General features: G+C 38.1%; 2 protein-coding genes, 1 non-coding gene and 5 pseudogenes across 9 annotated transcripts; 6 read left to right on the top strand and 2 right to left on the bottom strand.

The window, feature by feature from the left end:
- Positions 1 to 20,238: 20,238 nt before the first annotated feature.
- ATM (ATM serine/threonine kinase) lies at positions 20,239 to 172,202 on the bottom strand. Of its 6 annotated transcripts, none has more exons than XM_053593919.1 (63): positions 172,103 to 172,202; positions 167,558 to 167,659; positions 167,366 to 167,478; positions 165,563 to 165,708; positions 162,255 to 162,419; positions 155,737 to 155,902; positions 154,731 to 154,969; positions 152,248 to 152,411; positions 150,421 to 150,590; positions 148,075 to 148,446; positions 146,013 to 146,207; positions 145,218 to 145,313; positions 143,755 to 143,980; positions 141,415 to 141,540; positions 140,203 to 140,328; positions 138,800 to 138,889; positions 130,009 to 130,180; positions 129,086 to 129,285; positions 125,835 to 125,917; positions 125,584 to 125,739; positions 124,105 to 124,180; positions 123,855 to 123,985; positions 121,084 to 121,204; positions 119,004 to 119,177; positions 117,702 to 117,874; positions 116,032 to 116,278; positions 112,530 to 112,645; positions 111,503 to 111,629; positions 110,103 to 110,299; positions 103,506 to 103,677; positions 102,785 to 102,949; positions 101,870 to 102,002; positions 99,478 to 99,570; positions 96,332 to 96,503; positions 92,455 to 92,596; positions 89,367 to 89,543; positions 86,525 to 86,702; positions 84,001 to 84,088; positions 81,186 to 81,341; positions 76,202 to 76,310; positions 61,061 to 61,149; positions 60,858 to 60,960; positions 60,147 to 60,292; positions 59,374 to 59,478; positions 57,980 to 58,099; positions 54,113 to 54,347; positions 53,065 to 53,232; positions 51,824 to 51,937; positions 50,838 to 51,055; positions 50,008 to 50,215; positions 48,759 to 48,872; positions 48,299 to 48,457; positions 47,336 to 47,474; positions 46,232 to 46,314; positions 45,211 to 45,351; positions 44,012 to 44,128; positions 38,878 to 39,027; positions 36,065 to 36,230; positions 34,797 to 34,883; positions 24,033 to 24,147; positions 23,290 to 23,353; positions 21,794 to 21,930; positions 20,239 to 21,686 (listed from the first exon to the last, which is right to left on the bottom strand). In XM_053593919.1, exons 2-63 carry the CDS (start codon positions 167,627 to 167,629, stop codon positions 21,503 to 21,505), a joined length of 9,186 nt encoding a protein of 3,061 aa, XP_053449894.1. In that variant the 5' UTR covers positions 167,630 to 167,659; positions 172,103 to 172,202; the 3' UTR covers positions 20,239 to 21,502. The 6 variants fall into 6 exon arrangements, 5 of the variants coding, with proteins under 5 accessions (XP_053449894.1, XP_053449896.1, XP_053449895.1 ...); XM_053593921.1 differs by having other exon boundaries at positions 76,202 to 76,289; XM_053593920.1 differs by lacking the exon at positions 172,103 to 172,202 and adding an exon at positions 171,952 to 171,969.
- Positions 25,530 to 27,998, bottom strand: LOC128587596 (interferon-related developmental regulator 2-like; annotated as a pseudogene).
- LOC128587598 (40S ribosomal protein S12-like) lies at positions 87,353 to 87,737 on the top strand (annotated as a pseudogene).
- Positions 172,203 to 172,492: 290 nt separating the features above from the next.
- On the top strand, positions 172,493 to 236,556 carry LOC128587660 (protein NPAT). 2 transcript variants are annotated; one of them, XM_053594047.1, is made up of 18 exons: positions 172,493 to 172,644; positions 190,628 to 190,746; positions 195,469 to 195,529; positions 198,158 to 198,230; positions 200,687 to 200,727; positions 201,483 to 201,707; positions 202,637 to 202,718; positions 205,316 to 205,403; positions 206,891 to 206,982; positions 207,066 to 207,153; positions 210,521 to 210,617; positions 212,357 to 212,485; positions 217,734 to 219,383; positions 221,531 to 221,646; positions 221,722 to 221,830; positions 232,153 to 232,210; positions 232,315 to 233,449; positions 234,931 to 236,556. In XM_053594047.1, exons 1-18 carry the CDS (start codon positions 172,608 to 172,610, stop codon positions 235,006 to 235,008), a joined length of 4,278 nt encoding a protein of 1,425 aa, XP_053450022.1. In that variant the 5' UTR covers positions 172,493 to 172,607; the 3' UTR covers positions 235,009 to 236,556. The 2 variants fall into 2 exon arrangements, with proteins under 2 accessions (XP_053450022.1, XP_053450023.1); XM_053594048.1 differs by lacking the exon at positions 212,357 to 212,485.
- Positions 172,722 to 187,288, top strand: LOC128587699 (transcription intermediary factor 1-beta-like; annotated as a pseudogene).
- LOC128589409 (U6 spliceosomal RNA) lies at positions 184,164 to 184,271 on the top strand. The gene has a single exon (XR_008380996.1). It is a non-coding gene; the product is annotated as a U6 spliceosomal RNA (small nuclear RNA).
- LOC128587664 (40S ribosomal protein S3a-like) lies at positions 205,965 to 206,845 on the top strand (annotated as a pseudogene).
- On the top strand, positions 225,531 to 226,940 carry LOC128587663 (polyprenol reductase-like; annotated as a pseudogene).
- Positions 236,557 to 238,404: the final 1,848 nt, after the last annotated feature.

Raw genomic sequence — 238,404 nt, 5'->3', positions numbered from 1 at the left:
ACTAAGAGGCCACAGGGCAAATGTAAGAGAAAGCCTTTTCACTGTTAGTCCATTTTGCACATTTTGAATTTTGAACCATGTGAATGTATTACCTAGTTTAAAACAAATAAGCAATAAAAAAACACCTGAAAAAGAAAGAAAGACAACTTCTTGCTTTAGTTTTTTCTTACGGCACCTTTGTCTAGACGAACAAATCTTACTTTGTAAACCTGCATCTTACTCTTGCTTTGTTAGCCTCTTTCTCTTCCTCAATAAACTTTTAAAAAGAAGAAAAAAAATAAAGTGAGCTGATAGTTCTTTTGATATAAGAATATTGATTACATTTCATTCTAGCAGCACAATGAAAATATAATACCCATTTTCATCAATTTAGGTGAATTAATTTTATGTAGATTTAAATTTTCATTTCGTGGCAATTTTTTTCTTAATCTGAGTCTTGGTTATTAAAGGTTTAAAAAATAAAAGATAGAAACTGAAGACTTCTTGTCTAAAAATGACTTGTTTGATAAATAAGATTAGAGAAAATATAAAACAATAAACTTTTTCTATAAAAGACCAACAGTGGCTTCTGACTAAAAGCTCAAAGTTCTAATTTAACATTAGTAATATTCTATTACATTTCCAATGTTAGGCAGAGATTTAGCTCATTAACTAAATCAATTCTACAATGGGCAATATTGCTCTAGTGGGATTATAACCTCCACAGAATGGCATTTAATTTAACAGACAGCATGGACTTCATAAGTATCTATTATCTGTGCCTGAAAACCAAACAACTTTAAAAGTCAGCAATTTCTGCAAGTACCAAAGTATACATTTATTACATAACATGGTAGTAAAATTTGTCAAGATAACTATGCAAATCAAAGCATATCAGATAAAGCATCGATTTAACTATAGATTGTTGAAGTATATTAAAATGATATGTATTCTTCAAATTATACAATATATATTTTACACAATATTAACAAACTTCACATTAAATATTAGATAAATCTAGGACAAAGAGTAGAAATTGTTATTTTAAAAACCTTAGCAACTCTTTTCTTCTATGCTTCAAATTAAGGGGAAAATGCTAGAATTATTGAGGTGAATAGAAAAGCAATTTCTTCCAAAAAACATTTCAAGCTATAAGAAGTCCATTCACATCTTGTAGTTCTTTTCTTTTTTTTCCTGTTTCCCCAAGAAGGATACACATCTTGTGGTTCTGACAGTACCATGCCCTAAGTATAGGGGGAGACCATGCTGTCTTTATAAATTATTACACAAAGGATGCATATGGATACTTAAGTAGTCTTAATACAGGGAATGGTTAGATACAAGGTGAAATTGATATCTCATCTGTAATTGAGATGGCCAGTGTCATAAAGGAACCTTTTGGACACAAATTACTAAAAGTTAATTTAATTATAATCATTAGGGAAAACAGGGCCACATCCCCAGAGGTAGGTAGTACCTATGTAGCTAATAATGAAATTACTTCAATCTTTACAAAAACCTATTTTTTCTATAACTTTAGGACAACATGAAAAGGACATGTGATATGGCAGTTTCCTAGTGATTGATAAGAAATTTGGAATAATCTGTTTTGTGAAAGAAAGGGCCATTGGATGGTGAACTAAGATCAAATGCGCTCTGAGCAACTTCTTATAGGTGAGTTAACATGATGGAACACACGCACACATTTTTAGTGCCCATCTCTTCATATTGGTTGGCAAGGCCTGATAATCTGTTCCTAGGTGAGGATATGTATTATTGTAACCTTTAAGTCCGGAGAAAGGTCCCATGGACAGGAGGAAATAAACCTAATGTCATATAAATGATCTATAAATCATAAAACATGTGACAAAAATATGGAAAACTTCTGGAAGTAAGAAAATCCAAAGGCAATAACTATCTCAGAAAGCCTGGCAGCCACTTGATTGGATATTGTATTCTGTGGCTCCTTATAACCTGTCAAATTCTAAATCACTCTCTTAAATGCCAAACTATGAACATCAGAAAAATGATTTATCAGTAATTTTTGTCTGGCTGACTGTTATCTAAGAGGCAAGGCTACAGGGAAACATTTCAGAGCAGAGGTGCCATGCTTTGATCACATGCTGCTAACAGCATTTGTGTAACTGAAAAAGGACAGTTTTGTTGTGGTCTTTTCATAGACACTAAGAAAGTGAATGCCCTCAGGTCACCTAAATAGGAAAAGTTGCATTTCTGAATAATGTACCTAGAACAGACTATCTGGCAAAAACAAAATGCTAAAAAATTATATCACCTACTTCTTTGGGAGGCTTTTCCTTATTAAAGCACAGTATTGGGCCTGTCATGTGGCTTCAGAGATACCAGCAGAGGGCTAGAGAAAGCATCTTCTGCAGAGGAAGCATGCCTTATGCGAACAGTCTGTGAAATTAGTGTCCTGAGAAGAGCAGGGCATCACAAATGAGGAACAAGGGGCTGGGGAGAGGGGGGCGGTTGTACAGAGAAACCACCCACATTTTATGAAATGTTTCCTAATAAGTAGCAAGAAAACTGCTCCTAATCCTGAGAAGACTAGGACAGCATGAGCAACCATTTCCTTTTCCCTCACAGCTCTTTGTCCTAAAGACTTTGCAAGCACTTCATCATAATGAGAAAACAAATTGACAAATAAAGCCAACAAAAAACTGACATCATCTACCCAGGGGTCTTGAATTACTATTTTCTCCACTCTGGCTGAACAAATGGTCTGATTCTGAGAATCTCTAAGAACATGTGATTGTAAAATGCCGCAGAAATGGACACTGGCTTCAATTTAGGGAAAAGCTTTACATGATTTTCTTTATTTCTGGACATGCTTTTCTTCTGAATGCTTTGACAGTAGCATTTTCCTTTGTTATTCTTATCTCAGTTTCTGTTCTTGTTGACATCAGGTTCTTATTGTGATTAAATGTCTTTGGTTAAATGTTTGTGCCTAACATTGTAGACCCTATAGGCTGTGAGTCTGGGCTGGCCACAGTCTCCACAGTCCAAGAGCTGGCTGAGGTTCCTTCACAAGGCAGAGAATCAGAAGAGCCCAGGCCACCACGGTCTACCTCCTCATGTGACTTCATATACAGCTTCAGTCTGCTTTCTACCAGGCTGAATTGAGAGCTACAGTGTCCATCTGAGTCCTGACAGGGAGCAGAACTACACCACAGTCCCTCAGCTGCCCTTAAGGGAATGTCGTTCTGTTTCTCTTGCAGTGAGTTGTCTTCTGCAACACCAGAAGCATTAGGAGGTGGCTCCAAGGGTCCTTGTAGGGAACCTATTTTCTTTTCTTTGCTTTATTTTTGAGAAACCAGTTTTTCAAACTGGCCACACCATTTTTCAACTACGTAGTGGGATGGAGAGTTACAGAATGTGAATGCTGCTCTTTGGTGTTCTTTTCTGTGTAAGACAGGCAGCTGCTGGCCTGTCCTGTTGAGGGACCAGGCAATTCAGAAACAAGAATGGAACTGCTAGAACCGGGAGAATGTTGCATGACCGGAGACATGAACGAACAGCAGCTTTGCCATGGGTGTAAACTCGCTCCTGTAATTATTAAGTCAGGAAACCAACTACACGAGATGGGATGGCGTGTAGTGAAAAGCTTTATTCAGGGTTTTGATTTTATACTTTTTTAGTTACGTACACACTTAATCTATCATCTGTTAGTTCCATCATTATCTTATTTTACCTATCTGAAATTAACTTGAAAGGAAATATTTTGTTATATCAATACAATCACTTTTGTAGTAAACCTCTTCTTCTAAACACTGACTAATTTCTGAGCAGGTATCTAAGCAAAGATCACAAAGAGGAAAGTAGCCACAGGGGAACAAAGTTAATGGAAGAATATCTTCAAGCGTTTACTCAGTTTACTCAGTATGAAGTAGTGACTGTGTCTTTCCCTCAGGGCAGAGCACCTATAGACCTCTGACAATATGTTGTTAACATATGTCAACCCTCTGGCCCATATCTCTGAGGAAGGGTGGCATGCCCTTTGATCTCAGGCTTCATGGGGTGTACAGCTTCAGAGAAATGGCTTATGGAATTTATAACTCCAGGGAAGCCAACTCTGTGTGTGTCCCAGGGGGGCCCAGGTCCCTTAAGTCTCTGGAAGAAAAGCAAGTCATTTTTAACTCACACTGAATTCACTTTGTGTGCTTGATGTAGGATATGTTTATTTCTAAATATTATCCTACAGGAGAAAACTTTTCCTGTTGTCTTTGAGCCTGATAAGTGCAATCTGTTGGAGAGGAAGTGTCAGTGGGTGTAAACACGGAGTGTTCCGAAATCTGAGAGAAAGCACTGTCCTGGGAGCTCACTGGTGTGCCTGAGGGGGAAGTGCCTGGAGACGATAAGCTGGAATAGCTAGTCCCTGGGCAAAGGGTTAATCTTGGGGGTAAAACTTTCTCAGTGTTTTGGTTTGTGGCACTACTCTTGCCCACCTCAATCCCCAGGATCAAACTCTGATTAATAAGCTTTTGTCCCTCTATTTGCAAAGACTTATGCCGTTTGAGGTAATCCTCCTCTTCAAGCCAGAGAGCAGATTCCCAGCCACTTTTATGCCTCTTGTTAGAACAGATCCCTCAGAGAAAGAACATGTGCTTTTCTGACTGTGTTGGGCTCTGAGCAATGCTAATGTATCCTTGAATTCTTGAGGGCAAAGAAATGGCCAATAGCTTAAACTTATCAAAAAGTGCCATAAAATTCCCTTCATTACTAGACAAGCTTTTAAAATTTCAGATTAATATGAGGTTACAAACAACTAGGTTACAATGTTTGCATTTGTTAGGTAAGGTCCCTGTTGTATTCTGTCCCACTCCCAAGAGGTGTGCCCATTAGGTAGGAGCATACCGATCCCCCTCTCTCCTCCCTTCCCCCTGCCTCCTCCTCCCTCCTCCCAACTTGAATTAAATTGAGTTTTTCTCTTGTGTGGACATATATTAGTTCATCCACTGGCCAGACAAGCTTTTCTTAATATTTTGATTCATGGAATTTTTCTTGCTAGTATCAGTGCTTTTGAATTTCCTCTTCCTGAAGGGATTGATTGTACATAACATAGTCCTCATCTTTTTGAAAAAGAACTACATTCACTGGACTTACATAGCTTTTTCTGATAAAACTCCTGATGTAGGGAAGCTGTGAATCTACGTAGTGGATATTGGGCTCTGAGCAGTGCCAGTTTCACCTCATACTTTTTTGGATGTCTGTGGCAGCTGTGGACAGATGGTTGGGTGTGGAAGATGGGGAGTTGGCAGGATCCTGCAGCAGGATATTCCTGCACACTGTAATATCCACCAGCTTGGATTCAAGAGCCTGTCCCATTTGGGCATGTTCTTGGTAGAATGGTCTGAGTAGAAGTAGCTCAGGTTTAAAAGGTCTTGCACTTCAGGTTGGTCAAGATCATAGCTACTGATCTTTAAAACAGAGTCCATGCTTCTCCCCTGGCCAAGTTTCTTTACTGTGTCACTTCATGAGGCATCAACATCCTCATTTAGTTCATTTCCTAAGCTTTTATATGGGGAGGAGTCTCTGAGTTGAAATAGAGAAATATCTGTCAAAAAATCAAACCATGGGGCAGCACCTGGCTCAAAGGAGTAGGGCACCGGACCCATATACCAGAGGTGGTGGGTTCAAACCCAGCCCCGGCCAAAAACTGAAAAAAAAATCAAACCATGATGAGTAGCATAGATAAAGCTCAACTGTCTTAAAAATAAACTGTGGTGCTTAGTTTAATTCTCTTTTCATGTAGGGTATTCAAATTCCTTCTCTCAAGAAAGAAACAATCTTTACAGACTTCCCAAATATATTAGTACAGAATAAAAGGAAAAACATCTATGGGATATTCTAGATTATCTCAGGTCCTGATGAACGGGCCTTCCTTAAGTAAGATTTTCTCAAAACAATGAACATGTCATAAGACCAACAAAAGGTGAAAAGTATGAAAGAATTAATGCCAGATATTCCTAAATTGTGAATAAGACTCTGCCTTCTAACATGGATTGCTAGTTGTTATATGTAATAAATTTAGTGGTGGAGAATCCATTTGCTAACCCTACCAATTTCTCTTTTACAAAGTTCTTTAATATCCATTATCTTATTTAATATTTACAACAAGCACAAAGACATTATTTTTATCCACATTTTATAGATGAAGATACTGATGTTCAGTGGCATGGAGCAACTGGCCAAAGGTAATATAACTAGTGACTGGTGGTACAGGAACTCCTATTCTGGAAGGCTGTTTGTCTTTGAGTTCAATGTCCGCCTATACCAAAATGATGCTGGTTGTTTTCAAAGCATCTCATAGCACATTAGAATTCTGAGAAGTGTTTCGGGGACCAGTAAGAGGAAGGAGAGGAAGAAAAAAGCCAGGCCTTCCTCTACTACCTCTGGGCTTTCTATTCAAGTTCTACTATATGTATTAGGGTTTCTCATGAAGTTTTAGTGTTAAAAAAGTTAAAACCATCTTGTAATAGCATGTTGCCACCAGTAACTTCTTCAAAGTTGGGAGATCCCTTCTTATACATTCCCTTACCGAACTGTTAACATACCCTGACCTATTAGCAGGTCGTCTGGGAAAGGACCAGAAGTCCTGGGCCCCACAGAGCCAGGTCAGAGGCTCCCTTCACCTCAGCTGCTGTGGATGGGCTCCAGGAAAACCACTGTCCCAGCGTCTTCACAGACAAGTGACTATATTTCACAAACACCAATTATTCACAATACCTGAGGCATTTCCTCTAGTGTCACATCTCCCTGAAACCTCTCTGAAGAGGGAAGTGATTTTTCCTCTAAATATCCTATGGACATTTTCAATCAGAAATTGTAAAACCAGGGTAACCTATACCAAAAAAAGATAAAAATGAAGTGTTAGTTTTCATATAACATGTTTATAAATCACATTTCATATATGAATTCTGATTTTAGCAAAAAAAAACACAAAAGTATTCTGAGAAGAATTCATATCCAACTTAAGAGTACACCAAATATTTCCCCCTAAAAAACGACAGTATTTTCAAGAATAATTGGGACATTGGGTGTAGAAATTCATTTTAATCAGTGGATTGAAGTTACTATGTGTGGCTGTGGCTTAATGTTAACATTTTATACCAACGGCTCTCTGTCTTTAAAATTAGAGTAATTTCAAATATTCTGAGCAGGTGTTTGAGGTGAAGAAGTACCCTTTGTTATTAAAATTTTAAAGCATTATTAGACAAAGACTTATGAAAAGTATTTCTTATGTAAAGGGCAGTATATCATAAGCTTGTTTAGAGGGATCTCTGCAAATGCATCCTGAAGGAGAAAGACAGCTAGAAAGAGAATTTGTGTTTGTCCTGACTAGTCTTTACCCAGCACTGCCTTGGGTGGTGCTCACTAACTAGAGGTACTTGAGGGAAGAGATAAGAGTATATTAGGCAGCTTTGTGCCTCTGCTAGGATAGAATAGATAACCTTTGTATGGTTTCTTCATGGTAGCTGAGGCCAAGGGTCAGGAGATGTTGAGAGCAAAGAAAACTGGTATCTCCAAACATTTTATTAACTGCCAGGCACTACAGGGGTGTGATTTTTAAGTAATTACTGTATTATCACCATTTCCACTTTTAAAGATGAGGACACTGTGGGTCAGTGTAACTGACTTTGCCCAAGATTATACAACAGGCAAGTGGTGGGGCTGAGAACTTCAGCTCCAATCTCTTACTGGTTTTTTTTTTTTTTTTTTAATTTTTAAAATTAAATCAACTGCTTTCTCATCATTCTAGTTTAAGTCAGTCATAGCGTTTAGCCTCCTAATAGGGAAAAGAGAAGGAAATCAATTGCTATTATTTTGTGCTTGACAAATCACTTTCCTGTCATCTACCAGGGTAGAAGAAAATACCTCATAGTTTGTAAACTCAAATTTATGAGGAAGTGTACTTAAGTTATATAAGAAATCATCTTTCAGGATTAATATCCCAAATTTCAGTTCCATAAGTGGGATTCAGTTCTTCATAGCATAAAATGAAAAACTTTATTACCTGTTTTGTAACTTCATTGTTTGGTTCTGGGCTGTAGGAAGTAAGAGGCCAAAGAACACTTGGAACGCTACCTACCCCTAAATTGAATGCGTCCATTATATTGGATGAGGAATTTTGCTGATTGTTATGTAAATCCCAAAAGGATACCTCTGGAGAACAACATTGGCTCTTGGAAGCTGGTCTAATAGCCTAAACACAGAAAAACGCACTCTTTTAAGCAAAGCATTTTATTAAAACTGTAAAACAAACAGTGCTAACTCTGCATGAAGCAGAGGACGAATCAAGAACTCAGCTCAGATCTGCAAGTTTCTGTTAGTGGGGCACCCAGCAAAGTGAGGGCTGCCTGGACTGAAGCAGAAAATGAACACTGGGGATTTTTTTTTTTTTTTTGCATTTTTGTACACTGTCTTAATGAAAGTATAAAGAATACAGAAAAATGTCTTATAAAAATTTTTAAATGCCTGAAATATTTCCCTGAAACCAGCGCAATGTATTTAAACTTAAGTACATCCTATAATATTTCAAAATATTCTTAGCTAAAACCCAAGGAAAAGTTGCTGATAAAATTAGACAATTAAGGGAGGCGCCTGTGGCTCAAGGGAGTGGGGCACCAGCCCCATATGCCAGAGGTGGTGGGTTCAAGCCCAGCCCCGGCCAGAAACTGCCAAAAAAAAAAAAGACAATTAAATTTAAAATGCTCCTTTATTTCCAAGTAGCAACACAGGAATTCTGTCTCATGGTTAGAACTCAAACCTCAGCTATAAAGAAGTCCAGATTCATTCTGAGAGTGTATGCCCTGCTCCACAAGCTTCTAGGGTTGATTTTGTCCCAAATCTTATCTCACTGGTATTATTTTCACATATAAGTCAAAATTATAGTAGCATATTTTGTACTATTCTCATTTGACAATTTATAAGGGATTTTTAAATGATTATAGTCACCGAAAATGATTTTTACTCATACCCAGAAAACGCATTTAAGCTGATAGATATTCATGATTGTTGCTTTTTTCAATAAGAACAATCTGCAACCTAGAGAAAACAAGGTAGTTTGACTTCTGTTACACAAATAGCAGAAGAACCTTTCTGCAATGTAATGGATTTGCAATAAGTATAGTTTTTGTAAGGATAAGTTGTGAAATAGACAAAAGGATGACTGGGTGTGTTCAGTGGAAAATAAGGCAACTAGTATATGCTTCTGGGATATACCATGGGGATCCGTTTACAACAAGAGCTACTTAGAGATAACTCAACAGCAATGTGCTGAACATTTGGCTAAAGACTTGAAAATTCTGTCTGATGGAGAGAAAACTGATTACTCTGCACCTGTCCTGATAGAAAAGGCCAGTTTTGCATCTTTATTGTAAATTCATTTCAGTATTTCTGATTCATCTACCTGAGTTGTGATACTCTGAAATCTACAAAGATGGAAGCAACATCTTACTGATTCCCTTATCAATTAATAATTTAAACAATGTCTCACATGTTCACATAGTATATATGCATGACAGCCATAATAAATATTACTTGTTTTTAAAATCATCCTTTAACAGCTTATAAAATCTATATAAGACACACACATACACAAATAAAAGGCTTTGGATAATAAGCATCCAAATATAGAATTTGATGCTATCTGAATGGTTTACTCCAAACTTTAATGAAAGTAGAGATAGTGGAGTAACAGCTTCCCTGCAACTGGGAACAGGGAGTCTGGGGAGACGACTGCAGGCATCTCTGGCCAGTGAGATCTGCCTATAATCATCCCTTTGAGGATACAGGGAGCCAGCAAGGAACTTCTGGACCCCAAGAGGAGGACAAAAACAGTAGAAAACTGGCGAGTGGTTGCATGTGTTCGATCGACCTAATCACGCCGGCAACCATAAGTACAAGCAGCAGTGAGACTGCAAACCTGAAAGGCCTTACCTGTGAACTGTTTCGGTGTTCTTGGACTTGGCACTCAGTTGAACTGCCTTGGGGAGAGCTTGAGCAGGAGTGTGGAGAACTTTGGGCATTGTCTGGGGCCCCAGACTGAGCCACTAAGCTGGGCGCAGGAAGACATTGTGAAAGAACTGCCCCAGCAAGCTCTGCCCTCAGGGTCTCAGAGCAAGGACTGGGCGGGTCAAAGTAACCTACTGACTGAGCAGCCTAAAGGCGGGGACTGAGCTGCCTTACAGCCTTAATCCTTAGGGGCAGAGTGAGACGGTTTCGGCACACTGGAGCCTTGGGCTGTTGCCCTGGGTAGAGTGCCGTGACGTCACAGCTCATAGCAACCTCAAACTCCTGGGCTTGGTGCCGCCCAGACCTCCATAAGAGCTGTGCAGCGACTCCCACCTGGTGACCCGCACCCACCGGGCATCCACATTCCCTGACCAGGAACTGCAAGAGCCACGCAACCCTGCGTGCTCCCTCCTATGTCCTCCTAGCTTCCACACTAGCCCTGTCATCTGGACAGGGACTCTGGTAGCTGCGTGACCTTTGGAGCCCTCCCTGCCTCTGCACAGAGCCCTTCTCCTGGCCAGAGACTGCTGGAGCCTTGGGCTCTCTGTGCCAAAGTCACTGGGCACCTGGTACTCCCAGAACCGTGTGCACCACCCCTAGCCCTGTTGCTGGATCCAGGTGTGTCACAAACTGGAGCTGCTTCCACAACCAGAACTCCCTAGCTAGAGCAGCCCCAGAGGAACTACACAGGGTCACTCCCTACAAAGATCCAGCAACAATAGAGTGATCCCGCTGGGGTCTAATCTTGGAGAGACACCTCCACAACTCTGAGGACAGCCAGAGGCAACGGTGAAAAACAATCATGAGGCAAAATCAACAGAAAAACTCTGGCAATATGAATAATCAGAGTAGGTCAACTCCCCCAAAGATCAGTGGGGCAGAAACAGCACAAGATCCCATGCACAAACAAATAGCTGAGATGTCAGAAATTGAATTCAGGATCTGGATAGCAAATAAGATCGAATTAGAATTCCAAAAGTTATCCCAAGAATTCAACGGATTCAAAGACCAAATGACCAAAGATTTCAACACATTGAGACAAGAAGTTGCATCCCTCAAAGATCTGAGAAACACAGTAGAATCCCTCAGTAACAGAATGGAGCAAGCAGAAGAAAGGATTTCTGACATTGAAGACAAAGCTTTCGAATGCTCCCAAACTCTCAAAGAAGAACAGAAATGGAGAGCAAAAACAGACCACTCTCTCAGAGAGCTCTTGGATAATTTGAAGAAAATCAATATTCGTCTTATAGGGATCCCCAAAAGTGACGAAGTGGCTTCACAAGGCACAGAGTCTCTTCTCCATGAGATTATGAAGGAGAACTTTCCAGACATGCCAAGAGATTCCGAAATTTAGATAGCAGACAGTTTCAGAACTCCAGCACGACTCAACCTGAATAAGACATCCCCCAGACACATCATAATCAATTTCACTAAAGTTAATATGAAGGAGAAAATTCTGAAAGCAGCCAGACGAAAGAAAACCATTACCTACAAGGGGAAGAATATCAGAATAACTGCAGATCTCTCTGCTGAAACCTTTCAAGCTAGAAGAGGATGGTCATCGACTTTTAATCTCCTAAAACAAAATAACTTTCAACCCAGGATCCTGTACCCAGCTAAACTGAGCTTCATTTATGACAGAGAAATTAAATACTTCAACGACATTCACATGTTGAAGAAATTTGCCACCACTAAACCAGCTCTCCAGGACATTCTTAGACCTATCCTCCACAAAGACCAGAGTAATTCTCCACCACAAAAGTAAACCCATCCCAAAAATTTTTGATCAAATTCCAACTTCCACAGTCGCAAAAGGATTAAAAATGTCCACCAGTCTCGAAAGGCTTATCAATACTCTCAATTAATGTGAATGGTTTAAATTGTCCTCTAAAGAGGCATAGGTTGGCGGACTGGATACAAAAACTCAAGCCAGATATCTGCTGCATCCAAGAATCGCATCTTACATTAAAAGACAGATATAGACTCAAGGTGAAGGGATGGTCATCTATACTCCAGGCAAATGGAAAGCAGAAAAAAGCAGGTGTTGCAGTCCTGTTCGCAGACACAATAGGCTTTAAACCAACCAAAATAATTAAGGATAAGGATGGACACTTCATATTTGTTAAAGGTAATACTCAATATGATGAGATCTCAATTATTAATATTTATGCACCCAACCACAACGCACCTCAGTTTATAAGAGAAACTCTAACAGACATGAGCAACTCGATTTCCTCCACTTCCATAGTAGTTGGAGATTTTAACACCCCTTTAGAAGTGCTAGATAGAGCCTCCAAAAAGAAGCTAAGCAAAGACATTTTAGATTTAAACTGCACCATTCAACATCTGAACGTAACAGACATCTACAGAACATTTCATCCCCCAAAAACGGAATACACATTCTTCTCATCAGCCCCCGGAACATACTCCAAAATTGACCACATCCTAGGCCACAAATCTAACCTCAGCAAATTTAAAAAAATAGAAATTATTCCTTGCATCTTCTCAGACCATCATGGAATAAAAGTTGAACTAAATAACAACAGGAACCTGCATACCCATACAAAAACATGGACGCTAAACAACCTTATGCTGAAGGATACATGGGTTATAGACTAGATTAAGAAGGAAATTACCATATTTTTGGAACAAAACAACAATCAAGACACGAATTACCAGAACCTCTGGGATACTGTAAAGGCAATCCTAAGAGGGAAGATTATAGCACTGCAAGCCTTCCTCAAGAAAATGGAAAGAGAGGAAGTCAATGACTTAATGGAACATCTCAAGCAACTGGAAAAAGAAGAACACTTCAACCCCAAATGCAGCAGAAGAAAAGAAATAACCAAAATCGGAGCAGAATTAAATGAAATTTAAAACAAAAGAATTATACAACAGATCAATAAATCCAAAAGCTGGTTTTTTGAAAAGATCAATAAAATAGATAAACCTTTGGCCAACCTAACCAGGAAAAAAAAGAGTAAAATCTCTAATTTCATCAATCAGAAATGGTAATGATGAAATAACAACAGACCCCTCAGAAATTCAAAAAATCCATAACGAGTACTACAAGAAACTCTACTCTCACAAATATGAAAATCTGAAAGAAATCGACCAATACCTGGAAGCACGCCACCTTCCAAGACTTAGCCAGAACGAAGTGGAAATGTTGAACAGGCCCTATATCAAGTTCTGAAATAGCATCAACTATACAAAATCTCCCTAAAAAGAAAAGCCCAGGACCAGATGGCTTTACGTCAGAATTCTACCAAACATTTAAAGAAGAACTAGTACCTATACTACTAAACCTCTTCCAAAATATAGAAAAAGAAGGAATATTACCCAGCACATTCTACGAAGCAAACATCACCTTGATCCCCAAACCAGGGAAAGACCCAACAGGAAAAGAAAATTATAGACCAATATCACTAATGAATATAGATGCTAAAATACTCAATAAGATCCTAACAAACAGAATCCAAAAATACATCAAAAAAATTATACACCATGACCAAGTTGGATTTATCCCAGGGTCTCAAGGCTGGTTCAATATACGTAAATCTACAAATGTAATTCAACACATAAACAAACTAAAAAATAAGGACCATATCATTCTTTCAGTTGATGCAGAAAAAGCTTTTGATAATATCCAGCATCCCTTCATGATCAGAGCACTTAAGAAAATTGGTATAGAAGGGACATTTCTTAAACTAATAGAGGCCATCTACAGCAAACCCACAGCCAATATCGTACTGAATGGAGTTAAATTGAAATCATTTCCACTTAGATCAGGAACCAAACAAGGTTGCCCATTGTCTCCATTGCTCTTTAACATTGTAATGGAAGTTTTAGCCATTGCAATTAGGGAAGAAAAGGCGATCAAGGGTATCCACATAGGGTCAGAAGAGATCAAACTTTCACTCTTCCCAGATGATATGATCATATATCTGGAAAACACTAGGGATTCTACTACAAAACTTTTAGACGTGATCAAGGAATATAGCAATGTCTCAGGCTACAAAATCAACACCCATAAATCTGTAGCCTTTATATATACCAACAATAACCAAGCCGAACAGTCATCAGCCCCCGGAACATACTCCAAAATTGACCACATCCTAGGCCACAAATCTAACCTCAGCAAATTTAAAAAAATAGAAATTATTCCTTGCATCTTCTCAGACCATCATGGAATAAAAGTTGAACTAAATAACAACAGGAACCTGCATACCCATACAAAAACATGGGTAGTGCCAAAGAAGATAAAATATTTGGGAGTATACCTAACAAAGCACCCTACTCCTTTGAGCCACAGGTGCTGCCCTCTCTCTTTTTTTTTTTTGAGACAGAGTCTCAGTATGTCATCCTCAGTAGAGTGCCATGGCGTCACAGCTCACAGAAACCTCAAACTCTTGGGCTTAACCGATTCTTTTGCCTCAGCCTCCCAGAATCTGGGACTACAGGCGCCCACCACAATGCCCGACTTTTTTTTTTATTATTGTTGTCATTGTTTACCAGGCCCTGGCCAGGCTTGAACCCACAAGCCCTGGTGTATGTGGCTGGCGCTGTGACCACCGAGCACCAGGCACTGTGCCTACTTTTCTCCTTTGAACAAGATTTTCATGTAATTAATAGGTATAACAAAAGATTATTTTTTACCTTTTGAATAAACTGCAAAAAAGGTGGGAGGAGGAGAGAGAAAGATAGGAAGATTCATTTTGCCACCTCATTAGTTTGTATTTAGTTTGTCTATGTTAGGTCTGTGATTGTTTAGGAAACTGATCACCTTTTTATCAAAGAATAACATTTTTACCTTTCAAAAATCTTTTAATTATCAGTTTGGCTAAGTGAATGATTATAATAATTTTGTATGGCAGACACTTCATGGTTTCCTGCTTAAGTTTTCAGAACTACATTTAAAGTTACTAAAAATAAGATTCTATTCAATACATGTGATTCTGCATATAAAGTATACCAAAGAATAAGATATGTTTTTTTTTTTTTTGTAGAGACAGAGTCTCACTTTATGGCCCTCGGTAGAGTGCCGTGGCCTCACACAGCTCACAGCAACCTCCAGCTCCTGGGCTTAAGCGATTCTCTTGCCTCAGCCTCCCGAGTAGCTGGGACTATAGGCGCCCGCCACAACGCCCGGCTATTTTTTGGTTGCAGTTCAGCCGGGGCCGGGTTTGAACCCGCCACCCTCAGTATATGGGGCCCGTGCCTTACCGACTGAGCCACAGGCGCCGCCCAGCATATGTTTTTAATAAAAATTATAAAAGGATAAAATGTGTTGTCAAAAAATATATTTAACTGTCTAATTCAAGGGTTAAAGTTTGGTTCAAAATATAAATGTGCAAAGAAAAAATAAGATAGAAAGTAACTAATGTAGTAAGAGAAAGATGAAGCAAGGCAATAAATATAGAAATGTATTTTTGGTAAGAAAGATAAAACAAAGAGAATAATACTGTTATAGAAAGAATCTTGTATGAAAAATATTTTGTCCTGAAATAACTGATTATTTAAGAAAAAATTTTGGGACAAAAATGGAAAGCTGAAGTATATATTATATATTGTGTAAGTTGGGATAGGATTGTAGAGGAGAATTTATGAAAGAATTTTGTATGTGATCAAGGGGACTATAAACATTTTCTTAAATATTAGTTTTCTCTTAATGAAATTTTGTGGTATATTTTAGTTCTGTAATCTATTTTTTTTTTAACTAAAAGTATTACACTACAGAAAGTTTTTCTTTACCTTTTTAGTAACTGTCCTAAACAAAGACTTAATGTTTTATCAAGATAATCACTGTGTTGTCTTTTAGATTTCTAACTAGAAAGACTGAAGTTTAAAGGTTAAGGTTTACACTCATATAACTTCCTATATTGCCTTTAACGTGATTTGTGATTCTATTTAAGTAAATGTTTTAAACCTCTAATATTTGACAGACTTTCCAAAAACAAAATTCTAAATTCAGTCCTTTTTACTTCAAATTAGCATTTAATAATAGAGCCACAAAAAATCCAAGAGAAACTTATCAAGCTTTGTGGTATGTTAAACCATACAGGAAAGCATTGTCAAATACGAAGTGGTTAACTTTCTTTGGGTTGTATTTGTATAAACACCAGGGGGTGGAAAAAATGTATACACATTTTAAGACATGTTATTTATTACTTTTTGAGTTGAACTGAAAACTGAATTATGGTAGCAGTCTGTACATGACCTTCGCTCAAAAGATAGGCTTAATCAAGTGAATGCTAGTGTCATCATGTGACAGAGAAAATGGCCACAGTTGTCATTCTGAAATGGTACTTGAAATTGAAGAACATTGTGCAAGTACAATGGAGACATGAGTAACAGAATCTCCAACACACGTGACTCTTGCAGACATTTGTGGTACCGTGTGTATGGTATGCACAGGGGACAACCTGGGAGGGTTTCGTGCAGGAACAAGTCCTGCTTCTACTCTGATGTTGGAACAGTTCACACATTCGCCACAGATGTCTCTGAAACAATGTGCCCCTGAGCCAGGAGTTAGCAGAACACGCATTCTTTAAACAGCAGAATGGCAAAATTTCATCCCAGTATTATTACATGCACTGAGATGTGAGAGCCTACTTTGATGCGGTTGAGATTCCTCCAAGCTCTCCTGACTTAACACCCCTTGACTTCTACCCATGGAGATCCTTGAAGGATGTGGTATACTGTAGAAAGCCAGCTACAGTGGTGGTACTCCGAGAAGAAATTGAAGCATGCACAGCGATACAAATGGACACTTTGGTCAATGTTGCTCAATGGTGATGGCAACCACCTTGAGCACCTCTTGTAATTGCAAAAAACAAGTGACTTGTTTGTATTCATCTTTTGTTATCAGTATATATTAATTTTGATAGTTTTTTCCCTTCTTAAAATAAGTGTACGTTGTTTGCCACCCTCTGTATATTTATATTTCTGTTCCAGAACTGTATGCGATTCCTAAAGTTCTAATTTGCCTTAGTATATTATCAATATAATGTGTGTGCTAAATTATGTATAACAGAAATAACCAAATCTGCTTTATACCTTTAATAATGAGTACTGTACTTTTTTTATTATCTGCAGACAATTATTTTTCCTTTGATTCTTCTTAAATGACAATTTATAATCAGCAACAGTCCAAGATTTGAGTAAGAAAAAGCCGTGGAAAGAAGTAAAATATTTTTATGGCTTTTTAAAATATTACTGATTTTCTTGCTTTCCTTTCTATAGAAATTCATGAAAAGTTTTCAGTAAATGGCTAATTTACCTGGTATCTCCAGCATTGAAAACTATTGACTCCTGCTGGGGCCCTCCTGTTGTTCACCACCTAGACTACAAACATCCTCCCTTTAGGCTCAGTGAGTGCCTTGGAAGAGGCATGTGAGACTGTGAGAGCTGGATGAGATGGAATTAGGTTAGATCCTCCAAATCAAGGATGGGCACACGGAAGTCTAAACACTCAATAAGAAACTTTGCGTTTTGGGGGCCTTGGTCCAAACATCCATCCTGAGTATAATGGTTCTCAGTAATGAGGTTTATACAGAAAGAGACATAAGAAATTTATCAGGGGCGGCGCCTGTGGCTCAAAGGGGTAGGGCGCTGGCCCCATATGCCGGAGGTGGTGGGTTCAAACCCAGCCCTGGCCAAAAACTGCAAAATAAATAAATAATTAAAAAAAAAAAAAAAGAAATTTATCAGTCATCTTAAGACAAATTACTGAAGAGAGAAAAGCATTGTGACAGAACAAAATCTCTAAATTCCTTAGTTTAAATGGTTACCAATGCTTGTTTGTTGCAAGATTGCAAATAAACCAAAGAATATAGAAGCTTGCAGTGATAAATTAACTTTGTAGCCTTGCCTTTGACACTGTTTTTATTACTCTTATGTTACCTAGGTTTTAAATGGTTGATGAGTGCCAGTCCACCTCCAATCCCACTTGGCTTGAAACATTTAATTGGCTATAGGGCCTTTTGGCTTTTCAGTCCTCTTGCCCACAAGGGTCCCAGCGAGGGCCTGGATGGACCCGGGGCAGGTAGTCATGCCACCCTGGCAACGGATGAGACAAAAGTGTGGCCATCAATGCTGCTTCTCGCAGCTGGCAGCTAAAGGGGGAGAATTGTGAAATGAAATCTTAAGGCTCCCCTACAGCGGCTGACTGAATGGACCCCCTCTTGACCCAGGGGATAACCTAAAACTGAGTTGCTAGCCATGAGAAAGGAGGTCAGACTGGCCTCTTCAATCCGCCCCCCCTTGGAGATATTCTTTGTACCTCATTAACAGGCCTAAGGCTATGCAAGACAAACTGCAGGTCCTTAGTATTCTAACAAATCACTTAAGTTTGGGTATGCATCTGGTGGCTTGTCCTTAATATAAAACATTGTAAGCCTAGGACAAACCTTCATTTTTTTAACCAATTACAACTCAATCTTTAAACCCAAACTCATCTATAACTTGTAAACGCCTGCTTTGAGATGTCCCACATTTTGGGCCAAAATAATGTATTGCCCCCACCCCCCATGTATGGACTTAACAACTTTATCTGTAATTCCTGTTTACCTGAAATGTATAAAACTGTAACGGAACCACAGTGAGTCTCTATGCTTGAGGCTTCTTGGGTGTGGCTTCAGACCATGTTCCTGAATTTCTGCTCAGAATAAACCACTTTAAATTATTTCACAGAGTTGGACTTCTTTCCGTTGACACTTGGCTTGGACTATGGTGACAGCAATAGAGAGGAGGTAGAGAAATTCAAAATAATTTTTAGAGTGATAGTAGCTTTTCTCTTTTTTTTTTTTTGTTATTGTTTCAGTTTTTGGCCAGGACTGGATTTGAACCCACCTCCTCCGGTATACGGGACCAGTGCCCTACTCCTTGAGCCACAGGCGCCACCCGATAGCAGCTTTTCTTATGGATTGGTTGTTGCAGTGAGAAAATGAGTAGAAAATGAATCCTAGGTTTTTGGTTTGAACAACTGGGACACAGTGGTATGAATTATAAATATGGGGGGATTACAATAAGTGGTAACATTTATTGAGTACCAATTATACGTCATTATCCACTCAATTTCACATTTTATTTTCTCAACAGCATTGGGAGAGTAGGTTCTGGTTTGGTTATGAGGGAACCCATTATGTTTCATGATGGACAGAATCTTAGGGACAATGGCTATGCTGAGTAAAAGAAATGTGAGAAAAGAACAAAGGAACCCTTCATTTCCTGGGCAAGGACTATAGGCGCCTGCCCCAGGCCTGGCTATTTTTTTTTGTTGTTGCAGTTGTCCTTTAGCTGGCCTGAGCCAGGTTCGAACCTGGCTCCCTTGGTGTATGTGGCTGGTGCAGTAAACCACTATGCTACAGGTGCCAAGCCATATTCTTTGGTTTTGATACAAGGGTAATGCTGGCCTCATAAAATGTGCTCTTCTAATATCAAGAAGGGTTTTTGCAATATTGTATTATTTCTTAGAAGTAGAAGGTATTGACCCATCTTAGGATTATTTTCAGTGTTTTGTCCTTTCATGCCAGGAGTGTGTGAAATGCCTGTGAAACCCTCGTGTCCTACTGCTTTACCTTGCAGTGAGTGAAAACAAATCAGGCAACCATTGACTGATTCCTTTTTACTCTCCTAATATTTCTGCAACTTTTATTTTATTTTATTTATTTTTTTTTTTTGTAGAGATAGAGTTTCACTGTACCGCCCTCGGGTAGAGTGCCGTGGCGTCACATGGCTCACAGCAACCTCCAACTCTTGGGCCCACGCGATTCTCCTGCCTCAGCCTCCCGAGCAGCTGGGACTACACCGGCTATTTTTTTTTTTTTTTGTTGTTGCAGTTTGGCCGGGGCTGGGCTTGAACCCGCCACCCTCGGCATATGGGGCCAGCGCCCTACTCACTGAGCCACAGGTGCCGCCCAATTCTTGCAACTTTTATAACCATGGTTATATAAAAATACTGTTTTTTAAAAAACAATGAGTTTTACTATACATTTTCCTTTAGACATTTCATAATAAATTCAAGTAACCATGTAATAAGAAAATAAACCAGAATACTGGAATATACTAGAATATTAGAGATGCAGCACATCAGACTGGTCCATGTAGCAAGCTCACCTTTCAAAATGGCAAAAATGAATGAACAATCCATCAAATGTAAGAATCAAGAGATATACACAGGAGCTCAATTTAACAGAACTATTGCAGTGACTACAAAATACAGATATTTAAAATGTTTAGTGACGTAAAAGGAAGTTCAAGAATGATACATAGAGAAGAAAAATAATTTTTGAGACATAAAATCCAAACAGATATAAAAAGGAGATTTATACAGCTGAGAAGAGAATTCATGAACTAGAACACAAATATATGAAGGCATCACAAAAGATAAAGTAGTGGGCAACATGGAAGGGCTTAAAAGATGAGAATAGAATGAGAACATCCAATGTACAGTTTAAAAAAAAATAGTAACTAACCTGGCTTATTGTACCCGCAATGAATCCCCAACAATAAAAAAAAAATAGTAACTATACCATGCCTTTGAAATTGGTTCTCCATAATGACTTCATTATTTAGTAATACTGTGGGTGATCTTGCTACTGAAAATCCAAACATGTTCCTTAAATACTATTTTTCAATAGTTTCTTCTTCTTTTTTTTTTAGACAGAGTCTCACTATATTGCCTTCGGTAGAGTGCAGTGGCATCACAGCTCACAGCAACTCCAAACTCTTGGGCTTAAGTGATTCTCCTGCCTCAACCTCCCAAGTAGCTGGGACTACAGGCACCTGCCGCAATGCCCGGCTATTTTTTTGTTGCAGTTGTCATTGTTGTTTAGCTGGCCCGAGTTGGGTATGAACTGGCCAGCGTATGAACTGGCCCACGTTGGGTGTATGTGGCCGGCGCCTTACCCACTGGACTATGGGTGCCACCCTGCTTCTTATTTTAATGTTGCTTTACCATGATACATAGATGGTTACAATTTTAAAGTTCTTTCTTTTTTATATTATTAATTAATTTATCTTACATCTCTGGGAACCAGTTTTAGTTAAATGTCACATCAAGGTAGCAGTTTACTTATCGGTTCTAATTCATAATGAAGGAAAAATCGTCACTCCTGCTACTTCTATTGTTTTCAGCTATAGCATGAGTCAGAGATTCTACTGAAAACACTGAAAGTATATACTTGAAAAGAAGAAATAAACATTTAGCCCAAAATATAGCATGAATAACAATTCTAAAGAGTGAGAGCAAGATGTTCCTTGAAACACTGTCAAAGTATCACTGGGTAATGATTAAATCAAATTATTAAAAATCAATTGGAAAAATCCTCATAGTTGTTCACTTAAATATTAACTCCTACACAAAATTCATGTGTGCTTTAAAAAGACAACTAAATTCAAGGAGGTGCATTTAATTCCTATCCCCTGTCTTTTCCAAGTTCAAAGTTCTTCAGTTGCTATTCAAGGGTAATTCAGATGCTGAAGATCACACCCAAGCTTTCCATCCTGGGAAAAGTCGGCTGAGGTTTTTGGGGTCCATGGCCTGCTGTATGAGCAGATTCACTTGTCCACTCACACTGAGCACAGTGCCTTCTTCTACTCCTTTCAGTTTCTCTTGCAGTCTCATCAAGACACGTTCAGCTACTTTGTTGAGACTCTGGTCAATATCACTAATGATAAAAGAACAAATATTTCAATGAGGTAAACAGTTTAAAGAGCCTTGGAAATAAGAAAATCTGAACAACTGATGATAAGTCCTTTCTAAAATACTGCTCACCTGAGATTTCGTTTGCACTCTTGGTCATCTGCATTTAGAGTGGAGTGGAGCTCAGTTTCATCTTCTGGTCTCTGCTGTAAATACAAAGCTTTCAAAGGATTCATGGTCCAGTCAAAGAGTGGATCATATAGGAGGACCTAAATAGAACAATGTACATTTGATCATTTATTTAGAAACAGTAAAACTAGTATTATAAAAATCACATGTAGTTGATCGGATGGGGGAGGGGAAGCAAATTTATCACACATCCTTGTGGAAGGAACTATCCTAGCATGATGCTCCAAGCTTCTCATCCCTATCCTGAATTCACTTTTCTTCCATGGCTGGAGGATGACATCCCTTGACCCATGTTTCCTGACTGGGTGAAACTAGTCTATTAAAAGAGAGGAGCATGAGTCACTATTCCTTTCTCTACTCTTTGACTAGTGTGGTCCTGAGTTGGGAGTATTTCTTCTGTAGGCCCCGTTTCTTCTTCAGGGGAATTTCCTAGGCGATTGGGACCCAGGACACCATTGAGAAGCATCCTTCTAACGCTGAAGACAGACCACAGTGAAATTACTTGGGAAATTAGTCTTGAAAATTGGGATAACCATCCCAAATAATTTCAGAATATTTGAACAGATTTACAGAGGGAAAACTTTATAGGTAAGTGTAAAATATATAAAACATAATAAGGTATGTTCAGAGGTGATGCAGTTATTTTAGGTGGAGACAAAAATCACTTCTTAGACTCAACCTTCACTCAGAGTGCAGGTAAATCCAAAGTCCTTACAATGGGGCAGGAGCCCAGAGGTGATCTGGATATTGTCGCCTCTCTAACTTGATCTCCTACCCCTCTTTAAAGAACAAGGTTCATGAGCAATTTGGTTATCAACTAATACAGTTTCTGAGGCCCCAAAGAATAACACTCTTCTGGTAAGTGCTAGACCACAGCTACCGAAGAAACCCCCAAATCTACTGCAGCATAAAAAGCCCTTCCAACTGCGAGTAAGCAGAGGAAGATACCAAGAAATGTGTTAAACTGCTTTGCACCTTAATCTGAAAAGTTTGAATTTTTTTTTTGTCTTAAATGCAAAAGGGCAAGACAATATGATTTTAGAGTTTCTACATTATTGAGGCTTCCTAATAGACACCATTCATAAAAGAGTAATTAATACCATATGGGGTGGGGAACCTGCGGTTTTAAGGCCACATGTGGCCCTCTAGTTCTTAAGTGTGGCCTTTTGACTGAATCTCAATTTTACAGAACAAATCCTTTTAATAAAAGGGGTGCAGAAGAGAAAATTGAAGCTTTTCTTGCCTCTTTTGGTGCTTAAAAAAGAGCAATCTTGAAATCAGAAAGCCATAGGTTCCTAATAAATTTGTGCCACCTCCTCCCTCCTGCTGACCAGATCATCCCATGTTAAAATGAAGCCAGGCTCTCCTAAGTGGTGACTGCCTCACAAGACGCACGGTCTTGTAGAGAAATAAAGATTTACTTGTAGTCTATGCTTTACCTCTACAATAGTTAACAGAGTTTCCTGAGAGCTTCTCATGACTTCCATGGTTTTCTCACAGCACCTACAGAGTCAAACACATTAAAAACATGGATCTTGTCACACACCAAGGTTTCCAATGTGCTGTTCGATCCACTCCTGTGTAGTATGCTCAGGCTGTTCTCGTTAATAATTTGAAGGTTTAAATCTCAACAGAATACTTGGCAGAGTAGACTTTCAATAGATATTTAAATGAATACAAATATATACATGAATATTTCATAAGCTTAGCATTTATAAGAGTAATATAATACTACTATAAAAGATTTGTTTCTTTAAGGTTTTTTATTATCATGGCAATTATAACTTGTGTATAGAGTTATGCTAGGAAAACTACAAGGAACTGAAAAGCTTTTTGTAGCAGGAAGTTATGAACTCTTAAGACAAAAAAGATATAACCTCTGCTATATTCCCAACAATGAACACCCAAATAATCGTTATGATTATTAAAAAGGGACAGAGGTGCCAAAGGTCTGCAGCGAGAAGAGGTTACACAGTACATATAGTATATGTGTATTGGGTTAGGTCCCAGATGGCTAGAAAGAAGGGGAAGCTATTATTGCTTTTACCCAGGGTCTTTTGTTTAGTACTGGGGAAGCACTAGGATATAATTCTAGGACTCAATTACATAATCTATACAGATGTATAATCCATATAATTTTTACACCGAAAATTATTTCTCTCCCTTACATTGTACCATTTACCTTCTGAAGACACCTTCAACACCAGTAATGCCCATGCCATCCACAATATCTCTGCTAAGTCTGAAAGGGACTGTCTCAGGAGTAGGAAGGATTTTACCCTGTTCAAAAGCAACACCTAAAGTAAAAAATACAATGAGGTTAGGAGATTTGACATCTAATTTACTATCTTTCCAACTGGCATGTGAATTTTGCAAAGGCAACAAATAATCTGTCCCCTACATTCTACTAATCCCAGAACACACAGCAGTTTATTCTGTTCCTAGGCTCTGCCAGTCTTCCTCTCCATCAATGTCCATAGATCAACCTCAAATCCTAACACTTCTTGATACAGAGAAATCTAGATTAAAACATGATGTTTAAAAATGAAGTAATGACTGGTAGTATTTAAAATGCAGATGAGATACATATGCAATTTTTTATTTTTTAAATAAAACTTTTAATTTTGAGATAATTACGTATTCATTTGTAGATGTAAGAAATAATATAGAAAGATCATCCCACGTAACTTTTACCCATTTTCCTCCAAAGGTTATATCTTACAAAACTATACTGCAATACCACAACCAGGATATGATATTTATACTGACGAAGTCAAGATATTTAATATTTCCATCGGGTGGCGCCTGTGGCTCTGTGAGTAGGGCGCCGGCCCCATATACCAAGGGTGGTGGGTTCAAACCCAGCCCTGGCCAAACTGCAACAAAAAAATAGCCGGGCATTATGGCAGGAGCCTGTAGTCCCAGCTACTCGGGAGGCTGAGGCAAGAAAATCACTTAAGCCCAAGAGTTTAAGGTTGCTGTGAGTTGTGATGTTACGGCACTCTACTGAGGGTGACAAAATGAGATTCTGTCTCTTAAAAAAAAAAAAAATATATATATATATATATATATATTTCCATCAAACAATCCTTCATGCTGCCCTTTTACAGCCACATTTATTTCCTTCCCATCATCCTCCCACATTTTTCTAGCAACAGCTAATCTGTTATCTGTTGTTATGATTTTGTTATTTCAAATAGGTTATACAAATGGAAATGTAATAATACAATATGCAACGTCTCAGCATAAAATTCTCTAGAGATTCATCCAAACTACTGTGTATAACAATAGTTTTGTTTCTTTTTATTGCTAAGCAGTGTTCCATGGTATGGATGTTTGTTGTTTATCTAAAGGACATATGGCTTTTTTTCACTTCTGGCAATTATGAATAAAGCTCCTCCACACATCTGCAGTACAGGCGAATATCCTTTGGTGTGCTTATTTGGTATCTAAGTATCTTTGGTGAGATGTCTCTTCATGCATTTTTCCCATTTTATTTATTTATTGTTTTGTTGAGCATTATTTATCTCTGATAATCTTTAGAAATCAGTATACGAATCCATTCTAGGTACCTTGGCCTCCCCACCTGCTATAGTAGCATTTGCATAGATGTCATCTCTCCCAAGGAAGTGGGTCATCCTAGGGGAGCAAGGCCTGAGAAAGAAGAAGAGACAGTCCCCCTACTGTCTGCCCTACAGTGCTAGGACACATTTGGCCTGGCCTGAGACAAGGCAGGAAGAGGCCACAGGGTTCAATGCAGGGACAAAAGGTCAGGGTCCCAAGTGGCCTGGGCTCCTGCCACCGACTCCGTATCAGTTTTTGGTTTTATCATTAAAAAAATAAAGTGACAACTACTGTTGCACTGTCTTTTGTTAAAAATGTAGGCAAGAGTGTGGCTCGTGTTCTCTTCAGCTGATCCTGCTTCACAGAGGTCTGCCCGCTTGTCCCCCATGCAGCTGCGGGCCTTGGTCCGGCTTTGAAGGCAGCAGTGTTGCACAGGTGCTTCTCAGATCATGGAAGTTTGCTGGCCTTCAGTGCACTGGCATCTAATACCAGCACTGGGTCCAGACCAAAGATGTCCCAGAGCGAGTGCATGCTTGGAAATGGGAGTGCCTGCCTGAGGCCAGTACTTCCTTGAAGGCAGCATAGATCCAATGCTGAGCCCGGCTGTCCATGTAGAGTGCCTCAAGCCCAAAGCGGACTATCTCTTCCTCACATTCACCACCCTCAATGAAGTGCAGCATGGCTCAGAAAGGAGAGTGCTAGTGCCAGTGGTCAGCCTTAACATGGTACTTGTTGCTGTCAGTGGCCAAAGTGTGCAGGGCACTGCAGAGGGCCTCCATGTCCCCACAAACAACGTCCTCCTCAAGGTCTTGGGTGAGCCCAAACAGCAGTGTAATGGTTTCACCAGCAGTGATCTGCAGGTTCAAACTTAACACGGGAGAAGAGCTGGGTCTGCTGGCTGTCAAGGATGTGGCTGGTGTAGGTACTGGGGTAGATGCCAGGCCTGCAGGGAAGCACAGAGCAGGCCCTGCAGACTGGGGGGCACCACTGGGGCTGTGGAGCCACCAGAGGTCCACCTGAAAACACTTACTAAGCAGGCACAGCAAAAGCCCAAGTCCTGGATGTCAGTGGCAGCCACGCAGCAGCCCAGGCCAAGAGCAGAAGCACAGTGGAGCCAGGCAGCAGGGCTGGCTGCGCTGGCCCTGAGCACAGAGACTAACAGAGGAACACCTCTTCACCTTTGAGTCCAGGGCCCAGCTGCATACAGACCAGGCCTAGCACAGCATCAGCCAGGGCCTATTCCTCACCCTTCCCTTTCTTCAGGTACTTTCCCAGGACATTGGCCAGAGTAAGGCGACGCTCTAGCAAGAAGCCAGGGAGCAGGTGGGAATCCAGGGCCAGCGCGGCCCATGGAGTACCTTGCGGGGTCTTGGCGCTCTGATCTGCGAGGCAGTCCACATACACCTTCAGCTTTTCCTGGAGGTCTTCCTGCCTGCCAGCCCTGCTTATCCACAACATCACTCCAAGGCTGTCCTCTGCAGTGGTGCTGAGAAGGCTGGGGCACTCACTGGTGGTGCTGCGGACCTCACTGGAACCCAGGTCAGCTTTGGCACTGCCCCAAACACCTCCTCCACGGTGCTGGCTGCCCTTGTGGGGTGTATGGCCCTTACTGGTGTGAGGCATGATGGAAATTGGGCACAGGGAGCACAAGGGGAAGAGGGTCAAGGACCTGGCAGGGGTGAGGGGACTCCAGACCAGCCAGACACTGGTCAGTGTGTTAAGACTTGGCCAAAAGACCCATTTTTGCCCAATTTTACAACTGGATTTTTCTATTAAGTTTTGATAGTTGTTTTATTTTTTTTTTGTAGAGACAGTCTCACTTTATGGCCCTTGGTAGAGTGCCGTGGTCTCACACAGCTCATAGCAACCTCCAACTCCTGGGCTTAAGCGATTCTCTTGCCTCAGCCTCCCGAGTAGCTGGGACTACAGGCGCCCGCCACAATGCCCGGCTATTTTTTGGTTGCAGTTTGGCCGGGGCCGGGTTTGAACCCGCCACCCTCGGTATATGGGGCCGGCGCCTTATCGTCTGAGCCATAGGCGCCGCCCAAGTTTTGATAGTTCTTAAGAATTGTACTTTAGGGATCAAGTCTAAGAGCTCTTTTTTCCCTGTTCTCTAGATTCTATTGTTCCTGTCTTCATGTTCACTGATTCTTCTTTATGTCCTCTCATTCAGCTGTTGAATTTTTTGTTTCAATAACTGTTTCAATTTACCATTTTAAAATTTCCATCTGGTCTCCTTCGTATCTTCTATTTCTCTATGCTGACACTATTTCTGTGTTGAGACTTACTATATTTTCATTTGTTTCCATGTTTGCTATTGCTCCTTGAAGCATTTTTATGATGACTGCTTTAAAATCTCTGTGAAATAATTCTAACATCTTTTGTCTTCTCAGTATTGGTACCTAGAAAGTGTCATTGTTTTCATTAAAGTTGAGATTTTCTTGGTTCTTGGTATGATCGATGATTTTTTTTCTTTCTTTTCTTTTTTTTTTGAGACAGAGCCCTCAAACTGTCCCCCTGGGTAGAGTGCTGTGGCATCACAACTCACAGCAACCTCCAACTCCTGGGCTCAAGCGATTCTCCTGCCTCTGCCTCCCAAGTAGCTAGGACTACAGGTGCCCGGCCACAACGCCCGGCTATTTTATTTGGTTGCAGTCGTCATTGTTGTTTGGTGGGCCCAGGCTGGATTCGAACCTGCCAGCTCAGGTGTATATGGCTGGCTCCTTAGCCGCTTGAGCCCACAGGTGCCGAGCCTGATCAATGATTTTCAATTGAAACCTACACTTTTTAGATATTATGAGACTCTGGATCTTAAAACTTCTGCTTTTGCTGCCTATGAGAGTCACTAGCTTGTTACGACAGGGGGATAGAAGACCAGATTCCTGAATTGGCTTTCACTGACATCCAAGGGTTAAAGGGCTCCTTGCTAGAGCTATGTAGGACCGGAAGCCCAGGCTCCCTAGATAGTCTCCACTGACACCCAGGGATGGCCTGGAGGAAAAAAAAAAGAATGGAAAATATACACTAGCATGGACTAGCAGAAATGATACAGTGAAGTCAACATATGGTTAGTAGAATTCCAGAAACAGGGAAGAATTCAGATGGACCCTATGGTAATTCTCTTAGTACCAGAATGTGATGGAGGTGATACAGTGCCAGCTGTAAGCCTAGCCCTCAACAATTTCTACTGCCTTCCTCGTGGAGTCCTGAGGTGCTGTGTGAGTCTAGGATACTAGACTGAACAGGGAGGCCACCTGGAGGAGCAATGAAGCACCAGACATTAAGATGAAGAAGCCATCTTGGACTCTGGCCCCGTTGAGTCTTAAGATGACTCCAGCTCTTGCCACTGCATGAAAGATCCTAAGTGAGAACTCTCTAGCTAAGCCCAGTCAACATACAGACTATGGGAAACAATAAGAAACTGTGGTTTTAAGCTACTAAATTTTGTTTTTTTTGTTTGTTTGTTTTACTAAATGATAGCTGTGAACATAAATGCAATCATGGGGTACAATGCGAGTTTTACATACCATTTGAAATATTTTCATCCAACTAAGCTACTAAATTTTGGAGTGGTTTTTTAGGCAGCAACAGATAACCAACAGTATATGAATCATCAAAGTCATCTACAAGTGTGGCTGAGATATTACAAAGTGAACAAATGCATGTTAACAGATGGCTACAAGAACTCAGAAGCCCTCTTCACCCTTTACCAGGGTTAGCACTATTGACTTCTAATACCCAATTTTATTGGTTTTTCAATTTTATATAAATGGAATATATATATATATATGTATTTTTTTTTTTTTTTGTAGAGACAGAGTTTCACTTTATTGCCCTTGGTAGAGTGCCGTGGCGTCACACAGCTCACAGCAACCCCCAACTCCTGGGCTTAGGCTATTCTCCTGCCTCAGCCTCCCAAGTAGCTGGGACTATAGGAGCCCGCCACAACGCCCAGCTATTTTTTTGTTGCAGTTTGGCTGGGGCCAGGTTTGAACCCGCCACCCTCAGTATATGGGGCTGGCGCCCTGCTCACTGAGCCACAGGCACCACCTGGAATATTTGTTTATTTATTTATTTGAGACAGAGTCTCACTACCCTCAGTAGAGTACAGTGCTGTCACAGCTCACAGCAACCTCAAACTCTTGGGCTTAAGCAATTCTCTTGCCTCAGCCTCCCAGGTAGCTGGGACTACAGGTACCTGCCACAATGCCTGGCTATTTTTTGGTTGTAGTTATCATTGTTGTTTGGCAGGCCCAGGCTGGGCTTGAACCCGCCAGCTCCGATATATATATGGCCGGCACCCAGCTACTGAGCTACATGTGCTGAGCCTATATAAATGGAATTATATAATTAGTATGTGTGTATATATGATTATGTGTAGACACAGACTCTTTTTGTGTCTGGATTCTTTCACTTAGCATTATATTTGTAGGGATCTTCCATATCATGTGTAGCTATTATTCAGTCAACCTCATTTCAGATATAATGACTGTTCATCCATTCTACCCGAGAGGAGGTTTGGGCTTTTTCCAGTTATGGGCTATTATGAATATTACTACTTATACATATGTGTGCATTCTGTTGGAGTGGAATTGTTGAGTTATAGGATATACATATGTTCATCTTTAGCAAATACTGCCAAATAGTATTCCAAAGTGGTTGTATCAATTCACCCTTCTCATTTATAGATGTTTTTATCATGACCCAGACAGGCTGGCATAACTACCTCTATTTTGGATCTTTTAGACTTCCCTTCCATTCTCATGTAAAATTTCACCCCTCTATCGAGATCCTCACCTTCTGACTCTAACAAACCCCAATCGTCTTCTATTTATTATATCCCAACCTCTAAGACTTACTCTCCCTGAATGTTGAGATGGACCTAGTTTACACTGTTCCTCTGTCCCAATGCTGGAATTCATTCTGGGGAAAATGATATAATATCCTTGACTTCACTGTTCTAACAGAATTTGATTTTATTCTATCTTAGCAAACTACTTATATATGAGTTATGCTCCAGAGTTTATAATCTCTGAAAGCATATCTTCCTGGATAATTTAAAATCTACATTCTAATCAAACCTCTTTTCCTTCTATCCTGCTTCATGCTTATTAAGCAGTCTTTGAATTCACTTGAGATTTCTAGTCAGTCTTTCTTTCTTCCCTGTTCAGCCAGGGGTATAGACTCCAAATCTCCTTGTCCTGTCTCTTTACCACACCCAAGATGTTGAGGACTACCAGAACATCACATGAGGACATTATTGGTTCTACCACCAATCCAGGACTGTCACCTTATGAGAGGACCCCATAGATTGTTTGGTAAGTCTTTTCTATTTATCCCTTTAGTTGGGTCTTGGTCTCATTTCCATAGTAACTGTTTTAGAATTTATTGTCCTTTTAAGGCCAATTACCATACCTCTAATTCTTTTATCATTTTAAAATTTCTATCTTTTTTTTTTTTTTTTTTGAGACAGAATCTCAAACACAGACAGAGTCTGTCCCAACACTGGGTAGAGTGCCATGGTGCCATAGTTCACAATAGTCTCAAACTCTTGGATTGAAGTGATCCTCTTGCCTCAGCCTCCCAAGTAGCTGGGACTGCAAGTGCTCACCACAATGTCTGGCTATTTTTAGAGACAGGGTCTTGCTCTTGCTTAGGCTGGTCTCGAACTCCTGAGCTAAGGCAATCCACCCACCATGACCTCCCAAAGTGCTAGGATTAAAGGTGTGAGCCACTGTGCCCGGCCTATTTATGAAAAGGAGTCTTGCTCTGTACACCCAAGCTGGAGTGTACTGCCATGACCATAGCTCACTGTAACCACAAACTTCTGGACTCAAGTGATTCTCCTGCTTCAGTCTTCTGAGTAGCTAGGACTATAAGAACGTACCACCATGCCTGGCAAATTTTTAAAAATTTTTTATTGAGACCAGGATCTTGCTATATTGGCCAGGCTGCTCTCAAACTCCCGGCCTTGGCTGATCCTTCTGCCTCAGCCTCCTAAAGTCCTGATATTATCGTTTCAGCCGTCACACCCAGCAAATCCCCTCAATTCTTAGTAGATAAGCACACTTTCTATTTCTCAAAGAAAATCCAACTGCAAATATAATTTCCTTCAGATTCCTTCCCCTTTAGCTTAAGACTTTCCTATTAACATCTTCCTTTCCTTCTCAGCAGAAAAGTTAAGATACCTCCAATCTAACAGCAAAGCTACCAGACCCCTGCTACTTCAATTACTTGTTTCTCTCCTTCATTTTCAGTATCTAGCATGTTCATGCTTCTCCCATCTTCAAAAAGCAAGAAGCAAGAATGTGTCTCTCATTTCTGTAACAAATCTCTCCCTTCCTTCCCTTCTCTTCTAACCTTATAGAACAATGCCACATTTTTACTAACACATCCTTGACTTCCATTCATTCCTTGCCTTTCTAAAATATAGCTTTCTCCGTTCTGTCTAAAGGTACTTCTAAGGCCTTTAAGATTGATTAACTGTTAAATCCAAAGGCCTACTGTTGCATTCATTCTCTCTGCCCTTTCTGTAGCAGATATTACTGAGCACAACTTCTTTCATAAGATTTTTTCCTCCTTTGGCTTCCAAGATATCCTAGTTTCCATGATGATGATTATTTCTCAATTTTTTTCTGACTCAGCCTTTCAATGCTAGGATTCCATCCTTACTTCTCTTTAACAAGGATGATGTATAAGATCAGAAACTCCTAGTGTCCAGTGACTTCAACTGAGTGACTTCAACTGAAGTCTATCTGCCAAAGATTCTAGATCTATTTTTATACTCAAACTCTTTTCTTCCTTATATTAACCTGTCTACTCAATGTGAAGTCCCATTAATACTTCAAAATATGCAAAACTAAACTCATTTTTTTATTCTTTATAAAACAACATGTTCCTTAGCCCCTAGTGTTTCCATATCTAGTATCACTGGTGCAGATTACTACAAAAATGCCCCTCAAATCCGATCTCTTAGTTTCTATGTTAGCCCAAATCTTCTTCATTTCTCATTTTAGCAGACTACATGTTACACTACAAGTCTATAGCAATCAAAACAGCATGGTGTTGACACAAAAAATAGAGACATCAATCTATGGAACAGAATAGAAAACCTATGGATGAAACTAGCCCTGTATCACCACAAACAAGGTATGCACTGGGGAAAAGAATCCCTATTTAATAAATGGTGCTGGGAGAACTCATTTAGCCACATGTAAAAGTCTGAAAACGGACCTACACCTCTTACCACTTAAAAAAAATTAATTCACAATGGATAAAGGATTTAAATCTAAGACACGAAATAATAGAAACTCTAAAAGAAAGTATAGGGAAAACCTCTTGATGATACTGACCTAGGGAAAGATTTTTAGGAAGAAGGCACCATTGGCAATTGCAGCAATGACAAAAATAGATAAATGGGACCTAATCATGTTAAAAGGCTTTTGCACAGTTAAGCATAAGACAATTAAAACAAATAGGAGACCTTCAGAATGAGAGAAGATATTTGTATGTTATAAATCTGACAAAATGCACAGAGCACTCAAAATTTTTGAGATTTTGAAAAACAAAATCTACAGAGAACTCAAAACTAATCAATAAGAAAAAAGCAAACCGTCTTAGCTATCCCTGGGCCAGAGGCATGAACAGAACCTTCACCAAAGACAGATGAATGGACAATACACACATGAAAAAATGCTCATCGTCCCTAATCATCAGAGAAATGCAAATCAAACCACCCTGAGAGGGGGCTTTCCACTTAGATCCCTTCCTTCCAGGTTCTATTGCTGCAGGTTCTATTCCTCCTTCTTTTGCTTATAAATCTATCAGTCGTTCAATGGATAAACTCTGTCCTGTTACCAAAACAAACAAACTACCTTGAGGATATCGCCTAACACCAGCAAGAATAGTCTACATCACAAAAAAAGCTGCAGATGCTGGAATGGAAGTGGAGACAAAGAAACATTTACATACTGTTGGTGGGACTACATCATTTATTTTTGCACCATAATACAGCCATTTGAGAAAGAAGTATGGAGAATCCTTGAAGAACTGAAAGTAGACCTTCCATTTGATCCCACAATATCATTACCCAGAAGAAAAAAATAATAATCATCGCATAGGGACATTTTTTTTATTTTGAGACAGAGCCTCACTTGTTGCCCTCTGTAGAGTGCTATGATGTCACAGCTCACAGCAACCTCAAACGCAAGGCTTAAGCAATTCTCTTGCCTCAGCCTCCCAAGTAGCTGGGACTATAGGCGCCCGCCCCAATGCCCAGCTATTTTTTTTATTGCAGCTGTTTAGCTGGCCCAGGCCAGGTTCGAACCCGCCACACTTGGTGTATGTGGCTGGCACTGTAACCACTGAGCTATGGGTTCTGAGCCTCATAAGGACATTTAGATATTTATCGCAGCTCAATTCACAATCACCAAGATGTGAACTGCCAACCCAACTGCCAACCCAACTGCCCATCAACCCATGAAAGGATTAATAAATTGTGATATATGTACACCATGGATTACTATTCAGTCATAAAAATATGGAGACTTTCTATTTTTTGTATTATCTGGATGGAGTTGAAGAACATTCTCCTTAGTAAAGTATCAAAAGAATGGAAAAGCAAGTATACAGTGTACTCAACACTAATATGAAACCAAACACTAATATGAAACCACATGCCCACATGAGAGAAAAACACAATTAAATTCAAGTTGGGGGAGGGGGAAAAGGGAGGGAATATGGTAAGCTCTTGCCTGACAGGCACAATGTAAGCATACAGGGCACACCTCCTGGGATCTGACAAATGCAAACAATGTAACCTAATCGTACTTCATACCAACCTGAAATAAAAAAATAAACAAACTATTATCATATCCCCAAACTTGTCTTCCTTCTGCCACTAATGCTTCCCAAGCTGCTCCTGAAATTATCTTTCAAAAAATCAAATATCATCATGTCCTGCTTAAATCTATCTTCCTCTACTTTCCATCCCGCAACATACTGAAGTTGAAATCCTTACAATGGCTTTATATAGACTAGTATCAATCTGTCTCAAAGTTACTCAACAACATGCAACTTCACTCCAGCCACATTTACTCATTCACCATTCTCACAACACCATTCGAATGTGCTCTATCTTCTCTCTGGATTATCTTTTCTTCCTTTCTTAACGACCTGGGCTCAAATGTCACCTCTTCTAGTAAGTTTCACTCATTATCCCAAGCTGAATTAGCTATCCCTAGTACCACTGTTAATGTTTCTTTTTAAAAGAACAAAAAATCCCCCAATATTTATTGCTTCCTCATATTTGGAGGCAAGCAACATTCCTTGATGACCAAATGTTTATTAAACAGAATAAAGACACATATCTTTTATCACTTACCTAGATCTATATGTACTAGTTCTGCCGACTGCTCATTTATCAGGATATTCTGCACGTGTCTGTCACCAAGTCCAAGTATGTAGCCAACTGGAAAAAAAACCTGAAATCACTGATTTCTTTTATTTCTAATACACATTTAGCCATAACTTCAACTAGTACCACTGACTCAGTGAAAGTTTTACTTAGTTTAGGCTTAAAGGAAATTATGTATATAACTAATTATTTTGACTTCAAAACAAATCTTGCCAGCCATTTTCACACATAATTGCATTTTGCAAATCCTGAATGATTTGCTAGAAAATATTTTCTCTTTATTAATATACATATATTTTAAGATATTAGTACTTTGAAAATTTTTGTGGTTAAAGTTGAAACCCATTGTTTACCTGGGACAAAGCAGTGTATTATGCATATTTACCCAAATTTTTATTCTGTACACTCTTAAACAAAGAAATCTATGGGTAAATTCTTCATCCTTCAGTGAAACTTTCTTCTGTTTAATGAATGATATGTAACACAAGTTAGCCATTAATTCATTTTACCAGATATATATCCAGGAAAACCTGCATTTCTATTGTTAATATAAATGACAACATACCTTACAGTGTTGTTTTTTAGTACATAAAAAACACTGGGTAGGAAGTCAGGATGCCTGAATTGCTCTGTCATTAACTAGGCCTACTTTCTTGTTTATAAGCTAAATTAGTACCAGATTAGTGATTCTCAATGTGGAAAAGAGTTTCATAATGATCTGGGAACTTTTTAAACGCATACATACCTCCCTGGGGTATGGAGCACAAGTGATGGGAGACTCATCTTTATTTAAAAACCAATATATTAGATGATTTCTGATGTTCCTATTAGTTCTAATACTCTAAGATTTTGTTAAATGCCCTATGTAGCTATTCCAATCTCTTAGAAATAAAAAAAATTAAGTTCAACAGAGAGTTTCTGTAGGTTTTGTTATTTTCCAAGGAAAATCTAATCAGAAAATAATACACCGAGAGGAAAGAAAATAATCCATATTCACTATAAAACAGAGTTTTATAAGAAAAACCAGTCTGACTTCCCTGCCTTGGAGTAAAAGAATTCTCTTCTGCAAAAACAATAAAAAGCTGCATAACAAAGCTAAGAATAAGGACAAATAAGAAACAAAATGATCTAAAGATCAAGATGATTTAGTTAATAACCACTATCACAACCACCATTCCCCTGCAACTCAGAACATAGGAAAGCCATGACTCTACTGAGATGTGCAAGAAGATTACCAATGGAAGAAGTGGCCACACTGCGAGTATAAGCCAATCGCCTCTCAAACCAAACAGCTGGGTCCAAGAATTTTTCCATGCAGAAGTAACGAAAAACTGGTTGAAAATTTTGGCAAATATGCATGAAGGTTTCATATTTCTCTTCAAAAGACTTCTTTTGCACCTCCTTTAAATAGATAGTACATAAAATTAATTTCTTAATATTGTGTTCAACTAATTCAACTTATGTCCACTATATTTCTATATAAAAAATGATAGATACAGGGGCAATAAAAAGATAAACATGATACTCTACCCACAAGAAGCTAACAGTCTAGCAAGGGAAGCAGTTAATTACAAATGATAATCCTTTTAGGGTTTTCATATTAATCATAGGGGAAGGAGGCACATCAATGATGACTTAATTATTTTCTATTAATTATTTTAGTTAAATCCTAACATGAATGATCTTATAATCTAGGCAGAAGTAAACACAGAAATGCCAAAGGTAGCTCCAGATAATCTCAGGTGGCCTCACAGAACTAGGGTTGCAATAGGAAACAGGATAAAGAATGAAAGCATCCCTAACGGATGGCAGGTGACATGTCTCGTGTCTCTGTCCTGGAACATCTTCTCACTGTATGATACTTTCCTGAAGCAAAGCTTCTCTACTTCAATAGGCTGAACTCCCACCTACGTGCTGATGATTTCTAAATCTGTATCTTTGGCACACACATCTTCATAAGCTCCAGCTTGACGGGCTTCTCCAAATGACCTCTCAAAATCTTCACTTGGAGCCCTTCCAAATCCAAACATAATACCTTTTCATTTTTGGCAAAACTTGGTCACTTTCTCAAATCTTCAATTCAGTAAACAGTCCCATTATCCATGCAGGCACCATAACCAGAAAACTGGGATGCACTGACTATTCCTTTTCTCACTTCTAATCAGCAAACAAATCCTATCAGTTCTGCTTCAATATTTCTCTACCTACCCACAAATCTCGCCTCCTACCCTTACTGGTCTTAGTTTAGACCTCATCTCATGCTTCCAGTCTGATTTCTCAAAAATGTAACTCACAGTGCTGTCAGTTTCTTTCTAAAATGCAAATCTGATATTACTGTCCTGAAGGGTCCTCTATTGCCTCCAGGATAAAGTGCAAACTTCTTAGTGTTTCCTAAAGCAACTCTCTGGTTTTTGACCAACAACCTCTGCTGCAATTTCATTTATCTACTCTTCCTTAAAGACTAAATCTGTGCTGTCTTTGTGTGCTCATGTTTCACTCCCCCTGTTTGTATGCTCCTTTTGCCTTGAAAAACAACTCCTTTTTAAAATTTGGCTAAAACACCTTCCCTATGAAGCCTGTCTTGAATCTAACTTTCTTCACTCCTCTCTACCCCAGGTATAACTAACCACTTCCTATTCCACACCTATGCTGTACTCTGTGTATCTTTTAAAACAAGAAATAGCATAATAACATGAAAAGTAAATGCATTTTGGAGTTGGACAGATGGTTTAAATCCTTGCTACACTCTTTCTTATCAGCTCATTGACCTGAGCAAATTCAGCATACTGAACTTACCATTCATTTTATTTTTATTTTTTGTTTTTCTGAGATAGGGTCTTACTATGTTGCCTTCGGTGGAGTAACGTGGCATCGCAGCTCACAACAACCTCAATCTCTTGGGCTTAAGCGATTCTCTTGACTCAGCCTCCCAAGCAGCTGGGATTGCAAGTATCCACCATAATGCCTAGCTATTTTTTTGTTGTTGTTGTAGCTGTCATTGTTGTTTAGCTGACTCAGGCCAGGTTCAAACCCGCCAGCCCTGGTGTATGTGGCCAGTGCACTAACAACTGAGCTCTGGGTCTCGAGCCATTGTTTTTATTTTTTTGAGACATAATCTCAATCGACTGCCTGGGCTGAAGGAGAGTGGTGTCATCACAGCTTATAGCAACCTCAAACTAATGGACACAAGTAATCTTCCTGCCTCAGCCTCCCCAATAGCTGGGACTAGTGGAGTATACCACCACCACGCCCAGCTTATTTTTCTATTTTTTCTAGAGATAGGATATCACTGTCTTGCACAGGCTGGTCACAAACTCCTGGTCTCAAGCAATCTTCCAGCCTCAGCCTCCCAATGCTGGGATCACTAGAGTAAGCCACTGCACCTGACACAAACTTAGTTTAAAATCGGGCTAAGGATGATGATGATTATTCATAACATGTATTTAGGAAGTCTCTATCTGTCAGTACCTGTTACATAGGAGGCATTTAATGAATGCTGCTGACTCAGTGAATAAATATCAGACCAGATGACCAGTATGACATGGCAAATGTCTTAGAAGGTTTTGTATAGCAGTTTCATATGAAAACTACTTCATAATCTATCTTTTGCTTTAGGTAGTGTTTTGCTTTGTGTTTTTAAAGAGATGAGATCTCATTCTGTTGGCCAGGCTAGCCTCAAACTCCTGGGCTTAAGTAATCCTCCCAGCTCAGCTTCCCTAATAGGTTTTGAGATTACAGGCTCATACTGCCTCATCTCACATTTTAATTAGTGTTTTGTTAAGAATTACCTTACCACAAACTGGAAGCAAACTAGCATATACCAAATAACATTTAAATTTCTCATCTAACATGGGTTGACATGTTAGGTAGTTTGAAAACCTTCCTTTTTTACCCATGTGTACTTTCATTCTGTGAGCTTACTTTCTCTTATTTAGTATCTTTGACAATTACCTTATGAAATTAAAACTTTTTGTATTCTATAACATCTGAGAGCTGTCAGCTTTAAAAGCTATTAAATAATCTTACAATAATTTTGAGTGCCACTCACCATCATTTTCTTTTGACATTGATAGGCACTAAAATCTTGTGGCCTGTATCTTTTATGAGCACCATCTTCATTGTTCACAAGAAATTCACCAATAGGGACAGTTCCTGTGCACCATTCAAGAACACCACTTCGCTGAGAGAGGGGCACCACCTTTAGTTAAAGAACAAATAACTTTTGATTATGTAAGGCCATTAAAGAACATCTGATGAATACTCAATTATCACAGTCAATGTAAAACATTTTTTCAAGTATTAACATTTCTCTGTTCATAGGACATGAAGCTCCTTGGAGGAAAGCAACCAGAAATAAGCTCAGCCAGTTTATCACTCAATCCCTACCAATCCCTGACAGGTCACTCAAGTTAATTATATTTACTGTCATCACCCATACTTAAGTTTTTTCTATTTGGCAGAAGAATTAACTCTGCTTTCCTTATACTTTTAATATCTATTAAATTTGAGGAATTTCACTTTGAAAAATATTACCCCGGTGGTCTTAATTTTAGTATAAGCATAATAACTGAAATTAAATGCATTCTTGCTTTGTAGTCTTATGTTTCACTAAAAGAAAATGTATTCCTAAACATAAAATAAGGGATTTTGCTAAGAAAGATTTTTTAATTACGAAAGTATTATAAATATATATATAAAAATAGCCTTTTTTCAAATTAAATCAAATCTATGATTTTTCTCAGATATTTTGGGAAGGAGATAAAGCTCCTTTAATACCCTCGTTGATCCCATGTCTCTTTCTACCATCACAAAGACTGTTAACTGGCTGTGTTCATGTATTTTTTCGTATACTTTTACTTCAAAGCTATACATACATAAATAGTTCTAAGCTTTAAAGAAGATTATAATATATGGTACTTCTGCAACTTGCTTTTTTCTTATTCAACATGATTTTTACCATTTAGTGGTGTTAGTATATTTAACTCTAAGTCATTCATTTTAACAGCTGAAGCTGTATAAATATACCACAATTATCCAATTTATACATTCTACATGTTAACATTTATATTGTTCCTAGCTTTCCCAGAAATACTGCTGCAATTACTTGTTTTCCCCCTAAACCATATTTTAGTTTCTCTGTGGTATACACACTTAGGAAATGAATAGCTGGGTCAAAGGGGATATGTTCAACTTAGTGAACCCGATACTTGTCAATAACTATTCAAAGTGATTGTACCAATTTATATACCCACCAGCAGAGTTTTTCCACAACTTTCCTGACATTTAGTATTTTCAGAATTCTTATATTTTCCCAATTTGAGGGTGTGTAATTTTAACCTACTGTGGTTTTAATTTTTATTCTCCAGATTACTAGTTCAGTATCATTTGATAGTTTTATTGATCAATATTTTCTTCTTCTGAAGTGCCGCATTTATACTTTTTACTCCTTTCCCTACTGGCTTGTCTTTTTTCTTTCTTTCTTTTTTTTTTTTTTTTTTTGGCTTGTCTTTTTATTACTAGTGTATAAGAGTTCTTTATATATTCTTCATACAAATCCCTTGCAGTTCCTTTTTATTTTTTTTTCTTTCGGAAATAGGATCTCACTCTGCCACCCAGGCTGGCGTATAGTGACCCAATCATAGCTTACTGCAACCTTGAACTTCTGGGCTCAAGAGATTCTCCTGCCTCAGCATCACGAGTAGCCAGGACTAATGGAGCATGCCACCACAACACCTGGCTAATTTCTCTATTTTTTGTAGAGACGAGATCTCATTCTTGCTCAGGCTGGTCTAAGACTCCTGGCCTCAAGAAATCCTCCTGCCTCAGCCTCTCTGAGTGTTAGGATTACAGGTGTGAGCTACCACACTGGCCCCTTGTTGTTCTTAATTATCATGATGATCCTTTTTGTTGTTGTTGTTGTAACATAATTATATTGGTTTCCTCAGCTGATTATCTGTCTTTGTGTTATCTTTACTTCTAATGTACTCAACTACGTTGAACTATTTTATGTTTTTTGTCTTAAGGAGGCATTTAATACTTTATTAACGTATTTGTTGAGAGTCTGTGTTACACATAGTGGTGGGGCACGGAGAATAGAATGGCCAACAAGACAGCCTAAGACTACGTCCTCATAAAGGTTCATTCTGATGAAGGAATATATACATTAGTAAACATTTAAAGATATCACATAGTAAGCATAATGGAAAAAAACATAAATTTAGATAAAAGACCCATGGCAACATGGTCTCTAAGGAAGTTGACATTGGAGAGAAAATCTGAATGAGGGAAGAGAGTGACTAGTGCAAAGATCTTAGAAACAGAGGAAAAAAAGTTTAAAACGACTCCAATATTTTATAACATTTAGGAGTTACTGCTAAGTGTTTTAAGAGTAATGACAGTATTATAACTATTTTTTTAAAGAGACATTATTTCATAAGTCTGTATGTCAAAATATTTACAGATGAAAAGATATGACACTTTACTTCAAAATATTATTAGAAGAAAGGAAGTGGGTGGAAGTAGAACTGGAACAAAATATTCCATGAATTACTATTTGCTGCAGTTGGGTGATGGGTCCAAGGGGATTCACTATTATTCTGTCTCCTTTTGCATGTTTAAAAATTTACATAATAGGCTCGGTGCCATAGCTTAGGGGTTAGGCCAGACACATACACCAAGGTAGACAGGTTGGAACCTAGCCCGGGCCTGCTAAACAACAATGACAACTACAACAAAAAAATAGCCAGGCACTGTGGCAAGTGCCTATAGTCCCAGCTACTTGCGAGGCTGAGGCAAGAGAATGCTTAAGTCCAAGAGTCTGAGGTTGCTGTGAGCTGTGACGCCATGGCACTCTACCGAGGGCAACATAGTGAGACTCTATCTCAAAAGAAAAACACGTTAAGAAAGAGAAAGAGAGGGAGGGTGGGAGAAAGACAGAGAGAGATAGAAAGAAAGAAAAGAAAATTTCCATAATAATAAAAGTTAAAAAATAAGGCTCTTGGCTCGGAGCCTGTAGCTCAAGCGGCTAAGACGCCAGCCACATACACCTGAGCTGGCGGGTTTGAATCCAGCCTGGGCCTGCCAAACAACAATGACGGCTGCAACCAAAAAAAAAAAAAAAAAATAGCCAGGCGTTGTGGAGGGCACCTGTAGTCCCAGCTACTTGGGAGGCAGAGACAGGAGAATCGCTTGAGCCCAGGAATTGGAGGTTTCTGTGAGCCTTGATGCCACAGCACTCTACCCAGGATGACAGCTTGAGGCTCTGTCTCAAAAAAAAAAAAAAAAAAAAAAAGCTCTTTATTTTAGTCTGATCAACCAAGAGAAGATAGTGCCACGTGGAAGAGCAGGTTACTTTTGGTTTTGGGTATGTTGTGGGTGGAGGTGATTAATCACAAGTTCTACTTTTTAAAATTATTGAGTTTGAAATCTCTCTTAGACTGCTACATAGCTAACTAACCTTATCAGAAACCACCTCTTCAAAAGGCTACATATGACCTAACAAAAGTCTTCTTATTATAAACTAAAGGAAAAACAGGGTATCATTATAAGCAGGCTAGATGTCTAAAGAGCAAAAAGACCAGGATGAATGAACCACAATTCGCAATCCGAATTTTTCAATGACTACCATGACTCTTCAGGCATGGTCCCATGAGGCTCCGCCACGTGAAGGACACCATGTCTAACAATTCACTTTATATCATGTTTATTTGTCTATTTCCCCCATTAGACCATGACTGCCTTAAAGACTAGGGCTGTTTTATTATTAATACTTTCATATCCCCAACATGCTAACATTCACTGGACAAATGAATGATTTGCATAACCTTTCCAACGGATTTCCCTTTCTGTCTAAGCACCTCTCAACACTTTGCAGAAAATCCTGTCCTTATCTTTGTGAGTTGGCTGTGGTTCTGAATGCTTGATCACTTTAAGATTCTTGCATTGTAGTACAGTCTAGCTAAGGTATTTTTTTCCACTGATTATTCCCTATCAATATCTAGTTTTGGTAGGAGCAGATTATACCCTTTTTTCTTTTCTTTTCTTTTTTTTTTTTTTTTTTGAGTGATTGATCTAAAAAGAATAGATTAGCTTTTCTCTACCTCAGCTCAGAGTCCCAACTATGATGTTGGCTGATAGCTAAAGAACTGAATTTAAATTTTGAAATGACGGTGTTTTCTCTAATACTAAAGATTCTTTGAGATAGCCTATTTCAACTGGGTATCTGGGTGTTTTGCATGGATTTCAGAAAAATGAATATTTTCTCAGTTCTCCCAAGGTACACAGCTGGTATCATCCTAGATATACACATGGAAACAACTTTAATTAATGGCTTCTCTTCCCAGATCTCTGACCAAGAAGGGCCTTCCGAAATACACGAGGAATAAAAATTATTTACTGATGTAAGACACCATAAACGGGTAAGTACAAAGTTTCTTTTAGCACTTACATATCACTTATGAGATAGTTCCATTTTAGAAAACAAATCCTCTGACATCTAAAACTTTAGGCTTATTGTTCAGTATACTTTCTAACAATGTAGTTTTGGTGGAGAAAAATTCAGTCAATAACCCCGATTCTGGTTAATGTCAGAGGGCTAAGTCTGAGTTACCAGCATATGCAATAATAACTTTGTCTTCACTTCTCCCTGACGAGAGATATCTGGTATGCTAATAGACAAGGCTCTCCTTTTGAAGTTGTACAGTGAGTGACACATGAGCTTTGGCCACCAAGAACCATTTGGCACTCTCTACCAAACTGTAAGTGCATGTATCCTCCATCAATTCTACCTTCTGGAAATCTATCTCACAATTTGCCTGCACATGTACAAAATTCTTATGTTCAAAGTTATGCATTACAGCACAGCATCATTTGAATTAGTTAATGGCAAAAGACTAGAAACAAACTCAATGCCCACTGATAACAACTTGTATAATAAACTGTATATATACATACACACAACGCAGCTATTAAAAAGTGAGAAAGACTCTATAATATATTGATGAGTAGAAAAAAAGATAGGCGATTACAAGAAATATCTGACTGCAACATTAATGAATACTTAAAAAAAAAAAAAGAAAATGTTTACTATTTAGTCTTTCACAGAAAATATGTGCTGACCCCTGGTCCAAATAATGCACTTCATACGTGTTCTTGGTGAGGCTGCACAAGTACAGACCAGTTACCTTGTAGGTGCAGATCGTCAATTTCCTCTTCCTAGTTTCAGTGTTTCTCTGCAGCAGCGTATTACACATCTGGAAGACCTGCTGCATGACAGCGTCTTGTCTCAGGTCATCCCGGCCCTTCACATTAATAATTAAACAATTCAGTTTATTATAAAAACACACAGAGAGTTATTTGAAGATAGTAAAGGGTACTCAGAAATCAATCTGAGCATCTTCTTAACAGTTTCTTAAATAATTAAGACCTAGTGCCATTCTTTCATTTAGAATAAGATGTAATACTGAGTAGGCAGACTGATTTAGAAAACAAATTTTCCCTAGCTGTTTTTGTAGTTATAGTAATCAAAATGACACTGTTTCTAGGCACACTTCAAATACCCGAGTGAAGCTGCACTGTATCTCTCCATATTGCCCAATAGCGCCCAAAGAGCTCCTGAGCAAACAGTCTGTAAAACAGAATACTATCCTCTTCTAGTACATTACATAGCTCTTGGCACAGTGTCAGGTCTAGTATACTGAGGTAAAGGACCTCAACTTATATTATTCAAAGAAATAAATAACAACCACCAAAATATTTTTTCACAAGCGTCAAGCCCAATGTTAAATATATCATGCCTGTACATGTTAGCAGTCGTTTTAAATTTGAATCAACTGTACAATAATGATGGCCTACTAGATACACAAAAATGGGGTAAAGCATCCTGTTCTACAAATTAACACATTTCTATTCTATAAGTCTTCCTGTTGTGTAATTATTTAGAATAATAAACTGATTGCCCTAAACTGCAATCTCAAAAGAGGAACTTACAAGGTACTTAAGATTATCATTTTCTAAATATAACCTTTATTATTATATATATATGCCCACCTACATGGCATTTCTGGTAAAAATAAAGCAGGAAGAAAATACCAACAAAAGGTTTTTGGTCCATAACCCACTAAGGCAGCGATTCTCAACCTGTGGGTCGCGACCCCTTTGAGGATCAAATGACTCTTCCACAGGGGTCGCCTAAGACCATCCTGCATATCAGATACTTACATTATGATTCACAACAGTAGCAAACTTACAGTTATCAAGTACCAATGAAAATAATTTTTATGGTTGGGGGTCACCACAACATGAGGAACTGTATTAGCGTCGCGGCATTAGGAAGGTTGAGAACCACTGCTTTAAGGACCAAGTCAAAGAAAGGACGTCTCACCTTAACAAGCTGTCTCCTTTCTCTGCCATCAGAGCCTACACAATCTATTATTTTTGGTAAATTTAAACCTCCTGCTAAACGAAATTCTGCTTTAAATGAATGTATAGTCACAAGATTTTCATATTCTCCTGTGGGATCCACCTAATAAAAAGTAGAAGTATGATAACAGATATACTATTTGCATTTAAAGAAAAATAAATTATAAATATTAATTTTAATATTAAATATTGTAGTAAGAACTGGGGCTATAACTTTATTTGCTTTTTAATAAAAGATTCACTTAGTAATCTGAGAAATAGCACAACCCTTCACAAAAATCTAGTAAGGTGATTTTGGAGAAGGATAAAGAGTTTTCTAGTTTTTAACTGCTAAATTTGGGGTTCTCAGGAAATATTCAGCTAAGTAACTTAGTTGACATAGCTGGAAGACACCAGTTAATCCATATGATACAGTTACATTTCAAATCAACTTACAAGGTACTTAAGATGATCATTTTGTAAATATAACCTTTATTATTTTATATATATATATATGCCCACCTATATGGTATTTCTGGTAATAAAAAATTATCAGAACAGACCTAAATATATTATAAATACAGTCAACTTAATATTACAATAAATGCTTTATTATTTAATATTGTAATACATCACAGCCAATACATTGCACTGCACAAAGAATTTTAAAAAACTATATAAAACAAGTAGGAAATTTCTTGCCAAGTCAAAAATTAATCTTGGCATAGTCTCATAGAAGCTTTCTTTCTTCTGGCCAATGAAGATGACAGTCTAGAGACCTTCATGAGAAAGATTAGTAGACATAAAACTGACGAAAAAGAAAGCAGGAGTATTTTAGGGCTTGAATAAAGAGAACTGAATATGAAACACTATAGGTTTAAACATAAAAAATTGCCAATATTTAACCAATTTTTGACCTACATCAAAAAGGTATTTCAAATGGTTCAATCTAACAAAGAAAAATTTAGTTTAATAAAAAAATTAAAGAGTTAATGGGGACTTACCTTAATTTCCATAGTAGGCACGACAACATCTTCTAAGTTCTTAAGTTTAGTAATCGGCTGGTCTGTTGGAATACTTATGCCTTCTGCATTTAAAAATGAAGAGCTATTTTAGGGACAACTGCAAACCGGAGAAGCAGGAATATTCAGCAGATGCCACATGCCCCAACTTGAGGTTCATCTATAGTTTAGGCCCTGATTAGGAATGAAGACCCAGGGCTTTGGCCCATACGCAGCTCAAGGTCAGAACTTAAGAATGGTTAATGTGGCTTACAAATTAATTTGCAGGTTACCTGGGCCTGGTAATTAGACCATACTCCACCTGAGGGACCAGACTGAGTATCTTAAAATAATTGTATAATATTTAGCTTAGCATATAGATAACATACTCCTACGACATTACTATTACATACAACTAAAAGCCATGTCAATAGTCTTTGCTTGCTTAGAGAAACACTATGTGAAGTCCCATTCTTATTTTAAAGTCGTAAGAATTTAAACTTGAAGATATGATTCTAATTTTAAAAATTCATAATTATTAAAGCATGGAGAGATACTCAGAAATACACACTTAAAGACTAGTCATAAACCAAATATTAGAGGAGCTTGTAATCATCTTAACTGAAACAACAAAAAGAGTAATTAAATAAAGACAATTTATTTTAGTACCTACAAAAGAAATGGTAAGGTGTCTTTAAGTTCCTGGGCACCAGTAGAGAATAACTACTATCATTTAAAAAAAACTGATTGTCTCCCCAAAAAACCATGACCCTAGAAACTCTCAGTTTTTTAGTTACTTTAATAGACTTACCTCTATGCAATTCTCTGCAACAAGTTTGTTCTCGAGAAAATTATCAGAAGAATCAAATTATTAATTTAGTATAGTCATCTATTATCAGTTCCACTAAAAGATATTAAGTGACAAAGTGACTAGGGGATGTTGAAGTTATTAAATAAAAATTAAGTTTAACCACCAGAACTTTTGCATTTGTAAAAACAACACTGTTTGTGATTTTAAACAGATTTACTCATTAGGCTCTGTAACTACTATTCCCCTACAAGGATCAACATAGCAAGAAAGCAACATTCATTCTTTTAGACACATACTTCTCTGAGTCTTCCATTGAGTGGCATCTAAGTTTGCTAATATAATATAAGCATCACAAAGGGCCTCAACACTTCTGACCATCTGAGGTCTCCTACTTCTGATAGTACGTATTATTTTGTTTGCAGCCTCCATGCGGTCCTATTAATAAAAAACAAACAAAAACCATTACATAAGGAACTATCCAACACTTAAACTTCTGAGTTATTAAAAAAAAAAGAGAAGTACAAACCTAGACAATAAGATGACTATAATTCCTCAGATATATTAGGAATGAAATACATCAAAAAGGACAATACTCTTGATAGTCAATGACTTAGGTCCCTTTCGAAAATCTATTTATGGCAGGGCACGATGGCTCATGCCTGTAATCCTAGCACTCAGGGATACTGAAGTGAGGGTATTGCTTGAGCTCAGGAGTTCGAGACAAACCTGAGCAACAGCAGGAACTCAATCTCTACTGAAAAAAAAAAAAAAAAAAAAAAGAAAAAGAAAAGTTAGCAGGGTGTTGTGAAAGGCACCTGTAATCCCAGCTACTTGGGAGGCTGAGGTAAGAGGATCAACTGAGCCAGGAGTGAGGCTGCTGTGAGCTGTGATGCCAAGTCGCTTTAGACTATAGCAACAGAGTGATGCTCTGTCTCAAAAAGAAAAAAAATCTATTTTGGGGTGAAGAATGAGAAATTACTTAATGGATATGTACACTATCTGGGTAATGGTTACATTAAAAGCCCAGACTCCACCACTAGGTAATATATGTATAGAATAAGGCTGTACTTTTGCCCTTTATATTTATTAACATAAGAAAAAATTTATTTTCTGCCTTTGCCTAGTGCTATAAGAGGAGAAAGTAAAATACACTGGTATCTCCTATGCTTGGGTAAATATTCAAAAATGATGAACCAGATTTAGTTGGCATTATACAAACGATTTTTAAAAGAAATATTATCTATGTTTAATCCAAATACCTCATCAAGCTGAGAGCTTTGCTTAGGTGCACTTTTAGTTATTCTACTCCTCCTTGCTGCCTCTGGTTTGGTCAAAAATTCATCTTTGTTTGCATTTGCTAAGGCCAATACAATAAACAAAGTATGATGGGCGTGATCCATTGAAATTCTAGAGATGAGCTGTAAGAAAATTAAGAACTATTAGATTTATTCAAGTAAACAAAAAAAAAAAGAAAATTTACAACATTTTTCATTTTGCTTAACATTAAAATGTATGTTACTGTCTAGATCCCGCAGCGAATAGTGTGTGTGTGTGTGTGTATGTGAGAAAGAGACAGGGAGGCACATGAGAAAGAAGAGGGAAATCAAGTAACTCATGTGGAGTGAGAAGAGACATTTCTCAGAGAAATGGCAGTATTTACTCTAGATAATAATATAAAAGAAAAGCAATTACTGTGTTTTGATTTTCAGGTTTACTTACATTATTGAGAACTTCATGAAATCCTAGGCCTCCCATCATTTTGGTCCCCATTCTAGCAGCCAATTGGTACATAAGAGGCAAAAATTTATATGATGGAATCTTCATTCCATCTCTCTACCATTAAAAAAAAAAATAAAGAAACAATGTATTTCAAATATTCTCACATCTAAGCAAACAAAATATTCTAAAATAATGCTCCTGGAATATCACCCAGTGGTTGTTAAAACTTCACTAATTATATTTTTTCTTTGTCACTTATCCTACCTGGAATTCTTTCTAGTGGGTATTCTATAGTTCAAGTCACAGGTAAGCCAAAATATTTGGTCATAAATTAAATTGTATTCACAACGGGAGTATTTACCACTGTTTATATTCCAGGAAGACAAATGCAGATAGGAATACTACTGGGATTCTGACTCCTATGAACTCACTGTATAATAAGATGGAATAGTTATTTTTCCCTAGAGACCAAAAATAATAGGATTTTATGTATACTACAGTAGAAATTGATTGTATTTATTATGAGTCTTATTCTTTTCATCCAGGAGAACCATTTACCTTCAGTCTTGAAACTAACCTTCAAATTGACTGACAATATATATCTTGTCAATATAACTTTAATGTTAGTTGTCATCACTAAAATCCAACATTTTAAAATAAAAACTTAGGAAATATTATTGTTTTGGTATTTTCTTAAGAATACCCTTTTTCCATCTATAAAAATAATACATTATAAAATTCCCCAGAAAAGCATAAAGCAGGGAGGAAAAACCCACCTGTGATTGTATCATCTTTAATAGCTTTCTAAATCCCCCAATTTGGAGGCCCACTCTGGGCACGCTCTTGTGGAAAAAGCAAAGATATAGGACTAACCTAAATTATCTCTCTTCCACACAAACCTGCATCATCTAGAGCAGTGGTTCTCAACCTTCCTAATGCCACGACTCTTTAATGCAGTTCCTCATGTTGTAGTGACCCTCAACCATAAAATTTTCGTTGCTACTTCATAACTGTAATTTTGCTACTGTTATGAATTGCAATGCAAATATCTGATATGCAGGATGTATTTTCATTGTTACAAAGGTGTCATGACCCACAGGGTGAGAACCACTGATCTAGAGCCTATTAAGCGTGCAAAGGACTGAACCAAGTGCTAGAGATACAAAGGGGTATACAAATCCCTGACATCAAGGGGCTATGTCTAAGTTTTTCAAGCACAGGCTAGAATATTGGGTTGAATAAGACTTACCTTCATCATGCCATTGACTTCCGAGACTCCAGAATTTTCAAGCCAGAGGGAACAAAGTCGAAATACCCACATATCATGTTCTTCTCCACTTAATAAGCAATTGATGTAATTTTCAACCGCTTTACATAAGAAGCGTTTACGATCCTCTTTTAGTGCATGGAGCGCACATTCATCCAGCTCCAGCTCTCGCTGAACTTTTACTGTGTATCTTGCATTGGATAATTGAAGGGAAATACAAAAGCCATAAAATTTTACAAAATTACAAAATCATATCTGATATACAACATAATTAGAAAATCAGATGTCTATCATAGGAGAAAAAGGAAAATCTTAAAGATTACAAAATATAAAGGGAACTAACTTACTTTTGTCTTAATTGTGTAATTCGCACACAGAAGGATAGAGTAGACTCTACCAAAGCTCTTCAGTTTACTTATTTTCTCCTCATAATAAAATGCAGGCTTAAATAAAGGGACTTACTTACATCAAAATAGGTAATTCTTTTGCGTTTAATTTCACACCTATCCTTTTTTCCACTGTGATACTAACAAACAAACAACTACAACAACAAACCAAAAAGCCAACATCTACATATTCTATAGTAAGCTTACAATCAGGGCATGGATTCCATATAAAGGTACATGTGTCGATATCTTATACACTGATTTAAGTTGTGATTAACCACAATAGGGAGAAGACCATTTGTATGTATTTATGCCAAGCTCTGATGCTCAGAACTGTGTCAGATGAAAAGATCAAGTCACACTTTCTACACAGATACCTTCACTCAGTTGAGTGTATGAAACTGTCACTTGTAGACACCTATTTACCTGCTGGTCTGAATTTTATGTTCTCTGAGGAGGCCCACTTCCTCTTTGGCCCTTTTCAGGAGAGCTTGCTTGTTTTCAAATTCTGATGATTTCATGTAGTTTTCAATTCTTTGGTACTGAGTATCTGAGAACCGGGCTAATGAGAGAAATGCCTTCATCTTTCCATTTCTTAGCTCATCATTGCTTTCTCCATCACAATTTCCAGCAATGTCCACTGCCTTCAAGAAAGCACAACCATTTAAATTATATTTACAAATACTAAATACAGGGCTGGGAGCGGTGGCTCACGCCTGTATCTGAATACTCTAGGAGGTTGAGGTGAGTGGATTGCCTAAGCTCAGGAGTTTGAAATCAGCTGAGCAAGAGCAAGACTCCATCTCTAACAGTAGCCAGGCATTATAGCAGGTGCCTGTAGTCCCAGTTAATTGGGGAGGCTGAGGCAAGAGAATCACTTGAGCTTAAGAGTTTGAGGTTGCTGTGAGCTATGATGCCACTGCACTGAACCAAGGGTGACAAAGTAAGACTCTGTCACCCCCACCCCCAAAAAAAAGAAAAAGAAAAGAAACAAATACTAAACACATCTGAAGAATTACTTAGATTAAGGTAATATCCACAATGAAGTTTAGGTTATATAAATAAAATTGTGAAATTATATGAAATATAGTATTTTCTTGACTTCTTAAAATAACTTTGTCAGTGTAGAAATAATCCAAGAGTTGATATTTGTAAAGAAGTGCACAATAACAAAAAAAGCAACTTTAAAAACAATCAGATTGTGGTTTTCATGTTACATTTATTTAGAGAGGTAATTTATTTCCATAATTACTAAAACTGAAGAAATAACCTGAAGATTATACAGAGCTACAACAGTAATAATATATGAAAAAAATCATACTTTTATTTGCCTTTGAAATAGATTTGGTCTCAATGAAAATATCAAGTGTATGCACGTACACAACTATCTTAAAGGTTGCTCAAAATCTTACCTTTTCTAGGTAGGTCTGCATAATGACTGTAGGATTTTCTAAGCAGGTTTCTGCTAACCAGTTGCCACAAACTCTCAGACATTCTGCATACATAAGTTTTAGAGTGGGCTCATCCTAGACAAGAAAAGCAAACTCTTTTAACATTTAATTCTTTATTATGGCTGTATAAAATTGTCCTCCATATAAGAGACAAAAGCATTTAAAAATGGTTTTCCTCATCTGCTTTCACCATACAACTATTTTATTATAACAATTCAAAGTTTGTGATTTATGAAATGCTCATCCTCTGTTTATACTTAACATTATTCTTGTATTTGCCAGGCACTAGGCACTTTCTAACTTTATGTTTACTCATTTAATCCTCACAAGTATGCCATGAAATAAGTATTGTTATTACCCCCAATTTGCATATTAGGAAACTAAGGCACAGAGAGGGTAAGTGTATCTCCAGACAGCCCATACGTCAGGGCTGCTGCTTTGGAATAATGAAGATTTCTTTAATAAGGGAGGATGCCATAAAAGCAACCAAACTCCAAAAGCAGACTGTGTTAACATCCACTGAGCGGGCAGAGGGTCACCATCACAGCAACCTTTGACCATTTCATAATTCCTACAAATGCCTTTACCTTATCTGGTGTCTGCCAAAGATACCAGCTAAAGCAGCAATACAAGTTAGCAATAAGTAACAGGTAATTTAAGATAGAAGATTAAATGTAATATTTTCAAAGCATTTAGATTATTAATCAGTTGTCCAAACTTGCTTTTTTTCTACTTTTGTTCTCTCATTCATTTCCTCTTCCATTTTTTCACTTGCCATTTCAAATTTATAGTAGCTATTTTGTGTTTATTTCTCATACATGTTTCTTGAATTCTATAGAAAGTTAAAAGGCTTAACATCAGGATATATTAAATGAATCCACTACAAAATGGACTGACTGAATTGCTGAAAAAAGTTTCTAAACTTCTTTTAAAAATTAATTTTAAAAGACTCCTTTTACAACATCTTGTTTATGGTTTAGTAATTTCAATAATTATTAACAATTTTAATTATTAAAAATATTTTAAAGCTATGGCACACTTAAGACTTGCCTTATAAATACAAGCAATGTGACAGAATTATATATTCTGTCATATTATATATTCGCTCATAGTAACCAGAAATAAAAAGAATATTTTAAAGCATAGTTTTTTTCTTTTTTAATTACAGCAAAATGCTAATTCACACAGCGAGAAAAATAAACCTGTGTACAGCTGACATCCAACTTCCTGATCATCTGTTTGAGAATACTCAGGGCAAGACTCTGCTCCTTTTTTGCCCAGAATACTTGTGCTTCTTCCAGCTGCCACTCAGAGACTCCACGACTAGCTGAATTATACTGTTTAATTTGAAATATTGCCCTTTCAGGGAGCTGAAATAAAAATGACATAGGAATAAGTACTTTCACTATTATTACTATGATCATTGACAATAATAACAGAAGCAGCAATTACCATTCATTAAGGACTTAACTATTTGTTAATGACTATCTTAAGTACCTCTCTGCCTGTCTTCCATCCTCCCATTTCATATCTGTCTCTCTCTCTATATATATAGATATACATTGTGTCCATAAAGTTCATGTACAATTTAAATAGCCAACTATTTTAAATTGCACACTAACTTTACAGACACCCTGTACATAGGTACAAGTATGTAGTTGTGTCTATGTACACAGTGTATATAATCATTTAATTGTCATAAATATAGGAAGTTCGGTATCATTCTATAACCAGTAAATTGAGGTTGAGAAAACATTAAGTAACTTGCCTAAGTATTTTCTTCCATTTATTTATTTATTTATTTATTTATTTATTTTTTTGAGATAGAGTCTCAGTTTGTCACCCTAGGTGAAGTGCTGTAATGTCATAGCTCACAGCAACATCAAACTCTTGGGATCAGGTGTAGTTGGGACTACAGGCGTGCATCACAATGCCCTGCTATTATTAGAGACAGGGTCTCACTCTTGCTCAGGCTGGTCTCAAATTCCTGAGCTCAGGTAATCCACCCACCTCAGCCTCCCAGAGTACTCAGATTACAGGTGGTAGCCCCCATGCCCAGTCCAACTTGCCTAAGTCTTAAACTCAAGTCTAATCCCAAAATGAGGAATCTTAAATAACGATTCTTACGATATCCCATTAATAGCAATCTCTGTCTCTCAAAGACACTTGTTTTCACTCAGGCTGTTTGTCTTCTGAATAATAAAAAGAAAGGTCAAGAAGAGAGATGACATAGTCTTAAATCATTTTTACCTGTGTGTTTTTGAAAGTTCGGGCCAATGTAGAAAATTCTACAAGGTGCTTGGTTAGAATGTCCTTAAAACATTCTTTTTGGGAGTTCTCCATTTCCTTTTCAATCAGGATCTCCAAAATGACTGTGCGCAGAGCCATGATAGGCTCCTGAAAACTAAAATCACTGTCCTTAAGAAGCTGGGAGTGTTTCTGCCACTTAACATATACTTCAGAGAGTTGTCTACCTGTGACAGACCTGAAAACCAAATCACAGAGTTCATGTAAGCAAGAGAAATAAAAAAAAAATCACGTGGGTCTGCAGTTGAAGCTATAATACAAAAGAACTTTTGTAGTAACAAGATTAGAACTTGTAAATAGTCCTAAACATGACCCAAAGTTTAGAAAACTAGAAAATGCAATGTGGTCAGACCTCTAAGAGATCAGCAGACAGGATAAAGATGATTAAAAATTTTTTTAATTTTCTTAAAAATACTCTCTGACATCATAAAAAGCAGCCCTTTTAAGTAGTTTGCTGAAACATATTCATCACACCTATCATCAAGAATGCCTATACCTCTAGTCCTGTTCACGTCCTTGTGGTGAATGAGGACATGTCAGCAAGGAAATGAAGCAAACTCATTAATTATCTACTGAGGATGACTCTCTCTGGATAATTGCAACAGTCAAAGAAATCACAATCTAGTGAAGAAAAGCTAACATCTGGGAAAGGTTTCATTTATCCACATTATTAACTAAAGGAAAAGAAAATGCATATTGTGCAATTAGTTCATGTGAATAGTAGGTTTTCCACATAATACAACTACACAATACTGTCCAATCCTTCAGGACTACTGTGGTACAGGAAATAAAAAAGATGGTGCTGGGAGACTAAGAAGATGACAAGGTGATGACTTAGAAATGGAAAGCTCTTCTAGTTTGCTGACACAGAAGTGAACAGAGCACAAATTCATAGGAGCCAAAACTTTAAGTCCTCCCTAAGTAACCCTAGAGCAGCAAGTCTCAAATTTTTTAGTTAAGAGAACCCTTTTAATATTCTTACAAATTACTGAAGACCTCAAAGAGTGAACATTTTTTGGATCCTATCCATTGATATTTACCATATTAGAAAGATTGAGAAAAATCTAAAATGTATTAATGCATTCATAAAAAATAATAAATCTATATATCAAAAATAAACAGTTTTTAAGAAAAATAACTAAAATAGTTCCTCAGGATCTGTGGGGGACTATTCTGAGGATCCCCTTGCAGACTCCAAAATCTTTAGAGGCTCTAAGTCCCTTATATAAAATGGCACTATATTTGTATATAACCTACACACATCCATCTGTATACTTTAAATAAATCATTGTCCAGGGGTCCTCAAACTACGGGCCGCGGGCCACATGAGGTAGTGTGATTGTATTTGTTCCTGTTTTGTTTTCTTACTTCAAAATAAGATATGTGCAGTGTGCATAGGAATTTGTTCATAGTTTTTCTTTTAAACTATATTCTGGCTCTCCAACGGTCTAAGGGACAGTGAACTGGCCCCCTGTTTAAAAAGTTTGAGGAACCTCGAATACCTAATATAATATAAATGCTATGTAAATAGATGCTATACTGTAATTTTTTACTTTTTAAAAAAAAATATTTTTGATGCACAATTGGTTAAATACATGGGTGCAAAACCCATGGGTATGCAAGGTCAATAGTATACTTTCTAAAACAAAACAAAATTTAGGGAGAATGGTACTGTTTGCATTTTTGCAAATCTCTATTAATTGTCTGGCTTAACAGAGCTAACAGAATTCTCATCTTTGCTTCTGCATTTATTTTGATGTGATACAATGTTGTGCTTGAAGCATATGAATAAAATCGAGACCTAGACCTAGAGCAGAAGAATTTGTTCCTCAATTCATCAAATTTTCCCTTTGCCTCTCCTCTTCTTATTTCTCTACCAAAGCAAAAAGCTGGTATTAGTCTTAGGGTTTTTATTAACTTATTTTTAATTTTTATAAATACATAATAGTTGTACTTATTTATGAGGTACATGCACTATTCTGATGTAGGTAATGCAATGTGCAATGACCAAATCTGGTTAACTGGGATATTCACCACCTTGAACATTTATCATTTCTTGTGTTGGGAACATTCCAGATCTTTTCTTCTAAAAATTCTGAAATATATAGTAAGTGCCTTGGTGCCTGTAGCACAGTGGTCATCGCATCGGCCACATACACCTAGGCTGGCGGGTTTGAACCCAGCCCGGGCCAGCTAAATAACAATGACAACTGCAACAAAAAAACAGCCGGGCATTGTGGCAGGCACCTGTAGTCCCAGCTACTTGGGAAGATGAGGCAAGATACTCATTAAGCCCTAGAGTTTGAGGTTGCTGTGAGCTATAACGCCATGGCACTCTACCTAGGGTGACATAGTGAGACTGTCTCAAAAAAAAAAAAAAAAATTTGTGTATATATGTACACAATAAATTACTGTTAACTATAACTGCCCTTATTGCATTACTGAACACTAGATCTTATTCCTTCTAATTAACTATATTTTTGTACCTATTAACCAAACCCTCTTCACCCTCCACCCTACCCTACTACCCTTTGCAGCCTCTGGTGACCATCAATCTATTACAGGCAATGCCCAGGTTATCAACAAGATAGGTTCTGTAGGTTTGTTCTTAAGTTTAATTTGTATGTAAGTCAGAACAGGTACATTTACCCATCAACTGTAATGGCCTCCATTTGTAAGTGCAAGTTGTACGTCAGTCAGATGTTTGTAACTCGGGGACTGCCTGTATTTTTTAACAAACTGAATCTTCTTTTTAGGGGAAGAATCTTTCATTCATAGGTAAAGTTCTTGGATTTCTGGCAGTAAGAACTACCAATAGTATATTGGTAGTTGATAAGTATTATCAACGAAAACAGAAAAGAGTGTTGTCCCTTTATTCTCTCCCTGAGAAAAGCCACGTTTATGTTTTCTGATAAGTAATTTTGAAAAGACCATTATTATTTTCTGACTTTAAAATTTCTTTCTACTTCCAAAACATATTCCAAATTTTATTTTTGCATAAAGGTATGGTGATCTTAGTAATTTATACCTTCTTTCTTTCCTCTTATACTAATAATATAACTAAGAATGGCAGAGCTAAAGGAGGCTTTAGATTCCTCTAAAACCTTCCACTTTAGAAATGGGGCAGAGCAAGATGGCAGACCAGAAGGATTGTTCAGGTGAGCTCTCCTAGTACGACTGGGGAAAAAGAACCCAGCCAAACCTGGCACAGGAACCTTGCCCAGAGTCGCAGCTCAGGTTGCACAGTGAGGAGATGGTGAGCTGGATACAGCGTGTGATCCTGAATAACACTACTATTTCATTTTTCCAATATCCCTGGATCACTTCCTTCTCACCATTGCAAAAAGCAATCTCCTCTGAACATCTACTGCAAATTAATTGACATTTCTTTCCAGGGTTACTGATAATAAACATGGCAGAGTATATATAAAATGTCAGTAATGCAATGTAATGCTGAAACAGAATGGAATATAATGTGCTATGGAAAACCTGAGGAAACAATCCCCCCTGGGTAGAATAGGGGGAAAGTTATGGAGGAAAGCACAAGTAAGCTGAATTTTTAAAATCTGAGTTTTTATAATGAATATTTTTTAAAAAATGCTTATTTTAATAAAAGCATAGTCCACTAGGTTAGTCAACTCATATCCTGATTAAAGGAAAGAAACATGTCTACATCTAGTATCTATATAGATTTTATTTTGTAAAGTCACTCTTGGTAATGGAGGTGGCTATAAAATTTATTTTCATAAATGAAAAATGGAAAAGTTGCATTTTAGCATATGAACTTACAAGATCATATGCAACACATACCTTGAGAAAAGCTCTCCAATGTTTTCCAGCTCTCCGATGGCCTGCAGTCTACTAAGTGTGGGGTAGAGTGAATACACAGACTCAAGGCTGCCCTTACACAGCTCTTCTACTTCTTTTACTCTAATAGCAAAAAAGAAAAGATACTTTGAAAAAAAGGATTTTCAAACAGATAAAAGTTCAAATTTGCTGTTAAAAGCATTCTTATCACAGGCTTAGCTATTGATCTAGTAGTACTAATATTCATAAGCAACAGTGACTATGAAATAGCAGTGGAAACAAAATACAGTTGACTCTAGAACAACACAGATTTGAACCACATGGTCTACTCATACTTGGATTTTCGCGCAGCTCTGCCACCCCTGTGACAGCAAGAAAACTCCTCTTTTTTTCTGCTTCTCTGCCTATTCAACATGAAGCCAATGAGGATGGGGACCTATTTCCATTTAATGAGTATATTTTATTTTCCTTATGATTTTTTAATAACATTTTTTTCTCTAGCTTACTTTAAGAATACAGTATTTGATACATGTAGCAAAAAATATGTGCTGATTAACAGTTTTTGTTATTGGTAAGACTTTGGTGAACAGCAGACTATCAGGTCAGCCTTTGGGAAGCAGAACGTTATTTGCTCAGATTTTCAACTCTGTGGGGAGGAGAGGGTTAGCATTCCTAAGCTCCAAGAGAGGTTCAAGTGTCAACTGTAAATCTTGGAATCATACAAACGTAGACCCAAATTCCAGTTTTGCCACTTATGGCTGTGTAAACTTTGGGCATATTACTGTATTTCTCTAAGCCTCAGTCTTAGAGAATGATTCTGATGATTAGAGAATACAGATGGAGAGAGCCTGTCAGGAGCTAGCACCTAATAAGCACTTACATGGTAGCAAATATTATTTGTGTAATGAATACAGGATTCATTAGGTCACTAACTACTGTTAAGCAAAAAACATGCTATACATTTGTTTAGCCTGCCATAGATAAGTATTTATTTCATGTCTTATCTCATTTGCACCTCAAAACAAGCCTGTAAGTATTAACTATCAGTTACAGTTTTAAAAATCAGAACACTAATGCTAAGAGAGGTAAATGCTCTACATGTACAACTACTAAAAGACACGAAATACAACTCTCAGGACATCTGTACAGGAACTGAACAAAGGAATGAGAACCACCAAAACTTTCTCCAAGTCTCAAGGTAAAAACTTTTGACCTGGGATCCCAAAGAGATTTTCTTTGAGGAAGTGCAGAAAATAGCCAGGAGATGCCTGATCAGAACAACCAATTCTTTATCCCTTTGTCAATACAAGTCTTTACACTGAAATTATTGCTCAAGTTTTGAAAAGAGAAGCCATGACATTAAATGTTAAAATATAATAACTATCTTTTTATAATACCTGGCATATTTGAGACTTTCATAAAACATGGAGAATTCTCTGTCTCTTAAAGACTGTAGAGCACTGTACAGTGATTTGTGGTAACTGGTTCCTTCTACTTCTTTGCTGTAACATAATTTTAAAAATCAAAGAAAAATATATTTAAAAAGAGAGAATCCTAAGATATACACGTATAAATAACTTCACCAAAAGACATCTTAAAACTAAAATTAAGCATGTATTACATGCCAGGCACCAGAACCAGGTTCTAAATCTAGATATCCCTCAGTGAACAAATCAGATCAATTCCCACTGGAGCTGGAGTTTATGTTCTTATTTGGAGAAGATGGATCAGTAAGAAAAATAATAATAAGGGACACACAGAGAATTAAAATAGGTTAAAAAAAAAAAAACACAAAGAGGTGACCAACATGTAGAGTATATTTTGTAAATATTTTGTAAAATTTTGGAAATAATATTTTGTAAATACAGGTACATGTAGCTATAATTTCCGCATTTTCCTTATGCATGACAACTTCGGGGTGACTTTTGGGACATCCGATAGAATGACTGGGTGGCCGTTTCATAATGAGTCATCAAGAAAGTTCTCTCTGAAGACACTATTAAACTAGAGTCTGAATAACAAGAAGCCATGCACATGTTAACTGAGGAAAAAGAAGATACCTCTAAACCCTTTAGATAGGAACATTTGGCCTGATCAAAAAAGCACCTAGAGAAGGTTTGTGTAGCTGAAACACAGCAGACAAGGGGAAGAACAGTATACGTTGACTTACAGAGGTAAGCAATGGTCCCACTGCATACTCCTCCAAGCTGCTTGGTAATGCAGTTCCTGTAGCTCAGCACACCACTCTTTATTTTCATAATCTAATCCTTTTAAATAGCTGGAAAGAATATGGCAGAGTCCCAAATTCTGCAAGGCCTAAACAGGAATTATTAAAAAGAAGAAATAAAAGACATCAACAGAAAACTAGAGAAAAAAATAAAAAACAACAAACATAAAAATTAACTTAAAAAAATTTTAGTTCACAATGTCTTAAAATCCAAAAATATTGTTTAGTATGTTTTCCCCAAAATCATAAAACTTAAAGGTCTCCAACATTTGAAGGAAAAATGGCTAAAGAGTAGCCTGTAACAGAAATCATCTTATTTTCGAAAACCAACTCTATTATAAACTATGAGAAATAATTTCCATGAAATTTTTCATGTGAAGCACTAAGTACACTACCTGGCACATTGCACACACTCAGGAAATGTCTTCTCCTGTCAGGTAACATGATTATGATCAACAAATCTGCACCATCTTTTAGGTTAACTGTCCAAATTTCCTGTGTATTACTGAATTTTTAGGTTAAGGCCTGAAAAGACACATAGCTTCCAGTTGTATGTTTAGAGTTTATCTGGCTATGTAAATCTTTCACTGACAAACTGAAATAATCTCAGCACTACACTAGTGAAAGCATTACCACAGCAGGAAAAGAAGGTACCTGAATTATTCCTGCCTGGCGTGTTGATGGTGAGATTGCTGTCTCAAGGTCGTATGTTACAAGGGCTTTCCCCCACATTGCTTCATGTTCATATGTTCGTAGTCTATAAAAAAGATTATACAAGTACTTTTGTTTTCTACACGCACGTAAAACTCCCATAAACAGAATTACTACATGATTACCTAAAAAACAATGCACTTTACCTGGTAAGGGGTTGTAACATTTTCCCTCCACCACAGCCATATAGACTATCTGGCTCTCCTATACTTCTGTAAATTTCTAAGAGAAGATCCTAAAAATAGGGAAACAAAAATTAGAAGGGGGGAAAAAATCACTTAGGAATTTAGCAAATTTTAAATTGTATCATTAACAATTCTAAGTTGGCTCAGTGCCTGTAGTTCAAGAGGCTAAGGCTCCAGCCACATACACCAGAGCTGGCAGGTTCAAATCCAGCCCGGGCCTCCCAAACAGCAATGACAATTACAACCAAAAAATAGCCAGACATTGTGGTGGGCACCTGTAGTCCCAGCTACTTGGGAGGCTGAGGCAAGAGGATCGCTTAAACTCCCAGTAAGGACTTGGAAAGAGTCTGAGGTTGCTGTGAGCAGTGATGCCATAGCACTCTACCTAGGATGACAGCTTGAGACTCTGTGTCCAAAAAAAAAAAAAAAAAAAAAAATCTAAAAGTTATAAAAGTAAAAATATGATATTAAACAGTTGATATTTAACCAGTGACCCTAAAACAACACAAGTTTGAACCACATAGGCCCACATGAATTTTTTTCAATAAATACATTGTAAAAGTTTTTGGAGATTTGCAACAATTTGAAAAACTCACAGAAGAACAATGTAGCTTAGAAATATTGACAAAATAAAGAAAAGCCTACCTGATGAATGCATAAAATATATGCAGCTATTAGTCTGTATTTTCATACCATAAAAATCTATTCTAAAAACTTGAAATGTATTAAACCTTACAAACACAGACCACATGGGGCACCATTTGCAGTTGAGAGAAATGCAAACAAATGTAAAATGCAACATTAAATCAACAGTTTTGCACAAAATTAACTGCAGTGTATACTGTACTACTGATTTAATAGCCACCTCCTATGCTATTACGTTGGGCTCAAGTGTCATAAGCATCCACTTAAAACATGGGGTGACCTTAATCATCTCTGTGTCAGCAGTTCATCTCTACAGGAAATTGCAGATTGTGGTAAAAACGATCTCTAATGTATTTTTCATCATAATTTACTGCCATACTAAGCTTTGATTAACATCATGGGACCCATAAAAAATATCACTAGTGCTGCTGGAAGTACTCCCAAAAAGGAGAGAAAAGTCATAATATTATAAGAAAAATTTGAATTGCCTAATAGGTACCATGTATTGATGCCTGCAGATGCAGGTGCCACCATTTCAGACAGATGATTCATCATGTAAACAGATTCTACAAACTTACAGTATCAGTAAGGACAGTATACTACTGTAAATGTATTTTCTCTGGCTTACTTTACTATAAGAATACAGTATATGGGGGGTGGGGGGTGGGGTAGAAGATGGCCGACTAGAGGCAACTTTCGCCAGAAGCTCCTGACCAGAAGAAGAGATTCTAGACAGATTTGGTCTCTGAAACTGAAGGAGGGGAGCTGAGATAAGAAAGAAGACAAATACACATCATCACAGCTGTGGCAACCTGTGACTCCAAGAAAGAGGATACTAGTGAACAAATTCCAGGTACAAAGCCCATTGCCATGAGGACAACACACCCCTCTCCCAACTGGAAGGCTTCCTGCAGGCTCTCTGCAAGAGAGCAGGAGACAAAAGACCTCTCATTTTACCCTATGGTGAGAGCCGCTAAACACCAGGCCTCTTCCCAAAGCAGGTACCAGCAGTGGCTGCGCCTTATAAAGTCCAAACCAGGTGTCAGTGGCTTTGCCCTTGGGAACCCATACGGGGCATCAGTGGCCCTCCCTTGAAAGCCCCAACCTGGTGTCAACAGCTGCATCTTTCAAAGTCCTTACTGGGTGTCTACATTGCTGCCCTTGCAAGTCCAAACCAGGTGTCATTGCCCCGCTCACAAAAGACCAACCAGGGAGTGAGTCAGTGGCTCTGCCCTTGAACAACCTAAAGTGGGTCAGTGCCACCACCGCCTACAGCACAGTGTCACTTGCATTTCTCTCTCACTGGAGTCACTATTTCTGCACTGTTATCCATACAATGCCCAGACTGCCAGGCAAGAGGGAGGGTGAACTGAGAGTTCAGAATCGTGAGGAGAGTATTTGTTCAGTTTTGTGCTAGGCTACATGTTGCCTAGACTCACAGGTAGGACCTCTCTGGAGGAACTTTCAAGGGCTAGGCACTAACTCCAGGTTTAGACTTTCAAGTGTGGGTGAACTTATGCCCCACTGGGACTTACATGGATGTGCTGATGCCTTTGTCCTGACTGTGGCTAGTGATCTTTCCTGAATCGGTGGTCCACCAGAGGGAACCATGCTCCATCCCCTTGGGTATGCTGATTGGAACTATCTGTGGATTTTCACTATTAGGTAATTGGAGACCGTCTGAACTCTCCCTATAGAGCAGTGATTATATTATCTGGGTCAATCTGATTAGAACTCTAGACCTGGGCGGTCCACCTGGGGTCCCTCCAAGGTTGAGTGCCAGTTGTTTTGAAGTGGCAAAGGACTGAATCTCCTTCACCAGCTGTCAACAGTGGGGGACAGGGCAAGATAGATGCTTGTATCTCTCCCCAGATGAGATTCCAGCCTAAAACCTTGACTCCTTGGGATGGGGTAAAAGTGGCTGGATTCAGGACAGAGCCAACTTGTGCTCTCTTACTAAGTACGTCTTCAAAGTCTCCGGCTATAGCTCTGAAAGGGACATCTGCAGGCCTGTAGGAGAAAACCCACGGTCACAAGCCCCAGATCATTGGTTAAGGGTGGATTAACTCTACTTCCAGGGCCCAATCTTACCCTACCACTTTTAATAGCCAAATGGCAGAAAATACTCATGAGGTGAAACCAGCAGAAGAATGCTGACTATGTGAATAACCAAGAGTACATCCACTCCCCCAAGGAATGACAAAGAGCATTCTCAAACTACGGCCCGCAGGCCACATGCAGCCCACTGAGGACATTTATCTGGCCCGCCAGGTGTTTTTGCCACAGCTGCCTGTCCTGCTTAGCAGCCGACTCGACCTGGGCCACAGTGTGTATGTGTGGAATGTGCGCCAACTCTCGGACTCCACTCCTTCTGTCTCTCCCGCCCCTCCTTCTGTCTCTCGAGTCCTCTCAGTTTCTGGTGTAATTGGAGGAATCATCAGGTTGCCTGTGCAGAGCCTGCTGCTGCCTAAGGACCGAGGTAAGAACAAGTTAGGATTTTCTTTTTTTGAAGTTAGAAGGTCTGTTTTTTTTTTTTTTTATTTTGCAGTTAGTAGGACCTCTTTTTTGCGGTTAAGAGGGGGCCTTTTTTTCCTGAAGTTAGGAGTCTTTTTTTTCCTGAAATTAAGAAGTCTTTTTTTTTTTTTTTTTTTTGCAGATGGGTGTGCCTTTTTTTGACATTAGAAGAGCCTTTTTTTTGAAGTTAGGAGAGTCTTTTTTTTTTTTAAAGTTGGTTAGTTGGTTGGAGGTGGTTTCTAGGGGGGCTGCATCACAGTGATAATGCAAATAGTGCTCAGTGCTAATGCAAATTGTCAGTGCTCAGAGGTAATGCAAATGGTCAGTGCTCAGTGGTAATCCAAATTGTCAGCAGTCAGTCTACCGCAAATGGTCACCGGTTAGTGCTAATGCAAATGGTCAGTGCTCAGTGTTATTGCATGGGGGCCCCAAACTGGTAATCTGCCTAGGGCCCCATGGGAACTTAATCAGGCTCTACAGACAGCCGAGGAGTAGGAAACCCAATTTAATTGAGAGTAAGCGCATTTATATTCTGAATGCTATTCAATTCTGTATGATGTTGTATGTTGTGTGCTGTGTAAGCCTTGGTTCACACTGTTGCGATCTCTGAGCAGTGCGAGCATATGGCTGAGTGATCTCTGAGCAGCCACAAGCATATGGCTGAACTTGCATTAGATTCGGAACAAAAAAGACATACATGCCTTTTTTCCTGCAGTGGAATCTGATCACATGGGTCTTCTCACCCATGTGATCAGATTGCTGTGCAAGTTTACAGATTGCAGTGCAGTTCACACAGGGTAGTGTGAACTGGAAAAGTGGTGGAGGAACCGGCTCTATAATCGTGACTGTTCCTGCACCGCACCAGTGTGAGCCTGAGGTAAAAGCGGAGTTACACCATATGGGCACTGGTGAGGCTGAAATGATGTGGACTGGCAAGGCTGCATTGATGGACACTGATCAGGCTGCATTGATGGGCACTGATCAGACTGCATTGATGGGCAGTGCAGTCTATATGTCTCTGTGTGGGCAAAGTTATTGCTGGTATATTGTTTTTGGAGCACTGTATATATATATGTGTGTGTGTGTGTGTGTATAGGTATTTTACTCTTAGCAATTTGGAATCCCTAGGAAACAATGGTATCAAGAAAGAGAAAAATTGACTGAGAGTGTAGGATATTCAAAGAACAATGGACTTATGATTACTTTTTCATGCCATACAAGGAAAGAGCTGTGTGTTTGATATGCCAGAATATAGTGTCTGTGTTCAAAGAATATAATTTGCGTCGATGCTATCAAACTCAACATAAAGATAAATATGACTGTTTGGTCGGAGAAGTGAGAAAAGATTAAATATTAAAAGTGAAATATACATTGACAACTCAGCAAAATACTTTTCTGAAGGAGAAACAGCTAAATACTTCATCACTGCGAGCAAGTTTTCAAGTTGCCAACCTAATAGTGTGCACGGGCAGACCATTCATGGAGGGAGAATTTGTTAAAGAATGCCTTCTTTGGGGGTGGGGCCCGGCACGTGGGGCTCGGCCAGGGCAGAGCATGGATGAAGTCTGATGACAAGGAACTTGAGACCTAGCAAAAAGATGCTCATCAGTTCTTCTGCTGAAATGCATGTGAACTGAACAGCTTCCTTGCATCTGGGCACCGTGAGTCCAGGGAGATAGGACTCCAGTCATCTCTGGCTGGTGGGATCTGCCTATCATCACCCCTGAGAGGATACAGGGAGTCAGCAAGAGACTTCTGGACCCCAAGAGGAGGACTAAAACAGTGGAAAACCGGCAAGTGGTCGCGTGTGTTCAATCCGTCTAAACCCGCCAGCAACTTCCACAGGCACGAGAACTTAAAGAGCAAGAGGAAGTGAAAGGAAAATTAGGGCAAGGAAACAGATAAAAGAAATCACTCATGAGGAAGAATCGGCAGAAAACTCCAGGCAACATGAAGAACCAGTCCAGAACAACCCCGCCAAGGGACCATGAGGTAGCTACTGCAGAGGATTCCACCTATACAGAAATGTTAGGAATGACAGAAAGGGAATTTAGAATACACATGTTGAAAACAATGAAAGAAATGATGGAAACAATGAAGGAAACTGCTAATAAAGTGGAAATTAAACAAACAGAAATTCAAAAACAGAATCAAATAAGAGATGAACGATATGAAGAATATAAAAAGGATATAGCAGAGCTGAAGGAAATGAAACTGTCAATCAGGGAACTTAAAGATGCAATGGAAAGTATCAGCAACAGGTTAGACCATGCAGAAGAAAGAATTTCAGAGGTAGAAGACAAACTTTTTGAGATAACTCAGATAGTAAAAGAGGCAGAAAAGAAGAGAGAGAAAGCAGAACGTTCACTGTCAGAATTATGGGACTTGATGAAGCGTTCCAACATACGAGTTATAGGAATTCCAGAAGGGGAAGAAGAATGCCCCAGAGGAATGGAAGCCATACTACAGAATATTATAAAAGAAAATTTCCCAAATATCACCAAAGATTCTGACACACTGCTTTCAGAGGGCTATCGGACCCCAGGGCGCCTCAACTCTAACCGAGCTTCTCCAAGACACATTGTGATGAACCTGTCCAAAGTCAAGACAAAAGAAAAGATTCTGCAAGCTGCCAGCAGTAAGTGCCAGTTGACCTACAGGGGCAAATCCATCAGAGTGACCGCAGACTTCTCTAATGAAATTTTCCAAGCAAGAAGACAATGGTCATCTACCTTTAATCTACTTAAACAGCACGATTTCCAGCCCAGAATTCTGTACCCTGCTAAATTAAGCTTCAAAATTGACGGAGAAATCAAATCATTTACAGATATACAAACAATGAGGAAATTTGCCACAACAAGACCAGTCCTACAGGAAATACTTCAACCTGTTCTACACACTGACCACCACAATGGATCAGCAGCAAAGTAAGAACTCAGAAATTAAAGGACAGAACCTAACCTCCACACTGATGCAAAAGATAAAACTAAGCAATGGACTCTCACCAAATAAGATGAATAGAATACTACCACACTTATCAATTATCTCAATAAATGTTAATGGCTTGAATTCCCCACTGAAGAGACATAGATTGGTTGACTGGATTAAAAAACACAAGCCATCCATTTGCTGTCTGCAAGAAACACACCTGGCTTCAAAAGACAAATTAAAGCTCCGAGTCAAGGGTTGGAAGACAATTTTTCAGGCAAATGGCATTCAGAAGAAAAGAGGAGTTGCAATCTTATTTTCAGATTCATGTGGATTTAAAGCAACTAAAGTCAAAAAAAGACAAAGATGGTCACTTTATATTGGTCAAGGGAAAAATACAACAAGAAGATGTTTCAATTCTAAATATCCATGCACCAATTTAAATGCTCCCAGATTCTTGAAACAGACCTTACTCAGCCTGAGCAATATGATATCTGATAATACCATAATAACAGGGGACCTTAACACTCCTCTTACAGAGCTGGACAGATCCTCTAAACAGAAATTAAACAAGGATATAAGAGATTTAAATGAGACCCTAGAACAACTGTGCTTGATAGACGCATACAGAAGACTCCATCCCAAAGATGAAGAATATACATTCTTCTCATCACCCCATGGAACATTCTCCAAAATTGATCATATCCTGGGACACAAAACAAATATCAACAGAATCAAAAGAATTGAAATTTTACCTTGTATCTTCTCAGACCATAAGGCACTAAAGGTGGAACTCAACTCTAACAAAAATGCTCGACCCCACACAAAGGCATCGAAATTAAACAATCTTCTGTTGAATAACAGATGGGTGAACGAAGAAATAAAACAGGAAATCATTAACTTCCTTGAGCATAACAACAATGAAGACACAAGCCACCAAAACCTCTGGGATACTGCAAAAGCAGTTTTCAGAGGAAAATTCATCGCTTTAGATGCCTACATTCGAAAAACAGAAAGAGAGCACATCAACAATCTCACAAGAGATCTTATGGAATTGGAAAAAGAAGAACAATCTAAGCCTAAACTCAGTAGAAGAAAAGAAATATCCAAAATCAAATCAGAGATCAATGAAATTGAAAACAAAAGAATCATTCAGAAAATTAATGAAACAAGGAGTTGGTTTTTTGAAAAAATAAATAAAATAAACCATTGGCCAGACTAACTAGAAATAGAAAAGTAAAATCTCTAGTAACCTCAATCAGAAATGATAAAGGGGAAATAACAACTGATCCCACAGAGATACAAGAGATCATCTCTGAATACTACCAGAAACTCTATGCCCTGAAATTTGACAATGTGAAAGAAATGGATCAATATTTGGAATCACACCCTCTCCCTAGGCTCAGCCAGGAAGAAATAGAGCTCCTGAACAGACCAATTTCAAGCACTGAGATCAAAGAAACAATAAAAAAGCTTCCAACCAAAAAATGCCCTGGTCCAGATGGCTTCACTCCAGAATTCTATCAAACCTTCAAGGAAGAGCTTATTCCTGTACTGCAGAAATTATTCCAAAAAACTGAAGAAGAAGGAATCTTCCCCAACACATTCTATGAAGCAAACATCACCCTGATACCAAAACCAGGAAAAGACCCAAACAAAAAGGAGAATTTCAGACCAATCTCACTCATGAACATACATGCAAAAATTCTCAACAAAATCCTAGCCAATAGATTACAGCTTATCATCAAAAAAGTCATTCATCATGATCAAGAAGGCTTCATCCCAGGGATGCAAGGCTGGTTTAACATACACAAGTCTATAAACGTTATCCACCATATTAACAGAGGCAAAAATAAAGATCACATGATCCTCTCAATAGATGCAGAAAAAGCATTTGATAAAATCCAGCATCCTTTTCTAATTAGAACACTGAAGAGTATAGACATAGGTGGCACATTTCTAAAACTGATTGAAGCTATCTATGACAAACCCACAGCCAATATTTTACTGAACGGAGTAAAACTGAAAGCTTTTCCTCTTAGAACTGGAACCAGACAAGGTTGTCCTCTGTCGCCTTTACTATTCAACGTAGTGCTGGAAGTTCTAGCCAATACAATTAGGTAAGACAAGGAAATAAAGGGAATCCAAATGGGAGCAGAGGAGGTCAAACTCTCCCTCTTTGCTGACGACATGATCTTATACTTAGAGAACCCCAAAGACTCAACCACAAGACTCCTAGAAGTCATCAAAAAATACAGTAATGTTTCAGGATATAAAATCAATGTCCACAAGTCAGTAGCCTTTGTGTACACCAATAACAGTCAAGATGAGAAGCTAATTAAGGACACAACTCCCTTCACCATAGTTTCAAAGAAAATTAAATACCTAGGAATATACCTAACGAAGGAGGTGAAGGACCTCTATAAAGAAAACTATGAACTCCTCAGAAAGGAAATAACAGAGGATATTAACAAATGGAAGAACATACCATGCTCATGGATGGGAAGAATCAACATTGTTAAAATGTCTATACTTCCCAAAGCAATCTACCTATTCAATGCCATTCCTATCAAAATACCAACATCGTACTTTCAAGATTTGGAAAAAATGATTCTGCGTTTTGTATGGAACCGGAAAAAACCCCGTATAGCTAAGGCAGTTCTCTGTAACAAAAATAAAGCTGGGGGCATCAGCATACCAGATTTTAGTCTGTACTACAAAGCCATAGTGCTCAAGACAGCATGGTACTGGCACAAAAACAGAGACATAGACACTTGGAATCGAATTGAAAACCAAGAAATGAAACTAACATCTTACAACCACCTAATCTTTGATAAACCAAACAAGAACATACCTTGGGGGAAAGACTCCCTATTCAATAAATGGTGTTGGGAGAACTGGACGTCTACATGTAAAAGACTGAAACTGGACCCACACCTTTCCCCACTCACAAAAATTGATTCAAGATGGATAAAGGACTTAAACTTAAGGCATGAAACAATAAAAATCCTCCAAGAAAGCATAGGAAAAACACTGGAAGATACTGGCCTGGGGAAAGACTTCATGAAGAAGACTGCCATGGCAATTGCAACAACAACAAAAATAAACAAATGGGACTTCATTAAACTGAAAAGCTTCTGTACAGCTAAGGAGACAATAACCAAAGCAAAGAGACAACCTACACAATGGGAAAGGATATTTGCATATTTTCAATCAGACAAAAGCTTGATAACTAGGATCTATAGAGAACTCAAATTAATCCACATGAAAAAAGCCAACAATCCCATATATCAACAGGCAAGAGACATGAATAGAACTTTCTCTAAAGACGACAGACGAATGGCTAACACATGAAAAAATGTTCATTGTCTCTATATATTAGAGAAATACAAATCAAAACAACCCTGAGATATCATCTAACCCCAGTGAGAATGGCCCACATCACAAAATCTCAAAACTGCAGATGCTGGCGTGGATGTGGAGAGAAGGGAACACTTTTACACTGCTGGTGGGACTGCAAACTAGTACAACCTTTCTGGAAGGAAGTATGGAGAAACCTCAAGGAACTCAAGCTAGACCTCCCATTTGATCCTACAATCCCATTACTGGGCATCTACCCAGAAGGAAAAAAATCCTTTTATCATAAGGACACTTGTACTAGATTGTTCATTGCAGCTCAATTTACAATCGCCAGAATGTGGAAACAGCCTAAATGCCCACCAACCCAGGAATGGATTAACAAGCTGTGGTATATGTATACCATGGAATACTATTCAGCCATTAAAAAAAAAGGAGACTTTACATCCTTCATATTAACCTGGATGGACGTGGAAGACATTATTCTTAGTAAAGCATCACAAGAATGGAGAAGCATGAATCCTATGTACTCAATTTTGATATGAGGACAATTAATAACAATTATGGTTATGGGGGGGGAAGCAGAAAGAGGGAAGGAGGGAGCGGGGTGGGGCCTTGGTGTGTGTCACACTTTATGGGGGCAAGACATGATTGCAAGAGGGACTTTACCTAACAATTGCAATCAGTGTAACCTGGCTTATTGTACCCTCAATGAATCCCCAACAATAAAACAAAAAAAAAAAAAGAAGAATATGTTCTAGCTCCATCCAGGTAAACATAAAAGATGTGAAGTCTCCATCTTTTCTATGGTTGTATAGTGTTCCATGGTGTACATATACCACAATTTGTCAATCCATTCATGGGTTGATGGACATTTGGGCTGCTTCCATGACTTGGTCATTATGAATTGGGCTGTGATAAACATTCTGGTGCAAATGTCTTTGTTGTAAAATAATTTTTGAACATCTAGGTATATACCTAGTAGAGGAATTAGAGGATTGAAAAGCAGGTCTATTAATTCCTTGAGTATTCTCCAAACTTCTTTCCAAAACGGATGTACTAGCTTGCATTCCCACCAGCAGTGTACAAGTGTTCCCTTCTCTCCACATCTATGCCAACATTTGTAGTTTTGGAATTTGTGATGTGGGCTACTTTTACTAGAGTTACACAATATCTCAAAGTTGTTTTGATTTGCATTTCTTTGGTGATTAAAGATGATGAGTCTTTTTTTCATGTGTTTGTAGGCCACGTGCCTGTCTTCTTCACAGAAGCTTCGGTTCAAGTCTCTTGCCCACGAAGAAGTGGGGCTATTTGTTCTTTTCTTATTGATTAGTTTGTGTTCTCTGTGGATTCTAGTTATCATACCTTTGTCAGAAACATAACCTGCAAATATCTTCTCCCAATCTAAGAGCTGTCTGCTTGTTTTACTTACTGTGTTCTTGGCTGTGCAGAAGCTTTGTAGTTTGATCAGATCCAAGTATTATATTTTTGGTGTTGCTTCAATTGCCAGGGGTATCCTCCTCATAAAAAATTCTCCCAGGCCAATTTCTTCAAGTGTTTTCCCTGCACTCTCTCCAAGTATCTTTATAGTTTCATGTCTTAAGTTTAAATCTTTCATCCAGTGAGAATCAATTTTTGTTAATGGTGAAAGATAAGGGTCCAGTTTCAGTCTTCTATAGGACAGCAGCCTGTTCTTCCAGCACCATTTGTTAAATACGGAATCTTTCCCCCGTTAATGCTTTTTATAGACTTATCAAAGATCAAATGACGATAAGTGCCTGGGTTCATCTCTTGGTTCTCTATTCTGTTCCATGTGTCTACCTCTCTATTTTTGTGCCAGTACCATGCTGTTTTGATCACTATAGATTTATAGTATAGCCTGAAGTCTGGTAATGTGATACCTCCTGATTTTTTATTTCTGAGTAATATCTTGGATATTCGAGGTTTTTTCTGATTCCATATAAAATGAAGTACTAATTTTTCAAGATCTTTAAAGTATGACAATGGTGCTTTAATAGGGATTACATTAAATCTGTAGATTGCAATGGGTAATATGGACATTTTAGCAATGTTGATTCTTCCCAGCCATGAGCATGGTATATTTTTCTATTTGTTAACATCTTCTGCCATTTCTTTTCTCGGAGTTTCATAATTTTCTTTATGACGATCTTTCACATCCTTTGTTAAGTAAATTCCCAGATATTTCATCTTTGGCTCTCCTGTAAAAGGAGTAGAGTCCTTGACTGTATTTTCAGCTTGACTATTGTTGGTATATATAAAAGCTACTGATTTGTAAGTATTGATTTTTGTATCCTGAGATGCTGCTATATTCCTTAATCACTTCTAAGAGTTTTATAGTTGAGTCCTTTGAGTTTTCTAGGTATAAGATCATGTCATCCACAAAGAGTGAGAGTTTGATCACTGCTGACCCCATCTGGATACCCTTGATCTCCTTCTCTTGCCTGATTGTGACGGCGAAGACTTCCATTACTATGTTGAATGGCAGTGGAGACAAAGGACATCCTTTTCTAGTTCCACATCTGAGTGGAAATGTTTTCAATTTTACTCCATTCAATATAATATTGGCTGGGGATTTGCTGTAGATGGCCTCTATCAGTTTAAGAAATGTCCCATCCAATGAATCCCCAACAATAAAAAAAAAAAAAAAAAAAAAAGAAACGTCCCATCTAAGCCAATTTTTTATTCTTCTTAGTAAAGTATCTCAAGAATGGAAGAAAAAGTATCCAGTGTATTCAATACTATTATGAAACCAATATATAATCACCTACACATTCATACAAGTAATAAAATAAAACTATAGTCCAGAATGATGGGAAGAAGAGAGAGAGGGGAGAGAAGGGGGGAGGTGAAAGGAGGGAGGGCATTTGGTGGGACCTCAACTAACGTGCATAATGCAATGGTACATTTTAAACATCTTACCATAACAAATAAGTGAGGTGATGGTTCTGTTAACAAGTTTGATGTACGTTTTGCAGATTGTACATCAAATCAGGACATTGTACCCCATAAATGTATTAATGTACACAGTTATGATTTAATAAAAAAAAGTATATACTGCATATATGTGTAGTATACACAAAATATGTGTTATTTGACTATTTATTTTATCAGTAACAGTTGTGGTCAAGAGTAGGCTATTAGTAAAGTTTGGGGGGAGTAGAAAATTATATGCTGATTTTTTGACTGCACAGGGAACTGGCAGTCCTGTGTTTTCAAAGGAAAACTATATATACCAAAGACTTGGATAATCAAAACAGTAGACTAACCCCAGACAACAAAATGATTGTAGTCTACCTGAGAAGAATTGCCATAATTTCAAGAATTAAATATCAACCTACTAGCTTTTATCACATGCAAAGATAATCATAAAAACGAATAATCCTGTCAAAAGAGTTAAAATTGTACTTCATTTTAAAGTTGAAGTTCTGGGGCCAGGTACAGTGGCTCACGCCTGTAATCCCAGCACTTGGGAGGCCGAGGTGGGTGTATTGCCTTAGCTCACAGGTTTGAGACCAGCCTGAGCCAGAGCTAGACCTCATCTCTAAAAATAGCCAGGTGTTGTAGCAGGCACCCGTCACCCCAGCTACTTGGGAGGCTGAGGCAAGACAATCGCTTAAGCCCAAGAGTTTGAGGTTCCTGTGAGCTGTGACACCATGGCACTCTACAAAGGGCTACAAAGCGAGACTTTGTCTCAAAAAAAAAAAGTTCTGCAAAGTCTGACTCTTGAAAACTAATAATTTGGTGAAAATAAAGGTTACAAATTCTTTGAAAGAAAACAACTCAAAACCACATTAAAATTGGTAAAATTTCATATGGATAAAGAAGCTTAATTATTCAAATCTTTGTTATAAAATTTACGTAGGAAAGACTGATTCTGTTTTAAACAATCTCAATAAAATACAAATAAAAATAGAAACTGAATTGATGAAATGATTTAACTGTCTTTATGATACTTACTCTGGGAAATATTTTCTAAATATAAATTCGTCCATATTGGAATAATTCTGTAATTCTAGTTCAACTGTTTCTATTCAGAAACACAAAATCAAGCCCTCAGAGTTGAAATATTAAATACCTATACCTAGCCCAGTGTCTAGTACACAGAAGATGTCAACAAAAACTCAGCAGAGGAAAAGAAGGGGACTATGGAGAAACCAAAAGGGAAGGAATGAAAATCACAGGAGAGTGGGTCAAAAAAAATAGAACATAGTTAAGCAAGGGGTCAACTGTGTGAAGTATTAACAGAACAGAGGAATGAAAGGTGCCCTACCAGACTCACCAATATGAAGTTTATGGAAGACATTAGCAAGTGCTATGTTAGTGAGATGAATGTAAGCAGAGGAAATGGAGACATAATTGTCTCCAGACAGACTCTTCCAAAAAGTTTGGCTGTTAAGGACAGCAAGAGAGAGGGTGATACTAAAAGAGAATATAGGGAAGGGGGAAATAATTTTGTGTTTGTGAGAAGGGAAATGTTTTTAATAGGAGAGATATTTAAATGTTCAGAATATAGTTCAGAGGGAATACAACGTATTAAATAATAAAATCCTGAGAAAAAGCAAATAAAAAAGCACAGGAAGAATGAATCTTAGAAAGCGAAACTGTTTCTCTACTTTAACAAGAGGGCAAATTCTAAAGCAGGGAGATTTCCAATGTTTGACGGTAAGATACAGGCAGATATCTATGACCAACCTTTTTTGTTTTCTTATACTGCATTTTGGCAGAGTAAGAGTTATCTTGAGCCACAGAAACTAAAGATAATTAGCTACAACCTAAGAATAGGGGGAAGGGGGAAAGGGAGGGGAGGGAGGGGTGAGGTGGGTAGAGGGAAGGGGATTGGTGGGATTACACCAGTGGTGCATCTTACAAGGGTATATGTGAAACTTGGTAAATGGTCTGTGAAGCTAGTGAATGATGCCCCATGAATATATCAATGTACACAGCTATGATTTAATTAAAAAATAATAATAATAAAAATAAAGATAATTAGCAAAAAAGAGGTCCATGCATACTTTTTTGTGATATCTGACACCACAGATAACCAAAAAAAAAAAAGGCCTTACAAAATCATGACGCAGCCCAGGGACCACAGGCAGGATGAAAGCAAAGACAGAGAAAAGAAGATCAAAGGTTTAAGCAAAGTGGAGTTGAAACTGTCATTGTAGAGGAGTAAGTTAACCAAACAAATTGAGTAAAAATGCTAGATAGTATTGTGGGCCAATTTGAGTGTGGATGTTAGTAAATTTATAAAAGCAATAATCTACTTCTTCTATGACACAGAACAAACAAGTAAACAAACAAATAAATATATAATTATAAACTGTAAGTGCTATAAAGAAAATAAACAGGGTGGTATGTTAGAAAATATATGGTACAAACTCACCCTGTGAGACAGGTGAGGAAACTCAATGTTGTAAAGGTTAAATAATTTGTACAAGAATATATGATTAAGTGACAGAGTGAAGACCAGAACTCAAGTCTTTCTGTTCCAAGGTCTAACTTTTAAGCCACAAATTTATATATATGATGCTCAAGTCCAACAAGTAAATTCAGTTTTATAATCAAATGTCATCTGTACAGTCTTTGTAACAGAATAATAATCCATAAGTAGTCATAAATAAAGACTATACTACTTACCTGTAAACTTATTCCAGTTTCCTCTTTACTTTTTTCACTCAAACTAGAAATAGTTGTACTCTGGCTTCCATCTTCAAATGTAAGGCTTCTATTGGTCACAAAAGCACCACTTTTAAAGTGAACATACTAGTTAGAGGCTTCTGAATATACATACTACAGACTTAGAAAGAAAAAAACTAATGAAGGTTGCAAATAAAACACAATGATACTATAAAATGTAACATTTAGACCTAGGATGGAAAGAAAATTTGTGAATGAAAACTGTATTTTAATAATAATCTCCTATAAAAGGCTATCTGTCAAAATGTGATTATTTATAAAAAGATAGGCCTATTAAGTATAGAGCAGATGGGCCAAGCACAGTGGCTCCATCTATAATCCTAGCACTTTGGGATGACAAGGCAGGATGATCACTTGAGGCCAGGAGTCTGAGATCAGCCTGAGCAAAAACCAAGACCTCCATCTCTACAGAAAGTAGAAAAATTAATCAGGCATTATGGCATACACCTGTAGTCCCAGCTACTCAGAAGGCTGAGGCAGGAAAATCCCATGAGCTTAGGAGTCTGAGGTTACAGTGACCTATGATGAAACAACTACACTCTAACCAGAGTGATAGAGCAAGACCCTGCCTCAAAGAAAAAAGTAATGTGGCTAAATATAGAGCAGATGCACCTAAATTCAGTTCCTTAATATTCTGTCAGTGGTTTTACCTGAAACTCAACCTAATTAATAACTATGGACTACAAATTAAGATGCAATGAAGTAGCATTTAAAATCTAATAAATTGGGCTCGGTGCTTGTAGCTCAGTGGGTAGGGCACTGGCCACATACACAGGGCTGGTGGGTTCGAACCTGGCCCCAGCCTGGCAAATGACAATGACAATTACAAAAACAACAAAAAATAGTTGGGCGTTGTGGCAGGTGCCTGTAGTCCCAACTACTTGGGAGGCTGAAGCAAGAGAATTGCTTAAGCCCAAGAGTTTGAGGTTGCTGTGGGTTGTGAAGCCATAGCACTCTACTGAGGGCAACATACTGAGACTCTGCCTCAAAAAAAAATTTAAAAATCTAATAAACTGACATAAATTAAGAAATCTGATAATATTAACTATTGAGAAGGAAGCAGATCAGTAGGATCCACTTAGAACAAGACTATAGGCTAGGTGTGGTGGGAGTGCTGGCCACATTCCCAGCACTGTGGGAGGCCTAGGTGAGAGGACTGCTGAGGCTAAGAGTTCAAGATCAGCCTGGGTGACATAGTGAGACCCCATTTCTTAAAAAAAAAAAAAAAAATTGCTGGTGATGTTGTCACGTGCCTTGTAGGCCCAGCTACTTGGGAGGTTATGAGGTAGGAGAATTGCTTGACCCCAGGAGTTTAAGGCTTCAGTGAGCTGACAGTGGCACTGCATTATAGCCTAGGCAACAGAACAGGACCCCTGTCTCAGATTAAAAAAAAAAAAAAAAAAATTACCAAGATTATGAAAACAGTAACAGTCATGATTAGAACTCAGATCTACTTTCAAAGCCTTAGCTACAAACCATGCAAACCATGGTATCAAGTTCTATAAGTAACTTCAAGTCTAAAATTGTAATAGCTATGATGTCTGTAATAACGCAATATATAAAATGGTAACTATCTTGAGTTAGAGTGCCTCAAATATTTACCTCTAAACTTATTCTAGTTTCTTCTTTACCTTTTCCACACAATCTACAAATAGTATATTCAGGCTACCTTCTTCAAATATAAGGCTTCCTATTGGGGCGGCGCCTGTGGCTCAGTCGGTAAGGCGCAGGCCCCATATAAGGAGGGTGGGGGGTTCAAACCTGGCCCCGGCTGAATTGCAACCAAAAAAATAGCCGGGCGTTGTGGCAGGTGCCTGTAGTCCCAGCTACTCGGGAGACTGAGGCAAAAGAATCATTTAAGCCCAGGAGTTGGAGGTTGCTGTGAGCTGTGTGATGCCACGGCACTCTACCCAGGGCCATAAAGTGAGACTCTGTCTCTACAAAAAAAAAAAAGACTTCCTATTGACTTGCTTCTTTCTTTCCCAAATACATTTCTGGTAAGTATACAAATTGGTATAACCACTTTAAGAAACAATTAGGCACTATCTTATAAGGTGGAAAATATGCATACCCTGCAATCCTACATTTAAGAGATACGTAACTGAGAGAATCGGCAAATAAATTGTGGTATCTCATCCCAATGGTACATTAAATGGCAGTGACAAATGAACTGTATCAACACACAGCACAAATAAATCTTCTAAAAATACTTAATGAAAGAACAAGGTACAGGAAATTATACATGCAATTTCATATAAAGCTCAAAAAAAGAAAAAAACTAAACCATAAGGGTTCCTATTTATATATGAAAAATATCATCCAAAGAAATGTGAAACGCAAAACTCAAAAAATATTTACTTCTTGAAAGAAGCACAGGAGGATGGGAAAATGAAAAGCACTAAGTAAAAGAATGCTGCTGACAATGTTTTATTTTACCTTATAACCTTCATGTATAGACATCACATGTATTTTTTTTCTTTATTGGCATATTATATTAAAAATAGTTTTTAGATGAGAGATCTGGAAAATGGGTAAGATAGGATTAGCGGGTATGACTTTGTAAGTCTGAGACTGCAATTCATCCAGGTAATAAGTACTTACAGAGTTGCCAGAACTTCTGTCAGGCACTGCCTTAAGTATTAGGAATACTAAGATAACTGAGGGTGTGAACTAACATCTGTTGCCTAAATTCTGCTTGGAGTTGTTTTGAATTTATGTTTTTCTGAAAAAATTATGTACACTAACATTGAAATCTCATACTTTCTGAAAAACAAGTTAACAAATAAAACTTTATATGTATTCTGGAATACCTAGTATGAGGGATGTCACTAATAACAACTTGAATAGGAAATTTAAGAAGGTTAGTCATTTTCTTTACTTGAAGTGTTGATAAACCATTGATCTATATTTTGCTTACAAGCATACTTTTTTTTTTTTTTTGTAGAGACAGAGTCTCACTGTACCGCCCTCGGGTAGAGGGTGGTGGCGACACACGGCTCACAGCAACCTCTAGCTCTTGGGCTTACGAGATTCTCTTGCCTCAGCCTCCCGAGCAGCTGGGACTACAGGCGCCTGCCACAACGCCCGGCTATTTTTTTGTTGCAGTTTGGCCGGGGCCAGGTTTGAATCCGCCACCCTCGGCATATGGGGCCGGCGCCCCACTCACTGAGCCACAGGCGCCGCCCACAAGCATACTTTTTTTGACCACTTTAGTTTACAAAGCCTTAGCTTGAGGACCTAACAAGCCTCTGAAGAAAACCAGCATTCCCCAGTATCTCTACCTCTCATCTCTCTATTTGCCTTTCCTTTCCATCAGCTGGGGAAAAAAAAAAAACAGGACAGCCAGCCAAAGCAAAGAGCAAGCCCTATTTGTCAGGCACTCTTTCTTCAAGTTAACTAATATAAAATCTAGGCACATCTGCTTTAAAACAAGCAATTTTGCAACTACATTCCATCTGATCTCTTACCTTCAAATTGAAAGTGCTTTTATTTATATTCATCTAATTATTCACTTAATAATTCATCAGACTGCTTTATGGAACTACGATACTAAAGCACATTCAGATTATAATAACTGCTAACAAGTATGTTGGCTCTAAAATTGATAAAAATCTGAAAATAGGCAGCAATAAGTTTTTTACTCATTATATACCTTAAGGACAACATACGTCTCTTCCTAAGAAGATGATAGTAATCATGAATACAACAGTTACATACTATATATAGTTTCTACATAATGTGGATTTATAATTGTTTTCAATTGAAAAGCAGAAATTAAATACCAAATCAGAGAATTAAGAAATTGGTTCGATGGGCGGCGCCTGTGGCTCAGTAAGTAGGACGCCAGCCCCATATGCCGAGGGTGGCAGGTTCAAACCCGGCCCCGGCCAAACTGCAACAAAAAAATAGCCAGGCATTGTGGCAAGCGCCTGTAGTCCCAGCTGCTAAGGAGGCTGAGGCAAGAGAATCGCGTAAGCCCAAGAGTTAGAGGTTGCTGTGAGCTGGGTTGAGTGACGGGTTGTGACGCCACAGCACTCTACCCGAGGGCGGTACAGTGAGACTCTGTCTCTACAAAAAAAAAAAAAAAAGAAAGAAATTGGTTCGAGTCTTCTCAGTTAACTAGACATGGGTCTATATTCTGATTCTTGGCTGTCCACAATCTAAAAATTACACTTCTTCAAGCTTAATGACAATCTAAATAAAAATTATCGGTATCAAGAATGATAAATATACCAACATAATATACCTGTGCTATTTCAAGTGCTTAATATGACTGATTTTGTGGTGAGAAAGTAATGCTAAATGAAAAAAAAAAACACATGAGTAGGCTATTTCAAATAGGATAACAAAGGGTATTTTTTACTCTTCTACTTTCTTGGTTGATTTTTTTTCTGTTTTCACCATGATCTAGGACTATATTTATTAGAAGAGGTCTCAATCAGAGGAAAGCAAGTTAAATTACCTAGAAATACAGGTAGATGAAGAAATGAAACTTAGTCACAGAAAGAAATTAATCACATTATTTTATAGTCAATAAATAAAATAGATTTTGAATAGTTGAGGGATTAGTGGTAAACCAAATCTGAATGGAATTAAGGAATCATTCAATCGCTTGAAAAATAGTTATTGATCATTACATTAAGTTCCCAACACTAACACTTCTGGGTGATACAGAGAAAAGTAAGTGTAATGTCTGTTGTTCAGGAGCTGGTCATCTATACAATTTTTATAAGTAACAAACATTCTTATTTCAAAGTAGAATTACTTCCTTTTAAAAATGTATTATCATTTCACTTTAAAACAAAATTTCTATCTAAATGTTTTCTAAATAGGATACAAGAGATACAATAAACCTTTATTATACATCTTTACTGAAACAATCTCAACACAAATTTTAAAAGCTAAAAATTCCAAATTTCATTACCTTTTCTCTTGATCCTCCATGCTTTTCTTATCTGCATAAATTTCTGCATAGAGTAACGCCGTAAAGTGAGCAGCACAAGACTGAGCTACCTTGGCAACCTCTAGATAATTCAAATCCAGCCAGAAAGCATCATCAAAAACTGTACCGGAAGAAGGTCTAAAGAAAAATTAAATACATCATCATTCCATTTCTTTAATTTCAATACCCAAAGAAAAGCATATTGATATAGAATGCAGTGGGTGGTTGCAAATGCCAAAAAGAAAATTACATTCAAATAACTGTAAACCACATTTCCCTAACAGACAGCTTATAAATAACAGCTGAAGAGTACTATTTCTCAATCCTTTAGGTTTTTGTTTTTTCCCTTAAACCCCTCAGAGAATCTGATGAAATCTACAGACCATCACCCCACACAAATCTGAGATTCATACCTGGTCTCCACCAAGAAATAAAGCACCACAGGCTAAGAATAGGATGCACAGAGTAGCTAGTAACACATGCACACATACACACTCTCTCTTTTAAATATTTAATTAAAAATGTTCATTTCTTCTAAAACACAATTACATACCTTTCCTACTATGGTTCATTTTGTTCATAACTTACTATCAATGTTGAGTTATTTAATAAAAATCTTCCACTGTAGTAATAGCAGGTCAAAATTTAAACAGACCATAAATATTATCTTTTTGAAAAGTAACATTATAGAGATGTGACAAGGCAGTGGTTAAGAGAACTGACTTTGAAGGATATAGGTAGGTTCAAATCTTGCTACATCACCTACTAGCTACATGATCCTTGGCAACTAAACTTGTTAAACTTAGGTTTCCCAGTTTCCTCCATTGTCAATCCTGAAACAACATATAACTTAAAGTAGCTGGAACAATTAAATAATGCCTGTAAAGCTAAATAACTTACTGCACAACAAGCACTCAACTGAGGAACTTGAAATTCAGAGAAGTGAAATAACCTGCCCATGGAAAGGATTGTTACATTAACTGCATGTCAGTCGCATTATATACCTTATCTATTTTAATACCATACACTGCCCCCCTTTAAAGTAAACATTATCCTGATTCTAAAGGTAAGACTGAAGTTCAAAGACACCAAGAAATTTGTCCAAAGAACAAGCTTCTAAGTACCAAACTTAGACATGAACTCAAGACCTTGCCCTTTATTCTATGTTCCATTCATATTTTCTCAAGAAACCTCTTTAAAGTTTTCTTCTTAATTAAAACTGAATATAAAGAATTTTTATCTTTTCCCAGGCCTGCCAGTGTGACCACATTCCACCTCTGTGATAAATCTGAAATGCAGACTCAAAGGTGAAACTGTCTCCCAACACCAAGAAAATAGATGCTCCAGCTCCAGTTACAGCTTCTTCTGGGCTTTCTCAGAGGAAAACTAGTACAAAACAATAAGGTCAATCAGTAACTTTCTAACCAGAAGCAAAAACACTGAAAGGCATTACTACTACTATTACTGTTACTATTCAGAATACAGAGGGAATAATATTTTAAGATATTAATAGCATTTAGGTTAAAAATTTTTCCATTTTCACCCATTCTTTACCAACTACTGACCACTGCTACATACACTCATGAGACATTAATTACTACCTATTCAAAAGATAGGCCTATTATACTATTTCTTCAAAGTTCTGGTCAACGTTCAAGCAGTATAGATAAGTTAGACCACCCACTCTAGTAATTCCAGCACACATTTTTCTTCTTTTTCTTTCTTTCTTTCTTTCTTTTTTTTTTTTTGAGACACTCTTACTCTGTTGCCCCAGGCCAGAGTACATTGGTGTCAGCCTTACTCACAGCAACCTCAAACTCCTGAGTTCAAGGGATCCTCCTGCCTCAGCCTCCCACCTAGCTGGAATTACAGGTATCTACCACAACGCCTGGCTAATTTTTCTATGTTTAGTCGAGGTGGGGTCTTGCTCTTGCTCAAGCTGGTTGCGAACTCCTGAGCTCAAGGGATTCTCCCACCTTGGCCTCCCAGAGTGCTAGGATTACAGGTATGAGCCACAACATCTGGCTCCTAGCATACACTGTTAAAAATCGTGCAGAAGAGGGATGGAGGGAGGGGGGTGGGGCCTTAGTGTGTGTCACACTTTATGGGGGCAAGACATGATTGCAAGAGGGACTTTACCTAACAATTGCAATCAGTGTAACTGGCTTATTGTACCCTCAATGAATCCCCAACAATAAAAAAAAAAAAAAAAACTATAAAAAAAAAAAAAAAAATCTCGTGAAAAATAATAGAAACAAAGATTGGTAAAACAATTTGCCAAAATAAAGAAAATCAACATCCTCATAGCATAATGGATTTTTGAGACCCTGGTGCATGATAAAAAAAAAACAAAAACACAGCTTGTAAGACAGATGACCTGAAAAAGACATTTACACAACTCTATTTACTTCTAAGACCTAAAAGTAAAGAGAAAACTTAAAAGAGGGATAACACAACTAAACGTAACCTGGAAAATTATTTGCTCCTTTCCCACCACCACTAATGCAGATGAAATAAACTAAAGCCCAAAAGGCTGTGTGATTTAGCAAAGGTCACTCTTACTGGCTCAGCTGGGACAAGATTTGAGAGTTTTTGTCACTGATTTAACCAAACCCAGTTCAACCTGAGTTCAACCACTCTGAATACAAATTATCACAAGAAGACATAAGCATCATATAAATTAAATATAGCACTTTGCAATGACTTCAGCAAAAATAATCATGTTAAAAATTCAGCAAGCAGTTAACAGTTATACTTCTAGATCCCTAAACTCAAGAAGCAACACTCATCACATTACCTCTTTTGTCTTCTCATATAGTCCACAACAGCAAGCATTGTTCTTTGTGATTTTTTATCCAAACAGCATCGGAAAATATGCTCTGACTCTGACAATAAACAAAGACATCTCCTCTCAGTCCCAGGCATTCTTGCTTGAGCACCTTCTTCTTTCTTTTTTATGTGTCAGTTTCCCTCTACACTAATAAGGTTCTGGTGGACCATACCTAACACAAAATTGGTTCTGATGAATTTGGATGAAAAAAATAAAACTTAAAGGCATTTTTTTCTTTTAAAAGAAATTATACTTAATAAAACTGAGAATTCACATATTAATTTACATTTTATTTCTGAGGGGGACTAATTTGTTGATTTAATAAATATTTATCTGGGATCCTTCATATGCTTTAGGCTCAGTATAACCCCATGAATAAAGAGAGACTATATCTGACTATAAAGAACTCACTAACTAACCTGGGAGACTCTCAACACAGTGTGGTAAGTGCTATAAGAAGGAAGGTTTAGAATGTTATAGAGGTATATGTACATAGGAGGGAACCTCATCTAGATAAAAAAAAGTTTCATAGAAAAAGTGATACCTATAATAGGGCACAGTGGCTCATGCCTATAATCCTAGCACTTTGGGAGGCTGAGGCGGGTGAATTGCCTGAGCTCATAGGTTCGAGGCTAGCCTGAGCAAGAGGGAGACCTCGTCTCTAAAAATAGCTGGGCATTGTGGTGGGGGCCTGTAGTCCCACCTACTTGGGAGGCTGAGGCAAGAGAACTGCTTGAGCCCAAGAGTTTGAGGTTTCTGTGAGCTATGACCATGGCACTCTACCCAGGGCGAAACTGAGACTCTGCCTCAAAAAAATAAGTAAGTTTTATAGGCTTATTATTAATTCTTGATCATTTATAGCTGTATCTTATAGGCTTACTATTAATTCTTGATCATTTATAGCTGTATCTCCCCAATTAAAGATAAAGAATCTATTTTGGGTGGTTTGCAAAGTCTCTATGAGAATTATTACAGAATTTTTATTTCAATGGACTAAAGAAAATTCATACAAGCAATAAATTTACTTAAAAAAAATACAAGCATATTATGGATCATTTAGACCACCAACTTAAAATCTAGTACAATCACAAGGTGGGCATCCATATCTATAAATTTTTTTTTTTTTATATATATATTCACTTTATGGCCCTGGGTAGAGTGCCACGGCATCACACAGCTCACAGCAACCTCCAACTCCTGGGCCCAAGCGATTCTCTTGCCTCAGCCTCCCGAGTAGCTGGGACTACAGGCGCCCGCCACAACGCCCAGCCACCTTCTGGTTGCAGTTCAGCCGGGGCCGGGCTTGAACCCGCCACCCTCGGCATATGGGGTCAGCGCCCTACCGACTGAGCCACAGGCGCCACCCTATAAATTTTAATATATTTTTCCAAATAGTACTGTTTATTTGTAATGACTATTAGGCAAAATAAAAGCACATAAATGATAAAGCACAACACAGTGAAGTCTAAATAACATTAGTCATGTCAATGTAGTAGTAAAAATAGAAAAAACAATTTGAAGAACTGAGTAATCACAACCTACACTGTAATGATGGGCACCATAGTTAGATTGGAAGGAGCAATTTAATTGCAGTAACATATCACAGTAAATCAGTATTTTTCTTAGTACTAAATTGTTCTTAAAATACAATATATAAATTTGTGCCTAGTTTTGTTTACATATAAAATACATTAATAATAATCATAGTTAACAGTAGAAATCTATAAATCTTGTATGCTCTTTTAAAATTTAGGTTAGAAAAACTGACTCATAATGAGCCTTCAACTATGCCTGTATATATTATGTGTACCCAATCCCCTGATGGAATTTCTTCTGTTATTATTGTATACCGTGGGAAATATATATTATAGAAGAAGAGTAAATTATCAGAATAAGGTACAATTAAATTTTTGTTTTTAATAATTAGAAGAATATATACCAAATATTAACTGGAATCATAATTAATCTTAGATCACAGGATTAATTTTTAAAAATTTCTGCAATCTTTCTGTATTTTCTACAACACATAGACATGATTTTGTAATACAAAGTTTGCTTTTTCAGTGAGTTGGCCAGAGCTCCAAAAATCTGAAAATTCTATCAAAAATTTCAACATTTGATTATGTGTATTTATCTATGTGTTTCTTCCATTGCTAGAATGTATGGTGTGTCTTGCTCATATCCATATTGCCAGTGTAAGCACAGTGCCTAATACACTATATGCTCAGGCAGACAATGTATTGTTAATAGCCAAAATTTATACAGTTACAATGTACATTAAATTTTATCCCAGGACTTTACATACATTATTTCAGTGAAACCTTGTTATAACTTTTATCTCCATTCTACAGGTGAGAAAAGAGAAATTTTGAGGTATCCAATTAAGTTTAATGGATAAGAATGTTTTTGATGAGATTCAAACTTAAATATATTTATCTTCCTCTAGAACTGAGAAGTTAGCAGCATAAATGTCAGAAACTTAACAGAATACCTGAATCCAAGTTTCTAGGCGTTGTGGATCGGCTCATTTGTGAGACGTGTCTAAAACTGCTGGTGAAAAATCCTTGAACATGTGTAGAAAGCAGATTTCTCCATGATTCGTCTGTGTCTTGGAGTAAAATATCATGTATCAAGTATGGAAGCACAGTCTGACAAAAGTCAGCTTTCACCTAGGATGTACAAATATACCCAGTGAATGGTTTGAATAAAATAATAAATTTTGTTTAAAAATTTCATTTCCTGTTGCTGACATAACAAACTCTTTTTTTATATTCCTTTTTTTATGTTTGTAAGCTGGCCATATATTCAATGTACAGCTTACAAGCCATAAAAAATAATATAATAGGTTACTGTATCAATACCAAACATGTATGTCAATTATACTACAATTCATTTCCAGTCTACACCATTACCATAATGAAATATGCTTACAAAGTGAAATTATTCCATTACTACTTTTTTTTTCTATTACTACTTTAAAGAAATTTAAGAGGGCTCAGCGCCCGTAACACAGCGGTTATGGCTCCAGCCACACACCAAAGGTGGCGAGTTCAAACCCAGCCCAGGCCTGCTAACCAACAATGACGACTGCAACAAAAAATGGCCGGGCACTGTGGCGGACGCCTGTAGGCCCAGCTACTTGGGAGCTGAGGCAAGAGAATCACTTGAGTCCAGGAATTTGAGGTTACTGAGCTGTGACGCCACGGCACTCTACCAAGGGTAACATAGTGGGACCCTGTCTCAAAAAAAAAAAAAACGTAAGAGTTGAGCTCTTTCCCTGCCGCCACTTAAGATTCAGATTCACCGGTAACCCATCACCATGGCCCAGGAAGGAATTACTGCTAGACGTGTTATGGATGTTAAGGTGCTGAAGACCGCCCTCATCCACGATGGCCTTGCATGTGGAATCCGCAAAGCTGCCAAAGCCTTAGACAAGCGCCGAGCCCATCTTTGTGTGCTTGCATCCAATTCTGATTGAGCCTATGCATGCCAAGTTGGTGGAGGCCCTTTGTGCTGAACACCAATTCAGTCTAATAAAGGTTGATGACAACAAGAAACTAGGGGAATGGGTAGGCCTTTGTAAAATTGACAGAAACGGGAAACCCTGTAAAGTGGTTGGCTGCAGTTGTGTAGTAGTTAAGGATTATGGCACAGAATCTCAGGCCAAGAATGTCATCGAAGAGTACTTCAAATGCAAGAAATGAATAAAACATGCTTCTTAAAAAAAAAATTGAGTTGAAATTAATAATAAATTATTAAGAACAGAAGCAACTTTCTGATTTAAGGAGGTATCAAAAGTTTAAAAGAAAGGTAAAATTCTGATTTTTGTGCCTTTTCACTCAGTGAAGAGCTACAATAGTCACATTAAAAATGTTTACTTTCTAAAATCCCCAATTTTGGGTATGAAATTTGAGTAATTACTTGTGGTGTTCTCTGAAGTGCAGAACAGTGCTTTTAATACATGTGGTACATTAAAACAGCAGTCACTATTATTTTGCCATTCACCATACTCCATATTCATCATATAGATGAATCATCACATGCCGTAGCTGTCATATTCATGCCACTCCATGCACATAAATAGACTACTGATGACTAACTGCACACTTCTTTTTACATTAGCAAAAAGCCAGTTGTAGAACCAGAGAATTTAAGTATTAGGAGTTGGGAAGAGATAAATATAAATGTATATATATTATTTTACCTTCTGGCTATAAGTCGAAATTTTATTAAAATCTTAGCTTCTTTTTGTAATAAAAAATAAGTTATGTGTGTGTCCATGGTACCATTGTGCTGAACTGGTATAAGCACAGTGTCATATCACAGAGAATGTAATGACTTATTCACTGTCACTACTTTTTCTGTAGACAACAAAGACTGCTCTTTAAATAACTGTAAGTGTGGGTAGTTTACCAAAGTACTTCTCTGCCAGTTTTATGTAAAACTGGCAAATACCAGACCAAGCCAGAGGCTGTGTTTTCACAATTCTGTTGAATCATGTTCAATAAAATTAGGTTAATCTTAGGGGCACCATTATGGTACACTTTATTGGATCACACATTTGATAAAAGAGTATAAACCTTTTGTTTGATTTGGTATGTACTTTTATTCTTTACTGAATTAAAATAACTTAAAAAATAAAACAAGGAATGCTGATTGCTAACCTACCCCTTTTCCAACTGAAGAAAGCATATCAGGGAAAGTAAGCGATTATGCCTTTATCAGAAGCAGTAAACAAAGCTAGAGCAGACTTCTGGCTAATGTAAATAATTTATAATCACCTCGGTGCCCATGCTCAGTGGTTAAGGTGCCAGCCACATACACCAGGGCTGGCAGGTTTGAACCCGACCCAGGTGGGCTAAACAACAACCACAACAAAAAATAGTTGGGCATTGTGGCAGGCACCTGTAGTCCCAGCTACTTGGGAGGCTGAAGCAAGAGAATCACGTAAGCCCAAGAGTTTTAGGTTGCTGTGAGATGTGACACCACAGTACTCTACCGAGGGTGACACATAGTGACACTCTGTCTTGAAAAAATAACAATTTATAATCATCAGTATTTATTTTAAATATTATTAGTAACAAATTATTCAAGGTTCCCCTTAGAACTCATCTAGTATTTTGCTACCCCAAAGCTAAAACCTATTATATAAAATTATGGCCCAAACTCCCACTTTAATAAATTTATAATAACTGGGAGTGGGTGATATTGCATAATCATGAAATACAGTATCACAGTACTCTTTTTAGATGTATAGATCATACATGTGTATACAGTAGCCAAAAAGAACAGGAAAAGGAAAAGAAAAAAGGAATTCAGACTAATTTTCTTACCTCACACATTGGTTTTAATAATTGAAGAATTTCACTTTTTGTGCCTCCACTGTTCAAAAAAGCACGAGTCAGTGTCTTTATCCAAGTGTCGTGATTTTCACTTTGAGGAATCCACAGATTTATATCATCCAGGTATTCTAATGGACTTTCATTATCAAATCTGGGTACTTCTAAAAACTAGAAAGGGATTAGAAAATGTAAATAAGAGAATTAGAAAATCATTCTACCTTTCTTACACAAAATGAATACCTTGGCATAAACAAATGTTTCCAAATAAAACTAAATACAGTTAAAACTAAATGTGGAAGCAATGGTTACCTTTTAAAATTAAAACATTTATTTTTATAGGAGAGGCAGAGTGGTATGGTAAAAAAAAAAAAAAACACTGGTGTAGGCAGCAAGAAACCTGGGTTCTACACTCAGCTCTATCATTCGCTAGTAGTATACAAATCACAAAATCTGCCTCGTCTGTCTCATATACAAAACCAGTCTAAACCTACCACACAGACTTTATTTAAAAATGAAATCAGATTTTTTTTTAGATAGTCTCACTGTGTTGCCCCAGGCTAGAAGGCCATGCATCACAGCTCAAACGATCCTTTTGCCTCAGCCTCCCCTGGCTAGTTTTTCTATTTTTAGCAGAGACAGTGTCTCAACTCTTGCTCAGGTTGGTCTTGATCTCCTGAGCTCAAACAATCTACCTACCTCAGCCTCCTACAGTGCTAAGATTACAGCCACCATGCCTGGCCATGAAATGAGATTTTTAAATATTAAAATTATAGTGCCAGCCAGCCACGGTGGCTGACACCTATAATCTGGGCACCTTGTGTAGCTAAAGCGGGAAGATAGCTTGAGGCCAGGAGTTAAAAGACCGGTGTAGGCAAAGCAGAGAGACCCTGTATCTACAAAATGAAAAGAAAACTAAGCTGGGCCTGGTGTTGTACACCTGTAGCCCTAGCAACGCAGCAGTCTGAGGCAGGGGCATCACTTAAGCCTAGAAGTTGGGAGAATGAAGTGAGCTATGATGATGTCATTGCATCTCTAGCCTAGGCAACAGAGCAAGACTCTAACTCAAAAAGAAAAAAGATTTGGGGGCGGCGCCTGTGGCCCAGTCGGTAAGGCGCGGGCCCCATATACCGAGGGTGGCGGGTTCAAACCCGGCCCCGGCTGAACTGCAACCAAAAAATAGCTGGGCGTTGTGGCGGGCACCTGTAGTCCCAGCTACTCGGGAGGCTGAGGCAAGAGAATCGCTTAAGTCCAGGAGTTGGAGGTTGCTGTGAGCTGTGTGATGCCACAGCACTCTACCAAGGGCCATAAAGTAAGACTCTGTCTCTACAAAAAAGAAAAAAAAAGAAAAAAGATTTGGAATCAATCCAGATGTCCTTTAATTCATCAGTAGATTAAAAAAAAAAAATTGGTGTAGGGTGGCTCCTGTGGCTCAACGGAGTAGGGCACCAGCCCCATATGCTGGAGGTGGTGGGTTCAAACCCAGCCCCCAACCCTGGCCAAAACTGCAAAACAAAACAAAACAAACAAAAAAAAAAATTGGTGTATATATACACCATGGTGTACTACTCAGCCATTAAAAAAAAAAAAGAAAAAGAAAAAATGGCATTTGCAGTAACATGGTCTCTAGTTCCCTCCATTATCCTAAGTGAAGTATCTCAGGAATGAAAAACCAAACACATGTTCTCACATGCAAGCAAGTGGGAGCTAATAGACAGGTACACATGGGCTTCCAGCAATATAAAGGAGGAACCAAGGAGGAGCATGGGTGTAGGATAAAAACTTACCTATTGGGTACAATGAATACTACTTTGGTGATGGGCACACCAAACACCCTGACTTAAGCATTATACAAGATATCCAGGCTGGGCATGGTGGCTCACACCTGTAATCATAGCACTCTGGGAGGCTGAGATGGGTGGAGTTTGAGACCAGCCTGAGCAACAGTGAGAGCCCATCTCTTAAAAAAATAAATAAATAGCTGGGCATTGTGACAGGTACCTGTAGTCCCAGCTACTCAGTAGGCTGAGGCAATAGGACTGCTTAAACTCTAGAGTCTGAGGTTACTGTAAGCTATGACATCACGGCACTGTACCCAAGGGGACAAAGTGAGACTCTATCTCAAAAGAAAGAAAAAGAAAAAAAACTTTGGACCCACTTAAATAATATTTTGAAATAAAAAATTATAAATTAATAGTCCTTTATAGGTTATATTACTCGTTTCATTAGTAGTTTATAACTGGTCATTTTACTAAGGCCAAATGATGAATCTCTATCCTGAAAATACTGATGAAAATTCAATGGTACATTTCCCACTTGATGAAGAAAAGTATTAAAGAAGAACACTTCAGGGCCGAGCACTGGGAAGCCAAGGATGGCGGATCACCTGAGCTGAAGAGTTCGAGACCAGCTTGAGCTAGAGCAAGACCCTGTCTCTAAAAATAGCCCAGTGTTGTGGGAGCCCAGTATTGTGGGGAGCACCTATATTCCCAGCTACTAGGGAGGCTGAGGCAAGAGAACTGCTTGAGCCCAGAAGTCTGAAGTTGATGTGAGCTATGATGCCACGGCACTTTACCAAGGGTGACAGAGTGAGACTCTGTCTAAATAAATAAATAGTAACACTTTGACTAAAGGAGAAGAGTTCTTAAACATCACTCTGAGAGCACTTCTGGTACAACATAGGAAGGGAGAGAAATCTATTTGTCATCTTACATTTCACTACAGGGATGTGGACATAAATACATGTTTGTTGATCACAAAACCTATAAAGTAGAATCAACAACTTTTACAGGAACAAAGTAAGGGTTTTCAACCTCTAAAAAAAAAGGCCTATCACTAAGAATTTCTCCTATCCCCTCCCCAAATCAGCCATCACTTCTCTGAGTTACCTTTCTCAGCTTTACCACACTGCCATAATAAAAAATAACAAATCCCCTGCATTCAAGTACAGTTTAAATTATTTTAAGGAAAGGTTAAATGTTAGTACAATACTACTTCAAGCAATTTGATATTCATAACACACACCAAATAGAATTATTCTAGACACAGTAGGAATTCCATAAACATTTATAACTTCAAAGACCTTTTTTCTTGATGTTCTAAAAGGCTGTATATAGGTCAGCATGGGGTCTGTTGTCATCTTATATATCTCCCAGAAACGATGTCCAGTCTTTGTGGCTAAAATGTTTTTCAAACAGGTAACAGCAGCTGATCGAACTTTGACACTGAAAAAAATACATATAATTCAAATATTTATTAAGTACACCAGTTATTAATCTTGATGAAAGTTAACCTCCACTGAAAAAATTTAAAAACTAAAATTTTAATTTATATTAGAAAACCTGTCATCTATAAAATTCTATCATATAAAAGTCAAAACTGGGCAGCACCTGTGGCTCAAGGAGTAGGGTGCCAGTCCCATATACCATAGGTGGCAGGTTCAAACCTGGCCCCAGCCAAAAAAAAAACTGCAATAACAACTACCCTGTTTCCCCGAAAATATAAGGTGTGCTCCCAAAGATGCGCTAGGTCTTATTTTCAGGGGACGTCTTAGCTTTCCTGTAAGTAGGTCTTATTTTCGGAGGATGTCTTATTTTCGGGGAAACGGGGTAAATAAATAAAAGTCAAAATTATCAAGACATTTTTAATATTCCCTCAGCAAATTTGGGTTATCAACTACTGCAACAACAATTTCCTTCATGTAACCCAATAAAGTTTATATTGTGACAATTATAAATTAAAAGGACTCATAATAATAAATACTGGGAAATAACACAGCCTAATAAATATGAGTAATGCAAATGACAAAATACTAATTCACCTGACAAAACACTATTTGATTAGTATTTTCTCTGGGAGATACAAATAATTTGGGGTAAAGTACAATGGCTTTTATTCAAATGATAAAATTATTGTCAAAAAAATTCTATTTTAATTAATTAATTTATTTATTTAGAGTAGACTCTCACTCTGTTCCCAAGGCTAGAGGGTTATGGTGTCAGTGTACCTCACAGCAACCTCAAACTCCTGGGTTCAAGAGATCCTCCTGCCTCAACTTCTGGAGTAGCTGGGACTACAGGCACTGCTACAATAACAAGATAATTTTTTCTATTTTTAGTAGAGATGGTTTCACTCTTTGCTCAGGCTGGTCTCAAACTTCTGAGCTCAAGTGATCCTCCCACCTTGGCCTTCCAGAGAGCTAGGATTACAGGTGTGAGCCACTGCACACAACCCAAAAACAATTTTAAGAAAACAGTAAATATATGCTTATTCTGACCAGAAATGTGTTGAGAATCATTAAGTAAGCCATCTAAAACCTCTAATAAAAAACTGAAGGTCTTCTCTTTCACAAAACATTTGGGAAAAGAAAGCTGTAATACAAGAGTACTGAAAATAAGATAGCTGACAGAAAAATGTCATAAAGCCTGATAATGTAACGATAATGAGTGATCAAATAGACTTATTTCTTTTTAGGCTTCTAGGTTTAAGACACAAAGTATAAGCCTAGATTCAAATTTATTCTACCATTTCCAATTCATTAGCAAGTCCTCTATTAACACAGAGTCTTACCGGCTATCTCCACTCTAGCTATTTCCTATCTGGAATGCCCTATTCCTAATCATCTTTACAGACTTCCTCATCACTCAAGTCAGCTAAGATGACACTTTCTCATAGAAGTTTTTCCTGACCAGATATTCCAGTAATTCTTTGGTCATTATCTCCTTGTAAGCTGAAGTCCCTTAAACACCTAGTAATTTTTTTTCCTCTTATAAAATGATAGAAAAACTTGTACATGTTCGCCATTATCCTCAAATTTAAGTCATACTAATATCCCTGTGCCACCTTTTCAGAAAAAAAATTTTTTTTCCAATTACTGTTAACAAATGAACCATTTAATGCTTACAAATCTTTTGTGGAACTCTCTTCAAAAACAGCGCCAGATGTATCTTTAAATATATTTTTATTTTTTAGTTAATTATTTATTTTTTGGAGACAGAGTCTCACTATGTCACCACGGGTGTCACAGCTCACAGCAACCTCAAGCTCTTGGGCTTAAGCGATTCCCTTGCCTCAGCCTCCCAAGTAGCTGGGCTACAGGCGCCCGCCACAACAGCTGGCTATTTTTTTGTTGTTGTTGTAGTTGTCATTATTGTTTAGCCCACCTGGGCCAGGTTTGAACCTGCCAGCCCCAGTGTATGTGGCCGGAGCCCTAACAACTGAGCTACGGGCCCCATGCCTTGAAATAAAATTTTTTTTTTGAGACAGTCTCACTATGTCACCGTTGGTAGAGTGCTGTGGCATCACAACTCACAACAACCTCAAACTCTTGGGCTTAAGTGATTCTCTTGCCTCAGCCTCCCAAGTAGCTGGGAATACAGGCACCTGTCACAATGCCCAGCTATTTTTGGTTGTAGTTGTCATTGTTGTTGTCATTTAGCAGGCCGGGGCCAGGCTCAAACATGCCAATTTTGGTGTATGTGGCTGGTGCCCTACTCACTGAGCTATGGGCGCTGAGCCTTTTGAAATATAATTTTGAAATGAGATAGATTTAACACATGGATAGATGAATGACTAGACATAAAGAAGAATAGTAGTAAAATGTTAATGGTAGAATGATATGATAAGTATATAGTATTTACTATAAAATTCTTTCAACTTTGCTATATGTTTGAAAAATTTTATTAATAAGATGCTGGGAAAGAAATCATGCTAGATTATTTATTGTAACAAAAACAACACAAGAGAGAAACATATAGATGTATTAAATCAATAATGAAAACATGGCGGATACACATACAATCATTTATTACCCAAAGAAGGAGAAAGGGGGGAGAGGAAAAAGAAAGAAAACATGTATTTACCTTAGAAAGACGACTGGTTATGGGGGAAAAAATTGCATATATCCCCCCAAAATGGTAGTGATAAGGTGCTCAAATATATCAATAATCAGTCAGTAAGAGTGAAAGAGTGCATGTTCACACATAAAGAAGTAATCTCACAGCCAGCAAGCTGAAATTTGGGTAGTATCTGTTGCAATTCTGTTTTGCAGAGAATAAATGAGCAGTAGGAAACCCTGTTTGATCAGCTTAAGACTTTTTAGGCTATGAAAGTTCTGCTCTATGGCTTGTTATTAAAGGACCAAAATAAAGCCTAGCTTATTTCTGATTTTAACAAGTGCCAAAAACATACACTTTGTATTCCTCTATCTTAGTTTTCATCATCAACTATTCTTATTATTATTTAATCTTTACTTGTCTAGTCAAATCTCACTAGAATTTAATAGGGACCTTGCCTGGTATATATCAAGTGCCCATTACATAGTACAGTCAATGATTATGTGACTTAATAAAAATACAAGAACTTTCATTAAAATATCTAATACCAAAAAGTATGTGAACTCACAGAACAAAGCTTTAGCTATTGAAAGTATTAATTTACGTGTAGTATCATTCTCAGATTGAGTAAGTATGATCGAATGTAAGAAATCAGCAAGAACACTTGTACTAGACTGTTTATTGCAGCTCAATTTACAATCGCCAAAATGTGGAAACAGTCTAAATGCCCACCAACCCAGGAATGGATTAACAAGCTGTGGTATATGTATACCATGGAATACTATTCAGCCATTAAAAAAAAAAATGGAGACTTTACATCCTTCGTATTAACCTGGATGGAAGTGGAAGACATTATTCCTAGTAAAGCATCACAAGAATGGAGAAGCATGAATCCTATGTACTCAATTTTGATATGAGGACAATTAATGACAATTAAGGTTACGGGGGGGGGCAGAAAGAGGGACGGAGGGAGGGGGGTGGGGCCTTGGTGTGTGTCACACTTTATGGGGGCAAGACATGATTGCAAGAGGGACTTTACCTAACAATTGCAATCAGTGTAACCTGGCTTATTGTACCCTCAATGAATCCCCAACAGTGAAAAAAAAGAAATCAGCAAATACTTACCTATCTTCTACCAGTGTGTTATTCAAATAGGTAAGCATTATAAAGGTCCACTGAAGTTCTTTATCTTCAAATAACTCAAGGGCCTTGGTATAAGACGTATCTTTACTATGTTTTATAGCTATGGTAGAAAAATCTACAGGACCCACTTCTCCCAAGCAGCTTCCAACAGCCTCTACATAAAGAAATTTTATTTCAGAAAAATCATAAAAGATCATAAATAAAACAGACATTTTCTAATTTCAAAAACATAATGCTGTTTTATTATATTTAAGTGTTTTCAAAGATTAAAAATAAGCTACAAAATACTTTATCACTTCCTTTACATATCATCCATGTGAGCAACAGAAAATTTTCCCCTATGGAATTTTAGCTATGAGACAGATTACCTACTAACAAAATCTAGGTATTAAGAATCAAAGTGGCCAGGTGTGGTAGCTCACATCTGTAACCCTAGGACTCTGGGAGGCCGAGGCAGATAGATTGCTGGTGCTCACAAACTCAAGACCAGCATGAGCAAGAGCGAGACCCTGTCTCTAAAACAAATAACCAGGTGTCAGGAGGCTGAGGCAAGAGAATGGCCTAAGCCCAGGAGTTGGAGGTTGCTGTGAGCTGTATGTTGCCATGGCACTCTACCGAGGGCAATAAAGTGACAATCGGTCTCTACAAAAAAAAAAAAAAAAAAATTAAATTAAATTAAAACAAATAGCCAGGTGTTGTGGTGGGCACCTATAGTCCCAGCTACTTGGGAGGCTAAGACAAGAGAATCACATAAACTCAAGAGTTTGGGGTTGCTGAGCTAAGATGCCATGGGCATTATACCAAGTGAAACTGTCTCAAAAAAAAAAAAAAAAGAAAGAAAGAAAGAAAAGAATTCAAGACTAGCCTAAGTAAGAGTGAGATGCAGTCTCTAAAAAAATAAAAAAATTAGCTAGACATGGTGGCATATGCCTGTAGTCCCATGTACTTGGCAGGCTGACGCACGGGAATCATCTGAACCCAGGAGTATGAAGTCATATATGGTAAGCTATGATCTTGCCACTGCATTCTATCCCAAGCAAGAGGGCAAGGCCCTGTCTCAAATAGAGAAACAAAAACAAAAACAAAAAATGATGAAAGTATAAACATGGTCTCTGAAGGAGAGTATCAACCTTTATTAAAAAATGTTTTGAGCTACTGCATACATAAGTTCTGTAAGTCTTATTCATTTCTTTTTGAGACCAAGTCTCACTCTGTCACCCAGGCTGGAGTAGAGTGGGATGATCCAACTCTGAAACTCACTAAGCCTCACATTCCCAGGCTTAAGTTGATATGCCTGCCTCAGTCTCCTAAGCAGCTGGGACTACAGGTACATACCACCACACCCAGCTAAGTGATCCTTCTGCCTTGGCCTCCCAAAGTGTTGGAATTACAGGTATTAGCCATCATGTCCAGCCTAAATTCCATAAATCTTTTTTTTTTTTGCCTTTGAGACAGTCTTACTTTATTGCCCAGGCTAGAGTGCCATGGTATCATAGGTCCTAGCAACTTCAAATTCCTGGGGTCAAACAATCCTCTTGTCTCAGCCTCTGTGCCTGCCATGAACTCCTGCTAGGTTTTCTACTTTTAGTAGAGAAGGGATCTTGCATTTGTTCAGCTGGTCTCGAACTTCTCAGCTCAAGGGATCCACCTGCCTTGGCTTCCAGAGTGCTGGGATTACAGGCATGAGCAAGTGAGCCACCCAGCCTCCATAAATCTTAACTACACAATTCAAAGAAAATTTATACATACGTATTTTTTTCCTACCTTTGTTATCTGTAACCAGATGAAGACAGAGTATTTTCAGCATCCCAGACAACTCCTTTGCTCTTTCCTGGTCATAGTTAGTATTTATTAAAATATGCTCACAAATTCCTCGAAAGTCCTCCCTTCAAAAGGTGGAGCCTAATTTCCCTTCCCTTGAGTGTGGGTTGTACTTAGTAACTCACTTATAACAACAGAATGTATATAAGTCTTTCATCTGTTTAATTAATTTCCAAGTATTTATTTGACAGCTATAGTAAATGGAAATGTTTTCCTAATTTTCTTTTCAGATTGTGCATTGCATACAAACACAACGATTTTTATGGGTTGATCTTATACCGTGTAACTTTGCTGAATTTGTTTATTAGCTCTATAATAGCTTTTATGTGGATTCCCTGAGATTTTCTACATATAGGATCATGCCATCCATGAAGAGAGTTTTATTTTTTCCAGTTTTCATACTTTTAATTTCTTTTTATTGTCTAATTGCTCTAGCTGTAACTTTGAATATAGTGTTGAACAGCAGTGACAGCCTTGTCTCATTCCTGACTTAGGGTGAAAGATTTCAGTTTTTCATCACTGAGTATGATGTTAGCTGTGGATTCAAACCACTATGATTTTATACTACATAGAAAGCTCCTGTAGCGAATCAGGTTTGTACCTAGAAGAATTGCTACTATAAAGAAGCAGGTAAATTCCCTGTTCAAAGGAAATTTCTAGAGTTCTAGAAAAGTTCTGTTTTTTAGTCTGGTGCTAGATGCACAAATGTACTCTATGAAGATTCTTCAAGCTAGATAATTAAGCACATTTTTTTATATATAAGATATATTTCAATTAAAAAAATCTATGAAAGAAAGCAATCTATATACTAGGCTCCCCACTGAGAAGTAAAGAAAGACTACTGAAAACACAGTAGAGTCTGTGAAGTACCACTTATTCCTCTCATTTTTCTACTTGAGAAAATGTTGTCATAACAACTTCCAGCTGATCATGTGCCCAGGATAGAGTGCCATGGTGTCATAGTTAACAGCAAACTCAAACTCCTGGGCTATCTAGTAGGCTATAGGATATACTCTAGGTGGGTAGTAGGGCTATGTCATTGAAAAACACATTTCTCAGAATGCATCACCACCATTAAGCAACATATAACTATATTTGGATATAGCCTACTACACACCTAGGATACAAACCTGTGCAGCATGTTACTGTACTAAATACTGGAGGCAATTGTAATGCAATGGTAAGAATTTGTATATCTAAACACGGAAACACCACAGTAAAAATACAGTATGACAATCTTATAAAACACTGCTGATTTGTGGTCCACTGACGGAAACATCACCACGCAGGACACGACTCTAGTTTACCTAAAACTTCTCTTTCCCCAGTGTGGTTTATTGCCATCTTGGATAACTGCAACAAATTGACAACTAGCTTCACCATGCCATCTTGTGGGTTATCTAGGAATAATTTCAAAAAAGTCAATTTATATTACACACAAGCAACATTTTTGTTTATAATATACGCATATATTAAATTATCTGACTAGAAAACTTTTAAAAAGTTTCGAAAGGTTTTAAGTCATGAGCAGTTAAAAAAGTATGTAAGAGATGAATCTGAACTTCCTTATGAAACACAGCCATGTGGAAGTGATTAGTAATATTTGGCAGAAAAAAATGTTTTAAAAAAATTTTGTAAGAGAAGTCAGTACCTTAGTAAAATCACAACAATTAGAAACACAAACATCATTCAACACTAAATCTAGTAGGGACCTTGGGAGGCTGCTTGGGGCTTCTTAACATTTGTATTTAGAGTCTAGACCAGTACTTTGGACTACCACTAGCCCAAAACAACTTTCTAAATGATGGAAATGTCCATAATCTATGCTGTCCGATGACAAGAACTAGTTATGTACTAGAGAGAACTATTTCCTTGAGACAGTGTCTTGCACTGTCACCCAGGATGGTACAATGGCATGATCACAGCTCACTGTAACCTCCAACTTGTGGGCTTATGCAATCCACTCCTATTAGCTTCCACATAGCTAGGGACTGTAAGCATGTGTCAACATGTTGGCTAATATTTAAATTTTTTGTAGACATGTGGTCTTGCCCAGGCTGGTCTTGAACTCTTGCTGGCAAGTGATCCTTCTGCCTCAGCCTCCTAAGGCTCTGGGATTACTAATGTAAGCAACTATGCCTGATCTACTACAGAGAACTTGACACATATTAGTACAGTGAAAACAGTGAACTTCAAATTTTATTTAATTCATTTAAACAACTCCGAATAGTCAGTGGCTATTTTATACATGCCAAGTCTAGTCAATAAATACTCAATCATACAAAAACAAAAGATACCAGTATTTGTATTTCTCAACAAATGCACTAGAAACTCTAAGCTCAGAGTCAAAACTAAAATTAGTTTTAAAAAGTTCTTAGGAGGGCCAGGCGCAGAGGCTCATGCCTATAATCCTAGCACTCTGGGAGGCCAAGGTGAAAGCACCAGTTGAGCTCAGGAGTTGTTTTTTTTTTTTTTGCAGTTTCTGGCCGGGGCTGGGTTTGAACCCACCACCTCCAGCATATGGGGCTGGCACCCTACTTCTTTGAGCCACAGACGCCGCCCTGAGCTCAGGAGTTTTTGAGACCAGACTGAACAATGGTGAGACCCTATCTCTACCAAAAATAGAAAAATTGGCCAGGTGTTGTGGTGGGTGCTAGTAGTCGCAGCTACTCAGGAGGCTAAGGCAGGAGGAAGGCTTGACCCCAGGAGTTTGAGATTGCAGTGAGCTATGACGCCACAACACTTTAATCTGGGGCAACAGGGTGAGACTCTGTCTTTAAAAAAGAAAAAAAAAAATCCTTAAGATAGAATATGAAATTAATTAGCACAGTAAAATGAAAATCAAAACATAAATAGAAAGTTTTCCTCATGTGCAATACTGTAATAACAAACTCTAATCAAATTAACATAAACATTTAATTATCTATGTTTTCATATGTAAAAAATAAGCTAGAAACACAGATAATAAACACATACCTATTTATACATACACACAAGAAACATACACATGACTTAAAATAAGACTCTTTTTTATTCAGGTTAAGTTGGAATAGAAGGCAAAGACAACTACTTTAGATGCCTGGCTCTAAGGAATTATAACTTTCTTTTAGGCACCAGAAGTTGTTAAAAGGTTTTAAGAAAAAAAACATCATATCTAAGTTTACAGAAATCATTCTGGCAGAGGATGAATAAAATTGGAATAATTCAAGATGAGGAGACCAGTTAGGATCAGTTTTACAGTTAGCTAAGAAATGATGAGAATTTTAACCAAATGTTGAGAGTTTGAATTAAGTCTGTTGTAACCAAACCAAGATCAAGATTTTATGAAAGGTTCTTTCTAAGAGAAGAAGGTGGAAATAACCCATGTTGCCTAGAATCCCAGTTAGTCCTGTAGCTGAGACAGAATGATCACCTGAGCCCAAGAGTTTGGGAGCCATGATTGCACCAATACAGTCCAGCCTAGAAGAGAGAGCAAGATCCCACCAAGAAAGGCAAGAAAGAAAAAGAGAAAAGACAAAAAGAAATGGGGAAAGAAGGAGAAGGGGAAAGGGAAAGAAAAGGGAGAGGGGAGACAAGGGGAGAGGGAAGGGAGAGAAGAAACAAAAGAAAGAAGGGAAAGAAAGAAAAGAAGGAAAGAGAATCAAAGAAAGGAAAGAAAGAAAAAGAAAATAAAGAAACCCTTGCCATTAAAATCAGTACCCTGAGACGCTCTCATAAGATCCATCATCTGATCTTTATGTTGCTCCAGCTGTCTTCGAAGATCTTTCAGTCCTTCAAGTCTTGTCAATGGAAGAGCATCATAAACACTGACTGAGAGAAAATGGTTAATTTCCTGTAAGAGAAAATTAGTTAAAATGTAACATGAGTTGCTTCAGTCTGTGAAATAAAACTTATGTAGAAAAAGAAAAAAATTACAGACACTGACTTACATCACTATTACTAACAAAGTGGAAATAAATTACTTCTTCACTTCAAACCCTACATGTTTTTAATCCTTTAAACTCTAACAGACTCTCCGACAACATAGATTTCAATATGCTATAGAATACTCAATTGGAGAGAAAAGCTTAAATTTCTATTTAATAATAACTCTAGTTTCTCATCTTGATGTATTTAAATATGTTTTCATACTGATATAGAGCCAAACTGATTAAAATTTTAAATTATAATACAAGTTGTATGGAAAAATATACCTAAACACAATTTTGATTAGATTCTTTAATTTTGAAAGATTAGAACTTGAGATACTCTTTTAAAGTTAAATATTTTCTCTAATGCAAGCATTAATAAAACCTGTAAGGATTAGATAGTAATTTTGAGATAGTGGTAGACTGTGGATCTTATGTATATTAAAACTAAAAATATTTTATATCAAAATCCTTGAATATTTAAATGCAGATTTTTACCAGGAAGCTTGGATGGTTACATTTTACTACAATGCAAGGAGCTACATTAAGATTTATTTTTTTATTTGTTAAGAAGTAGATCTTAGGTATTTTTTTTACCACAATAAAAAACAGATTCAGTTTTTTACTGCTAAAACATTGGAGGTTTTTAAAAAGTATTATTATCTATACTCTGTAATACAAAATAGTAAGATGAAGTTTTTATTACCTCCAAGAGTGAAAAGGGTCCTCTATTATATTTGATTTTTTGCTGAGTAATACGTAAATCCTTAAAAACAACATGGTCAGGAAAAGGATCTAAAAGTTTAATCGTGAGATAGAGGTTTTCGTTATCCTTGTTGCCAATCACTAAATATTTCAACAAGTCCAATACCTAAATATAATTTAACAAGGAAAAATTAAAAGAGGAGAAATAATTATATTTTAAAGAATGAAAACTGGCTGTAATAAATTGATAAAAACTCTACCATCCTTGTTCAGATAAAATGTTCTAATTCTAAAATACCTAGCTTTTAATTTCTGTGCTTTCAAGTAAATCAACAAAGATGTAAGGTACTACTACAAGGTGGGTATAAAGCTAATAGTAACAAAACATTTTATATAAGTGATATCTCTCACACCATCATGATGGTGTGAACTGCTATCCCTAGTTTTGAGTACTTTAAGTAACAGACAAAACTATCAGGTAATATATTAAATCAAAATTATCAACTGCTCTGTAATTCATTGATTAATTCATTAAGAATGTGTTTCCAGCAATTTTTCAAAAATTATTTTCCCTAAAATTACCAAATACACAAAAATATATTCATTATACTTTTACTTGGTATATTATATCATACCAAGTAAACACAAAACAATGAGCTCCTTCCAATAATACTTTAGCAATATACTTCAAATACCATTTTGAAGATGATTTGGGATATTACCTGCCCCTGAACCTCCTGATCATCCACAAGGGGTATAAGTGTACCAACAATAACATGAAGGTGATTTTCTAAAGCATCCTTGCAGTTAGTCACTGCTGTCTGACAAACACGACTTAATAGGTCACAACAAAGGGAGAAGCTACGTAATGCCACATCTGTTAAACGGGAAGGCCTAATAAGGAGAAAAAAATAGGTTGCTAAGAAACAGAATTGAAATAAATCCATTCAAAAGTCATTTTATTCAACATCTCTAATGTTGACATGGCTTGACATAAAGTCACTTTCATATCTAATACCTTAATGGTTAAGCCAAATGGAAATGATGTCAGCAAAATGCACAACAGATACCCCTAAGTTCCTGTCCTTAGGCAGAAACACTGAAAAACGAGCAAAATTGTCAGAACCGGCTTTGTTAAGACTATGTAGGACAGTGAAAGGTTCGCAACAATCAAGAAAAACTGTAGGAAAGCTGTGTTGTGATTCTACTTGTGCTTGCCTGCCCCTCCCCCAGTTCAGCAGCAGTCATAAATCAGTAGCTCATATCCCCATATGGACACTGGATCATGGTGGTTCTTGAAGGAACAAAGATCTTATTTTAAAACTCTTGACCATATCTATTCTAACCTGTCTGGGAGCCAAGGAGACACAGGGTGCCTGATTCTGTTTTGCTTAACAAATCTCACCTAAGATGAAAAGGCTATAGCACTGCTTGAACTTTGTAAGGCTGACCAACATCCTGCAGGTAGGTAGAGCAAAAGATTACTCTTGAGACATAGAGAATAGGGGGAAAAAGTTGGCGAGAGAGTATCTTGGAGGAAATTAGAGCATTCAAAAGCATCCACATGGCTTGGCACCCGTAGCACAGTGGTTACAGCGCCAGACACATACACTGAGGCTAGCTGGGCCCAGGGCAGCTCAACAATGACAACTGCAACAAAAAACAGCCAGGCGTTGTGGTGGGCATCTGTAGTCGCAACTACTTGGGAGGCTGAGGCAAGAGAATCACTGAAGCCCAAGAGTTTGAGGTTGCTGTGAGCTGTGACGCCAAATCACTCTGAGGGTGGCATAGTGAGACTCTCTCTCTCTCAAAAAAAAAAAAGCACCCACAAATTAGAGGGAATTTGGAAAGCCACACATACCACCAAGGTAAGGCTTTTTGGGCCAATTCAGAGAAGACCAGTGAAAACTCTAAAGTTTCACTTGGAGCTGTTTCCAAGATTCAATGTAAGCATGACTTCTTATGGAAAAAGAATCCCAGCACAGAGCCAATCTGCAAACACTGGTAGTTGTTTTATTCTCTCTCTCATGCCCCCTCAGCCCAATACTCTTGACATTCAAAGGAATCTCTGTCAAACACTATCTAAATACAAGGCTAAGAAGCAGAATCTTTAGAGACCATGCATGGCAAGAAAAACACACTCTGAAAAATAGCAAGTTAAATTCATGAAACAGATGGACCACTACGGCCTTCAGCAATCAAAACACAGGTCAAACTCTGGAGAAGGGAAAAAATTGATTTCCACAATTACCACAATAATGAAATATCCAGTTTTTAATAACAAAAAAAATCACAAAACATACAAAGAAACAGCAAAGTATAAGCCATTCAAATGAACATAATATACTGACAGAAATATTTTCCTGAAGAAGCTCAGACATTGGAATTACTAAGGAAAATTTTCAAAACTATCTTAAATACAATAAAAGAGCTAAGAGATGAACAAAAACGAAAATGTAACATAGAGATGCAGCAAAGGCAGTGCTGAAAGGGAAATAAATTTGTAGCAATAAACACATTACAAAAAGAAGTATCTCAAAAATAAGGAAAAAAGAGAAATATGTCAATTCAATAACCTGTGTATCTCAAAGACCTAGAAAAAAAGAGTAAACTAAACCCAAAGCGAACAGAAGGAAGGAGATAGTAAAGATTAGAGTGGAGAGAAAACAAGAGAATAGAAAAATATTAGAAAAGATCAACAAACCAAAAATTAGTCCTTTGAAAAGATAAACAAAATTGACAAACCTCTGTAGCAAACCTTATGAAGGAGTGAAAAAATGAGCAGACATAAAAATCATAATAAAATGAATTAGATGTAATTAGATATAACTTAGATGAAATAAACAAATTCCTAGAAACACACAATTTATAAAAACTGACTCAAGAAGAAACAGAAAATCTGAACAGACCTGTCAAAAATGAAGATACTCAAATTAGGAATAAAGAATATTTCAGCAGAAAATCTGGACCAGAAGCCTTCTCTTGGGAATCCTGACAAATACAGAGGGTGAAAATGTATGCAAATTTTAAGAAAGGAAAAAACAGTATTAAAATTGTAATACTGAAGTCATGTTTGACTTGCAATTACAAAAGGTTCTCCAACATGACTTATATTCATCCTTTGTTATCAATATATATTGAGTATTAACGATTTTAATAGTTTTTTCCTTTCTTAAAATAGGTATACTTTTTAAAATACATTTTGTATTTAAGGAAGAATTAATACTGATCTTTCCAACATTATAAAAGGAGGGAACACTTCTTAACTTATTCTATGAGACCGGCATTTCCCTGACACCAGAGATAGAGATACCACCAAAAAATTACAATAGCCAATACAGATTATGAATATGATGCAAAACTCAACAAAATACCAGCAAACAAATCTAATAGTATATTAAAGTTGTGGTCCCCAATGCCCTCAATGCCCCCCCACCCACCAGGCAACAGACTGATACCAGCCCATGACCTGTTAGGAATCAGGCTGCACAGCAGGAGCTGAGCAGCAGGCAAGTGAGCAAAGCTCCACTGTATTCATACCCACTTCACACCACTCACTTATTCTGCAAAAATAGTGCACAATAAATGTAATGTGCTTAATCATCCCAAAATAACACCACCACAACCCCCAGTCACAAAAAAACTGTCTTCCATGAAATCAATTCCTGGTGCCAGAAAGTTTGGGGACTACTGTACTAAAAGAATTATACACCATGACTAAGTGGGATTTATTCTAGGAATCTAAGCATGTTTCAATATAAGAAAAACCGATCCATGTAATACATCACATAAATACAATGAAGGAAAAAGCTACATTATCTCAATAGGCACAGAAAAGACATTTGACAAAACTCAACACCCTTTCATGATAAAAACTCTTAGAAAAATAAGAATAGGAACGAGCTTCCTCAACATAATAATGGGAATTTATGAAAAAGTCATAGCAAGCATCATAGTTAGCAGTGAACAACAGAAAGCTTTCCCCTAACATTCAGAACAAGATAAGGAATGCCCTCTTTCACCACTGCTATTCAACATTGCACTTAAGTTCTAGCCATAGCAATAAGAAAAAGGAAAAAAGGGCATGAAAACTGGAAAAGAAGAGGAAAAATTATCTCTAGTCACATATGACCTGACCCTGTATATATAATACACAGAAACTCCCAAAGAATTCAAATGAAAGCTACTAGAATGTACCAATTCAATTAAGTTGCAGGTAACATGACCAACACACAAAAGTCAGCAGGTTCTATACAACAAATACAGTAATCCAAAAAGGAAATGAACCAATTCTACTTAAAATAGCATCTAAAAGAATTATCTAGGAATAAATGTAAACAAGAATGTGAAAGATTTATAACCTGAAAACTACAAAGTGCTATGGAAAGAAATTAAAGAAGATCCAAATAACATAGGATACGTTTCATGGTATGGAAGATGACATTACGATGATAACACTACCCAAGTAATCTACAGATTCAATGACAATCCCAATAGAAATTCCAACAGATTTTTTTGCCAAAATGGGAAAGTTGATCATAAAATTCATCCAGAACTGCAGGGGTCCCCATAAACCAAAACAATCTTTAAAAAAACAAAGTTGGAAGATTTCCTGTTTTCAAAATTTATTATAAAACTACAGCAATAAAAACAGTGTGGTGGCAGCATAGAATTGAAGAGTCCAGAAATACTGACTGATTTTTGACAAGCATACTAAACTACTCCATGCTGAAAGAATAGTCTGTTCAAATGGTGCTAGGACGTTAGATTTCCACATGCAAGAGAATGAAGCTAGACCCTCTACCTCATACCATATAGAAAAATTAAGTTGATCTAAACCAATGAATGATCTAACTATAGGAGCTAAAATCTCAGAATAAAACATAATGATAAATCTTCATGACCATTTGACAGTGGATTCTTACAGATGATACCAAAAAAAGACAAATTGAACTTAATCAAAATTTAAAACTTGGGCACCAAAAGACATTACCAAGAAGGTGAAAAGTCAATATTTTTTTTTTTATTGTTGGGGATTCATTGTGGGTACAATAAACCAGATTACACTGATTGCATTTATTAGGCAAAGTCCCTCTTGCAATTGTGTCTTGCCCCCAAAAGGTGTGGCACACACCAAGGCCCCAACCCCCTCCCTCCTTCCCTCTCTCTGCTCTTCCTTGCTCCACCCCTCGTTGTGGTGGGCACCCATAGTCCCAGCCACTTGGGAGGCTGAGGCAAGAGAATCACTTAAGCCCAAAAGTTTAAGTTTGCTGTGAGCTGTGATACCACAGCACTCTACCAAAGGCGACATAGTGAGACTCTGTCTCAAATAAAAAAATACATTCACATAGAGCTCCTAGAGCTCAAGAATAATGAACAACCTAATTTTTTAAATGGGCAAAAAACCAGAATAGACATTTCTCCAAAGAAGATACACCAATGGTCAATAAATGCATTAAAAGTATTCATTATGGTGGCTCATGCCTGTAATCCCAGCACTCTGGGAGGCTGAGGCAGGAAGATCACTTGAGGCCAGGAATTTGAGATCAGCCAAAGCAATATAGCAAGACCAAGTCTCTATAAAAAATTAAAAAATAGGGTGGCGCCTGGCTCAGTCGGTAAGGCACCAGCCCCATATACCGAGGGTGGTGGGTTCAAACTTGGCCCCGGCCAAACTGCAACCAAAAAAATAGCCGGGCATTGTGGCGGGTGCCTGTAGTCCCAGCTACTCGGGAGGCTGAGGCAAGAGAATCGCCTAAGCCCAGGAGTTGGAGGTTGCTGTGAGCTGCGTGAGGCCACGGCACTCTACCGAGGGCCATAAAGTGTGACTCTGTCTCTACAAAAAAAAAAAAAAGAAAAAAAGAAAAAATTAAAAAATAGCCAATGTGGTACCACATGCCTAAAGGCTCAGCTACTTAGGAGGGTGAGGCAAGAGGACTGCTAGAGCCAAATTATTGCGCCAAGGTACTCCAGCCTGGGTTACAGAGTAGATCCTATCTTTTGAAAAAACAAAACAAACAAAACAATCAAACAAACAAAAGAGATGTTCAACATCATTAGTCATTGGATAAATGTAAAATCAAAAGATGAGATATTTTCTCTCATCTACCAAGATAGCTAAAATAAACAGAAAATAAGAGGCACAGGTCAAGAAGTTGGAACCTTTCTACACTGCAGACAAAATGTAAAATGGTGCAGTTATTATGGAAAATAGTTTGATGGTTCCTGAAAAAGCTCAGCGGAAAATTACTATATGACCTACCAATGCTACTCCTAGGTATACCAAAGGAACTCGAATTAGGGACGTAAGCAGACGTGTGTGTCAATAGACACTGCAGCATCATTCATGACAGCCACAGGTAGAAACATTCAAGTGTTCATTATCTGATAGATAAGCACATACGATAGAGTATTATTCATCTGTTAAAAAATGAAGTTCTAACACCTGCTACAACACAAACCCTGAAGACATTCTGCTAAGTGAAGCAAGCTAGACACAAAAGTACAAATACTGCATAATTCGACTTATATGAAATACCCAGGATAGGCAAATTTATTGAAACAGAAAGCAGATTAGACTCTCCAAAATCCTGGAAATGCATGGGCTAAGGGTTGTAAAACACTGGAAATGTAATTAATGACAATGAAAAACACCCAAGAACAATCCCTATTCTATAATAGCATATTTATTTGAGGCCACCAATAGCTAGAATATTTGTTTTACTTTTTTTTTTTTGAAACGGAGTCTCACTTTGTCACCCTCCATAGACCGCCATGGCGTCACAGCTCACAGCAACCTCTAACTCTGGGGCTCAAGTGATTCTCTTGCCTCAACCTCCCAAGTATCTAGGACTGTAGGCACCAGCCGCAACGCTCGGCTATTTTTAGAGACGGTCTCCTTCTTGCTCAGGCTGGTCTTGAACTCATGAGCTCAGGCAATCTGTCCACCTTGGCTTCTCAAAGTGCTGAGGTTACATATTTGTTTTAAAATGTTGAAGATTCTTAGATTCTTAACAGATGGGGTCTCACAATGCTGCCCAGGCTGGTCTCAAACTCCTGGCCTCAAGTAATCTCTCCACTTCCCTTTCAAGTTACTGGATTACAGGAGTAAGTCACCATGTCTGGCTGCATGTAAGATTTCTAAAGTTGGAGAAGTAGTAGTATAATTTTAAAAAAACTAATAGGTAGATACACGAGACATTATAAAGCAAAACTCAGAAGGCAATACTCTGGAGTCTATCTCTTAGAAGCATATACATTTTCAGTTAAAAGAAAGGACAGAAAAATAGTATATATATTGGTCCAAATATATTATTTACCTTTTGTTGATATAGTGAATCAAAGTGTAAATAACATCTCGAAGAACAAAGGCCCAAGCTCCTCCTAAGCCAGTTTTTATATCTTTCAGTAATAAACTAACAAATAGATGATATATTTTAAGAATTCTGTGCTTTTTATAAACATTATTTGTCTCTGCTTGCTCACATATGGCTAGAAGAATTTTCTGATAGGAATCCTAGAAAATAAATATACATTTAGTAAAACTTGTCTAACCACATATACTCAGCTATAATACATACATTTTACACTTCAAATAACTAAACAGCAGAATTTAGATTTGAGTTTGTTATCAAATGCAAAATATTTCCTTAAGAAAATTACTAACTTAGCTCTCTACATTGCACCAAGATCAATTTCCTGGTTGTAATATTGTGCTGCAGTGATATATACACAAGATCTCACCAGGATGAAACTCAGTGAAAGGTACACAGGGGACCTCCTTGCCTCTTTGTTTCCTTTTCTCTTGTAAGGTCCTGTGAATCTATAATTACTTCAAAGCAAAAAGCAACAAACTTTTTTAAATGATTATCTTAAAATTACTGCCAAAATTTTGCTTATACCTACAAGAAATTTTGCTTATACCTACTGATTAACCTGACTCACCACATAGACATAGTTAAAAATAAAAAGTAAAAAATAAATTACTGCCAATTTAGTTTTCAGATAGTAAGCTATAATTAATTAGAGTGTTCTTATGAAAAAGTAAATATATTCCCAGACCTAATGAATGACTAAAGTATCACGAAATTCTGGCCTTATGTGTAACATATTTCAATTAACACTGACAACCAAAATACCAAGGTATAAACTTATAAATGAGTGTTCTTCTTTTTAAATGATTCAGATAAACTTTTCATTTCTTTACTTTCCCTCTTTAAGATATACTTAATCAGGCCAGGCATAGTGGCTCACACCTGTCATCCTAGCACTATGGAAGGCTAAGGCACGTGGATTGCCTGAGCTCACAGGTGCAAGTAACAGCCTGAGCAAGAGTGAGACCCTGTCTCTAAAAACAGCCAGGCATTGTGGCGGGCGCTTATAGTCCTACCCTGTTTCCCCAAAAATAAGACAGTGTCTTATTTTAAGGTGTGCTCTCAAAGATGCGCTAGGTCTTATTTTCAGGGGACATCTTATCTTTCCTGTAAGTAGGTCTTATTTTCGGGAAAACAGGGTAGCTACTTGGAAGGCTGAGGCAAGAGAATCACTTGAGCCCAAGAGTTGGAGGTTGCTGTGAGCTATGATGCCATAGCACTCTGTGGACCGTGACAAAGTAAGACTCTGTCTCAAAAAAAAAAAAAAAAAATGTACTTAATCAGATTTTCTAGCTAAAAAAGAAGGAATTTTCTCTTCCATTATTATACTAGTCACATATACTTACAGGGCTTTTGGAAAGAATTTCTAGAATGCTTTTAAACTTAGTTTTATGACAATTGCTGATATAGGCAAATGTTGCTTTAATCACATGTGATGGAAAATGAGGTGGATTAGGAGCAGGATCCAAATCCCTAAAAGAGTGAGGAAAAATGCAATAATCATTTTCAGAACAAAATTGTCAAGAACAGATTTTGTTGAGAAACCAGTGAACTTCTAAAGCACAATTTAAGTGATAATAATGCCCAAATTTTAAACTGAAAAACTATACTTTTAACAATATCACAAATGACATATCACAGTCCATATCCATCAGGATATCTAAATATATTTCACCTTCTACAATTAAATCCTCCTCAATCTTTCATAAAGTTATTGGCAGCTCCACAAACAAACTTTAGTACTATATCACTTCAGGTCTGAATTAAAGCTCTATGCTAGTGCTTAAAATCACTAAAATTTTAGACATGAATGAAATTATATATATATGTGAAAGTACGCTGGTATATATTATTACTATTTTAAATGCCTGCAACAGTACAAAAAAAAGTAAATGGTACTTTTAAGTAGCTTACAATTAAGCTGGGAAAATAAAATACTCTAACATTCATATACAACTAAGGGAGTTTCACATCCAAATTAAATTGTATACCTAAGAAGCATAATAAAGAAAAGGTAATCTAAAAAGGCAAGTTACAGATAAGAAGAACCAGGCATAACATGCAGGAAGAAAAAAAAGTCAAAAGATAATAAATGGCACAATGCTCAAACATTACAGAAAGATTAAGAAGAAAGGCTATTGGATTTGCAAAAAAATTGGTCAACTTGAAAGAGTAATTACTGTGGGGAAGTCGCAGTAAAAGAAGATGGAAAATTACCTTAATTAAAATGTGGCTGTTTTTAAAGAAACAAACTTCTAGAAAAGAGTACAAGTCTAAAAATTGAAACAGACACTTGAAGGTATCAACCAATAAACTTCCTTAGGAACTTGTGAAGTTGCAGCAGCTAATTCTCTAAGTTTAAAATGTGCATACCTCAAAAAGTCAGAGAAGTCAGTGCTCTGGCCGGCACCAGAATTTGCTGGTTCATGTAATGTCATCAATAACTCCACCACAATCTCCGGTAAATTACTAATGAATAAATGATCAATCTGCAAGGACATGAAATTAAAATATACTTAATATTTTTGTATATGACCTTTAAGACAGTTCAAAAGGCTTATGTTATTGCCTATTTCCAAAATCACTCAGTGACTATAAAACAAATGACCAAAGGCTAAAATCTCCAAGGTAACTCTACCTTTTTATCATATGCTGACTGATATACAGACTGATAGGAAAATGTAGGGAAATCATACCAAATAAGGTCCACTTAATCAAACTCTTTAATTTTAAAAAACCATTATAATTAAAACTTCAGATCTAGCTTTAAATTACTGAACCTGATAATTCTCCCACCAACCAAATTCCCCACACATATCTACAGCTCCTCAATCTGCATTTTATTCTTGACTTATTTGGGAACTAGGCCTCACTTGTAGAACTTCACTGGGAAGAACCCCCCATTTTGTTTCCTGATTTTCTGTTTTCTTCCCAGACTGCTAAAATGACATTCTAAATTCTGAGGACAGCTGTTACACATATCCCCTTTCATCAATTATAGACTAAAGTCCTCTCCCACAGACACAGACTTTTCATCAATCTGCTTCCCACTATAGCTCCACAAAGGACATAAATTCTCTAAATATAAAGAATGAGGGGCGGCGCCTGTGGCTCAAAGGAGTAGGAGGCCGGCCCCATAGGCCAGAGGTGGCGGGTTCAAGCCCAGCCCCAGCCAAAAACTGCGAAAGGAAAAAAAAAAAAAAAGTTTCCTATGTTACAGTTTAGCCAAATGAATGAGAACTGTACAGTTTTAAAGGTGGACTTATTAACTTTGCAAATAAGGAATTACAGGGTTGTAAACTAAAAAGCAAATGGCTAATTTACTTGATGCATAAGGAAGTTCAAAAAATGTACTTTCTCATAACAAAAAATATTTTAGAAGGCAACAAAATAAGCCTAATGTGGGGGCAGCGCCTGTAGCTCAAAGGAGTAGGGCACCAGCCCCATATGTGGAAGGTGGCGGGTTCAAACCCAGCCCCGGCCAAAAAAAAGAAACCTAATGTGAAGATCCTAGCCTTTCTCTTGGGCTTACTCATCAGTTGTCCATGACATCATCTCCAAGGTGTCAGTCCTTTTAAAATTCAGCCTCATTCCAAATATGTCCAAAATAAATGAGGAAAAACTGGCCAAATTTTATTAATAGCAGAGAAAAAATTGAGTTCCCTTGCATATTATAACTGACTTTCTTAGTTTCATATGATTCTATAATAACCCTGATTTAGCTAAGATACACATAAATTGTTCAAATGTCTATGTATAGCTAAACAATCTTGCAAACCATAAATATTTTATGAATTCAACAACTGACAGATTTAGAAGACTCAAAGACTGACATTAGTTGTACTAACACACCTACAAGATTGATTCAAGGAAAGCATATATTGGAGAACCAAAAAATTAAGTTATAACCTAAACTTAATGCTAAATGAAATTGAAACTAGCAAAAATTTAGCTCAAGTCTTTAACTACAGAGCTAAGAAATTATTAGCCTCCAGACTACAGACTTACAACCAGTTCTGAATGGTTCCACCTAAGCAACTAAAGGACTCAATGCTCCATTTCTTGGTTCAGTATATGTAACTAGGAAAGTAGAAAGTCTCTGGAAGTTTATCCAATTGTAATTCTAACATTAACAGGTTATTAACTTTGGTTTATAACATTAACCAAGTTTAGTTAATCAGCCCTCACATCTAAAACAAATCATAAACAAATTTGGAGTGAACAAACCTTTTTTAACCTTAAAAAAAATTCTGTGTTTCAATGTAAATTGCCTCAAATAATTTTGGATGTATGTACATTATTATAAAGCAAACAAAGGTTATTAGATCCCTCTTGACTTGACTCCTTCTCTAACAAATACTTAATGAGTACCCAAAATATAACAAGTGGTTGAGATGCATTGGCCAAAAAAAGACAAAACCCCCACCTTAACACTACCTATGTTATAGTGAAGAAGAACGATAATAAACAATTAACATAATTGAGAAGTAAATTATATCATGTTAGAAGGTAAGAAGTGCCATGAAAAAAAGCAGGATATGGGAAATTGGGATGGTACTTTTCCTTGAAAAGTGGCCAGCCTGAGATATCACCTAACCCCAGTTAAGATTAGCCCACATCTAGCTACTTGGGAGGCCGAGGCAAGAGAATTGCGTAAGCCCAGGAGTTAGAAGTTGCTGTGAGCTGTGATGCCATAGCACTCTACCCAGGGCAACAGCTTGAGGCTCTGTCTCAAATAAAAAAAAAAAAAAAAAATTAGCCCACATCAGCAAGTCCCAAAGCTATAGATGCTGAGGGCATGGATGTGGAGAGGGGAACACTTTTACACTGTTGGGGGACTACAAACTCATAAAGCCTCTTTGGAAAGAAAAATGGAGAATCCGCAAAGATCTCAATTAGATCTCCATTTGACCTTCCAATCCCACTAGTGGGCATCTACCCAGAAGACAAAATCATTTTACCATAAGAACATCTGCACTAAACTGTTTATCGCAGTTCAATTTACAATCGCCAAAATGTGGAAACAACCTAAATGTCCACCAACCCAGGAATGGTTTAACAAATTGTAGTACATGTACACTGTGGAATACTATTCAGCCATAAAAAAAGACGGTGACTTCACATCTTTTTTAATATCCTGGATGAAGTTGAAACACATTCTTCTTAGTAAAGTTATCACAAGAATGGAAAAGCAAATGTCTAACATATTCAATACTAATATGAAGCCAGTAAATGATCCAATGCATGCCCAAATAGGATAGAAACTCATTTCAATTGAAGTTGGGGGTAGGGGTAAGGGGATGGGGGGTAAGGTGCTCTCACTGAACAAATTGGGGGGGGGGGGGTTTGAGGTTGGCACACCTTTTGTATGTGGGGCACAACCACAAGATGAACTCTACCTCCTAAAATCAAATATTTTGACCTGGTTGCTTCTACCCTCACCTTAACCTGAAATAAATTTACTTAAAATTTAAAAAAAAAAAAAGTGGAAAGATTGGTGAGAATGAAGACAGAGAGCAGATTTTCTATACATTGTTCAGTATTACTTGAATGTAACAAGTTTGTATGACATGTTGTAATATGTAATATTCAATATTACTAGCCATTAAAATAAATTTTAAAAAGGCAAAAGTAATAAAAGTATTCGAAAATATTTTCTGGTTACTCTGATTAAAAACACTTCCACTTATTTAAGCACCAATTAAAAGAAGAGAACACCAGATAACGAAAAATATTCATGGGTTGGTTATGCTACATTGTCATTACCACAAGCTAAGTTCAACTGTGTAAGTAAGAATAAACAGACGTAAAACCTAAATTTTACATCTCAGATCAATTAAGGAAGAAAAAGTAGGTAAAAGTTGTGAAGCCATACCTGTTTTCCCAATAAGTTTTCACTTTTGAGCATATCATAGACCTTGCTAGCAGTCTCTCTTTGCTGTGCCATTCCACTGTCTTCTGAACACTCATAGGCAAAATAAGGAAGAATATTTACAAGAATCTTTGGAAAGCAGTCTATTAGAAGGCTTTTCCAGTCCTCCTGAATCTGATTCGCAATAGACTTCACTTCATCAAAATGACTTCTAATTACCAAATGTGGAATTAAAACTTTATAACAAGATCTAAAGATACAAAAATTTAAAATAAAAGTTATATGTAACTTTTCAAAATATAATTTTATAATCTAGTTCTTTAAAAAATAAAATGGTTTGATACAGTCGGCATTATAGCATCACTTTATCTGAATCATTAAGCATACTTTAATTTTATAAATGGAAAAATATAATTAAGTTCTAAACACTCACACTAAAAAAAATAGAGAGCTTAGAATATGTCACCCTAATTATGTAATAAAAAAATAAGGACTTGACTATATATTTCTTTTGTATAATCAGTTCACATAAAATTTTATAATTCAAATAAATTATAAATGAAATTTATAATAAAAAAACAAACATAATTAAGTTGAACTGCAAACAACTTGCACGAGTCCACTCACACATGGGTATTTTTCAACCAAACATAGATTGAAAAACAGTATTCATGGAATGTGAAACTCAAGTACACAAAGGGCTAACTTTTCCCATACGTGAGTTGTGCAGGGACAACTTGGGGACTTGAATATGTGCTAATTTGGGTATATGGGGGTGGGATATTATGTCCTGGAACTAATCCTGATCATATATAGAACAACCGTATTGTTCTTGCCAAGGTGAATAAACTGTAAGGAGTATTAAATTTACTTCTGTAGGAATAACCTTCTTAAAGGCAACTATTGGGCGGCGCCTGTGGCTCAAAGGAGTAGGGCACCAGCCCCATATGCCGGAGGTGGCGGGCTCAAACCCAGCCCTGGCCAAAAACTGCAAAAAAAAAAAAAAAAAAAAGGCAACTATCTACCTATAACTACTATAATTAGAAAGCTCTGCTATGAACACCTGAAACTCATTTGTGATACAACTCCATGTGAGATGCCTAGCAAAATCCCTAGCACAAAGCATGTTCAACAAATATTAGATGCCTTCCAATCTACCCTGATAACCAGACTCACTCTTTAGTTGTTTCAACCTCTCCATTTTCAAAATTTTCTTCTGTAGAGTTAAAGGCAGCAAAATAAACTCTTACATTAAACTTCTAAATATAATAGAAATAATGATTAAATAGCCTATAGTCAAGCAATAGAAAATAAAAACAGGGTAGAAATAACCAGCTACTCACTAGTCATTATCTTTGATTTCCCCCCCCAAAAAAGATTATCAAATATTAAAAATGAAAGGGATCTTAAAGATCTCATCTTAACTCCCACACTTTAAATAATCAAGACATAGAGAGTGTTTATATGGCTTGCACAAAGTCAAATAGCTAGTTATTGATATTAGGACCAAACACTAGATCTAGTGACTCACATTAATACATTCTCACTAAAACAAGCCGTCTGTCTTCACACTACGTAGCCTCCCACATCCGCATCCATGCACTGTGGTGAACTGACAAACATCAACTAATTTTAAATTAAACATATTTTACATACGTCATTTATAGACCTACCTATAGAAATCTTCGACTTTTGTGTAGTTTAATAAAATAAAAGGAAAAGAAGATAAGCTATATTCATCAGGATCTTGAAGATTTAGCCATTCCAAAACCAGATAATCTAAATGAGAAGCCATGAAGTCTTCTAAATGTCTATATCCAAAAGTTTCAGAAATTTTCTCTAAAACCTACACAAACCAAACAGAAGTCATTGTGTTAAGAAAACAAAAGAAATTTTTAAAAAAACGTTTTAGTCACTTAAATCCTTTTATTATTTACAATATAACCTTGAAGCATTCAATTAACTTTTGTATACCTTGATTTCCTCACCTATCAGATGGGGATAATAAATGGGAAAATGTATCTAATATTACTAGCACAGTATGTGGCACATAGCAAGCCCTTAATAAATGTTAAATGAATAAGAACATAAAAATATGTCAAGGGTTTCCAACCCTTGATTATATTTAATATAAAATTATTCTTCCCATTCTTAAATCCAAATAAGAAAACCCCAATGAAGAAAAATCCAATTAGAAAGCATAACTGCATACTTTTAAAAAAACAACCCTTATTTTAATACTGAGAGGAGACAGGTTAACTTGGCTCAGATCAGCTTGCTACAACGGCTTGCTACCAAGCTCCATAGAAGCCATGCTGGTAGGATGTTAACTGTCATCAGCACACTAATTCACTGCTGATTTTATCATATAAAAATCTGTGATGGAAAGGCCTAGAACTTTCCAAACCATGAATGCTGAGGTGGGTGGTGGAACAGTGGGGGTCAAGATTCTACAATATGGTGCTGATATAACTACAAGACTTGGACCCCAGTCTTCTTCCCCTAAATAACCTAACTTAAAAGTTTCACAGCCCTAAAATTCGACTTCTAGCCCTCCTACATCCCACTGTGCTTCCCCAGAATCTATTGAATAAAGCACCTGTGCTGCTCTTGTCTCCATGTGTTTCTCTCAATAAACACTATTCCAGAGGGCCTGGTCTGTGTGGTATACAAGTTATCCATCCTTGTTAGTTCAATGAATGCCTTGTGAAATGCTCTTAAACTGAATGTAAGAAACAGGGTGTGGGTCAGTGATACAATGGCTAATGTGTCTGACTGGAGATCAGAAATGATACTGCATGAAAATAAACATACCATTTAATGAGTGATTATAACTGCTTTCCAATATTCCCAATATAAAAAGTAAAACTGTTTCCAAGTCTTAAGTACCACCATAAAAATCTAGCTTTAACCTTTTTAACTGTTTAAAAGTTACCCAATGAAGATTATAATAAAAACTATTCATCCACACATACCTTTTTCACAAGGTGGGATTCTAATCCATTCTCTTTCACAGATTTGCATAAGGCAAACAAAGCCTGTTTTTCACAAATAGGGCTATAGTATAAAATCACAGCTATCAACATCAGTAAAACAGATTTTCTATTATAAATCTCATCCAAAAGTTGATCATTCTCAGCACTGTGGGACTTAAAAATATTTAAAACAATAATGTAATGAAAATATTTAAGTATTACAAATGAACCAATCAGGCTAAAATCAATGAACTACTAAGGACCCTGTTAAACAGTTCTAAATCCTCCAGTGATGGAGCTAAGAGTAGCAATTTTGAGAAAATACAGGTTTTCTAAAGTTGGAAAAATTGTTCTTAAAATCTTACAGAAAATATTTCCAAAAGAAACCATTTCAGTGTGGTATAAAGTTATCTTACAGAAAAAAGAAAGAAACTGCAAAAAAGAAGAGTGCAAGCAATTAAAAGCTCCTCTTCAACTACCAAGGATAATGCCTAACATGTTTTTTATAATTAAGATGTCTTAATGTACAGCTCTTTATACTTTAAAAAATGTTATCATATATACTATTATTAAAAGGAACAATAAAATCTTGAAATTAAAATGATGTATGCACCTAGTTTAAATATTAATTGTAACATCCCAACAGATATCTGTATCTTTTGAGTAGCTATATTAGATAGACATTTCTCTTCACATTTAAAAAACATGCTAATCATTCCTAGTTCTGTCTTTCAATTTAGGAAACAGTAAGGACTAATTGGTTTTGGAAATGACAATCATTGATGTATTTGAAAACAGTCATGAGTTTCCCACTAAGTTAATTCCTTCAACTATTCCTTGTATATATGCAAGACAGATCTAAGTACTCCATAACAACCTGGTTAAAAATCTTTTACTCAAAACCAAGTAAAACATTCTGGCTGACTTCTTGTATAGAAAATCCAAGTTATTTTATCAACTTTGTTCCTGAAAATATGTTTTTGTTAATGAAGTAGATGATAGAGTTTGTTTTTATAACTGTATAAAAACATATTGTATGATCTCAAGATTCATATTGTATGATTCATATTGTATGATCTCAAGATGTAAAACCTCTCTGGTCTTTTTCTAAATGAATTACTACAGGTCAGTATTTTCCCTTTGTACAGATAATGGGCTCATATACAAGATATAATATATATTAATCTCTCTATTAAATTTAATTACACTCATCTTTTCCAATCTAAATTTTTAAATCGTTTTCTAAGTTCACATTCTTTCACCTAATTGTACTTAACAGTTCCCTCCTATGATTTGACAGTCATTTTGTTTAACACTTCAAATCCTTCTAAGAAACAAGGGCATAAATAAATTAATAAATCCACTAAATAAGTTTCACCACTCTAAGAAAAAAATATTTCACAAAGAAATATGAAAATCACAAGCTTCATTAAAAAAGACCACAAATAATTTATACTGTGTAAGAATCTCCTTTTCAATCCATTTCTTCCCATTGTTCCTTTACTTAGCTTTTAATCAGATCTGACACAAAAGGATTTTTTATATAAAAAAGCCACTTATACACCCATAAAAACACAGCTAAAATTTTAATTTTCCCCATAAAAATGCTACTTATTAAGTTGAACCAAAAGAAATTGCTCTGATTTGAGCCATTCTGATGTATAAATAATACATTTTCATTCAATTCTTTTTTTGGAGGTGGTGGGGGACACAGAGTCTTACTATGTTGCCCCAGGTCAAGTGCCACGGTGTCACAGCTCACAGCAACCTCAAACCCTTGAGTTCAAGCGATTCTCTTGCTTCAGCCTCCCATCTAACTGGGACTACAGGCGCCTGTCACAACGCCCAGCTACGTTGTTTTGTAGTGGTTGTCATTGTTTGGCAGGCCTGGGCCGGGTTCGAACCCACCAGCCCCAGTGTATGTGGCTGGCACCCTAGATGCTGAGCTATAGGCACCAAGCCAATTTCATTCCATTCATAGAGGATACAAACTGTCCTGGGTCAAATTTGGCAAAGTAATATTAAAATGTAACATATTAATGGCAAGCATATAAAAGCAAATATGCATTATTCTAATTACCACTTCTTTTATTCCTTCCAGAGCTATCAAGTATGCATTTTCAAAAGCTGCTTGCTGAAGCTTCCAAGGAAGTGCCTTCAATAACCTGGAAGAATCGCCTTGCTTCATATCCAGGAATAATCTTTAAAAAAAAAAAAAAAAAGGAAAATAACAATAAATCGCACCATGAGATACACTAAAATACTATCAACCAACTGTCTTTTTAAGATTAATAAAATCTAGTCCATTTAAAGAGGTTCAGACCAACTGTTTAGCAGTATGGTCTTTAAAAAAGAATCCATCTTCTCCTAGAATTGAAAAGGGTACCAAAAGATCTTTTAACTATTGTACAAATTTGAACAGCAATGAATTCAAACTATGCTGACAATTTATGTTTTCTGGCCAAACTCAAGAGTCCACAGACTCTTACGTCAACCTGCGCTAATATTTAATTGCCCTGAAAATAAGCAGCTTAATGCCTTGATGTTCCATTTAAATTTTGTTTTAGGAGATGGAGAAAAGCTGATCAGTGCCTTTTGCATATTATCCATATAGTTAAGGATAATCCGTTTTTTTTTTTTTTCCTTGAGAAAGGGTCTCAACTCCACTGGCTAGAGTCCTATGGCGCAATCACAGCTCAGTGCAGACTTGAAATTCTAGGTTCAAGTGAGCCTCCCTACTCAGCCTCCAGAGTAGCTGTGACTATAAGCATATGACACCATGATCAGCTAATTTTTTAAAAATTTTGGAGACAAGATCTTATTATGTTGCCCAGGCTGGTCTTGAACTCCTAGCCACAAGCAATTCTCCCACCTTGGCCTCCCAAAGTGTTGGGATTACAGGCATGAGCCACCATACCCAGCCTAATTATAACTCTTCAATAAATTTTACCATTTATGCTTCTTTATTAACCAAAACTTGGGTAATTTTTTATATTCCTCTGATTTATCTAACTTCTATTAAAATAGCCCCAAATTAGATATCTCCTATAATTTGGACATTTGACCTCTTCAACTCTCATGTTGAAATTTGATCCCCAATGTTGAAGATGGGGCCTAATGGGAGGCACTCAGTAGATCCCTCATGTTATATTAATTTTCTCGAAGAAGATGAGTAGGGGAATAAGTTCTCATTCTACTTGATCATAAGAGAGCTGATAGTTAAAGAAACTGGTACCTTTCTCTCCTCTCTCACCACGTCATCTCTGCAAATGATGACTCCCCATCACCTTCTACCATAAGTGGTATTTTTTAATTTACAAAATTTAATTAGGACTTCAACTACTATACATATGCACTAGCAATCCTATGGTCTTAATGAAAAGAGTTCTAAAACCTGAAGTAGATACAAATTCCGGTTCATGGAAACATTACTTTAGCTAAAATACATTAGTTCTAAATCTTGTGTGACTGTTAAAATATGGTGATCTTACATTTGAAAGGTGAAATTACTCAAATGATTTTCATCTTTGGTTTAAAAGCATCATGCAATTTCTTTTTAAAATACATTCATTTATTTTACAAAGAGTAACTGAACACCTACCACATGCAAGTATTGTTTTAGGTGCTACAGATACAGTAATGAACATGCAAAAAACAATGCCCTTTTAGGACCAGTATCATAATGAAATAGGGGGAAGTAAATGTGTTAAAATATACTATTTCAGGGCGGTGCCTGTGGCTCAGTCGGTAAGGCGCTGGCCCCAAATACTGAGGGTGGCGGGTTCAAACCCAGCCCCGGCTGAATTGCAACCAAAAAAATAGCCGGGCATTGTGGCAGACGCCTGTAGTCCCGCTACTCGGGAGACTAAGGCAAGAGAATCACTTAAACCCAGGAGTTGGAGGTTGCTGTGAGCTGTGTGATGCCAAATATATATATATATATATATACACTATTTCAGGCTTGGCGCCTGAAGCTCAGCGGCTAGGGCGCTGCCCACATGCACCAGGGCTGGTGGGTTTGAACCCTGCCTGGGCCTGCCAAACAACAACAACTACAACAAAAAAATACCTGGGTATTGTGGCAGGTGCCTGTAGTCCCATCTACTTGGGAGGCTGAGGCAAGAGAATCGCTTAAGCCCAAGAGTTTGAGGTTGCAGTGAGTTGTGATGCCACAGCAGTCTACCAAGAGCAACACAGTAAGATTGTCGCAAAAAATAAAAAAGTATACACATACACACAATTTCAATTTGTAATAAATGCTGGAGAAAATAGAACAGGGAAGTGCTTTATTTATAGGCAATGTGAGGTAGGGGAATTTAAATTTGCAGTTTAGCCTTTTAAAATCAATTTGATAATGTAATAAAAACACAGTCCTTAAGAAATTAGTGTATATTTATTCAAAATACAAAATACAAAAGATCATCATGATAGAATCATTTCAGTGCCTCACTGTATGTTCACTCAAGTAAATATAACTGCAATTAGCAAAAACATACAATGTTCTAATTATCATTGTATAAACTTATATAAAAACACAGTAATATCCAAACATTTTCTCTACAGGAGATATACCTCCCATAGTAGCAGACACTCTTCATCCAAGTCAACTTATCAGCTCTGTGGCATAAGTTGCTTTATTGCTTTAAGCCACAGACTTTTCATTTATAAATTGGAGAAAATAATAGTAACTAAGTGATAGTAGTGTCAGAATTAAGAAAAACATAGGTGCCACGCACAGTATGTGCACAATAAGCGTAAGCCATTTTTAGTATCCCAGCTAGTGAGCTATGACTGTGCTGCACACTGCCATCTGCAGCATTCCAAACACCTCATGAATACTTGACCCATTACCTATTAATTGACTCTGCAGCCAACATGCGAACTTGGTGATGATCATCAGCAAGAAATTGTGGAAATACTTCATTTACAGGAAAGTCTTTTCCCTTTACATTAAGAATAGTCCATTTTGAATAAGCATCAGCCTATGGGAAAAGAACAATGAAGGTTAAATATGAAACATGAAGAGAGAAATCACTCATTAATGTCTGTTGAAACAAAAGCCACTCTAAAAATTTCAGTGGAGACCTTAATAATAACTTACCTCAAGCAAAGTTTTAAGGCATTTTACTAGTGCCATTCTCACAGAGGATGTACATTTCCTCTCCTTTGTTAGATGCCTGAAATCAAATTAAATTTTCTGTGTCAAACAATCATTATAATAAAAGCCTCAGTCAGAAAAATCACTACATATTAAGGCTATTATAGCTTGCTTCCAAAATTTTTTTCCATGCTAAATTCAATATTCTTTATCTAGAATAGGACAACATATACACCTTCCAAAAATTTAAGCTAAAAGAAATTAGGGCTCGGCGCCTGTAGCTCAGTGGCTAGGGCACCAGCCACATACACCAGAGCCGACCAGGGCCTGCCAAACAACGACAACCACAAAAAAAAATAACAGCCAGGTGGGCTATTGTGTGTGGTGGGCTCGTGCAGTCCCAGTGACTTAAGAGTTTGAGGCAAAAGAATCGCTTAAGTCCAAGAGTTTGAGGTTGCTGTGACCTGTGACACCACGGCATTCTGTCACACCAGGGTGACATAGTGAGACTCTGTCTCAAAAAAAAAAAAAACAGAAAAGAAATTAGTTTGAAAGTTCATTTTAAGGTATGTCATTTGGTTTTTACACAATTATTGCTCTTTTGGGAGGTTATCATACTTCACCTAACCATTTTATAGTAAACTTGCTTAAAAAGAAATTTTCTTTTAAGTTCTAGTTGTTATATCAAGATTTCAAAACCATATTCCATATTGATTTAGACATGTGATTTTTCAGACTGTAAAATACGCATAAAATAATATGCAATGCAAATTGACAAATTCAATTTGTTCATTTCGGGAACAAGAACAATTCGATTTATTTAGGCTTATTGCACTATTTTTATCCACTACACATCTAAAACCATTAAGTAATTCAAAATATACAGGGAAATACACTACATAGTTTAGAAAGCCATGCCATAAGCAAAAAGCAATGTGGAAACTTAACACTGCATTAACAGTAGCAGAATATAATTTGTGTTTCTCTTATTGCTTAAAGAATTTAATTTCCTGGAGCAGCAGCTGTCAACCTGTGGGTCGCAACCCCTTTGGGAGCCAAATGACCCTTTCACAGGGGTTGCCTAAGACCATCTTGCATATCAGATATTTACATTATGATTCATAATAGTAGCAAAATTACAGTTATGAAATAGCAACGAAAATAATTTTGTGGTTTGGGGTAACCAGAACATAAGGAACTGTATTAAAGGGTCACGGCATTAGGAAGGTTGAGAACAACTGTCCTAGAGGAAGATGGAAAGGGGGAATGAGTTCTCACTCTAATTGATTGCTTAAAAAGAATTTAAGCAATTAAGGGAAACACAAATTACATTCTGCTACTGTTAAAAAATATATACACTTACACAGGAGTATCAGAAGAAATCACTAATGTAGAAATCCAACGTTTTCATTCATTTCATTATGAGACATAGAGATAGCAAAAGAAAAGACAAAACTACAAAAATGCTCCAAATGCACGCACCAAAATGCTCCAATCACTGTAAGAAACTGCCCTTGAGCATCTCTTGTGTTCTCAGAGTCCACACTGCCTTGACCTAGGTTGGTCACTACGTGAAGGACATGGTTTAAAATTGTTTTACAAACATCTTGGTCACGTCGATACAAAGAACACACATTGCTGTGGTAGAAGAAGTTTAACTTTATAAGCTTAATGGAACAATCAGTTATTTTATAAATTTAACATGAAGATAACATATGGTTTTAATTTCTTACGATAGTGGTTTCAGAAGTTCAACAACATCTTCTATTGGCAAGTGATGCTGTTCTCCAGGAAGCTCCTTTAAAAGCACTAGATACTAAGATGGTAGGAAGAAAAAAAAATTAACTTTTTTCACAGATCATTTACTTTTAAACTCTGTATGTGTGTGTGTATGTGTATGTGTATATACACAGCTGTAAATTTTTAAGAGGGTATACAGTTACAAGACTTTGAAATCAAACAGAGCTAAATTCAAATCCCAATACCATGACCTTAACTTGAGTGGCTAGAAAACTTGCTTTATGGCCAGACGCAGTGACTCACATCTCTAATCCTAGCACTCTGGAAGGTCGAGGAAGGTGGATTGCTTGAGTCAGGAGTTGGAGAGCAGCCAGAGCAACAGCAAAGCTCCATCTCTACTAAAAATAGAAAAACCTATCTGGGCATGGTGGCAGGCACCTGTAGTCCCAGTTCTCAGGAGGCTGAGGCAGAAGAATTCCTTGAGCCCATGAGTTTGAGGTTACTGTGAGCTATGACATCATGGCACTCTACCCAGGGCAATTACAGAAAACAGAGGTCCAGCTTCTACTTTGGGATTCAATAAATGGTTATTATCACAAATATAATTAAAAACTTAAGCAACGGTGGCACCTGTGGCTCAAAGGGGTAGGGTGCCAGTCCCATATGCCAGAGCTGGTGGGTTCAAACCAAGCCCTGGCCAAAAACCAAAAAAAAAAAAAAAAAAAACTTAAGATTCTGAAACTCTATCCCCAGACTCCCAAAATAATGCTTGGGTATAAGAGTCCAATGGTCAAAAGCCATTTAATTAATGAAATTTGGAAAATACAGATAACTATGGAGAGGGAAGAAGTCAAACACCTTCATATAACTTTCTATTAGGCTCTCTATGATACTATCGATAGAAAGGTTTGTTTGAGGGGCTAGCCATGGTGGTTCATATGCCTGTAATCCCAGTGCTTTAACAAGTCAAGGCAGAAGGAAGAACTCATTTCTATGCATTAAAAAAAAAAAAAGAAAAATTTAGGGCGGCGCCTGTGGCTCAGTGGGTAGGGCACCAGCCCCATATACTGAGGGTGGCAAGTTCGAACCCAGCCTCGGCCAAACTGCAACAAAAAAAAAAGCCGGGCATTGTGGCTGGCACCGGTAGTCCCAGCCACTCGGGAAGGAGTAGAGGCTGAGGCAAGAGAATTGCCTAAGCCCAGGAATTGGAGGTTGCTGTGAGCTGTGATGCCACAGCGCTCTACCGAGGGTAATAAAGTAAGACTCTGTCTCTAAAAAAAAAAAAGAAAGAAAGAAAGAAAAATTAACCTAACGTGGTAGCATGCGCCTGTAGTCCTAGCTACTCAGGAAGCTGAGGTAGAGGGTTACGGTGAGCTAAGATTGTGCCACACACTCCAGCCTCAGCAACAGAGCAAGACTGTTTCAAAAACTAAAATTTTCTAAAAAAAGAAAGGCAAAGGTATGGAATGAACCTAAGTGCTCATCAATCAATGAGTAGATAAAGAAAATGTCACACACACACACACACACAGAGCTATATGGAAGTGTGCCTAGCTATGAAAAACAGAGACACCCACGCACACATGCCAGGATATGTTCCACACAGGTCCCATATATACACCATAAAAAGGAATGAAATAATGTAATTTGTAGAAACTTGGATGAAGTTAGCGAACATTATTCAAAGTGCAGTATCTCAGGAATGGCAAAACGAACACTCCATGTTCTCACTAGTAAGTGGGAGCTAAACGATGAGTACACACAATCATAAAGTGTAAAGAACATTGGCAGCTAAAGGGGGGAGGACAGTAGTGAGAGATTAAAACTTACCTATTGGGTACAATGTACACTATTTTGGTGACAGGCACACTAAAAACCCTGACTTTAGCAGTATACAATTTATCCACCTAACAAGAACACTTGCACCCACTATATTTTGAAATTTTAAAAAGGGAGAGGAGCTGTTTGGCCACTAAGGTAGTTTTTAATATAAGTAAGCAGCCAGTTTCAGAGAACTGCCAAATGGTTTTGAAGCTATAGTAAGGAATTATAAGAGATTTTTCCCCTATTATCTGTATGTAGAAAAATACATTTCCTATTCCCTTTCTGATATTAACAAAAAAATTTTAATGATCCTTTTCATTATTTTACATGAGAGTCATGCAGGTATGAAGTTACTGAGTGTTTTAAAGCAACTTTAAACATCAAAGCTTCAAGAAAAGCATATAACACTTCCCTTGGTCAGTACTACAGACTTAACTTGAGTGCTTACAAGGGCTGAAACCAGAGGCTCAGACAGAGTACTACAAACTACTTTGTTGTTTCTAGGAAATCAATGAAATGTTCACCAAGGCTGGATACATGACCAAGAATTCCAGCAGATTCAATCTGCAATCTGCTGTGATCAGAGCTTCTAACTAGGGACTCAAAAGGTATATTTGCAAATTTGGTGGAACTGAGAATGTGACCTCATACCCACCCAGCTACTCACTGGGCCAGGGGCTCTACCCACACATTCGCCAGGCCTGCGGGTAAGGAGATAGCCCACTTAGTCAGGACATTAGTTACATATAAGGTTATCGAGTAAATTTAAGTAAATGTACTGAAGTTAAGTGGGAACCCAGGTTATTTTACTGCCAGAAAAGCTACAAATATGAAAAAAGAAAAAAACAAATAAACCCTGTATTAGTGGCTTAGAATTGAAAATACTTACAAGTAGTATAGATATATGGCATGAAGACAGAAAAGGGATTACTTTCATAATATGTTCATCAAAAATCTAAATCTAATCATGAGGAAACATCAGCAGAGCCACTGACTTGTACCATTCAAAAATATGAACCTCACGATGGATAAGCAAAGAACTGCTCCAGACTGAAGGAGACTGAACAGACTTCCCACTTAAATGCAATGCCACAATGTCAGCCTCCTGATTTTAATGATTATAGTAGCTATATAGACACACATCCCTGTTTTTAGGAAATATACACTGAAGTACAAGGGGAATTACATACGCAATTTACTCTCAAAATACTTTAGAAAAACGGGTATGTGTGTGGCAAGAAAGATTTTTTCTCACAGCACATTCAAAGAAAGTATATTTTATAAGTAGTCTCACATTCATTACTCAAGGAGGTAATTTAAAGTCTTCAAAGGTACTACATGATTCTTACACATCAACCAATTACACCTCATCAGCAACATTAGACAGAAGTGAAGAGCCTCTTCATTTCACTTAACTCACCATATGTAGATGGAGGGATTTGGTAGGGTCTAGTGTGCTAGGATCAATTAACATTAATAATTTCCTTCGAATATCAGCTGCCCGAAATGACACGGTATTGGTCTGAGCAGTAGTTACACACACACACAAGAACTTTAGCATGTCCAAAAAGAGTAGATCTTGCTTTGACAGATATTCTTCAGCTAATGGATTCATGGCACCTAAAAATAAAAAGCACTCATCAATACTAAGGGAGGCACCATAGCCATATATTGACTATTAACTTAAAATATACTCCCTTTTATCAAAGAAAGAAAAATTACATGGAAAACAAAACTATAGCAAGGCTAACTGCACACTAGAAGCTTCAAAACTATTCATGAAAGTTCATTCCAAAATTCTGTTATCAAGAAATAGTAAAAAAAAAAAATGGAAAATCTATATAGATAATTGTCACAGTAATTATAACATGGACATATAAAAAACCTAAATTTTTGACAATAAAAAATGGCTAAGTAAATTATGGTATTCATGGCTGGAATATTGCAAAGTCACTAAAAAGGTGATTGATTTGTTTGATGATTATCAAAACAAACAGCTACATGGAAAAAATGCTTATGACACTAATCTTATAATTAATGTTGAGCAAGCTATACAACATATCTGAATGCTGATGCTGATTATAATTTTGAAAGGGTCCATAGAGAATAGAAAAAAGTGATGGTATTATGGGTGCCTTGTACTTTCAAAATAATTTATCCTATGGTTTTATTTCTTTAATAATTATTCCAAATTTCTCCAAACAATAGAAAACTTATACATTCAACTACAAATCAGAAATATTTAAAGTCTACAGGACGGAAATAATCTTAAACGGGACTTTTTATAATGCCTAATCAATATAAAGAGGCAAAAGACATCTCAAGCAATCAGTATGCATTTACCTATAATACTTAGGCTCTCTCCAGGTTCATTTGCATCATTAACATTACTAGCAGGATTATCATTAAACAGATTCATGGATGACTGATCCTCCACCTCCATTAGATTTCTGTTAGTATCATCTTCCATTGATTCTACTTCTCCACGGTCAAATGGTTTTTTGATAAAAGATGCCTTCAGAGAAGAGAAGCAAAGATGTTTAAAAATGGGCTTCTTTCAGAAGAACACTGTAGCTAAAATTCACCTAACCAAACAATGCAACATTCAGATGTAAACACAAACACTACAGTATGATTTCTACTAAATATCAAACAATAGGAAAATGGATATATAAGATATGTTGATAAAACAGAATGACAAGAAAACTTAGAAAAAAATTCTTATATTAAATTTTATAACATCCAAAGTTGATGAATGTCTAGAGAAAAGTCTCAACTAAAATGACTATTTGGAGACAATGACAATATTCATCAAAAGGTAAAATTCACATTCTTTTTGAAGAAGCAAGTCCATTGCTTAGAAATTACCCTACATCCATCACAGGCACATATACAAATAGACAAAATAAAAGTATAATCATCTTTACTACAGAATTCCTTGTAACCAAAAAATTAGAAATGACTTAAAATATTAAGAGCAGATATGCTAAAAAATGTATATATTCTATTCTCATATATTTAATAGCATGCAGTTATAAATACAATAGAGCCTCCAAAGTTGGCCACCTCCCTACATTGACCACTTCCATAAGCTGACCTAATTTTCACATACTGGACATGCACCATATTTACTCAATGGAAGTTCCTTATGCTGACCACCTTTGTATGTTGACTACCTTGTTATACTCCCTTACATAATCAACTTACAGAGGTTCTAATGTAAATAGAGGACAGGCTGGCCACAGTGGCTCATCCCTAAAATCCCAACACTTTGGGAGCCCAAATGGGGACTTAAGGTCAAGAGTTCAAGACCAGCAAAATAAAAACATTAGCTGGGCATGGTGGCGCATGCCTGTAGTCCCAGCTACACAGAAGACTGAGGGAAGAGGATCACTTGAACCCAAGAGTTCAGGGCTGTAGTGAGTTATGATGATGTCACTGTACTCTAGCCTGGGTGACAAAGCATGACCCTATCTCAAAAATATACATATAGGTAAAACAAACAGGGTACAGCAGTATACAGCTTATGAAATAAGTATAATGTCATGGAAAAATGGCCAAGATTTGTCATATAATGAAAATAATCAAGTTACAGAATTTTTTTCCCCTCAACAGATAGTTCGGTATCTACTATGTATGCCTGACACTGATCCAGACAACACAGCACAGTGGCATACGCCCATTTGTATGGAAGATAAATAAATATACCACAATAAGAATATGCTGCTTATCTGGCAAGGCATTTGTTCTTTTCTAAATAACAAAATGACAGCAGAACCTCTATAAGTTAACCACCCAAGGGACTGTAATAAACTGGTCAACATAAAGAACTAAGCCTACTGTACTGATACGTACTTTTTTTTTTTTTTTTTGAGACAGAGTCTCACTCTGTCACCCTGGATAGAGTGCAGTGGTGTCAGCACAGCTCACAGCAACCTCAAACTCTTGGGCTTGAGCAATCCTCTTGCCTCAGCTTCCAGTGTCCACCATGACACCCAGCTAGTTTTTCCAATTTACTTAGTAGAGACGGGATCTTGCTCTTGCTCAGGCTGGTCTGGTACTCCTGAGCTCAAATAAGCCATCTGCCTCAGTCTCATGGAGTACTAAGATTATAGGTGTGAGCCACTGTGCCCAGCCCTAATGCGGACATGTACTTTACTTTCTTGTATAGCTTTTGTTAAAGAGTATCATACAAACTCTACATAATCAAAACACAGTAAAATCATACATGTAGTATCATACAAAGTCAATACATTTACTGTTTTCCCATGGTCTAATCATTCCTTCTGAAGAAAAAGTAAATCTCAGTCTGCTTCTTATTCTTATTACAAACATCAGAACACACTCAACACAGGCTACACTACTCAGCATACCTAGGCATTTTTCCATAGCAAATGACTTCAACTGCATTATCAGATGCCTGACATCCTCATTTTTGGAGTCTCTGCTTTTTGTATGTTACACTTGCTTTTTCCACTTCATCAGCTGCTTCATGCACTTTTATATTCGTCTGTACTTCGGTCAGCATCATTTGAAAAACTGCTTCTGAGTCAATTTTATTACAAGTTGCCACCTCATCATCCACTGCAACAAGACCTTCACAATCTATTCCTTCAAATTCTGTAATATGAGATGGACTATCTGATGGGGCCTTTCACCATGCTCTTGGATTGTGACAAATTCCCACTTCCTTGAGATACTTCTGTATCTTTCTTTTTTTTTGAGACAGAGCCTCAAGCTGTCCCCCTGGGTAGAGTGCCGTGGTATCACAGCTCATAGCAACCTCCAACTCCTGGGCTCAAGCGATTCTCCTGCCTCCACCTCCCAAATAGCTGGGACTACAGGCGCCCGCCACAACACCCAGCTATTTTTTGGTTGCAGCCGTCATTGTTGTTTGGTGGACACCGGGCTGGATTCAAACCCTCCAGCATGTGGCTGGAGCCTTAGCCACTTGAGCCACAGGCGCCAAGCCTACTTCTGTATCATTTCTGACTGAACTTTATTCCAAGAAGAAATGATCCAGAGGACAGTTTCTGGAGTGTTAACTGATGCAGCACATGAAGATGCTTCCACAGGTGAACCACAGATCTATGTTTTAGTAATGACCCTCAACAGGAGCTGGGGTCAATAGTGCTTTTTTAAATGTTCTGATAATACCCTAGTCAAGAGGTTGGATTTTTGAGGTCAGGTTTGGAGGCAGAAATTTCAATGTCATATGGGTGAGATGATTGCAGGTGGCTAAACAGGTCTCTACTATCAGTAGCATAGACTGTTTCTTCTTTATTTCTCATTAGATATCTGTACCCACTCCTCAAACAGAGCACCAGTCATCCATGTGCATTTAATCTCCAAGTGACAGGGAGGTCTTTGGGCCTCAGGTTCTTCAATTTGCATGGCTTTGCTAATTTACCAGTCACCAAGGACTTTAGCTTCAATCTGGCTGAGCTAGTACAAGCAGAACTGTGAAACGTGCCTTGGAAAACTTTCTGCTCTTCCATTTGTCACCTTTCATGATAAGGTTCCTGTCAGGCATCACCCTGAAAAAGTTTGCACTGCTCAGCATTAAAGATGTCATCATGTGTGAAGTCTCTGGCGAATTCCAGAAACTGTTCAATGAACTCTTATACAACTTCAACTAGAACTTCATTGGATTCACCACACAAGACTTTTTGGGAGATCTTGTGCCACAGTTTAAATTTCTAGAGCCAATCACTTAATGCTTGGGAATCTGACACTCTGAAAACTCATGTGGATTTTTAAGCAACTTCTTGGATCATTGGCTGGGCAATTTGGGCATTTACTGCCCTCATTTGTTTGACCAGCTTAATGTAGCTCCACTGACTTCATGGAGGGAAGTTTTCCTTTTCTGCTGTAGATCTCCACTTTCCTTACCATATCTCTCCAAAACCTCAAGTTTACATTTTTAGATGTTGCTAACTATGGTCTTGTGAACACCAAAATTTTCACTGTCTTTGGCTGCTGCTTTCCAGAAAATGTACAAAACCAACCTTTTCTTTCAGTGTCAGCTCTTTGAGTTCTTTCCTTTGGCCCATACCTCAACTAACTATAAAATTTTTCAGTAACTGTAGGATGTACCTATAATTCAGACAATTCCTTCAAGTTGAAAAAAATCTTCTGCAATATGTGATAAACAATAGGATAGAAGGCCCAATCCAACATATAGTAACAATAAAACATGAAAAAAGAACTTATACTAAAGAAAAAAATAATAGAACTAAGGGGCAAAGCCCAGGCCTTATACCCCTTGGCACATAGTGGACTCAACGGGTCAAATTATAGAGGGGAAATTAATATAGTGTGTCACAGTCCAAGTGGTCAAGATACAAGTTACAGAGGTGGTCAGCATAAAGAGTTGAATTTTGTACAGAACAAATGTGATGCATGTCTGGTCTATGAAAATAAAGTAAACTTAACAAGGTGGTCAATGTAGGAAAGTTGTCAATGATACAGGTTCTACTGTATTTTGAATTTTGGTATAATGTTGCACTAAAATAGGTATGAAGTTGGGTAATTTGTTCCCAATCTTTTAGTCCATTATTTATTGAGAAACTAGAAGGCAGCCCTTATGCAAGAATATGAAGAAGTAATCAAATATTTCCCTCTCTAAAATCAAACAACTTTATTTAATTTCCACATTTATAAAAACATGAGGCTATATGTCATTGAGATACATCCCTATTTTCTTTTTCTTTGTAGAGACAGAGTCTCACTTTATGGCCCTTGGAAGATGCATCCCTATTTAAGAGATATTTCAACAAGAAAAAATTACACATATTTGCACACTTTATGGGGGCAAGACATGATTGCAAGAGGGACTTTACCTAATAATTGCAACCAGTGTAACCTGGCTTATTATACCCTCAATGAATCCCCAACAATAAAAAAAAAAAAAAGAAAAAATTACACATATTTGAATCAATTAAACATGATAGTAAAAGTAAACTCGCCCAGGAATTTTTGAACAAAACCCAACTTCTACAATGGTGAAAGGATTAAAAATGTCCGCTGGATAACTAAAAATCAAGGCACCCAAAACACAACCAGGCTTATCAATTCTCTCAATGTGAATGGTTTAAATTATCCTCTAAAGAGACACAGGCTGGCTGACTGGATACATAAACTCAGACCAGACATCTGCCATTTGCAAGAAACTCACCTTACCTTAAAGGATGAAAATAGACTCAGGGTGAAGGGATGGAGCTGTATAATACAGGTAAATGGAAACCAGAAAAAAGCAGGGGTTGCAATTTTAGTAGCAGACACAATTGGCTTTAAACCAACAAAGATAAAGAAAAATAAGGAAGGTCACTACATATTTGTGAAGGGAAACACCCAACATGAAGAGATTTCGATAATTAACATTTATGCACCTACCAGAATGCTCCTCAATTCATAAAGCAGACCCTAATGGATATGAACAACTTGATATCTTCCTGCAATATAATAGCTGTAGATTTTAACACTCCTTTGACAGTTTTGGATATATCCTCCATGAAGAAACTAAACAAGGAAATATTAGACTTAAACCTGACCCTAGAACAAACAGACTTTACAGACCGCCTACAGAACATTGCACCCTAATAAAACTGAATATATATTCTTCTCATCAGTCCACGGGTCATCCTCCAAAATAGATCATATCCTAGGACACAAGTCTAACCTCAGCAAATTTAACAGTGTAGAAATTAATCCTTGTATCTTTTCGGACCATCATGGAATAAAAGCAACAGGAATCTTCAAACTCAAACAAAGTCATGGAAACCAAATAATCTTAGGCTGAATGATAGGTGGGTCAAAGACAAGATTAAGAAGGAAATCACCAAATTTTTGGAACAAAATGATAATGAAGACATAAATTATCAAAACCTGTGGGATACTGCAAAGACAGCCCTAAAAGGAAAATTTATAGCATTGGAAGCCTTCATCAAGAAAACAGAAAGAGACGAAGCCAACAATTTAATGGATCATCTCAAGCAACTGGAAAAGGAAGAACATTCCAACCCCAAACCCAGGAGAAAAAAAGAAATAACCAAAATTAGGGAAGAATTAAATGAAATTGAAAACAAAAGAATCATTCGGAAGATCAACCAAATAGAAAGTTGGTTTTTGGAAAAGATTAACAAAATTGATAAACCGTTGGCCAACATAACCAGAAATAGAAAAGTAAAATCTCTAATATCATCTATCAGAAACAATAAAGGAGAAATAACAGACACTTCAGAAATACCAAAAAAATCCTCAATGATTACTACAAAAATCTCTATTCCCAGAAATATGAAAATCTGAAGGAAATGAACCAATACCTGGAAGCACACCACCTTCCTAGACTCAACCAGAAAGAATTAGAAATCTTGACTAGACCTATATCAACCACTGAAATAGCATCAACAATACAAAATCTCCCAAAAAAGAAAAGTCCGGGACCAGATGGCTTCACATCCAAATTCTATCAAACCCGTCAAGAGGAACTAGTACCTATATTATACAACGTTTTCCAAAGCATACAAAAAGAAGGAATACTTCCCAACACATTCTATGAAGCAAGTATCACCCTGATACCCAAACCAGGAAAGGACCCAACAAAGAAGAAAAATTACAGACCAATATTATTTATGATAATCGATGCAAAAATATTCAACAAGATCTTAGCAAACAGAATTCAAACAATGCATAAAAAAAATTATACACCATGATCAAGTTGGTTTTATTCCAGGGTTACAGGGTTGGTTCAACATACACAAATCTATAATTATAATACATCACATCAATAAAATAAGAAACAAAGACCATATGATTCTCTCAATTGATGCAGAAAAAGCCTTTGATAATATCCAGCATCCTTTCATGATCAGAATTCTTAATAAAATAGGCATAGAAGGGACATTTCTTAAACTGATAGAGGCTATCTACAGCAAACCCACAACCAGTATCATATTGAATGGTATAAAATTGAAAACATTCCAATCAGATCAGGAACGAGGCAAGGATGCCCACTGTCCCCACTACTATTCAACATAGTAATGGAAATCTTAACCATCGCAATCAGGCAAGAGAAGGCAATCAAGGATATCCAAATAGGGTCAGAGGAGATCAAACTCTCACTCTTCACTGATGATATGATACTATACCTGGAAAATCCCAGGGACTCAACTTCAAAACTCTTAGAACTGATCAAGGAATAAAGGATACAAAATCAACACTTACAAGTCAGTAGCTTTTATATATGCCAACAATAGTCAAGCTGAAAATATAGTCAAGGACTCTATTCCTTTCACAATAGTGCCCAAGAAGATGAAATATCTGGAAATTTACCTAACAAAGGACGTGAAAGATGTCTATAAAGAGAACTATGAAACTCTGAGAAAGAAAATAGCTGAAAATGTTAACAAATGGAAAAACATACCATGCTCGTGGCTGGGAAGAATCAACATTGTTAAAATGTCCTTATTACCCAAAGCAATCTACAGATTTAATGCAATACTTATTAAAGCACCATTGTCATATTTTAAAGAACTTGTAAGAATAGTACTTCATTTTATATGGAATCAGAAAAAACCTCGAATAGCAAATACATTACTCAGAAGTAAGAACAAATCAGGAGGTATCATGTTACCAGACTTCAGGCCATACTATAAATCTACAGTGCTCAAAACAGCATGGTACTGGCACAAAAACAGAGTGGTAGATTTATGGAACAGAATAGAGAACCCAAGAGATGAACCTAGCTACTGATTGTCATTTGATCTTTGACAAGCCTATCAAAAATATTCAGTGGGGGAAAGACTTAACAAATGGTGCTGGGTGAACTGGCTAGCAACCTGTAGAAGACTGAACCTGCACCCCCACCTTTCACCATTAACAAAAATTAATTCTCACAAGATAAAAGATTTAAACTTAAGATATAAAACTATAAAAATACTAGAAGAGAGTACAGAGAAAACACTTGAAGAAATTGGCCTGGGAGAGTATTTTATAAAGCGGACCCCCAGGCAACTGATGCAACCCCACAAATACATTACTGGGATCTGATCAAAGTAAAAAGCTTTTTGCACAGCCAAGAGCACAGTAAGTAAAGCAAACAGACAACCTTCAGAATGGGAGAAGATTTTTCCTGGTTATGCTTCCAACAAAGGTATAATAACTAGAATCTACAGAAAACTCAAACTAATCAATAAGAAAGGAATAAATATGTGGGCAAGAGACTTGAACAGAAACTTCTCTGATGAAGACAAGCACATCACCTACAAACACATGAAAAAATGCTCGTCATCCTTAATCATCAGAGAAATGCTAATTAAAACCACTTTGAGATATCATCTAACTCCAGTAAGATTAGCCCACATCACAAAATCCCAAAACTACAGATGTTGGCATGGATGTGGAAAGAAGGGAACGCATCTACACTGCTGGTGGGAATGCAAGCTAATACAACCTTTTTGGAAAGACGTTTGGAGAACACTCAAGGAACTAAAGGTAGACCTACTGTTCGATCCTGCAATTCCTCTACTAGGTATATACCCAGATGATCAAAAATCATTTTACAACAAAGACATTTGCACCAGAATGTTTATTGCAGCCCAATTCATAATAGCAAAGACATGGAAACAGCCCAAGTGCCCATCGACCCATGAATGGATTAACTATGCAGCCATAAAAAAAGATGGAGACTTCACATCTTTTATGTTTACCTGGATGGAGCTGGAACATATTCTTCTTAGTAAAGTATCTCAAGAATGGAAAAAAAAAGTATCCAATGTATTCAATACTACTATGAAATCAATATATAACCACCTACACACTCATACGAATGGCAAAACATAACTATAACCCAGAAAGTAGAAGGGAAGAGGAGAGAGAGGGGAGGGGAGGGGAGGGGGCATATGGGAGGAGGGAGGTTATTTGGGGAGACCTTTACCTAATATGCATGATGCAATGGTACATTTCAAAACTACTAAGAAATGAGTATAATTGTGATGGATGTGTTACTTAGTTCAATGTAAACATTTCACATTGTACATCGAAGCAGTACCCTGAACCCTATAAATGCATAAATGTACAAAGTTATGATTTAATAAAAGAGAAAAAAATGATAGTAAAACAGAAGCATACTTACTGAACTTTTACAAATATCTGCCATGTCATTCATCAGTTTTGATGTTAACAGTCGTAGGAAAAAGCCAGAAGCCATCTTATTTGGATTTTTCTATAATTAAGACAAAGAATCAAGCAACAAAAAAGTAACAATTATTCTTGGCAGATAACATTTTCTCTATTTTGAATAAAATGTACATTAAATAGTTTGCTAACAGGACCAGGACATAAGTTGCTTCAAAAATGTGAACCTCTTTTCTTAGAGTAATAACTATAGCACATGCCCTTCACTGTACTTACCAACAAAGTACGAACGTTAAAGTGCCACCTATTGACCCTAAACATAAGTAAACAATAATTATAGACAAGAGTTTATTCTTCTACTTCTCTCCTTTCCCACTTATACAAAAAGGCAGAAAAACACATTACAAAACTAAAAATATATGTTGATAATATTGATATATGGCAGTGCATTAATATTAGCTTTCAAAGATATTTCCAATTATTACCAATATTCTGGCTGGCTCAGCTACACCGAAAGTCTGCTTCAAATCAAAACAAAGATTACATACAGTAGCAGTCTTTCTATACAGTAATGTTAGTTGATCTAGACAAAAGTATGTACTGTAGTTATTTATCTTTGTGATGCTCACTGCTCCTAGTACAGTGGTATGCACAGAAGTCCATAGTCAACACCGAAAACATTCTTCAATAAAATAGTCACCTCTGTAATTATACACAATGTCAGAAAACTTCCTGAAATGTAGCCAGGCATTGTGGCGGGTACCTGTAGTCTCAGACACTTGGGAGGCTGAGGCAAGAGAATCGTTTGAGCTCAAGAGGCTGAGGGTGCTGTGAGCTATGATGGATGCCACAGCACTCTACTAGGGATAACAAAGTGAGACTCTGTCTCTAAAAAAAACCCAAACAAACACACAAAAAGAAACTTCCTGAAATGGTAAAATTCATTTCATGAAAAACTCAAGATTACCTATTTTATTGCTTTATTCCATATTACATTTGCCATTCGATTTAATTTTATTTATAGATGTATTTATTTTCTGTCTCACTCAGGTGACCCTTTGTAAAGTGTTGTGGTGTCTTAGCTCACAGCAACCTCAAACTCTTGGGTTCAAATGATCCTCTTGCATCAACCTCCCAAGCAGCTTAGACTACAGGCGACTGCCATAACGCCCAGCTACTTTTAGAGACAAGGCTTCACTCTGGCTCAGGCTGGTCACAAACCTGTAAGCTCAGGCAAGCCACCTGTGTTGGCTTCCCAAGCGCTGGCATTACAGGCGTGAGCCACCATGTCCGGCCCAATTTAATTCTAAATCAGATTATAAACTTATGAATGGACCAAAAAACAATAATACCACTAACGAGCAATCAATAGCCTGAACACACTATACTAGAATATCTTACCTTGGTACAGTTACACAAGCAACTTATACATAGATGCATCATATTTCTCAATATACCAATTGTGGATTCATCATTTGTCTTATTTTTAAACAGAGTGATAATTTCTCCTGCGCATTGCATTAGAGCCTATGAAAAACAGAAGCAAGAAGTCAAATTCCAATTAAAATTAAAGTTTACCATTGCTTTTTAATGATTCAAGTAAGTGATAATAAAATTGGGTGTTTTCAGAAATTACACATCATATAATTAAAAATTATAAAATAATTTTAAAAGGACAAATCTTATACCCTGTTCTCTACAATAAACCATTGTAGTAGTCTACCATTGATAGACTACTCCTAAGAGCTGAAAAAGAGTTTCATGCTTACAGCCTACTCGATTGACAACATTAATCAAGGATTCTTTGGTATACTGATCACAGATAAAACTTCTAAAAGTAAAAAAATCAAACTTCTTTCCAATGGATTAACCAATTGTGGTATATGTTTACCACGGAATGCTATGCAGCCATAAAAAAAGATGGAGACTTCACATCTCTTATGTTTACCTGGATGGAGCTGGAACATTCTTCTTAGTAAAGTTATCTCAAGAATGGAAAAAAAGTATCCAATGTATTCAATACTAGCATGAATCAATATATAACCACTTACACACTCATATGAATGGCAAAACATAACTATAATCCAGAAAGTAGAAGGGAAGAGGAGAGAGGAGAGGGGAGGCGGGAAATGGGAGGAGGGAGGTTATTTGGGGGAACCTCACCTAATGTACATGATGCAATGGTACATTTTGAAACTATTAAGAAATGAGTATAATTGTGATGGATGTGTTACTTAGTTCAATGTAAACATTTCACTTTGTATATCGAAGCAGTACCCTGAACCCCATAAATGCATAAATGTACAAAGTTATGATTTAATTAAAAAATAAACTTTATAATGAAAAAAATAAAAGTACAAAAATCAGTATTTATGTTAATGAGACTAAATGTTCATGTGAGATTATTTCATTTACTATATTTATAGTTGGATTACAATATTTTCAAATCTTAAAGAAGGGCACATAGTATCATTTCTTCTCAGGCTGCTTAAATGAGAAAAAGAGGTCTATCCTATATAAAATTTGATGTTTTCCAAACAAATATAATAATTTTCCCAGGAATACGTTTCATTTAAATTTATCTAAAACCTTATTACCATAAAATTGTCCTACCTTGGCTTTCTGGAATAATTCTGACTTATATGCTTCTTCTTCAGCTACTATACCCACATAACAGTAGCAGCCAAGAACACCTACCAAAAGACGTGAACACCGGACAAGCATTTCTGAGTCTGTAATCTTAAAGTAAATGAAAAATAAAAATATACATATCTCATAAATAATTTTGTATGTTCTAGAATCACCTTTTATAACAACAAACTTTCTGTACATATTTAGAAAAGTTCAGATACCCGAGTTAAAGGTGGCCTATTCTGAACACCTCTAAAAACATCTAAGAAATCACTATAGATAAGTTATGATAGGGCGGCGCCTGTGGCTCAGTGAGTAGGGCGCCGGCCCCATATGCGGAGGGTGGCGGGTTCAAACCCAGCCCCGGCCAAACTGCAACAAAAAAAAAATAGCCGGGCGTTGTGGCGGGCGCCTGTGGTCCCAGCTGCTCGGGAGGCTGAGGCAGGAGAATCGCGTAAGCCCAAGAGTTAGAGGTTGCTGTGAGCCATGTAACGCCACGGCACTCTACCCGAGGGTGGTACAGTGAGACTCTGTCTCTACAAAAAAAAAAAAAAAAAAAAAGATAAGTTATGATAAACAGGTTTCTTAAAAAAAACAGCCCAATGACCAAGGAGGATATCTCCTCTTACAGTGGCACAGTGTATTACAAACATAGGACCTTAAATATCTGAGGTAGGGATGAAAGAAAAGAAAAAAGTCTGATAGGAAAATAAAGGTCTACAAATCCTAGAAAATGAGCACAAATTAGATTCAAATAAAGATACATTAAAATGACATTTTAAGCTTCAGAAGAACAAGTGCCTGACTTACTCAGCTTTTTAGACTACATAAACTAGCACCAAGCATTTTTGTGGAGGATATAAAGATTAATAAAGACATATATACTCCTTAGGGAGCTTATGATACAATTTAAGAGATATTTGTGTACAAAAAAATATGTAAATATCCATATTACAAAAAAGATTTCAACTGCCATTACAAATTTAAGCACTACGAAAATTAAAAGATGAAAAATTACTATGACTAAGATTAAGAAAATATTTTGACATATAAATGATTTAAATACAAAGAAGGAGAAAGACATTTGTTAAAACAAACGGAGCTTTGGCAAGAGAATAGCACATATGAAGAGAATTTGTAATTTTATGAGGAAAAAAAACCATAGATGAGAAATTCCTGAATGACCTCTAAAATAAATGGGAAATCATGACACTACAAACTCATGCAAGCTCTTTGGAAAGAAGTACAGGGAATCCTCACAGAACCCAAATCAGAGCTCCCATTTGAGGAAGATCTACTAGGCATCTACCCAGAGGAACAAACAAATCATTTTATCATAAAGACATTTGCACTAGACTGTTTATTACAGTTCAATTTATAATCACTCAGATGTCAAAATAACCTAAATGCCCACCAACCCAGGAATGGATTAACAAATTGTGGTGTACGTACACCATGGAATACTATTCAGCCACTAAAAACCATGAAGACTTTACATCTTTTGTATTAACCTGAATGGAGTTGAAGCATATTTTTCTTAGTAAAGTATCACAAGAATGGAAAAGTAAATATTTTTTTTTTATTGTTGAGGATTCATTGAGGGTACAATAGAAAAGTAAATATTGAATGTACTCAATATTACTATAAAGCCTGTAGACAATCTAATACATACCCACACCCAAATAGGAGTAAAACTCAATTCACATTGGAGGAAGGGTGAGTGGAAAGGAAGAGGGGAGGAAGGGCGGGATTGGTGTGCTCCCACTTAATGGGTACAATGTAGGGGCATGTGGGTGCATGACACAACCACAAGATGGACTCTACCTAAAAAACTCAAACACTGTGACCTGGTTGCTTGTACCTTCACATTAACCAGAAATTAAAGAAGAAAAAAAAAAAGGAGAAACTGCAAGTCCATTTATTATCTTTATTACCTTTCTCCCTCTTCAAATAGCACCAAAATCCATTAGATCTGTTTAAATTGTGTCCTTTTCTGTTACTGTAATATCTCCCTCCTATGTATTCAGAGGTTCTCTTCATCATGTACTCACTATGCTAAAACCCTTAATATTTCCCACAAGCCTAAATTATTCTTTTACATCTGCTAGAATTCCCAGTACAAAGAAATACTCAAATTATTTATCAGTTTTCCTAGGTTCATACCAAGTGTTCTCTATTTGTATTCCTATACTGTCATTATACTTTTAAAACCAAGCCTGTTACCATCTTGAGTGCCTTTTCCTGCCCCTATTTCTCCTTCCTGACAGTCTACCATAGTTGAATGAAACACAAGCTTTAGTTCTTTTTTTTCCAGCATCTCACCTCAGATGAGTAATAATTCAGAAGTTGTTCTGATAATCCCAAAAGATAGTGGTCCAGTGATTCCTTCAGATTCTGGTGGACAGAAAACCCAATACTAGATTGGTGTTCTTCTGTATCACTTTCTTCGACATAAGTTAAAAAGTCCATCTTATCAAACGTTGTCTGAAGAAACAGTTCTTCTACTTCTGAGAAGGAAGGCTCTTCTTTATCTTTTTGGTGGTGCTCACTTCAATAAAGTAAGATATTTAATTACAATCAAACTACCTAATGCTTCAGCTTAATGCTAACACATAATTACCAATGTATTATAAATGAAAACATTAACCTAGCATCTACATCATTCAAAGACTGCTTATACAATTAATATTCACTTAAGTGTTTCTCTTGTTTGGACTGATACCTACTTGTACCAAATTTCATTATTCAGTAGCAAACTTTACTATCATAGCCAAGAGAAATACAACTTACAATTTCAAAAGCAAATCCAGAAATTTTAAAAAACAAAACACAGGAAATAAACATTGAGAATAACACTAACCGAAAACATGTACCTTTTTTCACCTTCAGTTTCTCCAAAATGTAGGATATTTTTCATTTTATGCCTTTTTATTTTTTTGAGACAGAGTCTCACTTTCATACATGGTAGAGTGCCCTGGTATCTAAGCTTACAGCACCTCAAACTCTTGGGCTCAAGCGATTCTCTTGTCTTGGCCTCCAAGTACCTGGGACTACATGTGCCCACCACAATGCCCAGCTATTTTTTTTTCTTTTTTTTAGAGACAGGGTCTCACTCTTGCTCAGGCTGGTCTCGAACCTGTGAGCTCAGGCAATCCACCCACCTCGGCCTCCCAGAGTGCTGGGATTACAGGCGCAAGCCATCACACCAGGCCATTTTATGCCCTCTTGAGGGAAATCAGGAATCTTCATCCAGCGAGTCATTTTTAGTCACAGAGATAAAACATAAGTCTCTTAAATCAGGTTTTTAGATTTATTCTTGTTTTCAATGATCATTAGTTTTTAAATATGTCAAATCGTCCTTAATGTACAAAAATGGGTCACATCTTTAAGAATTCAGTTCACATAAACTTTATGTTCTTAATTTCCTATCATAGCCATTTAATTTTTCCCAGTGGCACTTGTAATGTTATACTGTACAGCATTAAAAAAGAGTAATCTTAAATTACAGAACATAGATCACAGTCACTAAATTAAAAGTTTTTCCCTGGATGGCACCTGTCGCTCAAAGGAGTAGGGCGCCAGCCCCATATACTGGAGGTGGTGGGTTCAAACACCCAGCCCGGCCAAAAACTGAAAAAAAAAGTTTTTCCCCAACAGTTATCACTTTTTCTTTTACTTTACCAATTTAGTTCATAATTATTAATATGTAACTACTACCCTAAAATTATCTCTGTAATTAAAACTAGTATCTAAAAATAACACAAAACTCTTATTAGATAACATACCATATTGGCCCACTTTGAAAAAAATTCATTGCAGCTTTACAGTTTTTCATAGTGAGACTCACAAGAATTTTCTCCACTACAAGATGAGGAAAATTACTATAAAGACAAATAAGAAGATTCACTTAAACGCTAAAAGCCAATTACAGAATTCTTTAAACTTTAACACCCACTTTTGGCTATAAATCTCGACCTCTAAAATTTAGATCCAAATTAAAATTACTTTCATCTCTACTGAATTTCTTAATATCTGAAAGGAGAATTTGAACAGAACACACATTAAATTACTACCATTTTCAATACTACTTGGAAACAGAATCATAGTTTTTAAGATCATTTCTTAAATACATAAAATGTTGTGACATTAAAGCAAATGTACTAGGATCTAAAGATGTTTCCCAATCATTCAGTTTCAATTACCATCAGTGGAAAGATTAAGTGGGCAAGGTCTTATTTCGTCTTCCTCTTATGATCTAACCCAAATATAAATATTTCACCCAGAAGATATTCCGATTACAACTAAGGATCCAGAATCCACCTAAATCAGATATATGGACCTATTTATATTAGATCACAAAGGAACACAAACATTCAAAGAATTACATGCATATTCTTCATGCAGACCCCCTATATTCTCATACTGAGACCTTTTATTTCAGAAGTGATCAAAGGGAATGTGTAAGGCTAATTCTGAGAAATCCTATATTATCCCTATAAAATAAAGCTGTCTGGTATCAAATAAGCAAAAGGAGCCTTGTAAAACCAAAAATAGGAAGCATGCTAATTGACTGAAATTACCTGTGAAGAATTGGAGGCAGTTCTGTACTGTCTTCTAAGCCATCCTCTAACTGATAGAGTAAGAGCCATTTCATAATCGATTCCTTTAAAGAAAAACTTCCATTTATTTCACATATGTTTTGTTCTATTCCCATTTTTACTGTTTCTGGAACTACACTGATGGTCAGTGCCAAAGTCAAACAGTATACTGCAGGACTGTAACAAACAAAAAAAAAGACAATTGTTAAAACTAGGCTGTTTGAGGTACAGAGACCATGTCTATCTTATTTACCACTGTGCCTCCAATGCTGAGGACAGTACCAGGCATACACATGTAGTCAATTTATTCAACTTTTGTTGATTAAATAAACACAAACATTGAAAAAAGTCTGATGACATATGAGAAAATACTTGACTGAAAACTATCTCATAGCCAGGTGTGGTGGCTCACCTGTAATCCCAGCATTCTGGGAAGCTGAGAGGGATGGACTGCCCGAGCTCATGGGTTCCAGACCAGCTGAGCAAGAGCAAGAGCAAGACCCCATCTCTAAAAATAGCGGGCGTTGTAGTGGGCAACCGTAGTAGTCCCAGCTACTAGGCAGGATGAGACAAGAGAATTACTTGAACCCAAGAGTTTGAGGTTGCTGGGCGGCGCCTGTGGCTCAGTGAGTAGGGCGCCAGCCCCATATGCCGAGGGTGGCGGGTTCAAACCCAGCCCCGGCCAAACTGCAACCAAAAAATAGCCGGGCGTTGTGGCGGGCGCCTGTAGTCCCAGCTGCTCGGGAGGCTGAGGCAAGAGAATCGCGTAAGCCCAAGAGTTAGAGGTTGCTGTGAGCCGTGTGACGCCACAGCACTCTACCCGAGGGCGGTACAGTGAGACTCTGTCTCTACAAAAAAAAAAAAAAAAAAGAGTTTGAGGTTGCTGTGAGCTGACACCACAGCACTCTACCAAAGGCAACAAAGTGAGACTCTGTCTCCAAAAAAAAAAAAAAAAATTCTTAAAATAACAGCACACAATACTACAAAAAAAATTAGTTTCATGAATATTTAACAAATTATAAATTACCTATAAAAGAAATTTAAAATAAATAATTCTTTGAAGAAATTCTTTCGGATATAAATACATATTTATAGAAGATATAAGATCTGGTATTTGATAGATCAGTAGGATGATTACAGTAAACAATCTGTTGTATATTTCAAAATAGCTAGAAGAGAGTAATTCAAATGTTCCTAACTAAAAAGAGAAGATAAATATTTAAGGTGATGTACAGAGGGTGCCAATAAAATGTATACACACTTTAAGAAAGGAAAAATCTGTATTGAAAGTATATTACTGAATATATACTGATAACATTACCTTATATACTGTACCATGAATCTCTTGTAATTGCACAAGTCAAACGTGACTTGAGCATTACTATTTTTTTTTTAGACTCTGAAATTAATAGTTTTTTCCTTTCATAGTCATTAATAGTCATCCTTTCATAGAATGTGTATACATTCTTTTGGCAACCCCTTACATCCAAGTTACCCTGATTTGATTATGTAAGTGTATGAAATTATCACATGTACCTTGAAAATATGTATATTTATTACCTATAAACAAAAAATTTTGTAATTTATAAAAAGAAATTCTTTAAAACTAGCCTTTAGTAATCTCTCAACATTTGAAACTAAATTCACATTTACTTATGCATTTATTAAGGCTTCCTTGGCCAAACAACAGAAGCATCTGAAATACAGGTGATCCCCAACTTACAAACATCTGACTTATGTACAACTCGCACTTATGAACAGGGACTTTTAAAGTCAGTCCCAAGTTACAAGCATCTAACTGACACAGAACTTACAGTTATGAACAGAGGCTATTACAAGTAATCATAGGCAAATGTACTTGTTCCAACTTACATACAAATTCAACTTAAGAACAAACCTACAGAACCTATCCCACTCATAACCTGGGAACAATAGAATTTAACTTTTCCTTAATTGAAGTAACAGACTTTGAAACTAATCAAGGATGGGTGTGTGCGCATGTGCATATACCTATAAAATCTGACACAATTCCTATTAAACTTACCACGAAGGTCTGCAAGCTGACCCAGTAAATAATTTCCAGAATTCTTTGTCAACCTCAACTAAACCACCTTGAATTATAGCTCCAACTAAGCCAAAGCTTTCAGCTTGTATTTGTTCAGAACTTAAACCACGAAAGGTAATAGACCAAATTTTATTCCAGAGTTTCGATAAATCTGACATTTGTGAGCTTTCTAGGTCTGATTTCTTGGCTTGACACAATGCAACTTCCATAAGGCATCGTAACACATATGGCGTGCGCTCCCCACATCGCTGTTGAGGTAAAAGCTGGTATAGTATCATCAGTAGTGCAGATAGCTCACAGGTAGGTAAACTCACAGGATACTTTGATATTAACTGAGCTGTAATTTGTAGCCTAAAAGAAAACAAAAAAAGAGGCTATCCACAGATGGATTAATAAACTATGGTATATTTATACCATGGAATACTATTCAGTTATAAAAAAGATGGAGACTTTATATTTTTTGCATTTACCTAGATGGAGTTAAAGAACATGCTCCTTAGTAAAGTGTCTCATGAATGGAAAACCAGCCTATATACTCAATGCTAATTTGAAACTAGTAGATGAACAACTACAGGCCCACATGAGAGAAAAACAATTAAATTCAACTATAGGAGAGAGAGGGGGCTTGGTAAGTTTCCACCTAATGGGTACAATGTAGGGCCATATAGCACACCTCCTGGGTGTAGGACTCAAATATAACTGGAATCCTACCTAACAAATGGAAACAATGTAACCCAATCATACGTACCTTATTTTTTTTTTTTTCTTTTGTAGAGACAGGGTCTCACTTTATGGCCCTCGGTAGAGTGCCGTGGCCTCACACAGCTCACAGCAACCTCCAACTCCTGGGCTTAAGCGATTTTCTTGCCTCAGCCTCCCGAGTAGCTGGGACTACAGGCGCCCGCCACAACGCCCAGCTAATTTTTTGGTTGCAGTTTTGGCCAGGGCCAGGTTTGAACCCGCCACCCCCAGTATATGGGGCTGGTGCCTTACCGACTGAGCCACAGGCGCTGCCCACATACGTACCTTTTATCAATCCAAAATAAACATACACAAAGAGAGGATAACATAAAAACTATTTAGTCCCATTAACAAACTAAGAGAATAAATATATAGACAAGGTACCCTTTTGATATTCTACTTATAATATCACCATCATCATTTTCCACACCACTCTCAAAATAAACTAGCTCAATAATTAGTAGGTCCAATGTTCTAAGTTGGCAGGAAGATTGACGTTTTGGCTAAGTTGTTACAATTCTCTTAAGTAAAAATTTGAAAAGATAATGAATTAGCAACATTCTACTTCTGAATTATCTTGCCATCCTGTTCTTTAATCACAAAAATTATTCCCCTAAAATAGGAAAACAATGAAACCCAAAAATCTGTTTTGACATTAATTCAGTTAATTCAGTAAATGCTTGCTGTGAATTCCCTACAATGTGTGTTACTTTAGGAACCTTATGTTATTCATCTCTGTATCCCTCATGTTTAGCACACAGGTGTTCAGTAACTCTTGACTAAATAGACAAAATAAAGAATCTGAAATAGGCACCCTCAATATGAGCTTAAGTAATAGGTTTCTAAACCAATAAGCTTTTTCCCCACAAGTCACTTATATTTAAAGTCACTTATATTTAAACATTTCACCAGCGTATAAAATAAAAAGAGATAAATCACAACTTTGATTATAGATTTTTAACTGTCCTTAAGCAAGTTCCCTAATCTTTCTGGGTTTCAATTTTCTTTTCAGTAAAGAAAATGGGCTGAACTGGATGAATTCTAAACATCCCTATCAGACCTAATATTTTGTATTTCCACAGAATTCCCTCATTTATTTTATTTAAATATTTGTGAATGCTATATAAGAATAAAGAACATAGAAAATAAGAAAAAATAACCTTTTACTTTGGTATAAGCTCAATATTCTGTGATTTCTGAAAGCTGTCTTTAATTTCTTCCTATTCTAATTCTATTATATATAAGGTGTTATGCATATTAAATTGCATGTTGAGTTGTACAACTCTGTAAATTCCATCAAGAAGATACTACTGATTGCCTACCAGACAGCCCGTCTCCCTTCTTACCTTGCTATGACAATGTCATTAACAAAGGGGGGCCTGCCCCAGGTTCTAGCAGATGTGCCATTAATGACTGACCTCAACACACCATGACAGTTATATTTCCCTTTGCTAGTATAATTGGCTTAGGAGTAGACAAATGAGTTAGTGCTGGCCAAAAAGATGAAAGGATTCTACTGAAAGTTTTCTGACAAAAAATAAATGAGACTAAAATGACACAAATGAGAAAAAGATAACATTTTACCAAGGCACAAGATCAAAATCATTCTGTGACTTCTGAAGATGATCTTTTATTACTTCCCAGCCTAGTTCTATTTTCTTCCTTTTGCAAGGTACACCATAATCACCAGATCCTCTTTGTGTGGTAGTGTAAGACTGAGAAATCTCCAAGGATCTGGTATCTTCCTTAAAAACCTGTAAAAGAAAAACTCACTTTTTTCATTGCTATTGTCCTCTTCATAATTCATTAAGAAAATAAACATTCTTTCTCAAATGAAAATACAGGGAACTGATAAAGCAAGAGTAATAAACTATATAGAAATATGACAACATAGTAAGAAATAAACATTTTATGTGACAGTTAAAAGTAACAGTACTCTCAGGAAGTGATGTATTAGTTTTCTTTGGTGGGAATATTTACTAAAGCACCAAGAAATCTAAAAGTAAAGGGAAAAACCCTATATTCTCAAAGATATTAAATGTTTTAATTTACCATTAAAATATCTAACACAGTGACATTACTACCTACACAGTTAATCAAATCTCTGGGGAAAAAAAGTTTTACTTAAGAAACATTAGGCTGGCCAGGTATGGTGGCTCACACTTGTAAGCCCAGCACTCTTGGAGGCTGAGGCAGGTAGATTACCTGAGCTCACAGGTTCAAGACCAGACTGAGCAAGAGCAAGACCCCGTCTGTAAAAATAGCTGGGCGTTGAGTGGGCACCTGTAGTCCCAGCCACTTGGGAGGCTGAAGCAAGAGAATCGCTTGAGCCCAACAGTTTGAGGTTGCTATGAGCTACGATTGCAACAAGGCACTCTACCGAGGGTGAAAAATAAGATTGTTTCAAAAAAAAAAAAAAAAAAGAAACATTAGGCTATCAACTGATGAATAGACTAGCAAAGTGTAGTACACACATACAACTGAATATTATTGAGGGATAAAAAGAAAAGAAGTGTTGATTCATGGTACAACATGGATGAACCCTGAAACCACTATGCTAAGAAAAGCCAGACACAAATGACTACAACATATTGTATGTGTCTATTTAAACAAAATGTCCAAATATGCACATCCATAGAGGCTAAAAGTAGATGAGTGGCTGGTCACTAAGAGCTATGAGAAACTGAATTAGCACTGAAATCTAAATAGGAATAAGGTGTCTTTTTGGGGTGATGAAAAATGTTCTTATATTAGTAGTAATGGATGCATAACATAGTAAAAACATTAAAAACCACTGAATAATACCCTACAAATTTCTTCCTTTTCTTTCTTTTTTTGTTCACAGAAACAGGGTGTCACTCTGTTGCCCAAGCTGAAGTGCAGTGGCGCGATCAAAGCTCACTGCAGCCTCGAATTCTTGGGCTCAGCAATCCTCCTGATTCAGCTTCCTCAGTAGCTGGAAGTACAGGTATATGCCTAGCTAAATTATTATTTTTTGTAGTGACAGGGTTTCACTATGTTGTACATTCTCAAACTTCCAACCTCAATCGATCTTCCCACGTTGCCCTACCAAAGTGCTGGGATTATAGGTGTGAGCCACCATGCCCAGACTGAATTACAGCTGTCAAAATAGATGTGAATTCTGAATCAATTAACAAAAAGAACCATTAGGGTTAGAGTCTCATTTCCTACAGACAATCTTTTAAGAATGCATAAGTTCATTATCAGTTTTTACTAAGTCCACACCACAAAAAGATTTACATTAAAAGGGTAATTACAAATATTTTTAGTACTATGGATAGTTTCATACACAGAATAATTCTATAGGCTTCTTATAAGGATACAAGTTTTGAAAGCCCAGTAAAAGGAGAACAGGAAATTTTGAAATGTGACATGACCTATTTACTATACCTGGTGACAAATATCTGCCATCAATTCAATCAAATTTTCCTTGACAGCAATATTACGATATCCTGAAGAATATTTTCCTCTACTTCCTATATGATTTATCTCATTTACTAGGAGATCATATAAGTTGTATAAAATACTTTGCCATTTTATTGATTCATAAGCACCTGCAATACAAAAAAATAATAATGTAATGTGTATATATACCAATACTCTCAAAATTATTTCACTGCCAAGCTACATTGATATTAGCAGACATCTGGTCCAACTTTCCATTTAATACTAGTGTGTCTTGTGAAAACATCCTTGACAAACTCTACTTCATAACAGTGTCCATTTTACATTTAGGTAACTGTATTTGTTATAAATTTCTTGCATATTCTGATCTAAAATCCACCTTTCTCTGATTTATTTTCTCCCGAGGCAAACAGAATGTTTCCTCTTTTGCATGCGGGCTGACTTCTCCTTATGTCTTTTTTTGTCTAGAGAAAAACATTACTAGTTTCTTCAACTAGTTTACAAGCGACATGTTATCCACACTTTTTCATCACCTCAGTCATTTTTCCCAAAACACTCCAGTCAATCTATGTCCCTCTTAAAATGCTGCCTCCACAAAATCTAGTGAACTCCAACTATGGTCTATTATGAAGAACAATAGAGCTATTAAATCCCACAAACAAGGTACCAAAAAAATCTATTAATGTAGCCTAAAACAATATTATGTTCTCTAGGAGGTTCATCACTCTTGTCAATTTTCAAATCATCCTTAAGTAGTTAACTAAAATGCTAAATATCCCATAACACCTGCTAATAAGCCTGATCTTTATATTAGTGAGAGGAACTAGGTGAAAGATAGAAAAAAAACCTGTGAAAAGCAATCATTCTTTGACTTATGGTGGTTTCATGGGCTACACATGTATCTCAACACACACAGCAGAAGAGTCCATGAAGCATACATAGCTACTCTCCATAAAAAGTGGCTACTGAGGGCGGTGCCTGTGGCTCAGTCAGTAAGGTGCCGGCCCCATATACCGAGGGTGGCGGGTTCAAACCCAGCCCCGGCCAAACTGCAACCAAAAAATAGCCGGGCGTTGTGGCGGGCGCCTATAGTCCCAGCTACTCGGGAGGCTGAGGCAGGAGAATCGCTTAAGCCCAGGAGTTGGAGGTTGCTGTGAGCTGTGTGAGGCCACGGCACTCTACAGAGGGCCATAAAGTGAGACTCTGTCTCTACAAAAAAAAAAAAAAAGTGGCTACTGAAAAAAAACAAACAAACAAAAAAAAAAAATCAAAAAAAATAAAAGTGGCTACTGGCTGGGTGTGGTGGCTCATGCCTGTAAACCCAGCATTGTGGAAGGCCAGGCAAGAGGGTAGGAATTCAAGCCCAGTCCATGAAACACAGCAAGACCCCCTTATCTATAAAAAAAACTTTAAAAAATTAAAAATATAAAAAAGTGGCTACAACAGTTTTCCTTCATTTTAGCAGCTTTTACTGGTGTGCTACCTTAATATGGTCATTATGATGAACTGGTCCAAAGGCTACCAGAAGACCAAAGTCAATCCACAGTCTGAGCCTGGGGGAAGTTCCTTCATTTCTAGCTCCACCCAATAAAGTTTTTACCTACTGATAAGAACATCATCATCGGGCGGCGCCTGTGGCTCAGTGAGTAGGGCGCCGGCCCCATATACCGAGGGTGGTGGGTTCAAACCCAGCCCCGGCCAAACTGCAACAAAAAAATAGCCGGGCGTTGTGGCGGGCGCCTGTAGTCCCAGCTGCCTGGGAGGCTGAGGCAAGAGAATTGCATAAGCCCAAGAGTTAGAGGTTGCTGTGAGCCGTGTGAAGCCACGGCACTCTACCGAGGGCGGTACAGTGCGACTCTGTCTCTACAAAAAAAAAAAAAAAAGAACATCATCATCCCAGCAATACTCTCTTGGTGAAAGACAAGTATAAAGGGATCAAGGAACTCAGGTAATTAACATTTCTGGTTTTCCCAGAAATCAGGGGCCTGAAGGTTTAAGGCAACAATTTCTCCTTCCCACCTCCCATTCCTATGAAGTTATTATGCATATATCTTTCTTGAGAACTGAATCTGTTTTCAGTTTAGTTTATCCATTTTATTTCTAATAAATGCAATATGTGGATTAAAAAATTCCCACTTTAAATTCTTTTGCCCTATAATCCGTGTCAGACCACTCAGTACATAAGTACTGAGGCACAATCATCTCCTAAAGAGAAAAGTATCCCACATTTGTTTGCATGCCCCATAACACCTCACTTTGTATTGAACAAACAGAAAGGCATGATAGAATTTGCTACTACTGCTTCAAATTCTAAAAATTATATGGAAAACATTCTCATGACTAATGACATTATCAAGAAGAGAAATACAAAGGAAGGTAATACCCTTCCATAGAATATTGATTTTATTCTTACCCATCTATGTTTTAATAAAGAAGCAAATTTAAAATTATAAATACTTCCTTTATACCTATTTCTTGTGTTTTGGCTCCTTTTGGATGATGGATATAAATTTGCAGTTGAAATAATTCAATTATTACTTCTTTTAAGGAATCATTAAGTCTATGTTGAGACCAAATATAAAGCAAGTTAGGAAGAATTTCATCTCCTAATTCACACACTTGAATTCGAAAGTTGACAGCCAAAGTCTTGAGGAAGATAATAAGTGCTGCTAAGATATGATTTAGACCTGCAGAGCTCTTTTCTTGTCTGTGACAGAAAACAAATAAACTCAAGTTGGCGTAACAGAGGGAACACTGCACAAATTAAAGACACTTATGAAGTTGCATGCAGAAGGGGAAAAAAACCCTAATTTTTAAACAATAGCCTTAATTTCAAAAGTAGTCATAAAAAATCATAGCAGTACATAGAAACAAAAAATTAGTTCTTATTTTGTGCTAAGAGACTACTCCTGTTCTTACCTCTGCCTACTACTGAGACAGTGTCTAAAAATAAACAAAAGTTGGTATTTACTACTTTAAAATGTTTCACATTATAAATTAGGTAATACTACACAAACATACAATACTAATACCTCCAGAATATATTCATATTTTATTTTATTCTCATTATACGTTTATCTTCAAAATGGGGAAAATGAAACTACTCAGAGAACATTAAATGTTCTTTGTCATTAGAAAAGCTGGATGGGGGGCAAGACATGATTGCAAGAGGGACTTTACCTAACAATTGCAATCAGTGTAACCTGGCTTATTGTACCCTCAATGAATCCCCAACAATAAAAAAAAAAAGAAAAGCTGGATGAATCCATTGAAGAGCACCACCTAGTATTCTGTGCACTGGACATTCAGGGAGTTTGTACTGGACTGTCTCTGCAGGACCCACTAGTTTTATTATCATGAGCCAATGCTTATTTTAAAAGGTATTATTTTTTGGTTATTAAACCTAAAACATGGTCTTGAAAGAGGAGCAAATGAATTTCAGTACATAAACAAAATAAAAAAGGAATGTATTACCTTGCGTACTGAATAGCCTTGGGGAAAAACTCCAAAAATTTGGAATTTAATGCATCAGTTTGGGAACAACATCCTTTGGTCACAGTATGAATTATTCTAGCCACTAAAACTCTATAAACATCTTGTGAAGGTTTGAGATACAGCTTGAAGTATACAGAGAATAATTCTTAAAAAAAACAAACAAAAAACAAACCATTAGGATTTTTTATTTAAAAAAAGCAAATGAAACTAAATATCATAATGCAACTTAACTATTCCACAATCCTATACATTACACAAACTTATATTTAACACAATAGAAGAACTCCATCAACATTTACTTTTATATAAAATGTCTTTAGTATAAGAACTACAGGCAATAAAGAGCAAAAGCACCAGATTAACATCTCTAAGCCTAAGTACCTTCACCTAACCCTACAAAAGCACTTGAGAAAGTGCACACTCAACGGTTTTTGGTTTATTAATGATGTTTGATTAATAAGGCACATAAAATGTGTTGGAAACTATAAAGGGTAAGAAATTTTACTCTACTCATGATCATTACAGTTGGACAGATGCTGACATAAGACTGAGATTCTTGATCAGAAAAAAAAGAATAGTTTGTATCCCACAGCAATGACAATAGCCAGACTACCTTCATTTTTGCATCAGTTCCCCAATCTCAAGGGCAACATAAAAGAGGATACTTGACATGGTCTAAACAGTGGGCTATGTTGCAACAGAGAAACCCCAAGCTTTTTATAATGAATGGATGGCAAGTAAACCTTTTGTTCTGGAGGAAGCTATCAGCTTTGTCTTGTAAGAGTGTTCACTATACAAACATCCTTGAAAAACTAATCTGAAAAATAAAAGTAGTGTTTCTGTTTGCAGTATGCGCAGAAATACAAAATGCAATGAGACTCATCACCCTATACAATGAAAAGGAAAGTTGCTAATGCATGGTTGTCTTCCCAATAAGAGACAGAGTCTTCAGTTAGTAAAGTGGGTAAGAATAACACCTATGGGCATCTTCCTTTTCAACTGTAAATGTCACATGAGTCTGCAAAAATGGATTAAATAGCTTAAAATCAAAGACTTTAAATACAAGGAATATAAATATACCCCAAACTTTACATACTAAGGAAAATAAGTTTTTAAATGTTTTCTATCATACTATTTGATATTATTAGTAGAAGTCTATGCCAGCGAACCCCAAGATGTTTTCACTGCATGGAATGGACAATCATAAAAGTATCTGGGTTTATATACACAAACTTGAAGAAAACAGGAGAGGACTTATTTCCTCTTCACTGGTAGACTGAGTGAAATAGAAAAAGTCAATAATGCAGATAATTGTCTCTGATTAAACACAGAATACAGTTGAGCTAAAATGATCCGAATTTTACCCTCACAGATAGTAAAAGGCTGGTTAATAGATTCAACAAAAGTCTCCAAAAATAGAGTCAAGGTTCTTCGAAAAGGCTGCAGTGTATTCTCCTAGAATTCATTTCTTCTATGAATTCAAAAACCAAAAAGCTCAAAATGCAGACTGTAAAACAATATGGTATGAAAAAGTAGTTCCTGGAGTTGAGAAAATAAAAACTCAAGTAAAATTAAATGTAGATTCCTTGGGACTTTAGACATAGACAAACATGTTATATGCAAAAAGGGATAGTTTATTTCTTCCTCCCAGTCAACACGTTTTCTTTTTCTTGCCTAAATGCGCTGGCTAGAACCTCCAGAACAATGTTGAAAAGGACTGGTTACGAGTAGACATTTTTACCTTGTTCCCAATTTGTCTGTCAAAGGCATTGAATTATGGATTCAATTTAACAGTTAAACATTATATCAGAGGTCCTCAAACTATGGCCCATGGGCCACATGAGGCAGTGTGATTGTACTTGTTCCCATTTTTTTACTTCAAAATAAGATATGTGCAGTGTGCATAGGAATTTGCTCATAGTTTTTTTTTTTTTTTTTTTTTAACTATAGTCCGGCCCTCCAACAGTCTGAGGGACAGTGAATTGGCCCCCTGTTTAAAAAGTTTGAGGACCCCTAATTTAAATTATCTATTTCAGATTGGCTAAGATTTGGTAGCACACGGTTTTGAGAAATTTATCCATTTAAATGAGGTTAATGTGCAGAGTTGTTCCTAGTGGCTCCTTATTAATCTTTCAATACCAACAGGGCTGGCCAACTGTATCCCATTTTGTTTCTATTATCAGTAATTTTCACTTTAGAGATGAATGAGGCTACATCGTCCCACTTCAGCCTCTTCAGAAAAGCTAGGCCCATGGTGCTCATCACGCCACCAGGCCATCTTTTAATTGTAGTCTCTCTTGCTAAAGGTTATCAATTTTACTGATGTTTTCAAAGAACAAACTTTTTGTGTCACGGATTTTTCTCCACTATTTTTGTTTTCAATTTCATTGATTTCTACTCTTCTGCTTATTTGGACATTTTGGGGTTTTCCTATTTCTTGGGGGTTTTTTCCCCTAGTTTCTTAAGATAAAAGCTTACATTATTGATTTGAGACCTTTCCTCTTTTCTTTTTTTTTTTTTTGTAGAGACAGAGTTTCACTTTATGGCCCTCAGTAGAGGGCCGTGGCCTCACACAGCTCACAGCAACCTCCAACTCCTGGACTTAAGCGATTCTCTTGCCTCAGCCTCCCGAGTAGCTAGGACTACAGGCGCCCGCCACAACACCCAGCTATTTTTTGGTTGTAGTTTGGCCAGGGCTGGGTTTGAACCTGTCACCCTCGGTATACGGGGCCGGCGCCTTACCGACTGAGCCACAGGCACCGCCCTTCTGATAAGCGTAATAAGTCATTTGCCAAACAACAAATATTGATTCCATTTATGAGTCTCTTTGTGCAAGCTGCTATAACATTAGGTGGCTTAGAAGCTTATAAATGACAGAATTGTATTTCTCACAATTCTGGAAGCTGAAAGGGTCAGTCAGATCAGGGTGCCAACAAAGTGAGTTTCTGGTGAGGCCCTCTAAGGGCTGCAGTCTGCTGACTTCTAGCTGTATTCTCACATGGCAAAAAGAGCTAATTAGCTCTCTAAACTCTTCATATAAGAGCATTAATCCCATTCATGAGACATCAGCCCTCATGACTTGATTACCTAAATGCCACACTATATACTTCCAAATACAACCAAAACAGGAATCAGATTTCAACATACGGATTTTGGGGGAGTCTCAAATACATACGTAATGGTATGTATGTCAGTACATAACAATAAGGTACCTAGAATAGTCAAATTCACAGAGAGAAAGTAAACTGGTAGTTGCCAGGACCTTTGAGGAGGGAAAAATAGGGAGTTATTATTTAGTAGATACAGGGAAAAAAAGTTCTACAGATGGATGGTGCAGATGTTTACACAACAATGTAAAAGTACTTAAAGCAACTGAACTTTTAAAAGTAGTTAAAATGGTAAATTTTACAGTATGCGTATTTCACCACAATAAAACAACTATAATCCTAGCATTGTGGGAGGATGAAGCAGGAGGATTGTTTGAGCTCAGGAACTCAAAAGCAGACTGAACAAGAGCGAGACCCTGTCATTACTAAAAGCAGAAAAAATCAGCCAAGTGTTGTGGTAGGCGTCTGTTGTCCAGCTACTCAGGAGGCAGAGGCAGGAGAACTGCTTGAGTCCAAGAGTTTAAAGTTGCTATGAACTACAATGACACCAAGGCAACAGAATGAGTCTCCATATTAAAAATAAAATAAAATTCATACTAGAGGCCCTAACCAATATATTAAGGCACACACACACAAAAAAAAACAAAAGCCAAGAAAGAAAGAAAAAATATACTACTTACAGACAACATGACTGTCTACATAGAAAATCCTAAAGAATCTACAAAAAAGCTCCTAGATTTAATAAGTGATTTTAACAAGGTCCCAGGATACAAGGTCAATACAAAAAATCAAGTATATGGCTCAGCACCTGTAGCTTAGGGGCTAGAGCACAAGCCACACACCAGAGAGCTGGTGGGGCCTGCCAAACAACAACGAGAACTAAAATCAAAAAATAGCCAAGCATTGTGGTGGGCACCTGTAGTCTCAGCTACTTGGGAGGCTGAGGCAAGAGAATCGCTTAAGTCCAAGAGTTTGAGGCTGCTGTAAGCTGTGACGCTATGGCAATCTACCGAGGGCGACCATAGTGAGACTCTGTCTCGTTAAAAAAACAAATCAAGTATGATTATACAAAATCATATATACAAAATCACCATGATTATATAATTATAAATTATCAATTTACAACAAGAAAACTGTATGCTGACAATTTCAAAACACTAATGAATCAAAACAGACATAAATGGAGAGATGTATCATGTTCATAGATTGTTGTTAAGGTGTCCAGTCTTCTCAAATTATCCAACAGATTCACTGCAATTCCTATCAAAATTCCAGCATGACTTTTTCTGTAGAAATCAATAAGCTGGTTCCAAAATTTACATGGAAATGCTGACTCAGTCTTAAGCTATCGTCTCAGCTCATAAACTCTCCACCTATACAAGCTTATCCATAACTATGGCTTCACTCACCATCTTTACCAAATATATACTTTTGAGTGTAGACTTTACTTCTTGAATAGAGTCCTCATCTGAGCAAGTTTCAGAGAAGGGAGCTAAGTAAAAGTATTTTGACAAAAGAGTGATGAGAAGTAATAGTAGTTTGTTTAAAAACAAAGACTGGGCTCAGCGCCTGTGGCTCAAGCGGCTAAGGCACCAGCCACATACACCTGAGCTGGCAGGTTCAAATCCAGCCTGGGCCTGCCAAATCAACAATGATGGCTGCAAACCAAAAAAAATAGCTGGGCCTTGTGGCGGGCACCTGTACTCCCAGCTGCTTGGGAGGTGGAGGCAGTAGTCTCGCTTGAGCCTAGGAATTAGAGGTTGCTGTGAGCTGTGATACTATAGCATTCTACCTAGGGCAACAGCTTGAGGCTCTGTCTCAAATAAATAAATAAATAAATAAAAAGACTTTCTAAGAACATGCTAAATGACAGAATCATAGTAAGGAAACTAGGAGGAGTGCCTTTGGTTTCAGTGATAGCCATGTAAGTGATAATCTAAAACGCCCAAATATCCTAAATATGACTAGTCATACTGGAGAAAGATCTGGCTGAGTATCCTAACTATTGTTGGCCTATTCACCAAAGGTTGTCGCTAGGCTCAATGAAAGCCCTGTTTCAGACACTGCCTGCCTGGTGTCCAGAGCAACATCAAAGGCTCCAAACTACTCCCAAGAAATCAGTGCAACAGCTGAGAAGACTGTTACTAATGCAGGAACAGTAGAGTGTAATGTAGGAGTGAGTGAGAGCGCTAGTTTGTGCTTCACGTATGTATCTCATTCTGAAATAATAAATTGGAAAGAAAATATACTATATATAAATGTCTCCTAATTTAGTTAGTAGAATTTACCCTAAACCCTTTTCAATGAAGAAAAATTTAATTTTTAGAGCTGATACGTTTTATACAAGACTCTGAAATCTGGCTGAAAGTCACCAGGCTTATGCAAAATCCCTCATCAACCCATTCCCAGACCTATAATTGCTCCACCATTGAAATCTATAAACTGAAATATTTCAGTCCCTTACCATAATTTCCTTCCTTTGTGGTCTCTCAATACCTCTTAGCTACAAAGTGGCAACAACTACAGATTCCTCCCTGGCACCCATTTTTCGTATCTAGTGAGTCACCAGGTCTTGTGTATTCTGCTCTACTATATTCTCTTCTAATGTATTTGATTTCCTTACCAGTAATCCACTAATTGCTCAATCTAACACTAATATCCATTATCCTTTCTACAACACTAAAAATGTTAACCATATCCCTTCATACCTGAAACTCTTTAGCTTTCACTTTTTTCTTGGAGACAAATTCTCACTATGTCACTCTTGGCAGAGTGTCGTGGCTTCACAGCTCACAGCAACCTCAAACTCTTGGGCTTAAGCAATTCTCTTGCCTCATCCTCCCAAGTAGCTGGGACTACAGGCACCTGCCACAACACCCGGCTATTTTTTGTTTCAGTTGTCATTGTTGGTTAGCTGGCCTGGGCTGGGTTGAACCCGCCAACTTCGGTGTACGTGGCTGGCGCCGTAACCACTGTACTACAGGGGCCAAGCAAAGCTTTCACTTTCTTGATACTTTTTCTTGATTTCCTCCTTTCAATTTTAATCATGGCTAAGTTTAGGTGTTATCGTCCCATGTATCTACTATTCCCAAACATATCTATGTCATATTCTGTTGTAATTCCTGGTGTACTTAGTTTTTTTTCTACCACTGTCAACTCGAGAACAGGAATGGCATGTTTCAACTCTGAAATTTCAGTTCCAATGCAGGCACCTAATATACTATTAGTGACTTAATTTAGGAAGTATGTAAGTAATAAATGAAAATTAAACATCAAATTCTATAACCATACAATTTAACTAAAGTACTATCATATGAAAGACACAGGCAGAGTGGTTTTTGGTGAAATTTTACTTCACAAGAAAAAATTCAAAGCACTTTCAATACTTACCTAGCCACTGTTGTTGAGATATTTCACACCAGTATTTTCTCACAGAAAGAATGTCTTTGAGCAGAATGTTGCTATAATCAGCTCCATAAATGGCACCATTAGATGAATCTTTCACTGTATCCATAATATAATTCAAGAGTTCTTGACATTTTAGCCTAGGTGCTCCTATTTAGAAACAAACAAAATAAACAAATGAGTACATATATTTGTAACAAAAGTAAATTAAGGACAATTGGAGTAACAACTATTTAATTTATTCCATAGGGGAATTAACTATTAACTAACCTTCTTCTCAAATAGCTGGGATTGGCAGACTAAGACCCCAAAACAAAATTCAGCCAGTTGCCTATTTTTTTTAAAGTTTTATTGAAACTCGGTCATGTCCATTCATCTATTTCTTGTCTAAGGCTGCCTTTTTGCTACAACAGCAGAGTTGCGTAACTGAGACATAGACAACTGTTTGACCCATGAACACAAAAGCATTTACTATCTGGCCTCTTTAAAGAAAAAGTTTGCCAACCTCTATAGATATATACAGCAAAAAAAAAAAATCATTCTTTAAAAACCAATCATACCCTTAAGAATACACAATCTCCAGCATTAGACCAAAAAAGAATCCAAAGATGGGCGGCGCCTATGGCTCAGTCGGTAAGGCGCCAGCCCCATATACCGAGGGTGGCGGGTTCAAACTCGGCCCCAGCCAAACTGCAACCAAAATATAGCCGGGCGTTGTGGCGGGCGCCTGTAGTCCCAGCTAAGCTACTCAGGAGGCTGAGGCAAGAGAATCACTTAAGCCCAGGAGTTGGAGGTTGCTGTGAGTTGTCTGAGGCCACGGCACTCTACCAAGGGCCATAAAGTAAGACTCTGTCTCTACAAAAAAAAAAGAATCCAAAGTTTCTTGGCACTCTTTATGAAGAATTAGAGTAACACAAGATTATAGAATATTTATCCTGAAAAGCAAAATTCCTTCTAAGACCTGTAATAGAACGTATTACATAAAATAGGTAAGATTATAATTTTAAAAGTATATTATTTATTTGAAAGTCTGAAAATCCCACATTGATACATACATATTTTACACGCCCGAGCTCATCTGATACATACATATTTTAAAGGCAGCAAAATTACATTTAAAATTAAGTCATTATTTTCAGTAAATGATACTGCTATCACAGCTGAAATGTCTCACATTTCAGTACTGACTTAACCTTCAAATTGAAGGTAACATTTATTGTTAATGAGCTATGAGCAGAGCAAAACTCATTATGTAAATCAGAACATACCACAGATTGGGATTTTATGACACTAGTTATCATACTCAGAAGTATCAGACTATGATAAATAAATACACACTGATATAACTGCAAAATATTTTTGACTGATAGCTTATTTCATAATTTTAGGGCTCAGTCAGTAATGAAATATACAACCATATAATCCTCTTTTATAACACCCTGACCATCTCTCTCTTATAGTCCTCATAACATTGCCTTATCTATAATGTCCCGTGGATTATTGGATCCTTAAGGAAAGGAATTAGTTAATCTCTATATCCTCAAAGAAATCCCAGTGACTGCCTAATAGGAAATGTTCAATGAAAAATGTTGAGTAACTAAATTAATACATTAATACATTAATACATTAATACATATTTTCCTATGTCCTTTATGCCAATATACGCCAAATTTGAGAAGTTTCAAGATTTATGTTTTTTTCTTTCTAAAAAATTCAGAAATTTTTATTAGAGATGGGGGTTGTTTCACTGATAATTTCATCCATTTGTTCTTGTAAACCAACTATTGATACAATTTCAAATGTAATCTCTACTGTTAATTTTGCAATTGAAAGGTTTTTTTCACTGCAAGGCAAAATCACTATATAAGTTCCAAACTTTTCTGGTGAGCTACAAAAAAGGCACGATATATTTCTCTCATTCACTCATCAAGTACATATAAAAATCTCAATGTCACTAGCCAACAGTACAATATTTTATTGGATATAGGCTACCACACAGAGCAAAAGCAGGCATAAAATATTTCAGTGTAGCTTTCCTCTGTTTCTGCTAGTGTGTCTGACAAGGGCTTGTAATTATCCATAAAAACTGGCATCTCAGAGGTGGAAAATCTGCTAAACATTATTCTTTAACACCATTCTAAAATATTATTTACTAATAACCTATGTGCTTCTGCTAAATGTTTACCAACATTTGGGCTTTACTGATTCTTAAGTTGGTATCACAAACCCACATTCTTATCTGCGAAGAGTATACAAGTCTGAGCCCAGAAGTCCCTAAACAAATATTTCTGCTTCTAGCTTTTCAATACTGTAAAGCCCATTTCCTTACAAAACCTTATTAGGATCCTGCATTTAGGTCAAAACTATCAACTGTATGGGAGATATTTGGACTCAGCGCCCATAGCTCAGTGGTTAGGGCATCAGCAGGGCTGGCGGGTTCAAACCTGGCCGGGGCTTGCTAAACAACGACAACTACAAAACATAAATAGCCAGCAGGTACCTGCAGTCCAGCTACTTGGGAGGCTGAGACAAGAAAATTGCTTGAGCCCAAGAGCTTGAGGTTGCTGTGAGCTGTGATGCCACGGCACTTTACCGAGGGCAACATACTGAAACTCTATCTCAGAAAAAAAAAATGATTAGGATTTTTTTATATCATCTCAGAAGAAGCAATAACAAAAGAAGACAAGTTTTTAATACTCTTAATGCTGTGCCAAAATAGAAAAAAGAGCCTCACAGGTTATGTTTGATCAGTAAGACCACTTCTACTTAAGTGCTAAGGATGTATAGAGGGAATGCAAGGCTGGGTAAATAGTAATTTTTAATTCCTTCATTCCTCCAAATATTTAAACTTCTGGTATTAAAATTGTTACATGTACCAGAAAGTAGTGTTAGCACTCAACCTTTTTTTTTTTTTTTTTTCAAAAAAACGATTCTCTTGGGTGGCGCCTGTGGCTCAAAGGAGTAGGGCATCAGCCTCATATGCCAGAGGTGGCAGGTTCAAACCCAGCCCCGGCCAAAAACTGAAAAAAAAAAAAAAAAAATCAAAAAACGATTCTCTTGCCTCAGCCTCCCAGGTAGCTGGGACTATAGGCGCCCACCACAACGCCCAGCTATTTTTTTTGGTCGTAGTTGTCATTGTTGTTTTGGCAGACCCGGGCTAGATTCAAACCTGCCAGCTCTGGTGTATGTGGCTGGTGCCCTAGCCACTTGAGCTACAGGCACCGAGCCAGCACTCAACTTATGCAACAGTAACTGACTTATGCCACTTATATGTAACAGAAAATATCACCTACTTTTATTTGCACATTTGATGAAGTATTTGACCAAACTACTGATTTCTTGCATCTTTTTCTGCCTGGAGGCTTGTGTCGAAGCTGATACATTTGGTTTTGCTGTTCTCGAACACCCTGTTTCTTTCTGAATATATTTCTGTAAAAATCTTTAAGGCAACAAAATGCAATTTCAGAAACTCATTAAATGCTTAAATTGTTATAATAATTTCAAAAAGTCCTTCATATCATCACAAAGAACATCTTTTAAAGCCACATTGTTCTGATTATTGGCTAAATGAAACAATTAAACAAAACAATTACATGTCCCTTTCAAGGCGTAACTCCTACAACACAAACTTAAAATCTGGTCTGCAAAGCTCTTAGTCTTCCCTGATTTTCTACTGCTTTAATGCCTGCTTCCTCATTTTATCATTTAAAGCTAACAATGCAAGTAAGGGCTCTCAATCCTCTTTAAACTCTGTTGGGTGTTCATAAATTTCATGTGTACTTACAAAGTTACAAGTATTTTAAATTGTACACAAACTTTATAGACATCCCATATATTACCTACCTCTTACCTACACAGTTGATACTGTTTCTAGTCTTTAAATGAAATCTACCTGCTAGTATTCAGGACTACTCAGGAGTCTTTGCACATATATTTGACCTATCTGATTGGCTTATACAAAATAGTATTCATTGAAATAGCAACTCAAAGTAAATAAATAAGTACTCATTTTCAGGTAATAACTCTAACTTGTGATATCTAAAATAAACTAAGTAACCAGAAGAAGCATGCAGTTTTTATGTTTTATGCATTCAAATCTGTAACAATTTAGTACCAAATAGGAGCTAAAAAATGAAACAGATTATCTGCTCTGAACATTCAACAACTAAACACTCATACCTCCTCTTAACTACAAAAGTTGTTCCAAGTTTATTTAGTACTCTGAGTACTCTACAAAAATATAAAATATTTTATTCATCTTTCCTAAGCTTTACAATTTATTTCTAGTTATAAACAGACTTGATAGCTGAAAATTGTGTCTCAATGTAAAAAATGCATCAACCCTGTTTGCCACACCAGTCTAATATCAATTGTCTTTTCGTGGCTTGAGGTTTTTTTGTTTTGTAACCAAATTCATATGCACATATTCTCATCTTTCTTTTACTTGTTTGATTGCAATTTAATATACAGAAGTTACTTACAATCAGGGCAATACCGAAGCGTGTCAAAATAATAACTGAACCTTGATTATAACTTAGTATTTTCTCTAATTTGAAACAAAGTTTAATATATTCTCAATCTTGCTCAATCTTGACTGAAATGTGTCTAAGATATTCTTTTTTTTTTTTTTTTGAGATGGAGACTCACTTTGTTACCCCCAGTAGAGTGCAGAGGCATCACAGCTCACAGCAACCCCAAACTCTAGGGCTCAAGCAATCCTCTTGCCTCAGCCTCCCAAGTAGCTGAGACCACAGGTACCACCACAACCCCCAGCTATTTTTCTCACTCTTGCTCAGGCTGGTCTCAAACTCGGGAGCTCAAGTGATCCACCTACCTTAGCCTCCCAGAGTGCTAGGATTACAGGCATGAGCCATGTAACCATGCCTAGCCTAAGACATTTTATTGAATAAATCTTAAACTCTGAATAAATACCCTTCAAACACTATGTTTCAAATAAATATTAAGTGCCAACTTCATATGCAAGGCATAATGTTATACAGGGAACAAAGATAAATAAGATTTACAAAAATATCACAACAGAAATAAAAATAAAAGAGAAAAATAAAGATAATAAAAATAAATTTGAAGTAGAATACCGAAAAACAGCATCCCAATTTAAGTATTTTCCTTGTTTGGAATCTGAATGCCGATCTAAATGTTTAACTGTTTCAGGATCTCGAATCAGGTGCTTAAATTTCTCAATTTCTTTCTGAAAATGAAAAATGAATACAATAATGGGTTAACAATCACACACTTGATTTTAGCAAAGATTAAAATTAATTTACTACCTTTCGTTCTGTAGCTCTCTCATGTTCTAGATGACGGCAGCAAATAAGCAGATCATTAAGTGCCAGACTCATGGTTTAGAACTCCAGGACATAAACCATTACCTATAGGAATATATACCAAACATTATTTTAGACTATGATATTAACACATAGTTAGATCTAAATACACAGCCAGAGGCACACTGTGATCAAAGGCACATGATTTTTCTTAACATTTCCATATTTTTAATGATATTTTCTAAAAAATACATCAAAACAATGCTTTAAAACAAAAATGTATGCTTTGCTTACAGTAGCAGAATAAAAATAAGAAAAGTATAATTTACTTTATTGCTTTGAGACCTAAGAAACATGACATTTAAATTGAAACATGAAAGATAAATGGAAAATAGCTAGGCAAGAATAAGGAAAAGAGTACTTAAGGATTTAACATTGACAGTAAACTATTTAAAAGGACCCTTGCTTACATGCAGTGACTTGTTATTTTGTTCAGCCAAAAGCTTAAATCATCCTTCTCAACTGATGAGACAAAGTAGGTTATCAGAACTAGTAAGCCTTGCCTAGCACTTTCATTTCAACTGGAATTAAGGTTCTCATTTAATACATAATAGTAGGAGGAAAATTATATTCCTGTTTTAAAAGGAAATTAAGCCAGCCATGGTAGCCCATGCCTGTAATACCAACTACCTGGGAGGTTGAGGTAAGAGGTTCTTGGGCCCAGCTCAAAACTGCTGTGAGCTACAAACACATCACAACTACACTTCAACCTAGGCAAGAAAGTGAGAGAGTCTAACTTCTTTAAAAACACACGCAATGGCTCAGCGCCCGTAGCTCAGTGAGCAGGACGCCAGCCACCTACACCGAAGGTGGCAGGTTCAAGCCTGGCCTGGGCCTGCTAAACAATAACAAATGCAACCAATAAAAAAAAAAAATAATAATAGCCGGGCATTGTGGTGGGCGCCTATAGTCCCAGCTACTCGGGAGGCTGAGGCAAAAGAATCACTTAAGCTCAAGAGTTTGAGATTGCTGTGAGCTGTGACACCACAGCACTCTACCAAGGGTGACATAGTGAGACTGTCTCAAAAAAATAAAAATAAAAATACACAGAAAGGAAATTTTATGCTATAGTGATATACCTTGCAAATGTCAAAGGTCAGATATATTTTACTATACCTTGATTGCATTGAAGTAGCTCTGCTCCCTTCAGATTTTCTGATATAATCAAACCCTTTTTGATAGCCTTTAAAAAAATCTAGGCTGACTTCTTTTTTGGACTCAGCCCACTCCTACCTAAGTAAATAAAGGCCACATTGCCCACATGGAAAAAAAAAATCTAAAAAGAATAGCATTCTGTTTTACTATTTCTGATCTAAGACTTTCAAAAAAGTAATTTCATTTTTGTTAGAATAAAAATATTTGTAAACAAAAAATGTACATATGTGTATTATTCTATATACGGATACATATATCTCAAGACAAAAAATAGTTAAAGTCCTCCCATCCATCTAAATTCTACTCTCTAAGATCAAGTATGTTTCTCTGCGCCTATTTAATCTCACAATAGCTCAAAATTAGGAAGAACTAAGTGACCACATCCAAACTTCCTACACAGGAAGGAATGCCTCCTATAAAGTTACTGCCCTCTCTTTGAATACTTAGTGACAAACTATCCATCTCATTAGCAGGTCGCTCTAATTCTCTTCTCCATTTGTGTTCATCTTCTGAACCCCCTTATCACTATTACAACCTCCACTTTACTCTGCTATAGATGACACACTGTTATTTACTTGACAGTCTTCTTCATTTGATTGTATACTTCTAGAGAACAAGGACTGTCTTTTTTATTTTTCTATAGTTTTGTCTAGGAATCTTTCCACTTTGCCTTTAATCTCAATTTAAAGCCCTCTTGACTGAGTCATTAAGGAGAATGAAATTGGTAATCTAACCCATGAAAACAACTCAGCAATATCCTAAGAAAGAGAGTAGGTAGACACCTTTATTTCTAAATGTACTAAAGATACTAAAGCAGTGGTTCTCAACCTTCCTAATACAGTTCCTGTGGGTCGCAACCCACAGGTTGAGAACAGCTGTACTAAAGTTTCACACACTTTGTAGTGTGAAAAAAGTACATGCTTACTGAACATTTGGCACTTCCAGAAGAGGCAGCCCTAAACTTGACCTTTTTATTCAAGCTGTGACTTTTTTTTTTTTTGAGACAGAGTCTCACTTTATTGGATAGAATGCCATGGCATCATAGCTCACAGCAAACTCCAACTCTTGGACTCCAGCAACTCTCTTGTCTCAGCCTCCCAAGTAGCTGGAACTATAGGCACCTTGCCACAACACCCAGCTATTTTTAGAGGTGAGGTCTCGCTGTAAGCTTAGGCAATCCACTCACCTCAGCCTCCCAGAGTGCTAGAATTATAGGTGTGAGCCACCACACCCAGCTCAAGCTGTGACTTTTCTGAACTTGTTTTTTCTGCTACAGTTTCTTAAAGATTACTTTGAAGAAAATAAAACAGTTGAATATTATTCACACAAACAGAAGATGTTCAATCATTGATAAATGCAAACAATATACACCTATTGTGTTTCAGGTTAGTATGTCAGGGAGAGCCAGACAAAATAATGAACTAAACAGACACAAATCCCATCTTCATGAGTTTAAATCTAGAAGAAAGGGTGACAAACAAGTGACAAATCAGTGCATAATTCTCAACTTTGATATAAGCCTCAAATAAACAAAAATATAATAAAAATAACAGCAGAAAGGATATCATTCCTGATAAACTGTCAGGGAACATATATCAGAGGAGGTTATAATAAAGTCAAAATCTGAATGAACTTAAGAAGAACCAAAGGACCAACATTTCAGGGGAGAAGACTAGTGCAGCAAAAAGGGTCCTAAATTGGAAGAGTGTGGTATGTTGGAGGAAATGAAAGGGCATTTTTCATTTCCTCATTTGATTGTATACTGAAGTAAGTGTGTCACCAGATGAAAATGAACTCCATTTATTTAATCCAGACTGCCTACGTTCTACTCCCAACCTTCAAATGAAATGCTACAGATTTCCTAATAACCTCCTAATTGACAAAGCCAATGTTCCCTTTTAGAACTCAATCAGGTAGATCTCTTTGCAGCATATGACAACACTTAACTTACATCCCAAGCAGTTATTCATAGAAATAACTGCCTTTAGCATACCATTGTTTTCTAGTAGTTACCAATGTGGGTTCTGATGCAAGTTTTTGGGATTTAAAGAATTTTTTTAAGTGTGGGCTCTGCAGCTGGATTACATTCTTTCAAATCCTGGTCCACCGACTAACAAGCTGTATAACCTAGAGCAAATTAGTTCATCCCTCCAAACCTCAAAGAGTTGTTGTAAGGCTTCCCATTTAAGGCAGTACCTGAAACACAGCAAATGTGCAATAAATTTTAGCAATTAACATATGCCCTTCCTTTATAACTACTAAATGAGTCTCACTCCGGCAGCTCCCGTAACTCAGTGGGTAGGGCGCCGGCCACATACAGCAGAGGTGGTGGGTTCAAACCCGGCCTAGGCCTGCCAAACAACATTGACAACTATAACACCAAAACAGCCGGACGTTGTGGCGGGCTTCGGTCTCAGCCATTCCTATGATTTCAACACATTGAAAATGCCCAATATGCTGGGAGAACTCCCAAATATATTTCTTTAAATGTCAGACCTCACTCTTGAGCTTCAGGAAGCTTCTACAGGTTGTACCTCTACATGCATTTTTCCTTCTGCCTGGAAGGCTTCTACTAATCCTCCAGGGCAATTTAGACACTGTGGGGCCATACCACAAACTGAATTGATACTTCCAGGCTGAGATTTTGGAGAACCTCCATCAATCACTCCTCTACCAACACAGTACTCTCCTATCACGTTATCACCTAGAATCGTAGTTGTCTTCCTACTTACCTGTACCTGGTAAAAAAAACAGCAGCTAATGCTTCTGAGTGTTCCCCAGAAGTAAGGATTATCTCACTTCACAAGGAAGATACAGCACAGCGAGGCCACCAGCTGACGAACAGAATTCGAACTCTGACTCCAGAGCCTGTTCTCTTAAACATGAGGCTGTAATTTAAAACTCAATAAATGCTCGCTGACTGTAAGTACTAATTAGGAGAGAATGATCAAAAGATGACTAGCCAAGTCGCGTAGATAAATCTGAACCCTAAGGGGACAGGAGAAAGTGACGCGCGGGAGGGAGGGTTCGATTCCGACGGAGGTCACTGGCTAAGTCTGCTACGGACTTGGGAGAGTGGAAAGGAAAGGGGAAAGAGGACGGGCGGCCGGGAAAGATAAGCGAAGATAGCAGTCAAGGGCCGCTCCGGAGGAGTGTGCGGACATCTGGGGACGAGGACAGACCCGGTCGCACGCGACTGATTTGTCCACGGCGTTGTTTCCGCGTCCCTACCGCTGCACTCGGACGCCAAAGTGGGGTCTCTGCGGCAGGGGTGGTGGCAGCCCAAACCCCTCTTCCGGCGGCCACAGCCCCTGAGCCCAGTCAGCCACGCACCTCCTCTGGCCTCCGGTTCAAACGCCGCGCGACCGCCCGCCCTCAGCCTAGGGAGGAAGTGAGGCCGGGACGCGGCGGAGCACCGTCTGCCCATGCGCGCCCAACATCACGCGCTCTGCCGATCTCAAAACACCAGCGGACCCAAAACACTCAGCTGGTCTGAGGAAGCGCGCCTGCGCCCTGTCCACCAATTGGGAGCGACCTTGCTGTTGCTGCGGGCCCTGGGGCTGCGGCTCCGGCCCCCCTTCCTCGCACTCCTCGCCCCACCCCTCCGGCGCAGAGGACGGAAATGACGACACATCCAAGGAAAGCGGAGGCGGGTTTCATTTCGGCGCCTTTCTTTCTCCCGCGGAAGCAATTGGCCGGCGTAGAGAGAAGAGGCGGGACAAATTGTCGCGGGTTCAGTGCCGCCACTGGAACCGGGAGATGCGGCTCCGGAGCTGTCGCTGTGTTTGCATTTACCTGAGTCTCGTTTCTTATTGTGGTTCCTTGTGCGGTTTCCATCATGTTGTTACCCTCGGACGTAGCCCGGCTGGTATTGGGTAAGTGCGGACGCGGGGGGAGATTTAGTGGATCGGGGTAAACAGTTCGGAAGGACCTTTGCAGCCTGAGGTTTCCCATGGGTGGGGAAGCTTTGGGGGTTTGCCTCCCCGGCTTACAAGTTCCGACTGCGGGGGTGCTTCGTCTCTGGGGGGCTCTGGACAGTTGTAAGCCTTTCTGCATGTGGTTGCCCCGCTCCTCAGAGGCTGCGTGGCGAGGGGAGGGCAAAGAGAAGCTCGATGTGGAACACCTGGGCCCCGGATTCAGCGGGAAGGTCAGACCCGCATACTTCACGGGGACCCCCGAAAGAGTTGTCTCCGTGACGGGCGAACTGTGTGTTCTTCAACTTCGTGGGCACTTTCTCTTGTTGGGACAAAAAAAAAATAATGACAAATTAGGACTTCCTCCGCCACCCAGCTTTGTAGAAAGACATTTCTGACGCCCTTCCCATAACCCGCCCTGAGAACTACGAATTTAGGACTGGTGGGGGTGATCGTCCTTCTCCATCCTTTTCGCAATACTCCAGCGTAAAGGTCTGAAATGCCCGTTGCATGTTTTAAAACAGCAGCAATTTCTGTTCTTTTGATTAGCAAAAAACATTTAGAGGAGAAATATCTTTCATTGAACGCTTTCTAGCCCTACTTTCTCCTTGTTTGAAGAGGGTTCGTGGGCCACTTGTCAGGGTGGATTGTCTGCGTGGGAGACGGGTTTTGTTGTTTGTCCCCGGGAGGAATAAAGAGGATTGTACCACTGGGAACAAGAGCCACGTAAAGCTCTAAACCCGAGACAGTGACTTCCACATCTTGTGCACCATTCCTGAAAGTAAGTGGTTAACATGTCATGAAACCTCCCATAGTATCCACATCCATTACTACTATTATTTTATTGCTCAGAAAATCCATTTGTCTTGTGCATTTTTTAAATGCCCAGCGCTACGATAATGTTTGTGTTGGGTTGTTTTGTTTTGTTTTGTTTTGTTTTAAGAGACAGAGTCTCACTTTCTCACCCTAGGTAGAGTGCTGTGATGTCACGGCTCACAGCAACCTCCAGCTCTTGGGCTGAGGTGATGCTCTTGCCTCAGCCTCCGGGAGTAGGTGAGACTACAGGCGCCCGCCACAACGCCCGGCTATTTTTTTTTTTTTTTTTGCACTTCCGCCGGGGCTGGGTTTGAACCCACCACCCTCGGTATATGGGGCAGGAGCCCTACTCACCGAGCCACAGGCACTGCCCTTGTGTAGGGTTCTTCATAAACACTTTTGCAGAAAACATTAGAGGGAAATAGTTCCACCATCCATTTATGGAGAAATAAATAACATAAGAAATAATGACATATTAAACTAATATTTGGTTAATCTTTTGCCCCACTTTATCAAAATTGAGTATCAGCAGTTGACCTACATCTGTATCTTGTAATTGTTACATTTATTAGGTGTATATGTATACCAATTAAAAGTAGACTCAATATATATGACATACTTTATTTTTTTCCTCTATACATATTTGCTTGAGAATTTTGAGTTTGAGCAGTTTAGTAATTCAGTTGAGTTGCAGTGGCCATAGTCACGAAGTTTCTCTATGTCAGTATTATTGACATTTTAGGCTGCATAATTCTTTTTAGTGGGGAACTGTTATGTGCCCAAATATGGTGGGATGTTTAGCAGCATCTCTGGCCTCTATCCAGTAGCTGCCGGTAGGACACACCACTACTTACCTGCTGCCCAGTGTGATGAGGGAAAACGTCCCTAGGTACTGCCAGTATTTTCTCTGGAGGGCAAAATCACCCCTGCTTAAGAAAGCAGTCACTTAATAAAGCAGTGTGATTTTCTAATTGGGATAATCCACACCAGCTTGTGAGTATTCTTTCTCCACAAACCAGCTGCTCTGCTTGACTCCTGTAGGATGGGAAACCTCACTAGATGCTCACAGTGGATGAAGAAATGATTCTCACACAGTGTTTAGGATATACAGAAGTAAAAGTTTATTTATTTTCTCAAGAAAGAAAGAAAAGGAGAGAGAATGAGGGTCCGTTATACACTAATGAAATCTGAGTCCTAGGAATATGGTTTTTGGTAGTAGCTGAGCCAGAGAGTTGGAGTAAAGAGCTCGCATCTCTTCTGTCCACTTAGGGCTCTTCTAACGTAGGAAACAACTCTTAGAGATAACAAGTTAAGCCACAGGTGTTTTAATTAAAACACACAGCTGTCTTGCTTTTTCTTCAAAGGGGCAGTTACACGTTTTGAGTTTTATTTCCTTTACTTTCTGTTAAGATAGTTTAATTTCCTCTTAGTTTATTAGTAAAGCCACCTTTCAACTTTCTACTCTTTTAACGGATAAAAACTCCAGAGTGGTCGTTTTCTTATTCTAAAAATCTTCATGGTCACTCACATTCCATTTTCTCTGCCACCAATCCTAGCTGTATGCCTCCCATTACTTCTTTCTGGCTTTTGTCATGGCTTCCCATATAGTCTTCTTGTAGTTCATCTTATTTACTGTTACAAATCTTCTTTTTTTTTTTTTTTTTTTTTTTTAATCTGAGACATAGTCTCACTATGTTACCCTCCATAGACTGCCATGGTGTCACAGCTCACAGCAACCTCAAACTCTTGGGCTCAAGAGATTCTCTTGCCTCAGCCTCCCTAGTTGCTGGGACTACAGGAACCCGCCACAAGGCCTGGCTATTTTTTGTTTGTTTGTTTGTTTAGCAGGCTCTGGCTAGTTCGAGCCCAACAGCCCCAGTGCATGTGGCTGGCACCCTAACCACTGAGCTATAGGCACCAAGCCTACTTGTTAGAAATCTTTCGAAAGCATTCACACTAAATCTCCTAGTCTAAAAGTTGTTTTTTTTTGTTTTGAGACATAATCTCACTATGTCACCCTCGGTAGAGTGCTGTCGCATCACAGTTCACAGCAACCTCAAACTCTAGAGCTTAAGCAATTCTCTTGCCTCAGCCTCCCAAGTAGCTGGGACTACAGGTGCCCGCCGCCACAACGTCTGGCTATTTTTTGGTTGCAGATGTCATTGTTTAGCAGGCCCAGGCCGGGCTCGAACCCACCAGCCTCAGTGTAAGTGGCTCCCGCCCTGTGCACTTACTAAATTTCAAATTGTATGATACAACAATGTACAATACAAAAAAGCCTCCCCATATTATCTTCTCTTTTGTTGATCATTACATAGCTTACATATACATCTCATCTGTAACTCATATCAGTTTTATTATTTGCTCGTAACTTTTCTAGTAACCTCTCCCCATCTTCAGTCTCTCTCTAATTGGCCTCTTCATCATGTTTTTTTCAGCAAGCCTTTGGCTAAAATACTCCAAACATTGTGCCAATTGCTAAGCATAAAGAGAGAAATATTGTCCCCTTAATGTTCACATAATTCTTTACCCTGAAACACACACCCAAAAAACACTTTCCAGGACCCTCACTTCACATTCTAATGCTGTGTGTCACCCTTTCACAAGGGTTAGTGAGAGAACAATAGACTCCACTTAGTTGCTTTTCTTCAACTGCCTTTTATTCTTCAGGATACTTCCCTGGGGCTTTTTTACCTCTACACTGTAGCCAACTGTTGTCCTGCTGAAACTTGTAAAAAATACTATATAGGCAAAAATACATCAAAACATTGTTTGTTGCTGCTGGGCCACCAGTTCAGTTTATCATACAAAGTACTCTGTGGAACAGATCCTTCTTTCCTGCTTGATCTCAACTTCTTAACATCTGACGTGTGGTACAGGCATACCAAACCACTTGAAATTTGTGGAATCTTGTGTATTCTGCTTGTTGTCTTCCTAGTACTCTTGTATTCAATTTCAGGTCAAACATCTCTGAAACCTCTTTCAGCAAGTTTTCCTTCTTAAATGTTCCCATAGCATTGTAGTTCTGTTACACCCTTATCCTGTCTTATTGTAGCTGTGTGTTTACTTATCCTTTTTCTGGTATAATCTACATAACAAAATTCTTTATTTTAGCCCTTTTAAATATATACTTTAAGCCCAAAACAATGATTTTTTTAATGTAGAGTTCTGTGGCATTAAGTACATTCACATCATTTTGCAGTCATCAGCACCATTTACCTCTAAAATTTTTTCATCTTCCAGAATTGAAACTCACTGACTTTTTTGACCTATTAGTTATTTAATCTTGGAATAATGGACAAGTTTGAAGCATTCTGGTAGCCCCCAAAGCTATCTATAAAGGTTTTCCTAAATAGGTTTGTTACCTTCTGTATGAGTCAGCATCCATTCAGAAAAACAGAAACCAATCTGAGTACATAACATGGAAGAATTTAATGAGAAAATTGGTTACAATGGTGATAGAAAAGCTAAGAAGCCTAGCAGCTTACATGAGGCATTTGAGACGTTAGTGACAGCAGAAAGCCAGTACACTAATTAGAAGAGTAAGAGAGAAAGCAACCCAGAGGCTGGATTGACTGTAGAAGATAGAAGGTAGACTTGTCTGATGAAGGAGCTATAGTCGTAGAGGCGATTGTACGGACGCAGAGAGAGAATGGAAGGAGGAAAACTGACTTCTTCCTCTTGCGCTCCAGTCTCCCACTAGTGCTGTCATTTACTGAACCCTGCCAGAAGCTGGCTGACAGGTTCCTGGGAAACAGTGCCTGTAAGCATTCAAGCTTTATGTCCTACAGGATAGAGCAGGGAAAGGATAAAGAATGGATTCGAAACATGGCATAATTTCCCTCAAGCCTGGTAGTAGTTTCTCTAGCCCTTCTCTTCCCACGAAATAAGTCAGTCTTATTTTCTTTCCACTTTTGCTTTTATATTACAGTTAATTTGTGTGTGTATCTTCTGTTTCCTAATAATTTTGTAGACAGAGACCTTACCTCTGTTATTTGTGGATCTAGTAATACAAAGCACTGTAAGGTAAGGGTTCCTAAGAATTATCTGTCTTTTTAAAGGTCATTAAGTAACTGATATTTCTGGGGATTAAGTGTGAGGTCATTAAATCTTAAATGTCTGATGTTGAATCAAAAGTTTAGTTTATTATATCTCAAACAAGAAGCAATACAATCAAAGTATGTACCAAAACTATTAACACAGTTTTGCCATCTTAATGGTAACTTATGTATGCCAGCAGCAAAGAAGCCTGGAGAGCAAGAGGCAGTGAAATTGAAAAGCATTTTCCACAGCTTGTTGAGAATGAAATATTGTTCCTTGTAAGAGATGATCCAAAGCCTGGAAGAAGTGGTAGTTAGTTGGTGCAAGTTCTGTTGAATACGGTAGATGACAGGGAGTGTCCCAAGTGCAGCTTCTGTAGTTTGAGCAGTGTTGTTTGTGTAATATGTAGTTGAGCATTGTCTTACAAGAGGAGTGGCCTTTTTCTGACCAAAGTCAGCTAATTAATTGCAGGCATCCTCATCACTTCAGTTGGTTGCAGGAGACCTTTGGTGTAAACAATTGACCGGGTTTCATAAAGCTGTAGTGGATAAACCAGTCCTGTACCACTGAATGACACTATTAGCTTTTTTTGATGAATATTGGATTTTGGTCTATGTTTCAACTCTTCATCATTATCCAACCATTGTGCCAGACACTTGGAAATGTAACAAAGAATCCATTTCACATCACACCTAACAATATGGCGTCAACAATTTCTTTTCTGACGCTCATTTAATTCATATAGTACCCATCTATCCAGCTTCTTTACCTTGCCCATTTGTTCTAAATGTTTTAATATGGTTGGAATAGTAATATTAAACCTTGAGATGGTTGAGATGGATTTGCTTCCACTATAGCTTTCAGTTTATCATTATCCACCTTGGTCTTAGGTTGCCCGTGTGGTTCACTGTCAGGATCAAAATCACCCAAATATCTGGGCCTGGTGGCTCATGCCTATAATCCTAACAGTCTGGGAGGCTGAGGCAGGTGAATTGCTTGAGCTAACGAGTTCAAGACCAGCCTGAGCAATCTCTACTAAAAATAGAAAAACTGAGGCAAGAGGATTGCATGAGCCCATGAATTGGAGGTTGCTGTGAGCTGTGATGCCACAGCACTGTACCCAGGGTGACAGCTTAAGACTGTCTCAAAAAAATAAAAATAAATTAATTAAAAATCACCAGAATGCATCTTCTCAAACCATTGTCATACTGTGTGTTCATTAACCATATCCTTTCCAAACATGTCATTGATATTTTGAGCTGTTTGTGCTAAATTGGTTTCACGATGGAGCTCATATTTGAAAATAACACATTTTTTATTTACTCATGGTTTCACAAAAATTGCTCTAAAAAAAAATTGAAAGATAATCACAAGCCAAAACATGATTTTTAAAGGAGGATGTAATTTCACAATTAAAAAAAAAAAGGATCAAAGTGAAATATCAGAGTTATCAACTCTCAGACTTAGTACTTAAGGAGATCGGACATTTCAAACTTAATAACCTAATAGAATATGTAAAGAAGATATTTTCACAAAGGGGCTTTACTCTCTCTTGCTTTCTTCAGACTCTTTTTAGCTTGCCTTCCCTTCAGATAAGAAGAGGAGAGGTTAGACTCTCAATTCCTAAAATACAAACACCCTTGATACACTTAGAATTTTTTCTTTCCTTCTACTTTTCAGTTGTGTTTCCCCTTCAGTCTGTTTTGTTATTCATTACTACCTCTACTTAAGACCAGGCTAAAAACAGTATTATATTAAGAAAAAAGGGGCGGCGCCTGTGGCTCAGTCGGTAAGGCGCTGGCCCCATATACCGAGGGTGGCGGGTTCAAACCCGGCCCCAGCCAAACTGCAACCAAAAAATAACCGGGCGTTGTGGCGGGCGCCTGTAGTCCCAGCTACTCGGGAGGCTGAGGCAAGAGAATCGCTTAAGCCCAGGAGTTGGAGGTTGCTGTGAGCTGTGTGAGGCCACGGCACTCTACCGAGGGCCATAAAGTGAGACTCTGTCTCTACAAAAAAAAGAAAAAAGAAACTGGGCTTGGCGCGCCCGTAACACAGTGGTTACAATGCCAGCCACATGCACCAAGGCTGGCAGGTTCAAACCCAGCCCAGGCCAGCTGAACAACAATGACAACTGCAACAAAAAAATAGCTGGGCGTTGTGGCAGGTGCCTGCAATGCCAACTACTTGGGAGGCTGAGGCAAAAGAATTGCCTAAGGCCAGGAGTTGGGAGGTTGCTGCGAGCTGTGATGCCATGGTATTCTACCGAGTGCAACATAGTGAGGCTCTGTCTCAAAAAAAAAACAAAAAAACTGGTGCATACTTTTTTACCTATTTAAATACCTTTGTAAGTAAATTTACACAAAAACAGTTCTTTTATTTGGCAGTTATTTTTAGGAATAAAGGAGGAGAACAACTAATTGATTGAAGGCTAGTCATTTATATTATAGTAATAAAAGATGATTGTTGATTAGTTTGTATTTAAACTGTAGTATTTGAGATTTAGAACAATTTTACCTAAAATTTCCCTATTATTTGAGAATTGGTTACAGTCAGATACTTGATGATGATAAGTAAGCATTTTGTAGACATGGAACTGATTAGTCATGTATATAGTTCACTATATATCATCAATACATTCTAGGAAACTGCTATTATAAGTGAAATGACATAATCAAACCTATTTTATCATTAGCTAGTTGATATATACAATTAAGTTCCTATGGCATATTTCTGGTCACAAAATATCACCAAACTTTGAATAAAGGCCAAACACTTATAATATTTAACATTAAAATAAGTGTGTGTTATATGTACATTTAAGAAGGAGTAATAATGACAAGTAAGATGAGTATTTACTGAGTTACTGCAATTCAAGGTCTCGGGTGGCCAGAGCCTGGCCTGGCCAATCCTGAATAGGACACCATTCTATTGCAGAGTGCATTTCCATATACATATATACTCATTATGTGCAGCTAACTCACTTATTCCAAGTAATTGTTAGAAAGCGAGCCATCAGAAAAATGACTTTTTAGCTGGCTGCAGTTTTCACCAAAAAGGAAGGGAAAAACCAGTGTATCTTCAGTCCAATTAATCATATGGTGTGATCATAATGATGGGAATATTGAAGTGGTAATGCCTGAGATAAAAGACTTCTTCAGGTTCCCAAATGCTTTCTCGTACTACAAAGCTCAAGGCCTTTGGTTTTTTCTTTGTGAATTTATGCGTTTCTCCTCGTAGCATTAGTTAGCAAAAGATTGGAAAATTGATTCATCAACTACAAATAGAGAGTGATGAGTTGATTCTCAAATTGTAGTTAGAGCATTGCCTGAAGTGGGATGACCATTTCTTTGCCCTTGCCTTTTAAAACCCTTTGTGTATAATGACTTTGTAGGCTACCTCTCATTAGTTTGTTTGTTTGTTTTTTGAGACAGAGCCGCAAGCTGTCACCCTGGGTAGAGTGCCATGGCATCACAGCTCACAGCAAACTTCAACTCCTGGGCTGAAGCGATTCTCTTACCTCTCCTGGGCTGAAGCGATTCTCTTGCCTCAGCCTTCCAAGTAGCTGGGCCTACAGGTGCTCGCCACAACGCCTGGCTGTTTTTTGGTTGTAGTTGTCAATTGTTGTTTGGTGGGCCTGGGCTGGATTGGAACCCGCCAGCTCTGGTATATGTGGCTGGCACCTTAGCTGCTTGAGCTACAGGTGCCGAGCCTCATTAGTTTTTTTGACTCGTAGGAACTGGTTAAAGATAGTTTTCCAGGTAAAGAGAGTAGAACCTTACAATTTTAAAGTTGTAGAAGACCTTAGAAATAATTTCTTTAGAAATCACTGGGTATTACACCAACATTGAGGTAAGTGCAGTACAAAGGCAAGTCATACCTATTAAGGGTAATAGGTAATAAAAATATGGTACATAGAGGACTCAAGTTATACTAAACCCTGAAGAATGAGCTGAAGTCAGCTAAGCTAAGAAAACAAGCTGTGCAAGCAAAGGGAATAGAGTATACAATGGCATTGAAATGAGAGCATTCATGAGTTTGTGGAACTGAAAGACCATCCTGACTGGAAGAGAGATAATGGCAAAACATAGGCTGAAGAGCAAATTAGGGTAAAAACAAGTAGAACCTCATATGGCAAGTTAAAAATTTAGAATTTTATTCTTTCATTGAGATAAAATTCACGTTACAAAATAAATTTAATGGCTTTTCTTTACAAATGTTGTGTGACCATCACCACTAATTCCAGAATATTTCCATCATTCCAAAAAGAATCCCCACACTGTTAACAGTCGCCTCAATTTCCCTCTTTCCCCCATGCTCTGCCAACTACTCATCTACTTTCTGTATCTATGAATCTGTCCTTTTCTGGACATTGCATGTAAATAAAATATGATGTATGGCCTTTTGTGTCTGACTTCTTTCACATGGCATATTTTAAAGATGAATACATGTCATAGCAGGTATTAGTACTTTTTTATGTCCGAATAATATTACATTGTATGGATATGCATATTCTCTTTTTCCATTCATTGAATTGTCTCTACTTTTCCAATGTTAGGAAAAATGCTATTACGAACACTCATCTACAAGTTTTGTTCAGATGTATGATTTCAGTTCTCTTGGATATACCTAGGAGCAGAATTACTTGGTCATATAGTAACTGTTTTGTTTTTGAGAACCTGCCAAATAGTTTTCCAAACTGTTTATATAATTTTACATTCCCACCAGCAATATGAGGCTTCTAATGCTCCATATCTTCACCAATATTTGCTATTTATTGTCTTTTATAATTGTAGCTATCCTGGATGTGAATTGATATCTCGCTGTGGCTTTGATTTTGTTTTCTTAATGACTCATGAAGCTGAGCATCTTTTCATGTGCTCGTTAGAAATTTGTATTCTTTGGAGATAGGTCTATTCAGATCTTTTGTACATTTATTAATTAGGTTACTTACCTTTTTATTATTGTCTTATAAGAATTCTTATAGTTTTTATTTCTTTTTTTTTTTTTTTTTTTGTAGAGACAGAGTCTCACTTTATGGCCCTCGGTAGAGTGCCGTGGCGTCACACAGCTCACAGCAACCTCCAACTCCTGGGCTTAGGTGATTCTCCTGCCTCAGCCTCCCGAGTAGCTGGGACTACAGGCGCCCGCCACAACGCCCGGCTAATTTTTGGTTGCAGTTTGGCGGGGGCTGGGTTTGAACCCGCCACCCTTGGTATATGGGGCCGGCGCCCTGCCCACTGAGCCACAGGCGCCGCCCTTATAGTTTTTATTTCTAGTCTCTTATCAAATATGTGATTTACAGATATTTTCTTTCATTTTGTTATTAGTGTTTTCATTTTCTTAGTGTCCTTGAAAGCACAAAAACTCTGTATTTTATCCAGTTTATTTCTTCATTGGTTGCTTGTCCTTTAGGTTTCATATCTAAGAAATCGTTGCTTAAGTTCAGCACCCGTAGCACATGCACCAAGGGTGGTGGGTTCGGTTTCTTTTGATTGTAAATTATTTTTGTGATTTAATTTTTTGATTGTTCATTGCAAGTATATAGAAAAATAGGTGATTTTTTTAATATTCATCCTGTGTCCTACAACCTTGTTGAAGTAATTTACTAGGACTAACAGTTTGGGGGGATTTTTTTTATGTGTGGGTGGGGTTCTTTGGGGTTTTGCTTTTTTTTTTTTTCTTGACAGAGTCCGACTCTATCACCCCAGGGTAGAGTGCCATGGTGTCATAGCCCTCAGCAACCTCAAACTCTTGGGTTCAAGCAATCCTCTTGCCTCAGCCTTCCAAGTAGCTGGTACTATAGGCGCCCGCCACAACACCTACTTTTAGAGATAGGGTCTTGCTCCTCCTCAAGATGTTCTGGAACTCCTTGAGCTGAGACAATCCACCTGCGTTGGCCTCCCATAATGCTAGGATTACAGATGTGAGCCACCCCGCCCTGCCCTCTCTACTTTTTCAAAAAAGAATTTGTGAAGGGTTGGCATTAACTCTACTTTCAGTGTTTTGTGGAATTCACCAGTAAGTCCATTTGATCTTGGTATTTTCTTTCTAATACATTTGTTTACTACAAATTCAGTCTCTTGGCTCTGTGCCTGTAGCATAGTGGTTGTGGCGCCAACCACATACACTGAAGTTGGCAAGTTCGAACCTGGCCCAGGCCAAATAACCAACAGCGACAACTGCAACAAAAATATAACCGGACATTGTGGCCAGCGCCTGTAGTCCCAGCTACTTGGGAGGCTGAGGCAAGAGAATCGCTTGAGCCCAACAGTTTGAGGTTGCTGTGAGCTGTGATACCACGGCACTCTACCCAGGGTGACATAGTGAAATTCTGTCTCAAAAAAAAAAAAAATCAGTCTCTTATAGGTCTGTTCAGATTTTTTTATTTCTTACTGAGTCAGTTCTGATAGTTTGTATCTTTCTAGGAATTATCCATTTCCCCTAGGTTTTGTAATTGTGGACATACAACTGTAGCATTCCTATACAATTCTATTTATTTCTATAATATTCATAGTAACCTCTGTACTTTCCTGGACCTGAACGTGAAGTATTAAAATCTTCCAACTTTCTTGTTGAATTGTTTTTCTCCCTCCACTTCTGTCACTTTTTGATCATGCTTTTTAGTGCTCACTTTGACAGCGCATAACTCCAAAACTGGAACAATACAGAGAAGAGCAGCATGGCCCCTGTTCAAGCATGTCATGCAAATTTATGAAGTGTAACACATTTTTAGAACATTGTCTTTAGTAAAGTATCAGAAGAATGGGAAAAAAGCATCCAATGTACTCAACACCAACATGAAACCAGTAGATGCAACTATAAGCCCACAGGAGAGAAAAACACAAACTCAAGTGGAGGGAGAAGAGAGAGAGAGGAATTGATGTGCTGTCACCCAGTGGGCACAATTTAAATAAGAGTAAATGGCACACCTCCTGGGCAAAGGGCTCAACCACAACCCAACTCTACCCAACAAACATTCTAACCCAATCTCTTGCACCCTCACACCAATCTGAAATCTTGAAAAAAAGAAGAATGCCACAGTCCTCACAGACCCTGAACCTTGTAAAGGAAACTGCCTAGAGTAGCGGTTCTCAACCTATGGGTCGCGACCCCTTTGTAACAATGAAAATACATCGTGGCATTAGGAAGGTTGAGAACCACTGGCCTACAGGAAAAAGAAACGGGGGGCCTGGGGCAGTGAGGAGAGGATTTTCTGGTAGGGTATTAATAAAAGGTGTTAAAACCTTACCCAAACTAAATTTTTCCTTTTTTTTTTTTTTTTTTGCAGTTTTTGGCCGGGGCTGGGTTTGAACCTGCCACCTCTGGTATATGGGGCCGGCACCCTATTCCTTTGAGCCACAGGCGCCAACCCCCAAACTAAATTTTTATTAACAGAATTTTTAATTCTTTATATGGCTTTAAGAGAGAAGGCATATAAGGATTGAGGTAGAGCCCAGACTGCCCATGCATTTGGGCACACAGCAGCCTGCCTGGATGCAGCCTGGAGTTGCAGCTAGGTGAAAATCACACACTTCAGCAACGGTGTGATGGACCAGCTCACGCATTAAATCACAGCGGTGACATCGCAAAGGCCCCACCCCCACCACAGGAGTCACACCGAGTGATAGACCATCCTGTGTGCAAGCAGCAATGTTTCTCCAAATACATGGTGGAGAATTACTTCATGTGTGATAGTGGCAGCAAAGTTGCCACTGATGCCCAGGATGCAAACCAGGGCCAGCCAAATCTCAGGATGGTGAGCATACTGTTTATTGTAGTGTGCAGGAACATGAACCCCTTGTGCTGTTCTGTGAGACTTGTGAGACCCTTACCTGCCAAGACGACCAGCTTAATGCCCACAAGGATCACCAGTTCCTAGAGGATGCAGTGAAGTACCAGCAAAAGCTCCTGCGCACAGGACAGTCCACCACTCGGCGTGACTCTTGTGGTGGGGATGGGGCCTTTGTGATATCACCATGGCGATTTAATGCCAGAGCTGATCCAGCACACTTCCCTGGTGAAGTGCCTTGGGGACAAACATGCAAACTGCAAAAGACCACCAAGGAAGTTCACCAGCCTGATCCACCAGGTGTCTGATGTACAGAAGCATGTACAGGTGGATGTCATGATGGCCATCCTGCAGATCATGAAGGAACTGAATAAGTGGGCTATGCGCTGGTCAGTGCTGCCCATAGGTGATTGAGGGGCAGCAGAAGCGCCTGGAGTGGCAGCACTGGGCCATGACCAAGATCTAGAAGCACTAGGAGCACATCTTGCGCTTTGCCTTTTGGACTCTGGGGAGTGACAACAACACAGCCCTACTGCTTTCTAAGAAGTTGATCTACTTACAAATGCAATGGGCCCTCAAGATGATTGTGGATCCTGTGGAGCCACATGGAGAGTTGACATTTCAGTACTACCTCAATGCTTGAAACAAAAGTGCTGAGGTCTTTGGGAAGATTGGGGAAAAGCACCCAACTCAACAGGCCCTGCACCCATGGCCTCTCCGAGAGCCCCAGGGACCCTGAGCAAGCAGGGCACTGACAGTGGCTTTGGATCAGCAGATGATCCCTACTTGAGAGCCCCATGTGTTGGGCATGAAGCAGTCCCGCTCAAGTGAGGGTGAGGTGAGTGACCTCATGCACAGGGTGCCATGAGGAGCCTTGAACACCTAGAGCTGGATCTCACAACTGATAGCCAGGCACTGGTCTTCCCAGGCAGCACCACTAAGGACTATAACCTTATTGATATTGAGTGGGATGCTGCTGCTACAGCTGCTGGCCGGCCCAGAGCTACACCGCTGGAAACCCCTGGTGTTCCACCATTACCTGGCATTGCCATCATCAAGGAGGAGGAAACAGAGGCCACCATTGGAGCTCTTCCTGCCACAGAGGGCCCTGAGACCAAACCTGTGCTGGTGGCTCTGGCGGAGGGTCCCAGTGCTGAGAGCCTCTGCCTGGCCTCACCCAGTGGTAGCACCAGCGCAGGCCTGAAAGTGGTGGCTCCTGAAGGCACTTCAGCCCAAGGTGGTGGCCCACGCACCCTGGATGACAGTGCCACTATTTGCTGTGTCTGCCAGAAGCCAGGTGACCTAGTCACGTGCAACCAGTGTGAGTTTTGCTTCCACCCAGACTGCCACCTTCCTGCCCTGCATGATGTGTTAGGAGAGGAGTAGAGCTGCTCACTGTGTCCTGTGGTGCCTGACCTGAAGGAGGAGAATGGCAGCCTCAGCCTGGATTCTGTAGACAGCACTGGTGTGGTGGCCAAACTGACCAGCCAACCAGTAGAGTTGTGATATCTGTTGTACTGTCTAGAAATGTGAGCGTGTCCTGCTTGGCCACGCTTGGTTCACTTGGCCTTCTGTCATGAGTGAACCTTGATGCCCCCTGCGTTAGTTGGCTACCGACTCTACCTTCTCCCCGTACCAGCCTGGTGGCAACCTAGAACTAAACCTAATCTGCACCCACCTCCAGGAGAAGTTGTCACACACAACCCCGACAGCTTCCCCCAGGAGTTTGCCCAGGATGTGGGCCGCATGTTCAAGCAGTTCAGCAGGTTAACTGAGGACAAGGCAGATGTGCAGTCCATCATCCGCATCAGCCTGCAGCGCTTCTTTGAGACATGCATGAATGAGGTCTTCGGTGACACCAAGTTCTCTGCTGTGCTGGTGGAACTCCCACCCCTGAGCCTGCCCACTGCTGGCCTGAATTCCCAGGAGCTGTCTGGTCACCCTAGTGATGGTCCCTGAGGCTGGGTCTCGCCCATGGCCAGTCAAGGTTCAATCTGTTCTCTGTCTTGTCACCCCATCTCCACCCCTTGGTGGCCTGATTTCCACTCCCTGGTGGCCACATCCCCACAATAAGTAGTTGGGGGTTTTGTTTCTGTTTGTTTTGGTAAATGGTTTTTACTTCTGTAGATTTAATAAAAACTTCACCAGTTTAAAGAAAGAGGAGGCATCTAAATTTCAACCTAATATTAACCCTTTTTCCCTGATACTGCAGTCTGGACTGCTTATACTATAAATCACCCAGACCTAGAACTTGCTTATCTAGCAGCTGGTTTCTAATATTATGAAGCTTCTAAATTAAAGCAGGGTTTATGTGTTTTACTCAGTTCTTAAATCAGAATGCCTCCAAATGTGCCACAGTAAATGCTCTGATGTCCAAAGCTATACTACATTGTTAGGGACACTTCTAGGGCAGAACAAGGTAAGAAAGGGGCACTAAGACACACGGTATGAAAGAGCTTGGCTACTACACAGCACGTCCCCAAGACAATCTCAGTGACCACTTCTAAACTGCATTTCACTTGGGAAAGTATACACATCCCTACAGATTACCAGTCCCCTAATTAAGCCTAAGGTATCAACTTTACAAATGGCATTCAAACATGTTGATGTCTGACTTTTGTGTCAGATGGTTTCCAAAAAATAAAAGGACTTCTCTCAGCATGTAAGAAGTCAATAAAACTTTGAAATCAATGGCCCTATGGCATTTCATTTTCTTCTTCTCTATACAAACACATGAAACAAATGTCTAATTTCAGTTCAAACTTCCCTTTTACGAAAGCCTAAATTACCATTGTCATTTGGTCATCAATAAAGAAAAACGTGCTCAAATAAGGTAGTGTTACCATCAATCTTTCCAAGTGACTTTACAATCAAGTAGTAATATCAATAAATCCCAAGGAAACCTATTCATGAGATTTACACTTTGTCAAGGCCCAGGTCCTTTGGAGTGGAGATGCCCAATTCATTTAAAGTTGGTCTAGGTTCCTGGATGACTCGCGTAGATTTCCTTATGAGGTCCTGCTTTGTCCTTACCAACCTCCAGGATGTGAACTACACTAACAAAATTACTTAGCTGTCTGCATGCCTGCAAAGCAGCATCAATGATTTTGGGTTCCGGAACCAGATAATAGCCAATAAGTATATTCATCCCTTTATGCAATTCCCGAGCATCCGTATCTGGCTTTTTGAAGTATGTCACCCAGCGGTTATCAAACTCTTCTCTCATGTGACCCTTGGGAATAGTGGTGAGTTGAGTGGATAGCAGTGGCGGGGCACTTAAGGCTGGCCTGGGTGGCTGTGGCTAAACACTGTGGCTGCCCAGAGTAGTGCCCGGCGTGGCAGCAGCAGGAGCAGCAGGATGAAGCTGGAGAGAAGCAGACTGTGAGCTTGCAGACTGCTCCAAAGCTGCCTGGTTGTCTCTTTTTTACTGTCAGGTATTTGAACATTCTCACTGCCTCTGTACTCTGGTTTCTGATGATAGCTCATTAATCTTATTGAGAATCACTTGTACGTGATGAGTCATTTTTCTTATTCAAGTTTTTTCGGTTTGTCTTTGCCTTTCACAGCTTGATTATGATGTGTCTAGGTATGGATCTCTTTGAATTTATCCTACTTGGAAATTGTTGCACTTCCTTGATGCATAGAGTAATGGTTTTTTTCAAATTGAGAAGTTTTCGGACATGATATCTTCAGATATTCTTTTTGCTTCTTCACTTCCATCATCCTGAGATTTCCATTATGTTTATGTTGATCCACTTGCTGTTGTCCCACCAGTCTCTGGGACTCTGTTTCTTCTTTCGTTTGTTTCTCTGATGGATTCCTCTTTCCTGTATTTCCTAAAATCTGCAAGTGAGCCCCCTCTAGTGAATTTTTTATTTCAGTTATTATACTTATCATATTCAGAATTTCCATTTGGTTCTTTATCTTTTTTTTTTTTTTTTTTTTTTTTTTTTAGACAGTCCCACTATTTTGCCCTCGGTAGAATGCCCTGGCATCATGGCACAACAACCTCAAACTATTGGACTCAAGCGATTCTCTTTCCTCAGCCTCCTAAGTAGCAGGAACTACAAGCACCTGCCACAACACCCGGCTATTTTTGGTTGCAGTTGTCATCATTGTTTTAGCTGGCCTGGGCTGGGTTTGAACCCGCCACCCTCAGTGTATGTGGCTGGCACCATAAGCCCTGTGCTACAGGCACTGAGCCTTGATTCTTTATCTTATAGTGTCTCCATCATTCACCAAATATTGACATTTTGATCAGTGACAGACCAAAATTATATTTTTACTTTGCCTTTTCTATGTTTAGATATATTTATCATATCACAATTGCCAGTAGTATTCAGTACAGTAACATATATAGGTTTGTCGGAGGTTTGCAAAAAGACAAAATTGCCTCAAAATACATTTCTTTGTGTCCTGGTCAAACAATGCATGAGGATATTTCCTTATTTGTATTCTCTATTTAGTGAGACATTGCTCTCGAAACTTCCTAAGCATGGTTGCCTTTAGTTCTCTGAACTTATTTTAAAATAGCACATGTAAGTCTTAAGTTCAGTGTCTGGATTTCCTCGAGAACTGCTTTTATTTATTTTTTTATTGTGTATGAGCCATACTTTCTTATTTCTCTAAATGTTGCATACTTTTTTGTAGAAAATTGATTTAAATAATGTAATGTGACAACTCTTACAAACAAAAGATTCTCCTTCGTTCCCTGTGTTTGTTGGTGTTTTAGCTGTTACTATTTGGTGAGTTTGCTAAACTTATTCTATAAAGTCTGTATTCTTTGAAGAGTTTATATAATATGATTGAACATTGATTTCCTTAAAGCTGGGAGCAAGTAAGTCTCCTGTTGTTATCCCAAGGGTCCTGTGTGTGCATTGAGGCATGAAATCAAAGGCGTTCCTTTCTGACCTTTCATGCAGAGTAGGTCTTCTGTTCATCTTTTTGTAAATCATTAGGCAAATAAATGAAGTATACAAATAAATAGCAACATTATAAGAATGTAGTTTTTTTATAATCCAGTAATAGAATTTATACCTTCTACTAACCTAGTGAATATGGAAGTTACAAAGTAGTGGAACATATTTATCATTCTTCCTTGGTTTTCCTGTGAACCCTACTATTTGTACTTTGTATTATAGCATAATTTGGTGTTTCTGGGCAAGGCTGCAGAATACTAGAACATTCTGTCTGAAGCTCCACTTGTGATATTAGTACTTGCTGTGGCATCTTCAGTAGAAGTTTAACTAAAATTATATAATTTATTATAAGTACCTAAACTTTTATTTTTTCATTTAGGTTACTTACAACAAGAAAACCTCACTTCTACCTGCCAGACTTTCATTTTAGAAAGTTCAGATTTAAAGGAATACGCAGAGCACTGTACAGATGAAGGTTTTATCCCAGCCTGCTTACTGGTAAGTTACTGGTTTCTTAAAGGGAATACTTCATCATCAACATGAGAGACTCTGAATACAATCTTAAAATCACCTCTCAACAAAAAATTGAAATCAATAGAAATTTGATGGTTTGGTATCATGCATGACTGGTAAGACCCAAAGAAGGCCAATGTTCTTTTTACACATTTGTGATGAAGCTATAAGTGAATTATAATGTTGCCTCTGATAATAACTTTCAAAATGACACCCTCATTTCTGATCAGTTTCACCACTGCTATCTCAGAGCTTTTGTTTTTAACTTTCTGACATATATGTGGCTGCATTTTGGTATTTTGTTGTCACCTTTTGTAAATATCACTAAACCTGCAGACCATCATTTGGTATGTAATGGATACATTCCAGAACTACAATATTCCACATAGTGTTTATCATTTTATTTTAAACATGATTCCCTAAAGCATTTCAGCTATCACAGATAACACAATTGCGTAGGAAACCTAAAAGAATCTACATAACAAAAATTTACCAAGATCACAGGATACAAAATATGCACAGGTCCATAGCATTTAGTGTTTCTGTAGGTAGTATTCTACCTATAATGACAATTAGAATTTGAAGGGTTGTTTTGTTTTGTTTCTTGAAGACAGTCTCACTCTGTTGCCTAGGGTAGAGTGATGTCATCATAGCTCACAGCACTTGGGCTTGAGCACTCTTCCTGCGTCAGCCACCCACCACAGCACTCAGCTAATTTTGCTATTTTTAGTAGAGACAGGGCATGACTCTTGTTCAGGCTGGTCTCAAACTCCTGAGCTTAAGGAATTCATCCACCTCAGCCTCCCAGAGTGCTAGGATTACAGGAGTAAGCCACTACTCCTGGCTGAAGCTTTTTTTTTTTTAAATACCCATTTATTATACCAACAAACTAAATGTTTAGGTAATCTAACAAAAATGTGTGTGTAATCTATATGCTCAAAATTACATGAGAAAATTTGAGAATCAGTAATGTTAAATATATCACTAAATTCCCATAAGCATTTTTGTAGATAACAACAAGCTAAATTCTAAACTTATGCAAAAAAGGAAGTAGAATAGCCTAAATCATTTTGAAAAAGAACAAGTTGGAGGACTCATTACCTGATTTCAAGACTTACTAAAAAGCTGCAGTAAACAAGATTAAAGGTCATTGGTGGTAAATTGAGCGCCCAAAGCAGTCAAATGGAATAGAAAGTCCAGACATAGACCCACACAAGTTATTTTTGACAAAGATGCAAAGGTAATTCCATGGAGAAAGGATAGTCTTACCAACAAATGATGCTGGAACAATTAAACATCTATATGCCAAAAATAACCTCTACAACTTACCTCATGCCCAGTGCAAAAATTAACCAAAGTGGGCCATAGACCATAATGTAAAATATAAAACTACGAGATACCTAGATGAAAACATGAGAAAATGTGTATGACCTTGGCTTTGGAAATGAGTTATGTATAACACCAAAAGCATGGATCAAAAGAAGAAATTAGGCAAATTCAACTTCATAAAAATTAAAAGTTTTGTTCTACAAGAAGTACATTAAAAAATGCTCTACGGGCTCGGCACCTGTGGCTCAAGCTGCTAAAGCGCCAGCCATATACACCTTAGCTGGCGGGTTCAAATCCAGCCCGGGCCCGCCAAACAACAATGACGGCTGCCACCAAAAAATAGCTACTTGGGAGGCAGAGGCAGGAGAGTCGCTTGAGCTCGAGAGTTGGAGGTTGCTGTGAGCTATGATGTCACATCACTCTACCCAAGGCAACAGCTTTAGGCTCTGTCTCAAAAAAAAAAAAAAGAAAAAAAAATGCTCTACGGTGGCTCACACCTGTAATCCTAGCATTCTGGGAGGGCGAGGCGAGTAGATCACCTGAGTGAGTGGATCTCTCTGGTCTGAGTTCAAGACCAGACTGAGCAAAGCAAGACCCCACCAATGCTAAAAATAGAAAACCTAGCCAGAAGTTGTGCTGGGTCCCTATAGTCCCAGCTACTCAGGAGGCTTAGGCAAGAAGATCTCCTGAGCCCAGGAGTTTGAGGTTGCTGTGGGCTATGCCACCATAGCACTCTACCAAGGGCAATAGTGTAAGACTGTGCCTCAAAAAAAAAAGAAAGAAACTTTGTAAAAAAAACTTGCCAGTAATCTTTAAATGCATAAAAGCCAAGAAAAACGAGGAAAGACTAAGAAAATAAGGCCAGGCATGGTGGCTCACAACTATAATTCTAGCAATGTGGGAGGCCAAGGCAGGCTCATTGCTTGAGCTCATGAGTTTGAGACCAGCCTGAGCAAGAGCCAGACCCCGTCTCAAAACAGCCAGGCCTTGTGGCAAGTGCCTGTAGTTCCAGCTACTTGGGAGGCTAGGATCACTTGAGCCCAAGAGTTTGAGATTGCTGTGAGCTATAGAATCTCTACCAAGGGCGACAAAATAAGATTGTCTCAAAAAAAAAAAAAAAAAGGAAAAAGGTTGGTAGATGTCACAGATCAGAGGAGACTTCCAACATGGTGTTCTAGTTTGAATCTTGGCACAGAGAAGGGACAGCAGTGAGAAGACTGGCAAAATCTGAATGAAGTTTGTAGTATAGCTAATGGTATTATACTAATATTATTTTTTATTGTTAAAAGTAACATGGTTATATAAAATGTAACAATATAAGATCCTGAAGGAAGGATGTATGGGAAATGTCTGTACTATCTTTGGAATTCCTTTTTGAATCTAAAATTATTTTAACATATAAAAATCTTAAAAAATCTTACAAAGGGGCGGCACCTGTGGCTCAAAGGAGTAGGGTGCCAGCCCCGTATGCCAGAGATGGTGGGTTCAAACCCAGCCCAGCCAAAAACTGCAAAAAAAAAAAACTTACAAAGTAGATAAATGTCAGTGCTCATGTCCCATTTTTTAGATAAGGAAACTAAAGTTCACTAAGGTTAAATTACATGCTCAAAGTTCCTACAAGTAAGTAGCACTAGACCCTCCTGTGTGTTTTCTGTTAATAAATGTACTACTTACAGAGTCCCAAAATAGTAGTGGAGAAGAAAAAAGAAGCAAAGAGGGTAGGGAGGGATTATCTGAGAATATGGCTATTCATTCATCCTTCTATCTTATGAGCCCAAAGGGAAAGGATTACTATTCCTCTGTTAGGTGAGGGCAATTTCATGACCACATATAAAATTCTATAGCACTAGGGAAGGTAAAGGGTTTCAGTGCAGAAAGGAACTAAGTCTTCAGTCCTACATCAGTTAACTGTTAGCTACTAGAAATAAAACAAGGTGTAATTACCAAGATAATAATAGGCAAATCCTCTACCTATTCAGGGTTTAATTAAGACAAAAGAACAAATTAAGGAGTGCTAGCTCTTGCCTGTAATCTTAGCACTCTGGGAGACCAAGGCTTGAGGTCAGGAGTTTGAGATGAGATCAGCCTGAGCAAGAGCAAGACCTCTGTCTCTAGCAAAAATTGAAGGAAAAAAAGAAAGAAAGAAAACTAGGCATGATGGAACACACCTGTATTCCCAGCTACTTGGGAGGCTGAGATAGGAGATCCTCTGAGTTCAGGAGTCTGAGGTTGCAGCAAGTTATGATGATGCCACTGCACTGTAGCCAGAGTGCCAGAGTGAGACTCTGTCAAAAATAAAACAAAAAACAAATCTGTGAAAGTTTAGGGGGGAAGGAAAAGAGAAGTCCTAATTGTGTCAGACATTGTCCTCTACATATTAACATGTATCTTCATAACAAAAGATTCTATGAATTAAGAATTAATATCTCCAGGCTGGGCATAGTGGCTCACATCTGTAATCCTAGCACTCTAGGATTCATGGCAGGTGGGTCACTTGAGCTGAGGAGTTCGAGACCAGCCAGAGCAAGAGCAAGACCCTATCTCTACAAAAAAAAATAAATAAATAACTAAGTGTTGTACTGGGCACCTATATTCCTAGTTACTTGGGAGGCCAAGGCAAGAGAATCATTTGAGCCCAAGAGTTTGAGGTTGCTATGAGATATGACACCATGGCACTCTACCAAGGGTGACAAAGTGAGACTGTCTCAAAAAAAAAAAAAAGTAATATCTCCATTTTACAAATATGAAAGTAGGTCGTATAATTTAGGTTATTTGATACATGTAGTAAGTATTGAATTTGAAATCACAGCTGTTCCACAATTCCTGCTCTTTCCTATGATATGACCTCAAACTTGACACTTGCTCTTGTGCTATAGTGGTGGGAATGGGTTGGGAGTAAGGGGCATGGATGAGATGATGGAAGTGAAGACAGGAACATACCTGTCCTTGAGAAGGATATCTAACACATTCTATTTTTTTTACTTTGTTCTTTGGGAGGTTCATATGACTTCAGGCTAGTCATGGCAGATTAAGAGTAGGTCTTTTTTTTTTTTAACAGTTTTATGACTGGATCCCTACCTCCCAGCTTGAAACTGCTTTTTTGCTCATCCGTCTTGTATTTAAAAAAAAAAAAAAGTAGTCATAATATGCTATTCAAACTGGCAAGATTCTTCACCCGTAGAAGCTTTGAGACAATCCCTAATTTGAGTGATTATTTTCATTTCTGATAACTTGCTGCTTTACCCATTCCTAGCAGACCTTTATCCATTCCTCAATCAGATCTTTTCTTACCTTTTGAATGGTGGAGTGTTTCCTAGTGGGGATTATTGGTAGTATAATATGATTTTGATAATGCTTGATTTTTTTTTCTTCTTTCAGTCCTTATTTGGAAAAAACTTGACAACAATTTTGAATGAATATGTAGCTATGAAAACAAAAGGTAAGAATTCAAGTTGAGAGATTTTTTTTTTCCTGATAATTTCTTCTTCTTTTTTTTTTTTTTTTTGAGACAGAGCCTCAAACTGTCGCCCTGGGTAGAGTGCTGTGGCATCACAACTGACAGCAACCTCCAACTCCTGGGCTCAAGTGATTGTCCTGCCTCCGCCTCCCAGGTAGCTGGGACTACAGGCGCCCACCACAATGCCTGGCTATTTTTTGGTTGCAGCCATCGTTGTTTGGCGGGTCCTGGTTGGATTTGAACCCGCCAGCTCAGGTGTATGTGGCTGGTGCCTTAGCTGCTTGAGCCACAGGCACCGAGTCTTTTCCTAATAATTTCATATAGCATTTATCTACTTGTTTTGATCAGAAATTTTTTTTTAATTTCTTGATACTTTGTCCATGTCACAAATTAAAGAATACATGATATTAATATCTCATAAAGGCCTTGAGAAAAATTTCCCAGTTCTGATGTGATAAATTTTACTGGAAAACATCTAATTTGTGGGTGGTACCTGTAGCTCAGCAGCTAGGGCACTGGCCACATACACTGGGGCTGGCGGGTTTGAACCCGGCCCAGGCCTGCCAAACAGTAATGACAACTACAACAAAAATAAAGAGCCAGGCATTGTGTCAGGTGCCTGTAATCCCAACTAGTTGGGAGACTGAGGCAAGAGAATCACTTAAGCCCAAGAGTTTGAGGTTGTTGTGAGCTGTGACGCCATGGTACTCTACCCAGAGTGACATAGTGAGACTGTCTTCAAAAAAAGAAAAATTAATTTGTGTTTATTTTGAGTGATGTGTTAATTGCAAAAATCTTCATGTTAGCAGATATAACCAAACAATGATCTTTCAAAAAGATATAAAATAGGACTGCACCTGTGGCTCAGTGAGTTGGGCACCATCCGCATATGCCAAGGGTGGTGGGTTTGAAGCCGGCCCCGGCCAAACTGTAACAAAAAATAGCCGGGCGTTGTGGCAGGCGCCTGTAGTCCCAACTACTCGGGAGGCTGAGGCAAGAGAATCGCCTACGCCCAAGAGCTGGAGGTTGCTGTGCGCTGTGATGCCACAGCACTCTACTGAGGGCAACAAAGTGAAACTCTGTCTCAAAAAAAAAAAAGTAAAAAGATGTAAAATACAACTCTTAACTCTGAGTTATCTGCACTGATAAACAGTCATTGCTGTGTGTGATGCTTTAACGTCTGTGTAGTCTAAGTCTGAACACAAGAGCTAGTCATAAAAATCCCGGCTTATAGTTACCAGAATATAAAATAATACTTGCCTAAATTATGTCTTAGGGGGAAAGTTGTAATTATTTTAATCTCCATTATATTGATTTTTTTCCGTATCATTAACACAGTGGGCACAGTGCTTTACCCCTATAATCTAGCACTCTGGGAAACCAAGGCAGGAGGATCCTTTCAGCTCAGGAGTTCAAGACCAAACTGAGAAAGAGCAAGACCCCATCTCTGAGACAAGAAATAAAAAGTGTAGCTGAATGTTACAGTGGAAGTCTGTAATCCCAGCTACTCAGGAGCTAAGGCAGGAGGGTCACTTGAACCCAAGAGATTGGGATTGCTGTGAGCAAGGTGGTTGCCGTGGCACTCTAGCCTGGGGCAACAGAGTGAAACTCTTAGCTCAAAAAGAAAACATTTTTTTAGGGTGGCGCCTGTGGCTCAAAGGAGTAGGACACTGGTCCCACATGCTAGAGGTGGCGGGTTCAAACCCAGCCCTGGCCAAAAACTGTAAAAAAAAAAAAAAAAGAAAAGAAAAAATCTTTTTTTTTTTTTTTGTAGAGACAGAGTCTCACTTTATCGCCCTTGGTAGAGTGCCGTGGCATCACATAGCTCACAGCAACCTCCAACTCCTGGGCTTAGGCGATTCTCTTGCCTCAGCCTCCCGAGTAGCTGGGACTACAGGCGCCTGCCACAACACCCGGCTATTTTTTTTTTGTTGTTGCAGTTTGGCCGGGGCCGGGTTTGAACCCGCCACCCTCGGCATATGGGGCCAGCGCCCTCAGGCGCCGCCCAGGAAAAAACTTTTTAATAAAATAATTAGCATAAAAGGTAACATAAAAGAAAAAGACTTAATATTTCTTAAATTCTGTCTTATGTCAAAACATTGTGTTAAATGCTTTCATATGTTTCATGTTATTTAGTCTTTAGAATAGACCAGTGAGAGGTATTGATTGTTTAACCCAGTTTTAAATATGAGGAACTTGAAGATTAAATTTTCACTCTCAGAAGGAGCATAACCTTTCTGATAATTATTATAGGTATGAAGCAAATTGTTTCACTTTAAAATATCATATCAGAAGAGTAAAAATCAAAAAAAAAAAAACAGTTTGTCCCATTTTTAATACAAAAGAGATAAAAAATTATTGGCCTGAAAATAGCTTCAGAGATTTTACAGATGTCCATTCTCTCATGTTGTATCTGATAACCAATGGCTTAAGAAAAAAAATAGCAGCCTCATCATAGCTTTGCAAGCCATTTTGCAAAATAGGTTTATTTCTCAGTTCTCAACAATTGAAAGACAAATTTTTTCTGTGATTTTCTGTGTCTTTGTTGAAAATGAATGATGAATTTTCTTCAACTGTGTTTATTAAGAACCTTTTCCTTGTGTGATTTAGAAACATCAAATGATGTCCCAGCGATAATGTCATCTCTGTGGAAGAAGTTAGACCATACACTTTCTCAAATCAGGTAATAAGCTTATTAGAAAGTGCATAATGACTTTGGAACGCAAACACATTTGGATGTGAATCTTCTTAAGACATATGCCGTGTACTATACTCATCTACTTTTGAAATTATTCTAGAAGTTATTGATCTTTGTCTTTGGTTGGAATACTTTGAAATAAATAGGATACTTTTAACAACATGTTTACAGATAAGGAAATTGGTATGTGTAGAGGTTTAGTGACATTCCTAAGTTTCCATAGGAATTTAGAGGCAGATATATAGGGCTAGATTATAAATCTTCTAATCCCAGGCCAGTGTAAACTCCCTTTGGCAACTACCTTTTCGTTATATGTTCAGGGAATTTATGTATTGAACCTGAGCCCGATTGATTCTTCCCTTGTGAAGAAACAAGCTTGGAAAATAATGCTACTTCTATAATCTTTTGGTATCAGTTTTATAAAATCTTTTATGTGACTATGGGTCTGTCATGAAAACCATAGCCTCTGGCTCGGCGCCCTTAGTACAGTGGTTGTGGCGCCAGCCATATTCACCGAGGGTGGCGGGTTTGAACCCAGCCTGGGCCAGCTGAACAGCAGACGACAACTGCAACAAAAAAATGGCTGGGGGTTGTGGCAGGTGCCTGTGGTCCCAGTTACTCGGGAGGCTGAGGCAAGAGAATCGCTCAAGCCCAGGAGATTGAGGTTGCTGTGAGTTGTAATGCCACAGTCCTCTACCCAGGGCAACATGGGTAGACTCAAACATGGTGAGACTCTGTCTCAAAAAAAAAAAGAAAGAAAGAAAATCATAGTCTCTTACCCTTTCTCCCAATGTGAATACCCAACATAACCAGCAGGAGCTTCATTTTCTTCTGCTGCTTAAACTGCTGAAACGGGGCGGCGCCTGTGGCTCAGTCATTAAGGCGCCGGCCCCATATACCGAGGGTGGTGGGTTCAAACCCTGCCCCAGCTGAACTGCAACCAAAAAATAGCCGGGCGTTGTGGCAGGCGCCTGTAGTCCCAGCTACTCGGGAGGCTGAGGCAAGAGAATCACTGAAGCCCAGGAGTTGGAGGTTGCTGTGAGCTGTGTGATGCCACGGCACTGTACTGAGGGCTATAAAGTGAGACTCTGTCTCTACAAAAAAAAAAAACTGCTGAAATGATTGTAAATGCATTCTACCACTTTTTTTTTTCCCTTAAAGACAGGAACTCTTCTGGTGCCTGGGCCAGAATGCAGTGGTGCTGTCATAGCTCACTGTAACCTTGAACTCTTGGATTTAACTAATCCTCCCACCTCAGCCTTCCAAGTAGCTGGGGCTACAGGTGCACACCACGATGCACAGCTAATTTTTTTTAAAGGACAGGAGACTCACTATGTTGCCCAGGCTGGTCTTGAACTGGCCTCAAGCGATCCTCTCACCTTAATCTTCCAAAGTGCTGCAATTACAGACATGAACCAACACTCCCAACCTTGGACCACATCTTATTTGATGGTCTTTATCTTTTTATTTTCCTTTGCGGACACTTCTTTTTCTTGCCTTTATTAAAAATCATCAAAGACATTCACAATTTAGTAAATATTTATAAATACTTTAAAATACTTTGATATTTTATTGGCAAGGTATTGCATAATAATATTCTTAGTCACTATGTTTTTTCCAAGGTTGGTGTGTGTGTTATTAAAAGTGCTTCATTCAATTCAGTAAATTTTGTGGCTCTTGTTGGTGGAAACTTATTTGACACATTTTTTAGGGCAGTTGGTACAGTGTCTGTGACTACCAAGTACATGTGATTTGTACTTGATGCGATTCGGAGTAAAAGAGTTAACTTTCACTGGGGGTTCTATATATTTGTTTTGCTTCTTTTTTGGAGGTTAGATAAAAGAATTTCACAGTCATAAAGCTGATAAAAGCATGTCCTTTAACATCTAATGTCAAGACATTCTAATGCATATTGCATTGGATAGAAACATCGTAATTTAAATTATGTGTGGACCAGGCACAATAGCTCATGCCTGTAATCCCAGCACTTTGAGGGGATGAAGTAGGAGGATCACTTGAGCCCTAGAGTTCGAGACCAGTCTGGTAACAGCAATATTCCATCTCTACAAAAAAAATGGAAAAATAAGCAGAGTATAGTGGTCCACACTTGTACTCCCAGTTCCTTGGGAGGCTGAGGTGGGAGGATCACTTGAGCCCCAGTGTTGGAGGTTACAGTGAGCTATGATGATGTCATTGCACCCCAGCCTGGGAGACAGTGAAATCTTTTCTCAAAAAGAAAACATTATATGTGTTTACCTACTACTATTTTTCTCCTAAAGCAGATCAGAGTTGTTTACAAAAAGAAGTTTGTCTTTTCTTGTCTCAGAGAGATCTTTTGCCTTTTAAATCATAATTTACTTCAGATCTGACTATAATTAAATCATAGTGTACATGAACTACAAAAATTTCTTAATGAATAACTCCTTTGTTTTATTCGTTAGGAGCATGCAAAGTTCCCCAAGGTTTGCTGCCAATCAGAGAGGTTGGTATTCAGCTTTAAACTATTAATAAGGTTCAAAATTACTTCAAATTTAAACTAATAATCATTTTAGTTGATAATATATGTGTGAGCCAGCTATAATCTCGGCACTTTGGGAGGCTGAAGCAGGTGGATTGCTTGAGCTCAGGAGTTCCAGACCAGCCTGAGCAAGAGTGAGACCCTGTCTCTACTAAAAATAGAAAAACTAGCTGGGCACTGTGATGGGTGCCTGTAGTTTCAGCTACTCAGGAAGCTGAGAAAGAGGATCACTTGAGCCCAAAAGTTTAAGGTTGCTGTGAGCTATGACACCACAGCACTCTACCCAGGGTGACTGTGCGAGACTCTGTCTTAAAAAAAAAATGTGTGCTAGGTATATGTTTTGTTTTTCTAAGTACAATTACATTATGAAATAGTGGTTTCGTTTCTCATAAAAGTAGATATTTTTAAATACTTCCTCTCTCTTTGGCTCTCGTATACTACAATCTTTTAATTCTCATTCCATAAGTTTAAGTTTCTTGATTATGGTTGGGGGATTATCAATATAAATTTTTGCACGACAAATGTATTCTTGGATTTATAAGACTTGAGTGCATTCATTTTCATTTTTTATGAAATTGTCACATAAATTTAGTTGTTTTTAAGAGGCAATTTTTAAACTTAGAGATTTAAGATTTTTTTAGTATGCATTATATTGACTGCTTAAAATTGCTGAACTACTCTGACATTGAACTCATTTTTTAAATGCTTATATATTTCAGCCCGGACAAGAAGTGGAATTGCAGAAATCAAACGGCAAAGAAGGCTTGCATCTCAAGCAGCTCCGGCCAGTGCAGAGTTGATGACTTTACCTTGTCTTTCAGGACAGTTTACCACTTCTCCTTTGACAGGTACACAAGTTACTCGACCAACTGGCCAGATTTCAAATCCATTGAGGTCATATTTTGTAGTGGTCAACCATTCACAGTCACAAGATTCTGTAACCAGTAAGTTTAAATTTTGTTCTCTTAAACTTTATTAATAAAATTGTATGAATGAGATGATATACTAATGTCTTTATACTCATAGTACAAAATTAGGACCAAAAAGATGAGAGAAGCTAGTAGTGGAATAGACTTTAAGTATATTTGCCACAAAATAAGTGTTTATAATTGTGCATCATTTTAATCTAGGATTCTTCATATTTCCATTCCAACTGAAATCCAACCTTGAGCTCTCTCCTTCTTATTCTCAGTTTTTGCCATTAATAGAACAGGCCTTCTTGTATTTGATTTTAAGTAGAATGTACATTGTATTTTGTCACTTCCTTACCTTTGTTCCTATCAGTCTCTCTTCCTGGAATGAGAAATGTCTTTTCATATCACTTTCTTCTTTACATGCTACAAATCTTATGTACTCCTGGCTGAATTTTAGCGCTCAGAATAAACTTAGAGATTGTGTGGTACACCTTTTTTTTGTATACTTGAAACTATTAAAAACGCATGATGGTAAGGGACAAGAAGCTAGTTAATAACAGAGTCGGAATTAGAATTCAGAGGTCAACTCTCTTGTTTGCCACTCCAGACTTCTTTTTCTTCTGTGCAGCTGAAAGTCATTGCCGTGCATTAAAATCTCTTTATTTTTCCATCTTTTCTTTAAATCCTTTCCTTACCCAGAACATTTAATACTTCACTTTTTCCATTCTCCCATGTTATTTTTTTGTTGAGAATATACTTTATATAGTAAAACCTTATGGCCTGGGGGACTATATTTTATTAATTATAATTTTCTACCATCCTTGCACGTTTAATAGTAAGCAAATGTTAACTGAATTTAATTTAAAATAATAATCATCATAAAATGTTTCTTACCCCATTACAAGTTTAGAAAAGTATTCAATTTCCTTGGCTTACTGTTTTGTTTTCTTGAAATACAGCTGGAGAGGCTTTAAATGTCATTCCTGGTCCTCAGGAAAAGAAAGCTCAAGCCAGTTTAATGTCTCCTGGTAGACGCAAAAGGTAAAAGCTTTTGAAAAGGGATGTTACCAATAACTGTATTTGGTTTTGTTTTGTTTTTAATAATTACACCAGGATACTTACATTGTGAATGAAGTAGCAAGACTGGATTAAATTCTAATCTTCTATTGGAACCATTCCAAAGTATGGTATCTTTTTTTGACATTCTAACTTCCCTAAAATTGGGTTGCATCCTTCAATTAATGGCACATCAATGTTTCATAGGAAATAATGGTTTTTCTACGGTATAAAATGTAGAAAATGGAGACACCCATAGCTCAGTGGGTAGGGTGCTGGCCACATACACTGAGGCTGGTGGGTTTGAACCCTGCGTAGGCCAACTAAAACATCAGTGAAAATTACAACAACAACAAAAAATATCTGGGTGTTGTGGCAGGCACCTGTAGTCCCAGCTACTTGGGAGGTTGAAGCAAGAGAATCACTTGAACCTAAGAGTTTGAGGTTGCTGTGAGCTGTGACGCTACAGCACTCTACCCAGGGCAACAGCTTGAGACTCCGTCTCAAAAAATAAAAAATAAAATGTAAAAAGTGGCTTTTCTATAGTATATATTTCACATATAAAATGATATATCTTACAAATGATGTTATCTCAAAGTTTTTGGAAATACCATATTTTTAAATAAATGTAAATAATGCCATTTTGTTTTATGGTCCACAAATGCACATTTAAATTTCTAAATCAGTTGATAGAATCTTTTCAGGTACAGCCTGGTGTGCTAGCTTGAGTGTATAATCCCAGACTCACGATTGCTGAAAGCCCAGGAGTTTGAGGCTGCAGTGACTATGATTGTTCACTTCAGCCTGGGTGATGGAGCAAAACCCTGTCTCAAAATAATAATAATAATAATAATGAAAAAGTTATAAAGGAGTCATTTCAGGCCAGGCATGGTGACTCGTGCCTGTAATTCTAGCTCTCTGGGAGGCCGAGGTGGGTGGATTGCCTGAGCTCAGCAGTTTGAGACCAGCCTGATCAAGAGTAAGACCTCATCTCCAAAAAAAATAAATAACTAGGCATTGTGACAGGTACCCATAGTCCTAGCTAGTCAGGAGGCTGAGGCAAGAGAATTGTATAAGCCCAAGAGTTTGAGGTTGCTGTGAGCTATGGCACCGTGGCATTCAACACCAGTGAGACTCTGTCTCCAAAATAAATAAATAAAATAAAAGTCATTTCATGTACAGTCTTTCTTTTTTCTTTTCTTTTTTGTGTTTTTTTTTTTTTTAATTAAATCATAGCTGTGTACATTAATGCGATCATGGGGCACCATACACTGGTTTTATAGACCGTTTGACACATTTTCATCACACTGGTTAACATGGCCTTACTGGCATTTTCTTGGTTATTGTGTTAAGACATTTACATTCTACATTTACTAAGTTTCACATATACCCTTGTAAGATGCACCGCAGGTGTAATCCCAACAATCGCCCTCCCTCCATCGCCCTCCCTCCATCCTCCTCCCCCCTCCCTCATGTACAGTCTTTGAGGAAAAATGTTTCTGTCTATGAATCTTTGAAGGATATTTCAGTAAAGAGAGAATAGTTTCAAATTGTTTTTTCTTGTGTCTGATCTGCCTAGTTATGAGTATTTTAATTAGAGTTTTGACACTTGCTTGACTCCCCTTCAAGGAAGACCTCAGCCTCCTTTATTACGACCTCTATTGCTTACCTAAAAGCAATGGAACACCAATATCAATATATAACATTACAAAAAGCCAGGCGTGGGGGCTTGCACCTATAATCCTAGCACTTTGAGAGGCTGAGGCAGGTGGCTCGCTTGAGGCCCAGAGCCTGGACAACAAAGCAAGATTATATCTATACAATAAAATTTAAAAATTAGCCAAGCATGGTTACACACACCTATAGTCCCAGCTACTAGGGAGGCTGAGGGAGGAGGATGTTTCGGCCCCGGTGTTCAAGGCTGTGGTGAACTATGATCTTATCACAGCACTCCAGCTTGGACACCAGAGTGAAATTATGACACTAAAAATGAATGAATATAGACATTTATTTACAAGAATCTTGTTTTATGAAGTCTTTATATGCACATACTCTATTTCTCCATTCTTCCATAAACCCAAATAGAAAAGCTGATCTCATCCTATTATACGTGTAGAATGGGTGAGAATGGCTGAGCTTACCTTGCTTCAGACCACATAGTCAATGATGAAACTATTGCTCAAATTTCATTTCTTCCTAATCCAGGCCTACTAATGCTTTTTCTACTTCACTGCCCTTTGTTCCTCCCACAAATACAACTGGCCCTTGAACTGCGTGAATCCATTTATACTTTAATTTTTTTCAAGCAAACACAGATTGAAAATACAGTATTCACAGCATGTGAAACCTACATATACAGAGGACCAGTCTTTATATACAGGTTCCCTGTGGCAGACTGTGGTACTCGATTATTTGCAGATTTTAGTATGTGCAGTGGTCGTGGAACCAATTGCCTTGTGGATATGGTGAGACAGTTGTATTTGTTCTGTCACGATGATCTTGAAGTTATATTTGTTTATGTAGTTATTTTTGAGTCTGTTAGACATAGTATTTAAAAGACAAGCTTTTAAAATGTATTTCAGTGAATCACAAAGGAAAAGTACCACTTCGTCTGGCCCTCATTCAACAATACGGAATTTCCAGGATCCAAACGCATTTGCAGTAGAAAAAGTAAGTGACCTTCCCAAACTTTGCAACTTGAAATATTCCTGAATTTTAAAATACTGATATATACACAGATGTAGGTATATGTGTCCCAAATAAGAAACAGTAGTAATTTTAGAAAACTGTAAATATGTTGTTGTTATTATTGTTGGATTATTTAATATAATAGGATATTTTACTGGGTTGAGAAAAAATCTTAAATGACAAGCTAAAGAGTGTTAAACTGTTCTGTAAGCAGTGAAGAAAAGGTGGTATGGCTTGGCGCCCATAGCACAGTGGTTACAGTTCTGGCCACATATACCGAGGCTGGCAGGTTCAAACCCAGCCTGGGCCAGCTAAACAACAATGACAACTGCAACGAAAAAATAGCCGGGTGTTGTGGCGGGCACCTGTAGTCCCAGCTACTTGGGAGGCTCAGTGGTGAAAGATCTGTGAAAACACATGTAAATCGTGAAAGTTGTTATGTTCAGGTGTTAATATGGAGTGAGCCACCACAACTTATAAGTTTATTTCTACTCAGGTTTATTAAAGCTATCTAGCTTTCTTTTTGGCTCGGTGAGCACCACCATGGCGCTCAGCAAGAACAAGCGCCTTATGAAAGGCGGCAAAAAGGGAGCCACGAAGAAGTGGTTGACCCATTTTCTAAGGAAGATTGGCATGATGTGAAGGCACCTGCTATGTTCAATATAAGAAATATTGGGAAAACACTGGTCACCAGGACTCAAGGAACCAAAATTGCATCTGATGGCCTCAAAGGTCGTGTGTTTGAAGTGAGTCTTGCTGATCTGCAGATGATGAAGTTGCATTTAGAAAATTCAAGCTGATTACTGTTCAGGGCAAAAACTGCCTGACTAACTTCCATGGCATGGATCTTACCTGTGACAAAATGTGTTCTATGGTTAAAAAATGGCAGACTGTGATTGAAGCTCATGTTGATGTTAACACTATCAATGGTTATTTGCTTTGTCTGTTCTGTGTTGGTTTTACTAAAAAATGCAACAATCAAATATAGAAGACCTCTTATGCCCAGCACCAACAGGTTCGCCAAATCCAGAAACAAATGATGGAAATCATGACAGAGAGGTGCAGATGAATGATTTGAAAGAAGCTGTCAAAAATTGATTCCAGATAGCATTGGAAAAGACATTAAAAAAGCATGCCAATCTATTTATCCTCTCCATGATGTCTTCGTTAGAAAAGTAAAAATGCTGAAGAAACCCAAGTTTGAATTGGGAAAACTCATGGAGCTTCATGGTGAAGGTCGTAGTTCTGGAAAAGCTTCTGGGGACGAGACAAGTGCTAAAGTTGAACGAGCTGATGGAGCTGATGGATATGAACCACCAGTCCAAGAATCTGTCTAAAATTCAGGCTTTTAATAATGACAAATAATCCTATTTGTGAAAAAAAAATGAGCTTTTATTGATAGGTGAGACTATCATGTTATTTATTTGAAAAGAACCTGTCTTTCTACTAATATTGACTTTCTTTTCCAGCAAATGGTTATTGAAAATGCACGTGAAAAAATATTAAGCAACAAATCTCTTCAAGAAAAGCTAGCAGAAAACATTAATAAATTTTTGACTAGGTAAGCTATATATGGTTAACACACCTAATGGCGTTTTGTCTAATTTCATTACTGTACTAAAGATTTTCTTTTCTTCATTACAGTGATAACAATATTGCTCAAATACCCAAACAAACAGATAATAATCCTACTGAGCCAGAGACTTCAATTGATGAACTTCTGGGACTTCCGGTATGAGTGGATGTGTGTGTGTGTGAGTGTGGTACATATACCCATATTTATTTAGAGACAGAGTCTCGCTACATCACCCTCTGTAGAGTGCGGTGGCATCACAGCTCATAGCAACCTCAAACTCTTGGGCTTAAGTGATTCTCTTGTCTCAGCCTCCCAAGTAGCTGGGACTACAGGTGCCTGCCACAATACCTGGCTATGTTTTTATTGCAATTGTCATTGTTGTTGAACTGGCCCGGACTGGGTTCAAACCTGCCAGCCTCGGTGCATGTGGCCGGCGCTGTAACCACTGTGTTATGGGCGTCAAGCCCATATACCCATATTTAAAACTGATGGTATTTTGGTTTTATTTTAAAAGCATTGCCAACAAATCTGATGTATAAAATGATTTAAAGTAATAAGGTATGGCTTTTCTTTGTTACCCAAATGTAATCTCTTCCTGAAAACATGTTAGGGACTTTTCAAATGATCAGACTCTGTTTTTCATTACTTAAATGTTAAAAGTAACAAAATGTTACTAACCCATATAAAAATTCTGAACCAACTTTGCCAGACATAGTAAAATAATTTATTACATCCATGAACCATTCAACCCTGGATTTCTAAGTCTTTAATACTTAAATATTCTTTAGTGAGTATACTCGTATATAATAAATAACAATACTACACAGCATTTATATAAATTGCATTTCTTTTATACTACTATAAACTATAATTTAAAGAAATAATGAAATAATATGTTAAAGACATGTAATGAAGCCAAACAATATTTAACAAAATAAAATTTGTGGGACATTTTTAGAGAGAAAAGTTACTAACCAAATAAATATTTGTCTATATAAGACTTTCTGTTAAGAGAAGAAAGATGGGGCAGCGCCTGTGGCTTAGCGGGTAGGGCGCCAGTCCCATATGCCGGAGGTGGCGGGTTCAAACCCAGCCCCGGCCAAATTAAAAAAAAAAAAAAAGAGAAGAAAGATGAGGGCTATATTCAGGGTTGCTATTCATTGGTGATAAAAACAAAAGAGAGTGAGCTGCTAAAGGAGGAATCTAACAATATATTTTAAGGTTTGTTAATGTGTAAATACTCCTTGAGAAGAGTAGCTGCGATCTGATTTTCGCACATCCTATTCCTTGGACCTTTGGACAATGTAAACATTTTTATTGGCATGCCCATGTGAATTCATTGCAGCGGATTTTTATTTTTTTTATTTATTTATTTATTTTGAGCTAGAGTCTCACTTTGTGCTCTGGGTAGAGTTCCATAGTATCCTAACTCACAGCAACTTCATATTCTTGGGTTCAAGTGATCCCCTTGCCTCAGCCTTCTGAGTAGCTGGGACTACAGGTGCACACCACAATGCCCAACTAGTATTTCTATTTTTAGTAGAGACAGGGTCTCACTCTTGCTCAGGTGAGTCTTGAAAGCCTTATCCGCCTTGGTGATCCACCCACCTCGGCCTCCCAGAGTGCTAGGATTATAGGCTTGAGCCACCTTGTCCGGCCAACAGCAGATTTTCTTTCATTAGAGTTATGGATGAAACAATTAAATTTTTTTTTCTCCCGGCCAGCGCCTGTGGCTCAGTCGGTAAGGCGCTGGCCCCATATACCGAGGGTGGTGGGTTCAAACCCGACCCCGGCCGAACTGCAACCAAAAAATAGCCGGGCGTTGTGGCAGGCGCCTGTAGTCCCAGCTACTCGGGAGGCTGAGGCAAGAGAATCGCTTAAGCCCAGGAGTTGGAGGTTGCTGTGAGCTGTGTGAGGCCACGGCACTCTACCGAGGGCCATAAAGTGAGACTCCGTCTCTACAAAAAAAAAATTTTTTTTCTCTGTGTCAGTTCTGCCAGTACTTTAAAAAGCCTTTTCTGTCTTAACATTTAACGCATACATATCCTCTCTTCTTTTCTTTCTTTTTTTTTTTTGTTTTTGGTTTTGTTTTTTTGAGACAGAGTCTCACTATTCCCTGGGTACAGTGCCCTGGCATCATAGCTCATAGCAACCTGAAACTCCTAGGCTCAAGTGATCCTCTGGCTTCAGCCTCCCCCGCCCCCCAGTAGCTGGGATTACAGGTACCTGCCACAACACCTGGCTAAGTTTTCTATTTTTAGGAGAGATGGGGTCTCTTGCTCAGGCTGGTTTTGACTCCTGAGCTCAGGGAATCCACCCACCTCGGCCTCCCAGAGTGCTAAGGTTATAGGCATGAGCCACCATGCCTGGCCTCTAAATTTTTATAATCTACAACTCCTTTCTTATGTTTTCTCCACAAATAAGTCAAATGATTACTATATTTAGTATTTGTGAAAAGTTACAAATTCAGATTTAAATAACAAGTTTTTGAAACAGTATAGGGAATTTTGTTTTTAAAGCATAAACATACAAGGACAAAGAACAAAAGAGGACAAAAGAAAACAAACATTTTTGGAAGCTAAAATGCAAGGGTTCTAAGCCTTTAAAGAACAATGGTCTGAAACAAAATGCAAAGAAGTAGTACCAGTACCTCTGAAAGTAAGTGTGCATGTGAGCCTGCAAACAGGGCAACAAGGTGCAAAACTTAGGAAATAATTAAACTCCATGTTTATTCTTCATTCCACATGTTCCCCTAGAAACACTGTTGCCAGGCATGAACTCTCCCAGCAAGAAATCTGACTAGCTCAAAAGAAAAGAACTGAAAATACAGATGGTTCTACAAAATTATTCTATAGCTAGCTTACTTGTACAAGCTTATCTCCCCCACTATTGGCACAAAGGTTGCATGTAGCTTTTGCATACTACTTTTATTATTATTTTCTTTTTTGTAAAAGAATAGATTTAGGGGGTGCAAGTTGATGCAGTTTCTGGCCAGGGCTGGGTTTGAACCTGCCACCTCTGGCATATGAGGCCGGTGCCCCACCCCTTTGAACCACGGGCGCCGCCCTGTCATTTTATTTTTTTTTCTGAGTCTATAAGCAAAGATTGTTCAGCATTTGAAGAAAGCATTTAATATGAAGAAATTAAAGTAGATAAAAAGGAATATAAAGCATTCTATACTAAACTAATATGGAGAAAGTTGAATGCAGAGCATGATTTTATTTCTATCCATATACATACGGACAGTCCCTATATTTATTTTATTTAAGTTTAGGAATACATTTGCTAAAGTAGTTAACTCTAGGAAATGGAATTAAAGAATTTTCACCTTCTGTTTTCTAGTCTTGTTTTATTATAAATGAGCATAATGTTAATCAAAAGACATTTTCTTGAAGGGAATTGTTTTTACATAAAATTTTAAAAATATGAAATGTCTACTTATTTTCCTTGTATTTAACCATTTAAATTTATAATTAGGATTATACCTTTATCTTATTGAGTTCTGTTTTGGTTTGGTTTTTAGAGTGAAATCCATATGTCCGAAGAAGCTATACAGGATATATTGGAACAGACAGAATCAGACCCAGCATTTCAGGCACTCTTTGATCTTTTTGATTATGGTAAGTAGACTGTTTCTTTCAAAGCAGTTAGAAGAAAAAGGTTCACCAATTTTTTTGATAATTTAGCCAGAGTAGAATAGCATTCCTAGAGCATCTGAAAATGTTTCTATTTTCATTCTGCCAAACATTGCATAGATATGTGAAAGAGGTTATTTATTCTTGCTTTTACCAAAGAAGTTTTCAGCCGGGCACAATGGCTCACGCCTATAATCCCAGCACTTGGGAGACGGAGGTGGGTGGATTCCCTGAGCTCACAGGTTCAAGACCAACCTGAGCCAAAGTGAGACCTCATCTCTAAAAACAGCCGTGCATTGTGGCAGGTGCCTGTAGTCCCAGCTACTTGGGAGGCTGAGGCAAGAGATTACTTGAGCCCAAGAATCTGAGATTCCTGTGAGCTATGACACCACGGCACCCTATCAAGGGTGACAAAATGAAACTCTGTCTCAAAAAAAAAAAGTTTGCAGCTGTAACAATGGAGAGATTAGTTTTTTGTCTTTGTAGGCATTTTTGCCAGTCACTGTATGTACCACAAGAGAGTGGTACAAAAGGAATACAAAAAATTGGTAATTACTTTCAATCTTGAGATCTAGTGTGGTAGTTCTCAAAGTGCAATTTCCCAAACCATTAGTATCAACATTATCTAAGAATTTGTTAAAAATGCAAATTATTGGCTGGACACTATGGCTCATGCCTATAATCTTAGCTCTTAGGGAGGCCAAGACAGGAGGTTTACTTGAGTTCAGGTGTTTAAGGTCAACCTGAGCAAGAGCATGACCTGTCTCTACTGAAAGTATAAAAATTAGTGTGGCGCCCATAGCTCAGTGGGTAGGGCACCGGCCACATACACCAAAGCTGGCAGGTTCGAAGCCATCCCGGGCCAGCTAAACAACAATGACAACTACAATGAAAAAATAGCCAGGTGATGTGGCAGGTGCCTGTAGTCCTAGCTACTTGGGAGGCTGAAGCAAGAGAATTGCTTAAGCCCAGGAGTTGGAGGTTGCTGTGAGCTGTGATACTACGGCGCTCTACCCAGGGCAACAGCTTGAGATTCTGTCTCAAAACAAAAAAAAAGGCTTGGCATCTGTAGCTCAGTGGCTAGGGCACCAGCCACATATACCAGAGCTGGCAGGTTCGAATCCAGCGTGAGCCTGCCAAACAACAATGACAACTACAACCAAAACATAGCCGGGCGCTATCGCGGGTGTCTGTAGTCCCAGCTACTTGGGAGGCTGAGGCAAGGGAATTGCTTAAGCCCAAGAGTTTGAGGTTGCTGTGAGCTGTGACTCCATGACTCACCCTACCGAGGGTGACAAAGTAAGACTGTGTCTCAAAAAAAAAAAAAAAAAAAATCAGCAGGGCATGGTGGTATGCACCTATAGTTAGCTAGTTAGGAGGCTGAGGTAGGAAGAGCTCAAGCCAGGAGTTTAAGGTTGTAGTGAGCTATAATGACACCACTGCACTCTAGGCAGGGCAACAGAGCAAGACTGTCTCAAAAAACAAACAAATTATCGCCCACCTAGGAGATTCTGGGATAGGGCTAAGTTTAAGAACCACTAATCCGGTAGAAAAATGTTTATGCTTATAAATGATATAAACAACACAACATTTTGAAAATATTCAGAAAACCATAAATTAAACCAAAATTTAACATGTGTTTGCCCACTCTTAAGCTATGTTATGGATGCTTATTTTTTATTTTCGATATTTAACTAATTATTTTCCTATTCCCTTTTTAACAGGTAAAACAAAGAATAATAAAAATATATCACAAAGCATTTCCAGTCAATCAATGGAAACCAATCCCAATATAGTCTTAGCAGATGAAACTAATCTAACAGTTAAAGGTTCTTTTGAAACAGAAGAGTCTGGTAAGAATTTAATTTGTTAACATCACTACAAATCTTAGTATTAGTCTAAAAATTCAAAGTCAGAGCATATTGTTCAGTTTGGAAGTTGGGTCCTTTTTTGTATTCTTAATTTTCTCTCCATTAAAAAAATTATAGGCCTTTGGTACTTTGATTAAAAGGTGAATTTTTGGTATTCTTTCCTTTATAATGAGGCAGACTCCTGACGTGCACCATTTAGTGTTAATAGTGTCAACCATTTAGTCAAAAGTCTGTAACATTTAATTTTATTGAGGCACAAATTTGAATCCCTGATCTCTGTAAGGTTCATTTGTGGTATCAATCATTCAGCCTGGGGCAGCGCTCAGTGAGTAGGGCTCTGGTGGGTTCAAACCCAGCCCCAGCCAAACTGCAACAAAAAAATGCCGGGCGTTGTGGGCGCTTGTAGTCCCAGCTACCTCGGAGGCTGAGGCAAGAGAATTGCTTAAGCCCAAGAGCTGGAGGTTGCTGTGAGCTGTGATGCCATGGTACTCTATGGAGGGTGACAAAATGAGACTCCGTCTCTTAAAAAAAAAATCATTCAGCCTGATAATGTGAGTTTTTTTTTAATACAAGTGACACATTTTTATTTATTTATTTTTTTTCTAAGACAGTCTCACTTAATCACCCTCGATAGAGTGCCATAGAGTTATAGCTCGCAGCAACTTCAAACACTTAGGTTCAAGCAATCTTCTTGCCTCAGCCTCCAAAGTAGCTGGGACTACAGGCACCTGCCACAACACCCGGCTATTTTTTTCTTTTCCTTTTTTTTTTTTTAAAGAGATGAGGTTTCCCTCTTGCTCAGGCTGGTCTCAAACTCCTGAACTCAAACAATCGGTCGACCTACTTAGGCCTCCCAGAGTACGGGGATTGTAGTCATGAGCTCCTGCACTTAGCCTGGTATGTGAATGTAGCTGCTCAACATCTATATTTCATTCATCTAGGGGAAATTATATATGATGGTGATAGTCTTGAATTTTGTGATTGATGACATTTAAAGTCTATTTCTACTATATCTACCAAGTCAGTACTTTATACTTCTCACTCTTCATGAAGTTGTTTTTTTTTTTGTTTGTTTGTTTGCTTTTTTTGAGACAGAGTTTTTGTCACCCTCAGTAGAGTGCTGTGGCATCACAGCTCACAGCAACCTCAAATTCTTGGGCTCAAGCAATTTTCTTGCCTCAGCCTCCCAAGTAGCTGGGACTATATGTGCCCCACCACAACACCCAGCTATGTTTTGGTTGTAGTAGTCATTGTTTGGCAGGCCCGGGCTGGATTTGAACCCACCAACTCCAGTGTATGTGGCTAGCACCCTAGCCGCTGAGCTACAGGCGCCAAGCCTCTCATGGAGTTTTATATGACAAATAATTAGCCTATAATAATTACTGAATGAGAGAAAGCAGTGAATAAATTCATCTTAATTTTTTTTAATGTATTTCAGTTTTTTCTTTTTTTGAGACAGAGCCTCAAGCTGTCACACTGGGTAGAGTGCCGTGGCATCACAACTCACAGCAACCTCCAATTCCTGGACTTAAGCGATTCTCTTGCCTCAGCTTCCCAAGTAGGCACCCACCACAACGCCCAGCTATTTTTTGTTTGTAGTTGTCATTGTTGTTTGGCAGGCACAGGCTAGATTCAAACCCACCAGCTCTAATGTACGTAGCTGGCGCCTTAGCCACTTGAGCTACAGGTGCCGAGTCTGTATTCCAGATTTTTAAATAAAAGTCTTATTATGAAATATAACACACAATGTGACTGGGTACTGTGGTTCACACCTATAATCTTAGTACTTTGCAGGGCTGAGATAGGAGAATGATTGCGCCCAGGAGTTTGAGGTTGCAGTGAGCTGCGATGACACCACTGCAGTCTAACCCAGGCAGGAAAATGAGACCTTGTCTCAAAAAAAAAAAAAAAAAATCTGGGAGGCCAGGGCAAGTGGATTGCCTGAGCTCATGGGTTCAAGACCAGCCTGAGCAAGAGCGAGACCCCCGTCTCTAAAAAAGCCAGGCTTTGTGACAGGCACCTATAATCCCAACTACTTGGGAGGCTGAGGCAGGAGAGATCACACAAACTAAAGAGTTTCAGATCGCTGTGAGCTGTAACATGACGGCACTCTACCCAGGGTATGGTCAACAAAGTGAGACTCTGTCTCAGAAAAAATTAAAAAGGGGTAAGAAACAAATCCTCCAGCTACTTGGGAGGCTGAGGCAAGAAAATCAGTTGAGCCCAAGAGTTTGAGGTTGCTGTGAGCTGTGACGCCACAGCACTCTACTGAGGGCGACATAATTAGACTCTGTCTCAAAAGAAAAAAGACAAAAAGAAACAAATAGTATTTTCTCACAAAGTCTTTGCACTTCATTAAGAAAGTACTTTTTCTGAATTTATGTGGCTTAGATATAATTTTCACTGTTCTCCACACAGTAAGGATTTAAATGTTTTCTGCACCCACTATCATTTCACCCGTGTCACCTTACCAGAATTACAGGTCTCCTTATCTCTGGGGGACATGACCCCAGTGGTGCCTGAAAATGTGGTGTACCGAACCCTGTACAGTATTTATTCCGGTTTTTTTTAACACGTAACGTAACTATGATAAAGTTTAATTTATAAAGTAGGCACAATTAAAATTAATAAGCCAGCAATATTATAACCATATAGGGTAATAAAAGTGAAGTGAATGTGATCTTTCTCTCTCTCAGAATATCTTATTGTACTTTACTCACCTATTTTCAGACTGCAATTGACTGTAGGTAACTGAAACCATGGAAAGCAAAACCACTGATAAGGGAAATTACTCTCTATGAAATTTGACATACCTTTTCTAGGGTTTTTTTCCCCTATGTTTTTCTTTTTTTTTTTTTGCTTTTTTTTGCCTTTTTTTTCCCCTATGTTTTTCCTTCTGGTCCAAGTTAATGTTTTCTGTCCTAAAAAAAAATTGAGTGCTGTAAGATGTAGTATATTAATTCTGTGTTGTTTTCTGAAACACCTTTTCCTCCATCTATCATACTTAATTTTTCAAAATCTCCTCATATAATACTTCCTTTATAATATTTTCTCATGTCCCATAGGCAGAAAGAGTTTCCTTCTATTCCTATGTTATTAGTTTTTACCAGGCTTTCTGTTCTCTGTCTCTGTGGTCCCCAAGCCCTGGGCCCTGGCCAGCATGAAGGGAGCAAAGCTTCTTCTGTATTTAGGCTGTCACTACATTACCACATGAGCTCTGCCTCCTGTCCCTTCAGCTGTGTCATTAGGTTCTCATAGCAACACACATCCTGCTGTAACCTGCTTGTGTGCAGGATCTAGGTTGCTTGATCCTCATGAGACTGTAATGCCTGATGATCTGAGCTGGAGCTGAGGCAGTGATGCTGGTGCTGGGAGTGGCTGCAAATACAGATTATCTTTGGCAGAGAGGTGGTTGCATTATAGTCAGTTGTGTAATTATTTCATTATATATTACAATGTAATAATAATAGAAATGAAGTATACGATAAATGCAATGTGCTTGAATCATCCTAAAACCATCCCCCTCCCTTCTAGTCTTTGAAAAAATTATCTTCTATGAAACAGTACCTGCTGCCAAAAAGGTTAGAAGCCACAACTATATCTGGGTTTTTTTTTTTTTTTTTTGAGACAGAGCCTCACTGTTGCCTTGGGCAGAGTGCCGTGGCATCACAGCTCACAGCAACCTCCAGCTCCTGGGCTTAAGCGATTCTCTTGCCTCAGCCTCCCAAGTAGCTGGGATTACAGGTGCCTGCCACAACGCCTGGCTATTTTGGGGTTGTAGGTGTCATTGTTGTTTGGCAGATTCGAGCCCACCAGCTCTGGTGTATGTGGCTGGTGCCTTAGCAGCTTTAGCTACAGGTGCTGAGCCCCACAACTGTATCTGATTCCTTGACTGTACTAATCTCTTCAAGATCAGAGCCTAGATCATTCATCTTTGTATTTTAGTACCGAGCCTGTGATTGGTCTTTAGTAAATATATGAATGTTAAAATGGTAAACATGAGATCAGATGTCAGTCATGCAAAATGTACTTAGTGCCAGCTGGCTGCTGTAGCTCAGTGGTTAGCACGCCAGCCCCACCCACCAGGGGCAGTGAGTTTGAACCTCGCCTGGGTGGGGTATGGTGGCTCACTCCTATAATCCCAGCACTGTGGGAGGCTGAAGCAGGTGGGTCGCTTGAGCTCACCAGTTCAAGACCAGCCTGAGCACGAGTGAGACCCTGTCACTAAAAATAGCCAGGCTTTGTGGTGGGTGCCTGTAGTCCTAGCTACTAGGGAGGCTGAGGCAAGAGGATCTCTTGAGCCCAAGAGGTTGAGTTTGCTGTGAGCTATGATGCCATGGCACTCTTCCAAGGCGTGACAGAATAACACTGTCTCAAAAAAAAAGAAAGAAAGAAAGAAGAATAGCAAATGTACTTAGTCCTATTTCATTAAGAATATATCGCATATGTTGGACGGGAGCAGTGATTCACGCCTATAATCCTAGCACTCTGGGAGGACTAGGAGGGAATATTGCTCAAGACCAGAAGTTCCAGACCAGCCTGGACCAAGACCCCCACCTCTACAAAAAATAGCCAGGCATGGTGGTGTGCACCTGTAGTTAAAGCTACTGTCTAAATTTTGAGGCCAGGCACGTTGGCTCACACCTATAATCTTAACTCTCTGAGAGGCTGAGGTGGGTAGATCACTTGAGCTCAGGAGTTCATGAGCCTGAGCAAGAGCAAGACCCTGTCTCTACTAAAAAATAGAAAAATTAGCCAGATATAATGGTACAGGCCTGTAGCTAACTACTTGGGAGACTGACACAAGCCCAAGAGTTTGAGGTGGCTGTGAGCTATGATGCCACAGCACTGTACTTTAGCCTGGAGCAACAGAGTGAGACTCTATCTCAAAAAAAAAAAAAAAAAAAAAAAAACCTGTGTGTTTAGAGTTGTTTTTTTATATGTATTGTATTGGTAAATATATATTTTTAAACTTCTATACTTTTTTCTTCATTGTGTTATTTTCCACAAAATAAGTAGGAAACAATTTGACACTTGTTTAAAAAGGCATCAGTAATTAGTATCTGTAAATATTTTGATGCTCAGAAAATGGGGGATGTAGTGAATCAGACTTCCACTTACTGATATGCTAAACATTAGTTACTTCTTTGACAAAATAGATTTTATGGTAAGGAAGACTACTTCAGAAGTTGAACATACCAGGTCTTTTTACCATCCTGTTGTTTTGCAGGTGTTCAATCTTGTCAGCCCCCATTTTGTACATCTTATCAGAACGATGATACATTAAATGCTTTGAAGGATGGAGGCAACCATGATGTGATTAGACAGGAAACCCAAGAAGATTTTTCCCAAATAACCTCCAGCATCCAGAAAAAGGTCTTTAAAACAGCTGTACCTACTGAACAGAAGTGTAATCTTGACATTACCTTTGAGTCTGTGCCTAATTTGAATGACTTTAACCAAAGAGGAAATTCAGATCCTGAATGTAATCCACATTGTGCTGAATTATACACCAATCAGATGTCCACTGAAAATGAAATGGCTATAGAGATCGAAAAGAATTCTTTGTCTCCAAATGTGCCGAATGAATCTCAGATTCAGCCCGATCAGGCTGATATACCAATAACTTCATTTGTTTCACTTGGTGGTGAAACTAACAATGAAAAGTTAATTCTCTCTGGGAAAGGTTCTCATCTTCTCTCCCAAAATACTTCATTAACTGGACAGCCATCTAAAAAAAGTCAATTTTGTGAAAGTTCTAGTGATACGGTAAGACTGAAAACTGATTTTGGTGGTTCCAAGTCACCAGATTCTAGTGAAATCCACACAAGGAAAATTGAAATTAATAGTGTTTTACCAATTATGTCACAACTATCAAATTGTCAAGATAATTCTATACTTCAGAGTAAAATATTACCTGTATCTGTTGAAGGTTCAGGTTTAAATGTATCTGGACAACAAGTAGAAATTCATCTTGGAGATTCGATGTCTTCAATTAAACAAACATCTAGTGATTCAACATCTGTTGCATTAAATCATACAGAAAATGAAACTCAGCCATCCAAGTCTGAGCATTCACAAGAGCCTTCATCATGTGTAAAAGAAGATACTATTCTTCTCTCGTTAGGTAGAAATGATAACTGTGAGGAAGTTGCACTGATGCCTCCAGAAAGCAATCCTATGGAGAATAGTCACTCTGTTCCTTCAGAATCTGTGTGTACTTCAGTGGCGGAGTCTCACTGTGAGTCCCAAAATACTGATGATAAACCTAGTGACAACTCAGCAGAGATAGATGCATCGAATATTGTCTCTCTCAAAATTATCATTAGTGATGACCCATTTGTTTCCTCAGATGCTGAACTTAACAGTGCTGTTTCTAGTATCAATGGAGAAAACTTACCAACTATAATTTTGTCTTCTCCTACTAAATCATCTGCCAAAAATACAGAATTAATTAAAAGCCTATCTTCAGAAGACACTGCAGGTACCATTGTATCTGCTGAAGTAGGAGATTCAACCTCAATGGAACAGAACCTTCTAACATTCAAACCTGAAGACTGCACAGTAAACAACACTCAGAATGAAGATGGCATTGCCTTTTCAGCCAATGTTTCACCATGTGTTTCCAAGGATGGAGGATTTATACAGTTGATGCCAGCCACAACCACAACTTTTGGCAATCCAAATAACATTTTGATAGCTACTTGTGTGACTGATCCAGTAGCCTTAGGAACTACTGTCAGTCAGTCTAATGTAGTGGTGTTGCCTGGGAATTCTGCACCTATAACTGCTCAACCCCCACCACCTCAGTTACAAACACCACCAAGATCAAACAGTGTATTTGCTGTCAACCAAGCTGTGTCACCAAACTTTTCACAAGGTAATTTTAATAACATACTGAAGTTCATTTCTCTGGGCTGGGATATAATTTCATGTGTGGTTATTGCTTAGGAGATACTAAATCATGGATAGGTGGGATGAGAAGACTCCTAAATTTGTGATTATGCTTCCTCTTCATGCTAGCTAATTTTTTTTTTTTTTTTTGAGACAGTCTCAGTCACCCTTGGTAGATTGTCTTGGCATTATAGCCCACAGCAATCTCAAACTCCTGGGCTCAAGGGATCCTCTTGCCTCAGCCTCCCAAGTAGCTGGGACTACAGGCATCCATCACAATGCCTGGCTATTTTCAGAGGTGGGGTCTTGCTCTTGCTCAGGTCACAAACTTCTAAGCTGAGGTGATCCACCCACCACAGCCTCCCTGAATGCTAGGATTACAGGTGTGAGCCACAGCACCTGGCCTTATGCTAGCTAATTAATTCAGTGAAACTTTTTTTTTTAATCTAATACACGTAGTAAGCCATGAACTTAAGCGGTTTATTTAACTTTTTTCTTTTCGCAATTACTTCTCAATATATGCGCTAGTTATGGAAAGAAATAAGCGATGAGAAACAGAAAAGATGCACTAATTCATCTCATAGCTATGCCCATAAAAACTCAATGTTGTAAGAGATTACTTTTTTTTTTTGGAGACAGAGTCTCCAGATGTCACCCTGGGTAGAGTGCCGTGGCATCATCATAGCTCACAGCAGCCTCCAATTCTTGGGCTCACACGATCCTCTTGCCTCATGTTTTTCTATTTTTAGTAGAGACGAGGTCTCACTTTTTGCTCAGGTGGTCTTGAACTCATGAGGTCAAGCATTCCACTGTGCCCAGTTGGGAGATTACTTTTTAATAGTTATTATGGTCAGTACTCTTGAAGTTATCTATTTTGAGAGACATTCATTTCCTCCCTTTGTAAAATCCATTCAGTTTCTCACTGCCTTCCACCTTCTACCATTGACCCCTGTCTTTAGAATTCTTTGCTCACAGGGGCCCTGGTAGCATTTATTGCATGCTATTTTATATGCACTTAGTGATTGTTAGGCCTTTCATGATGGTCATATTTGATTATATGTTTCTCAGAGATAGTGCTTATTACACATTGACCTACATTTCCTTGTGTATTTGTTCTCAAGCTTCTCCCCTTCCCTTTTTTGTTGCGTTCAATATCAACAATTAAGTATTAAACCCAATGGATCTGTGTCACATGCAATTACAAATAAAACAAAGGAGAGGTCAGAATTGTACAGAATGTGAGAATGTGGTGCTTGAGCTAACACTTAGACAAATAAGGTAGGATTTAGAGTTAAAGGAAGGAATTCTTTATAGCCAACAGAAGTAACACCAACATAAGTCGGTATTTGAGAGTGCAGAAAGTTGCATGAAAGTGATGAGGTCAACCTGATGGTGACTGTATTAGAAAAAATTTCATTTATATGGCAAGAATGAATTATGATAGCTGCGGACTATATTGATGAATTCTAAGGACCAAGTAGGCATTGCACCAATAGTTTTGTCTGGTTACCTAATACAGTAGGTTGGGGTTATGAGTATATTCTTGGGCTATCAACATTCAGTTGGGATTCTAATTTTCTGGTATGTTATAAGGTTCAGACTTAAAGTGTCGACCACTCATTTTCTAATTAATTTTACTGCTCTTTCTAGAGGGGTCAAGATATATTATAATACCTTCTGGCTGTACAGTCTTATACTTGCTTGAGATGGTTTACCACAACAGAATACCATTAGACTACTTTAACATTTATATCAAATTTTTCTTAAATAGCCTTCTTTTATTCAATTTTTTAAAGAGAAGAGTAGATTGTAAAGAAGAGTTGTTCTTAGAATTTATTTCAGAATAATAATTACTTTGGTGTTTTATACTAAAATATTTGGGAGAAGAATGTTTTTCGTCTTTTTTAAAATTAATTTATTTTTTATTTCAGGTTAATATAAGAGTACAAACCATTAGGTGAGGTAATTTACATGTGAAAGGCTGAAGTCAGAGTTGTCGCAGTATCCTACACCCAGGGAGTGTGCCATATATCCATGCATTGTACCCATTGGGTGGGAAGCTATTGGACCCCATCCTTTTCCCTTCTTAGATTTAATTGCGGAAGAAAATCTTAATGTGAATTTTTTTTTTAGGCTCTGCCATAATAATTACTTCTCCAGTCCAACCTGTGCTTCAAGGAATGGTAGGAATGATCCCAGTATCTGTGGTTGGACAGAATGGAAATACCTTTTCTGCTCCTCCTCGCCAGGTAAGATTTATGAACTAAAAGTGGTGCAGTGAAGCTTTTCAAACATAGTATAATTAACAGGTTTTTCTCTTCTAGGTCCTTCATATGCCTTTGGCAGCCCCTGTTTCAAATAGAAGTAATCCTCAATTTTCCATCCCTCCAAAATCTCAGAAGGCTCAGGGACTAAGAAACAAGCCTTGTTTAGGTACCTATTTTTAAATTCATTAATTTCAACCTCACGTCTCTATATGTTCTTAGCGTCACCTGAATATTTTCTTTGTGAATACCTATACTGTTGGGGTTCTCATGGACCTCAACCTGGGACAGTGATCAACAAGGGAGACAGTGCTGGAAAAATCAAGTACATCAAACTGTTATCATAAAGCCTGGAAGCCTGAAACGACACATACTGTTTCATGTGCTAGGGAGCAGCCTGAAACAGTGCATCCCTGGTCCTGCTGCTTAGGAGTCTTTTATTGGGTACAGCAACAGAATAAACCTGCAAGAATGTATAGCAGTCAAGTTTAAAAAATGTGAGAGAAGAGATTATGGCCCCCAGGAAGGTTGGGTGAAGAGTAATGGTGGGATATACAGGGATACAGGGTAATGGAACATCTGAAGCAGCCAGATAACAGGTGCACAGAACAGAGTGGGGAAGAGCAAATCTCAGCTTCAGGCAGACATCTTTGCTTTCCTAATCTAAATTACTAGTTGATGGTTTCAGCTGGCTTGTACTGCTGAATTTCCCCACACACAGATAGTCATGCAGACATTTACCCCACTGGGCAACCTCCAGATTCCTTTCTTCTTAATTAGAAGCACAGGGATGGCCTGCTTGCATGCTTTACCCTGAGTTGAAAAGCCTGTGGGGAACTCAGCCTACCTACCTCCCACACTATACCATTTCACCAGCAAGTAATATCTTACCTTTGCTTGTAACAGATGTCACAGGCAGCCAACTTTGTTATTGAACGGCTTTAGTTCTGAGAAAGTTGTTTCCTTTATTGAACTTTAGCTTTTACCTGCTAATCCTTAGTTTATTCTTTGCAGCTATCCCAAAATAAGTGTAATTCCTATTTTTCCCAGCAGCTTTAAAGCATTTAATGAATGTGTTGTGTACAGTATTTGTATGAGAACTTCAAGGAGTACTTTTCGAATTTTAGTGTGTATATGAACTACCTGAGAATCTTGTTAAATGTTAATAGGACTGGAACAGGGCCTGGGATTCCTCATTCTACTGTGTAACAAGCTTCCAAATCATGCCAATGCTGCTGGTCCTGGATCACATTTTGGGTAACAGGGCTTTAAAGTTTACAAATTTTACCTTACTGTGTTTCCTATTTTAGTCAGTGGCTCAACCATTTATTTTCTCATCAAAAACCTGGGCGGGGATCACTCCTTATGTACATTCACTCCTTATGTACATTTCTCCTTTTTTTTTTCTTTAAATTATTGGGGATTCATTGAGGGTACAAGAAACCAGGTTACACTGATTGCATTTGTTAGGTAAAGTCCCTCTTACAATCATGTCTTGCCCCCCAAAGTCTCCTTTCATTTTTTAAAATTTTTATTACCTATTCATCTAGAAGCAGTATTTCTCCTTTCATAATTTAAGTATTCATCATTTCTCATCTAAATTATATTAGTGTTGTCCTCTTGTTCTCTTTTAGTACTCTCTATTTTTTCAATCCTATAACTGCTAGCTGAGTAACTTTTGACCCCTCAAATACAGATCTAAATATTTTGCTTCCATGTCTAGAAACTTTCAGCAATTCTTCGTTGCCCACGAGACAAAACTAAAATTTCTGAGGCTGAAATACATACACATTTATCATCTAGTTACTATCAACCTCTCCATTCTCAACTCTTTTACCACATCCCAGGATGGACCCTTTGTACCAACCTTACTTGCTGCTCCACTCAGTGGTCTTCCTGTCCTTATCTCTTTACCCATGCTGACCCCTCTACATAATATTCCCTCTTCCTCACCCAACTCTCCCACTTAATCTGGTTCTTATTTATCCATCAAATTTAAATATAACTTGATCTTAAGCATTTTTAATTAGCAGTGGCTAACGTGAGAGTATTCCACTTTTTTTTTTTTTTTTTTTTTTTTTTTTGAGACAGTCTCCCTGGATAGAGTGGTTTAGAGTGGTTTAGAGTGGATAGAGTGTCACAGCTCACAGCAACCTCAAACTCTTGGGCTTAAGCGATTCTCTTGCCTCAGCCTCCCAAGTAGCTGGGCCTATAGGCGCCCACCACAACGCCCAGCTATTTTTTTGTTGTAGTTGTCATTGTTTAGCAAGCCCCAGCTGGGTTTGAATCCGCCTGCCTTCGTGTATGTGGCCAGCACCCTAACCACTGAACTACAGGCACCGAGCCCACTTTTATTTTTTTGTTTAATTCTTAGCCAAACCTATGATACAGCAGTTAACATATTACATTGTGAATGTTTCTTCTTCACTAGTCTGGTCTTAAGAGCAGCGATTATACAGCAAACTCAATAACTGCTATGATCAGTTCTGCAGTGCCTTAAGCTAAAAGGTGTACATCTGTTGATGTAGGATTAAGTTGTATTTTGATTTATTGGTACCCTATTGGATTTTGTCCTTATAGCTACTTTGTTATTTTTATGTTCTATCTCTTATCTAGTTCATTACTTTTAATGGCCATTTGAAATATATCACTTGCATTAACCTTTATTTTACCCCCTATGATAAATTCTTTGGGGCACATACCCAGTAGAGTTTCTGAATCATAGAGAAGAAAGTTTACACTTCCACCATTATTTTCCCTGCTTCCTTCACAAGACTACCAATGCTTGATGGTACACAATACAGTAAGAAAATAGGTGTGAAGACTTGAAGAGAGAAGTCCACGTGCAATGGCTCAGGCCTATAATCCTAGCACTCTGAGAGGCTGAGGCGGATACTGCTTGAGCTCAGGAGTTCAATACCAGCCTGAGCAAGAGCAAGTCCCCATCTCTAAAAAATAGCTGGGCATTATGGTGGGTACCTGTAATCCCCAGTTACTTGGGAGGCTGAGGCAAGAGGATCACTTGAGCCCAGGAGTTTGAGGTTGCTATGAGCTATGATGCCAGGGCACTCTACTCAAAGTGACAAAGTAAGACTCTGTCTCAAAAAAAAAAAAAAAAAAAAAGTTGGAGAGAAAAATACTACTATGGCAAATGACATGATTTTTCACACAAAGTTCCAGAATTACTTGAGCTAGTATGAATTCATCAAGGTTTCCAGGTTGATTTTTTTTTTTTTTGGTTCTTGGCTGGGGCTGGGGCTGGGTTTGAATCCGCCACCTCTGGCATATGGGACCAGTGCCCTACTCCTTGAGCCACAGGCGGTGCCCGGTTTCCAGGTTGATTAACCACAATTGAGTTTTGTTTGCCTCAATAAGCAACTATTAAATGTGATAGAAAATAAGATACTATTTATAACAACCACAAAAGTGATAGGAAACCACGTAACCAAAAATGTTAGAAATAAAGAAAATTGTAAGTCTCTCTTAAAAGATCCATAGGAAGACCTAAAAGAAGAACCTCATTCATAGATTTGAAGATTGAACAGTGTAAAGACTTCCATTTTTCCCAGTTGAATCAAAAAATTAATGTAGTTCCAGTTAAAAAATATCAGTAAAATATTTTGTGAGGGGTGGCGCCTGTGGCTCAGTCGGTAGGGCGCCGGCCCCATATACCGAGGGTGGCGGGTTCAAACCCGGCCCCGGCCAAACTGCAACCAAAAAATAGCCGGGCGTTGTGGCGGGCGCCTGTAGTCCCAGCTACTCGGGAGGCTGAGGCAAGAGAATCGCTTAAGCCCAGGAGTTGGAGGTTGCTGTGAGCTGGGTGAGGCCACGGCACTCTACCGAGGGCCATAAAGTGAGACTCTGTCTCTACAAAAAAAAAAATATTTTGTGAGTAGGAGAAACTGTTTATAAAATCTATAATAATTGGGCTGAGCCCCGGCCGCAGCAGGCGAGTGGCGGCGGCACCTCTGGCGGACGGCGGGCGCGCGGGCCATGGCTCCCTGGGTGGGGGCCGAGCTCTCGGCGCTGAACCCGCTGCCCATGCTGTGGCTCGTGCTGGCTGCCGCCTTCCTGCTGACCCTGCTGCTGTAGCTCCTGCCATCCGGCCTGCTCCCGAGCTGCGCGCTCTTCCAGGACCTGATCCGCTCTACGGGAAAACCAAGAGCTCCGGGCCGCCGCGCCCTGCCGCCTACCGGGCCTTTGATGTCCCCAAAAGGTATTTTTCTCACTTCTGTATCACCTCAGTGTTGTGGAATGGCTTCCTGCTTTGGTGCCTTACTCAGTCCTTGTTCCCGGGAGCACCTTTTCCATACTGGCTTCATAGTTTGCTCAGAATTCTGGGGGCTGCCCAGTTCCCAAGGCGGTGAGCCTGTGCTGTCTGCGTTCTTGGTCCTCGAGTTCTTGTGGCTGCACAGCTTCCGCAGACTCCAGGAGTGCGTCTTCTCCAACGCCATGATTCACGTGGTGCAGTGCTGCTTCGGAATGGTCTACTACATACTTGTCGGACTGACCGTGCTGAGCCAAGTGCCGATGGATGACAGGAACGTTTATGTAAAAGGGAAAAATCTACTGATGCAAGCGCATTGGTTCCATATCCTTGGAATGTTGATGTTCATCTGGTCATCTGCCCATCAGAATAAATACCATGTCATTCTCAGCAATCTCAGGAAAAATAAAGCAGGAGTGGTCATTCACTGCGACCACAGAATCCCTTTTGGAGACTGGTTTGAATACCTTTCTTCCCCTACTTAGCAGAGCTGATCTACATTTCCATGGCTGCCACCTTTGGGTTCCACAACCTAACTTGGTGGCTAGTGGTGACATGTGTCTTCTTCAACCAGGCCCTTTCTGCTTTCCTCAGCCACAAATTCTACAAAGGCAAATTTGTCTCCTGTCCAAGGCATAGGAAAGATTTCCTGCCATTTTTGTTTTAAGATAACCTCAGTCACGAAGAGTGCAAACAAGGTGACACATTCAACCATGAAGGACAACGAAGTCCAGAGACCAAAGTGCGGGTTCTGCAGAACTGTTTGAAACTCTGTTCTGTTTTCATACCCCAAAAGTTTCCACTAAATGAGCAAGATATTACCCCTTAAGAAAATGAATCTTGAAAGTGTCTTCAAAGAAGAAATACTCTGACAGATCAGGGATTGATGTGTCTGCTTTCTACAACCAACCAACTGATAAGTTGAGAACTTTCCAAGCTGCTTCACAAGCAAACTAACCACAGATGTGTAAATAGCTTCTCACATGCACAAGTGAAGAGAGGACACTGCCTATGGCTGGGAGCCTGTTAGGGAAAAGTAACAGCAGGTGCTCAGTAAATGTTTGCTGCATTTTAGTAAAAGCAGGGTAACCTTTGAAAGTAATAGTAATTACAATTTTATACCAATAGTTTCAGGGAAAAATGAGTTTGTTGGAGTTTGTTTATACTTTCTCAATTACCACAAACATCTCCAATTCTATGACTATTGATAGCCATTTCCACTCATCTCCCTCAAATCATAGTCTAACAGAAAGTTTTTTGGGTTTTTTTTGTTTGTTTGTTTGTTTGTTTGTTGTTTTTTTTGCAGTTTTTGGCCGGGGCTGGGTTTGAACCCACCACATCCGGCATATGGGGCCAGCGCCCTACTCCTTTGAGCCATAGGTGCCCCCCCAACAGAAAAAAGTTTTGAAACCTCTTTTATTTAATACCTTTTTTTTTTTTTTTTGGTAGAGACAGGGTCTCACCTTATGGCAGAGTGCCATGGCCTCACACAGCTCACAGCAACCTCCAAATCCTGGGCTTAAGCGATTCTCCTGCCTCAGCCTCCCGAGTAGCTAGGACCACAGGCGCCCGCCACAACACCCGGCTATTTTTTGGTTGCAGTTTGGCCAGGGCCAGGTTTGAACCCGTCACCCTCGGCATATGGGGCCGGCGCCCTACCGACTGAGCCACAGGCGCCACCCTATTTAATACCTTTTTTGACATCCCTTTGGAGGGAGTATTTCAAAACTGAACACATTGGAAAATATTTTCCTACTGATGCACAGCAAGGCTTCACAGTGCAACTGAAACACTCTGGGCTGGACAGGACTGCGCCTCCTTCACATGTAGATCAATGTCTGCTTGAGTTTATTTCAACTTATAGACTGAATCTGAAGATATTTAGGGATAAAGTTTATATTTTAAATAGTTTATGTTAAAGAAAATATGGGCTCAGTGAGTAGGGCGCCGGCCCCATATACCGAGGGTGGTGGGTTCAAACCCAGCCCCGGCCAAACTGCAACAAAAAAATAGCCGGGCGTTGTAGCAGGCGCCTGTAGTCCCAGCTACTCGGGAGGCTGAGGCAAGAGAATCATGTAAGCCCAAGAGCTGGAGGTTGCTGTGAGCCGTATGACGCCATGGCACTCTACCGAAGGTGGTAAAGTGAGACTCTGTCTCTACAAAAAAAAAAAAAAAAAGACCTGCGGTTAATTCAGAGAGAAAAAAAATGCATGTTGTCAAGGAAAAACAAAACTTGAAAAATAACACTATAGCCTAAGCATCACAGTAAAAAGTAAACATTCACATAGCATGAGATTTTTCTGGTTTTAAAAAAAAAAAAAATCTATAAGAAACAATAAAAGTCCTGGCTCGGCGCCTGTGGCTCAAGCGGCTAAGGCGCCAGCCACATACACCTGAGCTGGCAGGTTAGTATCCAGACTGGGCCCACTAAAAAACAATGACAGCTGCTACAACCGAAAAATAGCCAGGCGTTGTGGCGGACACCTGTAGTCCCAGCTACTTGGGAGGCAGAGGCAGGAGAATCACTTGAGCCCAGGATTTGGAGGTTGCTGTGAGCTGTAATGCCACAGCACTCTACCCAGGGTGACAGTGTGAGGCTCTGTCTAAAAAACAAACAAAAAAAAGGAATAAAAGTCCATAGTTAGCTAAGACAGAAGAGCAGGGGGCAGCCCCATATACTGGGGTTGGTGGGTTCAAGCCTGACCCCGGCCAAAACTGCAAAAAAAAAAAAAGGACCGAAGAGCAGAGGACAGCCTCACTCTACCAGATAGTAAAATATTGCAAAGCCATCATAAAACAGGAAGAGAAGTGGAACAAAATAGAGTTTAGGAAGAGACCTTGTATATGGTAAAGGTAACATCAGAAATCAGAGGGAACAAGATGGATTGTTTAACATGAGATTTATTGAGCATTAAATACAGGAAAAGAATTAGATCCCTTCTTCATACAGAGGTCAACTCCAAGGCAAAGATCTGAAAGTGAAAAGTTAAACAATTAAGCAATAGAAGAATATGTGCAAATATTTTTATGACATTGAGATAAAGGATTTTTTTTAAAGACTGAAAAGCATAATTTTAAATGAAAAAATCTGATGGAGGTGATTACTCCAAAATTAAAGATTTCTGTTCAACAAAAGGTACCGTATGTCAAATAACACCAGATTTTTTAAAGGCCTTGATGACTGTAGTATCTAAATCTCAGACTTTTCTCCCTAAAATTTTCTATCATCACAAATGACAAAATGCCCGTGTTTTTAACCTTCCTAGTCCTTTAACCACCCTCATAGTTCTTCGATACCTTACACTTCTAAGACTTACATTCACTTCAGCCAATCTCTCCTGTAGCCACAGTTTGAATGTTTTACCTTTTTATTAGACTTAACAAGATTTGGGGAGGTCAAACCCTTCTCTCCAAATACTCTGATTTCCATGTATCCATTGAATTCCTCTTCAACCAGTGATAGCTTCTATTACCTAAATCTTTACCTTTTACATGAACTTACTTCTCCTTTCAGAATTTAATTCCTTTTCTAAATCCCTGAAGCTCAAAGTCTACCATATCAGCCACTTACGGGCCAATATTTTTTTTTTTTTTTAGAGACAGAGTCTCACTTTATCGCCCTCAGTAGAGTGCTATGGCTTCACACAGCTCACAGCAACCTCTAGCTTCCCAAGTAGCTGGGACTACAGGCGCCCACCACAACGCCCAGCTATTTTATGTTGCAGTTTGGCTGGGGCTGGGTTTGAACCCACCACCCTTGGTATATGGGGCCTGCGCCCAACTCACTGAGCCACAGGCGCCACCCAGGGCCAGTATTATTATTATTTTTTTTTTTGTAGGGACAGAGTCTCACTTTATGGCCCTCGGTAGAGTGCCATGGCATCACACAGCTCACAGCAACCTCCAACTCCTGGGCTTAAGCGATTCTCTTGCCTCAGCCTCCCAAGTAGCTGGGACTACAGGCGCCCGCCACAACGCCCAGCTATTTTTTGGTTGCAGTTCAGCCGGGGCCGGGTTTGAACCCGCCACCCTCGGTATATGGGGCCGGCACCTTACCAACTGAGCCACAGGCGCCGCCCAAGGGCCAGTATTTTTAATAACCTGCACATCCACATCCTTTTATGTACATATTAGCTACCCTACAATCCACGATCTGTCCCACCAAAAATCTCTGCTCTTTTACACCTGGGCTTAGCATTACTTTAGAAATGGAGCCATTCCATACCACTTAATTTGTTTCTCACCAACCTGCCATTTGGCAATCATTTTAAATGTCTGCCTGTCTGCTTTCTCTTCCATTCCCTCTTCAAACTATTCCGGACTTGCACAGCTTTTCTCAAATCTGTCTAATCTTCCTTATTCTTTGGCAGTGTTTTTATTTTCCAGCATATCAGTATTAAACTTCAGTTCCTGATCAGTACTCCCATTCAGTATGTACACATTCTACTTTCAAAATTATTTTTACCTTTTCTTCCTTAAAGGAATAACTGTCTTCCATATTTTTCTAAGGTTAATGCAATCTACTTACACTGTAGTCAGTCTTCTCCTGTACATTTTTTTGTAGTGTTTAATAATATTTTTTTAATTATTTTTTATTAAATCATAACTTTGTACATTGATGCATTTATGGGGTTCAGGGTACTGCTTCGATATGCAATGTGAAATGCTTACATTGAACTAAGTAACACATCCATCACAATTATACTTATTTCTTAATAGTTTTGAAATGTACCATTGCATCATGCACATTAGGTGAGGTCCCCCCAAATACCCTCCCTCCTCCCTTATCCCCCCTTCCCTCCCCTCCCCCTCTCTCTCCTCTTCCCTGTACTTTCTGGGGGATTTTTTGTTTTGTTTTGTTTTCAGCTCACAGCAACCTCCAACTCTTGGGCTCAAGCGATTCTCTTGCCTCAGCCTCCCAAGTAGCTGGGACTACAGGCACCCGCCACAGTGCCCAGCAATTTTTTAGAGATGGGCTCTCACTCTGGCTCAGGCAATCCACCTGCCTTGGCCTTCCAGAGTGCTAAGATTACAGAAGTGAGCCACCACACCTGGGCTTCCTGTACATTTTTTCAACTTTTCTTTTTTGGCTTCTCTTTCTCACCATAAACTCACTTAGGTTTGTCCCATCTTTCAACTTTTTATCCCCATCCCCTTTTAATCTTTCATTTTTTCATCAACATTATTGTCTTTTTTCATGTTTCTACTAAAACTATCTAAGGTTACCAGTAGCCTCCTAATGCTGCCATCTTACTTTACTTTTCTTCCCTATAATTGTTGATACTATTGTTGGCTTTTAGAACCATCACTAAACTATTAAGCTTCTCCCTTGCTAATTTTAAATGACTCAAGACCTTTAAACTCTACATATTTAAGTCTTAACCTTTCTGCCTCAAAGACCTCTCTCTTACTCCCCCTCCCTTTTGGTTAATGTCACCATTGGTTCTAACTTTTCCTTTTATGGGTATATCCATGTAAATGCCCATTAATGTCTCTAAGACACTCATGATCTCTTACCTGGAATTTTTTTTTTTTTTTTTTTTTTTTGGTAGAGACAAAGTCTCACTTTATCACCCTTGGTAGAGTGCCATGGCGTCACACTGCTCACAACAATCTCCCAACTCCTGGGCTTAGGTGATTCTCTTGCCTCAGCCTCCCAAGTACCTGGGACCACAGGCGCCCACCACAACACCCGACTATTTTTTGGTTGCAGTTAGGCCGGGGCCGGGTTTAAACCCGCCACCCTAATACACCAGGTCCTTCATGATCTCATCTTTGCTTTCCTTTCTTGTTGATTTCCCACATAAATGCTGAAACTCTGGGAAATTAAAATATGGCTGTTAAAACTCCAGAACATGTGCTGTCTCTTAACAGACGTGTAAGCCTGAGTTACATGAACAGAATGTTAAATAAGTATAATCTGTCCCTTTCTTGAAGTAATTATCTGTATCTAAGCAGTACATGAAGTGCGTCATTGACTGTTGTAATTTTTAGATCTAAAGAATGGATTCATAATATTTGCCTGAAGTTAAAGCAAGAGATTTGCTCCATATCTAGACTTCCTTTATAACAATGTCTAAGTGATTATCCTGTATATGTTACAAAGCTGCTTTTTATATATTACCTATAATTTTAATTTTTTACATGATGTATGATGTTGTAGTATGTTCTGTCCTCTTTCAGATTATATTCTTTCTCTCAGCAGTGTTCATTTATAATTTCAGGAAAACAGGTAAATAATTTGGTGGACTCAACTCACTCAGTTGGCTGTCTTCCACAAAGGTGAGCATAAAGTAGTTTCTATCATAGCTCATTTGAATGTTCACATTTAAAACAAAGGATTTCTTTATGCTGCTAGAAATAATTTTATTTATTTATTTTTGTAGAACTGAAGTTTCTGACAAGAATATGGCCACAGATTCTGGAAAAAAATTGGAAGAAAGCACAGGTCCCTTCCCAGTAGAGAATATAATTCCAGCTAGCAAACCATTTGAAAGCCACAGACGTGTGCTGTGTTTTGATAGTGCTGCTGCTCCTGTGGCAAGTACACAGGGGCCAAACCATAAGATTGTGTCCCAAAACAAAGAAAGGAATGCGGTTTCCTTTCCTCATCTTGACTCACCCACTGTGTCCTCCACCTTAAAACCCCCTGCTAATAATGCTATCAGAAAAGAGAGAGAGAAACCTCCTATGCCTAAGATTTTATCTAAATCAGAAACAGCCATTAGCCAACATACCACAGTAAGAGAAACTCAGTCAGAAAAGAAAGTTTCACCAACAGAAGTTGTGCTTGAATCTTTCCACAAAGCAACAGCTAATAAGGAGAATGAATTACGCAGAGATGTGGAAAGGCAGAAAAATCCAGAAACTTCAAAACTATCAATTGGGCAGCAAAATGGAGGGTTACGGAATGAGAAAACTATAGCTTCACTGCAAGAAGTCACCAAAAAACAAGACACATCCTCAAACAGTAAAAATGTCATTTCAATAGGTGCAGCTGTAAAGGATCTAAAACAAGAGCAAACTAAATCTGCCAGTTCTTCAATTACCACAGACATGTTGCCAGACATTCATTGGCCCAGCCCAGTAAATCGGCTTGCTGATAGTGATTTACCTGTACCCCGGACCGCTGGTTTAGGGGTAGGGGAAAAACATAAAGAGGAACCTACAGATGGCATCAAGGCCCCCTCTAATAGACGTTTCGGTGAAGACAGTAGCACATCCAAAGTAATGGTTCCTCCTGTCACCCCAGACTTGCCTGCCTGCAGCCCTGCCAGTGAGACCGGCAGTGAGAACAGTGTCAACATGGCTGCCCACACCTTAATGATTCTCTCCAGAGCAGCCATCTCAAGGAGTACTTCAGCAACTCCTCTGAAAGATAACACACAATTTAGAGCATCTTCAAGGAACACCGCAAAAAAACGGAAGATTGAGGAGTTAGATGAGCGTGAGAGAACCTCTCGTAGTTCTAATAAAAATCTTGCAAATTCATCAATGCCAATGAAAAAGAAGAAAATTAAGGCAAGTTTTGAAAGTTTTAATTTTAAAGCCACACCTTTTCCTTCCTTCAATACTCAAGAGAATTAAGCACTTTTTGCCACCACTACCTGTTATAGTCAAAGTAGCTTTTATAGTTTTGATTGACAAAATACATTTTTTGAGTTCCTTTTAAATTTCAGAGACAGAATCTCCCTCTATTGCCCTAGGTAGAATTTAGTAGCTTTACTCCAGCTCCACCACAACCTCAATTTTCTGAGCTTAAGCTATCTTCCTACCTCAGCCACCCAGTAGCTGGGACTAGAGGCATGTACCACCATGCTCTGCTAATTTTGTTTGTTTGTTGGTATTTTTTTGTAGAGCCTGTGGTCTTGCTATGTTGCCCAGACTGGTCTTGAATTCTGGCCTAAAGTGATCCTCTCATTTCAGTCTCCCAAACTGTTAGGATTACATGTGCGAGCTCCTACACGTGGGCCTAACAAAATACATTCTATAACAGTGTTTCTCAGTGTGGTCCTCAGAAGTTGTCTAGGGGAAACATAGTAGTTTCAAAACTATTGCTAAGGTATTTATAACATGTTCTTTGGGAAAAGCAGGTTTTTGTTTCTGTCTTGGTAGAACCCACACTTTTTTGTGAGAATTATTTAGTCATTTAAGAGTGGAAAACCACTTAGTGTCGAATTAACAAATAAAAACTTTGCTACTTTAGATCTTGGATTTTTTTTTTTTTTTTTTTTTTTTTTTGCCCTTATGTCTCACCTCTAACATGGACCCTTAAAGATATTAACACATTGCAGCAGTGAAAAAATTAAATTTACCTATTTTATTTTAACCATGGTTGTCTGTGGGAAGGCAACACAGGGATAGCATTGATGAATGAAACTCATTTAAGTTTGTTTAGCTGTTTAATAAGTGAATTAAAGAGCAGACAGTGTTTAAAATGTCATGAAGTATGGTATCAGGGAAAGAATCTTGGCTTTGCTGCCCTCCAAGTCTGGATTTGAATCCTGCATCTGCTGTCTGTTGGCCCAGTGACCACTGTGAAGTCTGTGGCCTCTCCAGGTCTCAGCCTCATCATTTGACATGTTACTATACATCTTAGACTATGAGAACTAAATGTAGTGTATATATAATACCCAGTGTTTATTAAATATTTAGAACTTGGTAAGTGCCTTAATATCTCAAAAGCTTTCTAAGCACTAATTAACCACCTATAGGAACCATTTCTATCTTGTTTAATTCAATATTGATACACTCTGGATTTGTATGTGTGTTATGTCTTTTGTCCCAAACTATCATTAAAGTGCCTTGAACCGTATTTAATTAACTTTGAGTTTAGAAAACTTGCCTCTATTTCGCTGTAAAACTAAAATTCTAATAGTTAAAAAAATTGGCAATTTTAGTAGTACAGGGAAGAACCTAATATACTGTTATGGTTGAATATAATTATTAAGAAAGCTTTTGGAACTTGTTTCAGCTTATTTTTTTTTTTCTTTTTTTGACAGAAAAAGAAGCTGCCCAGTTCATTTCCAGCTGGAATGGATGTGGACAAATTTTTGTTATCATTGCATTATGATGAGTAAACATCCTGAACATACAAGAACAGTAGCTATTTAAAACTTGTATCCCTTAAACTATTGAGTGTAGGGAATGGGATATTGACAGAATCTGAAAGCATGACCTGCACTTTGTACTGAGATTTCACTTTATATCTAAATCATGCTGTTTCTGAAGCAGCTTCCTAGTTTGTAAATAGACTTATTTGGTATATTTTTATTTGGAAAAAGCCTTTGCAGAAATGTAAGTAAAGCCAATCTGCAACACTGTATAGCTTTGGCAATTGCATATTGTAAATATTGTATAAATCTGTTGAAATAGAGGTCAAATCAACCTACTGTTCTTACACTGCGTTTTTTACGTCTTATGATCCCTAATTCTGAGACTTACTCATCTGGAATACTTTCTTAACTTCTTTTGGAAGGAAATGATGCTTAGCCTTATAAATCACCTTCAGTAATTGCTCAGCAAGACATATAAATACATAGCCACTAAGTACTATAAAATAATAACCATCTCAACTGGTTAAAGTATCTAATCAGAAATCAACAGTTTGATGAGGGTTTTTTGGAGTGAATACTTTAACAGCCCTTACAGTAGTAGTAAAGATTATATTCCTAGAATTTTACACTTTGCTATTTCTTCTGGTGGTTTATTCTCTTTGTTTTAAAGAGAGAATTTTGTAAACCATTTATCAAGTGTTCTGATCTTCATTTATAACTTTAAAAAATTTTTTAACAGAACTTTAAGTGGTTAGACTATTGAGCCATAAAATGTTTGGTTTGTAGTAGAGATTTGTTGGTATGTATATACTTCCCCTAAATACAGGGGATTTAAAGAATTGCACTAATTCATAGACCCTTTTACATAGTAGTGACCAATGCACATTTAATTTAAATCTTCTGTTCTATTAAAAGTTTGTATGGAGGATTATCTTTTGATGTTCTTTCAGAAAGTCATATCCATCATATGATGTAAAAAGAGAAATCATAGTTTTATATTTTAGTTTCTCCTAAAATGGGATATGTTAAATAACTATATCTGTACTTAGATATAATGGCTTTATCTGTGTGTCTCTTAGGGCGTTATAGTTACTCTCAAAAAGATCTGAAAGAGAGTGAGAGAGGTGCCTTCTCTGTATTTAGATTCATACACATCAGTTAAATTGAAGAATCGGTGTAAACTTTTAAATGAGAACAGAAATTATAATTAGTACCTGACCAATTGTGCCTAGATATTAAAGTATGTTCTCTTACGTGCTTTCTTTTTAATTAAATATCAGTTTATTAGGGTCTTTTTCTGTGGTGTATGTTTTGTTGAAGAGTCACTTTTCTCAATCAATTTTTTGTACTAGGCCTTTAAAAATATTCCTCTTACTCCAGCATAACATTTCTCAATGCAGAAATCATGTCGTCTTAATTGCTGCACATTACTGCAAAAATATGTGATGTAAGAAATTCTTATGATGTGTCAATAGTCTTTTCCTAAGGAACTAAATATCATACCGTTAATGTTTATTTAACTCTACTTGATACTGTACTACAGTTAGGTCTGAATAAATGTTTTCATTATCTCAAAAGTTTGAACTACTTTATATTGACAATCTTGTTTAGAAACTTTGATTAAATTCCTTTGCATATCAATTTTGTGTACTATTTTTGGAAAGTTCACATAATGCTGAAAATTACAGATTTTCTTCTCATGAGATTCATATTTATGTGTTGCTGGGTACTGAGAATTCATGGACAAGTAAAATAAGTTACTTTGTTCAAGATTCTGAATTTAGCCCAGAGCTTCTAGATAAGGTCCAAAGGCAACTTTTACTTGGAGCTTCTTTTTTTTTTTTTTTGAGACAGAGCCTCAAGCTGTCACCCTGGGTAGAGTGCCGTGGCATCACAGCTCACAGCAACCTCCAACTCCTGGGCTCAAGTGATTCTCCTGCCTCCACCTCCCAAGTAGCTGGGACTACAGGCACCTGCCACAATGCCCGGCTATTTTTTGGTTGCAGCCATCATTGTTGTTTGGTGGGCCCAGGCTGGATCCGAACCTGCCAGCTCAGGTGTATGTGGCTGGCGCCTTAGCCGCTTGAGCCACAGGCACCAAGCCTACTTGCAGCTTCTGTTTATCTTCAAGAGCAAATTTATAATCCCCATCCTATTTTAAAAAGTCCCGATGTCCTGGACATAACTGTACCATTGTTCAATTGTACTGTTATAACCTATTTCAATACTCAGATGCCCAGTGACTACATTTCAGGGTTAAAATATATCACCAAGGGGTGGCGCCTGTGGCTCAGTGAGCAGGGCGCCGGCCCCGTATGCCGAAGGTGGTGGGTTCAAACCCGGCCCCAGCCAAACTGCAACAAAAAAATAGCCGGGCGTTGTGGCGGGCGCCTGTAGTCCCAGCTGCTCGGGAGGCTGAGGCAAGAGAATTGCGTAAGCCCAAGAGTTAGAGGTTGCTGTGAGCCGTGTGACGCCACGGCACTCTACCCGAGGGCGGTACAGTGAGACTCTGTCTCTACAAAAAAATATATATATATATATCACCGAAAAAATACATGGGTATTTTTCTTAACTTTATGTAAGAATCCAGACTACAATTCAGCCATTACTTAGTGATTAATGTAGCCGGTGTATGCCACAACTGAGAAGTCTTGTTATTAAAATATTTTATTTTAGCCTTGGATATTGTTAGAACTATAGTGTGTTAAAATTGCACATGAGAGAGAATCCATCAGCATTTGGGCAAAAGCTAGATGTCATGACTGTTAGGAAGAATAGGATTGGCACTTTTCAGGGGGAGACAGAATCCGACTCTGTTACCTAGGTTAGAGTGCCATGGTTGTCAGCCTCCCTCACAGCAACCTCAAATTCCTTGGTTCAAGCTATCCTCCTGTCTCGGCCTCATAAGTAGCTGAGACTAGAAGCTTCGGCATCCACCACAATGCCTGGCTAATTTATATATTTTTAATAGAGATGGGATCTTGCTGTTGCTCAGGGTTGTCTATATAACTCCTGAGCTCAAACAGTCCTGCCTCACACTCGCAGAGTGCTATGATTACAGGCAGGAGCCACCACGCCCAGCCTTTCCAGATTTTAGTTGTTACAAAACTGCAGTGAACATTTTTTTTTTTTTTTTGTAGAGACAGAGTCTCACTTTCTGGCCCTCGGTAGAGTGCCGTGGCCTCACACAGCTCACAGCAACCTCCAACTCCTGGGCTTAAGCGATTCTCTTGCCTCAGCCTCCCAAGTAGCTGGGACTACAGGCACCCGCCACAATGCCTGGCTATTTTTTTGGTTGCAGTTCAGCCGGGGCTGGGTTTGAACCTGCCACCCTCGGCATATGGGGCCGGCGCCTTACCGACTGAGCCACAGGCGCCACCCTGCAGTGAACATTTTTATAAACAAACAGTTACTAGTTAC

Source organism: Nycticebus coucang, chromosome 6 (assembly GCF_027406575.1).
Source record: "Nycticebus coucang isolate mNycCou1 chromosome 6, mNycCou1.pri, whole genome shotgun sequence".
In the NCBI taxonomy this organism is placed as follows: domain Eukaryota; kingdom Metazoa; phylum Chordata; class Mammalia; order Primates; family Lorisidae; genus Nycticebus; species Nycticebus coucang.
Note: the sequence above shows the minus strand (reverse complement) of the source record. Positions and strands in the feature narration are given on the sequence as shown.

Excerpts from the sequence above, each read along its gene's own strand:
- ATM (XM_053593919.1), bottom strand. The coding sequence starts at position 167,629 with ATGAGTCTGGCACTTAATGATCTGCTTATTTGCTGCCGTCATCTAGAA. Across the intron at positions 102,950-103,505 it reads ATCAGGAGGTTCAGGGGCAG|GTATTGGACTTGTTGAAATA; the intron begins GTAATATCCCAA and ends AATTATATTTAG. Across the intron at positions 96,504-99,477 it reads TGGGGAAAGAGAAGTTTTAG|AGGCTGTTGGAAGCTGCTTG; the intron begins GTAAACTAGAGT and ends TTCTTTATGTAG.
- LOC128587660 (XM_053594047.1), top strand. The coding sequence starts at position 172,608 with ATGTTGTTACCCTCGGACGTAGCCCGGCTGGTATTGG. Across the intron at positions 195,530-198,157 it reads TGTAGCTATGAAAACAAAAG|AAACATCAAATGATGTCCCA; the intron begins GTAAGAATTCAA and ends TGTGTGATTTAG. Across the intron at positions 221,647-221,721 it reads TTTCTGCTCCTCCTCGCCAG|GTCCTTCATATGCCTTTGGC; the intron begins GTAAGATTTATG and ends TTTCTCTTCTAG.